Source organism: Leucopleurus acutus, assembly GCF_964270905.1.
Source record: "Leucopleurus acutus genome assembly, chromosome: 5".
Taxonomy (NCBI): domain Eukaryota; kingdom Metazoa; phylum Chordata; class Mammalia; order Artiodactyla; family Delphinidae; genus Leucopleurus; species Leucopleurus acutus.
This window is the reverse complement of record NC_139147.1, coordinates 57836141-58124498: the sequence shown is the minus strand read 5'-3', so window position 1 is coordinate 58124498 and position 288358 is coordinate 57836141. Positions and strand designations below refer to the sequence as shown.

At 38.4% G+C, this 288358-nt stretch overlaps 1 protein-coding gene across 2 annotated transcripts; it reads right to left on the bottom strand.

Moving 5' to 3' along the window:
- Positions 1-108579: 108579 nt before the first annotated feature.
- On the bottom strand, positions 108580-241672 carry NECTIN3 (nectin cell adhesion molecule 3). Of its 2 annotated transcripts, XM_082839843.1 has the most exons (9): positions 241267-241672; positions 201109-201450; positions 191785-192081; positions 188543-188660; positions 184330-184481; positions 165079-165217; positions 162837-162921; positions 114944-115006; positions 108580-114154 (listed from the first exon to the last, which is right to left on the bottom strand). In XM_082839843.1, the coding sequence occupies exons 1-9, from the start codon at positions 241424-241426 to the stop codon at positions 113975-113977; spliced, it is 1536 nt and encodes a 511-aa protein (XP_082695969.1). In that variant the 5' UTR covers positions 241427-241672; the 3' UTR covers positions 108580-113974. The 2 variants fall into 2 exon arrangements, with proteins under 2 accessions (XP_082695969.1, XP_082695968.1); XM_082839842.1 differs by lacking the exons at positions 108580-114154; positions 114944-115006; positions 162837-162921; positions 165079-165217 and adding an exon at positions 171431-177254.
- Positions 241673-288358: the final 46686 nt, after the last annotated feature.

The following is a 288358-nucleotide window of genomic DNA, read 5'->3' as shown; positions in this document are numbered from 1 at the left end:
AACTGCAAAGCTCTTTCTCTTTGGGTACACAGGCAGATGGTTAGATTTCTAGAACATTTCAGAAAGGACTCTTTTATCAGTAAGTATATCACCAATGCGGTCTTGAGCTGGCCATGATTTAAAATTGTTGCCATTCTTACTTTTAAATAAAAATCAGTTTATTTTCATCTTTTCCCATTTATTTTAATATTTGTTTATGTAACCTTGTATTAAGTTTTATAATTTTATTTAATCCCTTATGTAGTGCTTTTGACTTCTAGTTTTGGATGAGAATTTATACATGCACACATACACGTACTTATATATGTATATGTATACATGTGTAAAATGTGTATGTGTAATGTATCTACACTATGCATATTTATATATTCATACATACATATGTATACACACAGACACACCTGCAGAACATGCACACACAAACACACACAGATATGAAGTCTTTGCATTTAACCTTCCTCCAAATCTTCCTATGGCAGCAGGCTGTCATCATTAATTCCAATGTCAGCTCCTCAACTTTCTTCCCTGACCACCTTGGCTAGAGTAGCTTCTGACCAACCCCCAAGCCCTTGCCCTCCCATTTATTCACTGTTCTTTTTAGATCTTATTATTACCTGAAATTCTCTTATATAGGTGCCTATTTTGCTTTATTTTTATTGTTATTCTTACCACACTTATGACCAATCTCTCCCCACTAAAATGCACCATCTTAAGGACAGAGATTTTGTCTTTACTATGCTGACGACAAGCAAATATTGCCTGGGACAGAGTAAGCTGTAAAATAAATATTTTTTTCAGGTCAGTGAGTGAATGAATAAAACATTCTTCCTGGGATGGCTGGGTGGATTGTGCTATCACTCACTTGTAAAGAAAATGCAAAGGCAGAAGTAATTTCAGAGGAATGGTGAGTCTGTCTTTCAACATGTTGAGTCTGAGGTTCCTGTGTGATAGTCAGACGAAGATGTCAAACAGGGATTTGGTCACACAGGTCTGAAGCGCAGATCAGGGGATACAGATGTGGAGGTCATTTGCCTATAGGTGACAGCTGAAATCATGGGAATGGCTGAGATTCCTGAGCAGATGTAGTAGCACAGAACAGAAAAGGACAGACTTTAGCCTCTCAGATCTTCCCCTCTCTGCTGTCTGCTCCTCCCAACAGCCTTAATAGGCAGGAGTCCCAGAAACCTTCCACTATTGAGAGTGCAAATGACCTTGCCTCTTTAATCTCATTGGCCTTCCTATTAACAAAGACAGCTCGGGAGAACTGGCCCTGCATAGTCTATTTATCCCAGTCTGTTAGACTCATGTTCATCCCTGATGTTACAGATATAGGAGAATCAGTACACCCCATGGGGCCTTACAGAAGCAGACAGCAGACCCCACTTGCTTACCCAAACACTTGCTACCAGCCCTTCTGGCAAAATTCCCAGGAAGAAAAGACAGGGATGTGTGAAGAGTGTTTTATTGGTGATGCACAGCAGAAGCCAGCTGTCTCTCTAATGATTATTTGTATTCATACGGAGATCTGTTCAACAAAGGAATTCACGCTCAGAAGGAACTCCTCCTTGGTAATACACACCACAGTCCCTCAAAGTGTTTTCATAATTTACTATACCTCTGCCCTGGGGCTGTTCAAAGCACAACATGTAATTCAGAGCTTCTATGAATATATAAAAGTTGAATCCTCTTCTATAGTTAAGGACACTGGGTCATAGCAACCTGCCTGGTGACTCCTGAAGATCAATCTGGCACCATAAATCTCACTCCTGCTTCCTTATTTTCATTCCAGAACTCTGCCTATGTCTTAACAATAGTTTCCTAAAAAACTTAACCTACCTAAAGGTTTTATCAGCCTCAGCTCATGAACCAATATAACGCCACTCAAAGATTATCCAGGAAGCGGATAATCAGTGAAGGCTGATTTTGTCCAAAACTAGTCTCAGACTATGCTGTCTATAAGCTTCTCTGCAACTTTTATACCCAAGGTTAGATATTAGACGTCATCTACCCACATGTTGCTTAAATTCCCTTCTACAGTTTGTTCATGGAGTGTTCATGCATTTCGGCTTGGACACCCCAGGGATGCAAAAGTTGCCATCTCCCAGGCTAGTACTTTACTTTTTAGGTACATTGTTAGGCAATTCCATGTGTTGGGTTGAAATATTCCACACTCTATTATTTCCTTATAAGCTTTAGTCCTGTACTCTGGAGCCACCCAGAGTAAGTCTGAAAATGCTCTTCCACAGAAGAGTGAGGCAGGTTTGATGAGACAATTATCCACCCTCTAGCCTTCTCCTCATCCAACATAAATGCCCTTGGTTCCTTCAACCTGTCCATACACATTCCCAGTTTGCCAGCTTCTGCTGTTCATCTGGGACCCTAAACAGCCCTCCCTTCCTCAAGTGTGCTCTGCCCAGCACAGAGTAGATGCTCTCTGTTAGTGCTGTCCAGAACCTCGTTAGCCTTTTTGGCAGGTGTATCACAGTATCCATTCAGACTGAGCTTACAGCCAACTGTAACAGGATGTAAAAGTGTTTAACGTCCTGCTGTGAAACGATGCCTCCTTTATGCTGTTCTTACGCAGCTAATATCCTGATTCTAAGTGCTGGGCTTTGCATTTGCCTCTGCTGAATTTCATCTCAATGAATTCATATTTTTAGTTTGCCATTCAATGTTCTCACTCAAGTCATGAATAAAAATTACAAACAGGACAGAGTCAAGAATAAATCCCTGTGGCAAGGGGATAAGATCAACACTGACCCATTCATTAATCCTTTTGGTCTCATTCAACCAGTTACTAAGTCACCCCCCCACCCCCACCCCATACTCTTGCTGGCCCACAGCACTACTTCTTGCCCCACAGGTAACACAGGAGACCTTGTCGAACACCTGGCTAAAACCCAGACCCACCCCATTCACAGCCACCCTCCAACAGCTGGATGCGTAGCCTTATTGACTTGGCTTCTATTTAAGAGCTTAAAACCCACATCATAATCTTTAAATACCAAAATGACCCTCAATAACTTGGCCTTTTGGATGAGATCCAGGCAGCCTTTGAATATGGTCCCTGTTAGTAAACACGCACCTAGGTACCACCTCAGGTTTCTATCAGAACCCACTCTGTACCACTGTGCCTCTGGGTTCTGAGTGCATCTCATCTTCAAGTCAGCATCAGTAACCTGAGAGCTATTAGACATTTTCTTAGTTCTCTTTGAAACATTACTTCCTCCGTGGAAGAAAACGTAGCCTGCGGTTTTAACACTTTTCAAAGGATAGGAGGATGAATGATGAAATAGCTGTAGCTGCTATTCTGAGAGCAATCTTGCCACCTCACATCACAGGAATTGCCCTTGACTGCCTTCCCCAGGTCCCCTGGAACACTAGGAAAGAGGCACATTATTCCACATTGTTCCATCATCAAAATTCCCATTACCTCTGATGTAGATCGATTATTTACATACCTCTTGAATTTCACGGTTAAAAATGTGAAAACACTCATGCTTTTGCCTCCACAAAATGCCCAAGATGAGCCTGCAATTTTTTCTTCCAAACTGTCATCTTTAAATGTGCACTAAAATATCACTCAAGCAGTGATTCACAGGATAGTCCATTGTTCCAGATCCAATTAGGATTTCCTGGAGGCAGGGGAGGTTACCACCAGGCTTTACAACCATAGTAGAGTTGCAAGGGATCCTAGACATTCCAGATTCCTCCCTCTTCTTTTACAGATGAGAAAATTCCCAGAGACACCGGGTGAGTTGCCTGAGGTCACAAAGTTAGCTAAACACAGAATAAGATTCAGGTCTTTTGACTCAGAGTCCAGTGTCCTTACAACAAGGAGAGCTGGAACAAGAGAAAGGAAGAGGCAGTGGTGCCTTCTGACCACACAAGAAATTTCCCAAACCTTTGTTGCTTGTACATCATTTCCATGCCTGAGAAATGAAGGGCAGAAGTGCACCTGCCTCTGATGCTCACACGCTACAGGGTCAGAGATCAACCTCTTCCTCTCCTAGAACGGGAGGTGACGCCCATGTGCATCCCTGCTCTACCTTTCTTGGCTCACCGATGACTAAACATCAGTGTTTCATCAACTCAGGGTGTGCCCTCCTGTAGCACAGGATAAGAAAGGAGCAAGTTTCTGGCAAACAGCCACTTCCCTCTTTCTTGCCCAGTGTGTGCCACTAGCAAAATTCCCCAGGTTTGTAGCTTGTCTCCAGTGTGCTCGTTGCTTACACTTCTTAACTTTATCCTCTCACGTAAAGAAAAGAGAACCCGAAGCATCTGAAGTCTGTTTTGTTTTTTGAAAACAGGCCAGCACCACAAAGAGCCTTTTATTCTTTTTTAGAAATCTGGAAAGTTGCCTTTAATTATTTAGCTATCAGACAACTCACAGGCTTAGGTAACAGATAAGAAGAGAACAAGGAACCATTCAATGATTCAACCAAATGAAAGATGGGAGAGGGTCCTCCTGCCTGGCTCCAGGAAGAAACACCAGGTGCAAAACCCAGAGCTCCCATAGAGCGTGCATCCTCAAAGACTCATGTTACATAGTCAATCCAAAGATACTAACTTAAAATTTGGACAGACAAGAACAACAGTGTCTTCTCTGAACAGTGATCCCCAAACCACACCAAACATCAAGGTCATCCTGGGTGTTCTGTAATCAAGTTCAATCTCCAGAGGTAGATCTCGGCGTTTGTATTTTTAACAAAATATTGAAACATGACTTGATTCTTAGTGTAGTCAGCTTAACACCATCTCCTAGAGATGATTTTACTTTATTTAGACTCTTATATCTCTTGCTATGTAAGTAGCTATAATAACAAGGAGATAATAATGACTTCTATGTAAAACAGTCTGACATGGAGAAAACAGGGAGGGATTTGAACGTGCAGAAGGTATTTTTTAGAAGGAACAACTGTCGAAGAGGCAGTTCCCCTCTAGAAAGTCACACCAATCATATCTATTTCTGCAAAATAAGATTTAACAATTGTTGGATGCTGAAAATATGACATTATGCCTTATCTTCAGTGGCCCTCCAATATTCAAAGATTTCACTCAATATAAAGCCTAGGGAAAAAATTAATTTGTTATCTTAAGGGCACAATGACCTGTGTCCACCAAGAGGGGGCCCCCTCTGCCCCAGGCTATACTCACCTCCTGTGTTCTCAGATGCTACAGCTGAGAGCATCTCAGCACCTCAGGGCAGAGGCAGTGCAGTGGAGACAGATTAGTTCTTTGTCCAACTCATATCCACTTATCCCTGGCCACACAGCTAGACTACATTTTCCACCTTGCCTTGCAATCAGATGCGGCCTTTGAGGAGTTCTGGCCAGTAGAACACGGAGGATGTGAGTCCCTTCCAGGCAGGCTGAGACCTCGTATAGAAAATCCAGCAGCGGACTCGAGGCCTAGGAGATGACAAAGCCACAGAAGTGGGGGAGCCTGGGATCCTGAGTGCATGTGGAGACAGGAGTCCTCCAGTACCTGCTGCCAATTAGACCTGACATAAGGAAGAAATAAACTTCTAACGTGCTAGCCACTGATATTTTGGGGTTATTGGTTCTAGCAGTTAGCCTTCTCTGTCTTATACAGAAATCAAGACAGAAAAACTGGGATGCTGACTTAGTGAAAGCCTAAAATGTGAAGTACTGTTTTAGCAGTCAGATAGCAGACAATAAGGAAGTAAATATAGCAAGCTAGAGAGCTGTACAGCCTTGCTGATCTCTGGCCAAACATTTCATATAAGTATCATCTGTAATAACTTAAGGACTACATGCTTCTGAGCCTGAAGCTGTGAGGAAACTGGCTAGAAAGAGGCAGAGTGAAAAGCATGTTGATTACTCTTAAATGCCTTTAGTACAGGAGCTTAGGCAAGAAAGGAGAGCTTTTCATGCACAGATTGAAGGAAAAAAGTCCAAAGATCAAGAGTCTTACAAATTTAGAAGAGCCAATTACTGCTGAACTCCAAACAGTAGGAGACAGGACTGGAGAATGTCCTGAGTTACAAAGACCCGCTAAGACTTCTTGAGGACACACTGTGGCTTTGTAGCAAAGACCAGGATAAGGGGCATATCCTGGCATCCAAGCCTATTGTTTCAGTGAGCCTCAAGTTAGCTGCCAGGAACTTGAGAGAAGGATACATGGAAATGAAAGAGAAAAGAAAAAATATCAGACTTGAGAATTATGTCTAGGCACAGGGAACTTACTCAATATCCTGTGATAAACCATAATGGAAAAGATTGTGAAAAAGAATATATGTGTGTGTGTGTGTATATCTCAATCACTTTGTTGTACAGTAGAAATTAACACAACATTGTAAATCAACTATACTTCAGTAAAATACATTTTTTTAAAAAGGAAGTATATCTAGAAAGGAACTTGACTGTGGTTACTGATTAGAAGCAAATAGGTCAGAAGCCTCATGGGTCTTTGAGGAAATTACATTGCCAAACTAAGCACAAGCTTGCTCTAATTAGGCTTCTGATTGTTCAAGGCTTAAAACTATTCTTGAGCCCCTAAACTTGCATGAGCAGGAAGCAGGCTATTAAGCTCCCAGGGAAAACTTATTGCCCCATGCCCACTTCAGAGGTGACCCTGGAGGAAAACAGAGAACGAAGAAATCCCTAGTGGGCGGATTAAGTGTCATGGAGAATGAGGGACGGGGAGTTCCACCCAGAGCAGACTCTGGCTCTGGCCAAGTCACCTCCCCTGCTGCCAGGGAAGGGCCCTTCAGAATGTCTGGCCAAGAGAAAGTATGCTGGACCAGTGGCTGCTCTGTGTCTCTCATTCTGCCCTTTTACGTTGTTTTAAGTTGTACATTGCTTGACCATTATCTATTGAGGGGGAAAGGGTGGTGTGGAGGGGTGGAAAGTGGGAACTGATAAGTTATGTTTCCACTTCACAGGTCACCAGAGGCTCCACATCCAAGCCTGATGAGGACTCTGCATTGCCCAGAGATCCTGGACTCTGAGCTGGATGCAGGAACTGCCTGGGACTTAGCACTGTCTCCCCTGGGTAGGGGAACAGTGGGTTCTGTATATGGAAGAAAGAGTGAAATTAGTATTTGGTGACCAGAGAGTAGGCTGTGGCATAGGCTTTCTAGTCACAAGACCTATTTTCCTCCTGTGCTCTCAATCAAACTACTTTTCTGGCCTCTTTTGCATGTGGTCAAATTCTAGTGGTTAGGAACATGGGGCAAAAGTGCTGTGTCCACTTCCAGGTCTGACTCATAAGTAATCTAAATGTGCCAATCTCACCCTTCTCCCTCATTTGCTAGCTGCAGGCAAAGGATGCAACCGAGGACCCCAGGACTGGCAAGAAGGAAGGAATCTACATTCCTAAGTACAGAAGCTCCACCCCCTCCCCATTCATTAACAATGATTGGCCTTGATGTAAGAACAACAAACTTCTATGAAAAGCCACTGAAATCTATGGGTTGTTTCTTCCAGCAACAAGCCTTCCCTTACTAATACAGGTGGGCAGCGTGCCAACCACTCATACTTAGAGCATCTTTGAGGGAGAACCCTGACAGTTCATTAGCTCTCAGAGACATGGCCTTCTGAATACACATCTATTCTGCCCTTTTCTTTCTGTGTATCAAACACTGAGGCACAGGACAGGAAGTATCCTATTGTGAAATAAAGACCTGATTTTAAATCTAAGATCTGTCACAGATTAGCTACTTGTTCTTGGGTAAGCCATTTAATCACTCTGAACTAGTAACCTTACAGAGTTGTTATGAGGAGGAAATGAGGAAATGTGAAAGTTTTTAGCATAATTCCTGGAACGTGGTATGTATTCAGTAAGCATTAGTTTCTTTTCTTCTTTCTTATAATAATAAGCAATAGTTATTGAACTCTTTTACTATGTGGAAGGTATTCTAAGTAATATCTACCTATCTATAATCTCACAACAATTTTATGATGTTGGTACAACTCTTATCCAAATTATACTCACAATGCATGTAAGGCACAGGGAGATTAGGAATTGCCCAAAGGCACACCATCAGTAAACAGACTAAAATACAGGGGTCTGACTCCACAGCCCTCCTTCCCACGGCCTGTCCTACAATGCTGCTGCCTACAGACATTAGGCCTAGCAACATGGAGAGAGAGCATCCCTCCCACCTTCTGTGAACGCACAAAGGTCTCCCATCAGGGAGCCTAGTAACATGTCTCCTGCAGTGAATTCTCTGATCTGCTTAGGACTTGCCTTATTCTTTTTTCTATGCTCTCCCCTTAACACATCATGTACCCAGCTCCTCATTGCTGGAATGAAATAGAAAAAGCAAGTGTAGCCATTTGTCTGCTCTTACCTGATGAGTGCACTGAAGAGAAAGTCAAACAGAAGCAGGTCACTGAGGTCTCTGCTTTTTTCTCTATGACATTTGCTGAAATGGTCTCTCGGTCCCACTCAATGGACACATACTTGGGGACAGAGGGACAGTAATGGTTCCCATGCCTCCTTTTGGGTGACCTGGGAACAGTAGCTTCAGAGGAAAGCTTATGTGAATGTAACAGATCCAATTAAATTTCTTTTTTTTTAAATAAATTTATTTATTTTATTTTATTTATTTTTGGCTGCGTTGGGTCTTCGTTGCTGTGCACGGGCCTTCTCTAGTTGTGGCGAGCGGGGGCTACTCTTCATTGCGGTGCGTGGGCTTCTCGTTGCAGTGGCTTCTCGTGTTGCAAAGCACAGGCTCTAGGCGTGCAGGCTTCAGTAGTTGTGGCACTCGGGCTCAGTAATTGTGGCTCACGGGCTCTAGAATGCAGGCTCAGTAGCTGTGGAGCACAGGCTTAGTTGCTCCGTGGCATGTGGGATCTTCCTGGACCAGGGCTCGAACCCGTGTCCCCTGCATTGGCAGGAGGATTCTTAACCACTGCACCACCAGGGACGTCCCTAAATTGATATTTCAAACTTCAGGATATATTACGGAAAACTCCCCTCTACATACACATACACACACACACACACACACACACACACACACACACACCCTTCATGTTTTACATCTATCTTGTTCCCCAGAGTGATTTTAAATATATAATTCAAATTTTCAAATAATTTAAAGTGTTCCTCTGCCTTTGCCTTAAGAAAATTCTTTTTCAAGTTTCTCAAAAGCGATTGTAACAGATGGTGACTATTAGATTTGTTTGTGCATTTTGTAGATGAGCTCTTAATTTGCATTGTTCACCAGTGTTTCCTAGAAGTGAATCAAAGAGCAGTAGTCTGTTCTGTCAGCTCTTGGAGAGTTACAAGTTAGTATTCCGGAGGAAGTTTGTCCCTTGTTCTCTAAAGGAAGGCTGGAGAGACACCTTAACTGGGTAGAGGAGAAGTCACCTTTTTGTATATGGAATCAGCATCAGTGATACTCTAATCATTGTTAGCACAGAAAGAAAGTTTGTAAAATACTGGTGGCTTCTGGGAAAGTCACTCAAGACGTAGGCCATGGTTGATTTTTGCCCCGACAAAGATGACAATAAGGTATTAGAGTGGCAACCAGTGGGAAAGCTTTAAAAAGAAGCCCCTGATCTAAGAGTTAGCAACTTAGTTGATAAAGTTATAAAGTAGCTTTTTTTTCCAACTATCTCCTTAAAATGTTTTCATATATAAGGTGGGAGGGGGGATTCCCTGGTGGCACAGTGGTTGAGAGTCCGCCTGCCGATGCAGGGGACACGGGTTCGTGCCCTGGTCCGGGAAGATCCCACATGCTGCGGAGCGGCTGGGCCTGTGAGCCATGGCCACTGAGCCTGCGCGTCCGGAGCCTGTGCTCCGCAACGGGAGAGGCCACAGCAGTGAGAGGCCCGCGTACCGCAAAAAAAAAAAAAAAAAAAAAAAAAAAAGATGGGAGGATGCTCTTTTCCATGTCCATCGATGAAAACTCAAATAGTTCCATGATTTTTTCAGTCATTCTTAGGAAATAATTCTACATGCCCCCCAAATCTCCAAACCTAATCTTTTTTTTTCAAACCTAATCTTGATGTATTAAAAATGTCTCATCTCACAATATCAAAATTCCAAATGTGACTTAAAATTAAATCTTCTCCCCAGTTGCAAGCGGGAAGCTGGAGAAATGGAAGCATGGTTCTTCTTTTCCCTTTTCCTGTGCTATGGCGTTCATCCCTCCTCCTCCTCTTACTAGCTGTGGTTTCTGATCCCTCCAAGGTTGAATTCAAGGAAGGAAGGAGGGACACGAAGATGTTCCGTTTGGACTGGTACTGTTATAAGATGCTTTCATTATTTCTGAACCTGAATGGAGACACATTCTCTAACAGAAATTTTCTTGGCTTCTCCAGGGACCATCCATCACCAGTGTTGGGGATGTCTAACATGTAATTCCCATAAAGTGGGTGATTCATTATTCCTGATCACATTCTTTACTCCTCCTGCAATCCCTAGGAATCCAGAAATATGTTGAACTTCTATCTGTCCCTTCAGCCCTCTATTGAGCAGGGCCTCACGTAGCCCACGCTGGCTCTCTTTTGCATGTGGCCCACTGTGGACCACAGGAAATATTAGTAATTATTTGCTCTTTGTCCTTACGAGCTCTGGGAGTGTGGGCTGATCCTAAAGCAGCCCCCTTAACTTGAGCTCATCTGGCAAGATCTAGACTGTCCACCTCTCACTTTCAATTTTTCAGATGGGAGTCAGACTCGAGAACATCGTCCTTCAACTAGAGGAGACACACATCAAATTCTTCCAGTGGTCCTCTTGAAACCATTCTTGGCTAGAGAGGAAGGAGAAGCATGCTGCCCTCTCTCCTCCGTGGTGGGCACAGGACCCACGGCCCAAGCTCTTCAAAGGAGTCCCTCCAGAAACCCCACAACACTGCCTGCCAGCACCTGCACTTTATACCCTCGCTGTGCATGACGGTATTAGAAGTTGTAAAACTGTGCTTCTGAAATTACCTTGAAATTCTGCAACCTGGTCCAGAATCCCACTTTAGAATGTCATACCCATTATATCTTGGTGCTTCCTGGGAACTTCCCATTTAACATTTTACTACACATAGTGTTGAAAATTTGGAACCTACAGGATCACGTGATAAAGAAAACAAAATCATTGATAATGATTTCACTTCTCACACAAATATAATTACTGTCAGCATTTGGGGGAATATTTGTTCTGTCTCTGCCTAGAAACATGTTTAAAAATACATACTTGTAGAAGATGGGGTTATACTGTCCGTACTACTCGTAAACTGTTCTTTTTTACCCTAATATATTTTGAACAACTTTCCAAGTCAATAAATGTATTTCTACATATTTTTAGATGGCTGTTCTAGATAATCACCTTTGGACATACAGTGTTGATTCAACAAATCATTACTATTATAATGATTCCGTTATAGAAAACCCACTCTCATGAATATCTTTGTGGACAAATTTTTGTGTTCATAGTAAAATATAAAGTTAGAAATATAAATTATTAAAAGTTACAAGTAAAACATAAATCCTACCATTCAGGAGTAGTACTTCAAGCTGTCATCAGTAATCACTAGGTTCACATTAGTGTGAATTAAGGGTCTAGGAGAAGATTTTGATTGAATGTCTCACAGAGCTAGGCCAAAGCCCACAAAGTGCGTTCCAGAGGATTAGAAACAAATTTGACTCGAATCCACAATTTTCCTTCCTAAAACCAGCTCTTATTCTCACCATGTGCGTTAAAATGTCACTATTAATTCTACTTCAGAAATATTTCCTGGATGTGCAGCCCCTCTTCTCCGTCTCCACCCCCTTTACATGAATCCATGCCATCATCCTTTTTCACCTAAACGGCTATAATCACCGTCATGCCCCCCTCACCCTTCATCTACACTGACACCAGATTGGACTCCCTTAAAACATTTATATTGATATTACCTCCAGATTTAGGTTCTACGCAGCTTTCAGATGGCTAAAGGCTAAGTCTGAATGCACTGCACAGCAGTTCAAGGCATTCTCAATCCCACCCTTGTTTCCAGGCTTAGGCCTCACTCCTGTTGCCCCTGCCTTGCACTTCATGCTTTAGCCACACTCAGTTTCTCACTGGTCCCGAGATACACTGAGCATTTTCTAATGGTTCTTGTACATATGCTCCTTCCTTTGTCTGGAGAGTCCTAACCTTCCTCGATTCCTTTTTCAAACTATCAACAGATGCTACAATCTCCTATCTCTTTTCCTGAAACGTCTAGGTGTCCATTGCTCCCTCTTCTGGTAGTTCACGGTATGTACAGGGCTATCTGGTGCATGCTTGGCTTTATCACATGACATTGTATTGTTCTTTACCCCTTAGCCTGTCTCATCAAACTGAGCATCGCTGGAGGACAGGGACTTGGTCTCTCTCACACCTCACACCATTAGACATGGAGAATATGCTCAATAAATCAGAATGATCATTTAGAAATCTTTTTGATACTAATAAGATACTTAACTGTTCTGCAACATAATGTAGAAATGAGTATTCATTTTCCCCCATCTTTTATACCTAAAAAGGATAAAGCCAAGGGACGGAGGAGTCACCACCTCGAGGCGAAGCAAAGGAGTACCTGACTCAGGAAGCTGGGAATGTGATCCTGCCCTCCAGCTCATGAGAGGATAGGACAGCAGGTGAACCTTGGCTCAATGGGGTACATTACAGAAAACCCACAGATTTCCAGGTTAAAACTGAGGCCTAAAGATGTTAAAATATATTTCTCCTCTAACTGTGCTGATTGTGTACAATGATACCATACATAATATGTCTAAGATACAAGCCCACATAGGCATTTCTGGGCTGCATGGAATAAATACTCCAACTCCAGTAAACATCATTTTTAAAGCACATGCTCAATGATAGATTTAAATTAGAATAAAAAGACAGAGAACAGCATATGAAACACTTCATTAGCTTTTACATTTCTACGAAGCTTAGGGTAGAGGCAAGTATTAAAATAACAAGATTGAAAAGTGGCTGGTGGAAAGGTCTTTAGCGCTTCTCGTCTGACATTTTTAAACGGGCTTATTATTGCAAGAACCCTGAGGCTTCCATCCAGCACAAGCGGAAACTGAATCTCCGAGGCACAGACAGACAAGAGAGGACGTAGGCCCCATCCGAGATTTTCCACAGAAGAGGGTGAAAGGAGGCTGCTGCTTCTACTCCCTCAATGTCCCTTCATCCACCCCGTCCATCACCACTTTCCCCAAAGCCAAGCTCGAAAATGTGGTTTCCATCCTTATCCCAAATGCCAGCTTCACCAAATTCGACAGGCTGCGACGCCCCTGCCCGCCACATTACAGGCTGCTGGGCAGTGCTGTCCACCCCACTGCTAATGGAGTTATGCCTCGAAAGTCTAGCACTGCTCCAAGGGCTGAAATGGGCCATCAACCTGGCCCTCTGGTGTTTTGACTTTGTATGAGAAATCCCTGTACAGAAGCCAATCTGTTCTCCTTTTCAAAGCCAATAGAAGCCAAGAGTCTCTGCTACCTGAGAGAATTCTGTCCACTACTCAGAAGTAAGATGTGAGGGACTTCTTTGAAGCATTACTCCTGCTGACCCCATATTCTAGAATCTGGTGCCCTGTTTTATTATGCCCCATCTCAACACACTATAGCACCATGTAATATGGTCCCTACGGTGCACATTGCAAGCCACGTCTCATTCTGCTCCTCACATCCTTGCATCCTCAAACAACTGGGGATTGAACCAGAGTTGTCAAAATTCCTTCCCTTCTTGAAAAGTGCTTCTTAACTCTCCCTCCTTTTGTTTATTCTGGACAACTACTAAAACTTCCCTCTCATCCCAATCCATTCTAGCCTCACCCTCTCTGAGCATTTGATCCCCTCATCATGCTGGCAGGTAAGAGGCCCTGGACAATCCCCTCAAGAGATCACAAGCCCTTCTTACCACCTCCCACACCAACCCAGACTAAGCTTCCCCTCACTGAGCTGATGGAAAAAAGAGAACTAGGTACAGGTAATCTCTGCATTTCAAACTTTCTACTCATAGGGTAGAAGAACACTTCAAAGATAGTTAAAATTCCAGTTGATACTTCCAGGAGCCAGGTCAAGAGTATGACAATTCAGAAAAATAGTACATAGTATATAAATCTACATCCCAGGGGCCCCTGTAAAAGAATGATCAAAATAAGAAGAGGTCAGTTAAAGAATAATTCTTAAAGGGAAAAAATAAAAGAATATGACAATTCATTTGGAAGAGTTTTTATCCCCTTGATACTACACTGGTCCTCGTTTCTCTGCCTTTGAAAGCACTCCTGAGTCTTCGTACCTCGGTAAAACAAACATCACTATGGCTAAAATCATCCTGATCTCCCCTGACCTGTACTCCTGACCACATTTGCAGAGCTAAGGCGGCATAGAGCTTAATGGTAATCTAGAGATCATCTCCTAAGAAGTCCCCTACAGCCATTCCCACCATTTTACAAAAGGAGAAAATGAGGCAAAAAGAAAGAGATTTGTCTAAGTTAGAAGGGGAGATAAAATTTATTAGCATTTCAGGCCCCTGACTACTAAGCCACTGCTCTTTTCACCAATCCAAGCAAATGATATTCAAGCTACTAAAGACGGCCCCAGAGGGCTCTCTCATCAAGGCGGAATTTGATGCTCAGCACAGGACTTCATACTCAGCAGTCGTTAATAAAGGAGTGACACTCCAAACAGGACAAGTTTCCTGGATAAGAAAGGCCTGAGGCAGTGGTTTTTGTTTTTGTTTTTCTTTTCTTTTCTTTTCATGACTAAGAATGGATTCTCTTCTGCCTCAAGATCTTGGAGGTTTCTCTACTTCTAACATCAGAGCAGAAACATCTTTAGGAGTGGTGCTCTAACAACAGTGTCCAAATTTGGAACCTTGAAACTCAAGGGCACACCTGAGGGACAAAGCAGCTTGAGAGACTTTAAACTCCTAAGACTTCATCAACAATCAACTCTTGAGGGTCTTCAGAGATGACGTGATGACTGTAACATAAAATACCTGATTTTTAGCAAACATGGTGAAACTTGCTCAAGTGAATTAGTATTCTTTTTTTTTTTCACCTCAAGTAGTCACTCTGTAAGAGAGTATACTTTATCCTAACACATAGTCATTTCACAAAATATTTTCGAACTTCTCTTTGGAAATTGCCATGAAAGCCTATTCAGCTTTCTTTCGAGGGTCTTCAGTGTTAATAGATGCTTCTTCCTTAAGGCGGATTTGGATATTAGAAATAGCCAAAAGTCACACTCTTAGTTAATTAAAAGGAACAAGGCAGGTAAAATTATGTTTTTGTTTAAAAATTGTATATTGATAGACACCAATTTTCTGGGTTGTTCTGAAGGTGTTTCCAAAAATGTCATTTCAAAAATAATTTAAGGAATGTCGATATCATTGGAATAATCTTCCCAAGTGATTAAAGCAGAATCAACATTCATTCCTTCAAATAAGCTTTGGTATTGTGGTTCAGAGACCAGCCACAAGTATGACACAGTTCCCCAACGAAATACACACTGTTATTTAAATGGACATTTGAAAAGATGCTTAATAGCTTAGAAAATGCTTTTGTTATAACATTAAATGAAAAAAGCAGGGTATAAAATTATACATCACAGATATTACAACCACATAAAAATGCTCATAGATAAAGACTGGAGGAACAGACACCAAGAAGTTAAAAGTGATGGTCTTTGGGTGGTGGACCAGCAAGTGATTATATTTTTACTGTTCAGTGTTGTCTAAAATTTTTAATGAACAGGTATAACCTGCAGTGATGAGGAACACTTTCTTTTCTTTCTTAAAAAAACCTCAATTACATGTAAGCACTTTCTAATAAGCAATGAAAGAAGTCCTTCTATTAGCCTCAAATTATGATCACTTCCTTGCATGGTGCCTCATCTGTAACATGAAGTAGCTGGGTAGTTACCATCACTCTGAAGGCTTTTGAAAAGACCGAATGCAGCAACCATAGATGCTAAAATTAAACACCCAGAAAAGTCACAGATTAATAAAATAGTATGATTTCGTTCTATTAAAGAGATATTTCGTTTACTTGAACATCTTATACCATGATTAGACTAAATTCTGTAACTGCATATTCATTTTAGACCAAAGTTGACCATGTGTTAATTAAGAAGCTTAAACATAACCATACAGCAGCAGATCTAGACTTTACCTAAAGACATGGTAGTCTATTTTTTAGAAATTTTTATTGGAGTAGAGTTGACTTACAAAGACATGGTAGTCTTTAACTCAACTGGCATACTACTGTTGGCATACTACTAAATTCCTTCCTTCCATAGGCATTTATCAAGTGCCATAAGGCAGTACCCAAAGGCTCTATGAGCGATTGTATTTTGCATATCTATGGTACAATACTTTCCTTGTTCACAAAACATGATGACTTATGTTCCCTCTGATTTTTCACACAACTCTGTATTCACGATACAGCTATTGTTAGTGTTCATCACACGAAATTAGGAATAGTTTTAGGACGAATTGTTAACACCCTGAGGGCAGGAACCATGCCTGAATTGTCTTAATAGTCAATAAGTTTGCAAATTAAATTCCCATTGCGCAGATGAGGACATTGAGGCTTAAGGATGTTGCGTGATTTGTTCACAGTCATAAAGCCAAAAAGTGGTTTGGGACACCCAACTTATTTTCTATTTTACAACTTTCCTATAATAATACCAGCACTTTGATACCTACAGTATCTTTTAGATATGACTAACAAAAAATTTAATTCAACACTCAAGTATCTAAATTCCTAGAAGCAATAAAATTTATAACGAAGAGAGTGACTCTTTACTTTACAAAAATACCTGTAATAACCATATAAACAACTAAGGATGACTAAATACATTTACAACTAGGCAATTACAAAGAAAATGTGCTATAAAAATGTAAATAATGATGAACCAAGTAAGCTGAGTTTATCCTCACTGGAAAAGATAATACCTTGAGCTGTGATCTAATAGAGGTCCTCAAAATCCTAAAGGATATCAGTAGAGGCTGAGAGAGAAAAATCATTCATATGGGAGAAGTGCTAATAAAATTGTCTAGAGACCATCATCTGAGAATTAAAAATGAGGACACCGAGGATTTGGGACAGCATATTTTCTCACAAAGAGTAATAAACACAGGCTCCCTGGATTCAATCAGTTCAAATATTATATAATTCTCCCCTAATACACCTGAAAATGAAGCCCTCTACGCAGTGATGTACTAGTTACTGTTTACAATCAGATCGTGGGGGGGTGTGGGGGGCTGGGTTGGGGATGTATGCATGTATATACGTACATATGTTTATTATAAATTTTACTGATATAAAAGATGTATTTCCCACAATTTAGAAATAAAAATAACATGCATTATTTTTTATTGTAAATTCTACACAATCAGCTGATTCTCACAGAATGCATTTGCTGATTTTTGCTATACTTTTGTGGCCATAGCCAACGTATGGTTGCAATTTAATGAGTATAGTCCAGACTCATTGATGTCACTGAATGTCTAATTAGGAGGAGATGTACAGTAGTGCACCACTGTATAATATTTTCACCAAACATATAAAATAAATGTAAATAACCACCAGAGCATATATAACAGCAAAATCCAGTAAAATGAGAATGTGGTGAGTTTTGAATATGTATTACTCTTGTTTCTAATATGACTTATTTGATTTTTAAGGTGATATAATTTTTGTTAATAATGGCTCTGTTTGTGGCATGGGGGTGAGCGGGAATTCCCAAGATGGCAGAGTAGAAAGACCCTGAGTTCACCTCTTCTCGCAGGCACACCAAAATTACAACTATTTACAGAACAACTATCAATGAAAAAGACCAGAGCCTAACAGAAGATATCTTCCACATCTTTAGGTTTACATATAAAGAAGGAACCACAACAAGATGAGTAGGAGGGACGGAATTATGTTATAGTCAAGACTGATAACCCCAGGTAGGCAATCCACAAATGGAAAAATAATTATAATTGCAGAGGTTCTCCGCAAAGAGTAAGGGGTTTGAGCACCACATCAGGCTCCCCAACTCGGGGTCCTATGCCAGGAAGATCAGCCCCAGAACGCTTAGTTTTGAAGGTCAGCAGGGCTTATTTTGGGGAAACACAGAGGGCTGTGGGAAATAGAGACTTCACTCTTAAAGGTGAGGATTCACACAAAATCTCACACATTCCAGGACCCAGAGCAGAAACAATAATTTGAAAGGTGCCTGAATCAGACTTACGTGCTGATCTTAGAGAGTCTCCTGGAAAAGAGGCACGACGTGAAGCACACCCTGGGGACACAGACACTGGTGGTAGCCATTTTGGGGAGCTCATTCTACCATGTGGACACGGGTGCTGGCAATCAACATTTTGGAATCCTTCCTCCAGATTATTAGCCTCAGGACCCAGCCCTGCCTTGGCCTAACAGTCCGTAGACACCAGTTGTGGGATGCCTCAGGCCAAGCAACTGAATGGGTGGGGACACAGCCTACCAGCAGACAGGCTGCCTTAAGACCTCTTGAACCCACAGTAATCCCTGTACATGTCCCTGCCAACCAGAAGGCCCAGGAGCCAGCACACACACCAATAAGCAGGCAATAGACCTGGGACCCCAGGACCCAGCTCTGCCTACCAGTGGGCAGGCACCAGCTCCAGAATGCCCTGGGCCCCAGCCCCACCAGTGAGCCTGCTCTAGCCTTGGAACCAGCCTCATCCACCAGCAGGTGGACACCAGCCATAGCAAAACCACAGCCCCACATCCTGCCATGGCAGGACCCAACCCACCCATCAGCAGGCCAACACAAGCTTCAGGACACCCCACACACCACTGCCAGCTGTGTCAGGAACCGATCCCATCTACCTGTGGTCTGACACCAGCTCTGGGACCTGGGGCCTGGCAGCCAGATCCCAGGACCTGGTTCTGCCTTCCAGTGGGCTGGCACTAGCCCTGGGATCTCCTGGACCCTGACTCTACCCACCAGTAAGCCAATTCTAGCCCTGGGTCCTCCCTGGGATCCACAGTCAGCTTCCTCATGACCCAGCCCTGCCAACCAACACTGGCAGCCGCCACACAATGCAAGGCCTAGCAACAAACCAGACCAGGGGCCATCCATACCTACCACACCTCCCACAGTAGTCAACCCGCCACAACAAGAGGACCCACACAGCCCATATAGAGGCACCACTAGAGCATATAGCTCTGGTGACCAGAAAGAAGTGCACTGCTGGGACACATAGGACATCTTCTACAAAAGGCCACTTATCCAAGATCAAGAAACATAACCAACCTACTAGATACATAGAAATAAAAACAGCAAGTTAGGCAAAATGAAGCAATAGAGGAACATGTTCCAAATGAAGAAACAAGAAAAAAAAAAACCATAAGAAGAACTAAATGAAATGGAGATGCAATCTACCCAATAAAGAGTTCAAGGTAATGATCATAAAGATGTTCAAGACCTAGGGAGAAGAATGGACAAACACAGTGAAAAGCTGAACAAAGTGTTAGAAAACAGACCCATACAGAGCTGAAGAATTCAGTAATTGAAATAAAAAATACACTATAAGGAATCAACAGTAGATTAGATGATACAGAAGAACAGGAAACAAATGAAGATGAAAGGAACAAAAGAGGGACTACAAAAGCAACCCCAAAACAATGAAAAAATGTCAATAAGTACACACATATCGATAATTACTTTAACTGTATATCTAAATGTTCTAATCAAAAGACAGACTGGCTGAATAGATAGAAAATCAATACTTGTATATATGCTACCTACAAGAGACTCACTTCAGATCTAAAGAAACCAGTCTGAAAGTGAGGGGATGGAAAAAGATATTCTATGCAAATGGAAATCCAAAAAAGCCAGATAGGAATGTTTATATCAGACAAAATAGACTTTAAAACAAAGGCTGTTGCAAGAGACAAAGAAGGACATTACCTAATGATCAACGGATCAATCCAAGAAGAAGATATAACAGCTGTAAATATATATGCACTCAACATAGGACGAACTAAACACATAAAAGCAAATATTAACAAACATAAAGGGAGAAACTGACAGTAATACAATAACAGTAGGGAACTTTAAGACTCCACTTACAGCAATGGACAGATCGTCCAGACAGAAAATCAATAAGGAAACACTGATCTTACATGACATGTTACATCAGATGCACTCAATAGATACATACAGAACATTCCACCCAAAAGCAGCAAAATACATATTCTTTTCAAGTGCACATGGAAGATTCTCCAGGACAGATCATATGCTAGGTCATATTACAAGCCTCTGTAAATTTAAGAAAATTGAAATCACATGAAGGATCTTTTCTGACCACAAAACTGTGAGACTAGAAATCAACTACAAGAAAAAGTGCAAAACACACACATACATGGTGGCTAAACAACATGCAACTAAACAACCAATGGAGCACTGAATAAATCAAAGAAGAAATTTTAAAATACCTGGAGGGGAATTCCCTGGTGGTCCAGTGGTTAAGACTCAGTGCTTTCACTGCAGTGGCCCAGGTTCAATCCCTGGTCGGGGAAGTAAAATCCCACAAGCCACGCAGTGTGGCCAAAAAAAAAAAAAAACCTGGAGACAAATGAAAACAAAAACACAATGATTCAAAAATCTATGGGATACAGCAAAAGCAGTTCTAAGAGAGAAGCTTATAGTAACACAAGCTTGCTTCAGGAAACAAGAAAAATCTCAAATAAACAACCGAATCTTACATCCAAAGGAACTAGAAAAAGAAGAACAAACAAAACCCAAAGTTAGTAGAAGGAAAGAAACCATAAAGATCAAAACAGAAATAAATGAAATCGAGACAAAACAAAAATAGAAAAGATCAACGAAACTAAAAGGTGGTTCTTTGAAAAGAAAAACAAAATTGAAAAAACCTTTAGCCAGATGCATCAAGAGAAAAAGAGAGAGGACCCAAATCAATAAAAATCGAAATGAAAGAGGAGAACTTACCACAGACACTACAGAAATACAAAGGACCATAAAAGATTACTATGAAGAACTATATGTTAATAAAACGGACAATCTATATGAAATGGACAAATTCCTAGAAATGTAAAAATTCCCAAGACTAAACTGGGAAGAAATAGAAAATATGAACAGACCAGTTATCAGTAATGAAACTGAATCAGCAGTAAAAAACAAACAAAAAAACTTCCCAACAAACAAAAGTCCAGGACCAGATGGCTTCACAGGTGAATCCTACTGAACATTTAAAAGAGTTACCACCTAACCTTCTCAAACTATTCCAAAAAATTGCAGAGGAAGGAATGCTTCCAAACTCATTCTACAAGGGCAGCATCACCTTGATTCCAAATCTAGACAAAGATATCACAAAAAAAGAAAACTGCAGGCCAATATCACTGATGAGCATAGATACAAAAACCTTCAACAAAACCAAATTCAAAAATACGTTAAAAGGATCATACACTATGATCAAATGGGATTTTTACCAGGGATGCAAGGATGGTTCAATATTCACAAAACAATAAATGTGTTACATCACATTCAGCAAAGGAAATCACTGATAAAACAAAAAGACAACATACTGAAGGAATGGGAGAAAATATTTGTAAATGATAAGACTGCTAAGGGGCACAGGAACATGGATGGACCTAGAGATTATCATACTAAGCAAAGTAAATCAGAAAGAGAAAGACAAATATCATATGATACCGCTTATATGTGGAATCTAAGTACGACACAAATGGACATATCCACAAAACAGAAACAGACATAAAGAACAGACTTGTGGTTGCCAAGGGGGAGAGGGGATGGGAGAGGGAAGTATTGGGAGTTTGGGATAAGCAGATATAAACTATTACATAAAGAATATATAAACTACAAGGTCCTATTGTATAGCACAGGGAACTATATTTAATATCCTGTGATAAAACATAATGGAAGATAATATGAAAAAGAATGTATACATATATATATATATATATATATATATATATGTATGTATAACTGAATCACACTGCTGTACAGCAGAAATTAACACCAGAGTGTAAATCAACTATACTTCAATAAAATTTTTTAAAAAGACTGCTAAGGGGTTAATATCCAACATATATAAACAGCTCATACAACTCAACATCAAAAAACCAAACAACCCAATTAAAAAACTAGCAGAAGAACTGAACATTTTTTCAAAGAGGAAATACAGATGCCCAACAGGCAGGTGAAAAGATGCTCAACATCAGTAGTCACCAGAGAAATTCAAGTCAAAACCACAATGGCATATCACCTCACACTTGTCAAAATGGCTATCATCAAAAAGAACACAAATAACAAATGTTGGCAAGGATGTGGAGAAAAGAAAACCCTTGTACACTGTTGGTGGAAGTGTAAATCGGTGCATCTACTGTGGAAAACAGTATGGAGGTTCATCAAAAAATTAAAAACAGAGCTACCATATGACCCAGCAATTCCACTCCTGGGTAAATACCTGAAGAAAATGAAAACATGAATTCGAAAAGATACATGCATCACAATGTTCACAGCAGCATTATTTACAATTGCCAAGGTAAGGAAGCAACTTAAGTGTCCATCAACAGATAAACACAAAAAGAAGATATGGTATACACACACACACACACACACACACACACACACACACCCGAATACTACTGCGCCATAAAATGACTGAAATTTTGCCATTTGCAACAATATGGATGGACCTTGAGGATATTATGCTTAGTGAAATACGTCAGAGAAAGATAAATACTATATAATCACTTATATGTAGAATCTAAAAAATAAAACAAACTAGTGAATATAACAACAACAACAAAAACAGACTCAGATATAGAGAACACACTAGTGGTTTATACTACTATGTATAAAAAAAATAAGCTACAACGATATTTTGTACAACATGGGGAATATAGCCAATATTTTATAATAACTATAAGTGGAATATAATCCATAAAAATTTTGAATTACTATGTTGTACACCTGAAACTAATGTAATATTTAAATCAACCATACCTCAATAAAAAAGGAAAAAATTATAATGGCTCTGTTTTAACAGTGCCTTTCAAGATTCCTGTGAATTTAACAGTGGGTTCATATGAGCCAGCATGCGGCAGCTCCAGCATACCACCACCCCACTTCACCCCTATAACTCTGTTCTCTTACCCTGTTCCCTGCTTTATTTTTCTAAATGGCTTTCATCATCACCCACAGTTAGATATTTGTTTCTTGCTTATCTCTCCCACCAGAATATAAGTTCAATGAGGGAAGGAATTTTGTCTGTCTTGATCAGTACTGCCATGGTGTCTGGCACATGGCAGAGATGGGTGTGAGGAGCCCAGTCTGAGAGGCGTGGAGAGATGAGGTCAAGTAATTCATGCCATTGTCACTGTGTGCTCAGTAAGTAGACTCTGGTGTGGAGATTAGAGTGAAGGAGTTCTTTGGGAAGTGTTCTTATTAACAATACCTGTGGAGGAAGGGAAGCAAGAAGGGCTGGCAGAGGAAGAAGTCTAGCTATGATACAGTCCCAAACAAAGCTTCAGCTTATCCCACAGGACCTCTGGAGCTGAGATGGACCATCAGAGTTGCCCTGAGTGTGAGTCTTTATACCCTCACCTCTTTGATTATGTATGGGCTGCCCTCAAATGGGGGCATGGCCTTGGAGGTGATTCTCTTATTGATAGGTGGTTGATAGCTAAGGAGTGTCTGTCAATAGCAGTCCAGCAGCTGGGGAACATGTCCTGTGCTAGGTTAGATTCAGGACGAGGTGCCAGTGCCAGCAAGAAGCTGGAGTGCAATACGAAAATCGAGATGGAGCCAGTCACGGGAATCATAGGGAGGGAGCACAACTGGTGGGACTGAGAGAAAGCGTGCAGCTTGGAAAACATTCAAGTGCCCAGGGCTTGCTCCAGCGTCATTGTTTTTCTGGTGTTGGAGAGCAACAGGAGAACCAAAGTGGTAATACACTGCCTGCCTCTCTCATTTACCTGGTACATCTGTAACCCTCATAGAAGCCCTAGCCAGTCTGGCTGTTACCCAGGATTCTTACACAGCACATGTCTTCAAAAATATGTATTAAATAACCATTATGTGTCAGGCCCTGTGCTACATTCTACAAATGCAAGGGTGAATGAAATCAACATAGTCCCTGACCTAACGGAGCTTACAGCTAGCGTAGTGGTTCTTAATCACGACTGCAGATCATTATCATCTGCAGAGCTCCTTTAACTTGCCAGTGCCTGGGCCTCATGTCCAGAGATTCTGATACAATTGGCATCAAATGCAGCCCTAGCATCAGTATTTTCCAGTTGATGTTCATATATAGTCAGATTTTAGAACCATTACTTTAAGCCATTGAATGAAAAGAGTAAACACCCAGTACTCCCAAATTCAAACTGAAAAACATACACTCTGAACACAAAGAAACAAAACCAAAAAAAAAAAAAAAAAAAAAAATCTAAACAATGGCCTGATCCAAAAATACAATTTCACCTAGTCCTCTGTACCCCAGTCTGAATCATCACTCATGACTAGATTAAGTCATTGATATCACATCTCTAGAACAGATGGAGAATCCTTTTGCTGATTGGTTGGGATTACAAACTGTATGTATTCCCTGTGTCGCACTGATGGCACAACTAGAAGTGCCTTTCACGCGTCAATAGACATCAGGGCAACCCAGACAGGGTCTAGACTGCTCCTGCTAAAAACTGGCAGCACCTTGGGCTTTTGTCTCCTGATATTGTCAACAATAAGTCAGCCTTTCTCTCTGAATTCTTGACTCTAGTGCCCACAGTATTTAATTAGTGTTTCAATTACCCTTTAAATGTTTGCACATCAAGTTCAATAAAGATCAGGCAGATGAATTTTGGGACAGTGGTTGTATCATCAACCATTTCCACACAGATAGTTTACTTGAAGGTTAACAATTCGAACAGAGGGGTTTAAAAAGTTGTTAATTGGTGTAAATACTTTTTCAGCTGCAGGAATCAGCCCTGCGAACAAGAAGAGCTCCTTTAATCTTAATGAACTAAGATGGTTTTCATGCATCACAGCAGCTGGTTGGGTCCTACACTGCAGTTACAAGAGCTCAGAGGTCATCTCCTTCCAAAAAAATTTTCATATTGGTTAAACTGTAGTTAGCCTGTACACAATTAACCATAGGATTACCAGAATAACTTTATTGCCTGGAATGTTTTTTAAAAATCATGCAAATAATAAAATTTGAATGGAAATGATTTGGAGTGGAGAAGCCAGCTTTATATTATTATCAGAAGATGAAAGAGAAATGGAGGATACCTGTAATCAGATTGGCTGTTAATATTACCTTATCTATTTTTGTGGTTAAAGGGTAATAACCTTGCTTATAATGAAAAGAAATGTAGGGGAGACTGAGGGAAGGAAAGAGAAAGGAAACTTAAATGGCATACCTGTCCACAACACTTCATCAGGACTAAAATGACTTTCAACACTATGTAGATTAAGTGAGCACATGCTGAGGCCTCTGCCCATGTTTAAGGAGGTACAGCTGGATTTTCATTTAATTCTGAGTTTTCTTGCCTACAGGCCTTAACAGGTTTTTGGCTAGTTTTCAATTCAGGTTCAATAGGTTTAATAATGTTTAATAATCCACCCCTAAATGAGATAAATGGATTTCAGAAAGCAGAAGATCCCAGAGGAAGGCAGATTACCTGGGCATCCCTCAAAATGGAATCACTTTGTATTTTTGCATAGCTTCAGGCCCTGTCTTCTGAGTATCCAATTAAGGGGGAAAAAGAGACTACATAATATGTTTCAATCCCTTATGAGTCATTTCTCCAAAATTAGGATTCACCCTTCTGTTTCCAACACATATCCACTATTTTAGAAATCTTTCCAGGATTCTTCTAGGACTTCACTACTCAGTTTGTGGTGGTGGCTTTTTTTTCCCCAAAAGAATTTGCCTGGCCTCTCACTGGCTTTTCTCAAGGCCATGGAGCTCATATTTTTAATCTTTTATGTCATGTTACCTCTTCAATACTCTGTCCATCAGAAGACAGAGTTGGACAGGATCTTGAAACTGGAAGCAACCTCATGCGTCATCAAGCCCAATTTCCTTATTTTATAATACCGCCGATGCTCAAAGTGGTTGGCTGACTCTTCCAAGGCCCCGTACTCTTTGCAGAAGCAATGACGGAGAGCTCCAGCTCTAGAGTCCTACACACTCGTTTAGATTCCAGCACCAACATCTATTGGTTGTGGGACCTTGGGCAAGTTAGTTAACCTTCCTGAGTTTCAACTTTCACATCTGAAACAGAAATAGGAATAGTACTCCTGGAAATGTGAAAAGGATCAAATGAGATAATGAATGAAAAGCTCTTAGCCCAATGTCTGACACAGTGCCCACTTGATAAATGAAGATCATTACAACTATTGACAGAAGCCAGACTAGAATCAAAAATCCTGACTTCCAGTCCAAGGTTCATCCCTTTTTATCACATTGGACAACTTTTTCAGTTGTCAGAGCTCTACCATCAAAGTTCTAGGCCTTCTTGCTCTAGAAAGAAATGTATTTCCTTTCATCTGTATTGTATTTCCTTCAGTCCCATGAAGAAGTGAGTTAAGAAATGATTGTTCCTTCAAGGTGGCTCTTCCAAAATGTCTCAGCAGAAGCAAAATGAAGGGTGGGGTCATTGCCCCAGAGGAGAATAAAACCACTCGTGTTATTTCCAGCTGCACTTCAGTAATGCCACGTTGGTGTTACTTCCCCATCTAGCTTCTTGCCTATTTTCCTCCTAACCACACAGTTGGCCACAGTTTGTACCTCTGTCTCCAAGAGCATCTATCTCATAAATGAATTATGCTCTCTGAGAAGGCAATAGACACCTAGGGTGTAGAAAGCTGCCCCAGCAGGAAGTGGGAAGACCACTCTGCCCGCTTCCTAAAAATGACATCGCCATTCCAAAGGGTGATTCTCGGGATCATTCATTTAGAAACTGCACCAACATCTTCATGATAAAGAAGGCAAAACAAAACACTAAGCCCACCACTACCCTTCATTATGTTGTCAGAAAGAATAGCTTCTGAAGTGCGTCAAGCATGAAAAGCAGTTAAGGTGGAACATTTTCAATTTTCGACTCTGGTTCGTACAAAATGAGTTTTCCTCCTCTGATCTGCATCGCTGTGAGTAACTGCCGCCTCTGACTCACTGATCAGTGTGCTGGGGCAAGGCAGTGCACGGACCAGAAGTTGGCTCAGCTGCCACGGAGGCTTTCAGGGAAGCTCATCCACTGTGTCACTATGGAAAACACTGAGGGAGCTGGCTCATACCACTGTCAACGCTCAGATATAAAAATAAAAGTGATCTGAGAAAACCGTATTCCCAACTTGGTCAATTTGGAAGGAAAAACAATAACATGAAACTCAAACTGAACCTGTGAGACCCTTGTTTCTTGGAATCTACCTGATTCCCCAGGAATGAGCTTGAATGTTAAACTTTTGGAGGTTGATTCGAAACAAAGGGAACTTTAGAAGCCACATTGGAATCCACGCGCTCTCGCCCACTTTAGATTTCTCTCACATCTGCTCCCTTTTCTAGTTGGTCATTGCGTTCTGCTGCCCTTCTTCCACTTTTCTCAGATCTGTCTGTTCCTTTCACTTCCATCACAGGTAAAATTCTTCAACATTCACATCTCAAATATTTCAACAGTCTCTTTGTTGGCCCTCTTTGCAACCAATTTCTTTATGACCCAAACTAGCTTGTGTTGTGCTAGAGGATTAACCTTTCATAAGTCATAGTTTTCATCACATCTTACCCATTTGCAAACACACAATCGTTCTTATTTCACGCAGGTATTCATATCCCTCCACCTCTGAATACACACAGCTCCATTTCCACTGCACATTCATTTCACCGTGTCTTGAATTTGCCTCCTGCCTTCTTACCTCCAGGCTATTTGTTGCTCTGTTTTCTGATGCAATATTATCGTTCCTCTTCTTTAATCTGAATATTACACTTCACTTCTGGAGCCTCCTTCAGTGGGAAAGTAACTTCAGCCACTTCGATATTCACCACTTCGTCTTTACTTTCAGCTACTTTTCAGGAATGTTTTCTTCTCTGAAGGTTTTTTACAACTCCATCTCTTGGCGGCTCTACCTCTGCTTCCTCTCTAGAAGGCACATGTGCTGCAAAAGTTTCCTTTCTCCCATAGCTTTGTTCCTAACCACAACCAACCTTCTGGAGTAGCATGAAACATAAACCAGAGTGCAATCCTGGAAAAAACTACAAGAGAGAGATCCCAAAGACACTTGTGTTTTCAGCAATATTGTTAGGTACACAGAACACCTAAAATTTCTGGGCAATATGTAAAAGCCTTTTAAAAAAAAATAAATGCATGGCTAACCTGGCTGGAAAGTAAGAAATGCCCTTAGAGGTCAGAATAAAAACGAAGTTTCAAATCCAGACATGAACTATCAGAATTTGTCACCCAGAAATGAAACATTAGCCTGTGTCCTCTGCCAATCCTGATGGACTCTAACTTGGCTTTGGCAGACGATGGGGAGACCACTGAGGTACAGGCATCGTGGGAGTGCAGATCAGGGATGTTTGTATCAAACGAGGGCCACAGGAAGTTTCCGTGGGTCAACTAAGAAAAGAACTGCCTCACACTGAGAGCTGGTAGGATATTTATCTGTTTGGGCCTTGGCTCTGGGAAAAGGGGAGAAAAGAAAATGATTCCTCTGAAATCCTAACCACATCTCTGCCCTCACACAAATTTAGGGCTAAAATTCACATCGATTGTAAGACTCAAAAAAACCACATGCTAAAAATTTAGTTTAAATCAGGCATTGGTATGGTCCATGGCCAAATCCAGCCTGCCATCTGCTTTTGTACAGTCCACGAGCTAAAACAGTTTTTACAGGTTTATATGACTGAAAGAAAATCAAAATCAGAAAATACTATCATGACACAGGAATGTTACATGAAATTTGAATTTCAGTCTCCAACCAAGTTTCACTAGTGCACAGTCATGCTCATTTGTTTACACACTGTCTATAGGTCCTTTCACTCTACAATGGCAGAGTTGAGTCACTGTGACAAAGCCTGTATAGCCCAAAGCCTAAAATATTTACTCTCTGGCCCTTTACAGCAAAAGTTTGCCGACCGCTGGTTTAAAGTGATCTCAGGTTGGCAAGAGCAAACACTAATGCTCTCTGGTAAGCAAACTTTATACACAAACCTAAAGGAATTCCACAGATAATGTTCTAAGGAATAAAAGTTCACAATTTTTTTTAAAAAGGCAGTCACTAACATTCAAGGAATAAGATAGTGTGGGTGATAACAGAAATAACTAATTAGAGAATCTGACCTACCAAGAATGTAGATACCCAAATTATCAGACACAGAGTTTAAAATATGTTTTCATCACATTTGCCTAAGTCCATCTGGGAGTCTCTATCCAGTCATACTTCTGAACATTTTGTTTGTTCACTCATCTATTTTTTTACCTCCTGTCTTCTTTCTTCTTTCTTTACAGAAGGTGATTGGTGGTAGTTCCTTTTGTTTTTTTTCCTACATGCACTGTAAACGCCATCCCTTTTATAGGGCATGATATTTAGGGCTTAATTTTATACTTTGTTTAAAATAGATCCTGGAGGCAATTTAACACCAAGGTACAATCCCAACACTGGCATTTAACCTACTCAGAATTTAACTGCCTATAATAGAATTGGGAAATTCTAGTCTACTGGAGTACTTACCACTAAGAAGTATCAGGGTCAGCAGCAATTCCTAACCAGGACAGTTTCACAACTTGTGCTCAACAGGTAATCACTGAATTGGAAAATCTGCCATCCACGTGACCTTCAAATAGGTCAGCCACCTGAAGATGCTGAGTCATGCTAGCTGATGCTGTGGGTCATGCTCTTCGCTCAGATCACTAAGGATTTGCTCAACTCACCTTGTAAGAGAGGCCTTCCTGAGCACGCCTTTTGAAGATTCTTTCTTTGGATGTGGACCTTTTTTTTTTCAAAGTCTTTACTGAATTTGTTACAATACTGCTTCTGTTCCATGTCTTGGCCTTTTGGCCAGGAGGCATGTGGGATCCCAGCTCCCCAACCAGGGATAGAACCTGCACTCCCCACATTGGAAGGTGAAGCCCCAGTCACTGGACTTCCAGGGACGTCCCTGAGCACTCCTTTTAAATAACCCCTACGTACACACACGTTGTCTTTCACATTCCCCTATTTAATTGCCTTCAAAGTACTTCACATTACCCAAATAGTATTTATTCAGATAGTCACTGTCTCTCTCTCTTCCAGAATGTAGGTTACATAATAAAGGAATGTCTTTGTCACACATCCACATTACTCTTATATATGGGTACTTGTATCCTTAGGACCTAGAAGAGTACCTGGACCAGGGGTACTCTTCACATTTAGCGAATTAATGGTATCTTGCCTGAAAAGATGAATGAAGACAGGTCTATCCTTTGCTTGAGACAAGTTAGAAATTATAACTTTTTTTGGTCTCTCTGTAAAAGCCAGTGACCTCTGGCTTACTTTCATCTCTGCCTAAGAATTCAGGATGGTCATGTCACACCAGACTCCAGATTTCATTTATTTTCAGCACTGAAAACCCAGAGAGAAGAGTTTATAAGTTTTCGGGTTCAACTGCTCTTGAACTGTGAACTCTGTCCTTTCAATCTGTGCTCTCTCCAGCTGAGTGATCACAGCAACAACAATTATGTGGCCATTCCTAGGACCTCGAAACACCTCCAGCTAAATTTACAAATGACAATGAACAAACCACCCTGCCTCTCCCAGAGTCAGTGTGCTGGGCTCATTTTCTCAATGGGGTCAGCTTTCATCAGCGTGCACTACTGGAGATTCTATCCTTGTTGGAATTAAACTGGTCTGAATCTTGGCGGTTATTTCTTTGCCTTGTAGAATAAAGAGGCATATACATTTATTCCCCTATTACCACACAGGTGACTTTTTCCAGTTACTATTTATTGCTGTGTAACTATCCCAAAATGTATGGCTTCAAACCACAACCATTTTATGACATGCATGGATTAACAAGTACAGTGGCAGCCAGCACAGAAGGGGTGGCTTGTCTCTGCTCCATGGAGTCTGGCACCTTATCTGAGAAGACTTAAAGACCGGGGATGACTTGACGGCTGGGGCTGGAATCATCTGGAGGCTCCTTCACTCACATATCTGGTGCCTGGACTGTACTGACATGTGGTCTGTCCATGTGACTTGACTCCCTCAGAGCATGGTGGCCTCAGGGTAGTCAGACTCCTCAGTCGGTGGTCCAGGGCTCCAAAAGAGAGCGTTACAGTGAACACGCTTGTTACAGTGAACAAGGCAGAGCTGCCTCACCTCTTATGAGTCCAGCTCAGCAGTCACACAGCATCATCACCACTGCACTCAATAGTCAAAGCAGGCCGTCCACGCTCAGGGGACGCGACAGACCTCAGCTCTCGATGGGAGGAGTGTCAAAAAATTTGCAGCCAATTTTTTAAAACACTACACTGTCCTTTCCTCTTAAATATGCTCCTCTCTCCACGCAGCCTAGTGTATCTACCACTAATAAAGGCTAATAAAAATTTCTCTTACAAGCTCTGTAAGTTTTGGGTAATGTATCTTTTGTTAATTCATCTGCATAAAGCTTTGGTCACGCATCTTTTGTTACCTCAACGGCATACTAGAGGGGTTAGACTTGATGACCTTTAGTTTTCTCCCTTCCAGCTTTTACTTTACATGCTTCTACTATTGTAATGGGTTGAATTTCATAGTGTTATCCACAAATTCATATACACCTGGAACCTCAGTACGTGACCTTTTTGGGGCAACAGTGTCTTTGTAAATGTAGTTAGTTAAGAATCAAAACATTAAATCATCTTAGATTTAGGATGGGCCCTGAATACAATGACAGCTGTCCTTATAAGAAGAAAGGACACAGAGAAGAAGGCCATGTGAAGACAAAAGCAGAGATTAGAGTTAGGCTCCCACAAGCCAAGAAATCCCTGGAGACACCAGAAACTGAAAGAGGCAAGGCAGGTGTCCCCCTCAGAGCCTTCCGAAGAGGCTAGGCCCTGCGGACACCCCAATTTCAGACCGCTTGCCTCCAGAACTCTGAGAATCAATCTATGTTGTTTAAAGCCACCAAGCCTGGGTAATTTATTATAACAGCACTAGGAAATGAACACAACTGGCTTCTTCCATCTCTTCCTTTCCGAAATCAAACCTCAGTTATCACAGGTAAAGGCTCCTCCCTATTCCACACCCCAGACCTGCTCCCCAGTGACTCTATGCACACGGTAACAAGACATGAGTGGAAAGGACAGAGACACTGGGGGACATGCTCGTCATCTAAAGCCGTAGTGCACCCAGGTCACCTCCGGATTGCTCTGTCGTTGTTGTTGACCTCGGGCAGGGGCATAAAGTGAGGCTGAGGCTGAGGAGAAGTCCTAGTGGGTGGTAGACACACACGTGCTCTAACGCAGGCTCCAGGGAGCGAGGCAGGGAGGACAGGGAAACATGTAAGTCGTCTCCACGGTAGATGCTACTCCTTGAGAAGAGACACCCAGCACGGCACAACTGCAAGGCTGAAGCACAAGTATCTATGTTCTCGAGACATGGAATAAAGAAAGGGTGGACTAGGTAGAATGATGAAGCCACATCAATTCAGATGCTTAAAATTTTTTTTTTGTCTGAGAAGCTGGAAAAAACAAGAAATTTAAAAAAAAACAGTAATGTAACGGGGCATGAATAATCTACAAGAAAATGCTAAAACTGCAAATGATTCAACTGTTCACGTTTTGACTTCTGAAGACTCTGCAAGCTGCCAAAGGCTGTCCGCTCCTTCTTGCCTTGAGAGATGCTTTCATTCCTTCCTCCTCACTCTGATGCCGCTCTCTCCCCACCTGGAGACTGCTGAGTCCAGAGATGTGCTGCATTCTCACCAGAGAGCGCCCCTTCTCTCTCCCACATCTCATTTAAATTTCTAATTCCCCAAGGCCTAAAAACATGGATGCCTCAAGACAAGCTGAACTCAGAAAGTCAAAGTGAATAGGAAAAAGGGGTTCAACTACAGACCGTGCACTCCACTTATCTGGGTGACAAACACACTCAAGTAATTTGAGCTCCTGCCCTCATTTTACTTTGAAAGTGATTAGAAGGTCTTAATATATTTTGAAAGAAACTATCTCCCCCGCCCTTATATTCCTCACAGACCACATGCTAATAAGCTAGCCTGCAAGAAGAAATTTTATTTCAAAGAAAGATTAGAAAGTGCCTTGTCGAATGCTATCAAAGCTGATGCTGAGATGTGAAAGGTACAGCTAATCAGATATTTAGAATATAGAGCCTTGCATCATTAAGAGGGTATACTTTTCATTTGTGCAAATCATTTTTGAGTAGATGGTGAGGGAAAAGAACATAGGTAATAAGGACATTAATTTTTACTTTATAAGGCAGAAGCTCACAAGGGGAGCAGCAAATGAGCTGAGCTGTTTATCAAAGGGCTTCAATGGAAGAAGAGCACGGGCGGTTGCCCAGCACAGTAGGCAGGTCAGTGAACACAGAGGCACTGCTCACAGCCCTTCTGGAAGCTGCAGAAATTAAGCTTTTCTGTTCTTGTATTGTGGCCTGGTTGACTTTGCACCAGGTCGAAGCAATGATCTGTATAATTGCAAACCCTCCCCTATTACCAGAGCCTGTCACTTCAGAAAGTGATGTCTGGGCTCTGAGCCAGATTTTGGTTTCACCTTAGTTTTCAGGATACTCCATATTGATAAAAGGAAATATATGATGGTGCCTAAAGGGGGGAGAGAGGGAGCAGGCAGCAAAAGGGAGAGAGAGGAAGGAAGGAACAGAAAAGCACAGGGAAAGAAAGAGAATGAAAACTGGGAGAGGACGTTGGGCAAGAAGATGGTCTGTGAGCGGGTGAAGTTCTTTTAGAAACAGCATACCTGTATTTGTCTGTTTATGGAAAAGCAGTATGAGGACGTATAGTAGATTTCCTTCTAACCAAGCGGGAAAATGACATGAAAGAATATTGCTCTCTCGGTATGCTCCGCTGTGCCCTGTTCCTCTGGATAACTATTACCCTTATTCTTAAGATTTGCACTCAAAGAATAATTGTCCTCTTAAATCATGCATCATTCATTATTTAAGTTGAAAAGTAAGTGCACAGAAAACACTGCAGTGTGGGAAGGCACAATTCAAATTTAGTGGAGGCAGAGGACATGAAACAATGATGTGGTGGGATGTGATCACTGCTCCTCTGAGTCATTCTGTGGAACTCAGAATGAGAAGTATTTATAAACCATAAATGTCTCTAATAGAAAAAAATGGTCTATCACTCCTAGAAACTCAAATCTTCTCATAGGCTGCTGCCACGCTTTTCTTTTGAGAAACATTGATCCATCTTCCCCTTAATTTCTTTTTGTCCCAGGCTGTTAGTCGGTCCACAATGAATGGCAGGAATAATCAGGTGATCAATACTGGTTAGTCCATAGTAATACGGAATGTTTTCACACTCACAGGACTGGGGAAGAAGCAATAATACAATTGCCCTTCTCACTGGCAGGTGAGCAACTCAAGAAATGGTGCACCAAACCCCATTACACGCTGTCTCCTTCCTCAAGGGGAAGGCAACTCTGCATCCTCGCAGAACCTTGAGTGGACAAGCTCTCCCCTCCGTATCCTCTGTGGAATCTCCAAGGTGACCAGGTCATGCCTTGCACCCCTCAACAGCTACAATCTTCTCTGTAACAGCTCCTTTCGGTTTTCAAAGTACATTCACACATATTAGCTTACTTGGTCTTCTAACCATTCTGCTTTCTCTAGGTGAAGAAAGCCTCAGAGATAAGTGGTTTGCTCAAGACTGCATGCCTAGTAAGAAGGGATTCTGGGCCAGGTTTCTCACATGATAGAAGAACTAGACCCACCTAGCTGCTCTGAAAACACCATCTGGGGTTGGACAGTGGGCCTAAGTAAATAAATAAATGAATAAACAAATAAGTTTTAATTTACAAAAGTAGGAAATGTAGCTGAAGATAAATCTCCTGGCCTTAGGTAATAAGACAAAACAAGAATTGGGGGTTGGGAAATATTAGCAGCAGAATCTCTACTTATGCAAAAAAAAGTCTTGGTGTCCTTGTTTTTAAATTAATGGGATGAAAAAAGGAGTTATGACAGATCTCCTAGTCTCCCAAATGAAGTGAGTCAGTGCACGTTTTAGTGGCTGAAATTACCTTAAGGCTATGGACAATATATTAGCATTTTCTAAGTCATGCTCATCGTAATTAAAGATGATTGTGTGTTTATGCTTGATAAATGGGGAAGAAAGCAATTATAGCTTTTTATATCCCTATTCCTATGACCTATGAAAATCAGATAATTGATAGTTCTCTGCAAGAAAGAGCCTACCCCTAGTTAGCACTTCTTCCTACTCACCTAAGCAAACCCCCTCACCGTTACTTAGCTTTCTGCCCAGCCATCTGAAACCAGACTCATATTATTCTACTTCTGCTGTTGCAAACTGAAATATGCCTTTTCATCAGTACTTCAGTCAGCACACCTACTACAGTATTTATTGAGAATATACCATGTTAGGTACCAAGCGTACAAAAATGATCAAAGCATCAAAAGTAATCATTCCTACTGATTACACCTGTTTTTTTTAAACAGCAAAATGGCTGATTTAAATCTAACCATTTTATTTTGTATTGAAATATGGTTGACATATAACATTCTTCATTTCAGGTGTACCATTTAGTGATTCGATATTTGCATACATTATAAAATGATCACCACAGTAAATCTAGTAACCATCTGTCTCCATACAAAATTGTGTTATTGACCATATTCCTTATGTTGTATATTATTATATCCCTGTGGCTTAGTTATTTTATAACTGGAAGTTTATCCCTTTTAATCTCCTTCACCTATTTCACCCCTTCCTCCACCTCCCCTCTAGCAACCACCCTTTGTTCTCTGTATCTAGGAACCTGTTTTAATTTTGTTTCTTTTGTTTTTTAGGTTCCACATATAAGTAAGAGCATACAATATCTGTCTTTGTCTGACTTATTTCATTTAGCATGATACCCTCTGGATCCATCCATGTTGTCAAAAACGCAAGATTTCTTTCTCTTTACGGCTGAGTAATATTCTATTGTCTGAACATACCATATTACCTTTATCCATTCATCTGTCAATGGGCACTTGTAAATAATGTTACATTGAACATTGGTGTGCATATATCTGCATTTATCTTTTCAAATTAATGTTTTTATTTTCTTCATGTAAATATCCAGAACTGAAATTACTGAACCATGGCAGTTCAATTTTTAATTTTTTGAGGAACCTCCATACTGTTTGCCATAGTGGCTGCACCAATTTACATTCCCACCAACAGTGTATGAAGGTTCCCATTTCTCCACATCCTCACCAACGCTTGTTATTTGTTGTTTTTTGAAAATAGCCATTTTGACAAGTATGGGGTTGTATCTCATTGTGGTTTTAATTTGCCTTTCCCTGATAAGTAGCAATGTTGAGAATATTTTCATGAGTCTGTTGGCTATCTGTATGTCTTCCTTGGAAAATGTCCTTTGCCCATTTTTAACTGGGTTGTATGCTTTTTTGATATTGAGTTGTATGAATTCTTTGTATATTTTTTATATTAAATCCTTATCAAATATATCATTTGCAAATATCTTATCCCATTCAGTAGGCGGCCTTTTCGTTTAGTTGATAGTTTCCTTTGCAGTGCAAAGCTTTTTAGTTTGATGTAGTCTCATTTGTTTATTTTTGCTTTTGTTTCCCTTGCCTTAGGACATATATCCCCCAAAAATATTGCTAAGACCCATGTCAAAGAGTGTAATGCCTATGTTTTTCTTCTAGGAGTTTTATGGTTTCAGGTCTTACATTTAAGCCTTTAATACATTTTGAGTTTATTTTTGATGCGGTATGAGAAAGTAGTTCAGTTTGATTCATTTGCATGTAGCTGTCTAGTTCTCCCAACACCATTTATTAAAGAGGCTGTCTTTTCCCCACTGTATATTCTTGCCTCCTTTGTCTTAGATTAATTGACCATATAAGCTTGAGTTTACTTCTGAGCTCTCTACTCTGTTCCATTGATCTATATGTCTATTTTTATGCCAGTACTATATTATTTAATTACTGTAGCTTTGTAGTATAGTTTGAAATCAAGGCAGTGATACCTCCAGCTTTGTTCTACTTTCTCAAGATTGCTTTAGCTATTTGGGGTCTTCTGTAGTTTCATACAAATTTTAGAATTATTTGTTCTAGTTCTGTGAAATATGACACTGGAATTTGGTTAGGAATTACCCTGAATCTGTAGATTGCTCTGGGTAGTATGGACATTTTAACAATATTAATTCTTCCAATTCATGAGCATGGTATATTTTTCCATCTGTTTCTGTCATCTTCAATTTCTTTCATCAATATCCTACAGTTTTCAGAGTAAAAGTCTTTTTCCCCTTTGGTTAGATTTATACCTATATATTTTCTCACTGATGCAATTGTAAATGGGATATTTTTCTTACTGACAGCTCATTATTAGTTTATAGAAATGCAACAGATTTCCATATATTAATTTTCTACCCTGCAACTTTACTGAATTCATAATTTAGTTCTATAGGTTTCTGGTAGTGTCTCCTGGATTTTCTGTAGATAGTATCATGTCATCTGCAAACAATGACAGTTTTACCTCTTCCTTTCCAATTTATATTCCCTTTATTCTTTTTCTTGTTTGATTGCTGTAACTAGTACTTCTAATACTATATTAAATAAAAGTGGTGACACTGGGAATCCTTGTCTTATTCCTGATCTTAGAGAAAATGCTTTCAGCTTCTCACTGTTGAGTATGATGTTCACTGTGGTTTTGTCATACACAACCTTTATTACGTTGAGGTATGCTTCCTCTTTACCCACTTTATTGAGTTTTTATCATAAATGAATGTTGAATTTTATCAAAAGCTTTTTCTGCATCTATTGAGATGATCATATGATTTTCATTCTTCAGTTTGTTAATGTGGTGTATCACATTGATTGATTTGCAGATACTGGACCATACTTGCATCTTTGGAATAAATCCCACTTGATCATGTTGTGTGACTCTTAATGTATTGTTGAATTTGGCTTGCTAATATTTTGTTGAGGATTTTTGCATCTATGTTTATCAGTGATATTGGTCTGTAGTTTGTATGTGTGTGTGTGGGGGGGTGTCTTTGGTTTTGGTATCAAGGTGATACCTCAGAGAATGAATTTGGAAGCATTCCTTTCTCTTCAATTTTTTGGAATAGTTTGAGAAGAATAGGTGTTAACTCTTCTTTAAATGTTTTGTAGAATTCACCTGTGAATCTATCTGGCCCTGGACTTCCGTTTATTGGGAGTTTTTGAATTCCTGATTCAATTTCATTACTGATAATTGGTCTGTCCATATTTTCTATGTTTTCCTGGTTCAGTCTTGGGAAATTGTACATTTCTAGGAGTTTATCCATTTCTTCTAGGTTGTCCAGTTTACTGACATGTAATTGTTCATAGTATTCTCTTATGATCCTTTGTATTTCTGTGTTGCCAGTGGTAACTTCTCTTTCATTTCCAATTTTATTTGGTCCCACTGTCTTTTTTTCTTGATTAGTGTGACTAAAGGTTTATCAATTTTGTTTATCTTTTCAAACAATCAGTTCTTTCAAACAATCAGTTCTTGCTTTTATTGATCTTTTCTATTTTTTAATTCCCTATTTCATTTTTTTCACTTTCATCTTTATTATTTCTTTCCTTCTACTAACTTTGGGTTTTGTTTGACTTCTTTCTCTAGCTTTTTTTTTTTGGATGTAAGGTTAGACAGTTTATTTGAGAGTTTTCTTGTCTCCTAAGGTAGGCCTGTATTGCTATAAACTTTCCTCTCAGAACTTCTTTTGTTGTGTCCCATAGATTTTGGAATGCTGTGTTTACATTTTCATTTGTCTCCAGGTATTTTTAAATTTCCTCTTTGATTTCTTCAATGACCCATATTGTTAGGAACATACTGTTTAGATTCCACATGTTTATGTCTTTTTAGGGTTTTTTTTTATAGTTGATTTCTAGTCTCATACCGTTGTGGTTAGAAAAGATGCTGGATATGATTTCTATCTTCTTAAATTTACTGACATTTGTTTTGTGGCCCAGCATGTGATATCTATCTTGGAGAATGTTCCATGTGCACTTGAAAGGAATGTATGTTCTGCTGTTTGGGGATGGAACGTTCTACATATAGCTATTAAGTCCATCTGAAGTGTTGTTTAAGGCCAATGTTTCCTTACTGATTTTCTGTCTGGATGATCTGTCCATTGATATCAGTGGAGTGTTAACATTCCCTACTATTACCATGTTACTGTCAATATCTCCTTTTATGTCTGTTAATGTTTGCTTTATGTATTTAGGTGCTCCTTTGTTGGATGCATATATATTTACAATTGTTATATCTTCTTGGAATGATCCCTTTATCATTATGTAATACCCTTCTTTGTCTCCTGTTACAGTCTTTGTTTTAAAGCCTATTTTGTTGGATACAAATATTGCTACCCCAGCTTTCTTTTCATATCCATTTATATGGAATATCTTTTTCACTCCCCTCACTTTCAGTCTGTGTGTGTCTTTAGATATGAAGTGAGTTCTTCTAGGCAGCATATATATGGGTCTCATTTTTTTTATCCATTCAGCCACTCTATGTTCTTTGACTGGAGAATTAATCCATTTACATTTAAAGTAATTATAAATAGGTGTATATTTATTGCCAGTTTATTAATTGTTCTATGTTTTATAGTTCTCTACTCCTTTTTTATGCTCTTGATCTTCACTTGTTATTTTATGACTATCTTTAGTGTTATGTTTGGATTCCTTCCTCTTCTTTTTTTGTGTATCTATTATAGGTTTTTAGTTTGTGGTTATCATGAGGTTCACATATAAAAAATCTATATCTATTGGTATCTATTTTAAGTTAATCATCTCTTATGCTCAAACACATTCTAACAGCCTTATATTTTTATCTCCCCTGCCCTGTTTTAGATGTCATATTTTACATCTTTTATTTTGCATATCCTTTAATTACTTATTGTGGATATAGATGATTTTACTACTTTTGTTTAATAACCTTCCTACTAGTTTTATAAGTGACTGATCTACTACATTTACTATATGTTTGCCTTTACCAGTGAGATTATTCCTTTCATAATTTTAATATTTCTAGCTGTGGCCTTTTCTTTGCCACTCAGAAAAGTCCCTTTAACATTTCTTGTAATGCCAGTTTATTGGTGACGAACTCTCTTAGCTTTTGCTTGTCTATAACATTCTTTATCTCTCCTTCAATTCTGATTGATAACCTTTCTGGGTGGAGCATTGTTGGTTGTAGGTTTTTTTCCTTTCATTACTTTGAATGTATTTATTTGTGCCACTCCTTTCTGGCCTGCAAAGTTTCTGCTGAAAAGTCAGCTGATAGTCTTATGGGAGTGCCCTTGTATGTAACTAGTTGCTTTTCTCTTGCTGCTTTTAAGATTCTCTCTCTATCTTTAATTCTTGCCATTTTAATTATAATATGCCTTACTCTGGACTGTGCTTCCTGGACCTGGATGTTGGTTTCCTTTCCTAGGTTAGGAAAGTTTTCAGCTATTATTTTTTCATATATGTGACTGCTGCTTCCTCTCCCTCCTCTTCTTGGACCTTATAATGCAAATGTTAGTATGCTTAATGTTGTCCCAGAAGTCCCTTAAGCTATCCTCATTTTAAAAACTTTTTTTCCTTTTTCTGTTCAGCTTGGGTGATTTCTACTACTCTGTCTTCAGACTGCTGATCTGTTCTTCTGTATCAGCTAATCTACTGTGGATTCCTTCTAATGTATTTTTCATTCCAGGTATTGTATTCTTCAGTTCTGATATATATATATTTTATATTTTCTAAATTTTTGTTGAAGTTCTGTGTTCATCCATTCTTCTCCTGATATCAGTGAGCATCTTTATGATCATTACCTTGAACTCTTTATGGATAGATTGCTTATCTTCATTTTGTTTAGTTCTTTCTCTGAGGTTTTGTTTCATTCCTTCATTTGGAACATATTCCTCTGTCTCCTCATTTTGTCTAATTCCCTGTGTTTATTTCTATACATAAGGTAGGTTTGTTACATGTTCTAATCTTAGAGAGTAGACCTGTGGGGACCAGCAGCATACTCCCTCTGACCAACAGTACTAGATGCTCCAGGAGTGTCCCCTACATGGACTGCATGCTTTTTTTAGTGCTGCTAATTGTGGGTGAAGTGGTATGTGGGGCTGGCCCCTGGCCTGGCTGATTGTGAGGCTCTGCCTCATGTGGTTGCTGCAGACCCACTGGCGAGCAAGGATGGCTCCCCAGGCACCTGGCTGTGTAGCCTGGTGAAGCCCGACTGCTGCTGGCTCATTGGTGGATAGGACAGGCCCCTGGTGTTAACAGGCTAGAGGAAGGATTCCAAAGTGGCACTTGCCAGTGCAGGTGTCAGTGTGGTAGAACAAGATTTCAAAAATGACTGCTGCCAGTGTCTCCATACCCAGGGGGAGTCCAGTTGCCTCCTGTCTCTCTGAGAGGCTCTTCAAGATCAGGAAGTGGGTCTGACCCCAATGCCTTTCAAACTACTGTCTCTGTGCAGGGACTCAGAGAATTGAGATTTTGTGTGTGTTCTTTAAGAATGGATCTCTGTTTCCTATAGCCCTTCAGCTCTCTTGAACACAAGCTCCATTTGTTTTCAAAGCCCATCTTTCTGGGGGCTTATCTTCCTGGTGCAGGATCCCCAGGCTGGGAAGCCAGATGTGGAGCTGGGGAGGATCCACATAAGGGAGGATCTCTGTAGTTGCAATATCCCTCCCATTTGTCAGTCACCAACCCAAGTGTGTGGTTCTTGACTAGACTGTGTCTCTACTCCCCTACCTGTCTCATGTGGCTCCTTCTTTATATCTTCAGTTGTGGACAGTCTTTTCTGCTTGTCTTCAGGTTGTTATTATAGATAGCTGCTTTGTGAGTAGTTGTAATTTTGGTATGCCCTTAGAAGGAAGTGAGCTTGGAGTCTTCCTACTTCACCATGGTGATCGCCTCCCTCTCCCCACCCTTTTATAAAAATCCATCTGCAAATGGCTATGCTGCAGGGCAATAAAAGAATGGATATGGTGACTCTGTCCAAGGTGCCACTATAAACACTTCCCTGCCTTTCACCCCCCAAGAAGAGGAGTCAATGCTTAGATTAAAGTGCAAAATCTGGCACAATTAAACATACAGGAACCCTAATTATAAGTACATAAATAAGATATATGATGTGGAATAAAATCTTAGACTGTAATAAAGCAGGTATTTATATCTGTTGGCAGCTTCAGCCCTCCTGGCAGTGCACCACAGATTGTACTTTAAAGTTTTCATTTCTTCAATAGGAGATTGTTTTTTCTGAATGGTAAATAAATACATTGATCTGTTATCAGTAATAGCCCTATGGATTATTAGAACATTTTCTTCCAAGTTACAGTGCCTTTGAAGTTTATTGCTGGTAATTTATTGCAGCATATTTAGCAGAGCAAGGGAAGCTTGGATTAGGTCAGACTCACAAAGCACCCATATTTCAAACACCAGGGATTCTCTGGAATCTTATATTAACTGACTCAATAGCCTATGTGGTTCCATAGCTGTCTCCTTTATTCTCCCACTTTTACTCACTTAAATTTTATCTGCTTCTAAAAAGAATATCATATGATTTAAATACACATACTTAAAATGAAGGTTAAAGAACCAATTTAGGGGAGAAAGGATAATAATTTTATCCATACCTAAAATGAGATCACTACTGTAATTAAACACTTATTTTATCCACCAGCTTCTTAATAGTCAAGGCTAACATTAAATGTAATATTATATAGCTACATTAAAAGGAAGCCCATAATTTTACCTGGGGAGGCATTTTCATGGCACTAAATTCCTGGACAATGGTTTCCCATTCTCATCATATATGAAACAGTAAGCAATAGAGTAAGTACAATGAAAAATAATAATTTTGGAGGTGATACTGAAATAGTCTTCAACTAGTTCTTCCCTGTATCAAAATTTAATAAAAACCCAACAACACAGAGAAAAGTTTGACATGAATATAACTTTGTGGGAAGTTAAGATAGCAGTCCTGGTATATAACATCCTGATGATCTCATTTTTTACAAGGATAGAGTCTGAAGAACCTAGATAAGGTACTGCTCAGCCCGTCTCTTTTAACCACAATTTGTCAGTTGTACTTTGAGTGGATGTTTTATAGGGGCCACTTCAAGACTGAGATCTTTTAAAGGTGTCTAAACTGCTGATTTTTTTGTGCTGTTGACTGATAACAGTGCTGTGACCATGAGATGGATTTTTGCTAAGTAAAATATAGATGAGGTTCTCTAATGTTTATTATAAGATACTAACTTTGACACCCCCTGCTCCTCTGGTACCACAATCAGAATGAGCTATCCCTGTTCAAGAGAGTGATTTAGCTTACTGACTTCACTGAACACCACCAAGAAAAAAAAAATTTACAATTTTTGTCTTAACACAGTATGTATCAAGCATCCAGTCTTTGTCAATAATTCATTTGTTTCTTGAAAGACCAATTAGCTCAAAGTTACAGTCAGAGAATTGGAATCTTAAAATTGTAAGATACTCCTTCAACATTGGAATGTGAACACATCCAGTGACAAGTAACTCACCACTAAATGAGACAGCTCGTCTAGCTTTTAAAACACTCTAAATGTGAGAATGTACTTTTACATAATGCTCTTTTATAAAATTTACTTCTGCCTAACTTCTACCTTCAGTCTTTTCTTCTGCCCTCTGATGCATGCAGGATATGCATGATAAATAGAAAATATCCATTTCAAATCACTGCTATACATTTTGTGTGTGTGTGTGTTTTTATATCTTTATTGGAGTATAATTGGTTTACAATGGTGTGTTAGTTTCTGCTTTATAACAAAGTGAATCAGTTATACATATGTTCCCATATCTCTTCCCTCTTGCATCTCCCTCCCTCCCACCCTCCCTATCCCACCCCTCTAGGTGGACACAAAGCACCGAGCTGATCTCCCTGTGCTACGCGGCTGCTTCCCACTACCTATCCATTTTACGTTTGGTAGTGTATATATGTCCATGCCACTCTCTCACTTTGTCACAGCTTACCCTTCCCCCTCCCCATATCCTCAAGTCCATTCTCTAGTAGGTCTGTGTCTTTATTCCCATCTTATCCCTAGGTTCTTCATGACATTTTTTTTTCTTAGATTCCATATATATGTGTTAACATACGGTATTTGTCTTTCTCTTTCTGACTTACTTCACTCTGTATGACAGACTCTAGGTCCATCCACCTCACTACAAATAACTCAATTTTGTTTCTTTTTATGGCTGAGTAATATTCCACTGTATATATGTGCCACATCTTTTTTATCCATTCATCTGATGATGGACACTTAGGATGCTTCCATCTCCTGGCTATTGTAAATAGAGCTGCAATGAACATTTTGGTACATGACTCTTTTTGAATTATGGTTTTCTCAGGGTATATGCCCAGTAGTGGGATTGCTGGGTCATATGGTAGTTCTATTTTTAGTTTTTAAGGAACCTCCATACTGTTCTCCATAGTGGCTGTACCAATTCACATTCCCACCAGCAGTGCAAGAGTGTTCCCTTTTCTCCACACCCTCTCCAGCATTTATTGTTTCTAGATTTTTTGATGATGGCCATTCTGACCCGTGTGAGATGATATCTCATTGTAGTTTTGATTTGCATTTCTCTAATGATTAATGATGTTGAGCATTCTTTCACGTGTTTGTTGGCAATCTGTATATCTTCTTTGGAGAAATGTCTATTTAGGTCTTCTGCCTATTTTTGGATTGGGTTGTTTGTTTTTTTGTTATTGAGCTGCATGAGCTGCTTGTAAATTTTGGAGATTAATCCTTTGTCAGTTGCTTCATTTGCAAACACAAAAATAAGCTCAAAATGGATTAAAGACCTAAATGTAAGGCCAGAAACTATCAAACTGTTAGAGGAAAACATAGGCAGAACACTCTATGACATAAATCACAGCAAGATCCTTTTTGACCCACCTCCCAGAGAAATGGAAATAAAAACAAAAATATACATTTTAATTACGCCATGGGTCAAAAGTTCATCTTTGCCCATAGTGATGTGTAGTGCACCTATATCATTTCAACACAGAAAGCTCAGAGCACAGTTGCTTTTTGTGGTGTTAACAGCATATGTAATTCTTCTCTATTGACTTAACACTTCTCTTCGTCTCCCTGTGGTGAGAACTTAATCCAAATGTTTTGCGGGCCTGCCCTTCCTACAGTTCCATGGTATTCAATATGTGCTTCCACCCCAACCTAGACCATGACTGGCTGGAATACAGATAAATATCCCAACCAAAGGCCACCAATTCATGACCTGAGTGCTTTGTATTACTAAAAGGAAATGGTCTCATAAGATTCTCTCTCTCTGAAGACAGATGTTAACCTATTGTGGTAATCATTTCACAATATATGCTATATGCCTTAAACTTACAGTTATGTATATCAATTACCTCTTGATAAAACTAGAAAACATTAATTAATTCTTTAAAGATTCTCTCTTAAATACAAAATATGTTGTTAGTCAATGGTGAACGTTAGAGCAGTAAGATCATGAATATTGGAGGATATCTTACAATTTAAGCGGTCACAGAGAAGCTGATTAATAAGATAAGGTAAGTATTTAAAGAAAGGAGAATAGAGTGTATGTGCAGGGGAGGACTGCTGGTATTTTATCAGGGCCTGAGTAATAGAGAAGAAGTTTTGATACCTGGTGCCTTCTGTTTCCACAAGGCCTAGTTATAGTGGTTCCAATCTTCAGATCCCTATGTGAGCTCTGTATTCTTATAATGTCCTCCCACCTTTACTGGATCTGATCTGACTGGGTCTTTGTTCCTTAAAAATGAGATAGCCCTGACTGAAGAGGAAGAAATTCAGATATCCCAAGTGTACAGATGGAGGATCTAAGTTACAGAATGAGATTTGAGTTAAGAACATGGACAGCTATATGCAGCACTGACAACTGAAATCCTCCCATCTAAATTCCATTTTATATGGGCTAATTTCAATGACAGAGATTGTTTTATATGCTTTTATGCATAAAAAAGGCAGAAATCAGATTAAAACAGATTAACCATGACTCCAGTCAGCCTATGTGGCTCAGACTGCAAGTATCTGCATATAAAAAATTAAGTGTACTTTGCACCGTAGATCATCCCCAGGAACTTGGTCTGTTTCACAGTAAGATGCTGGTTCAGCATGCAACTTGTCCCAGTGCCATACTCCTGATAACAGGAGTTCAGACTGATGTTGGAAAGCCCCACTTCACATGAATAGAGCAGATCACGGAGCGTATGAAAACATACTTGGGGAATCCTCCTCGCACACCTCTCATCTGTGGATGTGCTGAAATTCCAGGAGGATAGATTGCATCTGATTGAGGGACAGTGGGTCAAATGAGGGACAGAACTAGTTATGACTGCTGGGAGGGGAAGATATAGATGACATTTGAGAACCACTGGTTTGGAACATGATTCATAGTATTTTCCAAAACGGGAGTTCATACCTCGTAGTGCACGATTTTACACCACGCAATATGTATTCATTTTCCCCTCCTTCTCCACTCTATTTCAGACTTTCAATGAGTCATTCTTGACACATGTTGTATTGTTCTGGACACCAGTTATTTTGAGAAACAGTACAGAATAAAATGCTCTCTCGTTACTTCATATCCCTAGGAGCTATTGATAATTTCATTTGGTTTGTAATACTTCTTTTTTTGGTTCATAAAATATACCATTCACTGAAGCCCCGAGGTAATCACACATGAAAATAAAAACATTCGAAAGCAAAAATCTACCTCACAAAATTCCCATTTTCTCTATGCCCAAGGGAAGTTTTCTCTTGGGAATTAGAGTGGGAAGCGAGAAGGGGGAGAGAAAAAGACAAAGACTTCACAGTTAAAGTGATTTCTAACAGGCACAGGGTATTTTTTTAAATGACAGAAGTTACATTCAGCAAAGCCAAAGCAAAAAGGCAGAGTGAAATGAATCACACAAATGTCTGCTCAGAATCTGAAAATTAAAATACTACTCTGAATAAAACAGATACGATTCCCAACTGAACAATGAGCTGAAATCCAGGAAGCTTTCAGAAATAAATAGAAGGTAATCACAGTGAAGAATAAAGATAAGTGTACCTTCTCAGTTACATGTGCGGACAGTAGTTCCACAGACATTTGCTTATTAAAATGGATGGCTACCCAGACTGCAAGGAGCAAAATGAAATGGATCATAAAGTTGCTCATTTTAATGCTACAATCTCTCAATGAAAATGTATTTTCAAATTAAGATATAATATGCAAGATGAAATCTCAACAACATCTGAGTGACCACAGAACCACTGAGAGGGATTTTGAATTAGCCAACAATCTACTGTTTGGGGCAAAGTGAGTTTTTGTCTAAGTGACGACCCATCATTATAATTCAAGGGCTTGTTAGGGTATCTCTGTATATCCTTCCCTCATAGACACTCGCTATTCTTACCTTTTCCAGGTAACTGTAGCTCTGCCTCGTTGCTGCAGAGTGCCTGGGTCAGCCATGAAGTTACTTATCTAGGTAACCAGGATATAAGCCCTACCTTCAATGAGTTTACATATCTGTCAATGAATTATTTATCACTATTTAACAAACTATTTCAAAATTTAAGGACTGAAAACAACTTACTGGCTTATGATTCTGCAATTTGGGCTGGGCTCAGCTGGGCAGTTCTTCTGCTCATCTTCCTGAGATTACTCATGGTGGCCTGATCAGGGGTGGATGATACAAAATGGCCTTGTTTATTAACTAGACCTGCGGTTCCTCAGTTCTCTTCCACATGACCTTTCCATGTTTCTTACATGGAGGCAGCAGCCTTCCAAAACAGCAACCCCAATACTCAAGTACATATTAAGACTCTGTCTGCATCATTTTTATTGATGTTCTGTTGGCCAAAATCACATGGCAAGTCACACAGCCAAATCCAGAACCACTGTGGGAGAGAAATCATACAAAACTGTGAAATTCCAGATGTCAATATTCACAGGGCTACTAATGTAACAGTACACTAAAACTCATATTTGAGGTTGAGCATAAACCTCAAGGTTTAAGAATAAAGTACAAACTACTTAGCCTGGTATTTCTACATATTCTTAACCCAAATCACCTTTTTGTTGTCCAACAGAAATGTTACAGTAGCAAAAACAGCCATGTGCTTCAACCTGAAGACAAATTTGCACGCCATATCCAGAACCTGTTTTGCTATTGCTGAAACACACTTTTAGGGTCTCCAGCTCCTTCCGTCTACTGAGAATCCTGGCCATCCTTCCACGTGCAGGTTATAGGTTGCCTCTTCTGTGAACCCTTCCACCATTGTCCCAACAAATGGGTATTTCTCCCTTCTCTAAACTCAGTATCAAGGTGGCACAGCGTAGTGGAAATGATTCAGGCTTTGGAATCAGACATATCTAGTTTCAAACCCCAGCTCTTTCAATTATTAGTTTGTGATTATGATCATATTACTTCAGGTTCCTGTTTTGCTTTTTATCCTCTTACTTTGAGAACATATCTTGTCAAAGAATGTGAATCTTTAAAGACACAAATAAGTATTAACACCATTTTACTGCCCAAGCCTACCTCTCTGTCACTCCAATATCTAGTGTTTATTCAATGTTAGCTGAAGGCAGAAAAAGAGGAAAGAAGGAAAAGTAGAGAGGGAAGGATGGTTGGTATTCACTTTATTTCTTAAAGCAAATGATGTCAGTTATAGTACCTCTCTTTGTGAAGGGGGAAGCTAATGATCACTGCCTGGTAATTACTGAAACTGCTAAGTGCTAAGCTGCTAAGACATACTAAGTGTCATTGTAGGAAAACATTTTTTTAACCGTAGTAAGTTTCTATCTGATAAGTAAAAGTATCATGGATTTATAGACCTAGAATAGATGCTAAGAAGTTGTTTAACCTAGCTTCTCCCTTCAAACAGAACTGCACCGAATTCATGAAGACAAAGGTGAGGCTTGCCTTAGCAGTGGAGGGAAGGACAGATTCTGCTGAGAGGAGGTGTGGCAGGCCCACCAACTGGACAGGCTCCCATTGCTGAGACATCTTCAGGAAGATGATGATGGTGGATATGTAATTTCTAGCAAGTTACTGTTAAACTACTTATTTTTCCCAAGCATAGGGATGTGTCTATCAGCCTGGTTTGGAGCAGTGCTAGAAAGTTATTGGGGAGATAAAAGGGAGACAATGAAGCTAACAGGCAGGGAAACTTAGGACAATGTGATCTGAGTTGAAGGGAGGAAGACTTGGGTAAATGATTTTAAAAGTTGCCATCAGAAGAAATTTGTCAAAATCAAATTTTCATTTCTATGTGGACTTCCAAATATCCTTATCTTGCACAGAACTATGTAGAATTTTCTAAGGATATCAATTGATGCAGAAAGACAACTACTACTTGGCATCACTTAGATGTGGAATCTTAAAAAAAAGTCTAACTCATAGAAACAGAGAGTAGAAAAGTGGTTTCCAGGGACTGGGGAGGGAGGGAAGTAGAGAGAGAGTGGTAAAAGGATACAAACGTTCAGTTATAGAATGAATAGTCTGAGGATCTAATGTATAACATGGTTAACTACAGTTGATAACACTATTAAACGTTCCCACCTAAAAAGAAAACAAAGGTAAATATGTGAGGTGATGGATATGTGAATTAAGTCAATGGTGGGAATCCCTTCACAGTATATATGTATGTCAAATAATTGTGTTGTACACTTTAAATATCTTATAATTTTATTTATCAATTATACCTCAATGAAGCTGAAAAAAAGGAAAACAAAAAATCAGTCTCTAAAACATTCCAATATTCCTATTACAAAGGTCCTCAAGATGAGATGAAGAAAATTAAGAAAGCCTCTTTAGGCATTAAAGCTCAAATAAGTGATTCAACCAGAACATTAGAACTAATAATTTTGTCAATTATACCTCAATAAAGCTAAAAAAAATTATTGTCAAAGCCAATGTCATGAAGCTTCCCTCTGTTTTGTCCTAGGTATTTCATAGCTTTAGGTCTTACATGTAGATCTTTAATTCATTTTGAGTTAATTTCCTTATGTAGCATAAAGTGTCCAATTTCCTTCTTTTTTCACATGGCTATCCAGTTTTTCCAGAACCATTTGTTCCTTTCCCCATTGTGCAGTCTAAGAACTGCTGTTGAAGACCATGCATGCGGTGGGGGGGCGGTTATTTCTGGGCTCTCTGTTCTGTTTCATTTGTCTATATGTATGTCTCTATGCCAGCACCATACTGTTTTGATTACTATAGCTTTGTAATATGTTTTAAAATCAGGATCTGTGAGACCTCCAACTTTGTTCTGTTTCAAGATTGTTTTGGCTATTTGGGGTCCCTTGAGATGCCATATGAATTTCTGCAAAAAATACCATTGAGATTTTGATAGGGATTGCATTGAATCTATAGACTGCTTTGGGTAGTACAGACTTTTTAACAATCTCATGTCTTCTAATCCATGAGCATGGGATGCCCTTCCATTTATTTGTGTCTTTAATTTCTTTCAACAATATGTTACACTTTTTAATGTACAAGTCTTTTACCTTAGTTAAATTTATTCATAAGCCTTTTTAAAATGTTATTGTAAATGTGACTGTTTTCTTAATTTCTTTTCTTTTGCTCATTGTTAGTATATAGAAATGCATCTGATTCTTGTATGTTGGTTTTGTATCCTGCAACTTTGCTGAATTTGTTTATTAACTCTAACAGTTTTTTGGTGGAATTTTTAGGGTTTTCTATGTACAAGAGTATGTCATCTGCAAACAGAGATAATTTAACTTCTTCCTTTCCAATTTGGATGCCTTTTATTTATTTTTCTAGTCTAATTGCTCTGGTTAGGACTGCCTGTACTATATTAAATAAAGTAGTGAGAGTGAGCATTCTTGCCTTGCTCCTCATCTTAGAGGAAAAGTTTTCAGTTTTTCCCCACTGGATATGATGTTAACTGTGGGATCATCATATATGGCCTTTATTATACTGAGGTAGTTTCCTTCTAGTCCTAGTTAAGTGTTTTTATCATGAAAGGGTATTGAATTTTGTCACATGCTTTTCCTGCATCCATTGAAACGATCATGTGGGTCTTATCCTTCATTTTGCTAATGTGGTATATCACACTGATAGATTTTTATATGTTGAAGCATTCTTGCATTCCAGGAATAAATCTCCCTTTTCAAGGTGTATAATCTTTTTTTTAAAATATTTATTTGGCTGCGCCACGTCTTAGTTGCAGCATGCAGGATCTTCATTGCTGCGTGTGGGATATTCATTGTGGCATGCGAGATCTTTAGTTGCACCATATGACTCTTAGTTGTGGCATGTGGGAATCTAGTTCCCTGACCAGGGCTCGAAGCCGGGCCCCCTGCATTGGGAGCATGGAGTCTTAGCCACTGGACAACCAGGGAAGTCCCATGGTGTATAAGCTTTTTAATGTGCTGTTGAATTTTGTTTGCTATTTGTTTGTTGAGGATTTTTGCATTAATATTCATCAAGGATATTGGTCTGTATCTTCATTTTCTTGTAGTATCTTTGTTTGGCTTTGGTATCAGGGTCAGGGTAATGCTGGCTTCGTAAAATGAGTTTGGAAGTGGTCCCTCTCTTCTAATTTTTTGAAGAATTTAAGGAGGATTCATATTAATTTTTCTTTAAACGTTTGGTAGAATTCTCCAGTGAAGCTATCTGATGCTGGGCTTTTCTTTGTTGGGAGGTTTTTGATTACTTAACTCATAATCCTTACTGGTTATAGTTCTGTTCATAATTTTTATTTTTTTGTGAATCATTCTGGAAGGTTATAAATTTCTGGGAATTTATCCATTTCTTCTAAGTTATCTACTTTATTGGCATATCATTGTTCTAGTTTCCCGCTATGACATCAATTATAATGTCTACTCTTTCATTTCTGATTTTAGTTATTCAGTCTTCTCTCTTTTTTACATACTCTAGCTATGAGTTTGTCAATTTTATTGATCTTTTCACAAAACCAACTTTTAGGTTTGTTAATTTTTTCTATTGTTTTTCTACTATTTGATTTATTTACACTCTAATCTTTATTATGTCCCTCCTTCTACTAACTTTAGGTTTAGCTCGTCTTCTAATTCCTTGAGGTATAAAATTAGGTTGTTTATTTGAGAAATTTCTTCTTTTTTAATGTATGTACTTTCCACTATCAACTGATCTCTTTTTACTGCTTTCACTTTATCCCATAAGCTTTGATGTGTGTTTTCATTTTCATTTGTCTCAAGGTATTTTCAAACTTCCCTTGTGATTTCTTCTTTGACCAATTGGTTGTTTAAGACTATGCTGTTTAATTCCCACAAAATTGTGAATTTTCCAGTTTTTCTTCTTCTATTGAATTCTAGTTTCATTCTACTGTGGTCAGAAAAAATACTTGGCATGACGTATTATGACTTTTAAAAGCCAGTCCCCAAAAGCTATATACTTCATGATTCTATTTATATAGCATTCTTGAAATGACAAAATTATACAAATGGAGAACAGATTAGTAGTTGCCAGGAGTGAGAGATGGGGGTGAGAAGGAAGTGAGTGTGCCTGTAAGAGGGTAACAGGAGGGATCCTTGTAATGGAACTGCTTTGTATCTTGATTGTATCAATATCAATATCCTGGTTATTGTACTGTACTATAGTTTGCAAGATGTCATTGGGGAAATTGAGGAAATGGCATACAGGATCTTCTCTGTTTTATGTCTTACAATTGCATGTGAATCTACCATTATTTCAAAATTAAAGGTTTAATTTAAAAAATCTCTAGAGAGGCAAGTATAGCATTTGAGTTGAGAGTCAATTATAGAATACAGAGTTTGTTGTCACACAGAACAAGTTTCCAGTCCCAATTCCATCATTAGTAGTTGTTTGATTTTGTCTTAACCTCCCTGAACCAGAAATCCCTTGTCTTTTGAATGGGTTAGTAATAGCACCTATCCCATAGGGATATGCAAGGATTCAATGAATTAAGGTATAGAAAGTCTTATCCCCAAGCCAGGCACATGGTAACTCCACAGATGCCGTTCCTAATTATTACTTCACATTTTCTCTCTCTCAATACAGTCCACAATTGGTGAGTATCATTTTAGGAACACAGGAGAAATAACAAGATATAAAAATAGGAAGACTTTTTTTTTTTCATTGAAGCTGAGCAAAGACTTAGTGTGAACATCTCAAATGCGTAAATTACAATGAGACACAAACACAGTTATAATTAAACTAAGCTATTTTATTAACTAGAAACAAAGTCACTGCCCAGGTTTATGCATCTCCTTTTTCTTTTTTTATGAAACAGAGAACCAATTAAACAGCCTGAGTAGAAGTTTGAATTAGCATTAAATAGAGGCACAAAAGTGATAAAGATAATTCCTTGCTAGTTCCCCAAATTGCTAACAATAATAACTAAAATTAATTAAAGTTTTCCTAAGATGAACTTTTCCTTGGAAAAAACTTTCTGTGATGTTCACACTTTTATGAATTCAATTGCCCAGGTTTTTGTGCTTTCGTCCTCTAAGGAGTATTCTTTTCAAAATCAGGAGAGGCTGTAAGAGCATGTGAACCCTCTCTTTTACAGAATAGTGGTGGATGGAGATAACAAAGGCAACTGAAGTCCCTTGAAAAAAATGTAAATTTGTCTTAGCAACTATTTTTATCTTCTTCCCTAACAAGCAGCTAACCATCAAACACATGGACTGAACAGCATTTGCATGTTTATTCTGACCTGATCACCAATTGCTAAAAAGAGAGGAAAAGAAACACTCTAGGTCAGGATAAAATTTAAACAGTCTTTAGAGTTGAGGATAGCATGCATCCTTTGCACTTTAAATCATCATAGATTCAAGACATCATAGGGACTTCCCTGGTGGCACAGTGGTTAAGAATCTGCCTGCCAATGCAGGGGACACGGGTTCAATCCCTGGTCCGGGAAGATCCCACATGCCACAGAGCAACTAAGCCTGTGCACCACAACTACTGAGCCTGCGTTCTAGAGCCTGCAAGCCACAACTACTGAAGCCCACATGCTCTAGGGCCCATGTGCCGCAACTACTGAGCCTACGTGCTGAAACTACTGAAGCCCGTGTGCCTAGAGCCCATGCTCTGCAACAGAAGAAGCCACTACAATGAGAAGCCTGTGCACTGCAACAAAGAGCAGCCCCACTCGCCACAACTAGAGAAAGCCCACAGGCAGGAATGAAGAAGACCCAATGCAGCCAAAAGTAAATAAATTAATAAATAATAAATAAAATTTATTTTAAAAAAAGACTTCACAGGAGACAAAAATTAAATTTTAAAACAGAGAACAAAAGAACCCAGCAGAACATGGAGAATATGATTTTCCTAATGAAGTTTTACTATTGGTGAGGATGACTCTATTACCCTGGTGAAATGAACAGAACACGCACATTGAAATCAGACAAACTTTAGTCAAAACCCAAGCTCTCGAATAGCCAAAGCAATCTTGAGAAAGAAAAATGGAGCTGGAGGAATCAGGCTCCCTGACTTCAGAATATACTACAAAGCTACAGTAATCAAGACAGTATGGTACTGGCACAAAAACAGAAATATAGCTCAATGGAACAGGATAGAAAGCCCAGAGATAAACCCATGCACATATGGTCGACTTACCTTTGATAAAGGAGGCAAGGATATGCAGTGGAGAAAAGACAGCCTCTTCAATAAGTGGTCCTGGGAAAACTAGACAGCTACATGTAAAAGAATGAAATTAGAACACTCCCTAACACCATACACAAAAATAAACTCAAAATGGATTAAAGACCTAAATGTAAGGCCAGACACTATCAAACTCTTAGAGGAAAACACAGGCAGAACACTCTATGACATAAATCACAGCAAGATCCTTTTTGACCCACCTCATAGAGAAATGGAAATAAAAACAAAAATAAACAAATGGGACCTGATGAAACGTAAAAGCTTTTGCACAGCAAAGGAAACCATAAACAAGATGAAAAGACAACCCTCAGAATGGGAGAAAATATTTGCAAATGAAGCAACTGACAAAGGATTAATTTCCAAAATTTACAAGCAGCTCATGAAGCTCAATATCAAAAAAGCAAACAACCCAATCCAAAAATGGGCGGAAGACCTAAATAGACATTTCTCCAAAGAAGATATACAGATTGCCAACAAACACATGAAAGAATGCTCAACATCATTCATCATTAGAGAAATGCAAATCAAAACTACAATGAGATATCATCTCACACCAGTCAGAATGGCCATCATCAAAAAATCTAGGAACAATAAATGCTGGAGAGGGTGTGGAGAAAAGGGAACCCTCCTGCACTGTTGGTGGGAATGTAAATTGATACAGCCACTATGGAGAACAGTACGGAGGTTCCTTAAAAACTAAAAATAGAACTACCATATGACCCAACAATCCCACTACTGGGCACATACCCTGAAAAAACCACAATTCAAAAAGAGTCATGTACCAAAATGTTCATTGCAGCTCTATTTACAATAGCCAGGGCATGGAAGCAACCTAAGTGTCCATCAACAGATGAATGGATAAAGAAGATGTGGCACATATATACAATGGAATATTACTCAGCCATAAAGAGGAACGAAATTGAGTTATTTGTAGTGAGGTGGATGGACCTAGAGTCTGTCATACAGAGTGAAGTAAGTCAGAAAGAGAAAAACAAATACCATATGCTAACACATATATATGGAACCTAAAAAAAAAAAAAATGGTCATGAAGAAACTAGGGGCAAGATGGGAATAAAGACACAGACCTACTAGAGAATGGACTTGAGGATATGGGGAGGGGGAAGGGTAAGCTGGGACAAAGTGAGAGAGTGGCATGGACATATATACACTACCAAACGTAAAATAGATAGGTAGTGGGAAGCAGCCGCATAGCACAGGGAGATCAGCTCGGTGCTTTGTGTCCACCTAGAGGGGTGGGATAGGGAAGGTGGGAGGGAGGGAGACACAAGAGGGAAGAAATATGGGGACATATGTATATGTATAACTGATTCACTTTGTTATAAAGCAGAAACTAACAAACCATTTCAAAGCAATTATACTCCAATAAAGACGTTTTAAAAAATAAAAATTAAAAAAAAACAAGCTCTACCAATTACTTGCTGTGTGACTTCAGACAAGTTATTGGGTTGGCCAAAAATTTCATTTGGTTTTTTCCATAAGATTTTACAGTAAAGATGAATGAACTTTTTGGCTAACCCAATACTAACCTCTCCAAGCTGCAGGTTTTTCATCTGTAGAACTGGGGTTAAAGTAGCTGTCTTGCTGGTGGCCCTGGAACCAAGTTAGAGCACGTGGATGACATGCCCACCTCAGTCCCTGGCTCACAACAGGAGCTGAGGATAGTGTTAGATCCCTTCTCTCTTTGCTCTTGTATCTTCTGTTTCTTTTGTTATTGTGGCTTATTGTTGGGTTCAAGTTACTCCCCACTGCTGATTATGAAACTATTCCTTAAGGACCAAACCCTGACTTTTCATGGCAACACTGAAGGAAAATGTGATGCCTGTCAAGTCTGGATATTCCATTTCCAGGTTATTACTGACAAGTAAATCCTTCTGAATCAATTGCAATCCACACATGCTAAATAAAGTTCACATAACATTCATTCTTTGGAATATTAAAAAGGAGAGAGAAATAGATAAAGGGAATGGGGGTTGGAGAAGAGCTCAACTCCACTGACAGGAGGCACTTTATAGATCCATGGGTTCATTTCCATAATCTTGCAAAGTGAGTGGTCTCTCCCATCACCTCAAGTGAAGGCCCCTGAACTCATGCAGAGGAGCCTGAAGGTCTGCCTCTAACCCAGTTTCAGTGACCAAAAATTCAGAAAATGGATAAAGTGGTTGTCTCCTTGAAAGAGCGAAGTTAGATGGGTCTCTCATGGGCCAAGAAGCAGGAATCTGGGTTTAAGCCAAGGTTGAAATCTCCTTTGATTACTTATCCATTATGCCTTCACTTCCTTATGCCTTAACTTTTTCCTAATTGAATAGAAGCAATGTACCATTGTAGGATGTATTCTGACATGAAAAAATGTTAATAATAATGTGCATGAATTAGTACACGGTCAGAAAACTCTGATCCTTTTGTATGTCTCTGGTTATCCATCTTGGCATGTATGATACGTTGTTACAATAATGGCCCTAATGAATGACGTTTTCCTGTGTCCACTTCTCTTTGCAGTGTGGCTTGCCACTCCTCCTCTCAAGTAGAATCTACGTCCCCATCATTTGAATGTTAGCTGGGCTTGTGACTTTTTTGGACCAATAGAATGTGGTAAAGTGAGTGTGTGGCTTCCAAGGCTAAGCCGGAAGATGCCTTGCAGCTTGTGGAGAGGCCCCGTCGAGAGCCAACACCAACCATCAGACAAGCAAATGAGGTCATCTAGGAATGGCCTGGCCCCAAGCTCATCAACCAACTCTCTGAGAACATGTGAATGAGTCCAGCCAATACTAGAGGAGCAAAAGCATTTCCCAGCTGAGTCTAGTCCTGTGACACTATGAGTTATAATAAGAAATTTGGTCTTGGCCTCATGTTTCTGGTAGAGCTCCTAAAACCCTTGGAATTTCCTAAGTGACGAGAGTAACAAAGGTGTCTTTTGTTATGTTAATGAAGTTACACTGGAACTGCACCTAAGGATGGAGGCTGGTTGTCAGGAGAACCAACCATGTTGGTTAGAGGATTAGGACTTTCAGTCCCAACCTCCTGACTTCCCAGGAGGGAAGAAGGGCTGGAGGTTGAATCAACTGCCAATGGCCAATGATTTAATCAAATCTGCTTGTGTAATGAAGCCTCCATAAAAAACCTAAAAGAATGGGGTTTAGAGAGCTTCCCGGTTGGTGAACGTGTGAAGATGTAGGGAGAATGGTCCACTGGAGAGAGCACGGAAGCTCCGTGCCCCTTCCCCATACCTTGCCCTGAGCATCTCTTCCAGCTGACTGTTCCTGAGCTATACCCTTTTATAGTAAACTGGTGATCTAGTAAATAAATGTTTCTCTGAAATCTGTGAACTGCTCTAGCAAATCAGTCAAACCCAAGGAAGGGGTCATTGGAATCTTCAACCTATAGCTGGCCCATCAGGAGCACAGGTGACAACCTGGATGTGTGATTGGCGTCTGAAGGGGGGCTGCAGCTTTATAGAACTCAGCCCTTACCATGCAGCATATGACCCTATCTCCAGGTAGACAGTGTCAGAATTGAGTTGGCATGTAGGACACCCAGCTGGTGTCAGAGAATTGCTTGGTGGTGTGGGGAAAAAACCCACACATTGCAAATGGGTGTGGAATCATAAGCCCTAATCGCCAATGCATGGAATTGTGATCACATACACAGTTATAGTTTTAAGCTACTAATTTCTGGCTTGCTTTTTACTCAGTAATAGATAACTGACACACTAGGGGAAAGGACCTAGTGTGGCAAACTTTTGATTCAGAATAAAAGTGAAGCACAGGAAACCAATCACCCCCACCTCCCATTTTTGTTACATCCAGTTACCTTTTTTTTCATTCTTTTTCTTTTTTCCCTTGGTAGTTCTGCAACTTTTTTTTTTTTTGCGGTACGCGGGCCTCTCACTGCTGCGGCCTCTCCCACTGCGGAGCACAGGCTCTGGACGCGCAGGCCCAGCGGCCATTGCCCATGGGCCCAGCCGCTCTGCGGCATGTGGGATGCTCCCAGACCGGGGCACGAACCCGTGTCCCCTGCATCGGCAGGCGCACTCTCAACCACTGCACCACCAGGGAAGCCCTCTGCACTTTTAAGATGACTAATCACCCTTATTTTGCGACGCCTCCTGGATTTTCTTCACTACTTTCCTCCCCCAACCCCTGACCTCACAGTCTCCTTCCCCACCACCTTTGCCAGCTTCTTTTCCTCTAGATTCTCAGCATCCCAGTTCTTGACTCTCTGCTTTTCTCTCCCCGTCTCACTCCTTTCTCAGCTATTCTCTCCCCGTCTCACTCCTTTGGTGAGCTCACTCACTCGTGTGGGTTTCCCCTGACAATTAACTCTATTCTGAAGTCAAACAAGTGTTTATCTATTGCCTGATCTCTGCACATCATTGATTTTCAATAAGCACCTGTCAGTTGCTTTTCATATGGACTCATATGGAAAATAAAATACACACACTGACTGTGGATCTCAGAATTATGTTGGACAAAACTGAAAACATCTGAAAGTCTCTTACGTGGTTCTGATTTCAAGAGATTTCCCACCTGACTGTGAAAGTCTGCATATTAAATTCCAGTCCAAGTATTTCCCATCCACAATGAGGAAGCCAAAAAAAAAAACACAACAACAAAAAAAAGCCAGTAGGAGTACAACTCTTATTGTCAACCCAAAAACACAAGATGAATGAACGACTCAAGTTAAATACTCACATGCACTGTGGCTGTAATACCTTTCTGCAATCTTCAGTTAAGCACTCAGAGACGCTTCTGCCAGTTCCAAACAGGAATGCACATGTAGCTCTGGGCTTCAAAGGCTGAAATAAAACAATAACTTCAATGTTACAAGTCCTCAGAGTGAAAACAACCGAGATGCAGCCTTTTCTGGCTGTTGTGTGTTTCAATCCCTGCAGGCCAATTAGGTTCTTTCAAAGCCTCAGCGAGGGCTTGAAGGTTAATTAAAATGTGTGATTTAGGAAAAAGGGGAAAAGCCAAACTGAGAATGGTATATAGGCACACACTCCACCAGCTGCCTTGGAAGGAACATTTAATTAACCAGCAGTGAGGCGCATCACCGGCTTCTCCCCATCTCTGCACAGATACCAAGGTCTCAGTAGGTGATGTTTGCAAAGACAGCAAATGGAATGTCTCTCCATCCCCCACGCTGTCCCCTCCTCTTAGACAGGGATCTTGCTTTTCAGTGTCTTTATTATCATACTGGGCTGACTTCCTCCCACAAATAGTACATCCTTCCCCATTGACCCTCCTCCAAAGCCCCACAGAGGGATTCTTCTCATCTCTCCTATTCCTTCCACACACAACTTGCCCATCTATTTTCTGCTTTTCAGAGTGGCAGCTATTTGGTTAATTAGTTAATGGCCTGTTACTATGTTAATCTCTGGAAACACCTACATTTAACTGAAGGGCCCATAGGGCTTGAAAGCCCATCGATAGAAAGGGGTGGCCAGCCCCGGAGAAAGCCCCAATGATGCCTGCCTCCTGGTATGCACACCTGTATGTAATCCCCTCCCACATTTTACCAGGGCTGGTCTGGGTGATCAATATCATATAACAGAAGTAATACTGTGTCACTTCCAAGAGCAGGTTATTTAAAAAAAACCCTTCAATCTTAGGTTTCCTCTCTCTTGTATTACCTTCCTATAGGGGAAACCACGGAGTAGGAGCCCTATGGAGAGGCCTTGGTAGGGAGGAAGTGAAGAGTCCGGTTAGTAAGCTTGGAAGTGGTTCCTTCAGCCCCACTGAAGCCTCAGAGGCTGCATATTTTATTGGTTGCTTGGCTGTGACTTCACGAGAGATACTGATCTAGAACCACACAGTTAAGTTGCTCCCAGATTCCTAACCTACAGAAACTGACATAAATATATTGTTGCTTTAAGCCACTACATTTTGGGGTAATTTGTTATGCAGCAGTAGAGAGCTGATACAGAAAGTCTGGATCTTTCCCAAACTTTTCCTACTGAGCAGCACACAGAGGTGACTTGCTGAAGTTGAGTGAGCTGAGCACCATTTTCCGGGTGTTTCTAGGAAGAAAAGAGGAGAGCAGACACTTCAAGGAAAGTGTCACATGGGGAGGGGAGGGTGGGATCGAGAGGAGAGTGTTGCTGGGCAGAGTCAGCAGGTGCTGGAGAAGGAAACAGGTGACTGCTCAGGAGTCCAGGTTTTCTCCCTTGTCAGGTTAGGCTTTGAAGCCTCCTCTGTCCCACCATTTCTCTCTTCCTCAGGCCTCAGCCACCATGAGGCTGGTGAAAAGCATGTCTCAGGACATGAACCAGGACCCTCTGAGGTTCATGGCAGATGAATGGGGCCAGAGCCAGGACCCAGGGAAGAGGTCTAGGACTGGAAGGGACATCAGTTACTTTGGATGCCAGACTGAGGGTTCCTTCAATACTGAGACTGAGGTCAAGGTAAGCACAAACCAGCTGTCCCTGAAGGGTACAGGCTCAGCTGCAGACTGGCTACATGCTGCTCTCCACCAGCCTGCCTGTCTCCCATGATCCCTGCCAAGGTGTGTATCTCCTTTCTTCAAGGTTTCCTTTGAGGTGATGATACACATCTTGTTCCTTTTGCATGAAATGAGCTTTTGTGTGATGATTGCCCAGTTGTTAGGAGAAAGGATCTGGCGCGTGTGAGAGAGGAAGGTGGCAGTCTTGTTCAGTGGACTAACTTGCAGAATCACATGGGCATTTACTAAAATGCAGATTGCTCAGTCCTATTCATGCATTCATTCATTTAATACATAGCTGTCAAAAGGTTTCAGGCATTGGTATAGGTGCAAGGATACAGAAGTAAATGAATCAGATATTCCTGTGCGAATGAAGCTTACATCAGAGATTTTGATTCAGGAGAACTGACTCTTCCTTCTGTGGCTCCAGGGTGCAGCCAGGTTGATCAACCACTGGCCTAGTCCAACCTTAGACCCAACAATGTGACTGTCTTTTTTTCAATACTCACTTTTTTATTATGCAATATTTGATACTTACTAAAGAATATAACATACATGTTGTAGAATATAATAAGAGAATGAATGCTTGTGAACCCACTACTGACTTACATACTAGAACATCATTCAAACTGTCCCATCCACCCTTGCTTTCACCTCTCTCCTCCTGCTTCCACCAGAGTCCTTCACCTCCTTGGTTAAGTTTATTCCTAAGTATTTTATTCTTTTTGATAATTGTAAATGGTATTATTTCCTTAATTTCCTTTTTGGAAATAATGAGCTCATTATTAGTGTATAGAAAGGCAACTGATCTTTTTACTGTTGATTTTGTAACCTGCAGGTTTACTGAATTTGTTGATTATTTCTAACAGTTTAGGACCATTCACTGTGACCAAATGCAATTTATCTCTAGGATGCAAGGACTGTTCAACATATACAAATTAATTAATGTGATACACCACATTAACAGAAAAAAGGATAAAAACCACATGATCATCTCGATAGATACAGAAAAATCATTTGACAAAATTCAACACCAGTTCATGATAAAACTCTCACAAACTAGGTATAGAAGGAACTTACCTCAACACAATAAAGGCCACATACAAAAAGCCCACAACTAACATCTTGCTGAAAACTGAAAGCTTTTCCATTAAGATCAGGAACAAGATAAGGATGCCCACTCTCACTACTTCTATTCAGCATAATACAGGAAGTCCTAGCCACAGCAATCAGTCAAGAAAAAGAAATAAAAAGGGTTCAAATTGGAAACGAAGTAAAGTTATCTCCATTTACAGATGACATGATCTTATATGTAGATAACTTTAGACTATACACACACACACAAATGTATTAGAAGTAATAAATGAATTTAGTAAGGTTTTAGGATACAAAATTAACATGCAAAAATCAGTTGCATTTCTATGACGTTCAAGTATGACAGATTAGTGGCAGTGGATTCCTCTGATTAGTGCAAGATGTCTTTGGACTGAATCTCAGATAAAGAAAAGTTGCCTCCTACCTGTGGTATTTTGTAATTGGTATTGGGTGCAGGTCTTATCTTTTGGGGAGAGGTGCACTGTACAGTAGAAAGAGCATGGACTTTGGAGTCAGACAGACCTGAGTTTAAGTTCTCTTCCCATCACTCCACAGTTTCTGACTTTGTGAAAGCTATTTTCTCTCGCCGAGCCTTTGTTTCTCGTCTGTAAAATGAGATTATTAATATTTACTTCACAGACTTATTGTCAGAATGAGATATATGATGTATATGAATATAGAATGCCTAAAATTTAGCAGAGTTTCATAAAATTTGGCTGTGAAAGGTGGCAATAGGAGAATAAGTATAAACAGTAAAAGCAAAAGTATTTATCAAGCACCCAAACCTTATGTAAGAATTCTTCCCTCTGAATGCCCAGACTTTTCAGTCACTCCTCCTTCCTCAAATTTCTCAGAAGCTCTAAACAGAGGAGAGAGTGTGAGCACATCAGTGTAGAAAGGGGAAAATATCTACTCCCCATGGTGTTCTTAAACTTGGCCAAACCCACAGTAGCTTCCATGTGTTTGTGACTGAGAAGCAATATAGTAGAGTTGGAAAAGCATGTTTTGCCACCAGATCCCTCTAGCTGCAGATGTATTCTCTGCAGCTTACTAGTGGTGTAAGGTGAGTAATTCCTATGAGCCTTGGTTTACTCATCTATAAAATGGGAATTATGTCCAGCTCGTTAGCTTATTTTAAGTAAGACAGTATACATAAATCTCCAAACACAGTTCCTGGAATCTAGAAAATGCTCACCAAATACTGATGTCCTCTCTTTCTGTTCTCCCATCTGAATCATTCAGAGAAACTCTAATAACTCCCAGAGATTTAGAAAGAACTCCAGGGTTTATTGCATGATTCAAGAAAAAGGTTATATTATAACCTTTTTGAATGTACAATCACTTCTCAAGAAAGAGGAAATCGGGCTTCCCTGGTGGCGCAGTGGTTGAGAGTCCGCCTGCTGATGCAGGGGACGCAGGTTCGTGCCCCGATCTGGGAAGATCCCACATGCCGCGGAGCGGCTGGGCCCGTGAGCCATGGCCACTGGGTCTGTGCGTCCGGAGCCTGTGCTCCACAACGGGAGAGGCCAGAGCGGTGAGAGGCCGGCCCGCATACCGCCAAAAAAAAAGAGGAAATCATTTGTATGCCCTAATTTTTATATTATTTTTGCTCCACTTCCAGATAATACTTAAAATACACAGGATTCAAATAAATTTATGAAATTATCCAAAGCACAGATGAAGCCTATATGAATGTTTAACTGTTACTTATAGACCAAGAACTAGCTCTATGGAAAAGATTTAGAGATGAAAGGGAACTTAGAGCACATGCAGGCTAAGTGCACACTCCATGTGGGAATCCCAACCAGACCACCTTTTAGAGACAGAACGGTACTGGAATACCTGGATTCAAATCCCAGCTCCGCCCCTAATTATCTGTGTGACCTTGGGCAACAAACTCTCTGAGCCTCATCTCCTCATCTCTAAAATGGGAATAATTATAGGACTTGACTTTTAGGGTTGTTGTGAGAATTAATATATCTGTATCTAGAGTGAAAAATGAAGTACAAAACAGTTTGTATAACCTGTTCACCGTAAAAAATGCAATTACTGTGTGCAGTCATATGTATGTACACGTAGAACATCTCTGGAAGATTCATTAGAAACTGGTATCATTGGTTCCTTCTGGGGAGAACAGCTTGGCATTAGGGATGGAAGGGACACATGCTTTTCATTATACCCTCTATCTTTTCAATTTTGTAAAGAAAGCTTGTATTATAATGTATATATATATAATATATGTATGTATCAACAGTGTCTATTTATACTAATGCCTGGTAATCAGTAAATGTAAGTGGTCACTGTCATTTTCAAGTGGCCATTGAGCTCTAGCTTGAAACTTCAGGAAACTCAGCCCCTTACAAGGCAGACCTTCCACTATTTGACAGCACTGGTTCTGTCTTCTGGGACTGAATAAAGCAAGGCTACTCTATCCAGAGAGGCAGACCTCCTGATACTCAGAGGCAGCTAGAGCCATGCTCTGCACTGTGCCTCCTGTCATGAAGGGTTTCCAGACCCTCCATTCCCTGGATGACCTCCTCTAACTACTCCCAGTTTGTCAGCGATCTTTCTGGAGTGTGTCATGCAGAATTAACTCAGTGCTCCAGATGTAGCTAGTGAAATGGGACTAAGATTTCCATTAACGAAGAGTAACTCTGTACCTTTACCAAGACAGAATCACATTGTGTTAGGGGTTTTTGTCTCTTCGTTTTTGTTTTGTTGTACTATTATAAGGCCAAGTTTATTCGGTACTAAATATAGGTCTTTGTCTCTTGGATTTTATCTTATGAGTAAGATGCCCGTGTTCTATCCTATTAATAACACTTTGAATTCTTTCTATTTTTCCCACTTTTGTGTCAGCTACAAAGCTACAAACCAACAAGAAGCTTTCATCCAAGTCATGTGGAAAAGGGCATTTTCTTAAATTGCTGCTAGTAAGTGAGTAGCACTACTCCATCTCAGTGCGTAAGAAAACAAGGGTAGTGGGCATCTTTTGGACATACTCGTGGATGGTGTGGCCCAGAGGGACGCAATCTCTGCAAGGAGACAAAAGCCGCTGATCACAGAAAAATCAATCAATCGATCATTAAGGAGAGGCCCAGAAGAAATACCCAGGCTAAAATTCACACTGAACAAGAAATGACCAATATTAGATACTCTCTGAGAAAATGGTTTTTTTTTTGGAGAAAAGTGACTGGATTCCTAAACAGGGTAGAAAAAAGTTATCCAAAAGAGGAAGCATTCAATGGAAACTTCAATTAATTCACAGTTCAGTGAGCTCTCCTAATAAAAGCAGACTCTCTTTCCTAGACACTTTGGAGGAAAAGGCTTTTTTATCTTGTAGATGAAGACTCTCAGACCACATGATTTACACCTTCCACAAATGCAAATAACTATTAGATACAAAGGACACAGATTTCTTAACTCGAGGAACCCGCTTTAGAATTAAGGAGAGTGAATGAAAACATGTAAAGAGAACACAGTAATATTAAACAGCAACAAGAAGCCATGGGAAAAAAATAAAAGGAAAGTGGGAAGGAAACCAAAACATTATTGAGAGCCTATTGTGTGCTAACTGCTTTCCATACGTGATCTCTTACATTCCTTCCCAAGATTCTTTAGTGTAAATAACCCATTTTTTGTAGATGAGAGAGGTAATTTTCTCAAGGCTTATAGGTAATAAGAAGCCAAATATGACTCGAACCAGGTTTGCCTGACTCTAAATCCTGTACTCCCTCAATGCAACACATTGCCTCCTTGGGTTGCAGTCTATTTGGAGAGAGTAGATATATACAAACTGAAGAAATCAAATTATGCCAGCTATCGCTGAACTGATAATTGACAAAGTTGATAACTTTTGTAGCACAGATTCGAAATTGTTTTGAAGTTCAAAAGCAAAGAAAACCAAAGAAATCTAGAGATGTCAGAGAAGGTGGCTTCACAGAAAGCTTGACCATGTGCTGACCCTTACAAGATGGGTATAGAACTTGACTTGTGGGGAGAGGGTAAGGAAAACAGAAGCCATCGTAGGAAGATAGGAGAACCATTTCTTAAGAAAATTTGTTAAGACCTAGTGTGGTGCATGATATGGAGTGTGAAGAATATAGAAGAAAAAATGACAACTCCAAAGTGTAATGGTGGTCCCACTGACAAGGGTCAAAAGAAAGTAAGGGGGAGACTTCCCTGGTGGTGCAGTGGTTAAGACCCCATGCTCCCAATACAGGGGGCCTGGGTTCGATCCCTGGTCAGGGAACTAGATCCCACATGCATGCCACAACTAAGAGTTGGCATGCCACAACAGAGGAGCCCGTGAGATGCAACTAAGGAATCCACAAGCTGCAACTAAGGAGCCCATGTGCCACAACTAAGACCTAGCACAAATAAATAAATAAATACTTGAAAAACAAGACAGTAACGGGAAAAGATGCTTTTAGGTGAAAGATGATAAATTCTTTTTAGAATTGTTGAACCTAAGATGACAGTGAATTACACAAACTAAAATCTCAGTAGAGGAAACAAACTAAAACTTGTGAGAAAATTGGGCTTGAAATACATATCTGAAGGGTACTTCACCATTGAGGTAATAATTGAATTTAAAGGTATTATTAATGAAGAGAAGAGCGTAGTACAAGAAACAAGAGTGCTGCTGAAAACCCATAGTTACGTAAGTAGAGGATCCAGTGAAAGGTCACTGGAAACATTGTAAGAGTCTCAGAAGAGTGTAGAGTCACAAAAGCCAGAGTAAGAGATGGTCTCAGGTGTGATACCCTGAATGGTTGGCTTCAATTCCCTGCATCCAACCTTTGCCACGGGCTCATCAGAGATGAATGTACCTTTCTGCCCCAGACTTTGAGTTTACCCATATGACCTGTTCTGACCAACAGTGTGTGGGAACATGTGACAAGGTGGCAGCTCCAAGCCTAGGCTCTAAGAAGTTTTCCATGTTTCCACTCAGCTTCTTGTGTCTCTGCCATTACCGTGAGAAGAACGTGCCCCAGCTTGCTCACTGATCATGGGAAGAGGATGGGAGAAATGTGGGGAAGAGCCTCCTTGGCTGACCATAGTGTACAGCAGAGCTACCCCAGCAGCCACAGCCTGAAGCAAGAGCCACCAGCCAAATCCATCCTCCATCAGCCAAATCCCTAACAGCCTGCAAAATGTGTGAGCAATAATGTCTGATGGTTGTTTTACATCGAGTTTGGGGCTGGTTTGTTACGCAGCTACAGCTAAGCATCAGGATAGCTGACTTGAGCAAATATGTCAGAGATGATATAGAGAAAAAGTACTGAGTTTGGAAACAGGGTAGCCCATAGAGATGTTTAAGAATAAATGCTGATGTAGTTTGTAGTATTTGTTTGACAATGAAACATAGTCCCATTAGACTGTAAGGAGAATACAGGCTGGCAGTGTATGAAGACTAGGCTTTTGAGAGGGGCAGGGAGTTGGAATTCAAACATACCATCGGGGTAGACTCTGAACATATTGCTAGCTGAACACATATAGTTGTTGCAGGCTGGATTACCTGACGATAGAGCCTTTTTCATCAGCTATCTTGAATAAAATGTGTCTGTGCTTCTGAATCAGTGCTGTCGGTACAGAATTCTTTAGAAATGCAGAATTATTATTTAAGAGCATATGGTCTGAAATGGCTCTAAAGGAATATCCTGTGATAGACAGTGAAAATGTGTGTCTCTCAAAAAATAAATAAATAAATAAATAAATGATGATGTTTTAGGCAAATTGCAAAGTACAAAAACTAGATTTCAAGGAATAAAGAACAGTGGGAAGAGTTAGGAAATGCACTCATAAGTAGAGATCACTTAGTCGAGAAGCCTTGAGGTTAAAATATAGAGGATAACTATTAGCAGGATATTCAAAGATCACATCCCAATCAAAGTGGCTTGTGCATTATTTGGAAGCACAGGGAAGGAGTCTGTGGGGTGCGGGTGGAGGAGATAGGGAGGCTGGTGTTTGTGGAGCAGGACAGCCTCGATGTGGAGGGAAGGGTCCCCAGACATCAAGAGAGGAACGGTGTACAGCACAGAGCATAAAATAAGTGATTCTGCAATCTCCAAGGGGACACAATAAAGGAACTGAAGTCAGTTCCTGAATCAACAGGCCACAGATGGAAGGAGCATTTTTTCGGTGAAGTCCTTAGATTGTGTTGCTAGCAATGATGGGGGTGTGAAAGAGTATTACATATTTGCCTGTGAAATTTCTGTTTTCCTTACAGTGAATAGTATTCTGAAGAGTCAAACATCTAACGAAGAGATGCATCCAAAGAGCTCTACAGTTTTTGTGGTGAGAGAAAGAATTTGACACCCTACATAAAATTCAAGACCATGGCTTTGGGTATCTTAGGGTACTTCTCAGTGACCAATCATGATGTCAAATGGGGAAGTGCAAGTTAATGGGGTCACTAGGAGAGAAGGGAAGCACGTTGTCTCTCGGAAGAGAAGTATGAGGCACTGATGCTCTGAGCTGTTACTGGACTACTCTAGGCTAACAAGAGTGCCACCATCTTCATGTTCCTGTGACCCAGGAGGACATGAGACTTCCTTTCACTGGCCTGCCTTCACAATCTCCAGCCAACTATATGACTGTATCTGTCTGAAGGCCTTTCAACATTACATAATATAATAGGACAATGAAACAGGCCTGAGAGCAATTCATAGATGATGCTGGTTCCGTTTTTGAACACTGGTTTGCAGGATGTGTCCCAAACTAGCTGAGACCAAAGTCTCCAAGCTGTCTGAGCAAAATGGAATAGGAGCCATTGTCCAAAGATCTATTCCTGGCAGGGCTGCGGCTGACTCACCAGGAGAGGTCACAAGCACCACAGCAACCATGCCATCACCGGCAAGCTGTTCTGCCTCATTTCTGCTCTAATGCAGAAGTCAAGACAATACTACTCTGCCTGCTCTGACCTCCGTGGAGTATTATCAAGGCTTCCCTCCGGCTCAGCACTCCTTGCTTCCCTCCCATCTCAGCCTGTCTGGATGGTCAGGGAAACACTGAGACCTGGATGCTTGGGGCCACTGGCCCATTGGCTGCAGGCACACCTGCAAGCAAGTGGAGCCAAGGTTATTCCCACGGCACCTGTCAGGTGTGTGTGTGTGGGGGCGGGTACATCTGAGAGAAAGGGATAGTGCAAGAGGTTGGAGGGAAGAGTTTCTTGGGTTTTCCAGTGAAGGAAAAACAAACGCACTGCACTCTGAGGAGAAGGGAATCCAGTGTCTGGCACGCTCCCAGACACTCATTCCAGAGGCACATTTGGAAATGCTACGTGGGACAAAGAAGCAGCCTGTAGGGTGGTTCTAGTGACATGAGCCAGGACACCCACTAGCTACCCTAGGTTCAGGTTTTAAAATTTGCTGTTGCCGTATGTCAGGCGGCTTATGATTGGCAGGAATTCCCTCATCAACGAATGCACAGTCCACACTGGATACTGCTGTTGAAAAGCACACCTTTCCAACCTTTCTAAGCTCTCCTCTGTACTGTGGGGATGAGAAGCTCAAGACCCACGGTTCCCAGGCTCCCTTGCCAGTAGACCCAGTTAGATTCAGCCAGTGAGAAGCATTTGCTTGAGACTTTGAGGCAGAAGAGAAGAAGAGCCAGTTATGCTCTAAGTGGCAGCTGCAGACCAGGACGTGGGTATGTATCAGCAGATGACAGACGTGGCAAGGATTTTACGTGAGGCTATCAGGCATCCTCCCGAGAGCCACCCACTTTTCCATGTGGAGGTCAGCTAAAGCCACAGTGATGGCTTCTTGTAAGCCTGTTCTTCCTGGTTTCTAGACAGAAATCTTGCTTCCCTTTACCCTCCCCCCACCCCCAGCCTTCCAACCTAAGGCCTTCCAATTATGCTGACTCCAGTACCATTTATTCAACCTTTTCCTCCTTCAGATACCTGGGGTAGCTTCTGTTTTACTGACCAAACCCTGACTGATACACAATCTATATGCTTCTGATTAAAGAATGTTCGCAAATATTGACATCTCTGGGTCCTTGACCCAGACTGAGCCCCGGCAAGCCACATCCTCATCTGAGTAATAAAAGCATAGAATGAGATGGGAAACTGCTGGATAGTTTCGAGCATGTATTGCTTTCATACTAAGGAGAAAACAAAGAAAACTTCACATCATATGCCATCAGGGAAATTCAAATTAAAACAGTAAGAAGATACTACTACACCTATTCGAATGGACGAAATCCAGAATCCTGACAATGACCAAATTCTGGCAAGAATGTGGAGCGACAGGAACTCTCCTTCACTGCTGATGGGAATGCAAAACGGTACAGCCACTTTGGAAGACAGTTTGGTCATTTCTTACAAAACCAAACATACACAATCCAGCGATCACACTCTTTAGTACTTACCCAAAGGAGTTGAAAACGTACGTCCACACCAAAATCTGCACATAGATGTTTATAGCAGCCTTATTCATAATTGCCAAAACTTGGAAACCACCAAGATGCTGTACAGTAGGTCAAAGGATAAACTATGACATATCCAGCCAATGAAATATTATTTGGCATTAAAAAGAAATGCCAATCAAGGCAGAAAAAGACACGAAGGAATCTTAAATGCCTATTACTAAGCGAAAGAAGCTAATATGAAAATAATAATCTGTATGATTCCAACTATATGAGATCTGGAAATAGCAAAACTACAGAGATGGTCAAAAGATCAATGGATTACCAGGGGTTGTGGGGAAGGAGGGGTGAATAGGCGGAGCAGAGAAGATTTTTAGGGCAGTGAAAATATTCTGTACGATACTATAATGGTGGATACACATCTGTGTATATTTTTTCAAACCCATAGAATACACAGCACCAAGAATGAAACCTAAGATAAATTCCAGACTTTGGATAGTAAAATATGTATCAATGTAGGTTCATCAATTGCAAAAACGTGCTACTGTGGTGGGGGATGTTGATGATGGGGAAGGCTCTGTATGTGTAAATACAGGGCGGTAAATGGAAATCTCAGAACCTTCTGTTCAGTATTGTTGTGGACCTAAAACTGCTCTAAAATATAAAGTATATTAAAACATAAAGCATGAGAAAACACAGGCACAGCATTCTATTCTCGAAAGCCACCTGCACTGTACTTCCCACTGGCCAACTACTCCTCAGATATAATCTACTGGCTTCTTGGCTTTGGTTTGCAAACACCAGTTTTTGCCATCCTAACAACCTGGGTTATAAAGTGATTATGAGCTGTACACCAAGCTCTTACCAGAATTTTCTGCAAATTGCAAAATAAAGGCTTAGTTCCCCAGATGGCTACACGATAATGTTGGATTTAAGGAGAGGCAAGAGGCTAAAAAATAACAATAACAATGCTAAGAGAGAAAGGTGTAGGTAATTTGGCTGAAATGGTTTCCCCGGAAAGAATGCCCACCTGATACTGGAGAATGTCTCATGGAGGGGCTCCAGCACAACGAGAACATGAGAGCTCCCGCAGCTGCACTCCAGACCCACCGCGCTGAGGAAGACATCAAGACAGAGGCATTCTGCTCCAAGGAGCGCACTTGAGGTCTTAAGGGCTGCACACGGATACTGCGCTAAGACAGCCTCGTCCAAGCCCAAGCCTCCAGCACAAAAACAAGCCCCTGAGACGAGCAGCTGAAAGCCAAAGGAGATGGCAAGGAAATGATAAGAAGGGGAAAGGAGGGGACGGGAGAGGAAAGGGGAAAAAAAAGGAAAGGGAAAGGAGAATTAGACTGTCTCAGGTAATACTCAAGGGCTGTGAGTAAGAAAAATTCCCAACAAAACACTGGGAAACAAAGGAGGGAAAATATCTGAGTTTCATTAACTGAACTTAACTAGGACTAACACAAGAGGAATTCCAGCCTGACTTTAGAAACATTTTTAACTAAAAGGATGAGAGAGGTTATTACAGCTTCTATTTGCCGTCTAGTTCAACCAAAACTTTTCCCCAATAAGCTTCTCACCTAAAGCCTCACTTAGGAAAATATCATATAGTCATTTAAAAAAAAAAAACAAACTTCTAGCTCTATGTAGACATGAAAGTTGTACAGCAGAATTCAAAGGGCTGTTAACACACAAACAACCCAAATTTTGAAAAGGCACTCCTGGCTCTAACAGCTCACCTGGTCAAGCTCCTCCTGTCCACCCCCCAACTACACACGCACACACAATGCACACCACACCCCTTTCACTCCTCCCGTGGCCCTGGGCATCACATATTTGAAATCCATACACAAGCTTGTTGCCCTCAGCTACTTCAGGGCCTGACACAGGTTGAATGGGTGTGTTCAGCACCAGGGTACTCTTGGCCTCAGGTATTGTGTTCATGGCATGACTTGAGAGGCAATGAAAGCCCCCTGTGCAGAAGTGTGGTTTCTGCTCATCTTCTAGAGGTTCTTGCTTTTCAAAGCAGGAGCATGGACCACAGCATCAGCATCACCTGCGAGCTCATTATGAATAAAGAACCTCAGGTCCCGCCCTCAGACCTACTGAACCAGGATGTGCATTTTAACAAGAACTGCGCGTGTTCTGTCTGCAAATGAAATTTGAGAGGCGCTGCTCCACAGGGTCCCACATTTTCAGCCGTGCAGAGTTAATCACTCACTAAAGGTACTGCTCTCTTAAGGGTTCAAACTGGAAAGAGGGCTGTGGGACTTCTTTTACTCTTCACTGTGATATCAACTTACTGTGGACTTTAGGCAAGTCCAAGAGATGTAAAGGCAAGCTGCATAGGTGATCGTACATTTTCTAGTAGCCACATTAAAAAGTAAAAAGAAACAGGTGGAAATAATTTTAACACTATATTTTATTTAACCCAACATAGACAAAATATAATTATGTCAACATGTAGTCAATATAACAACTTATCAAAGAGATGTTCTACATTTTCTTTCCTACTCTGTCCTTGAAACTCAGTGTGTATTTTACATTTACATCTCAATCTGGGCTGCCACATTTCAAGTGATTGATAGCCACCTGTGGTGAGTGGCTTCAGTGTTGCCCTATGTCCCTCACAAGATGGGTGCATATGACTAGATAATTTCTGTGCACACACCTTACAAGCTCTAAATGCTGTCATCCAGATAGAACTCATAGGTTCAAAGACCACTTGAGTCTGTCATGTATTATGCCAACTATCAAGGGTTCTATCGCCCAGTAGTACTTTCCTCCAAGACAGTGAGCTGTGATCAGGACACACTGCCAAGTGTAGTTGTATTTGTCACCACAGTTGTGGTCTCATGGAATGAGCACAGAACGCGGAGTCAGGACACACAGGGTTGAGTTTTTCACCCGTATCTTAGCTGTATGACTTCGGGCAAGTCCAGTTTCACTTTTCAGCCTGAGTTTCCTTAACAGTAGAAATAATATCTCTTCTATGTATACAACAGATAATTGCGAAGACAAATGAAGATGGTATGTGGGAGTAAACTATAACATATCATAAAATGCTGGATATTGTCGTTCTTGTATTTACCAAACGTAGCATGCCCGCACACAGCTGTGGACCGGGTACTAGGAACACAGATGGTTATAGATCTTTCCAATTTTGAAATAAATTTCCTATTCATTGCCTCCTCTAGGAGAGAGCAACTTTTAAGGTTTGGTGGGCTGGGCTGTGCTCTGATGCGATGCTTACAAATGCCCCTCTGCCGGAGCATGTGCCCCTGTGTGGGACTGTTTCTGCAGTGGGTAAAGGATCGCGAAGGCAAATTCAGATTAGAGCGATGTTAAGAACATGTACTGGGGGTCAGAAAGAGCCAGGTGAGAATGCTGGGCCTGCTACCTGCTCTCTGAGTTATTTTCCTTTTTGAACTCCGGTTTCCCCATCTGTGAAATAAACTATTGCCTAGAACTGTTGTGAGGCTTCCAAGGGAAGACACAGTCAAATACTCAGTACTGTAGTTGGCCCACAGTCTATCCCCATTAATCCACAACTGTTTCTGTCATTATCTCAGCATAGCAGACGCCTGACATGTCATCCTGGAAGAGGGAGGAGCTTCGGTGAAGTTCCAAAGTAGCCTGGCCATTCATCTTGTTTGAGGGGTTTTGAGTGGAGGCTGCTGGCAGGTTTGTTGAGCAGGGACAGGCCCTCAGCTGGCACTCAGCTTGATAACTTCAAGCCATTTAGTCACATTCCACCGGACAGACTCATTATTTCTAAAGAGCTAGAGAAGCAGCTCACAAGATTGATGGCTCCAGCCAGTCCAGTCGGCTCCCACGGGGCCACCCTCAGAGCGTTTGGCTTCCCAGGGAGAACCTTTCTGCTAGATCGACTTGGGCAGACTGAGTCCTGCCTCACGAGTTCTCATCCCCGACAGGCACTCAGTGAGTCTATGACAGCCATGGTCATTATTCTGGCTGGATATTTGTAAGAAGTTCTATCAGCCCAAAGGATCTCAAATTACTTTCTAGGAGTGACATAATCCCTGGGTGACAGCGGGAGGACCGGAGAGGGTGGCACAGGGCCAGAGCAGTGACATCTAGCAGGTGTTTATAGTTATAACTAACTGTGCCTTTGATGACAGAAGGCTGGAGGACCAACTGTCCTGGTTTATTGGAGACTCGGGGGTTGCCTTGGCTGCAGAACATTTGCCAGATTACTGAGAAGTCTAGACAAAAGGTCTCCTCCTCGGGCCAACAGGGTAGAGCAGCGCTTCTCAAAATTTAACGCACACGGAGTCGCCTGGGGATCTTGATAAAACGCAGATTCTGATTCAGAAAGTCTGAGGTGGGACCTAAGATTCTTCATGTCTAAGAAGCTCCCAGGTGATGCTGACATTGTCAATTCATGGACCACACTCTGACCAGCATTAGCAGACCTACAGGAGGCTTGGCCTGGCATCCTGGCCACACCTCTCCTCAAATGTTATTCTTTGAACTTCACTTTCCTCATATGCTCGAACCAGATAGCCCCTGCAGATAAAACTCACTGTCGAGGCTACTCATAATTCTGTGTTTCTGATCCCTAATCTTCAGTCTCCCTAGGCAGCCCCTACCCCTTACCGCCTCTTGCCCTTCCCTATTTATGCCAGTGTTCACACCCTCCAGCAGGGGGCACACAATCAAACTCAACAAATGCCAGCTTCCTGTCCCCACTCCTCACACCTTCAGCAGTGGTGATTCCAAGTCAGCACCTGTAAAATGCCCCTCCTCCTCAACCTCACCCACTTCACCCATTTCCAACATAAATGTGGATGACTTGGGTCTGAGTGTGCCTAAGGACATTTAGCCACAAACATTCCCCTCCTACATACAGTCTATTCTAGTTGTAGGTTTCCCCACTATGGTAGGCAGAAATCTAAGATGGTAGAAAGTATTCCTGCCCCTTGGTGTACGTACACCCCTACAACTTCTCCCAGTAATTCAATCAAATGCTAATCTAGGTGCTGCTATGAAAGGATTTTGCAGATGTAATTAATTCCCTAATCAGTTGACTCTAAGATAGGGAGATTACCCTTGACCGGCCTGATTTAATCAGATGAATCCTTAAAAGAGACTGGGCCCTTCTTGACGTGAGAGATTAGACCTATGAGAGGGATCTGATGTGAGGAAGATTCTCCATTGCTGGCTTTGAAGACAGAGGGTGCCGTGTGGCAGGGAACTGCAGCAGACTCTAGAAACTGAGACTGGGTGATAGTCAGCAAGGAAATAAAGACCTCAGTCCTCCAACTGCAAGGAACAAAATGTGGCCAGCCACCTGAATGAGCTCGTGATCGGATTCTTCTCCAGAGCCTGCAAATAAGAACCTAGACCAGTCAACACCTTGAATTTGGCTTGACCATGAGCAGAGGATCCAGTTAATCTATGCCTGGACTTGCGACCCACAGAAATTATAGGTGATAAATGGCATTGTTTTAAGCCACCAAATTTGTGGTCATTTGTTTTGCAGCAATGGAAACTGAATACACTAATACACCCTCTCAGATTACCAAAACAGGAGAGCAAACGACCACCAGTCCATTTGGCTGGACGCTACCTTGTATGATTTCCCCCAGGAATCAAAGCACACTCGGTCAAAGTATGAGTAAAATGATATGCAAACAGCATCTAAGAGAAATGCTTACTAAAGTTGAGAACCGTGATTCCTCTCTGATCTCACCTCTTACCATTATTTTCCTCACTTCCCCTATTCTAGCCATACAGGCCTCTTTGCTCTTCCTCAAATACGTCAAGCGTGTATCTGCCTCAGGACCTTTGCACATGATGATCCTTCTGCCTACATCACTCTCCTCCAGATGGCTGCATGACTCCCTTCCTCATGTGCTGCAGGTCTCCACTCACATGCCTCCTTATCACTCACATTTATGATCTGCATGATTCGTCCCATATATGGTCAGGCCTTCCCTGACACTACTTATTTTATTTATTTATTTTTGGCTGCGTTGGGTCTTCATTACTGCACGCAGGCTTTCTCTAGTTGTGGCGAGTGGGGGCTACTCTTCGCTGCGGTGTGTGGGCTTCTCATTGCAGTGGCTTCTCATTGTGGAGCACAGGCTCTAGGCGTGCGGGCTTCAGTAGTTGCGGCTAGTGGGCTCTAAAGAGCAGGCTCAGTACTTGTGGCACACCAGCTTAGTTACTCCGCTGCATGTAGGATCTTCCTGGACCAGGGCTCAAACCTTTGTCCCCTGCATTGCAGGTGGATTCTTAACCACTGCGCCACCAGGGAAGCCCCCTGACACTATTTAAAATAGCCACCCTCTAACCCTTCTGCACCAACACCCAGCAACATTCATATATACTCCCTATGCCCCTGCTTTATTGTCTCTCCTTGCTTTTTTGTCTCTTCCAAGCAGCTATTAACATCTATTTAATTTATTTGTTTGCTTTTTTCTTTGCCTCCATTCACTGGACCATAAATTCTGAGAGAGCAGAGAATTTGTCTATTTGTTCACTCCTACAGCTCCAATGCTTAGTAGATGCCTGACACATGGTAGGCCCTCAAAAAATAATAATAAATGGCTACTGTAAATTGTGTGACATATTAAAACCTTCCATATAAGAAAATAATCACAATTAGCCAGATTAATGCACATATAAGCTACCAAAAAAAAGCATTCTGACTTCAAATCCCTTTATAAATTCCTTCTATACGACTTATAACTTGTTTCTGCACCTAAAAATGCCTAGGTGTCTATGAACTGTCACCTGTGTTTGTGGGCACACATTCATACACAGATACATACACACATACACACACACAAAGCTTAATACAGAGTACAAATAATATGCACCATAAGTGTGTTTTTGCAGGGAGGGAGTGAATTCTCTGTGAACCCTGAACAGCACGGCACCCACCGCCTTAGTGCAAAGCAGAAGACACTTCTCCTGCAAGGAAAGGTGGTCCTAGTAACCACGTTTCTTCAAATATCCACCTGACCAACTCAGCTTAACTTGGATGAAATCACCAAATCTCTGTGTGCAGCAGAAAGAGAACAAAGCGTATCTGTATCTAAAAGATGTCTTGACTGTTTCACAATGGCCTTAATTTAGTGCTAATGGTTTAACTTCAGGTTGCATGTCCTCCCTCCTTAAATAGCACTTAGTGTAATTGACGCCAGGTTAATCACTGTGCCAGCCAAGGGAAGTGTCCACAGGGCAGGAATCACACACTGTTCTACCTGTGCTTAAAAAGAAACAATGCTGTCTGAGAATAGTACCGAGACTCAAATGAGATCTTTGAGAAAAATAAAGCATGAAGCAGAAAGTGAGAGAGACACAAAATCACCACTATCCAAGAATTCAGATGAAGTTTAAGGTGTTCATTTTTTCTTCCTTATATTATTAAGTAATTTAATAATTATTAAATAATAATTATTAAGTAATTTCCAAAATTATAACAATAGATGTATATTATTTTATAGCTATTGAAAATATAGTGTTATGTAAAAAAATAAGATGTATTACAGGGAACACATTCTTAATATTAATTGGGACTTGTCTTCGTCCAGTTGAGTCGCTGTAACAGATAATCATAGACTGGGTGGCTTAGAAACAACAGGAGTTTACTTCTCACAATTCTGGAGACTGGGAAGCTCAAGAGGAAGGCACTGGCAGACTTGGCGCTTAGTGAGCGCCAGCTTCCCAGCTCATAAATGGCTATCCTCTTACTGTGTCCTCACACAGTGGGTCGGGGAAGCTCTGTGGGTTTTCTTTTGTAAGGATACTAATCTCATTCATGAGAACTCTGCCCTCATGACCTAATCACCTCCCAAAGGCCTTACCTCCTAATACCATCACATTGGGGTTAGGCTTCAGCATATAATCTTGGGGGGACACAAACATCCAGTCTATGTCGGGACTACAAAGAACTGTAAGGCTCTAAGGAAGCACACTAAAACGCTAACAATGAATATCCCTGAACAGTGGGATTATTGCTAACTTTTATCCCTCCCCTCTGTGCTTTTTATTATTTCCTAAATTTTTTAGTATGGGCTACCTTTTTAATTTAAAAACAAGTTGGTTAATTCTCTAAAAATTGCTACCATCCTGTTTTTGCAATAACTAAGCATTTTATTTGTTTGTTTGCCTTGGGTTTACTTTAAACAGATTTTGTCTATGATTCCTGGCATTATATACACTAAGAGGGGGAAAGTTTTTGTCCTGGAATGGGAAAGGGAGTGTTCCCCTTAAAGTGTCATCTTTTGGAAGGAATCTTGCCATCCTGCCTTTCCCTAAGATTTCCCCTTCACTAGTGGAAACAGGGCAGGTAAGGAGAGCTGCACTCCTGGCCTTACACTCATCTGAACACACAGCTGCGCGGCCTTGGAGATCAACCGGCACCAACCCCTTTCACAGAGGAGGAGACAGAATTCCTAAGAGGAAAGGATTTACTCAAGGTCACAACGTGTTGGTGACATCATAACAAACCCAGGTCTAGAATCTCAGAGAGAACCTGTATTCTCTCCGTTCTCTGCTTATCCCTTTGGACTCAGATATAGAATCCTCATGAATTCTAAGCACAGTACTTTGTATGTAGTAGACCGTCAACAAATGAAGGTTGGAAGAGTAGAAGAATAAATTTTTAAAGTTTTGAACATTAATGATCAAGACTTTACATGGAGAAAAAGGAGGCTCTGAAAATAAACATCAATTCCTTTTCTTAACTTGACATGAGAAAAGAAAAAGCAGAGACAAAACTACCTTAAAAGTAGAACATCGACTCCTGTCTGCCCCCATGTTGGCATCAGGTATCTGAATCTGTCCCCAGAGAGAAAGTTAAGATGACTCTGGTGATGGCAACGCACAGGGAGGCCCGCACAGATCCGTCTTTGGGTTTAAGGTCCCAAGAAACTGGAAAGAAATGTAAAAATGTCTATCTTTTCCTGGTGGGTAAAGAGAAAACCTCATTCAGTGGCCACAGGGGCGCTCCAGTAAGCAAATGATTGAGGAGCCTCCAAAACCCAATAGAGTATTGCTCAGCTCAGCAAAAACCGAAGTGGCCAACACATGACAAACTTCAAGTACTAAAGGGACGTTTAAATGTAGCTGGAGGCAGTAAAAGGAACAGAAAGAACATTTAGTCCCAAAAGTGGGGACAGTTTTAGAAACAGCATGTTTTCAGGATTTAGTACAGCTTGCTAATAACGATGGAAAGGCTTCTCCAATGACAGGCTGCACATAAAATGCAGGGCTTGCATTTCTTCTGTCATTCTGTCATTCGAACCAGCTAGATTCTCCTCAGTAGCTCTGTTTACTCTGAGAGGCACAGTCATTTCACACAACTCGGTAAACCACAACATTCTCAGAACACAGCAGTTGCCAGAGTTGATGGAATTTTTCCATCATCCCCATTATGAGGGCTTCCAGTGCTAGTTTTCATATTTTCCCATCTAGAGATGCTTTATCTGAAGATCACCAAATTGTCTTTTTAACCTCAATCTTTGACGCAGGTGAACCGTAAACATGATAACCATGGTATACCAGATATCCTTTCAGGGAACATTTTCTCACCCAATTCTGAGATTATGGATTCAAATTTTCTTCATGGGATGAGAAAAAAAAGGTCACTGAAAACAAGGATGTGGTATCGCTGTCCTGTGTATCATGGGGTGGGGGCAATGGGCAACGATATGCATGTCGTTCTCATGGAGCTTCAATTTACTTAGATGCTCCCCTTATTGGAAGGTATGCCCCTCTTCTCAAGATAATCTCTACTTCTTTTCCTTTACTGAAACCATTAACTAGACTCATTTGGTAAAAAGATGGCTTTCCAGACAGTGTGGTCCAGGAACAACTATGGAAATCTATCATGGGCTCTCAGCTTTAGAAAAGGGGCTTACATACAGAAGTCCCTTAATATGCATTATTAGATTTAAATAATCTGTGGAAGGCAGAATAATGGCCTCTGTAAAGATGTCTATGTTCTAATCCCTGGGACTTGTGAAAATGTCTCCTTACATAGCAAAAAGGACTTTACAGATGTGATGAACTTAAGGACCTTGTGATGGGGAGATTATTCTGTGTTTTCTTGTGGGTTCAATGTGATCACAAGGCAGGAAGGTCAGAGTAAGAGAAAGTTTGAAGATGCTACACTGCTGGCTTTGAAGATGGAGAAAGGGCCACAAGCCAAGGAAGGCAAACAGCCTTTAGAAACCAGAAAAGGCAAGGAAACAAATTCTTCCCTAAAGCCTCCATAGGGAATGCAGCTCTACTGACACCTTACTTTTAGCCCAGTAAGACCCACTTCAGACTCTGACTTCCAGAACTGTAAGAAACTAAATTTTGTGTTGTTTTAAACCTCTTTGTTTATGGTAATTTGTTACAGCACTAACAGGAAGTTACTACATAACCCAATTGAAAAGGCACATTTGAGAATTACCCAAATTATCCCTCACCCGTTTCTATCAAGAGATGATTAACAGACAGGAAAGCAACTCCAGAGACTTCTGGTGTGGACTCTTCCACTAGCCTCTTGCAGCAAAACAGTGCCACAGTGACCTGCCAACATGAGCACATAAAGCTGTTATCACCCCCACTTTGGCTAATATGCATTTCACAAAGTCATCTGCAATCAGAACAATCAATTTTAAATTACAGAGCTCTTTGCTCTGTCAATCACCTCTCTGGCCTTCTTTCTTCTCCAGATTATAACAAATTCAAATACCTCAGTAGCACATGAACAAAGACACAAAGACATTGCCTAATGTGTAATTTGGGAGGGAATTTAATGATACATCTGTCTGTTTTGACAAAGCACAGTCTTGAAGTATCTACTTAAAATAAAATCAGCAGATTGGCAGCGATTAAAAATGAAAGGCTATAAAAAGTTTAGGGAAAAAAAACATTAAAGTCTAATAGCTTTTGGTTTATGTGCCAGAAGTATAGTAAATATATTTCCAGCACCAAATTTCTCTCCTGAAATCTCAGCATTAGCTACTACAAAAAATACCACCATTAAACACATGTCAAAAAAAAAATCCATCCTTTATAAAGATGAGGCAATGAGTCCACCTGGGATCCAGTAAGACTGGGTATGTATAATGTTTTAAGCAATTTACGGCACGTCGCTGAACTCTTTCAAACCAGTAAGGTAGGAAAGATATGCTATTACTTTGTATAAATATTGCCTTGAGATCTTTTTGATACTACACTAACGAAGAAATTTTTAAAGGAATTTTGGGAGTTTGTAAGTTTAGGATATTCTAAATGATCATTTGGAAATATAATAACCATATAATGTCTTGATATCTGTTCCCAAAAGCTTTAATATAGTTTACATCTTAAAACAATAATGTAATGACAACCAGAGACAGCTACTATCAAAATGTAGTTTTTAAGTAAAGTTAGTCATAAAATCACAGGAATTACCAGTGACTGAATGACACCTGTAAGAACTCTAAGGGTAAAAGCTACTGCATATACAATAGCCCAGGACACAGAAGCCCACCCTGAATCACACCCCAATGCAGACCTCAGTTCCCTCCAGAGATTAATCTTCCTTTACCTTCTGGCTCCAACTGTACTTAATGTCTCCTTAGGTCACCTGCATACTTTCCCCAACTTATCTTATTGAAACTGTTGGAGATTTGTGAGAGTCTAGTCCTAACCTTATAGATCTCTTAGCTGATATAAATTCTCTTGCACAAGCTCCTTATGTCATGGTAAAGCCTTATATGCAGTAACTCTCCCAAGAACTACAATGGGGACTTCAAAATAATTCTATAGCTTTAAAAAAAAACTAGTTAATTGTGTAAATGGCTAAAAATGATCTATGGCATGGCATAGGACTGTGCAAACGTGGACCTTTAATACCTCTAGTATTATAACTACTTCCTTAGAATATAGCTGGCCAAAGCTTCTCCAAGAAGAAAATAAAGGCAGGAAAGAATATAATCAAGGAAATTATGTTTATTCATTTATTTGGTAAATATTAAATTTTATAGCTACTATATGCTATGTCTTGTGCTAAGTGTTGAAAATACAACGGGGGGTAAGATGGACATGGTTGTGGCCTTTTCCCTCTTGGTCTAAAATGACTGAAAAAGCTCCAGCGATTACAAATGCATTTCAGGTATTTGGATGTAGGAAAGGATGAAGAAGAGCATGTCTTCTCCATTTAAGGGAGGAATTGTTCACAATGTCACTTAAATCTCATTGATAAAAACTTAGCCACATATTCACAGTGCGCTGTAAGGGAGCTGAGAAAAATAGATTCTTAGATGTCTGATCTGTGCCCTGTGTAAAAGTAGTGTTCTTATTTCTAAGGAAAGAGAAACAGATCTTCCAAGTTAACTAGCATATTCTGACATAGTATTTATTTCTTTTATATCCAACAGCATACAGTCTGACTTAAAAGCATGGGAAATTCTCCATTTAGTTTGAATAATAATCAAGTGTGACAATATAAGAAACAGCTTTGTAATCTCTAAAGTGCCACATACATGTAAAATATTATCTCTGAGACAAAAATCAACTAGCTGTTAATTCAGGAAATTGGTACTTTCAAAACCCAGAGCCTGAGAGGTGTTATAGGACAAGACAAAGATCAACCCATAATATACTGAATTTTTTTGTTAACTTTACAGTTATTTCATTTCAAGTATTTATTTAGTTGCTAAATTAATTATAACTAATAGTTATCTATTCACAGATTGGTTTACTTTTTAAAATATTTAAATATCATTCTTGTATAAAACATCTGTCCTCAGGCTTCTTTCTAGAATGAACTGCATACTCTCCTAATTTATCTAAATGATTCAGAAATAAATTCACTCATTCAACATATGTGTTCTGAATGCCTACTGTGTAGCAGGCACTGTTCTAGGTCCCAGATGACAGAATATACAATAAAAAACAAAAACATGCTTTCAGAGAGCTAGTGTGGGAACAGAGAAAACAGAGCAAAGAAAATCTTTCTAGCTTTGCAATTTCTGCAAGTGATACAAAAACGAAGAAAGAAACAGAACCATTTAATGCCCCTTTACCTCTATAATGATAAAACAATCATACATGATTGTTAATAAAGACGAGAGAGAGAGAGAGAGAGTGCAAGGGGGTAATGGGGTGGTGAGAACATTTGCACGGCCGAATGAACCAGTTGAAGAGCATGGCTACTGAGCCTGCGCGTCCGGAGCCTGTGCTCCGCAACGGGAGAGGCCACAACACTGAGAGGCCCGCGTACCGCAAAAAAAAAAAAAAAAAGAGGAAAAGAAAAAAGTTGGTAAATGTTGATGAAAGAAATAAATTCCCCCTACCTTGAGACGTGCCCCACAGGGTTAACAGAAACCGATGACTAACAGAATTTCTTGAGCTTGTCTTACACAACAGCAGATAAGGCAACAGCTTGTTAAAAACCTCTCCGGGGCTTCCCTGGTGGCGCAGTGGCTGAGAGTCCGTCCGCCTGCCGACGCAAGGAACACGGGTTTGTGCCCCGGTCCGGGAGGATCCCACATGCCGCGGAGCGGCTGGGCCCGTGAGCCATGGCCGCTGAGCCTGCGCACTCCGCAACGGGAGAGGCCACAACAGTGAGAGGCCCGCGTACCGCAAAAAAAAAAAACCTCTCCGCTTACAACGCAACAAAACTGGCTAAAACTGGATTGAACCTATGTGGCCGATCAGAGTCTGCTTAAAATAAGCTTGCTTGTCCAATGGGTAACCTTTTTGACAACACAATCCAAATTTTCCCCACCTGTTTCATACCCGCTCGCCTGAAACTCGCACACGCGACTCACGGAGACCTGAATCACAGGTCTCCTGTGATTGCGCCTGCGCGTTAAGGGAACCTGATTGCGCCTGCGCGTTAGGAGTTCAGCTAGTCAATAAACTGTGGAACCAGCCTCTCTCATCCTTTTTCTTCCTCGTCCCAGAACCCTGACTCTTAAATAGCCACATCACTCTGCCATGGGGAGACAGAGTTGAGCCTTGCCTCCTGTCTCCTTGCTTGACCGCCCTGAAATAAAGCTTTTTCTTTTCGCGGAAGGCCTCCACAGTATCTGGCCTCCATGTGGCTTTGGGCAAGGGGCGCTTTGCTCCGTAACAGCCTCTGCACCAACCAATGGTGATAGTGCACAGTGTTTTGCTGATGTGAGTACGACTTGGGATGATGATGATTAGGAACCTTGCAAGTCTCCCCCCGGGTGAAATCTGAAGCTGGCGCTCGTACACGGAGGAGATCTCTGCATCCCTGGCCAGACTCTTAAACGTTTACACAAAGGCCTTACCTGGGTTCAGTCACACCTACCATCCAGATGGCCTCAACGCCACCTTGCTCTCTCAAAGCTGCATCCTTGAAAACGGCTCCAGCTGTGGAAAAAGGTGGGCAGAATGTACATTCCAAGGACAGGGGCGGGGGTGAGCGGCCTCCGACTGCCCTGGTCCAGCTCGTGGATCAGCCGACAGTCACGTCCTCTCCGTGACCTCCTCTAACAGATGAGGATGGCTGGAAAGGCAATAGCTTCTTTTCCCCTGTGATATCTTAACAGACTGAAAAGCTCATGGGCCAAGTGAGAGAGGAAGGGCCACCCCAGTGCAGAAGGAGGTGAATTTATCCATTCATTCATCGGGCTGCTGGGACTAGAGGGGGCAAAATAGACCCAGTCCCTGCCTTCACATGGTGTCCAGTCTAGTACAGACAAAGAGGAACAAAAAGAAACGTATATTCATAAGTTGTATGTCGTACTCTGAAGGGAAAGTCAGGACTGTGGTGAGAAAATACAACATGTGGTCCTGTGATAAGTTGGGTGTGGCGGGATGGAGGCTGCTGGTCCATGGAAACTAAGAAAGAGGCATCTGAGCACGACAAAAAGGATGCATAGATGTTAGCTGGGGGAAGAGTAGGCTAAATCCAGGAAAGCATTAAACATTAGAGGTTACTGGTGAGAAAATAGGTTTTGGAGATTTAAGTCACCGAAAAACTCCCATGTGCAGATGACTCATTTGAATTTGATATATAGTAAAACATTTTCCGAATTAAATGTAATATATCTCTAGCACTTGTGTGCTGGAGCTAGCTCATACTGGCTCACTAGAGCCTATTGTAAGCATCTCTTCCTGAATCTGCACTTGGTGATGTCAAAATGGTAGCTTGAAATTGGCCGTGGTCAGAGTCTTTACATCATGGAAATTGTCAAAGGCTATATATCATGGCATTTTTTTTTCCTTCTAGACAGCTTGTTGTTAAACATTTACCAGCATATCATTGCTCTTATGTCAACTAATGCCAGGATGGCTAGGCAAGAAACACCCAGAGAGAGGCAATGAAAACCAGTACTTTAAGCCATTCTAATTAAAAATATGATACAATATTTTGATATTTCTCTAATGGTTTAACGTCTTCATAGAGAAAGTATCAAGGTTATTTTGGGAACAAGATAGAATAAGCACATATTTGCTGTATCTATAGTAAGTTGCTTAATAACAATGGTTCTAGAATTTACGTAAGTGTGATAACTTCACTTCTGAAAACAAAGTTGGTCATTTTTTGAAAACTACAACACATTTCATTGATTCATATTACTTTTTATCTATTCAACTTTAAAGATTTAAGGGCTTCCCTGGTGGCTCAGTGGTTAAGAATCCGCCAGCCAAGGCAGGAGACACAGGTTTGAGCCCTGGTCCGGGAAGATCCCACATGCCATGGAGCAACTAAGCCCGTGTGCCACAACTACTGAGCCCGCGTGCCACAGCTACTGAAGCCCGTACGCCTAGAGCCCGTACGCCTAAAGCCTGTGCTCCACAACAAGGGAAGCTACCACAATGAGAAGCCTGCGCACCGCAGCGAAGGGTAGCTCACTGCAACTAGAGAAAGCCCGCATGCAGCAACAAAGACCCAACACAGCCAAAAATTAATTAATTTAAAATAAAAGATTTTAAACATTCAGAAACCTATTTTCTGATTACTAATTATTGTACCAAGCTCAGCAAGGGAAATGCCAAAGGAAAACAGCAATCCTAGGACTCAGTTTTCAGTGTAGTTGGAAAGAGGAGGAATATTTAAAAATTGGAAGACTACAAATCTTAATGAGCAGTAAGATAGAGAGAGGTAAGCATAGATAAAAATGATGAGGGAGGGAAGATGTCACTGAGAACTTGATCTGGGCTATCAAAGATGTGTGGAATGTCATTTTATTATGATAAGAACAATCTAACATACTGCTGGTTGGAATGTAAAATGGTCTAGCCAATCTGGAAAGAGTATGGAGGTCTCTTACAAAACTAAGTATGTGCTTACCATAAAACCCAGCAATTGCACTCTTGGGCATTTATCCCAGAAAAATGAAAACTTATGTTCACCCAAAAGACTGTACATGTATGTTCATAGCAGCTTTATTCATAATAGCCCCAAACTGGAAGAAAACAAAAACAAAAACCCAGTTTGCCTAACCATTTTCCCTTCAATGGAATGAATGACTTAAAAAAGTGTAGTACATCTACACCATGAAATACAACTTGAAGAGATCTCAAGGGAATTATGCTGAGTTTAAAAGCCAATCTCAAAATGTTAGATACTATATGATTCAATTCCATTTATATAGCATTCTTGGAATGACAAAACTATAGAGATAGAGAATAGATCAGTGATTATGAGGGGTTAGTGAGTGGGAAAAGGGAGGGAGATGACTGTGGCTATAAAAGGATAGTAGAGAGATCCTTATGCCGGAATTGTTTTGTATCTTGACCATAGTGGTTGTCATATGAATCTATACATGCAATAAAATTATGTAGAGCTAAATACACACACAAATACACACACACACACGCACGCACAAAAATGAGTGCGTGTAAAAATGGTGAAATCTGAATACGGCTCATGAATTGTATCAATGTCAATTTCTTGTTTGTGACATTTTACTATAGTTTTTTCAAGATTTTATTATTAGGGGAAACTAGGTGAAAGATATACAAGGAACCCTCTGCATTGTTTCTTCTGACTACATGTGAAACTATAATTATCTCAAAATAAAATTTTATTTAAAAAGTATAACATAATCGTGAATAGAAATGAAAAAATAATCTCCATAATGTCATCACACCATTAAAACAATAATGGCCGTTTCTTGTATTCTCGTGGGTAGTAGTTGGATAAACACACAGAAAAGGATGGGGTTTATTAGAGTATCTCAACTAATAGTACATAACTCCAGTATGACAAAAATATCAGTCAGTTATTCTCTGTTAATATGAAATATGAGAAGAAAACAGTACAGAACTGCATTGCAGACTCAGTTTCCTCTCTTACGCATCCTATTCCACCTTTGATAAATATGTCATCCTGCCTACACCATCCTTGGCTCTTCTGAGAGGATGTTAAGAGTAACATCAGGGCTTCCCTGGTGGCGCAGTGGTTGAGAGTCTGCCTGCTGATGCAGGGGACACGGGTTTGTGCCCCGGTTTGGGAAGATCCTACATGCCGCGAAGCGGCTGGGCCCATGAGCCATGGCCACTGAGCCTGCGCGTCCAGAGCCTGTGCTCCGCAACGGGAGAGGCCACAACAGTGAGAGGCCCGCGTACAGCAAAAAAAAAAAAAAAAAAAAAAGAGTAACATCAGATTGTCATTTAGGGCAGAATTGCTGTACAAACTGAAGGTTTCTTTCTTTATCTTTCTCTTAATTTTTTATTATACAGAGACAATCAGTAATTTTACAGCAGAGTAAATCCCAGAGTCTTGGCCTGCTGTTACGTTGGAAAGTAAAACTTCAGGCTCAAGATGGCAGTGAAGTATATCTTTCATCTGATGAGGCACAAACCCATGCATGAATCTGTCTGTTTAGCTGTACGCAGAATCACAGAGTTTGAATCTTTATGTACAATACCCCCCACCACACACATGTACACAAAATGTACACATGTTGTAAGTTCTTCTTATAAATGACTATAAAAATTATTTAGAACTTACTGAAGAAACTAAACCATAAATTTGACATTTGAGTGCTCTCTCCTGAGTTACCCCAGGTAACATCCAAAAGCCACAATTTAATTTTAGACCCAGAGTGAAAGGTTTATGACCATGTTATTCAAACAAACACATGTTGCTGTGAAATGCCACTCTGGTCAGGCCATCTGTTTATCTGGGTGAATTCATTTAGTACACAGATCTGAAGGATAAATCAGCTGCTTTTTGGCATAAGAGGGGCCTTCAGAGAAGGCTAAAGTCTGTAATTCAGTTTCTGCTCCTCCCTGGTCAAGCAAGAAGCCTTAATCAGAGTAGAGTGGCAAAGGGCTGATTTGAAACAGCAGGCTCTGGGCTCTATTTTTAAAGTCTCTCTTCCTAGAAGGTCCTTCAGGTTAGGGTGGACAATTATATGTGTGTCTCTGGTGCTTGTATGATATGACCAGGTATTATCTTGGGAATGTGAATTGCACTGTTTATCCTTTCAGCTGTTTTTCATGCTATTGCTTTCAAAGCAGAGGTGCTTACGATCGTAGGTTGAAACAGAGTAGTTAGTGTTAACTGACTGTTATATTGTTCAATAAAAATTTCATCTGGTAAATTTATTTATTTATTTATTGGCTGCATTGGGTCTTCATTGCTGCGTGCGGACTTTAGTTGCAGCAAGCGGAGGCTACTCTTCTTTGCAGTGCACGGGCTTCTCATTGCAGTGGCTTCTCTTGTTGCAGAGCATGGGCTCTAGGCTCACAGGCTTCTGTAGTTATGGCACGCAGGCTCAGTAGTTGTGGCACATGGACTTAGTTGCTCCACGGCATGTGGGATCTTCCTGGACCAGGGCTCGAACCTGTGTCCCCTGAATTGGCAGGCAGATTCTATTTTTTTTTTTTTTTTTTTTTTTTTGCAGTACGCAGGCCTCTCACTGTTGTGGCCTCTCCCGTTGTAGAGCACAGGCTCCGGACGCGCAGGCTCAGCGGCCATGGCTCACAGGCCTACCCACTCCGCGGCATGTGGGATCTTCCCGGAGCAGGGCACAAACCAGCGTCCCCTGCATCGGCAGGCGGACTCTCAACCACTGCGCTACCAGGGAAGCCCAGATTTTTTTTTTTTTTTTAACATCTTTATTGGAGTATAATTGCTTTACACTGGTGTGTTAGTATCTGCTGTATAACAAAGTGAATCAGCTATACAGATACATACATCCCCATATCCCCTCCCTCTTGCGTCTCCCTCCCAATCTCCCTATCCCACCCCTCTAGGTGGTCACAAAGCACTGAGCTGATCTCCCTGTGCTTTGCGGCTGCTTCCCACTAGCTATCTATTTTACGTTTGCTAGTGTATATATGTCCATGCCACTCTCTCACTTCCTCCCAGCTTACCCTTCCCCCTCCCCATGTCCTCAAGTCCATTCTCTATGTCTGCGTCTTTATTCCTGTCCTGCCCCTAGGTTCTTCAGAACGGTTTTTTTTTTTTTTTTTAGATTCCATATATATGTGTTAGCATATGGTATTTGTTTTCCTCTTTCTGACTTACTTCACTCTGTGTGACAGACTCTAGGTCCATCCACCTCACTAAAAATAACTCAATTGCATTCCTTTTTATTGCTGAGTAATATTCCATTGTATATATGTGTCACATCTTCTTTATCCATTCATCTGTTGCTGGACACTTAGGTTGCTTCCATGTCCCGGCTCTTGTAAATAGAGCTGCAATGAACATTGTGGTACATGACTGTTTTTGAATTATGGTTTTCTCAGGGTATATGCCCAGTAGTGGAATTGCTGGGTCATATGGTAGTTCTACTTTTAGGTTTTTAAGGAACCTCCATACTGTTCTCCATAGTGACCGTATCAATTTACATTCCCACCACCAGGGGCAGGTGGATTCTTAACCACTGTACCACCAGGGCAGTCTGGTAAATTTAATAATTATGTATTTTTTTGTTTTCTTTTGTAAAGTTTGTCTTTTTTTATTGAAGTATAGTTAATTTACAATATTGTGTTAGTTTCAGGTGTACAGCAAAGTGATTCAGTTTTATGCTCTTTTTTAGATTCTTTTTCCATTATAGGTTATTACATGATATTGAGTAGAGTTCCCTATACAATACAGTAGGTCCTTGTTGGCTACCTATTTTATATATATAGTAATATGTATGTGTTAATTCCAAACTCCTAATTTAACCCTACCCCCCCTTTCCCCTTTGGTAACCATAAGTTTGTTTTCTTTGTCTGTGGGTCTGTTTCATTTTTGTACACAATTATGTATTTTTAAAACTAAAAATCTGAGAACAAAACAAATTTAGATATTGCCTGTACTTCTTAGTGGAAGGGACACAAATTTGAAATCAAACAGACACCTTTTCACATGTCCACTCTTTCTTGACCAGCTGTAACTTGGGCAAGTTATTTCACCTCTCTAAATCTGTTTCCTCATTTGTAAGACAGGAATAAGGAAAACTACCCCTCACATTTTATGAGAATTGACCCAATAACTGGCACACAATAGGTGTTGAATAAATTCTCACTGAAGTCTTTTATTGAGATTTTCTTGGGTAACAGATTGCCTTGAGTTGTGAGAATTGGCTCAATAATTGAGTAGGGCCTCAATAAATGCTTGTTCTAGTCCTTTACTGAGATTTTCTCCATAACAGAGTGCCCGTCAATTCAAGGCAGTGCGTGTAAGTGGTGAAGAGTACAGATGCTGAAGCCAGACTGCCAAGCTATGAGCACCAGCTGTAGCACTTTCTACTTAAAAAACCTTGGACAAGTTATTTCATCTCTCTATTCTGCAGTGTCCTCATCTGTAAAGTGTGGATAATAATAGAACACCTACGTCCTAAGGACTAAATGAGTTAACATAAAGCACGCAGCGCAATACCTGGCACCTGGCAAGGGCTAGATAAGGGTTAACTGTCGGTATTATTATTACCATGGGTTGCTTGAAAACATATTTCATGGCTTGCATTTATTACTTTCAAAGACCATTTTTTTCTCTTGGTTATTTAATAAAACTAATATTTTCCATTGTTTTATATTAAAAATACCTGGGTTGGGCTTCCCTGGTGGCGCATTGGTTGAGAGTCTGCCTGCCGATGCAGGGGACACGGGTTCGTGCCCCAGTCCGGGAGGATCCCACGTGCCGCGGAGCAGCTGGGCCCGTGAGCCATGGCCGCTGAGCCTGCGTGTCCGGAGCCTGTGCTCCGCAACGGGAGAGGCCACAACAGTGAGAGGCCACAACAGTGAGAGGCCCACGTACCGCAAAGGAAAAAGTAAAATAAAATAAAATAAAATAAAAATACCTGGGTAAGGGACTTCCCTGGTGGCGCACTGGTTAAGAATCTGCCTGCCAATTCAGGGGACACGGGTTCGAGCCCCGGTCCAGGAAGATCCCACATGCCGCGGAGCAACTAAGCCCGTGCTCCACAACAACTGAGACTGCGAGCCACAACAACTGAGCCCACGTGCCACAACTAATGAAGCCTGCATGCCTAGAGTCCGTGCTCCGCAACAAGGGAAGTCACCGCAATGAGAAGCCTGCACACCGCAACAAAGGGTAGCCCCTGCTCGCCTCAACTAGAGAAAGCTGGCGTGCAGCAGTGAAGACCCAGTGCAGCCAAAAATAAAATAAATACATAAATAAATAAATTTCTTAAAAAAAATACCTGGGTAAATCTGGCTCTCTTCCTTCCTGCCTCATCAAGTCTTCCTGGATAACATTAAACTTCAAATCTGGGATCAATGACCTTTATAAGTCTCTCCCAGGAGGGGAAGCCAGCTCGAAGTTTCTTTTGAATATCTGAATAAAAGTTTCTTGGTTTTTTTCTTCTGGTAAATCTACCCTCAGGCTTGACATTCTCTAGGGTTCCTTCCTGCATTAAAATTCTGTGAAGAAATCCTTTTCCACTCATGGAGATGATTAGGGAGAAAGAAACAAGTTTATCTAAACCTCTATAGGAAAGAACTGAATAATACAAATACGACTAAGACATCCTTACTCCCTCCTCTTCTTCAATGATGAGTCCATTAATATATTTCAAGGCAATTCTATCACAATAGCTTGAAAAAAAAAACTTCCTTTTTGCTTTCCATTTTTATAAAACAGCATATTTAATTATATTAAATAAAAACCTTAAACCAGAATAATAGCAATGGTCTCCTTTTCAGAGAGAAAGGTGCCACTGCTGTTCTCCAAGGGTAGGACAGATCTTTTGGGTGAATTGACATTGGGGTGACGGATTTGCACTCTTCCTGAATACTCTTACGCTCTGCTTCTCTTTGACCAGGGTAAGATGGCGCCCCAGGCTGGGAACACAGGTTTTCTCCACAGCCATGGCATGAAGGGCAGCTGCCAGGCTGCACCCTGAAGCCCTGAGTTGGTGGTGACAATTCTGTTCTTTACTGATCAGCCAAAGATTCAAAGTCAGCATTAGCCAGAGAGGGCAGAAGTGGTACTTCATCTCATTCAGTTTGGCTATCTTCTAAAATAAGGGGGCCAAGACAGGGGACTATCCTTAAAAGAACATCCTGAGATTTTTCTCTTTCTTCCCTAAGAAAAAAATCCTGCACTCTCATCCCAATTCAGATCCTGAGTCACATCACAAGATCCATGAGGCACTGGAAACCTCCCAGAACTTGTGAGAGATAGTTCCCACTTCAGTGAAAAAGAGCTATCTTGGCAGTATATCTGACCTTATACAGAAGGAGCGCTCACCCACCCAGTGTGGCTCTAGGGGCTGTGAAAAGCCCCCTGAAGTTCCTCCCTCCCTGGCTATGCTCCCATCAGAACTGATTATTCAGATTTGGGGCAAATAATTTGCAATTTGAGATAAATTGTTTGTCTCTCGTTGACCTTTGGAAAAATGAAACTATGCAAAATAAGAGAGGACAGATCTAATATTTTTATTGCTTATCAGATATAGAGACTGTTTTAAAAACTTAGCAGTGAAAACACTAAAGCTCCTTTAGAAATGTTTGGCGATGGCTGCAAACTGCTAGCCTCTTAGTTCATAGGCGGCCAAGTAATTGTGCACAAAATTCTCATGGGACAGGAGCGTCAGAAAGAAGAAAGTGCTGCTTCCCATTTAGGCTGGAGTAGACTGACCTGGGCTGGAAGGGAGGCTGAGGAAGACCCTGCTGCTTCTCCAGGGCGTCTTCAGAACGGTCAGCCAGAAGTACAGTGACCATAAGAACCAAATGTGCTGGGACAGCTCAATTTCATGCATTTTTTCCTCAAAAGAGGCATTTTGCTAACGATAACTAAATATGATCTAATTTTTATGTTGAAAAGACTTTTCCAAGACAAATCGGGGAAAAGTGTCCTTATCCTACATGTTCTGGTTTGAGGTTAGGAAAATATAGCCTTGATAGTAAGGAATGCATAAGCCAGAGCTGGGCGACTTGGTGACACGGTAAAAGGAGTACGGCTGAGCCCAAGCCAAGGCAGTGCAGGACGGCGGGGTCAGAGCCGTGCCCCGCCCACTGGAACCTGGGAAGGCAAGACAAGGAGTCACAAAGACCGCCTGCAAGGCCTGCCACCCAGATCAGGTCTGCTGGAACAGGGAGGAAGGTGGTGAAGCAGCCTTTCACACTACAGCTGCTCTGTGGGCTAAAAAGACACAGCCACATGTGGGACCAGCCCAGGCAGGCGGCTGAGGTTTGCGTCCCTCCTCACTGTGTGCCTGACTCCACCCGGCTATCCATCCTCTCCCTCCTCAAGCAAAAGACTTGGGGCAGTTTTTCCAGGAAGCTACTCAAAGTTTGTTTCAGGGAAAAAAGAAAAAAAAATTTTTTTTTTTTTTTTTTAAATAGAAGACACCCATTGTTCTAGGAGTTCAAAATTGCTTTCAATCTTCCTGTATATGTTCTGAGTTTATTGGCATTTCCTTTAGCGAACGTCTCCAGAGCGCGTGCCAGACATTTTGCACCTGGGGAGGGCCCAGCACGTAGGCCAAACCTGCACTCTCCTTTCTGTGACTCCGGCACGAATCACCAGGACACGACGGTAAGTTTAAGTTCCTGCATTTTTGCCGCATGGGGTTCATCTCAACAAACACAAATTTATACCATTATGATTGTCATGCTCCACCCCTTAATTGTTCCTCTTTTCTTTTTTTTTTTTTTTTTTCTTTTGCATTATGCGGGCCTCTCGCTGCTGTGGCCTCTCCCGCTGCGGAGCACAGGCTCCGGACGCGCAGGCCCAGCGGCCATGGCTCACGGGCCCAGCCGCTCCATGGCACGTGGGATCCCCCCAAACCGGGGCACGAACCCGCGTCCCCCGCATCGGCAGGCGGACCCTCAACCACTGCGCCACCAGGGAAGCCCAATTGTTCCTCTTGAACACGAGAAAATATGAATTCCACACGTCAGCTAAGAAGCTGAAAGGATGTAATTTCTCAAGCAACATGACAGGCAAACTCACTGACATGCACATCACTGTTCTGCTTGAATGACCCTCCTCTCGACGCGGAGGGTGATCCCGGCAGCCCCTCCAGTTGCTGGAAATGTTTACATTGAAATCAGCCCTAACTACCTGTTTTCAATGCTGTTTTTGAGACTATAAAACTAATACATATTTACTGAAATGTAGAATATCTGACAAAACACAAAAACAAATAGAAAAATCTATTTTAACCTCATAAAGGAGTGCTGTTAATGTTTTAATGTATTTATCCCAGCGTTATTTATACAATGTGCACCTACACAAACACATTTACACGCCTTACCACCTGTGACATAATTGAGATTACAGGATATAGTATTTTGAATCTTACTGTTTTCACCCAATAATATATCATTAATATTGTCCTACGTTGTAAAATATTCTTCGAAAACATTTCAATGGCAGCATAATGTTCCACAGAATAAATGTACCATTATATATTAACTTTATTAATGAGTTTTTGTATTTTTTCCAATTTGCTCTTTCAAATAGTAATTTAATAAACATCTTGATACAAGCATCTTTGTCTGATTGTTTTACTATAGCCATAGAGTAGATTGCAAAATGGGAAATGATTGAGTCAGAGAGTATGGGCTTTCTTTTTAGAAAAATGTATGTTTATTTTCCTAGAAGCAGTGTATGAGAGTATTATTTCATTATCCTGTTTCCAATACTGAATAGTATGATTTAAAAGTTCTTTATTGCTATAAGGAGTGAAAAATAGCCAAACCTCATAGTTTTTAAGAGGTTTTATTTTTCTAAGAAAAAAAGAAGCGTGATTTTGTGTATGGCATACTTTCTTCACAACATCTATAGCAGTTCTACCCATAGGGCCGTCCTTAACTCTCACAAATGGAACCATTTGGTGGTAACAGTGATATTCTCAATATAGAGTTAAACTCACCAGTCTCTGAGGCTGTGCCTTATGGAATCAACACATCAGAGCACTGGCCGCAGAAAGGAAAGGGAAAAGGGACAGGGCTGAGAAGGGGGCTGTTTTCAAGCTTGGCGCCGAGCAGGAAGGGCAGCCCTGTCAGAGCTGCTGTAGTAGGAGGACTTTGGACACTGGGAAAGGAGGTGCTGGATGATAGAAAAAAATCTTAGGATATGAAGGTATTGAGACAAACACTGTCTAATAACTTGTCTTGTAAGGATGTTCCTACTGAGAGGAAAGCCTTGAGAGAATGCTGGAATGGCAGAAGTCATTAAACACTCTTATAGCCATGGGTGTCAGATGCAGATGCTTGCTAGAAATGGAAGAGGTCAGACTTACCCATCTGGTGGGCAGCCTCCTGTCAAGCAGCACACAGTGGATGGACATCCAGCTAGGAAGGCAGAGCATGCCATCCCAAGTGGCAGCTCTTGCCCAAGCAGATGGCACTTGGCATTGGGAGTTCCTTGGGTGATCCCTGGTGGATGTCCCTGACCTTGACAGGGATGCAAAGCTGAATACACCGTCAGCTCAAACGTGAGGCTTAAGCAAGGCGTTGCAACAAGCAAAGACAGACCCCCAGCTCTTAACTGTGGTTCGGGGAAGGACCAGCAAAGGTAAGGGGGACCCTGGATGATTTGACAATCTGGACAAGTTAGGTCAGATCCTTGGGCCTAGACATCCAGACAAGAGGCCAGTTTCTAGAGCTCACGTGCAAGGTGCAAGCTGGGCAAAGAGATCTGCAAGAGCTGGGACTCCACGCATTCTTGTGGTGACGCCTGGGATTGAGCCCGGACTCTGCCTCCAGATGTGGTTGAGAGGTCTCAGCTACGGGGACTGGCAGGCGGAGGGGGCAAGGAGCCAGGGAATGGCAACAGAGAAAACAAGCAGAGAGCCCTTGAGAACTCCCCCAATGAAACTCAAAATATTGCATTTCGTTCTCACCATTCAAGTTCACGAACAACTGGATGCTTCAAATGATAAATTGCAAGAGATTCACGGGTGAGGGGAAAAAAAAAAGTACTTGAAGAGGCCCAGTGGGGAATTAACAAAACCCATAACTGTTAAAGTAGGCTAAAAGGAATGAAATGAGCAACCAAAATGAAGTGTATTGTGACACCAGCAAGCGGGGGGCGCTGAAAAGCGGGAGAAGGATTTGCAGGGAAGCATTTTTTTAAAAAGCCAGCCTATAAATCAAGAGCATGAGACTAACGATGACTTTAAAATGGCTAAGGTATTGAACTGATTTTCTTAATCTGTCTTTAATAAGAGAAATGGAACCAAGCCGCTGTTTCAATTAGGTGGTAATGTAGAGTTTGCAAAAATGTCCACAGCTGGTAAGAAAAACCTGGAGACTGTATAAAATATGCAGCTCAGCAGATCCTGATGAGATTCATCCTTGAAGTGATGCCTGCAAATAATCCACACAATGTGGGGAAAGGGTAGGCGAAGTGGGGAGGAGCCGGGAGACTGGAAAAAAGGAGGGAAGGCAGCTGGTTAGAAGAGTGCCCTGCAGCATGCTGGCGGAGATGGGTATCAGAGAAGAGGTCTGTGAGATGTCCTCAGTACAGTCCTGGGAAGCAGGCATTAAAGCGTGTCACCATGCCAGGAAATACTCCTTAGGGTAAATTGGTTAGGGACACGGGGAAGGAGTTGTACGTGGTGGTCAACATCACCATGTTTTCCTGCGTGTCTTTAACAAGTTCAAGACAGTTTGTCACGAAATGCAACGAAAGGCATTTTTTGGAAGAGCTACCCTAGTTTTGAAGTTCATGTGTTATATTTTGTTCAATCAGTAAAAATTTGCCAAATACATATTACAGGCCTCACCTGTGCTGGAGGGGATGAAGGCAGCAAAAATATATTATATCTACTCTTTGTTGTTTTTTTAAAATGTCTTTATTGGAGTATAATTGCTTTACAATGGTGTGTTACTTTCTGCTGTATAACAAAGTGAATCAGCTATACATATACATATATCCCCATATCTCTTCCCTCTTGTGTCTCCCTCCCACCCTCCATATCCCACCCCTCTAGGTGGTCACAAAGCACCAAGCTGATCTCCCTGTGCTATGCGGCTGCTTCCCACTAAGCTTATGAACTCATGGAAGCAACCAAACCAAATGAGAAAATAGTGCAAAATGGTGTCAGCTAAACTGTCAGCATGTGAGGTGCAGGACCTGAGGGCCAGGCCCAGGGACAGAGGTGCTCAAGTGGACTTCCCGAATGGGAAGACATGAAGAAGGGGGCACCTGAAATGGGCTTTAAGGAGGGGAGAGAAGGATCTAGGCAAAGAAGAGAGCGTGGGCTCCCCTTGCAGAAGTTAGAATAGCAGGTCCTGTGCGTTGGGGGAATAGTAAATAAGCTGATGGGAATAGAGAGCTCAGCTAGGAAGTAGGAGGGGCTCAAGTGCCATAGATAGGAAGAATGCCAACTTGCAAAGGGTTAGAGTCCTCGAAAAAAGAACAGAACATGATTTGCTCAGCAAGGAGTTATTTTGCTGTTTTTGAGTGAGAGAGTGACATGAGAAGAGTGAACTTACAGAAAGAGGTCCAGCCTTGGAGAATTCGGGGAGGATTAGAGCATGGACAGACGGTTAGGAGGGTGTGCCTTCACTATAAACATCACTTTTACTGCCCCCACCCTGATCTAAGCCACACAGCCTCTCAGCTAAATGTTTGAACTGTTCTCTGAACTGGACACCCTACTGGAGTCCTTTCCCTCTTTGGTCAGTCCCAACATGGCAGCCAGAGTGATCCTGTTAACATATAAGCAGAGTATATCACTCCTCTGTTGAGAATCCTCCAATGACTCCTAAACCACACAAGGAGAAGCCCAGTCCTCATAATACCCCACAAAGTATTACCTGATCCAGCGCCTACCTCCCATTCCTTCTCAGACCTCATCTTCTACTTTTTACTTACTCATTGCTATTCCTTAAACATGGTGGCCATACTCCTGCCACAGGGCCTTGGCACCTGCTGCTCCCTCCGCCTGGATAGTTCTTTCCCCAGATGCACATCCCTCCACCCCCTTCCCACCTTTACTTAAATATCACCTTCTCAGTGAGGCCTTCCCTGGCCACCTTATCTAAAGTTGTAAACCCTATGCCTCCAACATTTTCTTCCCTGCTTTGTTTTTCATTCATATGTATCACTTTCTAACATACAACTTTCTCAATTAAACTGTTTCCTGTCTCTCTTACCCTCTACACCCAAGAGGCAGAGTTTTTTGTTTGTTTTGTTCATTGCCATATTCTCAGCACCTGGAGCAGAACTCAGTAGGCACCCAATCACATATATCAAATAAAGGAATGGATGAATGCATAAATAAACATCACAGAAAGCTGAGAAGTGTTAAGGGTGTAAAGTGGATGGGAGCTCTGGAGAAATGGGGGATAACTATAGAGAGCTATACTGAAGGTGCCAGAGGAGGAAATAAGGAAATGCATGTCCTCTCCTCAGAAGCCCTGCTGTTACTCAGAGTGTCTGAACCATGGGCTGATAAGGCCCAGTTTCATAAAGGAGAATCATCTTCGAAGCACAGTGAACATCTGACTGAGACCCATTAAGTGACCTGCTACATGAAAAAATCTCAACCTTTTCTTTCCAGGATATTCCTAATGAGGTTTGGAAACATGTACTTTCCCCCCTCTATCTTTAATTCTGCTTGATATTACTGAAAAAAAAATCCACTTTAACACTGGTCAGAAATCAGTATTAGTATGTTTTATTCAAGAGCTTATTTTTAAAAGAGTATTTTGAGGTTTCTTATGACAAAGATTATAATCCATTGTTTTACAATTAGAAGCCTCAAAGAACCTCAGATATGTGGAAATTGAAAATAAGGAAGAAAAAAGATATGAGATGAGTGATATGAAGGAAAGGAGCATGAATGTGAGAGTGAAAAAAAAAGAGGATAAAAATAAGAAATGGGTGGAGTCAAGCTTTTTCTAAAGTGCCGCTATAAAGAAATACTGGTAGGACTAGAGTTGAGGTTAGATCAATGCGAGCACAAGCCAGTGGGTTTGGGGTTGGTGATGGGGGGTTAGCTTGCTCCCGCTCTGAGATGGACAAGAGAGGAGCTGGAGGGAGGCTTTGCACGAAGGGCCTCATATCCTCTCCACATCCATCTGGTAACATGTGGTCCAGATGGCTAAGGGCACAGAAAGCATGTGTGGAGGGACTGGGAGGCTTAAAGGACCTGAGCAATTAACAGGGTTTGGGGAGGGATGGGGAGACTGACGTGATGGCTTTTCACATGTGCGGAGCAGGGAAGCATCAGTCCCTGCACATAAGAGTACAATAAATATCACATCTCTTTCTTTTTCTCTAGTCAACTTTTTCTAAAACCCTGCTTCCATCCCAACAGGTGAGTTGGAAATTTGAAGTTATTCTTGCAACATTCTTCTCTTACCTTTTCTGTCTCAAGGTTATTTCAAAGTCCTGGGGTCTGACACAGTGGTGAGGTGCGGGTAGTGTCTCTTCAGGCTCAGCACTGTGTCCTTCTTTGCCAGGACTAGGACACAGAACAGTCTCGCCTCCCATGTTTCCTGGGGAACCATTTCCTCCGAGGCTCTGCTACATACACAGAAATACCAGAAACAACATGCACGTCTGTATCTCTTTTGAGACCGACCATCCTAGAGCATCTTTTTTTAGTTTGCGAGAAATTGCCTTTCTCTTCGAACTTTGTTCTCAGAACAATGGTTTTAGGCTTCTGGGGAAAAAACGGAAAAGAAAAAAACAAACCTGCCCTGAGATGAAGAAACTATCCCCTTGAATGGGGAAGGAGAAAGGGGCAGAATATAGAGAGAAAGCATAAAAACTTAAACATTACCTTTCCACTCACAGAGCCTCCTTAGTCCATAAATAAATGAATAGTAACCAAACTAATGAAAGTAATCAGCTTCCTCCAATTTCTCTCTTGGTGTGAGCAGTGGAAAAGCACTACCCACATCCCCTTTCAGGGAAGGACTTTTCACCCCAGCCCTTAGCTCCAGGGTTGACCTGCTGCAAAGGGCCTCCTGACCCAAGAACACGCCCTTTCCGGGCTGCCCACACCCACTGACTGAGGGAGGCTGAGCATGGACACGGGCTATTTCTGCTCAGCTCGGGACATGATGCTTCAGACCTCCCCGTGGGGTGGATCGATGTTTTGCAGAACTGCATCACAGTCCTAACGTTTCTCTGCCCAATTTTGCTTCAGCCCCTTCCCTTCCACAAGTGCTCATCTCTAAGAAAATACCCTGCACACCCAAATCCATCTCAGCATCTGCTTCCAGAGAACCCAACCTGCAACAGTGCATCCAGGAATGGTCTTAGAAAGTTTATCAATAATATGGGATTTGGGAGCCGAATCACTAGCCACCCGGCAGGTAATGAGGACCCAACTGATGACAGATGGAACACGGGCATCCTCTGGCCCAATGTGACAGTCCTAAGGGAGAAATAGTAACTGTAAGGACAGTGGGATTACATGAGTTTTGCTAAGAGCCACTGATACAAAAAAGATAATGGAAAACTGCAGGCAATTAATAGGCAATGGAAAGTCAGATATGGAAGTCAGAGGATCTCCCTGGTAGTTAACAGAGGCTCTCGTATCCTTCAGCTGAGGCCCAAGCTCAGGAGTAAATCTAGTGCTGATCTCCAGAGACGCTTAAATACCTAACCAAGCAGACCTGTTACTCACTGGGGGAAAGGAGGTCCTGACACTCGGGATGGGAATATCTAGGAAGATTCCCCTGAAAATTTTGAATCTCCAGAATCCTAGGGTGACCAACTATCCTGACTTCCAGTGACTGAGGGGTTTCCTGGGATGTGGGACTTTCTGTGATAAAAGTGTGACAGTCCTGGGCAAATCGGGGCTGTTGTTTGTTCTCTAATTCCTCTGAATTCTCTGAGCCTCTTAGCACTTCCCTCTTGCTTGGAATCAATACAGACACCACTGCCCCCCTTCAAGTGCCCTACTCAAGACCTACCCCTACCTCTCCTCCTGGCTATTAGGCCTCTAAGGAGGATTAAGTTCCAACATAATCACCCAGGGTCATGTTGGGCCTGTTACGGGAGAAAAGGGACTTGACTCCAAAGGAGCTGCAAGGCCTAGCCAACATCCACTGGCAGACGCAGGGCAGTACCAGTGGGACTGGATTCTGAGGCTGCTTCACTGAGAGGAGCTGGAATGTAAGGCTGGACGAGGGAGAGTTTATCGATTTGGGAACACACCCCAGAGATACAGGATTTACAGTTTGGTAAGAACCCCAGGACATGGTGTCTAGGATGGTACCTAGAAGCATGGAAAAAGCAATGGCCCATATACTAAGTGAAGTTGGAATGCCAGAATGTCTTGGCAGATTGAGGAGGAAAGAATTAAAGGGCTCAGGATGTGAACATACCACAGTAGATATATTATATATTATGTGAGGCCTGAAAACCAACGCAAGAAAGGCCTGGAGGACATACCATGTACCAAGGCCATCAGGAATATGCCAGCGAGGAACTTTGGCATCACCAAGGTGTCCAGCAATGAGGAAAGCACCACAAATGGGGGTAGGATAGTACTCCACGTGATAGAATCCCACATAATAAAGGGCAGGTGTGCAACTGCCTAGCCAGGCAGGTGGATGCAGTTATCCTAATAAGCAGCCAGGTGAGGTAACATAATGACCTCTTCTGCCTAGCAAAGCATCTTTTTGCTTTGCTTTGATTTGAGCTGACAAATACTGGTCAACAGCATCAATCCCACACTGTAACTTGGGGCTTTACCATCAGTAGGAAGGCAAGTGTTTAGAAGCAGAGAGGCAGGAGATTGTGGATAAGAAGGCTGGTTTGTTCTTAATCACAGTTCATGAACTAATGCCAATTTGGAAACATGTTAGACTAGAATTTCAAAGGGCTAAAAGTCTGAGATATGAACTACTTATTTTCTGGATGATTTGTCATCTAATTTCTCTAGAGCTTTCTTGCAGCAATTTCAGGTGTAGAAGGAATGTTTTCTTCCTTATGTGGTGCTTTTTGGTAAAAGCATAAATCTCAAGTTGAGGCTCTTCCCAGAACCTTTGGGGAGAAGAAATTCAGAGGCAAAATATCCGATTGCAAGAATTCACGATTCTGTATCTAAACGTGAAGACTCATCCGACTTTTTTTTGACTCCCACTTTTGAATTCTTGCCCCAACCATCTGTTTGTGTGGAATATGTCTGCTCTTTTGTTTACCAGCCATTTCCTATCCATTCAACACCCAACTAAAATATACTTTCCAGTAAGTTTTCTGGATGGATCGTAACATGTTCCTCTTTGTTGCTCTGACTTCATTCCAACACTTTTTTGACATTCTGGGGAGTGTGCATGTGTACGCAACTAGCGGTCTTGTGGAAATGTGGCCATGATTCCAGAGTAATGAAGGCTGAGAAAGAGTCAAAGGCTATTTGGGAGTCTAATAATATAACAGGAAGGGAGACAGTCTCCCTCCTAATGGTTGTAGGAGTGGAGGAGAAGACCGATGACAGCCAGGTAGATGGTAGGTCTAGTTCCTGATTACTTTATGTCATATGTGCAGTTAGAGACGGTTTACATCAGCAGTGTGCTACCGTCAGCTGGCACCAGCTTGCAGGTGCCAATTGTGTATGTCCCTTCCCAACTTCAAGTTCATTGGTATCATGTCGATAGCTTAACGCTGGCCATGGTCAGAGTATTTACACCATGGAAATCAACAAATGTTGCAAACCAAGTTTTTTTTTTTTTTTTAAATCCAGCAAGCCGATTTATCAGTGCCCTACCACATGTATTCTTTTTAATATCCCACATCTCCCTTTAAATGGCTCACACTTTCCTCTACATTCTTTTTTTTAAATAGGATTTACTCTTTTTTTCCTTAATTAATTTATTTATTTAGGGCTGTGTTGGGTCTTCATTTCTGTGCGAGGGCTTTCTCTAGTTGTGGCAAGCGGGGGCCACTCTTCATCGTGGTGCGTGGGCCTCTCACTATCGCGGGCTCTCTTGTTGCGGAGCACAGGCTCCAGATGCGCAGGCTCAGTAGTTGTGGCTCACGGGCCTAGTTGCTCCGCGGCATGTGGGATCTTCCCAGACCAGGGCTCGAACCCGTGTCCCCTGCATTAGCAGACTCTCAACCACTGCGCCACCAGGGAAGCCCCTCCTCTACATTCTTGAACATACAGAGGGTATTTATAATACTGCTTTAATGTATTTGTTTACTAATTCTACCCTCTAGGTCAGAGGTTGGCTACCTGTAGGTCAAATCCAGCCTTCAATATGACCCATGAGCTAAGAGTGGCTTCACATTTTTAATGGGTTGTAGAAAACAAACAAACATCATTGGCAGTCAGGGAAATTAAAATAAAAAACACAACGAGATAGCACTTCACACCTACTAGGATAGCTATAATCAAAAAGACCAGACAACAACAAGTGTTGGTGAGGATGTGGAGAAATTGGAACCCTAGAACCCTCATACACTGTTGGTGGGAATGTAAAATGGTGCAGCATCTTTGCCAAATAGTCTGGCAGTTCCTCAAAACGTTAAGCCAGAGTTTCCATATGATTTAGCAATTCCACTCCTAGGTATATATGGAAGAAAAATAAACACGTATGTTCACACAAAGACTTGTACATGAATGATTCATAATTATTTCCAAAAAGTGGAAACAACCCAAATGTCCCTCAACTGATGAATGGATAAAATGTGGCATATCTATAAGATAGAATATTATTCGGCAATAAAAAGAAATGAATGATAAATGCTACACCATGGTTGAACCTTGAAAACATTATGCTAAGTGAAAGAAGCCTACACATTACAGGATTCCATTTACATATAATGTCCAGAACAGGCAAATTCACAGAGACAGAAAGTAGACTGGTGTTGCCAGGGACTGGCAAGGGGATGGAGGAATGGAGGCAGGAGCAGCTGGGAGTGGGTTTCTTTCTGGGGTGATGAAAATATTCTAAAATTGACCTTGGTGATGATTACATAACTCTCTGAATAACTAAAAAGCACTGAGTTTTACAATTTAAGAGGATGAAAATTATGGTATCTCAATAAAATGTTTGTTTTAAAATGGTTCCTAGATTTTGAGATTTCACAGACCAATAAAGCACCCATCCCTAGAACAAAATACAGGGATCTATCAGAGATGACAACTCTTTTTTTAAAATAACAACATTTAAAAAGTTACCATCTAGCATCGATATCATTTCATAAAAGAAGGGATATTTTAACACCTAAGGACTAATCAGGAATGACGAACAATTCTTTAAGTGGAATAAATTTAGTTTCGTTAAAAAAGTATTAAGTTTTCCACAAGCAATTACAATAATATGTAACTTGTCACATGTTTTAAAAATATTTCTAATACTGTTTGAAGTATAAAAGTACTATTACTATTTTTAAAATCATTTTTTAAAAGGACTCCAGTATAGAAATCTACTATTTCTATAAAAGATGTTCTTTAAATCTTGAATTTTACAGTCATATAATTAGGCTATTAATTTTTAAATGTATTTTAATATTTGATTTATTGATAATGAAAAAGTTTAGTTGATAAAAGCTTTATTCAAAACATGTCAAGAACCACATAGTTCAAAACTTCAAAAATAAAAGACAATTTCTGGTAACTTAAAAATAAAGAGTACCTAAAAAAACAACCACATTAACATCTACTATTTATAATACAATCTCAAAGTCAAAGCTAATCTTAGAATTTCGATTTCTTGCCACATTTGAGCTAGAATCCTCCTCCTTATCCCACTACATTGTTATGAAACCCTTTCAGTTTTAACACTTAAAATACAATTTGGGTATTTTCTGTATACTATTGATCTCTTCCCATATGGAAAAATTAAAATAGTTCAAATGATTAGAAACTAATTTTCACTTTAAAAAGAAAAAGAACAGTTTAGTAAAACATTTCTTTTGAAAACAATGGGTGGATTAGTAATCTGAATTGAGCTACACAAGAACACATTTCTACCCGAGGATTCTCCAGATTATTCACTACGCATTTATATAGTACAGGACATTTGAAAAATACTTTTCATCATTTTTTTTCTTTTTTTTTGTCAAGACTCATAACACCCAGGTGCTGTGAAATAGCAGAATTAACCTTAGTTTATACAGGGAGAACCAAGGCACCATGGTGAGATCTTGCCAGTGCCAGAGTGAGACCTCATTTACCTTCTGACTTATGTCCAGAGCCAGATGCCTCTTTCTGGAGGACATTAATTTATTCAATCATGGAAGTAAGAGCATGTGGGATTTGTTGTGGGATAACTAGTTTTGGCTCTGTAAGTAAAAAGTTCAGAGGATGGACAAGGTAGAGAGGACAATTTCATTGTGAAGGGGGGTAATGGGAAGAAAGTTAAAACCAGGGTACAGACTCTATTCAGACAGAGATCACTTTTCAGAAATAAAAACAGCAAAACAAGGATAGGCAAAAATATTAGCTATAGAGTTTCTCATTTCTAAGCCAAGGGGCTTTTATTAAATCACTTTAAAAGTAGGAGCTCTCTTGAAGACAACCCTTAAAACATCTTATTTTTCCCCCTCCATAAAACCTCTGTGAGGTGGAGAGTACTAACTTACAGGGATGAAACTGAGAAGTAAGGGAGTTAAGAGGTTAAGACCACATGGAAAATGAATAGGCTGGAGCAGATGTTATGTCTTAAGCTTCGGCTTAGAAATAGAAACAGAAGGTAGAGGATAAACAGGAACTTTTCTGGATAGACAAGTGGAATAATCCAGGGATTCAGTAGCAACACCACCTACTTAACATTTTTTTACAAAGGAGGTGAAATTTCAAGTACACAGTGAAACCTAAGATGACAAATGCTCTTCTGGGTATTGAAATGCTCAGTTGAAGGGAATACAGCAATAAGTTCTCATGAAACCATGTGAAAAAAAGAGGCATTAATGAGCCACAGTGTGGGTAAGTGCAAACCAATGCATTTAGGACGAAATACTGCTGCCTGTAGTTAAAATATGACGGACATGGAGCCATCAACATGACTTATGAGAAGAAATTAACTTAGCCTGATCAATGTGTTAGGGTGGATTTAAAAAAAAAAAAGAAAAGCTGGTCATTATTGGCAAGAATAATGAAAACCAAAATAGTGGTGCCCATGCATTTGGGAATCAGTGGAACGCTGGGCTTTATAGACCCATTGTGAGTTATTAAGGCACATTACGAATGTTTGAAGTTCATTCCTAACCTCTGGAGGAGACACATAAAACATTTCTTCATGAGTGTCAGTCATATTTGTAGCAGGATAAGCCACAGTTCTAAGCCAGTGTAGCCAATCTGATGTTCTGGATTCCCAGGGGGGCTTTCCCTGGAGGCCTCCTCTAATCGACTTTACAGTTCAGTCCTGTGCCATGATAATAAATACAACCGGTCTAGGCCATGATACCAAGTGTCCTGCTGGGCTACAGGGAACCTGATCATAAAATCTTTAAATGGTAAGGCTGGGAAAAACCTCAAGAAGGGAACTGTTCCGTCTCCTGTCTCTAGATGGGGTAAAACACTGAAACATCTCAGGAAGCTGTTTTTTGTTTATTGAAGATTGTTTGGGATGGCAGTTGTAATCTAATAATAACTTCAAGTCCATTAGTCTATCTCCTTGGGTCCAAAGGACATGCCATGTCAATCATGTGCAAGTGGCAACTGTAAACAACACAGCTCTAGAATGGGAGCACTTAGAGGACATGGCCCTGCCAACCTTTAATTCACGGAGATGCTGCTTTTTTCCATAAATATTCACAACATCTCTTCCCCTCAAACTCAGGCATTTATCCCTATACCTCACAGCTAGAGGTACCAGATACTGCATATAACTAGAACTTTTTGGTGTAGGGAGGTATGTAGGTATGTAATTTGATATATATCATGGCTTTAGCCCCCAAACACTGACTATTCTGGGGAATGGACAAATGGAAGTGATTTATTCCCAACCAATGGAATGGAGAATCCTTTTATTTGTCAGTGGTGGTTTCCCTTCTCCCTGAGATATAGAAGGAACTTCCAAATCATGTTCTCAATTGATAATGTTTGATAAAAAGATGTTTAGTGTCATGTGAATTTTTGACATTCTCTTTCATTCTAGTCTACTCAGCTCCAAACTTCCACAGTCATACAAATGTGAGTAGAGAATAACTAACCTAATAAGTGGAAATACAGTAGAAATAAACCTAATATTTTATATATTTCCACTGTCAAGGTAAATATGGCCTCTGTTATATATTAGGTAAATATATAAAACCTAATATTTTATATATTTCCACTGTCAAGGTAAATATGGTAAATATGGCAAAGGTAATAAAATGGGCCTGAAATAGATGTTTGTAGATGTGAGGGTTCTGTTGTATGTGTGAACTCCAAAATTTTTTTCAACTGTGAATTTTAAGTCGGCTTCTCTCCCCTCTGCCTGTCTTTCTCTCTCTCTGATGCATACACACACACACACACACACACACACACACACACACAGATGTGCGTGCACACAAACACACACACACACCTCTAACAAGGTCACTACTAAGGAGAAATGCCAAGGCAGCAGGTGGTTGACATTAGAGCAGTGAATATACCTCACCCCAGTGTGAAGGTGTGATAACACAAGGAATCCTTAAGAAATTCTGTTATGTTGAATGTAATTTGAATTATTTTGGCACATGTTAATTGGTCTTAATATACACCCTAGGAGTGTTTAGTTAACATTTAAAGTTTCCTAGTTGGGAATACACCCTCCAAAAGTTGTTAGTTAGCACTTGAAAGAAGTCACTTCAGAGGCTACTACCATAAAAACTCAGCACCAGAGACTTTGTTAATAAGTGATTTTTTTCAGTGGTCAAGTTAGTGGTGTTAAATGTATGTGGATTAGCCCAAATACCATAGGGCACTCCATCCCTTTCACGAACAGGGCATAAAGTTCTAGCAAGCCCACTAGCCCTAAGATTCCTAGATTACTAACCTGTTCTATGTCTAGAAATTGAACAGAAATCAGGCTGCCTGACACCAAATCTGCTGTAATATTATTGGATTCATTTCTAATAACCCTTTTATATAAGATATCATTGGGTTCTCTAAAAGAATGGAGTGGGGACGTTTTCAAGCTTACATGACAGGTTGACTATTACAGGATGTCTGTTCTGGTGCCTGAGTGTTTATAAAGATGAATGATGCAGACACTGGCTTGAAATCTGATTTCAGTGTAATATACCACCTGGTAAGGTTAGCGGGGAGGAGACATATAGCCCTCACCCAACTCCTACCTACTGAAGGCCACTAAACCACCTAATAATTGCAAGTGACCAAATTGGCAAAGTCCAATTTACAACAATTTTCTTTAATGGAGGGAACACAAGTACCTTTCAGGGGCCATAAGATTCATCCAGGCATAGTCCACAGTTAAGTAGCCTTACAAAGAGCAGTTTCTAGTTTAACAGAAGAACCGGAAGCCCCTGGTCCTCCTAGGTAGTCTGTAAATGGCCCAAGGATGAAGGGTGTTGCCAGTTCAGCACAGGAACAAGAGAAGCATAGAGCTGAACCACAGACATTTCTACTTTCACACCCTTCCTCCTATTCTTCTGGCTTTCTACCAGAGCCAGCTCTCTTTCCAGATGTCCACTGTAACAGTGCCACCATCCCCTGGGAGTTCAATAAAGGTGAAACAAACTCAAAGGGGCAGTAAGTATATCAAATTACTAAGCTGAGGAAGAGATGTTAGAAGTCTGTGCCCTCTAAGACCGAACCAACTGGGATGGAGTGGCTTTAATTATTCGGTTGGTTACTTTTGCAGAGATGGTTAATCTAATGGGTATGAGACTCTTTACGAGCATTTTGAGAAGTTCGAAAAGTAAGTAAAAACGAGCACATGCAATTGCTTTCTTCTCAGTAAACATTTTTCTATGGTTTTCTTCCATGTACCCTCTTACACTGCTGTTTTCCAAAAAAATCAAGCAAGCCTCTTCCCTAACAGCACTCCCCAAATGCAGACTTAAAAGAAGTAACAGCTGACTGATGGTTAGTGTGGTCTGTGGGTGTGCAGCGTAGGAGTGGGAGCCCTTCTGTTCCCACAGGGTCTCCTGGAAGGGGACAAAACAGGAGTTTGGTTCTAGTCAGTGAGATGATTCTTGTAAGGTGCTTGTCCTGGAATCCAGTCCGTACTACACACTCAATAATGGTAGCTATTATTAGCAGTAATTTGTTAAACAAGAGCAACCACAGGTCAACAGAGCTTAAAAGGCTAAAATCCAGATATCAAGCTTTCCATATGACAAGTGCTTATTATAGAAAAGGGATGTCTTCCACTTGCACTTGGCTATACTCAAATTAGCTCGAAGTGACATTTTCATCTGCCACTTGGTTCTCCCTGGGGAGACGCTATGGTACTCAAAATGCTGGCAAGGGTGCTGGGAGTTCAGGTTCAATATGCAACAGTAATAGAGTCATGGGTATTTTCATTTGAAGAGAACTTACAATTTCCCAGCCATTATTATCTTCTTTAACTCTCCCCACATTTCTGAGAGGCTGACAGGGAAAGAATTACAATCTCTGCTTTACAGATAGGGGCAACTGATGTCCTAGACAGATTAAGTGGGAGTAGAACCTATTCTTCTGATTCTTGGTATAATGGTTTATCCTCTATGCCCCAGGGAAAAAGAGGCTTGAAGAAAGGCTCTATTGGATATAAAGAACAGCACTGAGAGACCAGCACACTGCAGGGGAAAATTGCACAATGAAAAACAAAATAGTAAATTTTATACTACTGTGAAAGAGGAATTAGGAAATCATTCTCAAAAGATGGATGAAAAAATATATTATCCCTATGAGTAAACAAGGCCATAAAAATTAATGAGGGGACCAGTTCATTTAGTTTACAGCACATTTCTTTAGTATCTACTAAGTGCATGTTACAGGGAGGCCTAGCACAGGTAAGAATTTTATATTACATGTCCTGAAGAGCATGGACTTCTTCAATTTTAGAACATATAAGGCGGCCAGGGATAGGGGAGTCCTCATAGAAAATAAATCACTGCCATTTAAGAATTAACCTAAATTCTTATCCCATTATGTCAGAGCAATCCTAACTGGTACAGATGTTTTATTTTAGTGCGGTGTGCAGAGAACCTGGTGATCTGCTACTGCAGCGATGATGCACGCTCCTGGAGCTTGGGCCGCCTACAAAATAGGCATTCAAGGCTGTGTGTTTAAGATGGAGCATGCACACTCCCCCTTGAAACGCAAAACTGCAACCGTAAGTGGAAACACACTCTGGGGATTTATTTCTGTTTCAGTGTGTTTTAATAAACCAGTTATGGGAAGAGTATCTAGTATCAGCTGTGGCTTATATCCTTAAGCCTCACTCACTGACCTTTAGGAGTCTAACTTCCAAATTTAAATGGCCATCGTCAAGTGGTCTAGCCTCCAAATTTAGAGATCAACAGGCTAATTTTGGATGGCATTTTTTCCTTGAGGGGGCTGGCTGATCAAACCCCTTTAAAGCTCCTTTAAAATACTGAGCTCTATTCCACTCAGTATTTAGAGAGAACAGATGGGAGGCACCAGGATAAGCAATTATATAGCCTCTGTGACCCACGTAAGGGAACAACAGCTATAAAATCTACCAGTCTCTTAAAGAAATATCATAGCTGACAGAGAGGCAAAGAGGGTATTGAACTAGCTGGCTGTTGAGAGAAGTGTCTACATCCTGAGATTTCTTTTCTATAACTACACTGAGAATGTTAAAAATTGCAATAGTGGCTTCTTGATGGTAGGGAGGGTAGAAGACAGGTCAAAGGGCTCTGAAACTCAGTGCTTCCAACTCTCTTTCCCTAGTGCAAATGAAGACATCTCAACTCCCCTCTAGGTCCAGGGTCTACTTTTGTGACACTAATTCAACAACCTGCTTCCCAGCAGCACCTAGAAACCATCCCCAATGTGTAAGACATTTTTAAAGCTCACTAAAGGAGGCAATGCACCACAGTATCCTCCTCTGTAACATCTAGTATGTGTAAAACACTTCCTTATCAAGGAGAGCTCTGACTAGAGTCATGTTTCTGTTGGAAAACAACTGCAAGGATCCCAACACGTTCAGTTACATTAACTCACTGATGGGATTCCAAGTAATAAAGTCAGATATCTTCTTTCTGTGTCAGCTTGCTAGCAAGGGCAGTACACTAACTCTGAGGTAACATAGTGAAACAGCAATGATGGTCCTTGGAATTTACCCTTTGATTCCACGTAACCATCATCTTTTACAGAATTGCTGGTCACCCAGGTAATGGAGGGGGGTGGTGTATTACTACTGTAGAACAACCTGGATAATTTGTCTGACAAAGCATGGCAACTGAGGAAAGGAAACAAACACACAAGCAAGAACTACAGCCAGCAAAACGTGAATCATAATGTATCTTTGGTATCCCATTAGAAATCTATGTTAATATTCTCCTATTCCCTTGAAGCTTAGGTTGGAAACGTGTACTATTTTATTTTAGTGCTTATGTCACTCTTTCCTACATGACAAGTCTGCAGTGTTTTTTATATCTGTGACAGACCCATAATCTTCCACAACACATAGTAAAGCAATGCTTTTCTTAAGATATGAGGGCAGATGATTGACACTTGCACATGTACCTGTGTTTCTTCCTCTGCTCACCCCACTATAATTGCTATCTTCAAGCTCATCGAGGAAAAGTTGGCAAAGGGAAGTGAGAAAACTCCAGACTGGTAAGTCAGTCACTGTACTATTTGCATTTTAGTATCTCTTTACTCTTATTATTGACCAGTTAAAGTAGGGGAAGAGGGAGCAAGGACCACATGTGGGTTTAGCACATATGCCATATTAAAGGCACTTTTTGTTTTTTTAGGTTTTCAAATTCTCTAGCTGGGTTTTAAGAGTAGGGGTTATTTCATGGTGATTTTCCAGCAGGCTTTTTTCTGAGGTAGATAAAACACAGACAATAAAAAGTCTGAAGAATGCAAAGGGTAGCCAAAGCCTGTGCGGACAGGATTAGCTTGAAAGAAATTTCAGTAGTGAAAGCTGAGTCTGTCATATACAATACCACAGAAAAGAGGGCTCAAAGCTCAAGGTTGTCCACCATTTAGACAGGGCTTCTAGAATTTAATAGGTGGGAAATAGGCTAATCTGGACTATAAAGAACAGGACTGTGGGAACAATGACCGAGTAAGAGAAGAACCTTGGTTAGCACACAGCTCATCAAGATTAGGCCCATAATAGCAAGAAATACGCATCCCTCAGGACCTTGGTGATCAGGAAGGAATGCATATTACAATATCACAAGAGTCTAAACGAAACCAACAGACTTGAAGGTCCGAACTGCCTTTTGTTATTGTTTCTGGGATAAACAACAAATTTTGCCTCTTTTCTCAGGCCTCCTGTTTGTAAGGAGGTATTGTAATTGTATTAAGCATGTCAGGAAAAGCCAAATCCCAACTAAATAATTAGTGAGATGGACTTTGAGCTTCTTTTCCTGCCCATTTGAGTTACAGATGAACAGGCTGGTCTGCCTGAGACCCAGTGAGGTTAATACTCCCAGCTGGGGCCTTTCGTTCTGGAGAATCACTGCTGTTATCCCAGGCAGATGCTTTACTTTTAAATGCACATGCCGTTGTAGGCCAAATGTTAGTAGTTAAACACCATCATCACAGAAACACACAAAGCTAGAGCCAAGTTCAAAAACACAGCTGGTGATTAAGAAACTCTTAATGAAAGGAAGAAATGTGCTATTGGCTCCAAGTCATTCATCACTACTTCTGATATACTTAGACTGGGATTGTTTTATATGAGACAGAATAAAAGCATACCTATTGGCCTCAGTTTCTCTCCCTCAATCTAAGAATAAACATTTGTTAGAACACCATTGGAGACAGAGGACAATCACACGTAATGCTCCCGTGGGTTGATGTAGACTCTCTCCAGGTCACGGCTTGGATGATATTTGCCAGGACTCCCGTCTTGGTAGCCCATCTGATTGTAGAGGGGGTACATCTGCTGAATCCCATCTTCCCCCACTGGATTCTCATCTTCGTAGTCAAATCTTCTGCTATTCAGTCCATTCTAAAAATTCAAACATTGCTTACATTATCAGAGCAGCTGTTTGTATTTTTTCTAGCTCTTGGGCAAAAACAGGCAAGAACAGAATTCATTACACACAAGCTATTGAATGGCAAGGTAAAGTTCAACAACTTATCATTTTCCAGTCACTTGTTGCTTACGATACCTGTACAAGAGTGGTGGCATCTCCTAAATAGAAAATTGTGACTAATGAGGACTGTGGTCAGTTTCAGGTTTCAAAATTTGGAACTGGTATCAATTAAGGTAAACTGGAGAAAAACAAGGTTGTGAACTGCAGGAGTCTCTCAGCAAGGCTCAAGCTTGGAATCCATGCATGAGATAATAAAGAGAACTAAAACAACCAAAACAAAACCAAAAGAAGCTTCAGGATTCAGCACTGGGGAATTAGGGAAGAGACACAGTGAAATGAACTGGTATTTGACTGTATGCCCAACGTGGCTGAGGATTAAGAAATGCTGTCAAAAAATAGCCTCTTGTCTTGACCTTTCTTCCTCGCTTGACTCTGGGTCACAGCTGACACCATAAAATGAACCTCCCTGATGCTCTATGGTGTGTCTGGTACTGAGCCTCTGTCAGGTTACTGGTTTCGTAAAACTTGATTACTTCTAAGAGGAATAAGCAAGCTCAAGGACTTTACAAAATCACACCACAGATGGTCAGATAGCAGAGGTGAATAAAACAAAATTTCATGGAAATAAAACAGTATTTTAATAAACATGGTGGTCCCTGGCTCCGCCTGGGCTGACCCTACTAGAGGACCATGTTACTTACAGAGTGCTGGAGACTGCCAGCCTCTCTTCCTTTGAACTGAGTCTGCAGAGGCAAGTGTTCAGTCTGGAGGGAGAAGACAGAAAAAGACATGCACTTTAAAGCACTAAGCACATGATAAGACATATCAACCAAGACCGCTAAGACTCCTGTTTTTAAAAGAGCCAATCATGTGTTGTTAAATGTCTGCCAACTAAGCAAAATGTTCCACATGAGGATGGGAAAAGCAACTACATTTCCTGAGAGTTGTCTCTCTCTCCTGGCTCCAAACTTCTTGTAGAAGGAAGAAAATACATAGAACATCTGCTACAGGAGCTCTCATGCAAACTTGTTTACATCTTACTTGAGGTAACATTCAGCACAGGTCTCTTGCCTTTTCTCAGTGGAAGAGTCTGATATTTTGAATTGACTAAAAAGGGTTTGGCGTGGCAATGAAAGGTTTTATAGACGTATACATGGTCTGCTTTTGTTTCCTGTTGCTACTCCCTGTCTTCCAACCCCATACAGATCATAAAGGGGTTCATCGTTTTCAAATCTCAGCCTAAGAGAATCTTTCTCGGCTTCCCTTTCGCTTATAAACACATACTTACCCTTCAGCCCCAAGTTCAAATATCATCCCTTTTTAGGAAGTGAGGCACAAAACCCTCAGACAGAGAGAGCCACTCTCCTTTCCGTGCTTTCACAGCATGTGTTATCACAATTATTTATTTGCTTTCTCCTTCACTGGATTGAGGGTGCTGGTTGGAGTATTTATAGACATTACCTCATTTAACTTTTATATTAATTCTGTAAAACCAATGTCTTTATTTTACAGATGACTAAAACTGGGGCTCAGAGTGGTTAAGTAAGGTGTCTCCAGTCACACAGCTGGTAAGTGGTAGCTGCTTTGTCTGATTCCTAAACCTATACTTTTATACCCATGCTTCTGGCTCAGTGCCTGGAAAACAGATGTTCAATAAATATAACAAAAGAATGCCTGAAAGTCCCAGCATGTAGGCATATCTATCAACATGCTCTTCATTTCACTGTCTTTGCTCATGCTGTCCTTTTTGTCTGGAAGGTCTGCCACTTAACCTCTGGCACTTGAAATACTACCCATCTTGGTCTGACTAAAGTCATTTTCTTTTTTTTCCTAAAAGGCTTTTCCACACTACCCACCAAAGTTTATTTACTCCTACTTTTCCTATTGTTCTTGTTTATACCTCCATTATAGGTATAAACAAGCAGACATCATGCTCTGTCAGTTTTATGGTTCCTAATGTCTGTATCTTTCAACCTAGTAAACAGTGAACCTCTTTTGGTCATCCTCCTCCATCCCCACACCCTAGCCTGTGGTTCTGCAACAGTAAGAATTCAACACTTAACCAATAACTTCACTGAAATATGAACTATCAACTCTTGATACTCTATATCATATGCCATGTTATCCAAGTTGTAAGTTATCTGTGACAAATTCATTCCCCCTGTCACATTCTGCATGATTCTAGGGTGCTTCCCACACGACTATTGATACTGACAGTACACACTGGTAAAAGTCCAAGGCAGGGCCTGCTTCATGGACCTTGTATCGCCATCTTGACATGCTTAATTTTTAAACAAGGGGCCCTGCATTTTTGCTTTGCACTGAGCCTCACAAATTACATACATGGTGCTGGTCCGAGGAAAACAGACTCAGAAAAAAAATAACCTAAAATTAAAATTAGCATTTTCTTTTGTTTCTTGGCTATTTTAGATGAGCCATGGCTTTACGAGCAATAACAGCATTGCTAACCTTTTCTCATGGCCTGAGATATAAAATCAGCCCGAAGCTGTATTTTCTTGAAAATACTGGACAAGAAAAGAGAATTCCTAGGACTGAGCAGAAAGAAATGGTGTCTGGACACCATGAACAGTCTTCACTCGCACTGAATGGACAATCAGCAAATGTTAAGTTCTTCTTCTCTACCCAATATTGTAACCCTTCATCAATAATCATTATACCTCACATGAGCCCATGAATTTTGTAGTACAATAGTTAATCAAATTCTTTATACAGACAGAAGCCCCACACATCCTAGGGATGGCCCTGCATTAGGGACCAGGGCTATGCAACAGCATGCTGTGCTTGCCTCTGCATTACGTGGCCATTTAGCTTCTGACAAGATACCTAAGGAACTAAATTCAATCTAAATTCCGGGTACCTGTGCTCTCTTTCCGCTAGTCCATAAACTACAGAATACTGCATATTCTGACTTTTTAATAAAGTTAATCACCACAGTATACAGAAAAGGGTCTTGCATGATACCTTTCATATGGTTGGTGCTTGGTATATATAAACTGAATTACCTATAATACTTTAACTGATGGATACATGATATATATTATTCTATTATTCTTGTGGTTTTTTCCCAGAAAGCCTTGGGATACTCTGAATCTCTAATACGTATTTTGATTTCCCTACTTACATGTACTGTAACAATTTCGATTGAGCTACAAACCCATATTCACTTTCCTGATTTACTAAAGTCACGTAGACTTTCATTCCTGTCTTCCAAGGTGCTAACGACACTAGTTTTTCAAGTTTTATTATATATTATCTTAATAAATATTTTTACTTTCTCTGACTCAACAAATAAACCAAAACCTCTACATTTTACTAGGTGTTATATTTTAATCTGTTTCCATGTAGATAATATTTTAAAACCCCATAAACAGAGCTTTTAGAGTTACTAAGGTTTATTTTCGGGGACGACAGAACCAAGATTTCAAGTTGCTTTTGTCAACAAGTCTACAATCACCCTGATACTCTGCTTGCTCTGGCAGTAGAAGAACTTCAAACTAGAGTTCCATTTGGAACCATTATCCCCACTACCAAGTTGGAGTCCTTTTGGTCTTCTCTCTTGTTTTATAATTTCACCCTCAAAATGCTCTGTACTTCCTTCCATGTCTCCCTTTTGCTCAGACTCTTTCATTGTGATCTGTAAACCGTAAACATTGTTCTTGTTAAACACATTCTCCTACCTTCCCAAACTTTTCTTTAAAATGTTCCCTCCAATTCCTAGCCCCAACTGACATCTGCCTCTTCAAGAATTTTCTTAAGCCTGGAGGAAACAGGATTTCTTCTAACTAGTGCAAATCACTCCCACATCTACAGGAACTTCCATATCATTCTCTTATTTTTCAACTCTTTTTTTTTTTTTTTTGCCATGGATTCCTACCTCCTGGCATGCAAACATATTCAAGAATCTGCCATCTTAAGAGATAAATGAAAATATCTATTAAAACTTTGTCTTAAATTCTAAAAGGTCATTATTAACTTACCTCTTAAAACCTCCACTTAACAAGATACCTAAAACTCATAACCTGCTGAAGGACCATCCATCTTCCCTCAGTTCCTAAGGCTGTAATAAGGGAAGGTAAACTAAGCACCCCACAACCTCATACCTAGTTTGTAATTGGTCTCTCCTCCATTGCTACCTTCCCAATTCAAGCATCCGCATCACATCCTTGGGTAACTTTACACTGCCACTTATAGCACACCAGACATAGCCAAATATTTTAATGTTCATTATTTTTATAAAACCAGAGAATCTCAGAGTAGAGATAATATGAAGAATGTATGAATAATGAATTTATTAGTAAACTACTAGGATTCTACCTGCAATGTCTTGAAAGACACAAAGTGCTTTCTACAGGGAAACTCCAGGCCCTGATGGAATCACTAGTAAATTCTACCAAACATTTAAAGGATTAATACTACTCTTAAATTCTTTCTGCAAATGGGAGAAAAGAGAACACTCTGTAACTACTTTTATGAGATTAGCATCACCCTGATACCAAAACCAGACAAAGATATTACAAAAAAAGAAAACTAAAGTTTTTATTCCTTGTATCCCAAAACCTTAAACCAAAACAGCCCTCAACAGTTGAATGTCTAAACAAATTATGGTGTATTCATAAAATGGAATACTACTCAGCAATGAAAGGAAATTAATTCAAGCAACAACATGGATCTCAAAAATATAAGGCTAAAGAAACTGGACACAAAAAAGCATGCTGTGATTCCCTCTATGTGAAATTCTTTTTAAAAAGCATAACTAGTATGTTGTGATAGAAGTCACATTAGTGGTTGCCTGAGGTGTCAAGGAGGGGTGGTCGTGGTAGAGGGTGTGTATGAGAAGTTTTTCAGGTGATAGAAATGTCCTTGATTGAGGTAGTGGTTGCATGAATGTATACAATTGTCAAAGCTTATCAAACTGTACACTTAAAATGGGTCATAGAGTTATGTCAATTATATCTCAATAAAGTTGAGGGTTTTTTTTTTAAAAAACTATACCTTTCCATTTTATCACAGTCATTCCGTTTTGGAGGAGCATGCACGTGGAGGTGAATTCAAATGGGAATTCACCAACATAGTCTGGAATCTGGCGTGATGCAAGGACACAGTAAATTGTCAATAAATACTTTATAACAGATTGTCCTTGATGCAGGAGTTTCTCGACTCCAATATTCAATTGCTTACTTGTGTTCTAATGACTGAGTTCCTAATCCATAGATATATGATTTCACCACACTAAAGGAATTAACACATGAATAAATGGTTATCATACATCATTCACTAAGTATGGATTCCTCAAGGCATAAAGGATATTACATTCCTATCCATTAAGTACCTCTCTAAGCCATGACTAAAACTGTGAACCAAAAGTCAATTTTCCCTTTCACTTTTATTAATAGTTGTGAGGGCAGCCAGCCATGTTGTATGAGCAACAACTATAGAGACTGTGTTCTAATCAAGCAAAATTTACAACAACATTAATTAGGCACTTGTTTAATGAGATATATAATTGTTACTGTTCTCCACGATAATTACCGAAGCTACTCGCATGAATGTCTCTTATTATTACAGTAGACCCTTGGCATTCACAGATTTAACATTGCTGGTTTTAACCATTCATGAGTGAATTTTACAAGGTTATGACAGGTTGTAATTTGTAACTTTGTTGAGACACAAATTTGAATGAAGACTGAGGAGATTTCTGACATGGAATAGTCATTTAGCTCGTTAATGAACATAGCAACTGTTAAGCTGTGTCTCTGTTATTCTCAACTCATATATGAATTCTATAAAAGATAGGGGTATTTAAGAATGTAGGGTTTCTCAAAAGCCTGTGAAGTTTCCTCTGTGAATGTCAAAGGGGTGCTGTTATTAATCAACCTTTTCCTTTCAAATTGAGAATTTTTTTTTTACTGATTTTTAGTCAATTCTTAGGTTTCTAATATCTAGAATCAATCATGATCAATGCAGATTGCCACTACACATTATACAGATTCGATGTATAAAGTGTACCTGGATGTTATTCCCCAAGACTTGAGATTTTATTTGCTTATAACTCCTCTTTCCCAATTTCTGAGAGAGTAAGGTTCATTTCTGTGTTCCGTCCATGCACTCCATCCTATAAATCCTTTCCTGTTAACACTCTAAGAAGGAGACTGGGAGGTTTCCCCCAAACCTCACATGGTGCTATCACAGAGTAGATGTTCAGTGACTCCCACTCTCAGTCAGCGGTCACCACAAAAGTCTTGGGTGCTAGAGTATGTTGTGAAAGCTGTGTCAGTTGGACTAGAAACCCTGGGGTCTAAATTCCTAACTGCAAAGAATAGGGCAGAGTTAGGTCTGAACATGTTCAAGAGAAGGGTGTGAACACCGTGAAAATAGGTTCTAGATCCTCAATACTCAGAAATCTTATAAAGACTGGAGGAGAGGATCTAAGGTTAAAGGAAGAGAAAAGGGGAACAAAGAAGTTGGCTCAATAACGTCAATCAACATGGTTAAAATAGACATCATTAGGCTCTGCGCAGACAAAAGAACAACTGTAACTTGTAAGGACTGACAAAAGATTCTTCCCCTACTCCTTGCCCCTTAAGGTAGGTGCTGTACAATATGCTTTAAATGTCCTCATATTCTTATATCACGTCCTAAAGGTAATTTTATTATTGTTCCTATAATAAAGACGAGGAAGCTGAGGCTCAAGAGAGTTGAAGCAATGTTCCCAGTTCATAGAGCTAAGATTCACATTTATATTTATGTAATTCCAAAGTCTGTGTCTTAAACCATCACACAAAGCTACCTATCTTCCTACCTTGAGTATATCCATTATCTTCCTAATTTGACTGCAGAAGGGGACTTAAAAGCAAGAACACAATGGGCACTTGAAAGGGGAGAGGGCATAAAACTGAGGGGAGAGACTGCGATGCTCAGTACTCGACAATTTTGCAAGCTGCTCCGAGTTTTCTTCATCTGAACTGGTCAAACAGAAGCTATGGCCTAAGTTACTTCCCCTCCTGCTTGGGCTCCCGCCTCAATGAAAGAAAAACAAAGGCAGGGCTTTTCCTGAGCAGTTTAGGACTCTCAGAGTTTTACCTCTGCCTCAGCCCAGGGCTGAACACATAATGGTCATTTGCTGTAGGATAATACTTTATAAAATTAATTTAGAGGGCATTTCCTCTCCTGTTTTATTGTTTGTCTATACCTTTCAGTGATATATTGATAGTTGGTACCTTGAGAGCAATGTCCAGTCCCCTAATTTATAATGTTAAAGATTGCAATGATGCAATTACAAGCAGAAATGACTACAGAATGTCCTCATGGCAAACTTTTCAAATGTATGCTTAATCATGAGGCTTATTATAAGACAGAAGAATATTGGATATCTTATCCTACAAGGCAGCATTGGGTTTTTCTTAAGTCACCACAGAATTATAACTGCCTAGTTGTTGTTGAAACCGTTTTCTTATCCAAAAGGAAGACAGTGTTCCTTCTTATCACTGGTAAATAAATTTCATTACTTCTACTGAGTATACATTCTAGATTTTAATTTTTCAATGTAAAATTTGGTATGACACATTTTAATGAAATTTCTTATCTTGGCTATGGTCTCACTAATGCTTACCTTAAAATACACAAGAAAATGATACTTCACCTAAATTGTAATATGTATGCAAAGCAAAGTACCTAATTAAGGCAGACAAATGATAAAGATGATGGAAAATTACCTGCAGGCGAATGAGACACCCACATACAATACTAAGATGTCCCTCCAATCATAAATCCTACCCATTTAAAGGACACAAATCAAATGATTATGCATTCATATGTGCTATTTTCCACAACTAATAAATACCTGCACATGTTAACATCAGAATGCTGTGCTGTCCTTGTCACAATGGGCATCTTTGCTCTTCAACCCCTTGCCTTAACACTGCACCAAATTACCCACGCATATCACTTTATCTCCAAATTTGCCCACAAGGTAAACCTTCAATCCAGAGCCGTTAATGTATTTTCATCCATGCACACAGATGCCCTCAAAGAAGGTGTTAATTACCTCTTCTATATCAGGCACAGTATTGTACTCCAAGCCACTATGTGCAGAAATACTATCTTCATAAACCAAATTCTAATTCCTCTCTAGAAACTATTAATATGAGCCTTCCCAAATCTCATATTTGATCCAACGTTCCTGAACTCATGGCACTGGGAAAAGATACTCTCATAAGAACTTCTTTGTGCTTAATAAGTTACGCTATTCTTAGCAAAAAGATAAAAAAGTAAAAAGAGCCTCCTAAAATCTTTAACACTAAACGTATTTTAGATTGTGAAACAAAATGCAGTATAATAAATGTAGAGCACCACTACTCTTATATTCCTTCCTACTGAAAGGTGAGATAATACAGGAATCATTTCCCTTACCAATAATCTACTGCTTCTATTGAGAGTGTAATTAAAAGGTAGAAAATAAAATATGAATAGGTCTTTATCTGTTTGCTTAATGATTACTAACCCATGAACAATCTAAAGGATCCTTGAATATATTTATTTAATAATTACATGTATTTTTTCCCTTGGGGTCTTACATTTAATTGAAAGGCATTTTTCATCGTTTTCCTGAAAAGAAAAAAGAAAATCTAGGTAACAAACACTATTTCCTCTTCTAAAGGAAGATAACCTAATAACAGTAAAGAAGGCGAGACAGAAGAGAAATCATCTGCTATGGAAAGCTAGTATTAACCTTCAGGGACAGCAATTTTGAAAATATAAAGCCCAAAGTAGGCAGTTCTGTTTGAAATAGAGAAGTAGCTGTAATCCCAGTTTGGCATTTCCCTGCCCACAGGCACTAACGTCTTGAGCAACCTGCACAAAGGCACCTTGGGGTGGAATCCAGCTCCTGGGTTAAGCATGACCAGAACATGTCAGTGACTGGAACAGAGTTCACAGCACCAGTGGTTTAAGGAGGAGGATGAAATCGATGACACAAAAGGAGGGGAATCCTTCCAGTGGAGATAAGAAAATGAGTCAAGGATCTTTTGTATGCCTTCAGTTTACTCAACAGAGTCAGAACTGAGTGTTCAGTATATGCTCTTATTAGATGCCACTCCTCTATCAGGCAAGAAACACTGCTTACTAAAGTAAATGACAGTTAACATAGCATTTTGTCTTCATGCCCACATAGTTTAAATGGCCAAACAAAGCCTGAGTATTTTCTATTAGCCCCTAGAACAGGCTAACAACTACAAATAACAGGTCATCCGCCAAGTCTGGGATCTGTACATACCACTTCAACTGACATTCCTTCACTGGATACTGAAAGGAGTCGGTCTGTTAGGACATGATCATTTCCATTATTTAAAACAAAGAACTAAATGTGAACTTCTGGGGGAAAAAGCAGAAGGAGTAAATCATATTTTTAAAATATCAACTTAAAAGATATTTAAATTAATTCCATATTAATGGCATTTAAGGTGACATAGTTACCTAGTCCCTGCCCAAGCTGGAATAGCCCTAGGCTGTGGGTGAGCCTGGCTGGAATGGATCTTACCTAGAGGGGCCTCCTTGGGGGCCACCAGCAGGTGCCACTGAAGCAGCAGCAGCTCCTTCCTTAGTCCTGCGTAGTTAGTTCAGACACAGTGTTCGTGAGAGGTGCCATCATGTTTGGGATGCCTGGTCTGAGAGCTGGTGGGGATTTTGGTGCTGCTGTTTATGAGAGCTGAGCTCCAGAGAGGTGAACTTCAGTCTTCTCTAAATGGGCTGGAAATCAATAGTCTGTCCTCTGAAATAACCTCATCATTAGTAATACTCTACCAACAGGAATGCCAAAGAACTTACCTGTTCCCCTGCCCTCCAGGAATTTACAACCTTGCTTCACGTGTCTTGTCTTCCAAACAGTTAAACAACAAAGCAACACAGTTTGAATGCAAACCACTCAAAAGCGGGAAACCTGTCTTACGCTTCTACTTTTTCTCTTCTACCACAGTACCTACCATGCCGTAGGTATATAAACACCTACTGATCTAATCTGATTATAACCTCAAAGCGCCACAGATCCACAATTTCTTATCTGAAAGTTTTAGGAACAGACGTACTTTGGAATTCAGAAATTTTTCAGATTTTTAGAAAGGTGATATGCACTTATTCCATATATTTATAAAACATCTCCAGACCCTTCTGGAGAAGGATCTGGAGATGTTTTATAAATATAAACCCCATACAGAACCCCATAATCAAGCATATAAATATTTCTGCAATGGAAATATGAGCATTCATATTAAGTAAAGAAAGTAATGACTATGTACAGCTTCATGAGAGTCAACAGTTCAGGTCAGATTTTGGTGCAAAATGAGTTTAAAAAAAAAACTTCAGGGGCTTCCCTGGTGGCACAGTGGTTAAGAATCTGCCTGCCAATGCAGGCAACACGGGTTAGATCCCTGGTCCAGGAAGATCCCACATGCCGCGGAGCAACTAAGCCCGTGCACCACAACTACTGAGCCTCCCGCTCTAGAGCCCGCAAGCCACAACTACTGAGCCCAAGCATTGCAACTACTGGAGCCTGCACGCCTAGAGCCCGTGCTCCGCAACAAGAGAAGCCACTGCAATGAGAAGCCTGCACACTGCAACGAAGAGTAGGCCCCGCTTGCCGCAACTAGAGAAAGCCTGTGCCCAGCAATAAAGACCCAATGCCACCAAAATAAATAAATAAATAAATAACTTAAAAAAAAAAAACTTCAGATGCCTAGAGATTTTTATAAATGTAGATAACAGATTGTGGACCTATAACACACATCATGAGAATGACGGCAATTCAGAGGCTAGAGCAATCAAGATAAGCTGTGGAGAGGTGAAGGTGGAACAGTATTAGTGAGAACCCAGACTCTACTGGTGGGGTGGGAGGACTCATCTGACCGCACTGAGGGTATGGGCGGGGGTATGACCACAGAGCACCAGGCTGAGAGTCCCAAGCCTCCAGAGCCACCCAGATTCTAGGCTATGCGAGCAACACAGTGAAAGCAGGGCCTGAGAAATATCCATCTAACCAGTGGTGATGATCACAATGATGGTGAGTGTGGCTTCTTAGAGAACAGGAAAATCCAGGATTTGACCACGAATAGCAGGGAGCAGAGAAGGGGAAGTGAGAGAAGGCAGAAAACACCAACAGACCTACAGCTATACACCAAGTCTGCAGATGCTATAAGCATGTACAAAAAGAGAAAATAAGAGGGAAAAAGAATAAACGTAGGCCATGTACTTCATTAAAGGTTTATGGGACAGAAGGTATATTTGTCCATGAAAAGAGAAACAGTGTAGATAATAGCAGAGATTATCACTACAGATTGAGTCGAATCATGAGAAAGATCACATTCTATCCAGGAAAACAGATCACAGATTTAAGAATGATAGTTCTTAAAGAGAGCACAAAGGCTGTAAAATCCCTGGGTGGGGAGTGAGCTGCTCATGTCACAGACATTGAAACAGTTGTGAGGTTGGGGAGGAGGAGTAGAAGGAAAAGGGCTGCTGTGCCCCCAGAAGATGGGTAACACTTTATGGGCCCCCATGGAAGATTAAGGCAAATCAGAGTTGAATCAAAGAATTCTGACCGAAAGCATCGTGTGTGATTACAGGTGAAAGATCCAGAAGAGGTGAAAGCCGCTGGCCTGACAATGACAAGATGCAACAAAATGGGAGGGGTTACACGTTATCACATGGAGGAAAACACTGCTGCTCGTGTGAAGATGAGCAGCAGCTGCAGGTTCAGAAATAGACCTTCCATGCTCACAGAGATGAAGCATGTTGTATTAAAGAAGAGTGGCATGCACTTGGAAGAGGAGTCGTGTTTTCCTAACAGACTCAGAATGGGTAACAGATCAAACAGAGTAAGCACCATCTGTGTATTCAAGGAAAGGGCATAATGTTTGCTTTTGATTGTAGCCTGTTGTTGTTGTGTTTTTTTTAATGTTGCATTTCTATGTAAGTTGCTTGGAAGAGAGGAGGAAAAGAATATACTCAATATAACTAGATTCAAAAGCTCCAAAAATCTTCTATCACTTTTCCCCCAAAGAAGCTCAGAGTGCTTTGCTAGAATCTCATTTTTACTTCCAAAAGGATTTGGGGAAACTCAGCAGTAAGGGTTAGAACAGACAAAGGTTCTCTGAGGGACTTATGCAGGGTTTCACAGTAAGTCTAGGTGCTTTATTGTGTTCATAGAACAAATGAGGCCTCCAACCAACATGCATGGTACCTGGCAGATCAAAGGAAAAGGCCGACAGGAAAAATGTCCTCCTGATAGCAATTTGTGGGTGGAGAATTTTCTAACAGATACCAGGGCACCATTAAGGGTGAAAGTTTTACTTCTTATGAACCTGAAGACCCACTTTAATTTTCTCCTTCTAAAATCAATTTTGAATACCATATCATCTTATTTTTAGTATGGTTTGGAGAAATATAAATTTTTTAAAAATAAATAAAGAAGCTAGGTAATCCAAGTTTCTTTTCTGAGAAATAAAATGCAGACTAACTTTAGACCCTTTAAATGTGCAGAAGTAGATGAAAAGGATCTAGTTTTTATATTCGTCCTTCCTCATCTAGATTTTGGCAAGTATCCAAAAGAAAAAGGAGCTGTAACAGTACAAAGTCCTCAACTTATTTATTTTAAAATATCAGTTTAGTTGAATGTGCATTCAGTTCAAAACAAGAAGAGATCACTCAGAATATTTAGATGATTAATGCCAGCAAATGCCTGAATGTTTCCCTATTTTGTGAAATGTTGAAAAAAAATCTACCTCAAGAACTTGGCTACTTGGTGCGAATGTAAATTGATACAGCCACTATGGAGAACAGTATGGAGGTTCCTTGAAAAACTAAAAATAGAATTACCATATGATCCAGCAATCCCACTACTGGGCATATACCCAGAGAAAACCATAATTCAAAAAGAGTCATGTACCACAATGTTAATTGCAGCACTATTTACAATAGCCAGGACATGGAAGCAACCTAAATGCCCGTCGACAGATGAATGGATAAAGAAGATGTGGTACATATATACAATGGAATATTACTCAGCCATAAAAAAGGAATGAAATTGGGTCATTTGTAGAGATGTGGATGGACCTAGAGACTGTCATACAGAGTGAAGTAAGTCAGAAAGAGAAAAACAAATATCGTATATTAACGCATGTATGTAGAACCTAGAAAAATGGTACAGATGAACCAGTTTGCAGGGCAGAAATTGAGACACAGATGTAGAGAACAAACATATGGACACCAAGGGGGGAAAGTGGGGTGTGTGTGTGTGTGTGTGTGTGTGTGTGATGAATTGGGCGATTGGGATTGACATATATACACTAATATGTATAAAATGGATAACTAATAAGAACCTGCTGTATAAAAAAATAAATAAAATAAAATTCAAAAATTCAAAAAAAAAAGAATTTAAGATTAAAAAAAAAGAACTTGGCTACAAATCTCTGCAACAGATCTTTAACAGGGCAAGCTGGATGACGAAGTGAGTTGTTCTGAGAAAATGCATGCACTTCAAATTATAGCTAAACTTTTTTCCTTAACTTAGCAGGAGATGAAATATATATATTTCAACTGTTTTTAATTTAAGAGTTTTTCTCCTTATGAGGTTCCACCCATATGTACAGTGGGGTAATGTGACACCTCCTTATAAATAGCTTTCAAATGGCAATATGCACTAGAGTACGGAGCTCTGTTCTGTACAGATGCAAAGGCACCTGATGTGCTGGGAAAGGACGATGTATTAAATTGCAGCAGCTGAGCATCTTCTAGGTACAGTCTCAGAGGCTGTGGGATAACATAGCTGCTAAAGTCTAAGATTGTCCTTAATAACTGATGAATCAGAAGCAGCAGACTGGCTTAGTCCCTTTTATCTGAGGAATTCTAAAATGTTAGTGCAAGAAGGGCCTCAGGAATTATCCAGGAACAAATGCCCTCCTTTCACATATGAGGGAACAGGGTTCCAGAGACGTAAAGGGATTTCCCCCCAGGTTCACTCATGACACAACTAGGACACAAATCCAGATCCATATTTCTTGACTCCCATGCCAGTGATTTTTCCAGTATTTGTGTGAACTCTCGAGCTAGACTGCCTGGGTTCTAATCTCAGCTCTCATAGCTGGGGACACTGTCAAAGTTATTTAACGCTCTGAGCTTCAGTTTGCTTACATGAAAGATGAGGATCACAGTAGCATGTGCCTCACAAGGTTGTTATTATAAGGGGTACATAAATTCATACAGATAAAGCAGTTCGGACAATGTCTTGCATTTAACAAGTGCTAACTAAATGTGAGCTCTAATTAGTTAGTGTTAACAGGTGTAATCTCAGCTGGTAGGCAGCAAGGAACAAAAGAGCCCAAACCTAAGCCCTTCACTAGAAATTACCTTGGGGAAATTAACCCCTCAAAGCCTTAGTTTCCTCATTTATAGAACGGGGAAAATAGTCATTCCTACCTGAGAAGGTGACTATAAGGATTAAATGAGACGGTTCATGTGAAATATTTACAACAGTGCCTGGCACATGAGTAGCACTCAACAAATAATAGATATTATTCACAAACAATAATTCAATGAAAACTTACAACTCTCTATCACCAACCTATTTCCTCCCTACTTAATACTGTCTCCTTCTACCTTTCAACTTTCTCCATCCCTATGCCCAACATAGAAGAAAAGAGTAGGGGATTTATTTTTCAACATTAAATAAGGGAAAGAAGGGAAAAAAAAAGTTTAAAAGGATGATTCATTTTATTGGGTTGGTCAAGAAGTTTGGGTTTTGAAAAACCCGAATGAACTTTTTGGCCAGCCCAATATAGAAACAGCCAAATTTTCCAATATATCAGTGCATGAGAGCTGACACTTTGGAGAAAGGAAAAGCTGTATGCATGAGAACATTTTCAACTCACCAGCATACCATTTAGGGCCTTAACGAAGTAGAGCAGTAATTTTGTTAAATACAGAACAAGCTAATAAATGAACTAAAAGATGTGTTTTCCTCTCATATACTATTGGTGGTAGTGTACCTTGGTATAAAGCATAAATCTGTGGCAATAACCATCAAAATAAAAATCCATATACCCATTAATTTCCATTTCTTAGGGATTCATCTAATAGATATGTTCTAGACGTATAAAAAATATATTTACAAGTTAATCACTGCAGCTGAATGTGAAACTATTTCCCTACTTCTTAGTTCAAGATTCTAGGTATCTCTCCAGTACCTAGTCATATGTACCTATACATTGAGGGTTTTAATGGAAAAGTAATACCTTCACATTAGACCTATAAGTTAAGTAAATGGAATAATCACAAACAACTTTAAAATATGCTCTGGTAACCATGCTTATAATCTATTAATTTTCTATGATAGTGTATTTTACTTACCCTTCAGCACAGTTTGCTAGGGGGGAAAATGCTCATTGATAATATCACAATATCATGCTGTATTTGCCAAATATTGATTTTAAAACATCAAACATTTTGGGGAGTGATATCACCAAGATGCTGGAGTAGGAGAACCCAGCCTCCAGCCCCCTACAAAAATCAACAATCAGACAGATAATCACAAACAAAAACAGTTCTGAGAGAGCTCAGGAGTCCACTTAAGCAGCTTTAGCAACACAGTGGAACAAAGAAACCTAAAAATAACTACAGGAAAAGGAAGGAAGAATAATGTCATTTTGCCTGCATCATCCCATCCCCCAGGCTGGCACTGCTCAGGGCCAAGAGCGCACTTCCAGCTAGGAAGAGTTCCACTGACTGGGAAAAACAGGGTGGGGTGAACAACCCGTCTTTCGGGGCACCACGTGAAGGATCCACCTCGGTTTCACCCCATCCAGAGACCAGCACAGCTGAGATGTATGGAGATGTCTAGGAACAAGGAAAAATAGCAGAGGCTGCCAAAAAGAGCCACACAGTGGGAGTAGCCACGGTTCCCTGTAAACCACTCTGCAGAGGAATCCAGCATCTTTTGTCGCTGATGAAACCAACTGTCAACATGGCTGCCATGAAATCCCTGCAGATTTTACCTTTTTCCACCTCAAGGTGTTTGCATTTGCAGACCACCAACTACCTGAGTTCTGCCCTATTCCCTCCCCTCCCTGCCCCGTCTGTAGCCCAGGATCCTCACTAGCAGTCAGTCCAGGCCTCTGTGGCTGCTTGGGTGCAAGACATCAGGCTAGACTCCCTTGGCTGATTCCCACCACATGCATATGCTTGGAACCAGCTGTTCTGGCTGTGCACTTGCACGCTGCTAGTCTATGCCCATCACTCGCCTCCACTGCCCTGGATGCACCTGTAGCAAGATCCTGCAGTCATAGAAGCCAAGGGCCCCACAGCTATTTGGGGGACCAGATTCAGCCTTCTCTAGTCACTGGCCTGTACCACTGGGCTCACTTGCAGCTAGCCCTCTAGTTGTGTACCTGCACACCTCCAGTACCTGCCTCCACTGACATGTGCCCATGGCAAGACCCAGTGGCCACAGTAGCACATGCTGACAGCCAAGGTATCCACAGCTGCCAGTGTGCCCACAGCTGGCCCCAATCCTTGCTGGCTGCCTTGGCCCCTGTCACTATATACGTGTCTGCAACCAGTGTCTGCTACACAGGTACCTGCAGCTGGCCCCCTGCAACCTAGTGTATGCACACTACTTTCTCTGGCCACCACTTCTGCCCTGGTCCCTAGCTGCTGGACCTAGACGTGTTGCTGAAGACCTCAACACTGCAGATCCCCCCACAGGGCTTGCCAAGGACCACACCGTTGTTGATGCTGTGACCCAAGCACTCTGAGCCAAAGAGACATCACGCCTGGCCTGTATCAGGGCCACAATATGCCCCCACACTTGACACCCTGAAATCAGTGAAACTGAAGGCAGAAATTATTCACTCAGAGGAGCTAAAAATAACGAACAGGAATTGAGAAAGCCTACTGGACTTGTGGAACACCATTAAGGGAAACAATCTGTGTACTACTGCAGTCCCAGAAGGAAAAGAGAAGGAAAAAGAGGCAGAAAACTTATTTAAAGAAATAATGGCTGAGAACTTCCCAAATCTGGGGAGAAATTTGGACATCCAGGTTCATGAAGGTAATAGTTCACCCCATAATTTCAATCTAAAACAACTTTCCCTGAGTCACATTATAATAAAACTACCTAAAATTGAAAAGAGAATTTTTTAAAAGCAGCAAGAGAGACAAATTTCTCTCATACAAGGGAACCCCTATAATGCTACAAGTGGATTTCTCAGAAGAAACTCTACAGGCCAGGAAAGAGTGGGATGATATATTCAAAGTGCTGAAAGAAAAAACAAAACAAAACAAAAAAACCTTACCAACCATGAATACTTTACCCAGCAAAGCTGTCCACCAGAAATGAAGGCAAGATACATGAATATATACATGTAACAGTAAGTATAAAGTCAGATTCAGAATACTGTACTACTGTAATGTGGTGTGTTAACACTTAACTCTAGTATAAAGGATAAGGACAAAAGTATTAAAAATAGTTACAATAATTTCTTAATGGATTCACAACAAAAAAGGAGTATATTTCAATTAAAATCATAAGATTTGGAACAAGACAAGGGTGCCCACTCTCACCACTCCTATATAACAGTGTACTGGAGGTCCTAGCCAGAGCAATGCCAGGAAAAAAAGAAAGGCATCCAAATTGGAAAGGAGAAGTAAAATTATCTCTGTTTGCTGATGACATGATCTTTTATATAGAAAATGCTAAAGATTCCACCAAAAATCTGTTATAACTAACAAATGAATTCAATCAAGTTTCAGGATACAAACCCAACATACAAAAATCAGTTGCATTTCTATACAATAACAAGAAACTATCTGAAAAAAGAAATACGGGAAATTCCATTTACAACAGCATCAAAAGAAAAAGAAAATACTGATACTTAGGAATAAACTTACCCAAGGAAATGAAAGATCTATACACTGAAAACTACAAGACACCGATGAAAGAAACTGAGGATGACTCATAAATGGAAAGTTATCCTATGTTCATGAGTCAGAATTAATATTAAAACATTCAAACTACCCAAAGTAACCTACAGAGTCAATGCAATCCCTGTAAAAATTCCAATGGCATTTTTCACAAAAATTTTTAAAAATTCTAAAATTTGTATGAAACTACAAAAGACCATGAATAACCAAAGAACAATAAAGCAAGAAGCATCACACTTTCTGATTTCAAACTATATAAAAAGGTATAGTAATCAAAACAGTATGGTAGGGCTTCCCTGGTGGCGCAGTGGTTGAGAGTCTACCTGCCGATGCAGGGGACATGGGTTTGTACCCTGGTCCGGGAAGATCCCACATGCCGTGGAGCGGCTAGGCCGGTGAGCCATGGCTGCTGACCCTGTGCGTCCGGAGCCTGTGCTCTGCAACGTGAGAAGCCACAACAGTGAGAGGCCCGTGGACCGCAAAAAAACAAAACAAACAAACAAACAAAAAACAGTATGGTACTGATATAAAAATAGACACATAGATCAATGGAATAGACTCGAAGTCCCAGAAATAAATTCATGAATGTATGGTCAATTAATTTTGACAGAGAAGCCAAAAATATACAATAGGGAAAGAATGGTGTTAGGAAAACTGGGCAGTCACGTGCAAAAGAATGAAACTGGACCACTATTTTACACCATACACAAAACTCAACTCAAAATGAATTAAGGACTTGAATAAAACTCCTAGAAGAAATCATTAGTCTTAACTGATTTTTTTAGATTTGACACCAAAAGCAAAGGACACAAAAACAAAAATGAATAAGTAGGACTACATCAAACTAAAAAGCTTCTGCACAGCAAAGAAAACTATCAACAAAATGAAAACGCAACCTATGGAATGAAAGAAAATATTGACAAACCCATATCCAGTAAGGGGTTAACATCTAAAATAGAAGAGGTTCTCATATAACTCAACAGCAAAAAACAAATATCACCTGTTAGGATGGCTATTATAAAAAAGACAAGAGATAACAAATACTGGCGAGGATGTAGAGAAAAGGGGACTCTTGTACACTGCTGATGGGAATGTAAACTGGTACAGGCACTATGGAAAACAGTATGGAAGTTCCTCAAAAAGTTAAAAGTAGAATTACCATACATATGATCCAGCAATCCCATTTCTGGGTATATATTCAAAGAAATTGAAATCTGATTCTCAGAGATATCTCCCTCATTCCAATGTTCACTGCAGCATTATTCACAATAGCCAAGATATGGAAATAATCTAAATGTCCACTGATGGATATATAGATAAAGAAAATACAATGGAATATTACTCAGCCTTTAAAAAGAAGGCAATCCTGACATTTGTGACAATATGACTGGACCTGGAAGACATTATGCTAAGTGAAATAAATCAAACACAGAAAGACAAATACTGCATTATCTCACTTATATGTTGAATCTAAAATAGTCAAATTCATAGAAGCAGAGAAAAGAATGATGGTGGTTGCCAGAGGCTGGGGAAAACAGTGAGTGGTTGGTAAAAGAGTACAAACTTTCACTTCAGGTCTGAGGATCTTATGTATAATATGGTGACTATAGTTGATAATACTGTTTGCACAACTGACATTTGCTAAGAGAACAGAACTTAAGTGTTCACACCAAGAAAAATAAAAAAGATAAAACGTGAGGTGATGAATGCATTAATTAACTCGATGGTGGAAATCCTTTTACAATTTATACGTATATCAAATTGTCTTGCTGTTTACTCTAAGTATTGGGTTGGCCAAAAAGTTCCTTCAGGTTTTTCCATAAGATGTTATGGAAAAACCAAAACGAACTTTTTGGGCAACCCAATATATTACAATTTTATTTGTCATCTATACCTCAATAAAGCTGAAAAAAATAAAGCTATGAAATTGGAAAAAAAAAAAAGACCACCCTAAAAAATCCTACCTGAAGATAAAAACAAATATATATTTTTATTGTATATTTATATATGATATGTATACTTACATATATAGATATAGATGTAATTTAAGTATCAGAAGAGCTTTTAAAATTACTTTATTCAACACCTTTGTCTATAACTCAGACCAGGCAATTTCCTAAATATTGTTCTTGAAATACAGAGTATATTAATCATTACAAATTCATTATTCCATAACTGTAATCTTCCATTGTACAGCTAACAAGCTTATGAGGTAGTGATGTCTATTCAAAGTAGCCAAGTTAATTATGAGGTAGTGATGTCTATTCAAAGTAGCCAAGTTAATTATTTGTTTATGTTATTTTTCATTTTACAAGCATGTGTGAAGCATCCAAATCAGCCTCTGGGAAAACCAGAATTTCAAAGGCTTCCTCTGCTTTGCCAATGGCTAGTCTGTCAATTCTACATAACAAACAGGCAATATGGGTCAGGTTCAAACATTTTTTCCATTGTATGTCATTCTGGTTCTTTTAGGAATACCATTTTGAAGAAATCCCTCTCATTCTCTAAGTAGTAAAGATCTAACCAGGAACTTCCCTGGTGGCGCAGTGGTTAAGACTCCGCACTCCCAGTGCAGGGGGCCCGGGTTCGATCCCTGGTCAGGGAACTAGATCCCGCATGCATGCCACAACTAAGAGTTCACATGCCACAACTAAGGAGCCAGCAAACTGCAACAAAGGAGCCCGTGAGCCGCAACTCAGGAGCACACCTGATGCAACTAAGACCCGGCACAACCAAATTAAAAAAAAAAGAAAGATCTAATGAATTATGTGAACAACTATTTTGCTTGAAAAACTTCATTGGCAAAGATACCAGGATATCCATACTCTGGTATCTTTGCCAATGAATAATTCTTTAAAAGAATTACCTGCTTCCTGATTAAAGTTAAACTAAGCTGTTTTAATAGTAAAAATTTTGATAATGAAAGATGAAACAAGCATGAAATGTCTTGTCATTTAAATATTCCTTTGTGTAAGTCCAGTGCTTGAGTTACATGGTGTTGTGGGTTGAATTGTCCCCCCAAAAGATATGGTCAAGTCCTAATCCTGGTACCTCTGAATGCGACCGTATTTAGAAATAGGGTCTTTGCTGATGTCATCAACTTAGAATGAGGTCATATGGGATTGTGGTGGGCCCTAATCCAATGACTGGTGTCCTTATAAGAGGGGAATCTGGACACAGAGAGGGAGAACGTCATGTGAAGAAAACTACAAGACAAGGAATGTCAAGAATTGCTGATAACCACAGAAGCTAGGAGTGAGTTGTGGAAAGAGGTGCTCCTTTATAGCCTTCAGGCACTTTGCACATACCTTGATTTGGGACTTGTGTGTCCAGAACTGTGAGAGAATAAATTTCCGTTGTTTAAAGACACTCAGTTTATGGTAATTTGTTAAGGCAGCCCTAGGAAACTAATATACATGGACACATACTTCAGTCATAGCTTTTGTTAGTGGTGGGAATATGGGGTAAGAAACCCCCCTTGGAGGCTAACTGCAAAACTCAGGGCAGTACCTGACAGTCTACAGCTCAGAGAAACAAAGCCAAAGGACTCCACATGGGAGACAGGTTTAAGACGTAGCATCTAAATGTTTAGTTAATATAATTTTATTTCATAAAATTAAATATTTAAACTTTTTTTTTTTTTTTTTGGTCACGCCACGTAGCTTGCAGTTTCTTAGTTCCCTGACCAGGGATCTAACCCCGGCCCTCAGCAGTGAAAGTGCAGAGTCCTAACAACTGGACTGCCAGGGAATTCCCTTAACTATTTAGTTTTATATAAATAAAATGTCATGGTAACCAGATGTTTTAAAATGACCAAAAAATGGATACAAGTTTAAGATTAAAAAAATAATAATAAATACAAGGAAAACTAGATTTCAGATGTCTTTCTGAAAACTATGGTATTTTGTTAATTGTCTAATATTCATTCTAGTTTTATTAATGTTTTGATGTCAAGCACAGTCACTTCTGAAATACAACTCCTTTCCCATTTTGTACTTTTGTACTTAAGTTTCTTTTCTGTTTCACAGATAGTAATTCTGTATTCTTATTGGACTTTTTCTCTTTAAAAAAAGATTTACTTCGATAGTATTCCTAGCTTTTATTCCTTCCATTGGGCAATCTTTTCCTGATTTTGAGTTATCCCACTTGTTTTACCCATATATGAAAAATAGGAAATACGCTTTCTCAAAATATTATTTATACAAGTAACTACAATCATGATATTGCAAAGGGAAGAAAAAGTCATTGTGACATGGAAATATGAGTTAATGAATTCCCACTCAAATATCTCTTCCTACTTAATTTCTTCTCATTAGCATTAAAATCTTTGCCTTCAGTCTCTCATTGGTCACGAAATGGTGTGACCTTCCAACAATGTATGGCAACTACAATGCAAATATAAGGTAAATAGATTGTAAAGTGACATTACAAGTCTTGCAAAGATTTACATTCCTATATTGCTATCTAACATTTAGTTTTATATTTACACCCTTCAACAGGCTCTGGATACAAGAGAACACAAAGAAGCAGCAAACTGTATTTTCCAAAAATTGCTGCAACGTTTATTCTGAGTCACACATGGTCTTACAGAATATAGTCCCCCAACAAGAAGTAGAGTCTGCATCACCACCTTGCCTTGCATCCTTGAATCTTGAGCTGCCATGTAGTAAGTCTCGGTGCCCAGAAGCTGCCAAGCTAGAGAGCATGCAGAGAGAATACAGAGGAAGAGAGACAGAGACAGACACAGACCTTCGGCGGGTGTGGGTGCGGGCAGGAGTATACATTGCTCGGGACCCTGGCTGTTTGAGCCTTCCCAGAGCAGGAACCGGAGCCTTCAAATGTCTCCATCTAAAATCAATGAGGCTTCAGGTGTCTATAGCCAGCCACCATATGCCCGAAACTTTGTGAGAAACCCTGAGCAATAACCACCTAGTGGCACCTAGTCAATCCCAGTAATTAAATGACTATTGTTTATATAAGCCATTAAATTTGGGTGGTTGGTTATGCAGCAACAGAAAACCAACAGACTTTGGTCCTTGAAAGTGGGGTGCTACTGTAACAAAATCTTCAACATGTGGCAGTGGCTTTGGGACAAAGCTACAGGAAACAGAAGGATACTGAAGAGAGAGCTAACGAAGCTTGATGGCTTTCAAGGACGCTTTTGCTGTGCACTAAAAGGAAGGTTAGGCAAATGCTATTGAAGCTGAAGGAAAGGGAACCCTACTATACAGTGGGATAAAGTTTAGAAGCACTGCTGCCTGTGATGATGTGGAGAAAAATTATATAATGAAACGGTAGATTTACTTTAGGAGATTTCTAGGCAACATGATGTAAGTGCCAACTATTTTCTTTTAGTTGTTTATAGTGGGTTTTTTTTTTTTAAGGAATTGTTTAATTTTCTACGTCAATATACCCTAGGGTAAACTACTAAGTGTGCCCCCGCACCCTGCAATTGCAAGATTTTGCCAGTTTATGGAGATAGAAACCTTTAGAACCTAGGTGGAAACAGATACTAAGGGTTTTGGATCAGCTAGAAGGAATGTAATGTTGAATCAAACAAAACATGTTTATAAAGATGTACTAAATCAAGATTCTTGATTCAATATATTGAGTAGCTGGTAGTAGCTCTAACAGTCAGGTTAGATGACTGAAATCCAGGCCCAAACGTGGACTACCCTAAATGAAGGTGAAATTCTAGCATTTCCTTGATATATTATAGTGGAAAGTATCCAAAGACTTCAGGAAACCAAATCTTAAGGGTGGGTTTATCATGTAAGACCTGTTTAGCCATCCCTTAACTGTGCACCTCCAGTAGAGTCCTGAGAACATTCTCTTGATCAATTCTGTATGAAATGCATTCAATAGGTAAGCTCTGGCATTACTGAAGAGCTCTGGGGTAGCGATTCTCTGTAAGCCAAGAATGAATGGGTAGTGCTGCCAACGAACTGGCTCTCTGCACTAAATGGAGAAAATGGCATCCTGGGATGGCAGAAGCCAAGTGGCAGCATTTAACCACCAGAAAATGGTGGGTGTAGTCCCAGACTAACAACCCTTGGGCACCAATTTTTGTTTGAAACTCTATTACCTCATAGGTATAACACATCCTATGCCACCAGATTGTATCTGGAAAGCTTTACAATCCATACATATTTTATTTTTTCCCCACTCCACTTTTACTCTACAACATCACAGTTTTTCTTACTTTCAAGATTACCAGAGATGCAAGTTCATTCTTTCTCTACTTCTGTTCTCAACATTGCTTCCTGCTATACCCAATTCTAATTTTTTTCTCCTAATAGTTCTAATTTCTTAATCAGAAAGTTTTTAAAATTAGAATATGTGCCCATCGTTTGAAAAATCTACACAGTGTAAAGCATATAAAGTAAAAACAAATGTGACACAAAAAGGCGTTGATGCGGAGTATGGGGAAAATAAGCAGGAGATTGTCTTCAAGTAAGGAGGCATGAATGTTACAATAATTGATTTTGATAATCCAACTAGGTCTTGACATCTCATTCACTCATTCTGAGTCATATCACTATGGCTACCTATTTTTTCTCACACCAGCTCAGGGCATTAAAAAAATTACAATTTCTTAATTTTTATTGTATTACTTAAAACATTTGCAATAGGTTGGAATTTTATCTAAAATAAAGGTTAAATGTAATGGAGAAAACCACAATTAGGTTAGAAAATCAATATAACTGAAAGGAAGACATTTGGATTGACAGGACTGGCCGTCAAACACACACACACACACACACACGAAAGCAGACCATTTTAATAGAAGTACAGATGTTAGAAAAGAGGAGGGTCAAGTTCATTTGGCACTTACCAATTCTGGACTATTGCAATTTGTTCCAGAAAACATATTTCATGAGAAATATTAAACTAGAATTTTCATAGAGGAGAGGGACCAGAGAGGGAAGATAAACTATATCATATAAGGAATGGTTAAAAACACTGTAAACACTCAAGTTGGTTTTTAAAAACAGTGAGAGCAAGTCAGAGAACTTTAAATATTGGAAAAAGCTATCAAACAATTCCTGAAGGGTTGTTGTAAGCATTTGAGGTATGTGTGAAAAGTATCTGGGGTAAAAGAAATCTGTTCTTAATAGCTGCAGCTTAAAATGCTTAAAAGAATTTTGAGAATTACAGAAGTCAGAATCGGGACTAATTAGGTTGAAAGGTGGCTAGAGATTTCTGATTTTCTAGCAAGGCTGGCCATCAAAAATAAAATACAATGCCTTGGGAGTTAGTAAAATTATTAATGCAAGTGTGGCAAGTTAGGTAACCCATAATATCACATTCCTCATTTTTAAAAATGAGGATCAGAGGCAATTAGTTCATTATGGGAACAAACTACCATCAAAAACAGGATTACTCAGTTGTAGAGAACTTTAAAATAAAAATATAAACTTGAGTCACTTCTTGCAGAACCACATTACCTATTCATTATAAATCCTTGTACATAAGAATCGTAATGAGGGTGAGGGAATACGCTCTGAAACAAGTTTGGTATTTGGACTTTTAATTACATACAGTACTTTGAGATATAAGGACAGAAAATAATAATGAAAATTAACCTAGTAGAGCAAAAATGGAAAATAAATTTAAGTATAAGTTGCTTTTATATAAACTAAACAAATACAAAAGTAGAATTATAAAATTTAAAGTTCCAATTGGCAATTAGCATATCTTCTTTGATGAAAAGTCTCTACAGTCAGCCCTTCATAACTGTGGGCTCCCCACATGAAGATTCAACCAACCAGAAATTGAAAAACAATTTGAAAACATTTTCCAGAAAGTTCCAAAATGAAAAATTTGAAATTCCCCACATAATGGTAACTATTTACATAGCACTACATTGTATTTACAAACATTTACAAAGCATTAACAGCTACTAGGTACAATGTAATTATAAGTAATTGAGAGATGATTTAAAGTATATGAAAGAATGTGGATAGGTTATATACAAATGCTGTCATCTTTTTTTTCCAAGATAAGCTTGTATTACTTTAATGAATTAATTTTTTAAATTGAAGTATAATTGATATATAACATTATATTAGTTTCAGGTTTACAACATAATTCAATATTTGTATGTATTTTATCTTTTTTTTCTAATTTTTTTTTTTTGTGGCATGGACATATATACACTACCAAACATAAAATAGATAGCTAGTGGGAAGCAGCCGCATAGCACAGGGAGATCAGCTCGCTGCTTTGTGACCACCTAGAGGGGTGGGGTTGGGAGGGCAGGAGGGAGGGAGACGCAAGAGGGAAGAGATATGGGGACAAATGTATATGTATAACTGATTCACTTTGTTATAAAGAAGAAACTAACACACCATTGTAAAGCAATTATACTCCAATAAAGTTGTTAGAAAAAAACCAAAAAAAACTACCATATGATTCAGCTATGCGATATTATATAAATGAATTGAGCATGTGCAGATTTTCGTGTTTGCAGGGTGTCCTCAAACCAATCCCCTCCACCCCCGACCCATAATGAGGGATGACTGCACACATCTTCTGTCCACTTTTTTAAAAATTGGGTTGTTCGTTGTTTTCCTGTTATTGAGTTGCAAGACTTCTTTATGTATTTTGGATATAATTCCTTTGTCCGATATATATGTTGCAAATATTTTCTTCCAATCTATGGTTTGCCTTTGTTTTCTTACTGGTGTCTTTCGAAGATCAAACATTTTTAACTTTAACAAAGTCTAACTTACCACTTTTTTCATTTTCTATTCTGTATTTTTGTGTTCTAGTACAATTAATTTGTTTTGAAAATTGCACGTACACACACGTATGGTTTTACAGTTTTACATGCAGTTCATATCGCAGCAAGAAGTAACCACAGCAAAATTTTTCAACTTTATAGCTATCTTTTCTTGAATATAGCCTGCAATTTCTCAGGTTCTAGTTAAGTAAAGCTACTCTTTTACATCATATTTCTAAAGGGATATTTGTGGTTTCCATGGGAACACATACATTAGTATTAAGGCATATAAAATGTTTCAAACAAATACATTTACATGGCCTTTCTTTTAATAAACAGGATTGATAGCCTAAATAATTAATGCCCACCAAACATTTGAAACTGAGATTATCTTTGTAAAGTGCCAATGAATTTAAAATAGGAATTATTATAAAGCTAAGTATTTCCTTTCAAAGACCTTCAATTCTCTTTCTTCCAAAGTTACTTATGTACATGAAATATTCTGCAGTTGGCAAGTTCTATATTTCATCTACTATTCATTGTAGTAAAACTACTGTAAAGATTTCATTCAAAGTGTATTTTAAGCTTTAGTATCTATGTGGGCAGTCAAACAGTCATAATTGTAAACCAACCATAAAACAAGGTATAATTTGCATTTAGAGAAGAAAATCTTTTTCTTCCTTAAAAAAAAGGTGAAAAAAATGTTAAGTAAGTTTTGCATATGTCAAATTGCTTTTTATGAAGACTCAATAATACTACATGGAAATAGGTCTTGAAATTACACTCAATGAAAACATGGATAGAATAGAGTCGGTTACCTCTAATGTGACCACTTTTAGTAACTCATTAACTAACTAATCAATTATATAGTTAAATATTACGCTCAGAATCACACTGAAATATTTATGCAGAACACTGGTCCCAAGTAACACCAATGTTATTTTTCAATCTACCACCAATATTATTTACTCAGGGAAAAAAAGAAAAAAAAAGAATCAAGAGATAGTGTTAGGGGAAACACTGACTGAAACCGCCCGCCCTGGCCAGGCAAAGACAGTAACAATCTGCGTGAGTTATTTTATGACAGGAGATGCTTGTAAGGAACATGGAACTAACAAGCCACCACCAACAAGAAGAATACTTGAAAGGTCAAAAGGAGAGAGAGGAGATGCCAGTCCACATGTCCTACCAATCTCCCAGAATCCTCCTTGCTGGAATCTAACTTGGCTGAGCAGTTGTGTGCGCCACCAGAAAGGACCCTGAGTCAGAATGATTGGACAGAGACTACCCAGAAACTAATCCCATCACAGTAAAAACCGAGACTGCAAGCCACATGGCAGAGCAGTCCTCCTGGGTTCCCTTACCCTCCTACACTCCACCCAGGTGCCCCTTCCCAATAAAGTCTCTTGCTTTGTCAGCACGGGTGTCTCCTCCGACAATTCATTTCAGAGTGTTAGACAAGAGCCCACTCTTGGGCCCTGGAAGGGGTATCCCTTCCTGCAACAACAGGACTAGAATGGGCCTTGAAATTCAATTTTACTTCCAATTCATTAATGCCTCCTATCACATACAACAAAAGACATCAGCTAAGTCCTTTAAACAAGGCAAGTTGGGAAATATGAACTATTAGTTCTTATATCACCCCATTATCAGACAGACCTAACTAATGGAAAGGTCTTCTTTACACTGACTATTCAAATCTATGTTTCTATGTCCTTCACCTTCTGGTCCTAGCTCTGTTTTCTAAAGCTACAAAGAAAAATTATACTCCCCAAATTAAAAGAACAATAGGAAATCATAAAGTTGTTCAGCTCTGTGGAAAAAACAGATAAGCAACTATGTAATCATAGAAATGCTAAATGAACTAAAGCTGGGTCTCATGAAAAACAAGAAATAGACAGAGTCCCTCCCATCAAGCCTCTTAGATAGCCTCATCCACCAGTGGGCAGAGAGCAGAAGCAAGAAGAACTACAATCCTACAGCCCGTGGAACAAAAACCACATTCACAGAAAGATAGACAACATGAAAAGGAAGAGGGCTATGTACCAGATGAAGGAACAAGATAAAACCCCAGAAAGACAACTAAATGAAGTGGAGATAGGCAACCTTCCAGAAGAAGAATTCAGAATAATGACAGTGAAGATGATCCAGGACCTTGGAAAAACAATGGAGGCAAACATCGAGAAGGTACAAGAAATGTTTAACAAAGACCTAAAAGAATTAAAGAACAAACAGAGATGAACAATACAATAACTGAAATGAAAACTACACTAGAAGAAATCAATAGCAGAATACCTGAGGCAGAAAACGGACAAGTGACCTGGAAGACAGAATGGTGCAATTCACTGCTACGGATCAGAATAAAGAAAAAAGAATGAAAAGTAATGAAGGCAGCCTAAGAGACCTCTGGGACAACATTAAATGCAACAACATTCGTATTATAGGGGTCCCAGAAGGAGAAGAGAGAGAGAAAGGACCAGAGAAAATATTTGAAGAGATTATAGTCAAAAACTTCCCTAACATGGGAAAGGAAATAGCCACCCAAGCCCAGGAAGCACAGAGAGTCCGATACAGGATAAACACAAGGAGAAACATGCCAAGACACATAGTAATCAAACTGGCAAAAAATAAAGACAAAGAAAAATTATTGAAAGCAGCAAGGGAAAAACTACAAATAACATGCAACGGAACTCCCATAAGGCTAACAGCTGATTTCTCAGCAGAAATGCTACAAGCCAGAAGGGAGTGGCATGATATACTTAAAGTGATGAAAGGGAAGAACCTAAAACCAAGATTACTCTACCGGGCAAGGATGTCATTCAGATTCGATGCAGAAATCAAAAGCTTTACAGACAAGCAAAAGCTAAGAGAATTCAGCACCACCAAACCAGCTCTACAACAAATGCTAAAGGAACTTCTCTAAGTAGGAAACACAAGAGAAGAAAAGGACCTACAAAAACAAACCCAAAACAATTAAGAAAATGGTCATAGGAACATGCATATTGATAATTACCTTAAACGGGAATGGATTAAATGCTCGAACGAAAAAGACACAGGCTCGCTGAATGGATACAAAAACAAGACCCATATATATGCTGTCTACAAGAGACCCACTTCAGACCTAGGGACACATACAGACTGAAAGTGAGGGGATGGAAAAAGATATTCCATGCAAATGTAAATCAAAAGAAAGCTGGAGTAGCAATAATCATATCAGATAAAATAGACTTTAAAATAAAGAATGTTACAAGAGACAAGGAAGGACACTATGTAATGATCAAGGGATCAATCCAAGAAGAAGATATAACAATTATAAATATATATGCACCCAACATAGGAGCACCTCAATACATAAGGCAACTGCTAATAGCTATAAAAGAGGAAATTGACAATAACACAATAATAGTGGGGGACTTCAACACCTCACTTACATCAATGGACAGATCATCCAAAATGAAAATAAATAAAGAAACGGAAGCTTTACATGACACAATAGACCAGATAGATTTAATTGATATTTATAGGACATTCCATCCAAAAACAGCAGATTACACTTTCTTCTCAAGTGCGCATGGAACATTCTCCAAGATAGATCACATCCTGGGCCACAAATCAAGCCTCAGTAAATTTAAGAAAATTGAAATCATATCAACCATCTTTTCTAACCAACGCTATGAGATTAGAAATGAATTACAGGGACAAAAACGTAAAAAACACAAACACATGGAGGCTAAACAATACGTTACTAAATAACCAAGAGATCACTAAAGAAATCAAAGAGGAAATCAAAAAATACCTAGAGACAAATGACAATGCAAACACAATGATCCAAAACCTATGAGATGCAGCAAAAGCAGTTCTAAGAGAGAAGTTTATAGCTATACAAGCCTACCTCAAGAAACAAGAAAAATCTCAAGTAAACAATCTAACCTTACACCTAAAGGAACTAGAGAAAGAAGAACAAACAAAACCCAAAGTTAGCAGAAGGAAAGAAATCATAAAGACCAGAGCAGAAATAAGTGAAATAGAAACAAAGAAAACAATAGCAAAGATCATGCCAATAAAATGGATAACCTGGAAGAAATGGACAAATTCTTACAAAGGTATAACCCTCCAAGACTGAACCAGGAAGAAACAGAAAATATGAACAGACCAGTCACAAGTAATGCAATTGAAACTGTGATTAAAAATCTTCCAACAAACAAAAGTCCAGGACCAGATGGCTTCACAGGTGAACTCTATCAAACATTTACAAAGGAGCTAACACCCAACCTTCTCAAACTCTTCCAAAAAATTGCAGAGGAAGGAACACTCCCAAACTCATTCTATGAGGCCACCATCACCCTGATACCAAAACCAGACAAAGATACTACAAAAAAAGAAAATTACAGACCAATATCACTGATGAATATAGATGCAAAAATCCTCAACAAAATACTAGCAAACAGAATCCAACAACAATATGGGGAGGGGGAAGGGTAAGCTGTGACAAAGTGAGAGAGTGGCATGGACATATATACACTACCAAACGTAAAATAGATAGCTAGTGGGAAGAAGCCGCATAGCACAGGGAGATCAGCTCGCTGCTTTGTGACCACCTAGAGTCGTGGGATAGGGACGGTTGGAGGGAGGGAGATGGAAGAGGGAAGAGATATGCGAACATATGTATATGTATAACTGATTCACTTTGTTATAAAGCAGAAACTAACACACCATTGTAAAGCAATTATACTCCAATAAAGATGTAAAAAAAAAAAAAGAATCCAACAACACATTAAAAGGATCATACACCATGATCAAGTGGGATTTATCCCAGGGATGCAAGGATTCTTCAATATATGCAAATCAATTAGTTTGATACACCATATTAACAAATTGAAGAATAAAAACCATATGATCACCTCAATAGATGCAGAAAAAGCTTTTGACAAAATTCAACAACGATTTATGATAAAAACTGCAGCAAGTGGGCATAGAGGGAAACTACCTCCACATAATAAAGGCCATATACGACAAAGCCACAGCAAACATTATTCTCAATGGTGAAAAACTGAAAGCATTTCCTCTAAGATATGGAACGAGATAAGCATGTCCACTCTCACCACTATTATTCAACATAGTTTTGGAAGTCCTAGCTGCGGCAATCAGTGAAGGAAAAGAAATAAAAGGAATACAAATTGGAAAAGAAGAAGTAAAACTGTCACTGCAGATGACATGATAGTATACATAGAGAATCCTAAAAATGCCACCAGAAAACTACTAATCAATGAATTTGGTAAAGTTGCAGGATACAAAATTAATGCACAGAAATCTCTTGCATCCCTATACACTAATGATGAAAAATTTGTAAAAGAAATTATGGAAACACTCCCATTTACCACTGCAACAAAAAGAATAAAATACCTAGGAATAAACCTACCTAGGGAGACAAAAGACCTCTATGCCGAAAACTGTAAGACACTGATGAAAGAAATTAAAGATGATACCAACAGATGGAGAGATATACCATGTTCTTGGATTGGAAGAATCAATATTGTGAAAATGACTATATTACCCAAAGCAATCTACAGATTCAATGCAATCCCTGCAGTATAAAAAAGCAAACGAACAAACAAAAAAACCAACTAATACTAATCTTTCTTTGGGTTATTTGTATGGAAATATGTTAATATAAATTTTCAGACAGTACATGAAATTTCTAAAAATCTTATATGTTCTGGTATAATAAGTCATAATTCTACGTATTACTATAAAATGTATATCTCAGAACTAACTAAATTTCCTTGTCAATTACATTACTATGAACTTTCATCAAATCTTTAACCGTGGTCATTTTTACGTCTTTTGTCATTTACAGACAGTTCTGGGTATACTCTGATGCTTTTGCAAAAATGTTCCTATAAAAGGGTTTCATCTTCAAAGAATTCATGGAAAAGGCTCTGACAAGTACAGGTTTCTGGTAACTGACTATACTGCTGAACTGAATGAATAAGCATTTTCAGAACTCTAATGGAAAACTGATGAATTCATAAAAGTGCTAACAAAAGATCAAGATAAAAAAAATTAATTACACGGGACTGAGTGAACTGATGAGGATGATTATAATTTTTGTGACTTTCTGTTTGAATTAAAAAAAAAAGTATCATACACCATGATCAAATGGGATTTATCCCAGGGATGCAAGGATTCTTCAATATATGCAAATCAATCAATGTGATACACCATATTAATAAATTGAAGAATAAAAAAAAATAGACATACAGGAGGTCATCATAAGAGGCGATCCTGAATATATTACATACATATTTGCTAGTAATCAGCACACAAAGGTAAAGAAAGTGAGTTGTGCATTTTTATAAATATGGGAATGATAACAAGCCTAATGATTTTTGAAAAATATTTGTAAGGCAGCACCAATGATTCAAACCAAAGTACCACTCTGGATAAGTCTTTTCCCCCAACAAGTCTTACTAATTCCTCAGTAATAAAATACTGTTTAGTCTGAATTATAAGATTAACTTCTTAATTTATATGCCCAAGGAAACACGTATATCACTTTGGGGCTTATATCTTTTCAGAGTCAGATTCCCAAATAGCAAGCAATACATTAAAAAACAATGAGTCAACAATAGGCTAATTGCTTGCCCTGCACATATTCCTAATTAAGCAAACATCAGTAAAGCAAACAGAGTACATAACATTGAGGGGACAAACATCTTGGTTTGACAACATGTGCCAAAGAATCAACAAAATAAATCTGGAATCATGCCACAACTAAACTTAACCAGTGGCGACAGCATGTCTCTGGGGAAAGAGAGTGCTAACTATGTCTACTATCATGCCCAGGAACAGGAAATTTATACTATGGTAGGTTGGTAACTATGGAAACTCATCTGACAAATTGCAAAGACAGACTGGGTGACAGAGTCCCATACTCATAAAAAAATGGAATAACTTAGTGGCTCTAGGTCAAATGACTAAGGTTAATTCACCCAAGGATAAACTGGGATCTTGACTACTTTATCCAAAACAAAGCCTTTTGAACGTTTTTCCATCTATTAGATTTTTTTAATTTTTCTTAATTTTTGACATTGTAAAGCTTTCTAAACCAAAAAGCATCTTGAATTTAATTTCCAAGTGTTAGACAAGTGTAATACATGAAGTGTAACACAATTTTATTTAGTATTTCTGATTTCTAACTTGTAGCATTAAAAAAATATATATGGCCTATGCTTTATCGTTGAGGTTTTTTTTAAAAGAAAAAAGCCAACGGACTATTTAGAAATGTTTAAATTGGCTCATTCAAACATGCTTTCTTCAAATTTAAGAGGTTTCAAACTTAAAATTTTACTTTAATGAAAATCTTGACTCTAATGCCATTTTATTTAAGAAATCTGAATCAACTAAATGAAAGGGTCAATTACCCCATTTTCTGGCTCTTCCTAAATGTATCTTATGTGTTTTCTAGTTACTCTATCATTTTATGAAATAGGGAATAAAAATGAAATATTAAATAAATGATATAATACGTAGCAGATCAGAAAATTAGAACCCAGCTTGCTCTCTACCTCTTGAAGTTCTGTAAGATTAGTGTCTCCTATTACTTTTGAAAGTGAATATCACTGTGACAAGTTCTTTTCCTATAGTTCACATTGCACATTTTATTCTAAATTAGATATTCTTCTAATTATCTTAGGAATATTTTTCAGATGTTAAGATATAGGAGTCATTTTAAATATAGGAAGAAAGTACTTTGAATTAGAATGATCAGAAATGGAGAAAGAAGCTATTAAGAAATTGGAGAAAAGGCTTGGGAAAGTGCAAGAAGTCTCAAAATTGGGATAGGTGCACTTAAATACATACTGACACTAAAGCACGAATATGTGAAATTAGGACAATCCTGGAAATTCTAGGATACAAGATTGCTGTCCCAATATGTTAGGAATGTTTTGATAACAGTCAATAGTCTGAGTTAGTCTTCCCATAGTGATTTCATGTTAACAGGTAGTAACAGATATCACTAAATTAATCTCTACTAATCTCTCTTATTAATCTCTGTTTATTTCTATTATTATTCTCTGATGGTAAGTCAGGCATTGTGGCAGGCATGGAGGCCGCACTAGCACTGCACACATCACGATATGACAGCTGCTGCCTGAAGGAACACTCCATTTAGGTCAGCTTAATTTAACCAAGGACTCCATAACTGAATCTGCTTAGGAAGAGTCTAAAAAAAAAAAAAAAAAATCACTCAGCATAGTTTACTGTAATTCACTGAATGAATGAATGAACATTATAAGTTTAGCCATATGGGTAACAATTATCTAAAATAATATATTATTTACATTATTCTCTCAAAAGTTCATGTGTGGCCTTTACTAATTTTTTATATTTAACACGTCAAAATAACTTCAAAACAACAATTTGCCAAGACGAAAATTACGACTAAGTATCCAAATTCAAAGTAAAGTTTGCTTGATAATGTCTATGTAAAATTTAATTCACATATAAGAAGTCTATTCTCTGAAAAAAATTTAGTTGCTCTGAACATTTAAAGTAACTCAGCTCTCTGTCTCTGTACTTAAAAAGGAATCTCTCCCAATAAAGGAAATCATGAGCGCTTTTAAATAAAGAATGCTATTAGGTCCCCTAAAATTTGGGAGGAAAGTTCATTGTACTTAGCTTACTGTACTTAACTTCAATAATTCTTTTACTTCTCATTACTCATGAGTCAATCAAAAGTCACCTCTAATTAAGAATTATAGTTCCCTGGTGGCAGTGTGAATTTAACACAGATCTCAAACCACTCGAAATTGAATATTCTGACTGCGTATCAGGTATGAATAGCCTAAATTTAATTCTTCAAAAATCAAGGCAAAAAACACAAGTTAAGTAAATTAATGGTTAGGATAATACTTTTTTGCAGGAGTTCCCAAGTAGCATTGAGCCATTAAAACAGTTTTATTCCCTAAAGTTTAGTATTAAATCTGAGTTAATATTTCAGACTTTAACATGGTTTATGAGGTGCTCTAAAAGTATTCTGGTGGTAATGTCAAAACGTTGAGGTTCATTTCCAGTTATTAGGAGTGTATGGTGATTAAATCTTTGGAAATGATAAGATATTATAGATTGGCACCTTGTTACACCATCTTACTCAAAATTAATGATGGACTGGCTATAAAATTTCCAAGTTGTTTAAAATAAACTTTCTAGGTATTACACAGGCAGAAGGATGAGGTGACACTATTATAGATTCTGCTGTCTTCTTTGTTCCCCCAAACTCATGGAATAACCCTCAGCTAGCTCGGGAAACTGACTTTGCAAACAATTTCACTATCACAGCAACTCAACAACAATTCCTGAGTAGCCTTTGTACAGAGCAGTTTATTAGACACCAAGAAAGGTTACAAAGGCAGTAGTAAGTGATGGTTTCTATTTATAGAAATTTATAATTAAGAAAACAGAAAAACAGGAAACTCAGAAATACACATCTATTAAGAATAGTGAGTATATAATTTTTATAATGAATCAGTTCTTATAACTCGTTTACGGATTTAAAAGGAAGAAAAACGATGAGATGTTTATAACATAGATAGGATTTGAAAGGAAGAAAGAAGGTGAGATGTTTGTAACATAGACAGAACCAAGTGGAATTTTACTATAAAAAGTCTTACGAAAAGGTGTGAATTAAATATTCTCTCTGGATTGCTCAGAACATCTTAAAAGGCCAACATGTAGTTCTTTTACTTTAATCATCTACTGCTTTTTTTTTGGTAATGACTATTGGTGACTAGGATGAAGCCACCAGCTCTTTTCTATCATTTAATCTACATAAAATAATTCAATCTGTATTAGAAATAGTTCTGAGGGAAATACTGCATTACTTAATTTTTTTTTCTTTCTTAAGATAGACCTAACTTTCCCACTTAGTTCAGCTACAAATCAGAAACAATCAGAATCGGGGTCAGAGGATTTCAACTCCTTTCTGAAAAATCACATAACAAATGCACTGATGCTGGCAAAACCATTTAAAAATACTAAAATGCAATTAAACTCAGAATCTTTATTGCCTAGAAATCATCTCTCCAGGTTCCCCAGATCTGTGCTGGTTTACATGTATACAGTAAATCTGAAATAAAGTTTCTTAAAGTATTTCTATAACTTACAGCAAGTCAAAATAAGTGAATCTGAATCTTCTTAATGATTATAACAAAACTGTTAGGTCCCATTTGATTCTACTGAAAACAAGAGTTATTCTCTGTGCCAACTAATGTTTTTGATATAGAGATGAACAGAACATATAAAGACATAATGGCTGCTTCAGTACCACGGGCCACAAAATACTATATACAGAGGCCAAATCTTCCTAATTTCTATATTTCTCAGGTGAGATTAGAATTACTTACACTATTTATGTCTCCTGAGGATACTAGATACTGAAGGAACACTAGTGACAAAGAAAATCTACTGTCTTTGAAATAATTCACTAAATTTCCTAATTGCTGATGCTTATACAGGAAAAATAAAAATGATATAGAAATATATTAACCAAATTAATAGAAACTAATAAAAATCGGTATTACCACAACACACCCACATTCCAGAAAGAAAGCATGGCATTATGTTGCCATCATATAGGTCAGACTTCCTCAGAATTAAGAACTGCTCTTCAAAAATTAGTTTAGAGAATGACGACCAAGAGAATGGGAGAAAATGTTTCCAAATCATATTATCTAACAAAGGACTTGTATCAAAATGTCTTATTCTGCTCAGGTTGCTATAACAAATTAACATGGATTAGGTGAAGCCATTCTTTTTTTTCATTTTTTGTGTTTTGTTTTTTTTTAATCTGTCTTAATTTCTTTTTCTTTTTTAAATTGGAGTATAATTGCTTTACAGTGTTGTGTTAGTTTCTGCTGTACAATGAAATGAATCAGCTATATGTGTACCTCTATGCCCTCCCTCTTGGACCTCCCTCCCAACCCCCCTCTCCTCCCACCCATTCTAGGTCATCACAGAGCACGGCGCTGAGCTTCCTACGCTTTATAGCATGTTCCCACTAGCTATCTAATTTATGCATGGTAGAATCTATTATACAAAGTGAAGTAAGCCAGAAGGAGAAAAACAAATATCGTATATTAACACATATAGATGAAGCCATTCTTTAAGCAAAGAATAAACACTTATTTCTCACAGTTCTATGGAAGTCCAAACCTCCTATGTGTCTAAGATTTCGGTTCTTGGTGAGGGCCCTCTTCCTAGCTTGCAGTCAGCTATCTTCTTGTTGTAATCTCACACGGCAGAGAAAAGAAAGAGAAATAAGCTCTCCCCTGTGTCTTTTTACTGAGGGCACTAATCCCATTATAAGAGCTCCAGCTTGGTGACCTAATCACTCCCAAAGGTCCCATTGTCAAATACTATCACATTGGTGATGAGGGTTTCAATGTATGAATGAGTGGGAGGGGCACAAACACGCATTCCATAACACAAAACATATAAAGCACTCTCAAAATCCAATAATTTTTAAAAATCCAATAAAAATGAGCAAATATTTGAACAGAGACTTCATTAAAGAAGACAAATCAGCAAATGAAAAAAAGTTACATGTATTAGTAATTAGGGAAAAAACTAAAATAATAATGAACTAACCACACACCTATTAGTACCTAAAATTTTTAAAGTCTGATAATAATAAATGGTAGCAAGGGTATGGAGCAACTCATACATTGCTGGTGGGAACATAAATGGTAAAACCACTTAGGATGACAGTTTGGCATTTTCTTAAAAAGTTACACTTTTTAAGTTACATTTACCATATGACCCAGTCATTCCACATGTACAGGTTTACCCAAGACAAATGAAAGCATATGTTCACACAAAGACATACATAAATGTTCATAGCAGCATTGCTTATAATAGCCCCAAACTGGAAATAATGCAAATATCCATCAATAGGTAAATGTATAAACAAAATGTAGTATCTCTACAAGGTACACCTATCTAAAAGGAATAAAGGAAAGACCAAAACAACATGAAGAAATCTCAAAATCATTATGTGGAGTAAAAGAAGCAAGACCAGAAAAGAGAATCTACTGTATGATTGTTACATAAAATTCAAGAACATTTAAACTAATGTATATAGATAGAAAGCAGATTAGTAGTTGGTTCCCTGGGATGTAGAAAGGGATCAGGGAAATGACAAGAGAGGAAGATTACAAAGGGGTACCTGGAAACTTTTGAAAATGATGAATATATACATTATCTTGATTGTGGTGGTGTTTCTAGGGTATCTATGTATGTATGTGTTTGTGTATCTGCTGTATGCCAATTATAATTCAATAAAATTCTTTCCAAAAAAAGGGGGAAAAACATCATAGGCATTTATCTATTTGTCACTAAAATGTAAGCTCCATAAAGAATTTTTTTTTAAATCTTTATTGGAGTATAATTGCTTTACAATGGTGTGTAAGTTTCTGCTTTATAACAAAGTGAATCAGTTATACATATACATATGTTCCCATATCTCTTCCCTCTTGCGTCTCCCTCCCTCCCACCCTCCATATCCCACCCCTCCAGGCGGTCACAAAGCACGGAGCTGATTTCCCTGCGCTATGCAGTTGCTTCCCACTAGCTATTTTACGTTTGGTAGTGTATATATGTCCATGCCACTCTCTCACTTTGTCACAGCTTACCCTTCCCCCTCCCCATATCCTCAAGTCCATTCTCCAGTAGGTATGTGTCTTTATTCCTGTCTTACCCCTAGGTTCTTCATGACATTTTTTTTTCTTAGATTCCATATATATGTGTTAGCATACGGTATTTGTCTTTCTCTTTCTGACTTATTTCACTCTGTATGACAGACTCTAGGTCCATCCACCTCATTACAAATAGCTCAATTTCGTTTCTTTGCATGGCTGAGTAATATTCCATTGTATATATGTGCCACATCTTCTTTATCCATTCATCCGATGATGGGCACTTAGGTTGTTTCCATCTCCGGGCTATTGTAAATAGAGCTGCAATGAACATTTTGGTACATGACTCTTTTTGAATTATGGTTTTCTAGGGTATATGCCCAGTAGTGGGATTGCTGGGTCATATGGTAGTTCTATTTGTAGTTTTTTGAGGAACCTCCATACTGTTCTCCATAGTGGCTGAACCAATTCACATTCCCACCAGCAGTGCAAGAGTGTTCCCTTTTCTCCACACCCTCTCCAGCATTTATTGTTTCTAGATTTTTTGATGGTGGCCATTCTGACTGGTGTGAGGTGATATTTCATTGTAGTTTTGATTTGCATTTCTCTAATGATTAATGATGTTGAGCATTCTTTCATGTGTTTGTTGGCAGTCTGTATATCTTCTTTGGAGAAATGTCTATTTAGGTCTTCTGCCCATTTTTGGATTGGGTTTGTTTTTTTGTTATTGAGCTGCATATAAATTTTGGAAATTAATCCTTTGTCAGTTGCTTCATTTGCAAATATTTTCTCCCATTCTGAGGGCTGTCTTTTGATCTTGTTTATGGTTTCCTTTGCTGTGCAAAAGCTTTGAAGTTTCATTAGGTCCCATTTGTTTATTTTTGTTTTTATTTCCATTGCTCTAGGAGGTGGGTCAAAAAGGATCTTGTTGTGATTTATGGCATAGAGTGTTCTGCCTATGTTTTCCTCTAAGAGTTTGATAGTTTCTGGCCTTACCTTTAGGTCTTTAATCCATTTTGAGCTTATTTTTGTGTATGGTGTTAGGGAGTGATCTCATACTATTACATGTACCTCTCCAGGTTTCTCAGCACCACTTACTGAAGAGGCTGTCCTTTCTCCACTGTACATTCCTGCCTCCTTTATCAAAGATAAGGTGACCATATGTGCGTGGGTTTATCTCTGGGCTTTCTATCCTGGTCCACTGATCTATCTTTCTGTTTTTGTGCCAGTACCATACTGTCTTGATTACTGTAGCTTTGTACTATAGTCTGAAGTCAGGGAGCCTGATTCCTCCAGCTCCGTTTTTCGTTCTCAAGATTGCTTTGGCTATTTGGGGTCTTTTGTGTTTCCATACAAATTGTGAAATCTTTTGTTCTAGTTCTGTGAAAAATGCCAGTGGTAGTTTGATAGGGATTGCATTGAATCTGTAGATTGCTTTGGGTAGTAGAGTCATTTTCACAATGTTGATTCTTCCAATTCAAGAACATGGTATATCTCTCCATCTATTTGTATCATCTTTAATTTCTTTCATCAGTGTCTCATAATTTTCTGCATACATGTCTTTTGTCTCCTTAGGTAGGTTTATTCCTAGATATTTTATTCTTTTTGTTGCAATGGTAAGTGGGAGTGTTTCCTTAATTTCTCTTTCAGATTTTTCATCATTAGTGTATAGGAATGCCAGAGATTACTGTGCATTAATTTTGTATCCTGCTACTTTACCAAATTCATTGATTAGCTCTAGTAGTTTTCTGGTAGCATCTTTAGGATTCTCTATGTATAGTATCATGTCATCTGCAAACAGTGACAGCTTTACTTCTTCTTTTCCGGTTTGGATTCCTTTTATTTCCTTTTCTTCTCTGATTCCTGTGGCTAAAACTTCCAAAACTATGTTGAATAAGAGTGGTGAGAGTGGGCAACCTTGTCTTGTTCCTGATCTTAGTGGAAATGCTTTCAGTTTTTCACCATTGAGGACGATGTTGGCTGTGGGTTTGTCATATATGGCCTTTATTATGTTGAGGAAAGTTCCCTCTATGCCTACCTTCTGCAGGGTTTTTATCATAAATGGGTGTTGAATTTTGTCAAAAGCTTTCTCTGCATCTATTGAGATGATCATATAGTTTTTCTCCTTCAATTTGTTAATATGGTGTATCACATTGATTGATTTGCATATATTGAAGAATCCTTGCATTCCTGGAATAAACCCCACTTGATCATGGTGTATGGTCCTTTTAATGTGCTGTTGGATTCTGTTTGCTAGTATTTTGTTGAGGATTTTTGCATCTATGTTCATCAGTGATATTGGCCTGTAGTTTTCTTTCTTTGTGACATCCTTGTCTGGTTTTGGTATCAAGGTGATGGTGGCCTCATAGAATGAGTTTGGGAGTGTTCCTCCCCCTGCTATATTTTGGAAGAGTTTGAGAAGGATAGGTCTTAGCTCTTCTCTAAAAGTTTGATAGAATTCGCCTGTGAAGCCATCTGGTCCTGGGCTTTTGTTAGTTGGAAGATTTTTAATCACAGTTTCAATTTCAGTGCTTGTGATTGGTCTGTTCATGTTTTCTATTTCTTCCTGATTCAGTCTTGGCAGGTTATGCATTTCTAAGAATTTGTCCATTTCTTCCAGGTTGTCCATTTTATTGGCATAGAGTAAGACAAGAATTTTTAACTCTGTTTTATTGACTATGTATTCCCAATATTGACATATTAGTACCTAAGAAATATGTTTGATAAATGCATGACAGAGAAAAAAACAAAACGGAACTATGAACGAAAAGATGCAAACTCCATTTTAATTTCATTTCAAGCACTACTAAGCTTATAATAAAAGTAGCAATAATTTCGAAAAGCAACATATGCCGAGTTTACATGAGCCAAAGTAGTAACAGTTTTATCCTACTATTGAAATAATTTCACTGCTTGGTCTCTTTAGTAACTTTCTAAGAATTACATAGCTTCTTTTTAACTAACAATAATGATAATAACAGCAAACACATAGTATTCACTATGTGCCAGGCAGTGTTCTAAGGATGTAGCATATGGTAATTTATTAATCTTTATGAAACCATATCAAGTAGGTTTATCTTTTCTCATTTATAAGATTGATTAGTAGAGCTCTGACTTAGTAAAAATACCAATCCTTTATACTTCAGAGGTTGCACTGATATTTTATTTGAATATATTATTTAGATATTATTTGTTTATAAATCAATATTTCATCCAAGCTTTGTTGTTCACAAAACTTTCTCCCTCCTCAGACCAGAACAAGGCCCTACAATTCTTTTACTACTTTTATCAATAATTACCACTACCTATTAACTGGAGGCAATGGGCAGATGAAAACTTTTTGCTACTCTAGGGCAAAACCATCCTAGAAATACTCAGGACTCATTTACTTAAATATTACACTCAGCCATTTAGTTTCCTTGAATTTGGAAGAAAAATGTTAATTCTTTTATCATCTTCCTCTCTCCCTTCTCCCTGACCCCAAAGACCATAACTACTGATATCTGGTATCTGGAAACACGTTAAAATATTCAGATCCAGGGAGAAAACCAGACCATTAATAATGAGCATAAACAGCTTATCTAAAAATACTATTGGAAACTGGCAGTGATATGTTGGAAAGATGAGTTTTGAGGAGAAATAATGAGAATCTATAAAACTATAAAGAGTAGTAGGGTGAATAGGTTCAAGAAAGCCATAAATGAAATATGGTATGATTAGTAACTGAAATTAAGATACCTGGAGGACATATCTCTAACTCCAGAACTTGATAACAAGTAGGACCACCATGTTTCTAAAGCCACACAATTTGATAACATTAGGGTTCTAGTCATAACATAGTTTCTTAATTTTTCAATCTTCTTATTTTATCACATAAATCTATAGGAATATGAGTCATCTTACTTAACACTGTATAGCACAAATTTAGATACCAATAAACAATGTACATATTATTCATGCTGGAATCAAAACAAAAAATTTTCGTATCTATTTATAAAATTTTTAAATAGCACACAAAAGAATGGCAGCTTGCAGGAAAAAAAATGATCGTTTAAAACTTGAAAAGATGCTGAAACTTGCTAATAATGAAATTGCAAAATTGCAATTATATATTTACTATTTTCCACCTATCAGATTACCAATAATCAAGTGGAATACATATACTGTTGGTGAGAATGTGGAGAAACAGGCACTTTCATACATTACTCACACGAGTAAAAAACAGTACAATATTTACAGAGGATAATTTGACAGTACTTATAAAAAATATAAACACATTTACTACTTGCTGTAGCAAGATCAAGTCTAAAAATGTAGCCTGCAGATTATACTTGCATAGATACAAAATAGCATATATACAAAGCTATTCACTGCAGCATTATCGGTTTATTAAAATATTTTGACATTGCAAACTATGTAATATACACACATTAGAATCTTAGTAGACATAAGAAAGAATGAGAATGATTTTCACCCCAAAAAGAAAGAGCTCCAGTATATCTTAAGAGGAAATGGCAGGATATGTAACAGTGTATATATGTTACCTTTTATCCGAGAAAAGATAAAATGTGTGTGTGTTTCCTTGTCTATGTTTTACATAAACCATATGAAGACAAACAAGAAATTGATAAAAATGGTTTTCTGTAGGAGGTGGTGGGGGTAGGGTAAGTAGGAATGGAAAATGGTACTAAGACTTTAGAAAATACCCTTTTATACTGTTTTGCATGTATTAGCCACTCAAAAAAAAATGTAGAAACACTATTCCTCCACAAGACTGCGATGAACATTTACAAAAATTTACTAAAGACTATGATATATGATAATGAATTACTGGGGAAAAAATCATAATTTTTTCAGATAGTAAATTCTGCTGAAATACTAGCGGATGCAAACTATTATATATAGAATAGATAAACAACAAAGTCCTACTGTATAGCGCAGGGAACTGTATTCAATATCCTGTAACAAACCATAATGGAAAAGAACATGGAAAAGTATTATATAGACACACACACACATATGTATGTGTATGTATGTATGTGTGTATATATATATACACACACATACGTATAACTGAGTCACTTTGCTGTACACCAGAAACTAACACAACACTGGGAATCAACTATACTTCAATAAAAGTAAATTAAAAAAAAACAGTGTTGTCTTGCTTTAAGAAGAGAAACACAGAACAACATAACAGAACTAAGAGTTCAGAAATATACCTAATATATATGGGAACTTATTTTAGGATAAGAGTGTCCTCAAACCATAGAAAAGGACAGCCAATTCAATAATTTTTGGACAATTGGTTATACCATTGGGGAAAAAACGTAGGTCACTACCTTATATAATAAGCAAACATAAGTTTTAAATTATTTAAAATAAAACATCCCATAAAACTGTGAAGAGTTTTGTATGATTTTTTAACATTTCAGATCAGGGAGAGAGGGGGAAATGGTCTTTTTAGATAATATGTAACTTCCAGAAACTATGAGGAAAAAGATAAAGAGATTTTAACTACATAAAAACGTAAACGTTCTGTATAAGACACTATAAAGTTAAAAAATAAGAGACGAATATAAGACAAAAGATTACTGTCCATATCAAAGAGCTGTTAAAAAATTAACAAGGAAAGTTCAAAAAGTAACTGAAAATTTGAAAAGAGATGCAAATAGGTGGTTTACAGAACTACAAATAGGCAATCAATTATGAAACTTCTTCCAGGAATCTATGAAGCTTTTAAATGAACTATTTTTCCAGTTTTATCAAACTGGCAACAACAACAACAGAAGTTCTACTAAACAGTATTAGAGAGGGAAATGGGTTTTAATATACTGTTTATGAGAATATAAATTAATACAGCTAGGCTGGCCAGCAATGTGACACCTATTTAAATGTAAAAAATATTCACAGTAATTCTATTTCTTTGCATATATTTTATAAATATATGTGTACAATAAAGTATATAAAAGTACACTCAATGCAGCAATTACTGTAATAGAAAAAAAAAGAAAAAACCTAGGAATATCATTAGGTAATTTGTGGTATATCAACACAATGGAATACTATTACAGCCATTAAGAATGAGACAGAGAAATAGCAATAGTTCTCAAACCTGAATGTGCATTAAAATTCACCTGGTGAGCTAGGTAAAATGCCCATTGTTTCCAACCCCTGGGATACTGATTCAGTGAAACTGAATGTGTGTTCAAGAATCTTCATTTTTAATAACCCAGAGGATTTTGCTAAAGGTGGCAACATTAGTCACTCTGAAAAACATTGGTAATAGAGTGGAAAAAGCAATTTCTATGACCACATTTATGTTTATAAAGAAACTACTTGTAGATGTAAATATGGATGATGTATACTTCAAAGTAAACTTGTGGAAAAAGTCTGGGAGGATATTTAAATTCCTAACAATGGTGACCTCTAGGGAAAGAAATAATATATTGGGGGATAGGGGGATGAAACAGAACTTTAACCGTTAACTCTAAATTTCTGTAGTATTTGGATTTTTTTGTACCAAAAATATACCTACTTATTACCTATAATGTTAAGAAAAAATGTCCTGAGTTAGTATTTGTTTCCTAAATGAAGACTCACTTTTCTAGGATTATCAACTAATAACATGACAAGCTGGTGGTATTAATTATTCTTTGCCTTCAGGGAAGATATTCTTCTTTTTATTTCCCTCATACTTATGTGTGCCTCCATGCATCTTCTCTGCAGTATGGTAATAGTTCCATTCCCACTCAAGGAAATCACCCCCTCACAATACCAGACCTCATCTTCCTAACATATTTAGAGGGAAAATTCTCAGGTATGAGTTTTGGCACTATTATCACAAAAGTAATGGTTAAGCAGGGGAAACAAAAGTTAAGTAGTAAGAACTCTTTCTTTCTGTGGTTTCCCGAGGGTAGAACACTGATGAGTAGAACAAGTGGGACTCTCTTCCTTAAAGCCATGGTAATATTTGGGAGCATGGCCTGGCTGTGAGGGCTAGGGACTAATGACTTCAATTAGGAATTACCTCATGAGTTTAAAGTTGACAAGTTATCTACTGAAGCGGAACATTATGAAGGCATTTACTATTACAGCAGGCTATCATTGCATGAAACTAATTAGATAGTAATTACACACTTACAGATTTCTTGGTAACCAGGAAACAGTTCTATGTATTTTGCATTTTGATATCACAACATTAATTAAAACGCAGACAGCCATATAATTAACATACGACATTATAACACATGAATCATAACAAATTATCTTACTGATGGATAATGATTTTAGCCTAAATTATTCCCAAAATCTTTATAGAATTAAGAATTATTTCATCTCCAACTCAAGTTTTGACTCTCCTAAGCAAAATGACAGCAACCAGCTGACCCTTAGCAATATTTTAGAGACTCAGTTTTATAGCTAGAAGAGGGAAACAATCATGTTTTTCACCTGCTGAATTTAACAGATGAGGAAAAAGTCACAATAGTACTAAATGTAAATGGTCTCTGACTCCCAAAGTCCAATGTTTGTTATCCACTGCAGATGCTGTCCCACCAATTTCCTTTCTAAAATTTCTATTACTCTTTCACATAACTGTTCATTTCCACCTAGATTTATGCTTGTGATTATGCAATTTACTCTAATCAACAACTGAGTAATTTTTCACATGTATCAAAATCCTACTTCCAAAATTGATCCATCCAGGAAGACTTCTCTGACTCCAAGGATAAAAACTGCAGTTTGTACCACTGTCAAGTCATCCAAGAAAAATCTTCCTTTTGTGTTTATTTAGCAGCACTTACATATATAGAAATTATATTTTCTTAACTAAAACCCAGGACACATGATCTGAGCCGAATAATTTTTTTTCAATTCATAAGCTTTTATAAATATTTAATTTGAAAATATTAAATAACAAGTAAATAAACTGATTTTAAGGACAAGAATAAAATTGTATGCAATTAGGGTTGTACTAAAAAATTACTAACAACATTCTTAAAAAATTCCCACACCTGAATCTAGAAATCCTCCAGTTAGTGACTAGCTTTGTGGAGGGAGAAAAACAGCTATCCATCTGCAGCAGTTAACACCTTTAGCTAACTATTTTGTTGACATTTCACACTACTTGTCAAGTTAATTTATTTGCCAAAAAAGATGTGAGGCTATATTCTTTATGTGAAAACAAGAGTTCTGTAAAGATGACGCATCTTCATCCCTAAGACACCAAACTTGTGCAAGATGACAAAGGTGATGCCCATTGTCAGTGAGTGCACATGCCACGGAATGCTCCTCCCTGCCCCATGCTCAGGCAGGAGACTGATTATATGGTCAACCTAGGAACAGAAGCTGAGAACATCTTAACAGAAATATTCCTTTGCCTTACTCAAGCTGAAGATACAGGACATAATTTAGGAGAAAAATATCATAGTGTCACAGGTAATAAAACCCCAATACAGGGTTAGAGCCCCAGGAGGCTGCATGGGTGATAGAGGAAAAAAGCAAAAACAAAACAATTAAAGTTAAGAATAAAAGCATTATGGCTTAAACCTTCCCAAGTAGAGCATATTAATCTAGATATAGAATCTAAGACAGAAGCACTGAATCAATACTTTCACACGAATTACTGTAAACTGATTCCAAAAGAAATTTTCAATTATCGTAAGTGTAAAATGGGGCCCAATATTCATGCCCAGAATTTTAAATTGGAATATAAACCTTTTGTTGCTAAATAAAGGAATGCTAAGACTTAGATGCATATACTGAAAATTTTGCATATACTGAAAAATAAACAAAAATAAAATACATATGCCAAGGAGAAAAACCTCTCCATCATAAATTAGACCCTACCATTCAATTTTTCTACCTTTTATTTTATATAAAAATGCATATTTTACAATGGATCATTACGTCAATAAAACTCTATTAACAATAAGTCTTCAGCCATAAGCTTTTGTAAAAATTTGTACTCCTAATACAGTGTTGATTTGTCTTACCTATACTGGCCATAACTTCTTTTCTTACCAATCTGTAGACTAAATTTGATCTCTTGAATGTTTCAGAGAAATGATTATATATTATTATGTAATATTTAATGTATAATGACTAGATAATATTTTGAAACAAATAATATACATTGCTTAATATTTTTTATTTCATTTTATTTTACGTGTACTCGGGAACACTTACCTGATATAGAAGGTCTTTCTGAGGCAAAGGGGGGGACTGTCCTTCATACATAGGAGGTGGTTTATGTGTGGGTGGAAGGTCGATCCTGCATTAAAAAGTTTAAAAAATGTGATTGCCACTTCTAGCAAAAAAACAAAAAAAAAGGGTGGGTGGGGGAAACATTCAAGATTCGCTTAAGTTTTGAGAATATTTTCCTCATACTAATATTTGTATTAGCATACATGTTTAATTCAGTTCTTACATTTCCATTAATCAATCATAATTGGAACAAAAAAGTGAACTGGTTTTAAAGGTTCTAATGTTTAGGACTAATCTGAAATAAAAAATTCTTTGAAAAATCTAAAAAAGAAGCAAATAGAAGTATTTTTTGAACATTATTATTAGGCAAGTAATCTAGTATATGACTAATTAAGTACTGCACATTTTTACATATGACTATGCCTACCAACATTTTAAATATAGTCAAACATGTGTAATGGAAAACACCTTCCTCCAAAGTGTCATAAAAGTGATTTAAAAGACTGTATCTTAAAATGATAATGAAAAAATATGCTTATACTATATTTTGGAAATACTTCCATAATTAGTTTTCAAAAGCCATGGTCATTCTTAGAATATTCATCATGTAAATTAAGATTTTCAATCTACAAACCATTATAAATCTTGGCACCTGAAATAAATGAAGAGACCATTACATCCTTGGGGAATGCATTTATCTTTGCCAAAATGATCTAATCTACTAAAAAAAAGTATTTTCATATATTTTTAAATTGTTGCACTACAACAAAAATAGAATTAAATATATCTTGTAGCTCTCTGCATTTTAGAAAATAATTTTTCATATATTCTCCTACTTTTGAAGATCACAGATAACTAATTTTCAGTAATTGAGATTAGTAAATCAAATAAAAATTTTACCTATATTAAAAGATAAAGAGGATGAAAGCTATAGAGGCCAAAGAAATTACAAATTCTCACTTCTCCATGTGGGCATGAAATAATATTTTAAATGAACAGAATTCAAATAATAAATAAAATGATTACATGGATGTAATTACTAGTCTACTAGTAAATTATCTTTTGGAAATTATAGAAAAGTTTGAGATAATCTGGCAACTAAGATGAAGTTAACCACAAGCTAGATACTCTTGAAATATTAGAGGAATCGGTCTTACAGGTATTAGACTGAAAGGGTATTTTATAGTCCTTTTATTTAAAGTAATTATTTCCTTTAATGTAACAAAAATCACGGCAAATGTATAGCTCCAAGATGCCGTAAGTTATTTAGGTGAGAAAACCAAGGTTCATGGAGGTGATGTGACTCGTTCATGATCATACCGCTAATTTGATCGTAATAGAGCTAACACCCAGGTGTCCTTAATCCAAAAAGATCAGTGCTCTAACTGTGCCAGATTAGAGAGGCAGAGACATACACAAAGCATTTATGAAGAGAGAAGAAACACATTCCTTCAGAGCCAGCCTCATGTCCTCATATAAAATCATTAATAACCACACAAGAAATAATGTCATTTGTATAGAACTTCACAGTTCACAAACATCATCTTATTCTACTCTTATCACAGCCATGTGAGGTAAGCAGGAAAAGTATTATTCACATTTCACAGATGAAGCAACAAAAGCTGCTGATGGAATTAAGGGAACTGGGACTTCGGTCTTTTGATTATACAACAGAGTGCAATTTCTGTTTTGTAATTCTGTCTCATGATTAGGTCCAAAACATTGCTTTCTCTTTAAATAAAAGCACATTTTGTAATTCACCAAAACCAAATTTCTTTAAGATAAAAGCTTTAAAACTCAATGTATTTAATAACTTCTGGCAGTTTAGAGTTAGTTATATCTATACATAAGACAGGCATAAGCAATTTAAAGAAGTAATTTAAACTTCTAAGATTTTTTATATCTGTCTTTCAACTACTTCATGGAAGACCTGCATTTTTATTCAGAAGGCAGGACAACGTAGAGTCATTATGTTACCATTTGGAAAGGTATGTAATATACTGTAGGTTAAAAAGGTGTCTAATATATTTGTCTCTAGCAGCCCCTTGCAACTGTTTATTTACCAAAATGTAGTCAGACTTCCTGACAAAACCAGTCATCTTACAAAGACCTAACAGTATCTTTACTTCCATCCCTCAGACAGTTTTCATATGAGTAGCTGTAAAGATAAAGACTGCCACATACTGAATATTCATAGTTGAACACAAGCAAAAAATTTACCTACACTTTGTCAAGGTAGGATGGTCTCTTTTTTCGAGGAGTCAACAGCACAGTCACAAAGATGGCAATGATGAAAAGGGCAAGGACAGCTCCAATTACAGCTCCAGCTACAGCTATAGAAGAGGTCTGCTTAAGTGGAACATCTGTAAAGTAATAAAAATTAGGTTTTTTAAACAATTTTAAGAGTTCTTGAGTTTGCGTCCTCTGATTTCTACAATGTGCAAGGACTGATTAAGTATGTTATCCAACCACAAGTTTAGAAGACCCCAAATTTGATTCGTTACTTTTTGGAGCATTATGCTAACACATTTATTCCTTGCAAGATGTCACCTTAGCACTCCAACTTTACTTTTTTAAAGTGATGAAAAGAATAGCCCCAGCCAGGTATCAATGAGTGAATCTACTGTCAACGGGCAAAGAATGTCTGAACGAGAAAAGAAGATAGAGAAAAGGATGAAAACTAAGTTCTTACTCTAAAAGGTGATAAAAAAAAAATTCAGTATTCTTTAATGGAGTTAGCCAACAATGTATTGAATAGATTTTTACCTTTCATTCCATTAAAAGAAATTCTAAGAAACCAAAAACCTTCAAGAAAGGGAAAACAACACTAAAAAACAGAAAATATCCCAGACGTAATAAATAGTCAAAAAGTGACATTGCAAAATCTAAGTTTTTAAAATAGAAGTATTATTAAAACAGTACTTGCTGCAGATAACTTCCTTTAGTTCACACACATTTAATACAAATTACACTTTAAGATAGTGTCTATACTACAAAATTATGTAAATTCTTCCCTGTCTCCTGGCTATAGACACACTCTATCATTTCTGAATACCAATTTCTCTTTTCCAGCCTGCACCACAAAATTTTGTAAGAAAGGATGTTAAAAACATACTTAGTAGTTAGCATTTCACACAATTCTAAAAAAAATGTCACCCTACTTTATGAACTCCCAATTAAAGGAATTTACTAAAGTTATTTTCAAATATAAGTATTATGGATATGACAAAACCATCAATCCTTATGGGTATTATTTTGACAATTACAGCCATATTAAACCCAATAACTGAATTTTGTGAAGCAACCCATCAGTTACAAAGAACCTTCAATATACATGATTTATCTTTCTAACCAGTAAGAAAGATATTTAAGGTAACATTCTATAAATGAAGATACTGCTATTCTAAAGTTAAATATTCTGCCCAAGGTCATTCAGTCAATGAATAGGAGAGGACACAGGGTGAAATAAAGCTAGGTTAGGGCAGGATAGAAACCTCCACCCATAAGCCCTTTTTGGGAAATGGTTTTTCGCAACATCTAACGTAGTCTCTCCTTTTGGGTCCCCTATTTGGAAACGCCGAGCTCTTAGTCTTCAATTAAATTGACGTTCATATACACCCTTAAATAATTACAATTACTGTTGGAATCCAGACATGGCAAATTTAAATAGAATTAAGCACTATCAGTTTTGATATATGTTTTACCTACTTACCATCACAGTATTTCCAAATACATACATAGTGTATTTAGAAGCATTTCCCAACTGTACATATTAAAATGTGATTCATGTGGTGTTTTAGATTGCTAAAAACAACATTTTAGGGCTTCCCTGGTGGAGCAGTGGTTGAGAGTCCACCTGCCGATGCAGGGGATGCGGGTTCGTGCCCCGGTCCGGGACGATCCCACATGCCGCGGAGCGGCTGGGCCCGTGAGCCATGGCCGCTGAGCCTGCGCGTCCGGAGCCTGTGCTCCGCAACGGGAGAGGCCTGCGTAATGCAAAACAAAAAAACAAAACAAAAAACCCCACAACGTTTTACTTTCTTGCCAATTATAAAAATCTCTTCAGCAAACTAATGATCTTGTGTTTATTAATGGTTCATTAGCCTCATTCTAGACTAAAAATCTTATACCAATGAGCGCCAAGGAACCCAATCTGATCTTTCAAATACTGAATAGAATCTAAAAATATACAATTATTTTAAACAATATAACCAGCTTCATTGTTCAGGATGTTACCCTCATCTGCTAATACATACCTGGTTTATCTTCCTGTTGTTGCTCATTTCTCTAATCACTACTAACTCCATTTGAATATGTGCTACACGAGAAAAAGATTTGAAAACCAAGCCAGTCAAGTATTACTCTGCTCTTATAAATGTAGAAAAAAGACTTGGGATGATTTAGGGCTAGTCTTATCTTCTACACTATCACTTTTCCCACCATGTAAGTTGTAGTTTTGTATTTGGTTGTTAACAATAGGCCAATTGAAACCTATTAAGATTACATGACCAAGGTTATTTGACAAAGGTCATACACCTTGTCAGTGGCAAAAATAAAAAATCCCAATGTGTCAAGTATGCTACCTATTCTACACTAGTCTAAAGATTTCCTTTTAATGGAATTTTTTCTTTTGCTAAGGAATAAAGTGGCCCTATCACTTTTGCCCAAGTGTGGAGAATTTAAATTTGGGTGTTCTTATTTTGATGATAATGACAAAGTTGATACCATATTTATGTAATACTTCTGAAATTATGTTTCAAAAACTCAGGTTACTCTTTGAATATAATTAGCCCAAATTAAGATTAACAATCTTAACACATCATATATATATATATATATATCACTCAATCCCAACATATCATTATAAATTCTTCATCAAACCTCACACCTCCTACAAGAAAGCCTTTCATTTAATCTTAGCAATAATATTTAATTTGGTAGTGTTTTGTAAGTAATAAATCAAAATCAGACTTTTAATATCCTAATGTAATTCCCAACTCTGAATATATACTATTTTTAATATCCTGAAGTAATTCTCAAGTCTATATAAATACTATTCTTTAAACATTTAAATTATGGTCTACTTATCCAATTCTGTCCCATTAGTCTTCTAATTTCTAGCTCTAGAATTCCATAACTGAGAGGTGACTGTATGTATACTGTAACCCTTCTATTTTAATTTGAGCATATTTATTTCACTTGGTTCCATTCATTCTTTATTCATCTCTAACATTTTTTGCACACCTCTTCTCAGTATTGGAACAGGCTAGTAAGTGCTGAAATGAGGAAGTGGAAGAAAAGTTAGGTAGAGTCCATTTACCAATTGGATATCCTGCTCTACATAGGTAAACTGATTAAGTACATATATGACATATATATATTTCCTTTTCTGATTCTTCAACTTACTGAGAAAAGAAGAAATAATATATTTAAGAGTATTAAGATTTTAAAAGTATTAATGGGTGATGAACACTAGTATGAAATGCAAAGGAAGAGCTCAAGTTTCTTGCATTCAAGTCAAAGAATTTTGACGAAAATTGAGAATTTAGCCCCAACAATGCCTCCCCACATCCCTGTCCTCATAATCTACATAGACCCTATATTCCAACAAAACCACTACAAGCAGAAAAAAAATTTAACTATGTATAAAAATTTGGCATTTTTCAACATTAAGCTAGTTTACTGAGTGACTGACATGAAGCAATATTACCTTACCATAACCTAAGGAGATGTTCTACTAAATCTAATTGTATGCTTACAAGCAGCAGAAAACAAAAAGACAAAAGCATTAAAATATTTAGTATTAAAGGATTGGTGCATGTCTCCCAGAAGAACATCTTTCTGTTATCACAGCTGCTTATTAACCCATATACATTGGAAACTCACCTCCAAAAACAGAAAAACAGCATTCCTCAATACAACCAAAGTACACTATCCATAATTAAAGACACCATGCATATATCTTATGGAGAAAGCTATTAAAAATCAGTTACAAATCATACAAAAAATTTAATACAGATAGGAGAAATAACTTTCATTACTTTTTGAAAAAATATAAATATTATAGATATTAAACTGAATTAAAGTTTGTCTTTGTTTTCACTCTGATACAAGTGAATAAAGCCTACGTAAAGGCTATTCAAACATGTGCTCACCTGATTCACACCTGAAACTGAGGCATTATAAAGTTTTTAAAAGTTAAATACTATTCTATACACTAAAATACGTGTTTCTGGCAATTTCCTAAAACCATTTAAAATGGGTGAGTACAGAAATCCATAGTCCCTTTTTACACTTACATTAAAACACCAAATCCCAACAATTGAGATGCTAAGTTTCATCCCTCTTTTTCTTCATTTCCTCCACCCAAACTTCTGTGATGCCATGGATTGATTCACAGCTTAATGTAAAACCCTACAAACTTATCTTCCCAACTTTCATTTGGGATTAAATTCATATATCCCCATAATACATGTTACTGTATTACCAAATTTTCCCCATATGCCCCACTGTTTTATTTTTCAATAGCCGTTTTAATGCTTATCTTTTCAATACAACATCTAAGCCTTTATATCCATCCAAATATTTATCTCACTATTTTTTAATAGAAGTCCTCTATTTGGGTCAGGACAGTCTCCTCAGCTTCTCATCCAACAAATTACCAATAGTAACCAAACATGTGCCAGGCCTTGTGCTAGGAATGCCAAGGATAAATTTTACACAGTTCCTGTCCTCACAATAGAGCAAAAGCCTCAAGGTAGGGTCAGAGAATCCATAAAAATATTTATTTTCCAATGAAGTATAGGAAGAAATCATCACTTTTCTAAAAAAAGAGAGGGAGAGGGCATTTAATTAAAATTACTATTGTACTAGTATGGATTGGCACTGCTAGCCCTAGTTGGTCCATGTGTCAGATGGCACCCTGCCACACAGGGCACCCAAAATTTCCTATAGGAAGTGTGGAGTGGGACAGTTCCAAAATGAAAGTAAGTAAACAGTTACATCTTTACTTGGTTGTCCCTCTCAACATAGCATCCTGCGACAGACATTATTGTGATGTATGGGAGCTCAGCTGAATGAACTAAAAACTTATCTAGAAGTCAAAAATGTAAAGGAGGCATGACATGCGTGCTCTGACAGGTGAACATCTGACTCATAAACCAAGTGAGGGTATCAGTGTTAATCCGTGTTATATACTAGTAGGCATTTAATCCAAGTAAATGTCATTCCTGCAAAGAACTGACAGAATGTAATATAACACCAATAATGTACGCACAAATAACAACAAAACCCCACAAAAATGGCAATGCAAATAACTTCTTCCTAATACATAAACTTTACCAGTTACATTATGAAATAAAACCATGGCAACGTAATCAGATGTGACAAATGAACCCCCCCCAATCAAATACATTTAGAAACCAAATAAAACAAATTTATATTCACTCTTATTAACAACAAACCTCACACTAAACCCATACTGTGCTGAAATAGCTAATGTGAGTGGTGATTAGCATGATACTGAAAAATCAAACACCTTGAACATGAAGACTAGCTCTAAAAACAGTAGCTGGGATGAAAACTGTTAAGGTTCCCAACAATGAACTTCTTTCATTTGAATCTACTTGTTTTTGAGAGGTGGCTTAGCTTTCATACCTAAAAACAAGCGTTAAAATATACTCAACAAGGACTTAAAACTTTGAAACACTGAATCAAAAAGTATAAAACCAAGATTAAAAAAAAATGAAGCACAATTATATGGTTTTCTCAAAAATGTTTTAGCAAGAAAAAAAGTTAACTTTTAAAATGAAGCACAATTATATTGTTTACCCAAATATTACTGTTTTAGTGAAAATAATTAGTATTTTAAAATGTTTTTTCAGCAGATTAAAAATTTGTTTTTTGTGAATATTTTAAAATGCATATAGCAAAATTCTATGGTAGCACATATATAATTTATAAACATACATATTAGGACTATGAGTACATACTAATCTTTAATTGATAGGCACAGTCAAGAGTATTGAAGAGCACTGATCTAAAGAAGATAGATAATAACTAGAATAAAATGTGAGGTTACAATAGAGGAGATATAAGTTGATAAAAAAGAATTATGAACAGCAAGTATTAATTCTAAAGGGAAAAGTTTCATAAAACTATAATTTGAGCTGGACCTTGAATATGGACTGGTTTCCCAATATGGCAAAGGGAGGAAAGGGTATTTCAGGTAAAGGGAGCAGCATGAACATAATTATTAAGACATTAAAGCACATGGTGCGGTAAAAAAAGAGTTAATAGATCTAGAAATTATGTAGGTTCCCTGTTAGTAGATCTAGGCTTTGAGCATCAAATGGCTGCTAATATTGAAAGAAAACGAGGTAAAGACTACGCGCCTTCTGATAGAGGAACATACCACCACTGAAGTAACCTTGCCCCCCAAATTAAACCTTAATCTTATCAAGGCTCTAGATCTGTCAACTTACAGAAAATACAGAGGTGCAACTGGCACAATCCAAACTGGAAAACTGCAGGACAGATGAAGCTGTTTCTTCACCAAAAAAACTGCATGGGAAAAGTGCGGGAGTGGGGAACAGCACACAGAGAACACACAGATTAAAAGACATCTCAACCAACCAATGTATGGATCACATTTGGTTACTAGCTAAAATTGCAAAAATATATGATTAGAAATTTGAACACTCACTGGATACTTGATATTAAGGAATTATTCATTTCTGGTGTAGTAATGAATCTGTGGTTACTTTCTCTAAATGTTCCTTAACTTTTAGAGCTACATACTGATATATTTACAGGTGAACTAATGGCAGGAGGGATTATATAGACAGAAATTTAAATAAAACAAGACTGACCATGAACTGACAATAACTGAAGCAGGTACATGAATATTCATTTCATTATTCTGTCTTACTATTGCATATTTTTTAATAATAATCTGTTTTTAAACAGGAAGGTCAAAGCCTCTAGGTCTTGTTTCCTCTAGCTTTTAGATCAAACTGTCCCTTCAAGACTTGGTTTTCCCTGAGATATTTCTCATAACTGAGACTGTGAAATCAGGTATCACATCTATGTAGAAGTATTATGCATGAAAGGAAATAAGCCCTTGAATTATTCTCAAGTTTTGAGATTTATACTTTAAAGTTATTCTGCTAAACTCACTTTCACTAGGCTTCATCCATAGTGCCCAGCCAGAACAAACAGCAGCTATTAACTAAAAGGCAAGTGAAATAAAACATCACAAAATTGAATCATATTTTACCCTTCAAAATTGAAATGAACATGATAAAATAACTATTATCAAGGCTCGAGAAAAGAAATGATCCCTAAGGGTAGGTATATATAGCAAAAGCTTTTGTAAGCAATGTTTGGTTTCAAGCTCTTGATGGAAACCTATCACTACTCATCTCAAAGTAGACATGTACTTTAAAAAAAAAGTGTAGCTTACTGGAATAGAAGAAAACAGAAACAATTTTTTAAAAAAACACCAAAAAGTTGGTATACTCTGTACACTATTCCAAAGATTCTTTCATGCATGAATTTTTATTGGTGTAACAAGAATGAAACCAAACTTAATCCAGTCAAATTGTATATTATTTGAAAAAAACTGCTTTCTCTAAAATAGTTTAAAGTTTAGGGGGAAAATGTATCAAATTTTAATTTATTTTATCTTAAAATATTTTAGGTTTTATAATACTGTTTATTTTATTTTTATTTTATTTTATTTTTTTGGCCGAGCCGCGCAGCGTGTGGGATCTTAGTTCCCCGATCAGGGGTGGAACCTGCACCCCCTGCAGTGGAAGCATGGAGACTTAACCAACAGACCACCAGGGAAGTCCCTGTATCATAATTTCAAATGTCAGAAATGAGGAACAGGGAGAAGGTAACTACAAACAATAAGAAACAATGTCATTCCCACTCAAAGCAGCTCACAAGCAACAAGTTAAAAACACTAAATGCCAACTTAAAAAATATTTTATGAAATGTGTTAATTCCAAACTGAAAGCTAATATATAAAAATTTGACTTACGTCAAAGTCACAGCAAACATTTAAAATTTATTTTAACTGCTAGGACTAGAGCTAGAAGATAATTCATGACTGTGGAGAATGTTACTGATGATATGTATATATGAGATAGGAATTATATGATTAATTAAAAGTAAATTTTATAATGGTTAACATGCCAACTTAGATGCTTCCTCAAACTTTATTTAACTGTATCCTTAACCTGATATAGTCTTGTTTGGAAAGAGAAATAAAATAGGTTTCTAATTCCACAAAACATCATTAATTAAAGGAAACTAGGTTACACACACACACTCTCTCTCTCTCTCCAGCAAAAATCAAAATGCGGACAAAGAAGGTAATCCAGAGCCATAGGCTTGTTACAGAAATATGCCTCTTAAGAATTTTTTTAAAAAACTTTTATTTAAAGATTTATTGAACGGCTATTGGGGCTACCACCTGATAAGTAACTTGGTTAAAAAAAAAATCCCTGGTACACATTAAAACTAAATATATCCCAATATAACAAAAATTTGAGAAAAGAGCTTTTTATGGATGATACATTAACAAGTAAATAGGAAAAACAATCCAATCTGTAAATCATTCCCCTGTTAGAATTAAAAAATCAATATGGGTACCATTTCTTCCTTTCTTACACTTTACATTGATTACTTCCACACATTAACAACTTCTTGTTCATACTTTGTTTCAGCAGTATTTACCAAAAGCAAAATCAAACTAAAATCAGATGTTTTTGCATCTAATATTGCTACATTTCTCTCAATTTTTGCACTTATACATTGTACTTCCTATAGCCCCTTATGCGAACATTCAGCCAGGCTTACCATTATAACTTTCCTATATATGGCTATCAGAAGCAATACCTACTACTGAAAAACCCTAATGGTTTCTTTAATGTTAGACTTATCAAACAGAAACCTTTCAGGCACATGGTAAAATACTATATCTTTCAACTATAAAGTACTTCTCAGATACCACTTTTAAAGTCAACCCCTAGCCTATTAAAGTTTCAACATATTTTAATAAAAATGCAAAAAAGGGAAAAACAAAGAGTTGAATTCATCTCCACTGTATCACTGAAGTACTTTAACTACTGTGAAAGAAAACTCTAAAGTGAACACAAAACTGAAAAACCAGTTCAAATATAAAGGCAATAAACACGGCCAAAATAAAGTAAAACTATTCTTCCACCTTTTCCAAGAAGAGAGTAGGAGTTCAATACATCAATTAGCTGTGCACATTACTGATACTCAAAAAGTAATTTAAAAAATTGTTTATTAATATGACTATGTTTACAAACAAGTCTCTATGTACAGTAAACATACATAAAGCTCTAATAAACAATAGTGCAATGCTTTAGAAAGTCTTAAGCACTAGTATCATATCATATTCTTAAAATTCTGAAGTCTTTTAGTAGCTTGCCAAATGATTTAGAAAGGATGCAGAATATATCAAATACTCACTTGCAGTGTTCCATGTCACTCCCTACTGCCAAAAAAAACCCCCAAAAAAACAAACCAACAAAAACTAAACAAAAAACCCTAACCACACAATGGCCACTATTTAAAAGAAAGTTCATGATCACTAAGTAGATATTTATATTTTAAAATACAGTTCTTGGAATACATTGCTAATTTCCTTCGGATTAGAGTCAAGGTGTGATTTGTACAATATTCTAAATGGGATTACTCTTCTCAGATTCATATGACACTTCAAACCACTAAAGAGGATGTTTTGCTCAAAAAAGCCACAAATTTACATCTTCCATGGAAAAAAGTTTTAGACTCATCTTTCTTATGGCCATATCATTGCTAACATTTAAATAAAAAAATAAGTCACTTTGATCATAAGGTATTATCAAGAAAGTTTTTCTTCCAATGATTGGGACCAAAGAGTCTTAATATTGGTCAGTGGTTAGCCATATTTAAACCAAATATTTTTAACAAGACATCAATGAACTTAACTGTATCCTTAACCAACACTTTACTGTTATACTAAGTGTTTGAGGGAGAGAAATAAAATAGATTTCAAACTTCCACAAAATACTGCTATGTTAAAATAAAGGAAACTAAGTTATAATCACTGAGAATAAAGCCTTCACTACTTGCAAAATTCTATGAACATGTTAGAACTTTGCCTTATAAAAACATTTTTTTAGATTTGATGAGGATTGGGAAGGGAGCAGTTGGGAAGGTGAAAAAAAAGTACCTACTTTGCCGTTTTATTAACAAAATAAGTTATTTAATTTATGATTCTCCTGCTAACTTCTATTTCAACTCCCTGGAAAAACTCCTAAGGCAATTCTACACAGTCCTTTTTTCAAATGAATCATCAACAGATAAAACATATTCTTTGGTCTTCAAAATAGTTGTCATCATTATAATTGTATAGGACTCCACTGTAGAAGCAATTTAATTACCTAACAAAGAAGATCCACATTTGAAGATTTAGGTAAGATTTCTTTTTCAAAAGATACATGATTTTGGAAAGGATATACTTAATTATGTAAAAAACAAAAAACAAAACAAAAAGACCCCATGATGTTTCCAGTTTTAATTGGAAAAACAAAAATCTTGAAACACATACATACATTTAAGAGGAAAAGGGGGATGGTTTGTCAATATCGATCAGCAAGTGCTAGTGATTGGTTCTATAATTCAGATTTTTTCTTGTTAAATCTCAAATTTCCAAGTTTATTCTATTTTTTTCCTATATATTTATCCATTTGAACAACATCAATAATAAATGACTAAAACAAGATGGTCTACAAAATTCTCTGCACAGATTCTTGGCTGAAATGTTTGTCTCATTTCTAAAAATGGTACTCCAATGCTTGTTTTACCCATGGTTTTCCATATACTGAAATGCTCTCTCTGTACTCTATTAAACTATGTACCATCTTTTCATTATTATTATTATATTTAGGACATAAATCATTAAAACAAAACTACCACTTCATGTACCAAAACCTATGTTCACATGACAATATAAGCACTGCCCTCCAGAGATGAAAAGATTGTAGTAATTATCATGTTTAAAAGGCATGTTTTTATTACTCTTGTATGTATTCTGGACAAAAATATTGATCAGCTAATTATGCTCTTCCACACATCATGTTCACTGAGTGTACTACCACAGTTTTTAGTGCAACAAAATACCTTTGAAAAGCCACTCTACAGTAATTATGGCAAGGCTCATTAAAATGCAGAGGTAAAGATTCCATTTGTATAGAAACATAGAAAATAATGTCTGAAAAGAAAAGGTGTTTCATCAGGCTGAATTTTTTTGTATACTAAAAATATATATAAACATTTCTTGAATTAGTTTTATAGTCAATTTTGATGCAGTATCATTTAGTGGTGATAAATTTTGAGAGGTATATGTTTAACAAACATTTTACTTGAGATAATAGTCTTAGGTAAACATTTAATACACAATGCCAAGGTAGTTTCCTTTTTTTTTTTTTAACTTTTGTACCAAAAAAGTCATTCATTTAATGTTGACATTTCTTCTTACCTGTGTGCCTCAGACCAGTAAAGTACTCTGCATTAAAATTTAAATCTTGAGACAGTAGTACAGCATTGAAAAAAAAACTGTAAAGCAGCTCAGATACACTGAACCCAGATTTTACATTTCTGTTTGTCAAATTAGAATATAAAAAGCTTGAAAATCAAGTTGAAAAGCTTATTATTCCTCGAGAAAAAGTATGAACAATCTGAAAATGATCAACTAGTATGAATGAAACATTGTACATAGTTAAGTCACATTTAGTGGCTGCTAAACATACCACTCCCTCCTGGAAATTACGGAACCATCTACATGTGAAACTAAGTCATCTTCATTTTCATCATACTGTTCATCGCTGACGAACTTCATTCCCATTTTTAGATCTTCATAATAATCCATTGGTCTTTCAAACCTACTGAGATTTTCTACATTGTTCCACTGCGTTTTTTCATGCTCTTCTAAATAGTCTTTCCGTATTAGATTGTTCACTGGATTTTTGTTTTCTTTTTTTACACTGTCTGGGTAAGAATCAAGCTCATCTTGTTGAAGAACATCTATCTGTGATTCTTTTTGCATATCTGATGGTGGAATGTAGTTCTTGGCAAAGTAGTCTCCACGAAACGTCCGTCTTCTCCTATAGCAGAATATTCCAGCCAAAACACTTACAAGTACTACGAAGAGAGCCCCACCCACTACACTAGCAATGATTGTGCCAATTGTGTCATCCTTAATTGTTGCCAAAGTTGACAATGGGAAGGGCAATTTTTTTGGTTCTGTTGCTAGATCCTCGAAGTCAGCAGTTGAGGGATGCCATTGAATGGTGGGCTGAAGGGTGGTAGTAGTAGGAGGATCTAATGGAAACGGTAAAGATAGACAAGACACAGAAAGGCAAAGAATGTCAATGCAGGCTGATTCAGCAGCAAGTTGAAAAGACAGCACAGTTAATGAAAATATATTCATAGTAACAATAGTTTTTCATTCTTAATTTAAGATTAGAAAGTAGTGATACTTCTACATGTAAAAAAAAATAAATCTGACACTTAGTCAGTTACCAATTATGTAAAGGGAATGAAAAATTATGTATGGCGTAAATCCTAAATTATTCTATTCCAAGTTTAAGTGTGACACTGTATTCTAAGAAATACTTTTTCTTTTAAATTAAGACTATTATTTAAGTGTCCTATATACAGCTGGCTTAAGAATTATCATTACTAAAAAATTAAATTGAATCATTCAAATGTACATTTTCTTAGCCAGTAGCACAAGGAAATAACAGAATAATAAAAGAATGAAAAAATTAAAATATGTTTTCTTGAAATCCATCTTTACCTAATATAGTTTATTTTTGTAAGAGCTGAACTTATCTTTAAAAGAATGAAAAACTATAGATTCTTGTTAAGTGGCCATAGTATAAGCTGTTGACTTAATAATTCTCTCAAAAATATTTTCCTTAAATAAAGAAAACTCTTTAATTTTTAGAAAGGACATATGTAGTATATACCATTATTTAGTGATTTAAAAAATAAAAAGCACATATTTATGTTAGCCAGATGGGCTATTAACAAATGAGACCAATAGACAAAGTAAAAACATGTTATAAACTATATAGTATTATAAAAATGTCATCATCATGTCTATACTCCATGGGTAAGATATGAACATTAAGGAAACTGAGAAATTTCAACCATGTCTGCAAAATTCAATGTCACATTGCTTTAGGATGGAGTCTCAGAAAGAGCAGCTAATATTTTAGAGAGAACATTCTAAGGATACTTAAATATTAGATGCAAATGATCCTGTGTATTGCCATTAGATTACAGAGTAAATAGCCATTAATATTAAAAAGCAGCTAAACATAAATAGTAAAAATTAAAGATTTGTTAATTATCAATTAAGTGGTATTTGTAGGTCATGTTACACAAAATTCTAGAGTTTGAAGAAAGGATGACTTCAAAAATCTTGAATTTCTTCATTGATAAAAAATAAATGACCCAAATGGTAATCTCTTATAATTAATTTTTAAATGAGTGGTACTGACAGAGCTTTTAAAAAGTGATTGTTAGAAAAATACTAAATCTACATGGGGTAAGTTATTCTAAAATTACAAGCTAAAGAAAAATACTTACTGAAACAGGTTTCATCACGGAATGCCATATGTATAGAATGTAGTAAAACTTTAGCAAGTACAGTGTAAAATGTAACAAGTACATTATAAGTAATTTCCTATGAGTTTAAACCAATATAACAGGCAATCCAGTCAAGTACCTTGAAGTGAATTAGTTATCATATTATATGTAAGTAAATGAATCAAAGAAGAGTTTTAATTTGTGAGAACAAATTCACTAGTTGTACAAATTCAATCTTAAAAAAAAATTGTGAAATTGCAGGATCATTTCTATTATAAAAGTAGTAAAGTCTCATATAATCCAACCTCACAGAACCAGGATATTAAAGAAACAGACTAAAAATTAATCATTTATAAGACAACTCATGTATTTTCTGAGGAGGAGGACTAATGGAAGTTTTACATATTAAATGTCATCTTCACAATGATTCCCAAAGGAAAAAGTATTATAATAAATGGGCATCAGCATGTTTAAACAAAAGCACAAATCACCTAATTAATGATTTAAAATTAACACATTTTTGTGCACATAAAATTTTTAAAGTTTTTGATAGCTCTTGATGAAATGGTATTTTTCTCAGAATAGTACATGTACATCAGCTCTCACCAAATATGATACATAACTGTACATTTTAACGAAGTATTCTTAAAAAGAAAAAATCACTGACATTTATTTCTACTTGTAACGTTCTTTATGTGAACACAAATGGACATCTACTGTGTATTTAACTGAGATTTAACAAAATACAACTTTCAGAAAATCTAACAACAAAAAAAGAGTAACCAAAAAAAACTATTTAAAAATCTTATTTTGTCAGCAGTTCTAGAAATTTTCAAACCTACCAGCCCCTCCTCAACTAGTGTAAAAAAAACAGCATAGGGCTTCCCTGGTGGCGCAGTGGTTAAGAATCCGCCTGCCAATGCAGGGGACACGGGTTTAAGCCCTGCTCCGGGAAGACCCCACATGCCGGGGAGCAACTAAGCCCGCGCGCCACAACTACAGAGCCTGCGCTTTAGAGCCCGCGAGCCACCACTACTGAGCCTGCATGCTGCAACTACTGAAGCCCACGCACCTAGAGCCCGTGCTCCGCAACAGGAGATGCCACTGCAGTGAGAATCCCGCGCACCGCAACGAAGAGTAGCCCCCACTCGCCACAACTAGAGAAAGCCCGAGCACAGCAATGAAGGCCCAACACAGCCAAAAATAAAATAAATTAATTAAAAAAAATAGCATAGCCTCACTATTAATAAGAGGGACTATTGCTAAACGTTATATTTTGTATCTTAAGCAATGGACATATCATGATTCACATGAGACATTTATTCATGCTTTCCAATTCTTGCTCTGCTCCAAGATAATTACAGTGAGAGTCATTCTTTGTGTAAGGAGGCAGGAGGACAATTTTGTAATCACTAACAGCTACTTATTTATCATGATTTACAAATCGTTCCCATAAATAAATAAGCATTCCTTATTTATTCAGTTGTTATTTTTTTATATTCTTTGCTAAATGTGATAAATAAATATATAACAAATGTAATAAACTAGTAGATTCTGAGTTCTCCACACACAACTTCTTAAGTTTCTTTTTCAAATTAACGAGTTCTGCCAAATAGAAAAACGAACAGTCCAGTAAAAACTCTGTAGCTATGAAGTATATTTTAGCCTAATAATTACTGTGTTAAAAATTGAATGAATTGGTTCCCTTTTCTTTTAGACTATATAAATTGTTTAAATAAACAAAATCTATAAATGTTAAAGTTTTTTTTTTTTTTTTTTTTTTCCGGTACACGGGCCTCTCACTGTTGTGGCCTCTCCCATTGCGGAGCACAGGCTCCGGACACACAGGCTCCGCAGCCATGGCTCACAGGCCCAGCCGCTCCGCGGCATGTGGGATCCTCCCGGACCGGGGCATGAACCCATATCCCCTGCATCGGCAGGCGGACTTTCAACCACTGCACCACCAGGGAAGCCCTATAAATGTTAAAGTTGAAGGATTGCTAAATTAAGTGCGTCTCATTATGTCCGGATTGAAATTCATTCAAATTATATGATTTGAAATTCAAGATTTGCATAGGAATATACTTTGATTTTTAGGCATGAGGAACTTAAGTGATATAAGAAAATTTGCTTCTCTAGTCTCAGAGATGTAAGAGGTATCAGGGAAAAAACACACACACCAAAAGCAACTAGAAAAACACAATTTCAAGCAGTCGGTTAGTCCTGGACAAAGAGCCACTGTACCACCATGAGTAATAACTGAAGTTGAATATTGCAATCTTGAATACTGTACCTCTTGCACAATAACTTATGCCAATGTGGGAAAACGTATAACAAAATTTCAAATAACTCAGAGTTGCTAATTCTATTCTGTTGTGGGTAGAACTTTTTAGCCTCCAGTCATAGCATACCTTCCTTTTACAAATATTTTAAAATATCATTTATGAAATTTTAAAATATAAATTTTATTATTGAGATTAAAATGTTTTCCTAGAGGAAAATGGGTACATATAACTCACAATGAAAAAGATTAACTTTCTGATCATTTACTGTATAAGTTATGGCCTGTTATTGTGATAAAAGCCTACTAGTAGGCTTTAATAGTCTGTTGGGGAAAGCAATTTATATCTAGGATACATTATATACACTAAGAAGCTCGTAGAGGACCTAACTAAACTCAGTACAGTATACTGTATTAAAGACTGGACAGAAAATTAAGTCTAATTCTTGATGATTACTTAAAGAAAACCATCTTATATAATGCTATCTTTTTCTGAAGTACTCAGTGGTAATTAACTGTGATTTTTCATATTTACTCAAAGTTTTGTTTCGACTCTTATAAGACTTAGTAGAGGTTGATTTTAAAATGTGTAAAGTTTATCATCAGCAGTATATTAGTACCTCTGTCAAAAAAAAATTTCACATAAATGCAGACTGAATTTTTTATTCTTTCCTGATTATTTTCTTCTCAAATGTATTCATGTATGCGACAAAAGTTTACTGAACACTTACTATGTGCTAAAGATTGCTGCAGAGGGTGAGAATACAGTATTGATTAAAGCACACAAAACTCCTGCCCTCTTAGGACATATGTTCTAGTGGGGGTAAAAACAGGCAAGCATACAAATAAAATATGTAGTATGTCACATGGTAATATGTACTGCAGAGAAAAAATAAGGCAGAGAAGAATGACAGACAGTAGTAAATGGGTGAGAAGAGAGAGGTTTCAATTTTTTTTTTTTTGCGGTACATGGGCCTCTCACTGCTGTGGCCTCTCCCGTTGCGGAGCACAGGCTCCGGACGCACAGGCTCAGCGGCCATGGCTCACGGGCCCAGCCGCTCCGCGGCATGTGGGATCTTCCCAGACCAGGGCATGAACCCGTGTCCCCTGCATCGGCAGGCGGACTCTCAACCACTGCGCCACCAGGGAAGCCTGAGGTTTCAATTTTAAATATGGCTGTGAAGGTGATATTTGAACAAATACCTCTTTCCTAGGAAAGAGGTATGAGGATATCTGAAGAACATTCTAGGCAGTGGAAACAGAAAGTGCAATGACTCTGAGGTAGGAATGTGCCTGTTCTGTTCAGAGAACAGCAAAGTGGCCAGGGTGGCTGAAGCCAGGTGTACAAGGTATATAATAAGAGGTGAGCTCAGGGAGATAATCTAGGGCCATAACGTGTACAGAGCTTATAAATCACTGTAAAGATTTGGTTTTCATTGTGGGCAAAATGGGAAGTCCATGGAAGGTTTGGAGGAGAGGACCGACATGATCCAACATGCCCTTTAAAAGGATTATTCTGCCTGCTCATTTGATGACAGATTGAAAAGTAGGAAAATTAAATGGCTGTTCTATAGTGAAGTAAGGGTTGCCTGATGGTTTGTGCCAGAATACTGGCAACAAAAGTGGAGAATTGGTAAGGTTCTGTATATAACATAATGAGAGAGCTCACATCAATTTGCTGATGGATGGGGTGGGGTATGAGGGGAAAATTAAAATCAGGAGTAAGAATCAAGGATTTCATGCCCTGAGCAAATGTAAGGATGGAGCTACCAATAACAGAAAAGGCAAACAAAGACTGCTGGAGAAAGAGATTCGGTGGCAAGAGGCAGAAGAAAGATGAGGAACTCAGTTCTGAATGCATATTATACTTCTACATAGGAGGTTAATGATCACTAAGACGCAGTGGGACGCACAAGTCACGAGTACTGGGAAATGGACCCAGAATACCAAAGATATAAATTTAACATATCACCAATAGATAAGACGCCAAAATTGAGGCTTGATATTTAAATGATTACATAATTAGAACACATTGAGCCTAGGATTTACAAGTAATATCCCACACCAAATTTTGTACAACAGAAATAAAAAGTAATCGGTCCTTAGGTAACCACATTTTAAATATGGATTTCCTGTGGCTTTAAGATTCCTATTCTTTTTTTTTAAATAAAAAAACGTCTAAGGGAAGAAAGAGAGACTAACATACTAATAGATTTACACCAAAGCACTGCTGTTGGCAGAAAGGACTAGCTAGAGATGTACAAAGCTCTAATCTTCTTGTGAGATACATGCCAAAAAAAATTGTGTAACATGTGCCAGGCACTAAGTGCTGAGTATACAGTAATTAAAAAAAAACAAACACACAAATTGTTTAAATATGAGGATAGATAATAGGTAAATAAATAATCATACAACTACAAACTGTGGTAAATATCATGAGAAAATAATATGGGAAACTGTTCTTAGATTAAGTGATCACAGAAGGACTAAGAATGTAACATTAATGCAAGCTTAAAATTTCTCTAAAATCATGGAAAAGAATCTGAAAAAGAATATATATCTATACATATATAAAACTGAATCACTTTGTTGTACACATGAAACATTATAAATCAACTACACTTCGATTTAAGAAAATTTAGTTTTAGACTGAACACAGAAAAAAATCTTAACTACCTATTATCTAATTACCATACAAACCTCCATTTCTCAAGATTCTCTTCCTTTTTCCTCTAACTTTCCATTTGTTAGACACAAAGATTGCTACATTCTTATAGTCAGGAGGGAGACGTTTAAAATATTTATATAATTTTTATAAATAAGCATTCCATTGATAATTTATTATTTATAGCTACACCCAGGAAAAATATATTTTTGGCTCCAACTATGTTTTGTAAATACCCAAATATATACTCAGTCAAATTGATAAAAACATTCACAGTGAAACAAATGGAATGCATAAATTCTAAGTTCTTAGTGGCTTATGGACTGACCATAAAGCACATCTTAAATTTTATTTCATTGGAACATTTTCAGTAGCGTTCCTACTTCACCTCTCAGTAACTCTATATGGTATAGCCTCATATTGAGTGACAATGATATTTAATAAGAGGTTCATCAAAATTGATATCCCATTTTATTTATTAGACACATGTGCAGAGTAGCTTACCAAAAACAAACAAAAAAATCCAACATTTATTCTTGGTGTAAATACGAAAGAACCTAGAAGGGTACACACTACCAATAAAAAGAATATCTAATACTATTTAACTGAAAAATTAGCTATATGCATAAGGTCTTAAAATGTATATGAACTTATTGCAGAGACGTTTTGACACTTTTTAAGTAATAGAATGCCACTTTACCTATGTATTTCAGGTAGATTATTTGGAAAACCTCACACTGAGGAATATGTATCTTCACAAGTATAAATTACTGCCTAGATCATAGCGTTATTGTTATGATTGTTGTTACAGAAATAATTTAAGTAACTCATTTTGTGAGTAAACAGTAACTTACCTGAAATATAGATGACCTTTTGATCACTTCTTTGACCAAGGGAATTGGTCACTTTACAGACATAAACACCAGAATAATTGAAAGTCAGTGGATGGACAAAATGAAGAGTATTGTCTGAAGCCAATAAACCATCAGGCCACTGTCCATCCAACCTATATTTTAAAAGGCACAAAATTACTTTAAATATCTTCAGATTCTATTCATTGACAGCTATTTAAATAAGATATTATACTTCCTAGTTGTCAGTGAAAGAATCAGTATCCTTTAGGTAAAAGTCACTATGAAATAAAAGCATATGTTATGAATTTTCATTTTAATAGAGATGAATTAATTGATAAAGTCCATTAAGAATACCCATTCTTTCAAAATATCAATTCATATCAATTAATATAAGTGAAGCTAGGCTAACATTAGAGGGAATAGGAGGGAAGGAGAGAAAAAAATATGTGATTTTTAAAGAATTACATTTGGAAAACTGGAAAATTAGAAATATACATTATTTGAAGACATACCCATAGGATCCAAAGAATTAAAATAATTCTCAGTGAATTATGAATCTATACATGATACATCTACAACTTGCTTAATGAAAAGTCATCATTTTAGTACATGATAATGTTTTAGCACCTTCTGTAACATATTTAAAGAGCAACATTTAATACGGAACAAATAAATCTATACTGTGCCCTATCCAAAGATGGTTAATTTCTAAAGCACCAACAAGGGTCTTCTTATACAATAATTTCACTCATAAGGTGAACAACAAAATCTGTGACAACAAAAACCAATGCACCTTTGGTATCAATAATAACTCTTTTTAAATGGTTTCTCTACTAATTGGGTTAAAAGGTCCTATCTGGTGTACACATTATTATAAACCATAATAGGAATAAAATCCCACTACAAGAACTCTAAAACCATTCATTGCAATGGAACTAAGTATACTGTTATACCTCATTTTTCCAACCTTAGGGTATACCCCATGGGGGGGAAAAAACCAATAGGTCTTTATTTTGAAAGTGTTTTTACAGCCCATAAATTATTTTTTAAGATAAGAGGATAAAAAGTGAAGTAAACCCAGGCACTCAACTACTACTACAGTTTCAGCTAAGCAGATTTTCAAAAAGTGCATTCACTCGTTCACTCAGCCATCCATTATTTAATTACTAAGAACTTACTATTTACCATACTCTGCTCTGCTGGTGTTGCTGAAATGCACAGGTAAATAAGATTAGGTCCTTGCTTTCAATGATCTAAGCACATTAGTAGGAGACCAACAACTAATTACAAAGGTAATAAGAACACAGAACAATGAAAAGGTAGAAAGAAGCAAATCAACACTGGAGAACAGATAGAAGGATTTTGGTCTGTGATCTCAAGTGCATAAAAGAACAATCAGTAAAATCTTTTACAGTTGCTATGACGTTAATTTGCATTGAAGGATAAAGGTAATATTCTTACATGGTTTAAAGAACAAAAACAAAAACCCCATATCTTCTTCTTAAGAGGACTTTGGAAAGAACATTTTTACAAGCATCAGCTTTCAAAAGGTAAACCCTTTTTCTAGGAGTATAAGAATGAATATGAAGTCTATGTATCTTATCAGTTAGCTCTGTACTTTGGGCCCAAAATTCTAACCCCTTTAATTCTGAGAAATGTAAAAATGGCTTATAATCCTTTAAAGTTGTTTATTCAAATAAGCTAGAAAAATCTAAATATCATATTAAACTCACAACAAATGACACGCTAAGCACCTTCCATGCTCCTGTACCTATGTTACATGATTTATATTCACTGTCTCTACCCTCACAAAAACTCTATGGGGTACCATTATCAATGAGGAAACAAAGGATTAGAAAGGTTAAATAACTTATTTAAAAAAGACATCTCCGGGCTTCCCTGATGGCGCAGTGGTTGAGAATCCGCCTGCTGATGCAGAGGATACAGGTTCGTGCCCCGGTCCGGGAAGATCCCACAGGCCGCGGAGCGGCTGGGCCCGTGAGCCATGGCCGCTGAGCCTGTGCGTCCGGAGCCTGTGCTCCGCAATGGGAGAGGCCACAACAGTGAGAGGCCCGCGTACCGCAAAAAAAAAAAAGACATCTCCCAGTACAGACACCAGGATAAGAACTCAGAATTGTATGACTTTTAGAAATACCCTATCACACATCTTAACCAATGCCTTCTTCCCACATTGAAGAAAATGTAAATGGAAGGCCTTCTCTACTTTTAAAACTTTATCTTTGCTAAAAGACAATAGATTGACCAAATATACTCTTTCCTTGCACCCACAAAATACCACCTAAAGTAAGATTAAAGGAATGAAAAAACTATTAAAAACCAACGCGGAGAAAGAGAACAGGAGGTAGAATTCATCAGATGTTTCAATAAACTTCTAGAAGACAGAAAACAGATGGGGAAAACAATATATGCTTTAGGCCAATGTTTCCCAATCAGGAGTAATTCTGTCTCCAGGGGACATACCTGGTATGTCTTGAGACAGTTTTGGTTGTCACAACTTGGGGTGGGGGGAGTATGTGCCGCTGGCTGTAGAGAATAGAGGCCAGGGATGCCACTAAATATCCCACAATTCACAAGACTGCCTCCAACAACAAAGATTTATCCAGCCCAAAATGTCAACAGTGCCAAGACTGAAAACCTCTGCTTTTAGCTGAAGAAGTGCTTGCAGGAGGCATATGAATGAGGAAGCAGCTAGTGTGGTCCACTGAACCCAAGATCTGGAGTTTGACTCACTACTGCAGAAGGCCAGAGTGAGGCAGAGGGCTAAAAATAAGATCAGTTGAAAGTTGAAAAAACAAAAAAACAGACTCCTCTCAACTCTGTACAGATACCAGGCATTTATGTTTTAGGCAAAATAATGAAGGTTAATTCAATAAATAAACTGAATGGCCATGAAAAAAAGAATTCTACTCTTCAGTAACTGATATCTGAAGCTCCCCCAGTGAAATAAACTCCTCTCTAGTTGATCACTCGAAGTGGAATCTACTCAGTAGGTACTCCCCATTTAAAATAAAATGCTGAAGAGTTTCCACTCAGCATTTTATTTTAATGCATCACTGTGAAATGACTGGACAACTGAGAAAATTAAGAAATATCTACAAAATGAAAGACCAAAAAAACAAAAAAAAGAACCTGGAGGAAAAAAGAAACAATATGTAAGAAGCAGAAAAAACTCTTCAGAGGAAATAATTCTAGTATCTCTAGGAAGAAACCAGAAGATACTACATCCATAAAATACGAAAAGGATGCTATGAAAATGAACAGAGAATAAGAAAACACTCTTAGAAACTGAAAATATGTCAAAAGAAAATTTTCAATCAGTGGAGCAGAGGGATCGAGGAAATCTTGGGAGAATAACAAAAACTGAAAACTAATAAGAAAGAATGCTTAGTATACAATAAATAGGAATTCCAGTACAAGCAAACAAAAAAAAAAAAAGCAGGGTTAATGACCAAGGGAAAAAAAAAAAGAAGAAAAGAAAAAGAAAGAAGAGAAGAGAAGAGAATCCACAGTTGACAGATACAATTCTCTAGACTGAGAAGGTGTGAGGCATGGGGGGAGGGGTGCAAACACTGAGAAATACGAAAGCAAACCTCAGTATAGCAGTTTGAAATTCCACAGATAAAGAGAATTAAGGATATTCAGATAGTAAACTACACAAGTAAAGAGAAGCAATTATTAGCCTCAGGAAAAACAAACAGCTTTAGAAACAAAAGAAAACAAAATTCCAGTATAGTACTTAACTCTCAGTAAATAAGATTTACCTGTCATAGGAAGGCAACGATTACACAGTTTATTTCAAAGTAGCTTAATTTCATTGGGACGATGAAGGTCAGGAATATGTATATGAGTATGTTTATGTGTGAAGGGGTAGATATAAAACTAAATTTTCATTTTCATAATAAGAAGTCAATAGACAGTGTTAAAGATTAGTAAATTAAGAAGCAGCAGTTTAAGACCAATGATGATAAACACTAGAAAGAATTGCTAACATCGCCAAAGTAGTCTACGAGGAACAGAATCGTGGGGGCTGGAAGGTGGGGAGAGGTGGGGCAGAAAAACACTTAGAAACCCTTAATTTAATTTCCAGCTCTTAGTGTAATCATATATTACACTGATAAAAACTTCCAATATGCATTTAAGAATACTTTTGACTTTTAAATAATTTCTCTTTAGAAGTATCTAACATTATTACCTGCTCCACACAGATTTGAAGGGTGGTGGATTTGCATCAGCATTACACTTGAGATTAACACCTTTTCTTCCTACAAACCAGTTTCCATCATAGCCTGTTACTGAAACCTCAGGAGCGTCTATAAAATAAATGCATTATACAACAGATTATCGTTTGTGAATGATAGATGCAATACACAACGATAAAGTATTAACATAATACACAACTTTAGAAGTGGTGTATTTTCCTTCTCTCATATACATAAGAAATAAGGAATACAGTACTCAGTAAATACTGGTTGACTAAAAGAATGATTGAATGAATGGACAATGAGCACCAAACACTAGGCAGCTATAAGCATGTACAATTCTAGTTATTATGGACACAGTGTAAGAATATTCACAAACCTATAATCACCAAAAGCAAAATGTAAGAGCCCTGTTATGAAATACGCAGAGGTATATGAACAAAGAAAATATAGTTGGTAATTTGATGAGACATGGCATTTAAGTACCAAGTCACTACATATAACTGTCTTTAAAGAAATGTTTAATTCAAAAGGAAATATCCCCTAAGAGATACCAATTACAAAAAATAAAATAAAATAAGATTCCTTATATTACAATTAATTAATATCCTTTGGGCATGTAAAGATGTGACAAACTTTCTAAGACTATAATCACAACTAAAGTAAATTATCTGAGGCCTCAACTGTTCTAAAACATTAAATTTTTATTCATGGCCTAAAAGTACACAAAGGTCTTTTAGCATATGTGCAATATAATTAGCTAAATGAGCAATTATCCACATCCACCATCAATATAAATTTATACCTTCAAACTGTAAAATCCAATACTAATCATTCATTCAACCACCATTGTTCAGCTCCTATTAAGTGACAGGCACTGTTTTAGATGTTTAGTATACATGTAGACTCTGTATTCACAAAATTTACATTCTAATGGTAACAGGAAAGATGACATTTTAAAAACTTTAACTAAAATCCGTTATGAGGGCCAAGAAGGAAAAGAATACGATACTAAGAGAAAAGATAAAGAAATGTTATTTATGTATGGTACAGGGACGTTCCACCCTTCTGTGAGCTATACAAGTAAACTAGATAAAGAGTACGTGGCCAGATGGGAAGTTAGAGAGAGACCAGGTCAGTCTTTAACTCTGCAGGGAAGCCTGAAGTCAATCAAGCAAGGTTTACAAAAAAAAGTAGTAAAAAAATTAAACTTTTTATACTAAGGTACAATTACCTTAATAATTTAAAAAAATGTCTGCCTCTTATAAATACAAAGAATTAACAAACATTTTTTCTAACTTAAAATTGGTAATAAAAAATGTTACTGAAAGAACAGTACAGATGTATGTGAGTTTAAGTTATTTTCAAAGGAGGAGAAAATAGGTAGTAAAGTATCCCCAAAGGATACCTCCAAATTTTGAGATATGAATTCTGGATATAAGATTTTATCTCCTTAAGCTTTGTTTACATGTTTCAGAGGGCTCAATTAACAGGAGAAAAGAATACTCTGAGAACATTTTAGGAGTAGGCCACTAAATCTAAACCATAATTATAAAGTTTTACATCAGGAGAAATATTTTTACACATTTAGAATTTCATTCAGGCAAACAAAAAAATAATAGTATAAATACTGAAGAAAATTTCAGTCATTATTAGACACAGAGAAGAAAAAAATATATATGAGAAAAATATTAATGGTACTTACAACCAGGAGGTAAATTTTAAAAGAAAAAGTTAAAAGTATGTAAAAGCAAGAAAGAAAAAGAAGAAAAATTTTATTTGGATTCTCCAAATAAGTGAGGCGAAAAGAAGGTACAGTCAGCCCTCTGTATCCATGAATTCAGCATCTGTGGATTCAACCAACTGTGGTTGAAAAATATTCAGGAAAAAAGAAATTCTACAAAGTTCAAAAAAGCAAAACTTGAATTTGCTGCACACCAGCAACTATTTCCATAGTATTTTCATTGAATTTATAGCTATTTACATAACATTTACATTGTATTAGGTATTATAAGTAATCTAGAGATTATTTAAAGTACATGGGAGGATGTGTGTAGATTACATACAAATATTGATACTATGCCATTTTCTATAAAGGATTTGAGCATCCTCGGATTTTGATAACTGAAGGAGTCCTGGAACCAATCCCTCACGGATACCGAGGTACTACTACTAGGACTGTATTTGCACTCAAGAATACAATGGTAATAACATCCATGTAACACAGCTTCTCAAGTTTAACCCTGTAAATGTTTAAAAAGATCCTTAGAATTAGTTTTAAAAACCATTAATTATACCAAGTGTAATGAATATGTGTAAAATTCCATGAATGTCATATAAAAAAACAAAACAATAACAACAAAAAACAGAACATTTCCTTCAAAAACCTACCTAGATTTATGATCTGTGCATGGATGGAAATGACCCCAGAACCTAAACACTTCTCCTAATTTTATCTTTAACCTACTTAATTTTCATTATCTTTGCTATATGCTATCTATACCATCACTTTTTCTCTTGCTCAAAATTTTAAAATGCTACACAAAGAATGTATCAAAAATGAGAAACTTTATAGAAGAGGGGAAAGTATATCCACACATGTACATATCCACACAAACATACACACAAGAGAGTATCCCTTAACCAAAAAAATAAAAGCACAAGGTGGGCCAGGTTTGAACCTTATCTAAGATTATTATTATCCCAGCGATGACTCTGTTTTACCTTTATGAGGATCTTACAACATGATCAATAAAATCAGACTAGAAATAATACTGAAAAAACACAAATTTTCAAACTAATTAAAATGCATCTAGGAAGTAAAAGATCCTTGCTGAAAACATCATGGGTAGAATCAATAAAAATGAGTAACAGTTAAATTAATTGGATTGGAGAAGGAGCTGTTTTTCGCCAAGTATTGCACATTCTGAGGTATAAATTTCCACAACTCACCCAATCTAGCTTATTTTTAAGGTCTAAAAAGGACAAGGCTAAATAATTTTAAGTTGGACAGCAACTTTAAAATCACTGTCTTTACAAACATAAATATGTTCTGGTTAAATGGAATTGCCATGAAAATATTCTTTTTTAATTAAGAAAAAATGTCAACAAGGAAAATCTATAACAATATCTGAATATTAAATATTCAAACTAAAGACAGCTTGATACAGAATTATGTTAAAGGGAGAAAATAAAATGCATGATGTTTAAAAGGTAAATGTTATTCTTTACTTACACTGTATGTCTAATATGAAAGAATATCGGATGTCCTTTTCCAAGGCTGGATGTTTTACAACACAAGTAATCCGCCTTCCTCTAGCAAATCTGGTAGGAAAAAGCTTGTATTGGCTGACAATTGTTGCTGTTTCATTTGGAAAAGAAGTCGTAGTGGATTCCATTTCACCAAGATCACCTTCCCAATCAATATGTGCAACTGGTTTTCCAGTGGCTGCGATACAAATGGCTGCTACTGTTTCATTTCCTCCATCAATTAAAGAATCTGGCCCTTTTATCAGGCTCACAGTGGGTTCAACTGTTTAAATTTAAAAAAATTAGTTACATTTCAATCAAAAGCGTATTTACTCCTTCCAAGGCACAACTAGCCATATTTCATAAACTTAGAGACAACTGCATATAAAATACACACACATTAAATGCCAACACCAGTTGGATTCTTGGAACGAGAAGATCATGAACCAGACCAAACAAAAAGCAAGACTTTACATAACCATCACAAAGATGGCTCTCCGTGGTAAAGATACACTTTTCTTTACAGGGACAAGTTTTTGAGTTTTCCCCAAAATTAGTATATAAAAAAAATTCCTGCAAATTTGATCATAATTTCCATTAGGAGCTTAAAGGTACTACTACTCTGAAAGGAGATTAAAGGTACTACTACTCTGAAAGGAGATTAAAGGTACTATTACTATTACACTACTAAGCCTGTGGCACATGGGCTTAGATGCTCTGTGGCACATGGTATCTTCCTGGACCAGGGTTCGAACCCGTGTCCCCCGAATTGGCAGGTGTATTCTTAACCACTATGCCACCAGGGAAAAGAAAAAGCAGTTTTAATGTATAATGCTTCAATTTGCAGCAAAAATGTTTACAACACATTTAATATAGGTACTGTTAAAATGTAATGTCACTAACAGTTTATTGTAGTGTACATGCTACCTACCTTTATCTGGTATAAGAAAGCTCCTCAGCAGAGGAAGTAACCTTAATGTTAGACCCCTTTAATCTACTCTCCATATGTATGCTAGCTACCTCTTCACATTTTCCAGCAAATTTTATATGCTCCTTTCTGTGTAAATTCCTGAGTACTCACCGTCATGAATTCTTTGGCTCAAGCCTATAGGTTACTGTGTGCATTAACTTTTTAATCTAAAAGACATTTTTTCATTTCCAAAATTTCTAATTGGTTCATTTTTTTTAATATTTTTTGTCTCAACTTTCTGCTCCTGAGATTTATTTATGTGGGATCATTTCGCCTTAGATTATTATTTTGCAATTCTTCTTTTTTTTAGTTTTTACTTTTAGATCATTTAGATTTGCATGCAATTGTATAAATTATTAGTTTTAACTACTGTATGGTTCATTTACTGTTGGACATTGGTGCTATTTCCTGTTTGGTACAAACAATTTTATAAGAAACATTTTCACTCATGTATCTTGGTATATTTGTATAAAAGTTCCTGTAGTTTATCCCTTGGTACTATGTTTATTTCCATTATTTACCAGATAATGCCAAAAAGCTTTCCAAAGTACCAATTTACTCCCAATCTTAGCACTCTGGTTGGTCCAACATACCCACTACAGTTGATAACCAGACTTCTCAATGTTTGCCAACCTCGTAAGTATGTAACAGCATATCATTGAAACTTTGTTTCTAATTTCTCAGATTATGAATGATGTTAAGGATCTTTTCTTGTTTATGAGCCATTTGGAATTTCTTCTTCTGCAAAATACCTATTAAAGCCAATTGTTTTTTTCTTACTGATTTGGGAGAGTCCTTTTCTGATTATATGTGAAAATATCTTCCACCAGTTTAGGGCTTGTCTCTTTACCCTATGGTGTGTTTTGATGAGCAGAAGTTTTTAATTCAAATGCATAAAATTTATCAGTTAACTGCTTTTATATACAGGCACACCTCATTTGATTGCACTTTGCTGTATTGTGCTTCATAAATATTGCATTGTTCACAAATAGGAAGTTTGGGGCAACCCTGCATTGATCAAGTTTATCAGCACCATTTTTCCAACAGCATTTGCTCACTTCCTGTCTCTGTCACATTTTGGTAATTCTCACAATATTTCAACCTTTTTCTTTATTATTATATGCGTTATGAGGATCTGTGATCTTCGATGTTACTACTGTAAAAAGATTACAACTGGATGAAGACTCAGATGATGGTTAGCACTTTTTAGCAACAAAATGTTTTTTAAATTAAGGTATGTACATTGCTTTTTAAGACATAATACTATTGTATCAAAACTACAATAAAGTATCACCTCACACCAGTCAGAATAGCCATCATTAAAATATCTACAAACAATAAATGCTGGAGAGGGTGTGGAGAAAAGGGAACCCTCTTGCACTGTTGGTGGGAATATAAATTGATACGCCACTACGGAGAACAGTAGGAGGTTCCTCAAAGAACTCAAACAGAACTACCATACGACCCAGCAATCCCACTACTGGGCGTATATCCTGAGAAAACCATAATTCAAAAAGAGTCTGTACCAGAATGTTCACTGCAGCACCATTTACAATAGCAAGGACATGGAAGCAACCTAAGTGTCCAGTGACAGATGAATGGATAAAGAAGATGTGGCACATATATACAATGGAATATTACTCAGCCATAAAAAGAAACAAAATTGAGCTATTTGTAGTGAGGTGAATGGACCTAGAGTCTGTCATACAGACTGAAATAACAGAAAGAGAAAAACAAATACTGTATGCTAACACATATATATGGAATCTAAAAAAAAAGTGGTTCTGAAGAACCTAGGGGCAAGACAGGAATAAAGATGCAGATGTAAAGAATGGACCTGAGGACATGGGGAGGGGGAAGGGTAAGCTGGGACGAAGTGAGAGAGTGGCATGGACATACACTACCAAATGTCAAATAGATAGCTAGTGGGAAGCAGCCGCATAGCACAGGGAAATCAGCTCTGTGCTTTGTGACCACCTAGAGGGGTGGGATAGGGAGGGTGGGAGGGAGACACAAGAGGGAGGGAATATGGGAATGTGTGTATACACATAGCTGATTCACTTTGTTATACAGCAGAAACACACCATTGTAAAGCAATTATACTCCAATAAAGATGTAAAAAAAAAAAGACATAATACTACTGCACACTTAACAGACTATAGTATAGTATAAACATAATTTTTTTTTTTTTTTTTTTTTTTTTTTGCAGTACGCGGGCCTCTCACTGCCGCAGCCTCTCCCACTGCGGAGCACAGGCTCCGGACGCGCAGGCTCAGCGGCCATGGCTCACGGGCCCAGCTGCTCCGCGGCACGTGGGATCCTCCCGGACCGGGGCACGAACCCGCGCCCCCTGCATCAGCAGGTGGACTCTCAACCACTGCGCCACCAGGGAAGCCCTAAACATAATTTTTATAACACTGGGAAACCAAAAATTCATGTGACTGGTTTACTGTGATATTCACTTTATTGCAATACTAGCTTTATTACAGTGGTCTAGAACTGAACCCACAATGTCTCCAAGGTATGTTTGTACTAAGAGTTACCTGTCTACTTCGAGGCCAAATTACTATATATATCACATAGTAATTTGGCCTTGAAGTAGACCAAATTTCTTGTTCTCTACAGAAATTTAAGAGATTGACTTATCCCTTCAAATGGTAAGCACTGTTGTTTAACAGTCTGTGTCCGATAATTCCAACATCTCATGCAGGTCTGTTTCTGTTGTCTTGTTTGCGCTGGCTGCTGCTTGTGGAGTCTTCTTTACTTGTATGCCTGGTTATTCAAGCAGATGAATCCTTGAGTTTGAATAATGAAGGTAGAAATAATCTGAGGCTTAGAATGCAGTACCTTTCTGTGTTTTCTTCTGCTAAGCTAGCTCCTGAGAACACTATCCAGTCCAGGATCTCCTTAATTTCAGACTACTCAAGTGATATAAACCAGGCCTAGAAGTCTATAAGAAGACTGGTTTACTACACGTGTACTATTATTCTGAAAACTGTTAAGCCTTTGGGTACCAGGAGAATATAAGAAAGGTTATTGGACATCCCATCTTGAGCAGACTTGCATTCAGATATTTGTCTCTCTCACTTCTCAAGGTTCTCGAAATCTTAGTTCATCATCTTAAGTGTCTCTTCTGAATTGTCTGATGTCCCCAAGGTTGAATACAGATTTCAGCTTTCGGTACTAGGTTTATTTCTCTGTTTCCACCTTCTCTTAGATTTGGTCTAGTTATATTCCACACTATGTTGTTATTTCTTTGAAGTTTTCAATGGTTTTTAACATTTCACTTGCCCATCCCCCACCATGGGAGAGTTAATGTGACTAACCTGTGCCATCAATAGAGGCTTTTATCTTCGAGGAACTTAAAAAATTACCTTAAAGTCAATTTTAAATTGTTATTTCTATTTCTTCTGAAGGGAATCAATCTCCTGGTTGTACACTTCAGTTGCTTTCTAAAGTTACTTTTCTCATATTCCCCAACATTTAAGTTAACTTCTCTGCACCCTTCCCTGTCTAGTGGTTTTGTTGTTGCTTCCTCTTAAGATGCTACCCAATGCCCTATATACTCTGATTTGGGGGAACATGAAGTTTTCCCGGCCCTGCATTAATGCCAGGATTGTTAAGCCTACTTCTTTCTGTTGGTTCTTTCATCCACCTCAAAAGTTTCCTCTCACATGCACATAGATCAGTACTAAGCCAAAGACTTCAGAGGGCCATTCTGTATGTCTCTAAAGCACACACATTCTCTCTTTCTCTCTCATGTTCCCTTCTTTCCAGTATTCTGTTCCACAAATTCTAATCACCTGTCCAATCTGTCTCTTAAACTCAGTGAGACTAGCATTCTCTACCTGAATTCCTTGTCACTGAGCTGTCACTGGAAACTGCCTAAGGAGGAGGCTGGAGCAATTGTAGAACTCATCTTGTTTATTTTCCTTCTTTCAGGGATCATAATCCTACCATGCCTATTAAGTTGCCTAGTTTTTTTGTTGCTAGAGAGAGAAAGGGTAAATCCAATCCCTGTTACTCCATCATGTGCAGCAGTGGAAATCTTTTTTTTTTTTAATTACAAAAGTAATATTACTAAAAATTGGAAAAACAAAGAAAACTTATCCACAACTGTAATATCTTAATACAGTCATTATCATATTCTTCCATTTCCTTCTCTTATTTGTTTCTAGTTTCTATATAGATGTAATCATGGCATACCTACAGTTTTGTGGCTCATTTTATTTTCAAGCAGCAATACTTCTCTTAACTATAATTTTAACAACTACATAATATCCCATATATCAAAAGGAAGTAACCAATTGTACAACTCTTCTGCTATGGGGCATCTGTTGTTTAGTGTTCCCAAAGCTTTTTGCTATATTACATTCCCTTAATTCACTTTCTATTACTACTACTCCTTTGAAACTCTAATGTCACTGCCTAATCTATACACTCAATACTTTTCTTTGCCTGTTCTCTTTGACTGATTTGGTAAAATTTGATACTTAGTGCAGTTCTTCCCAATCAGTTCCAAAAGAATTAAGTTCTAATGCCTTCAGGTATCTGCTGTAAGTAATGAATTAACTTCTGGGCTATGCATTTAGAATGATAGTAGCTATGTGCCAGCCTTCGGAGAACTGATAAAATGGTCACTGAAATCACTTTCTGTATGGCTTGATTCTCACTGTGGGAAAAAGCTGCTAGAGTAATCTTAAAAACTTTTTTCTTCTCTTGATATGAATAATATTACTTTGACAGTTTTTCTCAAAGCTATCTATTTGAACTCCTCATCTCTATTTCTTCCAATCTCTGCCCTAATAAATACTGAGTCTTAGGCCTTCAGTTACTTTTTATAAGTTTCTTAAAAACTTTTATCTGATAAACACTACTACCTGGATGATCCCTGATTTTATTTGCTTTTGATACAAAGCTTGACTCTATAGATTCTAACCACCTACCTGGAATTGTTTGCCTATGTATCCTCCAACTCAAGAAGCCAAATGTTGAGTTCATCGTCTCATCCTCCCAATCCCCAACATGTTTTTCATTCAGATATGCCCATTTAAATTAATGGTAACATAATTTACTCAATCACTAAGGTTCAAAACCTGTTACTGTTCAAACCTCCCTAGTTTATTATATATAGTCAGTTACAACATTCTCCTAATTTTTCCTTTGTAGTAGTTCCCTTCCTCACTCAAGTGAAAGAAATTAGAAAATTAACTTCAAGCTTTCATGGCCTCATGGCTGAGGCATTATGATTTCAGGACTCTTCATTTCAATTCATCAAAAACACCAGACTCATCATCTTAAATCACAACTTTCATCACATTACTTCTAAATCAGGTCTACGAGTTACGTATCCCTCTAAGCAAGGTGAGAAGATGGTCAAAGCAGTGTTTCTCAAACTCTACTGTGCATAAAAAGTACTTGCGGATCTTGCTAAAATGTAGATTTATCATTCAACAAGTCTGGGAGGGGTCTGTAATTCTGTATGTCTAACATGCTCCCAAGTGATGCCACTGCTGCTGGTTCATGAACTATGCTTTAAACAGCGAGAATCTGGGACTTCCCTGGTTGTGCAGTGGTTAGGGCTACATGCTTCCACTGCAGGGGGCACAGGTTTGATCCTTGCTCAGGGAACTAAGATCCTGTATGCCGTGCAGTGTGGCCAAAAATAAATAAATAAATAAATAATAAACAGTAAGAATCTGAGAATAAAAGAAGAGAGGTGAGAAGAAGTACAATGCTGTACACTAAGTTTGCATTTCCAGCAATATAAAGCTCAAATTCCCCATCTTAATATTTAGATTACTTTAAAGTGGTCCTGCTCTACCTTTCTAGCCTTTAATTCTTGTATTTTATATAAATCCTTTGAACAATCAACAAATTACTCAGTGGTCAAGCAGAGGACACTTGGCAATGTTGAGAGACATTCTAACTTGTTGAAACTTAAGGAACTGCTACTAGCATCTAGTGCGTAGAGGTCATGGATACTGCTGAACAGTCTACAATGCACAGGACAGCTCATCACAAGAATTCCAGCCCAAAAGTTCAACAATGCCAATTCTGAAGAAACTCTGCCCTAATATATGCTGTTTTCTGCCTCCCTGCGTTGGCTCATTCTCCTCCCTATACTTCTTTCCTTTTTGCCTACCTAAAACCTATCCACCATTCAAGGACTGGCTCAACTACTTTTCTACATAACATTTCTAAACTACAGAGTTTATTTATCCATTCCTATACCCTACTTAAATAACATTTAGTGTATTACTGCTACATACCAGAAACTTACAGGCTTTAGGGATATAAAGTTAAATTTTAAAGTGCACAGTTGCAGTCCACCATAAATTTACAGTGAAGAAGACATACAATAAGCATTATGTTAATTGCTACAACACAGATAAGCTCAAGATACAAAGGCAAAAGAGCAAAAAAACCCCATCAAATTGCAGAGGGGTAGATATTTCAAGAATGGCTTCCAAAAGGATGTGGTTTGGGGCTTCCCTGGTGGCACAGTGGTTAAGAATCCACCTGCCAATGCAGGGGACACAGGTTCAAGCTCTGGCCCAGGAAGATCCCACATGCTACTAAGCAACTAAGCCCGTGCGCCACAACTACTGAGCCTCCACTCTAGAGCCCGCGTGCCACAACTACTGAGCCTGCATGCCTAGAGCCCATGCTCCCCAACAAGAGAAGCCACCGCAATGAGAAGCCCGCGTACCACAACGAAGAGTAGCCCCCGCTCGCCACAACTAGAGAAAGCCCGGGTGCAGCAACGAAGACCCAAGGCAGCCAAAAATAAATAAAATAAATTTATTTTAAAAAAAAAAAGGACGTGGTTTGATGAGTAGTAGTTAAATAGAAGAATCTAGAAGAAAGAGACAGGAGGAAAAAGGTGGCAATCCAGGTATAAGAAAACTACACATGTAAAAATATAGGTGTTAATGAAGTGTAAATAGTTAATTATGATTATAAAATTTGGGTTGCTGGGAGAAGTAGAGCAAGGAGTGGAATAGATGAAGTTAGAGAAGAAGACCCAGCTAAAAGCGTGACTGGTCTTATACTACCAACAGTCGAGTTTTAAACCACTGAGTATTGTGTTAATTTAAGGGGAATTACTAAAATTTAAAGCAAAATGTCTTATTCACGAGTTCTCTCTTCTACACGCGAACTATTTATCTATTTTTTCTTGACACTGAATTTTTCTGTGACTTTTTTTACCCCAATGGCTTGCACTTGATTTTTCAGATATTTATGCCCTGCCTTCCAATCAAAACAGGTCTCAAAGGTATCAATTTTGTAAACATAAGTTATATTTTTCCCACAGCTCCTAGGGCAGGCTCTTAAACATTAAAGTCTTCAAATATTTAATGTTATTTCTATTTTTAAATAGTATTTCTCAACATGAAAAAATATATAACATATTTGGACAAAATTTCTTTCCTGCACATCAGTGACCCTGAAATCATGCCATTAAATATTAGAGGCTGTGTAGTTATTTGGTTCTCTGGAAGCAGACACTGAGATCAAATGAGGAGTACAAAAGGCTTATTAGGGAACAACATCTGGGAGAAAAATGAAGAAGGATTGAGTAGGGAAAGCTATCAGCAGACCTTACAAAGTCCCTGACAGGCAAACAGGCAGATTCATAGCAAAGACCATCCATTAAAGGAGTTCCACTCTGGGTGGAAATGGCTACAGTTGCTTTTACTCCTTAATCCTCCTTCTAGTATTATAAAAGTACTCACCAGCTATTCCAAATTGGTTTACCTTTCACTGCAGGTGACTATTTTAATGCTAATAAGCTCTTCCTAAATTCTGCTATAAACTTTAATAGTTTTCAGATAGGAAAAGGCAGAAGATCTTTCAATGCAAGCAACAGACCAAGATTCAAATAGCTATGCAAATCCGCAACAGCAGAAATAAAATCTGATTTGAAAAACAAACATGAGATGTCAATGGCTCTAAGACCACAGTCACTTAAAAAATGGAAAAGCTTATTTAAAGATGGTAATTTAAAGGTTGAAAATTTGAGGGGAAATAACGAAAATAAATGTCAAAGAATCTCAGCACTTAGTATTATAAATAAAAAACAATCTTTCATGAAGAAAGTAAAAGAGCTATAAATTACACAGCTTTATATAGATATACAGATAGATAGGGACAAGATTTAGTTTAAACTGAGAGTCTAGAATCATAGAATTTTATGACAGAACTTGAAAAAACATATCTGAATTATTTTATTTTAAAGCTACATTTATATATAATTTCAATTATTTTAAGTTCTTGAAAATACTTTTACAATAATCCTCACCACACCACCAAAATATGCAATTTAAGTACACCTACCTAATACAGTTACAGTTGTAGAGGACTGAGCATTTCCAAGTGGGAAGGTAACAGCTTTGCATATATATTGTCCAGAATCAGAGAATCCTATGTTATGTAGAGTAATTGTTGCATCATTAAGTGAATAGTTTTTAAACAAGACTCTTCCCTGATATTCTCCTTGAACAGAGAATCCATATTGAGGATGATGAACTGCAACAGTCTGTGCACTTTTGCCATGTATCTTCTCCCATAAAATTTGTGTTATAGTTTCATTTCCTTCAATTAAACACTTCAGTGAAACATTCTTTCCCCATACTGCTGTGACATGTGGCTCCACAATAACTGGTCCAGCTAAGGCACCTAAGGAAAAACAAAAAAGCGTAGTTCTTAAAAATGAAAAAAAGTTACATTAACATATTATCAAATTCCCTCCCTTCCTGTTTTCCTCTTCCTTCTTCTCCTTGTGTAAGTACACACACACACACACACACACACACACACACACACACACACACACACACAGACACTAATGACCGAGTAACAGGAAGGACTGAAAAGAGCTAGATATTCCCAGGGCTGGATTTAAGACCCAAAGAATGATTCTCAGGTGAATCAAATAATCACCAATATGTGTTCCAGTGGAAAAGCACTAGATTGGGCCAAGAGTAAGCTTAAGAGCAGTTCCTTCCCCAGTCAAGCCACCAGGTAAGGTCCCAGCCCTAGCTGACACCCTGACTGCAGCCTTGTGAGAGACTCTGAAACAAAGGACCCAGCTGATCTATGCCTAGATTCCTGACCCAAAGAAACTGAGAGGTGATAAATATATGCTGTTTTAATACTATTAAATTTTAGGGTATTTTGTTACTCAGCAACAGATAATTAACACATTTAGGATCTGTCAAACCAAATATAATACCAAAGTTTCTTCCTTTGGAGAGTTCCTCTACCAAAAATCTGTATAAAACACTTCATTAAAGATAGACCAATTGCCAGAAAACATGAATTCAAAAAACACATATAAATGTGAAATTAAGTTTTTCTATCTCACAGATGAAAAAAAACTATTCTACAAGCAAAAGTTAAAATAAAATGATACCAAACTTCACTTTTATAATAATGATTTCCTTCCTAAAAGCAATGGATGAAATATAAATCATTTTTAGGAACACAGGACTAATACTCATGAATACTAAACTCAAGCAAGATGATCTTCACTAACAGGTATATTAGAACATATATAACAAATCCTTGGAGAGTTTACAACTCACATACATGTCCTGGCAAAATAAATGCTCAAACTAAGAAGTAAACCAATATAAGCACTTGAATATAGAAACTGTATAAATACCTTTAAAATTTAGAGTTATGTCTAGTTAATATTTTTAAATAAATACAAAAATGCAGAAAAGTATCACTTAAAAAGATAACCAAGAAAAATGTGTTTAAACATATTCAACAGTTCTAAACAACAACAAAACCTTTACACAATATTATTTCCATGAATAATATTTTTTCCTTCTTGGGAAGAAATAAAAACCATAAATGAGTATATTAGATAGATACATACATGGATACATACATAGCTAGATAGCTAGATAAGAGGGCAAACTTTACCACCCAAGAGATGATTGAGGATATTACAAAAAAGGACTGACAATTCACACTGACCATACTTAACAGCTATGGCAGAAAAAGGCTTTCTTTTAGCCACTCCACCAAAAAAGTATCAAGTCCAAAAAATGTACCATCATTGCTCTTATGCTTTCAAGCATAATTACAAAGCTTTTAAAATTTAACCTAAAACATATAAAATATGAAAGTATTCTAATGCATTTTAACAAGCTATCATAAGCCTAGTACTATACCCAAAACTATGCAAATGAAAGGGCAATTTACAAATATTGAAAATTTCATATAATATTATGAAAGAACACACAGCTCTTTATTTAAAGAAAAAGACACAATGACCAAGTAGGATATGCAAGAATGTAAGGATATTTTTAGACTATTCATCACACTGAAAGGTCACGTAACTTTCTCATCTGATGCCAAAAAGACATTTAATAGAATTCAATATTCATTATCTAATTTTTTTAATTAATTAATTTAATTTAGACATTTAATAGAATTCAATATTCATTATCTAATTTTTTAATTAATTAATTTAATTTTTGGCTGTGTTGGATCTTTGTTGCTGCACGCAGGCTTTCTCTAGTTGCGGCAAGCAGGGGCTACGCTTTGTTGTGCTGCACAGGCTTCTCATTGTGGTGGCTTCTCTTGTTGTGGAGCACAGGCTCTAGGCACACGGGCTTCAGTAGTTGTGGCACACAGACTCAGTAGTTGTGGCTCACGGGCTCTAGAGTGCAGGCTCAGTAGTTGTGGCGCACGGGCTTAGTTGCTCCACAGCATGTGGGATCTTCCCAGACCAGGACTCGAACTTGTGTCCCCTGCATTGGCAGGTGGATTTTTAACCACCGTGCCACCAGGGAAGCCCTCATTATCTGATTTTTAAAAAATAACTAACAACTGAGAAAAGGAGTCTTAATAATAAAGTAGATTTTTCTCAAATCAATGGCCATCACAATGCTAAAATTTAAAAGGGGGCATGGTTATTAATGAAAGACCAAGACAAGATGGTGCACTGTCATTATCATCATTCAACTTAGACTAGAAATTCCCGTTCAATGAGACAAGAAAAGGAAAGAAGGAAGAATAAGAATAAGAAAGGAAAAGACAAAATTATTATTTGAAAAACCTATTACTAGAAAAACCTAAGAAGGCCAAGTAAAGTGCTATTAGGACAAATAATGTGGTTGCTTGCAAACCATGCAAACTGTATACAAAATGTATATTCATCATGCCATAACAAGTGATAACCTTTACAAACTTACTGTAGAAAAAGTCAATATTTGCAAAATATTAACATTTAAAACACCCATGAATAATGTTGTAAAAAATCTAGAAACCTGAGAAATTAACTTGAGTAAATGGAAGATATGTTCCTGAGAAGAAAGACGTAATACCTACTACTTAGACAGCAAATCTCTCCATGTTAGCACACAAATTCAATGCAACTTCAGTAAAAACCATGACAAAACTTATTGAAACTAGAATAGGGACACTATATTTAAAAAAAAAACCCACAATAGCACAGTAAAGGGGAGAAAGAATACTAAAGTAAAAATAATAAAAACCTTAATGTCTTAAAACAATTCAAAGTACACAAACAGATCAACATATAGAATGGCATACAATATGTAATATGTTGTACAAGTGGGGAAATAATGAATTAGTCAAGACATGATGAAAGGACAAGAGCTAATATTTGGAAATAGATCTACCCCTGCTTTACTAAACACACACACGCACACACACACACACAAATCCAGATGGACTGAAGATATAAATGTAAAAAAATGAGCCACATATTCCATATATACTGACAATAATTTTTTATATACTCTGGAAGATAAACATTAGTTACTCTAAGGAGGGACACTACTAAGGATTAAAGAAAGAACTTTTAGTTTTTACTTTGTGTTCTTCTTTGATGTCAGAATCACAGTAAATAATGTTCAAAATAAAAGCAAATAAAAAATACAGAATCATCTTCCTCAGGTGGAAGCAGAAAAAAGATAAAAGAAGTATTATGGACTGAATGTTTGTGTTCCTCCAAAATGTATATATTGAATACCTAACTGGTGGTGGGGTCTTTTTGTGGTAATTAGGTTATATGAGGGCAGGGCCCACAGGCTGGCATTAGTGTCCTCATAAGAAAAGGAAGAGAGAGTAAAGCTCTCTCTCCCTCTCTGTGAGGACAAAGCAAGAAGGTGGATGTCTACAAGTCAGGAAAGGGTCCTCAACACCCTCTGCTTGCACCTTGATCTTGGATTTCTCAAACTCACAGAACTATAAAAAATAAATGCCAGATGTTTAAGCCAACCAGTCTATAGTGTTTTGTTATAGCAATCCCACCTTACTAAGACATTAAGTATCAGAATTAACTTGAAGGGACAGTGCTAATGATATCTCCTTACAACCTTAAGAATAACAGCTTATGGGGTAGCAATACTTTTATCAGGCAGAACAGACTTTAAAACAAAATCCAGAGCAAAAGACAAAGGAGGACATCATATAATGATAAAGGGATCAATCCAAGAAGCAGAGGTAACATATGTAAACATATATGCACCTAATATAGGAGCACCTAATAGGAGCACCTAAATATATAAAGCAAATAATAATAGACACAAAGGAGAAAATTGACAAAATATGGTAACAGTATGGGATTATAATACCCTACTTACATCAATGAATAGATCATCCAGACAGAAAACCAATAAGGAAACAGTGGTCTTAAATGACATATTAGACCAGATGGACTTAACAGATATCTACAGAATACATATCTCATCCCAATACAGAATACACATTCTTTTCAAGTGCACATGGAACTTTCTCCAGGAAAGATCACATGCTAGGCCACAAAAAGGTCTCAGTAAATTTAACAGATTGAAATTATATCAAGCATCCTTTCTGACCACAATGGTATGAAACTAGAAATTAATTACAAAAAGAAAAATGGAAAAAATACAAACACGTGGAGACTGAACATGCTACCAGAAACAAATCACAAAAAAGAACACCACAATGCGTCCATGATCAAATCAAAGAGGAAATCAAAAAATATCTTGAGACAAGTGAAAACAGAAACAATACTTTCCAAAATCTATGGGACACAGTAAAAGCAGTTCCAAGAGAAGATACAAGCCAACCTCAAGAAACAAGAAAAATCTCAAACAACCTAACTTTCCATCTAACAGAATTAAAAAAGAAGACAAAGCTCAAAGGTAGCTAGTAGAAGGAGGAAAATAATAAAGATCAGAGCAGAAATAAATAAAATAGAGACCGAAAAAAAAAAAAAACCACGAACAGAAAAGACCAATGAAACCAAGAGCTGGGTTTTTGAACAGAGAAACAAAACTCATAAACCTTTAGTCACAATCTTCCAGAAAAAGAGAGCCCAAATAAAATTAGAAACGAAAGAAAAGTTACAGCCAACATCACAGAAGTACAACAAACAATCATAATACCACAGTTATACACCAACAAATTGAACAACCCCCCAAAAATGGATAAATTCCTAGACATTGCAATCTTCTAAGACCGAATCAGGAACAAATAAATAGAAAATATGGACAAACCAATTACGAGTAATGAAATTGAATGAGTAATCAAAAAACTCCAAAAAAACTAAAGCCCAGGACCAGACAGCTTCACAGGGCAATTCTACCAAACATTTAAAGAGTCAGTACCTATCCTTCTCAAACTATTCCAAAAAGCTAAATAGCAGAGAACACTCTGAAACTCATTCTGCAAGGCCAGCTTTACCCTCATACCAAAATCAGAAAAAGACACGACAAAAAAAGAAAACTGCAGACCAGTATCTCTGATGAACACAGATGCAAAAATCCTCAACAAAATATTAGCAAACAGAATTCAACAACACATAAAAAGGACCATACATCATGATCAAGCAGTATTTCAGGATGCAAGGATGGTCCAATATCTGCAAATCAATCAATGTGATACACCACATTAACAAAGTGAAGGGTAAAAAAAGCACATGATCATCTCAACAGATGCCAAAAAAAAAAAAAAAGCATTTAACATCTATTTACGATAAACTCTCAACAAATTTGGTAAAGAGGGAACATACCTAAACATAATAAAGGACATTTACGACAAACCCACAGCTAATATCATACTCAATGGTAAAAAGCTAAAAGCTTTTCCTTTAAGATCAGGGACAAAACAAGCATGCACACTCTTGCCACTTCTATTTAACATAATATTGAAAGTCCTAGCCACAGCAATCACACAAGAAGAAGAAATAAAGGCATTCCATTTGGAAAGGGATAAGGAAAACTGTCATTGCAGATGGCATGCTACTATATATAGAAAACACTGAAGTCTCCACCAAAAAAAATTAGAAATAATAGATTCAGTGAAGTTGCACGTTACATAATCAATATACAAAAACTGGCAGATTTCTATACACAATGATAAACTATCAGAAATAGAAATTAAGAAAACAATTCCATTTACAATTGCACCAAAAAGAATAAACACCAGCAGTGCAAGAGTGTTCCCTTTTCTCCACACCCTCTCCAGCATTTATTGTTTCTAGATTTTTTGATGATGGCCATTCTGACTGGTGTGATAATTGATACAGCCACTATGGAGAACAGTATGGAGGTTCCTTAAAAAACTACAAATAGGGGGCTTCCCTGGTGGCGCAGTGGTTGGGAGTCCGCCTGCCGGTGCAGGGGATGCGGGTTCGTGCCCCGGTCCAGGAGGATCCCACATGCCGCGGAGCGGCTGGGCCCGTGAGCCATGGCCGCTGAGCCTGCGCGTCCGGAGCCTGTGCTCCGCAACGGGAGAGGCCACAGCGGTGAGAGGCCCGCATACCGCAAAAAAAAAAAAAAAAAAAAACTACAAATAGAACTACCATACGACCCAGCAATCCCACTACTGGGCATATACCCTGAGAAAACCATAATTCAAAAAGAGTCATGTACCAAAATGTTCATTGCAGCTCTATTTACAATAGCCAGGAAATGGAAGCAACCTAAGTGTCCATCATCAGATGAATGGATAAAGAAGATGTGGCACATATATACAATGGAATATTACTCAGCCATAAAAAGAAATGAAATTGAGTTATGTGTAGTGAGGTGGATGGACCTAGAGTCTGTCATACAGAGTGAAGTAAATCAGAAAGAGAAAAACAAATACTGTATGCTAACACATATATATGGAATCTAAGAGAAAAAAAAAAAGTCATGAAGAACCTAGGGGTAAGACCAGAATGGAGATGCAGACCCACTAGAAAATAGACTTGAGGATGTGGGGAGGGGGAAGGGTAGGCTGTGACAAAGTGAGAGAGTGGCATGGACGTATATACACTACCAAACATAGAATAGATAGCTAGTGGGAAGCAGCCGCATAGCACAGGGAGATCACCTCGGTGCTTTGTGACCACCTACAGCGGTGGGATAGGGAGGGTGGGAGGGAGGGAGATGCAAGAGGGAAGAGATATGGGAACATGTGTATATGTATAACTGATTCACTTTGTTATAAAGCAGAAACTAACACACCATTGTAAAGCAATTATACTCCAATAAAGATGTTAAAAAAAAGAATATTGTATAGGTAGTTTTATATCTTTATCCAATAAAATGATTCAGAATTTTCAAAAACAAAAGAATAAAACACCTAGGAATAAATTTAACCAAGGACAGGAATTCCCTGGCAGTCCAGTGGTTAGAGCTACCAAGGGCCCGGATTCGATCCCTGGTCAGGGAACTAAGATCCCACAAGCTGCATGGTGTGGCCATAAAATTAAAAAAATAATTTAACCAAGAAGGTGAAGACCTGTACGTTGAAAGCTATAAGACACTGATAAAAGAAATTTTAAAAGACGCAAATAAATGGAAAGATATCCCATGTTCATGGATTGTTAAAATACCCATACTACCCAAAGCAATCTATAGGCTCAATACAATTTCTATCAAAATTCCAGTGGCATATTTCACAGAACTAGAATAAATAATCTTAAAATTCGTATGGAACCACAAAAGAACCCTAACAGCCTAAGCAATTAAAAAAAAAAAGCTGGAGGTATCACACTCCTTGACTTCCGACTATACTACAAAGCCACAATAATCAGAACACTATGGTATTGGTATAAAAACAGACACATGACCAATGGAACAGAATAGAGAGCCCAGAAACAAACCCACACACAAAAACTCAAAATGGATTAAAGACCCAAATGCAAGACCTGAAAACATAAAACTCCTATAAGAGAGCATAGGCAATACATTCTTTGAAATTAGTCTTAGCAATATTTTTTTGGATCTGTCTCCTCAGGCAAGGGAAACAAAAGCAAAAATAAACAAATGGGACCAAATCAAACTTAAACACTTTTTCACAGTGAAAGAAACTAACAAAACGAAAAGACAACCTACTGAATGGGGAAAGATATTTGAAAATGGTATGTCCAATAAGGGATTACTATCCAAACTAAACCAAGAACTCATACAACTCAATATCAAAAAACTAAACAACCCAATTAAAACATGGGCAGAGGACCTGGACAGGCATTTTTCCAAAGAAGAAACAGATGGCCAACAAGTACAAGAAAAGATGGTCAACATCACTATCATCAAATACAAATGCAAATCAAAACCACAATGAGATATTACCTCACAACTGAGAATGGCTATCATCCAAAAAAACAAAAAATAACAAGTATTGATGAGGATGTGGAGAAAAAGGAACCCTCATGCACAGCTGGTGGAAATGTAAATTGGTACCGCCACTATGAAAAGCAATATGAAGGTTCCTCAAAATATTAAAAATAGAACTACCATATGATCTAGCAATTCCACTCCTGGGTATTTACCTGAAAAAACAAGAGCACTAATTTGAAAAGATATATGCATGCCAATGTTCAACCAGTATTATTTACAACAGCCAAAACACAGAAATGACTTAAATATCCATAAAGAAGATGTAATACACACACACACACACACACACACACACACACAAAATGGACTATTAGTTATAAAAAAGAATAAAACTTTGTCATTTGCGACAAAATAGACCTGGAGGATATTTTGCTTAGTGAAATAAGACAGAGAGACAAATATTATACTGTATGTTTTCTCTTATATACAGAATCTCTTTATTTGTATCATCATATACAAATGCAAATCAAAACCACAATGAGATATCACATCACAGATAGAATAAACTAGTGGGAGAGAGGGGAGGGGAGAGAGTTATGAAGAGGGGAGAGAAGGGAAGAGAGATGTGAAGAGGGGCACAACAGGTGAAGGGGTTCAAGAGGTACAAACTACTAGGTACAAAATAAAAAGTTACAAGGATACAATGTGCAGCACAGGGAATATAATCAATATTGCATAATAACTTTGCGGCATATTCTATATCAAATTACTATGTTGTACACCTGAAACTAATATAATATTGTAAGTCAACTATACTTTAATTAAAGAAAAATTTTTGAAAAATAAAGAAAGAAGAACCATGGTTAATGGCCACCATTATTAAAGAGAATATTTGGAGATAGGAAAAAGAAAAAATGGATCCACTGAATCAAAAATGTATTTAAAATATTTTACAATACATAAACGGGGAAAACCACTCTCAGCATAACAACAAAGACAGAAAAACCACCAAGGAAAAAGTTGATAGATTTGACCAAAAAAACTAACCCTCTAATAATTGAAGAGCCTGAGCAGATATTTACCAAAAAACTATAAATGGCTTTTTTTAACGTGTTCAATTTTACTCATAAACAAATATTAATGTAACTATCAGGTTTTTCTTTTCGATTTTTTTCGTTCTAATTTCTAGGAGATTATGAGTGGTTTTTTACTTTCTAATTTTTCTACAGAAACATTGAGTAGTTTTTGCTTGTTGCAAAAGTCAATTCTGGTGTAAAACTTTTTTGTTTCAACCCTTACTCAAGGCTTTATACTACCCTTTAAGTACGGATAATTTGGCTCTCCCTTAGATTCCATGAGCTTCTAATGACCTATCTCCTTGTTTTTCAGTTAGCCACAGTTAGTTTCTGTTGCTTGCAAACAGAAGTGTCTATTACATTTCCAATCCTAGACTAAACCCAAAAGTTAAAAGCCACTTCTGAATAAGATTTTCCCCCATGGAATCTAAAAACTGTGGAGAGGGCTTCCCTGGTGGCGCAGTGGCTGGGAGTCCGCCTGCCAAGGCAGGGGACACAGGTTCATGCCCCGGTCCAGGATGATCCCGCATGCCGTGGAGCGGCTGGGCCCATGGGCCATGGCCGCTGGGCCTGTGCGTCCGGAGCCTGTGCTCCGCAGGGGGAGAGGCCACAACAGTGAGAGGCCCACGTACCGCAAAAAAAAAAAGTGGAGAAACAGATTTTCCTTTGTGGTTCTTAGACCAAGGTCAATATTAGAATGCCTCACTACTCAAGAGCTCCCAAACATTGAGCCTCTTCTTCCCCCCACTTTCCCATCTGAAGCTTCACTGGAGCATTTGACTGGAGAGCAAAAGTGTACTGGAGAAACAACTGTTTATTACTAAAGATCTAAGTTATTTGAAATATGTTCTTCATTAATGGTGATGTAAAGCCTACAAAATAAAGAGGCTAAGAACAGCAAAGAATCGAACCTATCATGTCTGGCAAGACTTTAACTTTGTAATATCCTGGCTACTGCACACTCTAGAAGCCAACGAAAAACATGATAAGATACGATGTCCTGTTTCTGCTCTGTGTGTCTATTTGATATAAATCAAATAAAAAGTTTTGTAGTTAATCAACTGAACTTACTATCCTTTCAAATAGAAAGAGAGAAAGGATTGCTTTTCCCCTACCTGTGGCTCCCATGAAAACACAAGAACCAAGAATAAACAACTGTTCAGAATTTTCATGTGTATTTGTAAAGTCATTCAGTGAGTATTTAGAGTACCCAGAGGATTCAAGTCATCAGGAAATATATATATATTGATCAAGAAGCTTCTAACAGAAAAAAAATGTATATAGGACTGATGTAACTTCTACGGATTTTTTCAAAACAAAAACAAACAGAAAGACTTGAGATTCATATTAGAGATCACATTAAAGAAAACTGATTGAAACGGAAGTATGAGTAAAGTGGCAATTGTCCAAGAAATGAGCCAAGAACTAAAAGAAGTCATCACAAATCTATCTCTAATACTATCCTTTTTGATATTTTAATATTATCATTTACTACATTTTACTTTTCAACCTACAAGAAATGACAGGCATCTTGGACATTTTAGGTCCCAGGATCTTCCAAGTGTTAGGATCTACAGAATAAGTATATGCAAATAGTATACAAATGAAACATTTATTGATTGTGCTGTGTCCAACTACAAACAACACTTCCAAACATCTCTAAAGTAGGGATCCTTTCAGACTCCTCAAAATTCAGAATAATTTTTTAAAGCAACGACTGAAATACGTATACATTTTCAAGAGACTAGTAAAATCTGAGAATCTAGGTATCCTCAACAATTTCAGCACACTGATTCAGTAATTAGTCTGAATTGTTTTAAACTGATAAATGTTTGCCACGTCAACTTCAAATATGTAACAAAAGTCTTTTCAACAATATCCCCAAACAACACTCAAAACAGAGATAAGTGCAGACAGAGTAGAGCCAAGTGACTAATAAAATGTGAAAACTATCAGCTGAAAACTCAAATACTATTAGAGTATGAAAGACTCTCTAACTCTGGGATCATAGGAGATCCTATACTCTAAGGAAAAGCTTGGATCACATATCAAAAATGGTTGAGAGAATCCAGGGCATTAATCTATCAGTATGTATTAAGTATGTATTTTGTTTCCAGACACTGTTCTAGGGGCTGGGAATAGTACTGAACAGAGAGATGTCCCTGTCCTTACAGGGTTTACATTCTAATTGGAAAGACAGAATTAACAAGAAAATAAAAAGATACCAGATAGTAAGAACTATGGAGGAAAATAAAGGAAGGTAAAAGGGACGGTTATTACTTTACGAGAGAACCGTAACTTTTTGATCAAAGAGTGATAAAAGAAGGCCTTTTTAAAATAACACTAGAGCAGAGATTTGAAAAAAGTGAAAAAGTGGGAAAAAAGAACCTTTCAGTGTCCCTATAGTGAAGTGAGAGGAAGAATGGCAGGAAATGAGGCCACAGTGGCAGCAGGGGACCAGACTATACATTTGTAGGACTTGGCTTTTATTAATCCTGATAAAATGAAAAACTAGACAGTTTTTAGCAGAAACATGACATATTCTAATTCACCTTTTAAAAGGACTAAACCAAGGATTCCAGTTAAGAATGTATTTTGTTAAAGGAGGAGAGAGAAGATGGGGTCTGGACCATACTAATCAAAGTGGCAGTGTTAAGTAGTGGTCAGATTCTGGATATACTGTATTTTGAAAGCACACCAAATAGGATTTTTGGTGATGGAACCAAATATTGGGTCAAAGATAAACAGAGAAGCCAAAATTACTCCAAAGTTATGGCCTGAATAAGTGGGATGGTGGAGTTGCCATTTACCAAAATGAGAATTAGCAAGTGGAGCATTTTTAAGGGGTAGAGTTCAGAAGTGCAGTTTTCAACTTGTTAAGTTTGTGATACCTATTTCACAACCAAATGGATATATTTATAAGCGGCTGAATACATAAAAGTATGCTGTTCTGGAGAGAGTGATGGACTGAGAATGTAAATTTAGAATAATCAACCTATAAAAAGGTATATAAAGTAATTAGGCTGAATGAAACCACTAAAGAGTATTAACAACACAAAGACTAAGAACCCATGGAGCATTCAAACATTTAAAGGTTTGGAAGTTAAAAGAATTCAAGAAAGACGGCAAAGGGTGGCCAGGGAAGAAAGAAGAGGACCAAGAAGTATCCTGCACAATAAGTTAGCAAGTACCTAGAAAGAGAGTGATCAATTACTCCAAATGCTGTATAGGCCAAAAAAGAGGACTGATAAGTAACTAATGAATTTGGCAACTGTCTTTAGTGAGTGGTGAGGATAAAAACTTGATTGGACTAGATGTGTGATAGTATGGACACTCTGATTCTAGCCAAGGAAGAGTAACAGGATATACCCACCTGCTTGAAACAACCATATCAAGACAATAAGCAGCAGGCAACAAAAGAGAATCATCCCCGAGAGACAGCAAACACACAGATGAGCCAGATTACTGGACTCAGCTTACCGCCCATAGTGAATTCCAGAGCCACAACTAGGGAGAGAGAACGTAAAGAACCAGGCAGTCTCCCTGAGTCCTATGCAACCTCATATTGAAGATTCTACCCAGTACAAGCAGCCAAGAAAGCAAAATAAAAGGCATCCAGATTAGGAAAGAATAAAACTGTCTTTACTTGCAGAAAATACAATCATCTGTGTAGACTATCAGACGGAATCTACAAAAAAGCTACTATATCAAGGGTGATTAGCAAGGATGGTAGTAGTCTTATGTAGGACCTAAGATCAATACACAAATATCAATTATATTTCTATGAATTAGCAATGAAAAATTGGGAAGAAATTTTCAACACTGTTGTTTAGCATTAAAAAAAAGGCTAAGGAGAGATCTGACAAAAGCTATGAAAAACTAGTATAGTTAAAAGCTGCAAAATTGGCTGAGAGAAGTTAAAGACCTAAATAAAATAAATGGAAAGGCATACTTGTTCATAGATTAGAAGATTCAATATTTTTTAATTTATTTTTTTATACAACAGGCTCTTATTAGTCATCCATTTCAAACATATTAGTGTATACATGACAATCCCAATCTTCCAATTCACCCCACCCCTCAATTTCCCCCCTTGGTGTCCATACATTTGTTCTCTACATCTGTTTCTCTATTTCTGCCCTGCAAACTGGTTCATCTGTACCATTTTTCCAGATTCCACATGTATGCGTTAATATATGATGTTTGTTTTTCTCTTTCGGACTTACTTTACTCTGTATAACAGTCTCTAGGTCCATCCACGTCTCTACAAATGACCCAATTTTGTTCCTTTTTATGGCTGAGTAATATTCCATGGTATATGTACCACATCTTCTTTATCCATTCATCTGTCGACGGGCATTTAGGTTGCCTCCACCTGGCTATTGTAAATAGTGCTGCAATGAACACTGGGGTGCATGTGTCTTTTTGAATTATGGTTTTCTCTGGGTATATGCCCAGTAGTGGGATTGCTGGATCATATGGTAATTCTATTTTTAGTTTTCTAAGGAACCTCCATACTGTTCTCCATAGTGGCTGTATCAATTTACATTCCCAACAACAGTGCAAGAGGGTTCCCTTTTCTCCACACCCTCTACAGCATTTGTTGTTTGTAGATTTTCTGATGATGCCCATTCTAACTGCTGTGGGGTGATACCTCATTGTAGTTTTGATTTGCATTTCTCTAATAATTAGTGATGTTGAGCAGCTTTTCATGTGCCTCTTGGCCATCTGTATGTCTTCTTTGGAGAGAGGTCTATTTTGGTCTTCTGCCCATTTCTTGACTGGGTTGTTTCCTTTAATATTGAGCTGCATGAGCTGTTTATATATTTTGGAGATTAATCCTTTGTCCGTTGATTCATTTCCAAATATTTTCTCCCATTCTGAGGGTTGGCTTTTTATTTTGTTTATAGTTTCCTTTGCTATGCAAAAGCTTTTAAGTTTCATTAGGTCCCATTTGTTTATTTTTGTTATTTCCATTACTCTAGGAGGTGGATCAAAAAAGATCTTGCTGTGATTTATGTCAAAGAGTGTTCTTCCTATGTTTTCCACTAAGAGCTCTATATTATCTGGCCTTACATTAAGGTTTTAATCCACTTTGAGTTTATTTTTGTGTATGGTGTTAGGGAGTATTCTAATTTCCTTCTTTTTCATGTAGCTGTCCAGTTTTCCCAGCACCACTTACTGAAGAGACTGTCTTTTCTCCATTGTATATCCTTGCCTCCTTTGTCATAGATTAGTTGACCACAGGTGTGCGGGTTTATCTCTGGGCTTTCAATTTTGTTCCATTGATCTGTATTTCAGTTTCTGTGCCAGTACCATATTGTCTTGATTACTGTAGCTTAGTAGTATAGTCTGAAGTCAGGGAGTCTGATTCCTCCAGCTCCGTTTTTTTCCCCACAAGATTGCTTTGGCTATTCGGGGTCTTCTGTGTCTCCATACAAATTTTAAGATTTTTTGTTCTATTTCTGTAAAAAAAGTCACTGATAATTTCATAGGGATTGCATTGAATCTGTAGATTGCTTTGGGTAGTATAGTCATTTTCACAATTTTAATTCTTCCAAGAACATGGTATATCTCTCCATCTGTTTGTGTCATCTTTCATTTCTTTCATCAGTGTCATAGTTTTCTGAGTACAGGTCTTTTACCTCCATTGGTAGGTTTATTCCTAGGTATTTTATTCTTTTAGTTGCAATGGTGAATGGGATTATTTCCTTAATTTCTCTTTCTGATCATTCGTTGTTAGTGTTTAGGAATGCAAGAGATTTCTGTGCATTAATTTTGTATCCTGCAACTTCATTCCAAATTCACTAATTAGCTCTAGTTGTTTTCTGGTGGCATCTTTAGGATTCTCTATGTATAGTATCATGTCATGTGCAAACAGTTGACAGTTTTACTTCTTTTCCTCTTTGTATTCCTTTTATTTCTTTTTCTTCTCTGATTGCTGTGGCTAGGACTTCCAAAACTATGTTGAATAATAGTGGCGAGAGTGGATATCCTTGTCTTGTTACTGATCTTAGAGGAAATGCTTTCAGTTTTTCACCATTGAGAATGATGTTTGCTGTGGGTATGTCACATGTCCTTTATTATCTTGACATAGGTTCCCTCTATGCCCAGTTTCTGGAGACTTTTTATCATAAATGGGTGTTGAATTTTGTCAAAAGCTTTTTCAGCATCTATTGAAATGATCATATGGTTTTTACTCTTCAATTTGTTATGTTAATATGGTGTATCACATTGATTGATTTGTGTATATTAAAGAATCCTTGCATCTCTGGGATAAATCCCACTTGATGATAGTGTATGATACTTTTAATGTGTTGTTGGATTCTGTTTGCTAGTATTTTGTTGAGGATTTTTGCATCTCTAGTCATCAGTGATACTGATATGTAATTTTCTTTATTGTAGTATCTTTGTCTGGTTTTGGTATCAGGGTGATAGTGGCCTCGTAGAATGAGTATGGGAGTGTTCCTTCCTGTACAATATTTTGGAAGAGTTTGAGAAGGATGGGTTTTAGCTCTTCTCAAATGTTTGATAGAATACACCTGTGAAGCCACCTGGTCCTGGACTTTTGTTTGTTGGAAGATTTTTAATCACAGTTTCAATTTCATTACTTGTGATTGGTCTGTTCATACTTTCTGTTTCTTCCTGGTTCAGTCTTGGAAGGTTATACCTTTCTAAGAATTTGTCTACTTCTTCCAGGTTGTCCATTTTATTGGCATAGAGTTGCTTGTAGTAGTCTCTTAGATTGCTTTGTATTTCTGCGGTATCTATAGTAACTTCTGCTTTTTCATTTCTAATTTTATTAATTTGAGTCCTCTCCCTCTTTTTCTTGATGAGTCTGGCTAATGGTTTATCAATTTTGTTCATCATCTCGAAGAACCAGCTTTTAGTTTTATTATCTTTGCTATTGTTTTCTTTGTTTCTATTTCATTTATTTCTGCTCTGATCGTTATGATTTCTTTCCTTCTGCCAACCTTGGGGTTTTTTCTTCTTTCTCTAGTTCCTTTAGGTGTAAGGCTAGATTGTTTATTTGAGATTTTTCTTAGTTTCTTGAGGTAGGCTTGTATAGCTATAAACTTCCCTCTTAGAACTGCTTCTGCTGCATCCCATAGGTCTTGGATCGTTGTGTTTTCATTGTCATTTGTCTCTAGGTATTTTTTGATTTCCTCTTTGATTTCTTCAGTGATCTCTTGGTTATTTAGTAAAGTATTGTTTAGCGTCCATGTGTTTGTTTTTTCCCTGTAATACATTTCTTTCTCTTTTTTTTTGCACCTCTTTTTTTTTTTTACATCTTTATTGGAGTATAATTGCTTTACAATGGTGTGTTAGTTTCTGCTTTATAGCAAAGTGAATCAATTATACATATACATATGTTCCCATATCTCTTCCCTCTTGTGTCTCCCTCCCACCCACCCTCCCTATTCCACCCCTCCAGGCGGTCGCAAAGCACATTTCTCATCTCATAGCATTGTGGTTAGAAAAGATGGTTGATATGATTTCAATTTTCTTAAATTTACTGAGGCTTGATTTGTGATTCAAGATGTGATCTATCCTGGAGAATGTTCCGTGCACACTTGAGAAGAACGCATAATATGCTGTTTTTGGATGGAATGTCCTATAAATATCAATTAAATCTATCTGTCCTATTGTGTCATTTAAAGCTTCTGTTTCTTTATTTAAATTTTGGATGATCTGTCTGTTGGTGTAAGTGAAGTGTTAAAGTCCCCCACTATTATTGTGTTACTGTCGATTTCCTCTTTTATAGCTGCTAGCAGTTGCCTTATGTATTGAGGTGCGCCTATGTTGGGTGCATATATATTTATAATTGTTACATCTTCTTCTTGGATTGATCCCTTGATCATTATGTAGTGTCCTTCCTTGTCTCTTGTAACATTAAAGTCTATTTCCAAATATTAGCTCTTGTCCTTTCATCATGTCTTGACTAATTCATTATTTCCCCACTTGTACAACATATTACATATTGTATGCCATTCTATATGTTGCTCTTGTAAGAGGGAGTGCTCAGTATTTTTAAAACATTAATTCTCTGTAAATTGATCTATAGATTCAACACAATCCCAATCAAACTCCAATCAACCTTTTTATAAAAACTGACAAGCTCCTGTAAAATTAATATGGAAATACAAATGTAAATTTTTGTGACCTTAGCTTGGCAAATATTTTCTATGTTATCAAAAGCACAATCAGTGGATTTCATAAAATTTACAATTTTCTGTTCTTCAAAAGACACTTCTTAAGACAAGCCACTTACTGCGAAAATGTCTTTTGCAAATCAAATCTAATAAAGGATTTATAGGTGATAAAGCACTTGAATTCAAAATACATAAAGAATTATCAAAACTCCATAAATACAAAGCAGGTCAATAAAAATGGGCAAAAGATTGTAACAGACACATCACTAAATAGCACGTGAAAAGATGTGCAACATCATCTGGGAAATGCAAATTAAAGCCACAATAAGACACCACTACATATCTATTAGAGTAGCTAAAATTTAAAAAGATTGACACCACCAAGTGTTGGAGAAAATGTGGAAAAATGAACTCTCCTACATTGCTGGTTGAACTGTAAAATGGTACCTCCTCACTGGAAGATAATTTGGCAGTTTCTTTAACATACAAGCACCATATCATCCACCAACTTCACTCCTTTATCTTTACTCAGTAGGGGGAAAAAAAGCATGTGCCTATACAAAGACTTGTACACAAATGTTCATAGCAGCTTCATTCTTAGCAGCCAGAAACTGGAACCAACCCAAATGTCCATCTACAGGTGAATGAATAAACAAATTGTGGTATACCTGTACAATGAAATACTACTCAGCAATAAAAAGGAATACTCAAGTAGGAAGGAATCTTCTTCAACTTGATAAAGAACATTTATTTAAAAAACCTACAGCTAACACCATACTTAATGGTGAGAAACTAGAAGCTTTCACCATAAGATCGGGAACAAGTCAAGGATGTTCCCACTGTTGTACCTTTTCAACATCATACTGGTGCAATAAGAATAGGAAATAAATAATATACTGATTAGAAAAGAAGAAATAAAACATTGTTCACAAATCACATGATCATCTATGTAGAAAATCAGAAAGAATCAACAAAATAACTCCTCAAACTAATAAGCAATTATAGCAAGCTTGTAGGATACAACTGCTTTCCTATAATATTAATGATAAACAAATAGAATTTGAAATTAAAAACACAGTATCATTTACATTAGCACCCAAAAAATAAAATATTTTGGTATAAATCTAACAAAATATGTACCAGATCTATATAAGGAAAACTAAAGAACTAAATAAATGTGGAATATTCCATGGAATATTCCATAAAATACTGAATCAATTTTGTCAAGATGTCAGTTCTTCCCATCTTGATCTATAGATTCAACATGATCCTTGCTCCCAACAAATTGCTTTGTGGATATTGACAAACTGATTCTAAACGTATACGGAAAAACAGAAGATACAGAATAGCCAACACAATACTGACAGAAAAGAACAAGGTCAGAACACATGCCATATGACTTCAAGACTGACTATAAAGATATAGTAATCAAGACAGTGACATATGACTTGAAGACTGACTATAAAGATATAGTAATCAAGACAGTGACACTGGTGAAAGAACAGATTAATAGAACAGAGACCCCAGAAATAGATTAAATTTATTATAGTCAATTGATCTCTAAAAGAAACAAAGGCAATGTAATGGAGCAAAGAGAGTCTTTTCAACAAGTAGTGCTGGAACAACTGGACATCCACATGCAAAAATATAAATCAAGACACAGAATTTACATCCTTCATAAAAATTAACTAAAAATGGATTGCAGACCTCAATGTAAAACACAAAACAGAAAACCCCTAGCCTATAACATATGAAAAAATCTAGATGACCTTGGGTATGGTGATGACATTTTAGATACAACATCAAAGACATGTTCCATAAATGAAATAACGATAAGCTGGCCATCATCAACATTGAAAACTTCTGCTCTGCAAAAGACATAATCAAGAAAATGAGAAGACAAGCCACAGACTAGGAGAAAATGTTTGCAAAATACATATGTAATAAAGGACTATTAACCAAAATACACAAAGAACTTTTAAAACTCAGCAAGAAAACAAACAACTCAATTCAAAAATGACCAAAGACCTTAACAAACACCTTACCAAGGAAGATATACAGATGGCAAATAAGTGTATGAAAAGATGCTTAACATCATATCATTAAGGAATTGCAAATTACAATAATGAGATATCATTACACACCTATGAGAATGGCCAAAATCCAAACACTGACAACAACAAATGCTAACAAAGTTGTGGAGCAACAGGAACTCCCATTCATTGCTGGTTGGAATGAAAAATGGTACAGCCACTTTGGAAGACAGTTTGGTGGTTTCTTACAAAATGAAATATACTCTTACCATGTAATCCAGAAACTGTGCTCCCTGGTATTTACCCAAATGAGTAGAAAACTTACGCTCACACAGAAACTTGCACATGGGTGTTTACAGAGCTTTATTCATAATTGCCAAAACACACAAGCAACCAAGTTGTCCTTTAGTAGGAGAATGGATAACTAAATTGTGGTACATCCAGACAATGAAGTATTATTCAGTGCTAAAATGAAATGAGCTACCAAGCCACAAAAAGACATGGAGACACCTTAAATGCATATTGTTAAATTTAAAAAGCCAATCTGCAAAGGATACATATTAAATGATTCCAACTGTATGATATTCTGGAAAAGGTAAAACTATGAAGACACTAAAAAGATCAGTGGTTGCCAGGGGTTAGAGGGGATAGAGAAATGAACAGGTGAAACACAGAATTTTTAGGGCAGTGAAACTATCCTGGCATACTATCATGGTAGATACATGTCATTATACACTTACCAAAACCCACAGAATGTATACTACTAAGCGTGAACCCTAATATAAACTACAGCCTTTGGGTTATGTCAGTGCAGGTTCATTGACTGTAACAAGTACACCACTCTGGTACGGGATGTTGCAGGGAGGAAGGGGAGACACACATGGACCAAGGGGGATACAGAAACTGTACATCCTATTCAATTTTGCTATTAAAAAATAAAGTCTTTTGAAAAATTTTAAAAGGAATACTCATACAACCAAATACTACTCAGCAATAAAAGGAAATAAATTGATATATGCAACAATCTGGATGAATTTCAAAATAATTATGTTGGAAGAAGACAGAAAAAGACATACATAGAGTATGTTTCAATTTATATAAAACTCTAGAAATTGCCAACTACTTTATAGTGACAGAAAGCAGATCCGTGCTTACTTGGGGGAAGAGGGTTAGGAAGGGATGAAATGGATGGTTTATAGGGGACACAAAGAAACTTTTGGGAGTGATGGATAACATTCACTATCTTCATTGCAGTGATGACTCAACAGTGTATATACCTTTGTTAAAACTTAACAAACTGTACACCTTAAATATGTGAAGCTTATTATATGCCACTTATGCCCAGTAAGGCTGTTTTTATAAAAAAGTGAGAATAGGAGAGGGACTGGAAAACATTTATTATACATGTAACTTTTGTGAGAATCTTTACCATAAGGGCAGAGAAAGAGATCAGACAGCAAGCAGCTCAAGAAAGATGATGGGTCAGGGAGAGTACTTTTTTAATGGGAGATGTTACAGCATATTTTTAAGCTGACTGAAATGACTGAAAAAATTTAAGAGACAAGAGAAGGGACAACTGTTGAGAAGAGGCAGTATGGGACAGGACTAGAAGAGATACTGTTGGCCCTTCATTGTGCATCAGCTATAGCAGGCAGAGACTACCAGTACAGACAGATAGGTTGGTAGATAGTGGTGGTGAAAGTTCTTTTCTGACTACTTCTCTTTTCTCTTTAAAACAGAAAGGATTTCATATGAGATAAGAGGAGGTCCTAGAAGCGTAAAAAGAAATAAGGTATAAAACAATTGTGGGGAAAGAGTAGATAGACTGAAGTAACAGTACCCAAAGTGAGACCCTTTAGATTACCTAAGACCTTTTCTGGTTGTTCATAAAGTCAAAACTATTTTCACAGTCATACTAAGATCTTATTTGTCTTTTTCATTCTCATTCTGTCATGAGTATATGGTAGATTTTCCAGAGGCTATAAAACATGATACTCAGCAGGCTGAATGCAGAAGCAGGTATGAAAATCCAGTTGTTGTCAATTAAGATAGACATTAAAGACATTCACAAAATAAGACACAATTCTACTCTTACCACTAAATTTTTTATAGGAAACACCTATTTTTCATAAAAATATGTAATAGGTTTATTATTTTTGAAGGAATTAAAGCATTTTTAAATTTCTCAGTTTTAATTTTTAACCAAATATATATTGACAGATAAAACCCACATTAAGAAAAGCTCACTGTAGTCCTCAATAATTAAAAAACAATCTTTTTTAATATTGATTTATTTTATTTTTTGGCTGCATCAGGTCTTAGTTGAGGCACGTGGGATTTTTCGTTGCAGCGCATGGGCTCTTCATTGTGGCACATGGGCTTCTCTCTAGTAGCGGCACACGGGCTCCAGACAGCGTGGGCTCTGTAGTTTCAGCGCGTGGGCTTAGTTGCCCCTGGCATGTGGGATCTTAGTTCCCCAACCAGGGATCGAACCAGCATCCCCTGCATTGCAAGATGGATTCTTAACCACTGGACCACCAGGGAAGTCCCCTCAATAATTTTGGCACATAATAATAAGGGCACAAAAACGTTCCAAGACCAAACAGTTTGAGAACCACTAACTAGGAAAATGTATGATTTCAGAGTAGTACCAAGAGCCACTTGTATTTACTAATCTTGAATTACAGTGACATCAATCAGCATTCAGCTGCCTGACTGGAGAAACTAACAAGGCAGAGAGTAAAGATTTCAGCTAGGTTGAGAGTTTCACCAGGCTAGCACAATTAGAAGAGAGATGAGCAAGCAGTTGATGTGCAGGCAAAGAAATGATTTCAGTGGTAGACTACAGACTTGAAACTAGTCAAGAAGGAAATTACGATTAGAGATTACAAAAACCAATGTAGCTAAATAATTACTGGGATTGAAGTATTAAGTAAAGTGAGGCAGAAAATGGGAGACGGTGGGAAAGTCAATCTTTCTGAGACTCAGTTTTCATACCACATCATCAGCTTACAGTTGTGTATTCTTGAAAATTATCAAAGCGCTTTTACATACACCATTTCATCTGACCCCCACACCTCATCACCCCTCCCACACACAAAAAAACCACACTGTGAGGTACATAGGTACCTCATATGACAGATTAAGAATCAAAAGGGTTAAAAGACTTACCACAGGTCATGTAAATAATAAGAGTGCCTTTGCTATAGTCCAGAGGATCAGGAAAAGTTTTGCAGGAGGTGGCATTTAAGCTGTGCCTTCGAGGCTAAGATTTTCATTGGCTAGGAAGACGATTCCAGGCTACGCAAAGATCCAGTATGAGGCCAAAATATAAATAAAATAAGACTGAAGGGAAGGCTAAGTCCAAAGTGGGTAAAGGGCAGTAATCAGAAATGACACAGTAGAGAACTAGAACTGAGGTCTTCTAATTATGCTATGGCACAGTGCTTAGCATTTCATAGAACAACTCTGTCCCAGCAGCTAGTCACATGTGGCTATTTAAATTAATTAAAATTAAATAAAATTTAAAATTTCGGTTACACTAGCCATATTTCAAGTGCTCAGCTGCCTCATGTGGCTAGTGACTGTAATACTGAAGACTACAGCTATACAACATTTGCTTCATTGCAGAAAGTTCTAGATGGCACAGTCAATAAAGGTTAACTTCTAACTACAGGTCTGAGTTTTCTACAAAGCTAAAAAAAATCAGCCTCAAAGAGTTAATTTTTTTAAGGTTTAGATTTCTATAAAAATGATTTATATGTAACCAACACAGGAAGTAACAGGTTCAAGAAACAGCAAACTTCTACTACAGTATTTCCTATACATTAACACTAAAGATAAATTTCATGCCACTGTACATCTTTGCCAGTCTTTAAGTAGCAATTTCAGCCTTTATAAAATGCTCTTTCTAAAATGCTGTTTCCATCATCTATTCTCAGTCACTACCTTTTAATTTCAAATAAGGAAAATACCTTGATTTAATCAACCCACATAAAGGTTCCCTTTAGTTGAATTCACCTTATGCTTTTAAGTACAGTTCCTTTATATTTTCAGAACAGAAGCACAAAATCTTAGATCAGGAAGAGAATTTACAGGACATCTGATCTAATCTCATTTTACAGAGACTGTGAAGTGATTTGCCCTTATCATATGGCTAGTGGCAAAACACAGACAAGAAGCCTCTTGGCTTTGAAAAGTAATCTTTCCAACTCCATCATGCTGGGCACATTATGAATAAATCCTAAACATTTCACAGAAAGAAAACCTAGAATGGCTATTAATGGAGACAATCAAAAGCTCAGTGACTTTCAAAATAAAAAGTAGAGGGGGGCTGTAGTTCTTAAGTAAGCACTACTTCCACTAGAGGTAAAATGCATGGGAGATGGGTTTTCATAACAATTACTAAGAATCTGCTCTTGCAATTCCCATTTCAAACTGAAATTTTAGCAATTTTTAAACACTAATGAAATTATGAGTTTCAATCACCATTATAAAATGTATTCCCCAAAACACTATAATAATTATATTATCTTAGGCCTTACTGTTATTACAGCAGTAAAAATTTATAATCAACAGTAAACAATTTTCAACCAAGGGAACTGTTTTTTAACCATACTGATGAATTTACTTCTGATCCTTAAATTTACTTTAACCTAATTATAAATGATACATAAAAAACAGAAGGCCTGTGAACATGTAAATATTCTCAGATAAAGCAGACATTGTAAAGAACTAGTGCTTTAAAGACACTGATGTATTATCAATCCTCATAAATGACAGCCTTCTACAATGATACACCTAAAAATTTATACACACATTTACACAACATAATCAAAAAATCTCAAACTTACCATTTTAAAAGAGGTACCTCTAAACAAGTACATGGAGCTTATGGCTAAGTAGTGTAATACTTTTCAGACCTAAGAATAAGAATTAAAATTGCAAATGGTGGAACAGGATGGAATAAAAAAGCAAGAACTTTGGAGCCAGACTAACCTAGATTTAAGAACACACAGACCTCTAAATTATTACCAGTGTGACCCTGGGTACTTGAGAGCCTGTTTTATCACCTATAAAATGGGACTATTATCACCTAATTAACAAGGTTTCAGTAAAATTTAAAAGAAAAAATTCAAACATGGGAGCATGCACTGACTAAACCAAAAAGAGGATTGCTAGAAAAACTGTTTGAGGTCCAGCTGAAGCTAAAGCCTGATTCTTTAGGGGCACGAATCTGCATGGTTATATGATTTTTTTTTTCTCCCCAAGTCCCACTAGTAGCTGAGAAGTAAGCATAAGAATTTGTACAGCTGAACTGATTTAGAGTGAAGATTTTGCAAGATGTTTCACTTTAAGTGAAAAACACTGGGGCAAGGAATTAGATATTACAAGTCTAGGTTGAAAAAATAAGTGAGCTAATATGGAAAAAATACAAGTATGTATGAAACACAGTAAGAGCTCAAATATTTACTGCATTTCATTCACTGAATATTAAGTACTACGTATTATAAGGTAGAAAACAGTATAGCCTGAGACTTCCAAGATGTGAGAATCTAGAAGAGAAAATAAGACATGCAAGGCAATGGATGTATGGTAGAGCAATCATATAATTTGTCATCTAAGCCAAAACATTTTTTAGAGTGAAAGGAAGTGGAGGAGTATTATTGATAATTATGCCAGAAAAACAGTTGTAAGCCTAGACTTTCCAAGGCAAACCGGGTTATATCACCTTTATGAAAGTCACCATAGTTAAGGGTGAAAACAGAAAATTGGGAGAACGAATGAGAGAAGCATGTAGGGTGAGAAAAGTTGCATCTAGAAAGTGAAATTTTCCTTCAGTTAAGCCCAAACTAGTGATTCCTAATTTTGTTTGGTAATCTGTGGAAAAATAGTGGAATTTAAGCCGGATCTTAGGCAAGGTGAGTTTTTCCAAGCAGAGAATGGGCACTATGGGAAGAAGTACAAAAGTAAACAGATTCACAGAAACAGAAAATGCAAGGGAAGTTTGGAGAAGAAAAATCTAAGTATTGGTAACAAATAACAGAGATGAAGTCAGAAAGGCAAATTCTTTTTTTTTTGCGGTACACGGGGCTCTCACCGCTGTGGCCTCTCCCGTTGCGCAGCACAGGCTCTGGATGCGCAGGCCCAGCGGCCATGGCTCACGGGCCCAGCCGCTCCGCAGCATGTGGGATCCTCGCGGACCGGGGCACGAACCCGTGTCCCCTGCATCAGCCAGCGGACTCTCAACAACTGCGCCACCAGGGAAGCCCGGCAAATTCTTAATTCAGTTTGTTTGCACATCCGTATTTCTTGCTAACACTTATTTAACACTTACCTGTGTTGACCAGGCTTTATGCTGAGAAAGGACGAAGAGGAGGCACATTCCTTGCCCTCCAGGAGCTTAAAGTCAAGTCAGGGAAAGTGTAAATAAGCAAGAGGGAAAAAATAGGTAATACTGAAGAGTGAAAATACAGGAAGCCAAAAACATTATCTAGAAAAATTAATGTAGCAGAATTTCACATATTACAGTGGAAAAAATAAAGATGCAGAAAGAGCAATTAGGAGGTGTTAACCTGTGAATATGACCTTAGTTGGAAAACTTATAGGCTCAAATGCATGTATAAGAAAAAGAGAAATGCTAAAAATCAATAATCTAACCATTCATTTCAAGAAATAGAAGAATAGGAAATAAACCCTCCAAAAACAGAAAATGTAGAACAGATAATAATGAAACAGAAAACAAACGTAAAGAGCATCAAGAACGAGTCATAGATGGGTTCTTTGAAAAGTCTAATAAAATTGATAAACACCTGGCAAGACTGATCCAGAAAACAAAAAAACAAAATACGAACATGAGGAATGAGAAAGGGGGGCATTACTACAGACCCTCCAGGCACTAAAAAGGTAGTAAGAGAACATTATGAACAACTTCATGTCAAAAGATTTGAAACCATGAAATTGACAAATTCCTACAAAAACTCAATGTGCCAGAACTGACACAAGAAGAATGAAAATCTAGACAGTACCATGATTATTTAATGAACTGTAACTAAAAATCCTTCCCATAAAAAAATTATTTCAGGCTAGGATGGCTTTACCAACTAATTCTACGAAAAAAAAAAAAAGTACCAATCTTAAACTCTTACACAGGATAGAAAAAGATGCAGCAATTCTCATATTTTTTAATGAGTCTAGCATGACTTTGATACAAAAACTTGGCAAAAGCATCATAAGGAAAGAAAATTACAGGCCAATTTAATTGATAAACATAGATGGTGAAGAAAAATTTTTTTAAAAAGTCAGTTGAATCCTATAATAAAGGATACATTCATCAAAACCAAACTGGTATTATTCCAGAAACACAAAGATGGCTTAACATTTTTTTAATGTAATTCACATTATTTAAAAAAGTATATGATCATCTCAAAATTAAGATAAAGCACTTAATAAAATTAAACTCCATGATAAAAATTCTTAAGCAAACTAGGAATAGAATTTTCCTAAACTGATAAAAAAAAGTTTTATTAAAAAAAAAACTACAGCAAACATCATACTTAATTTTGAAATGTTGAACACTTTTTTACCTCTGAGATAAGGAATGAGACAACAATGCCTGCGGTCACCACTTTAATTCAACATCAATAGTGGAGGTCCTAGCCAGTGCAATAAGCAACAGAAAAGGAAAAAAAAGTATAAGGATTGGAGAGAAATAAGGCTTTAATTATGCATAGATTGCATGACTGTATAGATGGAAAATCCAAAAGACTCAACAAAGTATATATACATACACACACAAACAGAAAAGTATAAATGGTAAGTATGTAGTTGTAAGAACTATTACAAAGTAAGCATATCCACAAAACCATCATCCTGGTCAAGAAATAAATCTTTACCAGCACTCCAGAAGCCCCTTTCCCATTACTTTCTAATCACAAATCCTTCTCTCTTCCTTAGTAATAACAACTGACTTCTAACTTCATTTTATTCATTCTTAATTGATGACTTATTCCATTTCTGCCCACAGGTTCTACTACTAAGTCCCAACATCACCCTGCACTCTCAAAGTTTATCACGTAAATCAATAAAGATGAAATCCTCTCCAGAACTTCCCTCTTATACCTGGAAATCTCTCTGTATTTTCACCTATCATTTTCTTTTTCTCTGCCTAGTAGAAAGAAGAGCCCCTCACCATTTCTAAGATTAGCCTCTCTCATCTGTGTTTTTAATGTTTCCACTTACTTTTTGTTCCTGGACCTTGCCATATCAATGTTCTTTTCCCATCCCCCTCCCAAAGACAGAGAAGTCTCATAATAAAAATTAAAAAGCTTTTCTTCAATTTTCTGTAGTGGACAGCCATGGAAAATATATACTCTTGGGCTATGGCAATAACTGTATCTAGTTTCTAAGAGCAGCAATGTCAGTATAATAGGCAAAGCTACACTGTCCAGTGTTTCAAGGGGCAGAAAGCAATGACCTTGACAGACTGCCCCTAGACATTATCTTGGCTATGGTTCTGGATATGTTTCTAGATGCCTAGCCTCCTTTGGTTCTTCATTTCCATACGTGAACCACTCAATATCCTTCAATAAATTTTATTTTAATCAAAGTTAAGTTTGAAGTGTTCGTAATTAAGAACCTTCACTGATGTCTTAGCTCAGGCTGCTATAACAAAATACCACAGACTGGGTGGTTTAAACAACACACATTTATTTCTCACAATTCTGGAGGATAGGAAATCCGAGATCAGCGTGTTAGCATGGTTTGGGTTCTGGTGAGAACTCTCTTCCTGGCTTGCAGATGGCTACCTTCTTGCTGTATCCTCAAAATGGTGGAAGAAGGAAGCTCTGGTGTCTTTCTCTTCTTATAAGGGCACCAATCCCATCATGGGGGCTCTAACCTCATGACCTCATCTAAACCTAATCACCTGCCAAAGAACCCTTTCTAACACCACCAGATTGGGAGTTAGGGCTCTAACATAGGAATATTGGAACAACACATTCAGCCCACAATAACTGATACATTATTCTTCCCCCTCAAATTATTTGCTCATGTTCCTCTTTCCCAAGAGCAGGCCCTACCCTACTACTTCTTCACTGTCCCCTCATTAGTTAATTTTTTGGAATTTGACCCTTTTCCTAACCACTTGTACTAAATTACTAAGTCATCAATGCACTTCTCTTAACTACTAAATGTATTGGTCTATTTATCAAGCAAGAATTTGTTCCCAGATTATTTCTCCCCTCCCTCCTTCCCTCTTATCTAATCAAAGTACCTCAACCTTTTTTTTGTTTGGCTGCGCCAGGTCTTAGCTGCAGCATGCAGGATCTTTTTTAGTTGCGGCACGCGGGCTCTTAGTTGTGGCATGTGGGATCTAGTTCCCTGACCAGGGATTGAACCCGGGCCCCCTGCATTGGGAGCACAGAGTCTCAACCACTGGACCACCAGGGAAATCCCCAAAGTACCTCAACATTTAAAATTTTTTCCAGTCCGCTCCCTACTTCCCCTTCCTTCCTTTCTCTCTTCTCTTCTCCCCCCCCCCCACCTCCTCTCTCCTTTAAACAGCTTATCTAATCCAAATACCTGGATCCTGATAATTCCCAATTCCACATCCTCCCCCACTACCCTCTCAGAACAAATTTCCAACTACAGCTCTAAAATATGCCCCAGAGGCACAATTAAAATGCCTCCAAAAAGTTACCAAATCGATTCATCAATCCTTCTACTATACTTTTCTAGTCATTCAAGAGAGAAACATAAGTTCATCTCCAACTCTTCTCTCCTCACCTATGATATCCAAACAACATGTTTGGATGGACAACACTATGGACATTATGGACAACAGCAATGGTTTTCCCTTTCACTTGTCTCTCATATCTCCCATGTATCTTTTACCTTGCTATCAGAGCTATAAAATATTCTCAAATCACTGACAGACAATAGTTACCTGCCTTCAAAAGCTCCTCACTGCCTCCCACATGAAGTCTAATCTCCTCAGTATCAGCAAAGTATTTAAAATCTATGACTTCCCTCCATAAAGCTCATACTTGAACCACATGGAAACATTAATTCCTTCCGCAGAGTCCTCAGTCTAGTGATCTTTTCAGCCTGGAATGCTCTCTTTTCCACTGACTTCCCTCAGAAATGGAAAACTCTTCCTTCAAGGTTCAGCTAGAAAATTAGGTCTTCTATTAAGTCTTCCTCCATTCCCAGTTAAACTGCTCCTTCTTCTGCAATCTCACAACACTTTATATTTCTAACATGAGACAATTCATTTTCCCTTGCGTTATGGATAGCTGTATTTGTAAAGCACTTTACTGCAGTTTAATAAGGATTTCATTTAATTTTCACAGCAACTCGATAAAGGAGCTATTATTTAGCTAAGTGTATAAGGACTGAAACAGGCAGAAAGCTTAAGTAACTGGGTATAAAACAGACACACACACACACACACACACACACACACACACACACACACCCCATTTTCTAATTCCAAATCTGCTAACAATTAAATGTTACATTTCTTAAGGGCAAAGACCCCAAGGGTCCTAGCATAGCCCTTTCTGTGTAACAGGTGCTTTATGTTTTAATAAATATTCTCTCCCCTGTTTGAAATAACCCTGTTTTACCTGTCTGAACTCGAATCATTCTTTAAGATATAGCTCAAAAGTTTCAATTCCTCTAATTAGCATTCCCTGACTCTTCCAAGCCTTACTGATCTTCTTAGGCTGTATCATACTACTTGGTATGTTATTACAGATATCTAACACGCAGTTAGTCTTACAAATGGATTTATAAGCTTGGGAGCAGCCATCACATCTTATTCCACTGTGATATCCTCTACACTACCTATCACTTGGTTGGTGCTCTATGTATCATCTGTTCCCTGATTGATGTGCAATAGTCCCCAATCCATCCCCTGCTTCAATCTGTAAACCTTTTATTTTTTGCATTACAGGTATAGATCAACTGTTGTGACTAATTAAAACGTTGTCATATTTTGACAGTAAATATTATTCAACCCACTCTTGAAATTTAAAGCACACAAGTCAAGGAAGTATTTTAATCATTTCATGGGAGAAAAGTCAAGAGTGACTATTTTAGATGACTGTAGAGGGCAGCAAAGCAACAGTAGTATCCTCAAAGAAAAATAATGTATTTTTCTTAGGGAACTTCAGATTTGTTTTTATATTTTAACAGATGCTGTTAGTGTTAAAGCTTTTACAAGAGACTTTTTAACATGTTGTATAAAAGTTTCACCAGCTACTTATATATTTAAACATTTTCACTATCAGTTATAAACATAACAAAAATATATGAAAGCCCAGATCCTTTTATACACATATGGAAAAAAAGTTTGATAAACAATGCATGGTTTCAAAATAGCCACCATAATTGCTACCTCTTTTAAAAATCTTTAAATAAAAGTCGACAACGTTTTTCACTGAAAAATGTAAAAATCTATCTTAAATACAGAAAAGAGTATCAACAATCTAAACAGTCTTATTTCTTGCTAGGAAAGATGTTTTCATTAGTATTACTAATTCTAGCCCTGATATACCTTCTTTTTGACATTCAACTGAAAAGACTATACCAGCTTTAAAAGAAAAATAACGAATCTTTGACACTGTACTAGTGTACAACAAACAGAAGGTAACAATTTAAGAAGAGTTTCTTACTGTTATTTCAAAGTTAAAATTCACTCTGGTTTTAATGTGGACTAGGCAAATGAAACTATGTCATCAAAATAATCATATATTCATAACCTCAGAATTGCTTATAGGAATAGGGAAGCTACTATAAAAGTTGATGTTCAATACATCTGCACTATTTGCATATGTTCCTCAAAGTTTTTGTTGGTGGTAATGTTTTACCTCCTTTAAGTTTAACAAGCAGAAATCAGAGATTTGGATTTACAGTAGCTGCTACAGCAATTAATATATGCAGACTCATGGTTTAGTGAAAAATGCTATAACGTTTTAGCCCTGCCCTCAATGAGAAGGATAGAACTGTTAGCTATGTACCTTCTCCCATCTGAATCTCTTCAGTAAAAAATAAATAAATAGAGAGCCTTTTTAAAAATTGTGCATTTAAAATAAAGGAACCAGGGTATCACTAAGCAGATTTAAATAAAAGATAGACTATTGTCTGACTTAGTTAACATTAAATTGAACTTATAACCATGAATGATTATCTCTAATCTAAATCAAATTAGAAGGGAGTTTGGAGTTCATAATGACAAGGACACTTGTGAAATGAAATCTTAATCTACCCCACAGTAGCTATGACTAAATTAGATATCATATTAATAAGTTTTGAAACCCATGGCCTCAGATATTTTAGTAATAACAATCATGTCTATCATGGATAACTCATAGAAAGAGTCACTATATGAAATTCATCTTACCACAGTTTCCCAGTACTAACATTTATTTCATTAATACTTTTGTATTTCCTCTGAAATGAAGCAATTAGAAGAGTCCAGCATGCTCTTAATTATATATAATGTTCTCAAACGCTAAGTTGGAGTCCTAGCTGTGTACACCTATTTTTATATCTGCCTCTTGATTTTTTCATGTCCTTCCCAATAACAGCACTGGTACACTTCCATTACAAAAGAGAATAGCTATCTTAAATAAACCCACTCTATTCCTAAAACTCAGACCCAGAGTGTGATGTGTTATACATAAAGTGAGGTATATCCCACAGAAGCTGCTTAAACTACATATATCCTGGGGTAAATAATACACCGCTAATTTTGCCATACCAAAGAGGAAGAATTGCATTCCTCCTAGGTCAATTTCGCAAATACCTCAGATTCAAAATGGGTAACACAACGGCGAGTAAAGAGACAGAGATAAAGAAAGCAAAAAGAATTTCTGGAAAAAAGAAAAGCCAACAAAGAATTTTCTCACCAAGTAACGTCTTTAAAGCCTATCAACCTTTTCTAGTTTATTAAATAAATGAGTTATATGTATATTATATATATATATATATATATATATATATATATATTCATTCCTCCCCTATCTTGGAAGGTACAGATAGAAACAACGTCAACATAATATCAAATATACAAAGCTCTCTAAGGATGTATTTCCTATAGCATGTCCTGTACAACAAAGCTTCTGCAGCATAACAGGTTGTTTAATTACACTGCAAAAGAGAATATTTTACTAAAGAATTTCTTAAACCATTAATAAACTAATGCACATAGTGACTTTCCATGATGGTTAGTTTTTCCCATTCCCAAGTGTATTCAACCACAGTTCTTTCTCCCAAAAACATATCTTCTGAGACTAGTGTTCTATTAAACACTTCGGCAAACATTGCTCTAAACTTAAAAGCATGAAAAAATGAACACAATTTGCTCGAGGGACTAAGGATTTGAAAGATAGCTAGCATCAGATAGGAAATGAAGTCAAATCCAGAAAAGTTTTTGTAGTTACTTATTACAGCTATTATTCTGCATTATTATTTTATTTCAACATGGAAGATGAAATCATAAACCGAGTAGTCTCTTGATACCATTTTGTTGTATAGCAAATTTGGTCAATTCCTTAAAGTTATTAACAGGGAAAAAAAGCAAATGTTTGGGAGCAAAACTTACCACCCCACAACGTCTCTTTGGCACACGATTATTTTGAGCTGAAAACAATCAAGGCCCAAAAGACTCAGGAAGAAACTTTGACCTTCCCCCTAACTGCTTAAAAAAAATTTAGATAGTGGGCCTATTCCTGGAATTGAGCTATCACCAGAGATATCTGCAAAAAGTACAGGCTAAGTGTGGTGGGGAAACTCAGCAGGGCCTAGAGATCAGAGTCCACTCTGTGTCCCATAGTCTCTGCAAGGCCCAGCAAAAATTTGTTTACCAAACATTTGCTTTTCCATCTTCATGTGAATTGCCTTTCTCCCCTTTGAAGTCCCAAATCGCCACCCCCAGTACCCTCTTTTGTCTTCAGCGGAAGTTGGTATTTAAGGTGAGGGTTTCTGGCAGTTTTCCTGGGTCTCTTCCATGTATACATGCCCTTAAACTTTTGTTTGATTTTCTCCTGTTAATCTGTCTCATGTCAATGTAACTCTCAGACCAGCCAGAAGAACCTAGAAGGGTAGAGAAAAATTTCTTCCTCCCTGACATGTTAAAACCTATATAGTTTACAAAAAAACTTGTGTTTATTCTGTGATGCATGCTGATGACATACAGTGAAGCCTGAGGCAAGGTTTTTACTGCAAAGAGCACACACCACAAAACAACTTACAATTAAATTACTAGATAATGAATAAAAAGAGTAACTACTTTATAAAGAAGAAAAGCTCACTGTATGAAAGAAGTGGTAAGGCAAGGCTTTACCGAGAAAATTAATTTTAAACTGGGCGCTTCAGAATTTGAGTAGGTAGGAAGAGTAATAACATTTTAGGCCTTATGAGTAAGAGCTAGAGAAGGGCATAACCTACTTTGGAGACCACAAATAGTTTAGACCTGCACTGTCCAATATGGTAGCCACCAGCCATACTTGACTACTGAGCACATGAAATATAGCTTATCCAAACAACAATCTGTAAGTGTAAAACACATCAGATTTCAAAGACTCCCTACAAAAATAAAAAGGTAAAATACCTCAATTCTTTAATATCAACTGCATGCTAAAATGATAACATTTTGGTTATACTGTGTTAAATAAAGTATATTAAGATTAGTTTCACCTGTTTCTTTTATCACTTTTTTAATGTGGCACCATAACTTAAAATTATGTATATAGTTCACATTACTTCTATTGGACAGTGCTGGTTTAGACTAAATTTTATTTTTCTATCAAGCACTTGAAATAAAGAAATTTGAGTGCCCACTACATGCCTAGCACATGAGGGTACAACAGTGAACAAAATAATGACCATATCTGGTCAAATCATATATAAAAATGCTGTAAAAATAGCACCCATCCAGGGAAGAAACAATCATCTGAAGATGTCACTCAAAATACAAATGCCCCAATCATCAGGCTCCACTCCCCACTCTCCACTTGCAAAAAATGTTGATCCAGTAAGTCCATAGCGGGGCCTGGAATGTTCTTTTGAAAAAGATTTCCTAGAAACTAGGATCTGAACCTATCCACGTACCCTACATTTGCTGACCTTGGCTAGCTGAGAATAGTGATTTATAGACAACCCTCTTTTAAAAATTTTACTTCTTCTGAAGAAACCTGAGAGCTTAAAGTAAAGAGCCTCTACTGGTACAATAGCCAACCTATCTAAAAGAGCAAGTTTGATTTTTTTTGTACTTTTTCTGGCAGCACCCTGTGGCACGCAGGATCTTAGCTCCCCCACCAGGGATTGCAACTATGCCCCTGGCACTGGGAGCTCAGAGTCTTAACCACCAGGGGACAGCCAGGGAAGTCCCTTTCTTTTTTTTTTTTAACTATTAAAGTTAAAAGAAAACAAGTAAAGTTAAAAAAAAAGAAGAAACTATTACAACCTCTCCTATCTATAGAGTCACATGTATAATTTACTATTTTACACCTACAAAATAATCGTCAGAAACGCTGAAAAGCATACTATCAACTCTTAGTCATTTAAACCAGTTATGAGCTGGTATGTTTTTACACATGCCTCAAATTCCAGTTTATGAATATCTACTCATAACGCTACAAGGTACTTCCTTCCTACTGATCTTAATTAGCAGAATGAATGTTGGGCAATTAATAGCGTTACATGAAAAATAACCTCCTTGGATGTTATATTAAAGAGAACATGTAAAAGTCATAATATAAGTATGCAATACAATATCCTTTCCAAAACAACTATAGTACCTGCAATATGGCTGTATCTAGACTTATAGGGGGCAGCCCTCACTAAAATTTTAAATTTTAAATACACAACTTTATTTATGTAAATAATTAAACTATGTCAGAGCCTTACAGAAAAATCATAAGTTTAGGAAAGCATATGGGTGCAAGACAATTTTAGATAAAAATATAAAAGGTAATCAAAAGTATGACATTAATGGTGCTTAGATTTTTAGATCTGAGTTCCTGGTACACAAAATAATTCCATTACTTACTTAAAGGTTATTTGATTTTATCCGACATTTACACAATAGCCATTATTAATCAAATGCCACATCTTTCACAAACCATACAGCCAGTACTGTCAATTTTATGAGGACTTTAATAGATTACAGAATATGCTATAGCAATATATTATTAACTCACTAATTTTTTAAGGGGTAAATTACAGAATGCCAAAATACTATTTTTTAACAAGGGTATCACAGCCAGCTTCTCTTCAACAATTTTCAAATAGGCAAGAAGCCGTAAGTTCTATTCCTTAACTATACAGATGCAAAATGTGCATCAGTTGCTGAAATCAGTAAATATATATATATATATATATATATATATATAAGCGTGACTAAACAAGGTAAAACGGTAAATACACACACACCCACAAATATGTAATTGCCCAGCTTTTTCCAATTCCTATTTCTGATTCTGTAGCTAAATGCAAAAAGGAAAATTTGGTCTTTTTTGCGTCCTTTTAAATTTGGTTCACTTTCCAATTATATCTGTTTTGAATGCAGAAAGATTCATATGGGCAATATGTATTACAGGCTCCAACCAGAAACTACCAGTAACTTCATAGGGTAGAAGTGAAATCATGACTCCCTCTTCAACTCCACATTTTTCAATATAACCACTAACATTCTGGGTGATCGTATAGAACTGCCCAGTCCTAAAATGCATTCTACATCATTAAGGGACGATTCAACTAGGTTCCATACAACTACACCATTGAATTAATTTCACTATATCCTAACATTCTGAAAGTTGGTCATCTGATTATTTACCCGAGGTAAATTTAACAAATATTTAAAAAGCACTGACTAGGCTATACACTGAAAGACATAAAGTACAAATACGGCAAGTCAATCAACTTGAAAACTCAATTATTCAAGTCATCAGCGTAGAATTTAAGAATGACAAATATTAGGTTGGTTGGTTTATAATGTGCAATAAAATAAATGCTAAAATTTGAATGTACATTCCATGCATTCTAAGTGTTTTATTTTATTCTTTCATTTAATCCTCTACAGGCAAGAGGACAAGAACTCTATAGGCAAACTGATATTAACCTTTTTTTGAAAAGACGAGAAACCTTAAGTTTACTGAGGTTAAATAACTTGCCAACAATTCACACAGCTAGTAAGTGGCAGTCATTTTTCAGAATAAAACTGTTTATTTAGCATCTAAATCATAAACTGCAGAGAGAGAGCAAACTTATTCCACCTACCACAATGTCTAATCTCAATAAGAAAATCTAACTCAACTGAATTTTTTTAAGCAATTTTTTTTCTCAGTTTACACTAACATCTCTACCTAATGGGTTAGGTATCCTTCTTCTGGGTAACCCACAGTACACCTCATGCAGATCTCTATCATAAATACTGAGCTGTCCTATCCATCTGTTTACGTTATGTCTATCATACTGCTGTAAGCTCCCTGAAGCCAGAACTCTGCCTCATTCATGTTTTATGTCCTCAAGTTCCTATCAAGCGCCATGAACATAGGGAGTTCTGAAAGTGCTGTTCAATCATCATATTAGATCTTTTTTCCATCACCTTCTAAATATCCATTTAAGATATAACCCTGTTGAAAATGGAAAAAGTTGGAACTTAGGTCAAATAGTCTACCTTCTCTTTCATCAATACCGTATCCTAATATTCTCTACTCCTCAAGAAAAAATGTTGGAAGGGAAAGTAAGATAAATCTGATCACCTATGAACTGATTATTGCCATTATAAAGAAATATGGACTTCCATAATTAAATAAATGAGGTTTATATCAAGTCAGATAGTGTTGAAAAATCTAGTTCTCTTGACCTTTACACCTAGGACTTTCTTAGGCTTTAAAAAAAAAAAACACAAAAAAAACCCAAAAATCCAACCAACCCTGACAGTTGGTTAACCTGTAAAATTCTCATTTTAAAATTTCAGTTCTTCAAATAAGACAGATAATGTACACCCTCAAAACAGCAAATCTGATTTTTTATAGCTTACAGAATATCATGTCTACCAGTTTGACTGCGAGGGTTTTTACAGCAGTAAAATTAACATGACATAAAAATTATCTTGTGCTAATAGATGATATTGCAGAAGTGTAGCATAGTTAAGGCCATGCTAAATGTAAGCATAATATCAAAAATATCAGCAGCAAAAAAATAATAATAATAAATCTGTATGTGGTAAAAAAAAAAAGTAAAGCATTCTGATTAACAAATCATATAGTCATCTCTTTAAAACCTAAAAATCTTCTCAACTCTAAGACTAACAACTCCCACAACATTGTAAATCAACTATACCTCAATAAAATTTTAATAAATAAATAAATAAACAACTCAAACATCAGTACGTGCCAAACCTTGTTAAGTAGTACTATGAATATCAGACCAACGAACAGGTTACAAGAAAATTCCGTTTCCATACTTACTAAGTATCCATAAATCAGGACAACTGTGCCATATTCAAAGACTGAATTCTAAAATACAGGTTGATATTAAAAACTTGTCATAAGGGTTCACAAATTAGGGTGTTATAACACTATAAGCCCAAAAAAAGGAAGCTCTTTAAATGAGCAGTGCACAGTGACACAAAACTAGTGTCTGTCTCTACAACTACAAGCTGAGTTGACTCTAAAAACTTTAATTTACACCTCTCTAAATCACAGTCCATTTGCCTATACTACTTGAATTTTTAGGACTCTAAAATATCAAATCCCTCCAACAGCATATTATTGAAGAGATTTTTTTTAAGTCTTTTCTTCTTCCATGTGAAAACCAATGTGTTCCTTCAAAAAGTAATCAACATTTCACTTGCACATTCACTATGAAATTATTACCCGGGTTCAATTTCCTTGTATTAACTGTACATATTACCTTGCTTCAGTCTTCTACGGGGCTTTGCCTAGCTAGATAAAACTTTACTGGAGATACAAATATTCTCTCAGTCCTTAACACAATCTAAGTCAGAACAGTAAACTGTTAACATCCACTCCCACCTTCCTCCCACCTAACTGTAATCCACAACCCTCCTGAATGGAAAAGAACGTACACAAATTCAATCTAGAATCTCGCATCAATCTAAAGCGGTAACAGCATTAAGACTTATGTAGTGGAACCAAACATCTGGGGAGAGGGACTACAGAAACAATGTAGATTAGCTAACATGCCATCTATCATGCTATACTCTGTAAATCAGAACGTGTCATTACAGTGCTTGAAACGTGACGGTGATTTGGTAGTGGAAATTCTCAGCCTATAAGAGGCACTCAATCTTTTGAAAATTTTGCCTCCCTCATAACCAGCTAGCCTGACACACCTACACGGTACAGGGGTACAGGATTCTCTTTCTTCTAAATCACACCATCCAATAAATCCGCACACATCTCTCCTTGTAGTAAATACTGGTAAAACTCCTGGTTTCATTTAAGATTTCATTAAACACTGATATCCAACGCAGACTTATGTACCAGTAAAAATGTCTCAGGTAAAACACGCTTTGAGCAAGCCTAAGTTTTCCTTCTGCACTTTGCTCACCAAGTAAGAGTCATCGAATGAATAACGTCCTGCAGTGTTCCGGTATTACCAAAAGACAGAGCCAGTCCCCAAAGACCGGTGGCCTTACTTTCCCACATCGCCGCCTTCCATTAAGGATCACTTAAGTCCACCTCTCTTGCATGAAACGGAGATCTTTCTTTTTCTGTTTTTTAAAGCTATTCTTAACAAGTAGGCTTCTAGTCTCTGATACCTAGGAAGTGAACTTACAAAGAGACTACCTCCCAAATATGACAAAACTATAAGACAACGTGGGAAGAAAGGGAAGAGGCGTGGGGCTTGTTTTGATCGGAACAGCTGGGGCACGGTCAAGGCAATCAGGTATTTTACACATACATCGAAGTCCTGAGGACAAATAGCGTTTGCTAAAATAAACACAGTGAGACAGACGTCCCACAAACTGGAAGGCAGCGACGGGCTCAATGCAAAGCGATCCAGAGGCTGCCAGGGCAGAAAGTGGCCGGAGGACCGAAGAAAACTGTAGGGGATGCTGCAGGGTGGGCTAACATGGTGCTTCTCCAGGGTGGAAGGCGATGAGGTGTGGGAACCCGAAGGTTTCATTCCGTCGAGCTCTGGTCCCTAAAGGTATCCTGGCTCACAGCTCAAGTTTCACCCGGGAAAAAAGGAGGCGGCAAACGTGCATCTCGTCACCTTAGCCCCAGCACATAAGTCCGCGCTCTCGGCTTCCTCCGCGAATAGGCGAGGAAGTAACGGTCCCCGAGCAAACACGGAGGAGCCACGCGCACGAAGCACTCGGCGTCCGGGCGGAAAGCGCTGTTGCCGAACCCCAGCCCGCAGCGTGGGGAGCGGCGCGGCCGCGAGCGAGGAGAGCGGGCGGCCGGCGCCGCAGTCGCCGGCCCCGGCCCTTCCCCAGCCTCGCCCCAGGCACGGCGAAAAGTTTCCAGCCAAAGTCCGCGGCACCCGCTCGCGCAGCCAACCGCCGAACACAACCGCTTCCCGCCGGGAGAGCGGCCCACGCTGGCCCGGCCGCGGCCCCGGGACCCTCGGTCGCGCCTCCCTCAGCCCGCACCGGCCGCCGAGGTTCACCTACCACAGAGCCGGGAGAAGAGCAGCAACGGGAAGAGCAGCAGCAGCAGCGGCGGTGGCGTCGGGGGCGGCAGCAGGAGCCCGGCCCCGGGGGGAGAAGCGGAGGAAAGTTGTGCTTTGCCGCCTCCGGGACACAGCGGAGCCGGCCCCAGGGTCCGCGCCATCCCCCACCCTCCCCCCGGCCAGCTCGCTCTCCGGCCCCCCGGCTCCCCGGGCCCCGGCGCCTCAGGCTGTGGGCGGCGGCGGCGGAAGGTCCGATGCGCGCGTCCCTAACTCCCAGTTCTTGAGCCGTCACCGCCGGCTGACACTCTGCCGAACACTCGCGGCTGCTTCAACTCCGCCGTCGCCGACGCCACTGCAGAGGCTGAGGCGGGAGCCGCCCGCCGCCGCCGCCGGCACCACCACCGCCACTCCCCTCCCCCCACCGGCACCCGCCCGCCTCGAACTCCTGGGAACTCGGAACGCACCACCCCGCCCGCACGGGAGGGGGAGAGGAAGCCGACCCTCAGAGCGCAGGGACTCGCCCGCGCAACTCGCGCTCACGTCTGATCCGGGAGTGAAAGCCCGACTCCTCCCACCCCGCCCTCCTACACACGCCCCTCCCCTTTCAAAAAAACCCAAAATCTCTTTTCTCCTCTTTGATAACGGGGTTTCTCCGAAAGCAGGGCTTTAAAGAGGACAGGAAAATCTGGAATAGGTTAGTAGGCCCCGCCCCTCGCGTTCCTGCTTCGTCCCCCTTCCCAGCGTTTCCAATGGTCTCGCCCACTCCGCCCCTTGCTGGTCCACAGCGGCCCCTGCTCAGACCGAGGCGGAGGGCGGTGGGACAGTCCAGCTCGCAGCTAGGCTGCCCCGAGCGGCGTTCTCCCTCTGGCGGGGACCGGACGAGAGGCGGGGGAGGGGAAGGCACGATGGGGCTGTCTTTCCGTTGCCCATGCGAAAGGTTCCTGTCTGGGAAGCTGGACATAGTGTGCCGGACTAGTCATCTCCCTCCTCGCCGAGGGCTGAAAGGAGAGACTTTCTCCTCCTTCCTGCTTCCCGGGACAGCTGAGCTCTCCGAATCCCTCCTTTCTTCCCAGCCCCACTTCCTCCCCAGTCTGCCGAGGCACGTTTGCACAGCCGTTTTTCTTGCCCTTTTCTCTGGGTGGGCAGTTTGGTGAAAGGGTCAACGGAGCCGGGAAAGGAGAGGGGCCCCAGAAGGTTTGCTTTTCTCTCTCTCGCTTCTTTGACCGCCAGGCTGTCCGCTATCCTCCCCCGGCGACTGGCAACAGGAGGCCTGGATTTCCCCGGTCGGAGTGCCTGTAGTGCCGTGGTGTTTTCCTTTGGTTTTGTTTCATTTGCATGTTCGCACGTGTAATTTTATTTTCACTGCCTGTTTTCCTATGAACTGATCGCGGGAAAGCGACCTCGGGAAGTGCTAAACACGTGCCCGTGAGAGGAGCGTCCGTGAACCACCACGACCCTCCTTCACCCCGGCAGCTGCTCGCCTTGACCTCTTTATTTGCCCGCCACGCACAGCCCTGGTGGCTTAACCACCAGAACAGCCATCGGCGGTTCTGCGGGGGTGGTGGACAGTTTCGACTGTCCTGAGGGGGGCTGGAGGCAGAGGACACAGGTTCTCAGTCCTGACACCATTAATTTTATGTTGGTCCTGCCGTCGCCTCCAGAGAGCCACAAATGTGCTCCAATAGGAAGAAAGTCAAACAAGGATTTAGCCGCCTGTCGCAGCTAAACTAATGCTTGTCTGCCGCCAAGATCACGCTGTCCTCCCCCTTCAGTCACTAGGGTCTCCCCGACCTCCATCCACTGACTTACAATGTTTTACTCATCTCCAAGGCTACACACAGTTCTACCCCCTACCCGCCGCTCTTTTTTCTTTCTTAATTTCCGCCTGCCAACCTCTCTTCCAGCGCTGGGTTAAAATACCTCTTTTCCTCCACCCCTTTTTTTTCTCTCTCGCAGTCTATGCCTGTTGCCTCTGTCGTCCCCTGTAAGCCTGTCTCCTGCAACCACTCCTTTCCATCACCTAGTTTCAGGATGCACTTAAGAAGAAACCTTGTCCTGCGTTGCTCCTAGAGATGCCCTGATGACGATCATAATTGACGAAATGTAGCTATTGTGACATTCCTCAGCTGTGCTGACACCACCGTTTCCCTTGAGAAAATTTCTTTTCCTATTTTCGCATTCCCTAAACCTAATTTCACAGTTAAATTTAGACAGAGCCCACTGCGCAGCGAGTAGCTAATTATCTGTTTAGATAGCACTTTAACACGTTGTTGATACTCAGTTAAATGTTAAACAACCAAAATTTTAATGTCCCTAGCAAATTTCATTACCGTAGCCTTTCCCTGATGGTTCTAGTCTCCAGGAAAAAAGTAATTTAGCCAACATTTGAAAAGGTGCCAAAGGCTTAATATGGGGGCCATAATGCAATTGCTACAGAGACCATGAGGGATTAGCAGGTTTAGTGCTTCTCAAAAGGATGATATGGAGCTTTAAAGAATATATTTCCTCCATATTTTGAGAATTGGATTAGTGGCATGCTATTCTCCTCTGACCTAAAGTGAAGAGTGCATGGAAGAGCAGTATTTATACATGTTATATGAGCATGAAAAGAACACCACACTGGTGTTTTACATGCATGCATGCATTATGTTTTAATAATAATAATTTGTGTTAATGTATCATCTTCAGCCAGAGAAGTCAAAGCAGGAAATTACTATTATCCCTACTTGACAGCCAGAGGAACCTAGGTACAGAAGTTAAGTGCAAACACTACAAGCCATGTGTGGTGGTCTCGCCGCCAGAACCAAGTTCTTGCCTTCCAGTAGACACCACTGACCTCTCAAGATTCCTTTTAAAAAGTTAAAAACAAGTTGACTGAGTTAACTCAAACTTCTACTTTCTAAGTGTCCAGTCTCAAATTACATTCTCCTCAAATGAAGACATACCCACTTCAAGCTTTCCTGTAGGAAATTATTACTAGCTACAGAAAAAGATTTTATATTATGTGGTACAACTCACTTTCTTCAAGGGCCAGAATTATTGTTGTTTTTTTAAAAGGCTTTAACATGAGAGTATAACTGGGTTATACCATTTTCAGGCATCTGACTTACAGATAAGTTCACCTTTATTGTTTGAGTGACAAATTGGTTGAAGGAAACTTAATCATAGCTAACATTAATATTTCTGGCACCATTGAACCCAAAGTATGCACGTATTTTCCAAGAAAAAAAAATTATCTGAACAAAAAGCAACATAATCCTAATGCCAACAGTGATTTCATTGTTTTGGGTTAAAAGTACTGATGGTGTCCGTCCCACTTTATGCCTTAAAGACTGTTGGCCAATTATTGAGTTTCATTAGCTCAACTAAAAAATGAAGGTCGACATCTCAAAAAAGACATAATTATGTACAGTTTTGGGCATTTTACATTTACTCAAATAATCCAAATTAAAGGTTTGAGGCTACTAGAATTTCATAGCTGACTCTAAAAGAAGTATTTTTTAGTAGAGGTGGACTATTATGTATGTACTTCAGCTAGTCCTTTTACCATCAGCAATTTTTTTTATAACCTGCTACGTGAAGAAGTATAGCTTTTCCCTCAGTGGAAGAGATGAGCAATGCTTTGTGGAATGTTTGAATTGGCACTATATTTGACAGTAAGTTGATGTTACCCAGCTAGAATCACAGTCTTTTATAGCAGAACTATGCAAATAGTTAAAAACAAACTGTAAACCCACAAAAAAGTCCACCCACTTTAATCAAATACAGCTATTTCCTACTGAAGAGATCTTCCCCCATATATTCATACTGCTTTCTCCGTCTTATTTCCTTTGGGTCTTTGCTCAAATTGCATTCTATCATTGAGATCATCTATGACTACCCCATATGAAAGAGCTGTCCCCATCTCCAATCCCTATTTCCCACACACACAACTTGCTTTATTATCTCCATTGCACTCACCATGTGACACATTATATCTTTATATATTGTCTGTTTTCCCTTCACTAGAAGGAAAGTTCCCCAAAGATGGGCAGGGACCTATTTACTTTTTCACTGTTGAAACCCAAACACCTAGAACCGTATCTGCCATATAGCTCCCAGATTGGATGATTAAATGATAACTGTAGTGACATAGCATACTCCAGTGCATATCTAATGGAAGACAGACTCAACAGAAGAATATTAATTTTTTAAGGTCTTGAGTATATGATCATGTTGAATTTTTCAAGCTGCGAGATGGTTACTCTAACTGACCATGGCTTAACACTCTTGATTTAATTGCTCTTAGTGCTACTTATTAAGCTATCATCTCTCCACTCCATATTCACTCTTATTACTGGGGCTGGGGCTGTGCAAACATATGTCTTCTTTGCCAGTTATTGATAGGTTCGATCAACAGAAGTCATTAGAGGGAGGGTGGTAGGTAGGGGTTGGGGAGAAGACATTTGTTCCATCCTGTTTGCTTCCTGCTATCAGCATCACCTCAGTAGCAATAGCCCTTCTTCCTGTCATCAGCAGTTGGCTCCAGCCTCCCGCTTTTACATTGTAAGAACCAGACTCATCACAACACATCAGAGTCACCAGCACCAGCTAGGCTATGCCTACTTCTCAAAGACCCATGCCCTAGCCAGCGAGATCTGTCCTCTGAGTTTCTTAGTTCTAATAACCAAAAATTTTCCCTTTGTTTCCCTAGCCTTAAGGTGGTAACGGCTTCCTACGTTACATATCTCTGAATCACCTCAGTGTTCCCCTTTTTGGCATGGAGCCTCCCCTTCATGCCCTGTGTAACAATGCCCTATTATTAAGTTCCCTAGGTGACATAATATAGTTTCTGTTTTCCTGATTGAACTTTGATTGATGCTGTATTTTTCGGTGACTATTTCCCAAAACTTTCCCTTATAACAGTTATTTTTCTGTAAGTCAAACTGTTTAAAATCACAGAGCCCACATCAGTCTGTCAATTAATAGAAATAAAAGCAATAAGGCAAATGAGCAAAATTTGTTCTATTTCATTGACAATAATCCAAGTTAAGCAGAGGCGGGTTTGAAAGAAGTAAATTTGGAGGTAATTAGGCTGGTGTGTTAGTCATATATGCGTATGATTTGGGTGTTTTTTGGTTGATGTTCCTGATCTAGATCATGGTAAAGGCAAATAGAAATTTGAAATATTAGGTTGTTTAGATTTATTTTACAGACCTTGATTGCCCTTGAGAATCATCATGAAACTAAAAGATAAGAGGATTACTTGGGGACTTCCCTGGTGGCGCAGTGGTTGAGAGTCCGCCTGCCGATGCAGGGGACACGGGTTCGTGCCCTGGTCCGGGAAGATCCCACATGCCACGGAGTGGCTGGGCCCGTGAGTCATGGCCGCTGAGCCTGCCCGTCCGGAGCCTGTGCTCCGCAATGGGAGAGGCCACAACAGTGAGAGGCCCGCGTACCGGAAAGAAAAAAAAAAAAAGAGGATTACTTGGGAAAAGAAGAATTGAACTTCTCTCTTAAACCTACAATGAAAACATACATCACATAGCTATCTAAAGGCTAACTCTATTTATAATATACAACTCTTTGTAGGGGCACTAGAGTTCCAAAGAATACAGTTTTAGGCACTGATATTCAGGTAGGTTAAATAAAAGGGTAGGGCAATCGAGCAAAGATGATTGAGCTCTTATGTGCTGAAGTTTACGTAAGGTGTTGGGAATGGAAAAACTCAAGTCCTGACCCCAAATACCAATAATAGTATTCTTGCAAACAGTGGAGGGATGTACAATATAGCAAAGAGCAGAAGATGAGTCTCAGGTCTGCCTAAAAGAGACTGAGAAACCCTAACAGCAAAGGTAACACTTGAACAGTCATTTATTTTTTTGTCTGTGTTGGGTCTTTGTTGCTGTGCGCAGGCTTCCTCTAGTTGTGGAGAGCGGGAGCTACTCTTCATTGTGGTGTGTGGGCTTCTCACTGTGGTGGCTTCTCTTGCTGCAGAGCACCAGCTCTAGGCACGCGGGCTTCAGTAGTTGTGGCTCGCAGGCTCTAGAGCTCAGGCTCAGTAGTTGTGGCGCATGGGCTTAGTTGTTCCGCGGCATGTGGGATTTTCCCGGACGAGGGCTTGAACCTGTGTCTCCTGCATTGGCAGGCAGATTCTTAACCACTGCGCCACCAGGGAAGCCCCCCCGCCTTGTTTTTGTTTTAATTGAGGTAAAATTGGTGTATAACATTATATAAGTTTCAGGTGTACCACATTATAATTTGACATCTGTATACACAATAAATTGATCACCACCAAAGATCTAATTACCATCCACCACCATGCATTTTTTTTTTAGATTCCATGTATGAGTGAAATCATTTGGTATTTGTCTTTCTCCATCTGATTTATTTCACATAATGTAATACCCTCAAGGTCCCTCCATTTTGTCACAAATGGCAAGATTTCATTCTTTCTAAATGGCTGAGTAGTATTTGAACAGTTTTAAAGAATAACTAGGAGTTTGCCATATGGATGGCATGAAAGCAGCTGAGGGGATATAAGAATGACAGATGGGGGCTTCCCTGGTGGCGCAGTGGTTGGGAGTCCGCCTGCCGATGCGGGGGACTCGGGTTCGTGCCCCGGTCTGGGAGGATCCCGCGTGCCGCGGAGCAGCTGGGCCCGTGAGCCGTGGCCGCTGAGCCTGCGCGTCCCGAGCCTGTGCTCCGCAAACGGGAGAGGCCACAACAGTGAGAGGCCCGTGTACCGCAAAAAAAAAAAAAAAAAGAGTGACAGATGGAAGGTTACAGAGGCATGACAGAGAATGATGAAACCACAAGTATTTCTGTGCTGCCAGAGGGTAACATGCAAAGGGAAGTTAGGGGAAAAGGTAAAAATGAAGTTAGGTAGGTAGGAAGGAATTTTTTTAAACCTTGTAAAGAAGTTTGGATTTTATCTGGTATGTCATGTGAACACTTGAAGAACTTCGAGTAGGGGAATGACAAGGTTAGGTTTGCTAGAAAAGTCATAGAACAGTGTAAAGGTGAGGATGGATGGGTTGTCAGGGGATTTAGGAGAGTTAGAAGCAGAAATTTAGTAAGGAAGTTGTAGGGAGAAGAGAGAATGAAAGTGTGAACTTGAGCAGTGATAAAGTGGATGGAAAGGAGACAATGAATTCAGGGGAATTTTAGTATTTTAGAACAAAATAGTTTCTTCCCCCAGTGGTGTGAATGTGTGCTAAAAGATAGTAACATAGGAAACCGAGGGAAACAGGAGGCAAAAGACACATGAGTAAGAGGATGAAAAGGGATGGAAAGAGAAACACTCAAAAAAAGTAATGAAAATATGGGTAGAAGCAGAGGGATATTAAAAGAAGACAGGAAATGGAGAAGAAAATGGGTGGGCGAAGATCAAATGGCAAAGGTTGACATAACATAACTGACTTTTTTTTAAATTATTGGGCAAATTTTATAATTTACTTCCACTTTATATTATTCCTTTGATTCTTATGGATGTGTCTCAGGTTGCTGAAACATCCAGTACCATTTCTTTTCTATTATCATTAATCAATAAATAATTATTGAATGGAAGGGAGGGAAAAGAGTTGAGTTGTATGAGTTGCCCATTCTTCTTACTTGGTGCCCTGCAGTAAAGCCTGTACTTTCCTTCACCACAACCTGGTGTTAGTAGATTGGCTTTGCTGCATAGTGGGCAAAAATGGTCAGAGAGATACAAAGTTACTGGCTTTATAGATAGAGGAAAGGGACAATAAGACAAGGCATTTGGCAGTGCTCGGAAGATGGAAAAGATAAAGACATGGATTCTCCCCTAGAGCCTCCAGAAAGGAATGCTCATGCCTTGATTTTAGCCAGACCTGTGCTCTACTCCTGATGTAGAGAACTGAAAGATAATGAATTTGTGTTGTTGTAAACCATTGAGTCTGTGGTAATTTGTTACAGCAATAGTAGAAAACTAATTGTGACATAATGAGAAATACACATTTGTTCTTCTTCTCTCCAGTTCCTGGCACAGAGGTCCTGTAATGCTTGGAATTTCCTGAATGACATGGGTGAGAGGAGTGCTTTTTTTTTTTTTTTAACACCTTTATTGGGGTATAATTGCTTTACAATGGTGTGTTAGTTTCTGCTTTATAACAAAGTGAATCAGTTATACATATACATATGTTCCCATATCTCTTCCCTCTTGAGGAGTGCTTTTTGTTATTTATAATAAGCCCCTTTCAACCATTAGTGTGCTTATGCTAATGAGGTGACTGGGGGATTTGGACTGGTTGCCAGAGAAACCAACCCAGTGATGAGAGGGTGGGAAGTTTCAGTCCCACCCCACTCCCAACCTCCAGGATGGGGAGAGAAGCTGGAGACTGACTTAGTCATCAATGACCAATGATTTAATCAATTATGTCAACTTGTAACAGGGAAGAACAAAATCTGACTCCATGTTGGATCTGTTTCTCTTACTTTAACCTTTGCTCTCCGTTGCTTTTTGTTACTATAATCACTAAAGGGGTGCTGTCTATAGCTATAAGCATACATAATGGCCTCCCTCGGGGAACACTGCCCCTGTGCCTAAATGTTAAACGAAAGTGCCCTTTTTAGCTCACAGGGAAACATTCTGACCCTGCCCACCTGTGAATGGCTGCAAGAAAGAAGAAATTAACACATCCCCTCCCTGAGGCTGGCCAAGCCAGGAGATGTTTTGTAAGACATATGGCCGTTTTACTTTACTTCCTCACCTCCTCCCCATCTCTATTCTGTAAAAGAAACTGGCATCCAGGCCCCGATAAGATGGTACTCAAGGACATTAGTCCTCTATCTTCTCAGACGACTACCTTTCTGAATAAAGTCGCTATTCCTTGCCTCAACACCTTATCTCCTGATTTATTGGCCTGTTGTGCGGCAAGCAGAGCGACCTTGGACTCTGTAACAAACTTAATGAAACTTCTATTAAAAACTCTAAACTCAGGCTTCCCTGGTGACGCAGTGGTTGAGAGTCTGCCTGCCGATGCAGGGGACACGGGTTTGTGCCCCGGTCCGGGAAGATCCCACATGCCGCGGAGCGGCTGGGCCTGTGAGCCGTGGCTGCTGAGCCTGCGCGTCCGGAGCCTGTGCTCCGCAATGGGAAAGACCACAACAGTGAGAGGCCCGCGTACCACAGAAAGAAAACAAAAACAAAAACAAAAACATAAACCCTCTAAACTCTGAGAGCTTCCATGTTGGTGACCATGTGAAGGTGCTGGGAGGGTAATGTACTCAGAGACAGCATGGAAGTTCTGTCCCCCTTCCCACAGATCTTGCCCTATGCAACTTTTCCATTTGGCTATTCCTGAGTTGTATCCTTAATAATAAAGTAGTAAATTCTATTAAGTGTTTCTTCTGAGTTCTGAGAGCCCTTCTAGCAAATTATTGAACCCCAGGAGAGGGTCATGGAAATGCTCAATTTATAGCTGATTGATTGGTCAGAAGTACAGTTGACAACCTGGAACTTGTGATGAGCATCTGAAATGGGGGCTGTCTTGTGGGGCTGGGTCCTTAATCTTTAGGACCTATGCTAACACCAGGTAGTTAGTGTCATAATTGAATTGTAGGAGTTACTCTGGAAGGTTGGAGAATTGTTTTGTCTGGGAACCCCCCCCTTCTCCACCACCACACTTGATGTCAGAAATTGGTTTGAGTAGAGCAGAGAGGAAAAAGAGTTTTCTTCTATTAATACAATTCCCCATCACCTTACCTTAATTCTTTTGACCAACATTCAGAGACCTTAACATAAAACTCAGCATTACTTCTAACCACCTTACCTAGTTTCCCTAACACCACCCTAGACTCACTCCATTCCTGACCAGTCTGTTCGTTTGCTTCATGAGACTCTTTAGGACCCCTGTTCCATCATGAACTAACATCCGCATATCCTTACTTTTAATACTTCTACCTTCTTGAACTAAATAAAACATAATTTTTTCTCCAAAGTTTAAGATTCTTTGCATCCTCTTCTATAGAAAGCTCTTTTTTTTTCTACTTCTTCAACCTGTGCTACCTGGAACAGGGCTGGGTGTATCTACTTCTAGATCATTGTGCTATAGACATCATTTAACAACCTGTCTTCTTTTGAATTTCTGTGTACACTTTTTCCATTCTACTACTTGAAGACCTTGACAACATCAATACTTTCCAACCTCCTGTGGACCTCTGGTCTCAGTGGGAATTTCTCACTGAAGAGCTTTTTCTAAACTAGCTTACTGTTTTCCTACCAGTTTACCATCATTATTGAATTGACTCTTCATCTTCCAAGTTTTGTTTTCTAACACTTATCTCCAAATCCATTACTCTCATTCTGGCTTTTCTGCCTTCCTATCCAGACTGGACTCCATGGTAAATTTCTCAATAATGCACTCACCAGCCTTTGTTTGCTTCGCTAGCCCTCACTAACAACACTCAGCATTCTTGCCATCCTGTTACCGAAGTACTGCTCACCACTCGAAAGCCAATACTCAAGAGACAAGTGTTGGTTGGAAAAGGAAAGATTGCTTTATTGAGGAGCCTAGCAACCTGGGGAGAAGGTGGACTTGTGTCCAAAAACCAACTCTGAAGATTCTGCTGGACCGTGAAAGTTTTTGAAGGGACAATCATTTGGGGAGGAGGTCACAGTCTTCATTATCTTCCACTGTGTGCAGACTTCCTTCTGATTGGGTGGTGGTGAGGTAACAGGGCGGTGTTCCAGGAATCTTGTGCTCAGGCTGAAGTTACCGTCCTCCACCTCGGTGGGGGCCTTAGTTCCTGCAGAACTCAAAGATAAATGTTATGTATATCCCTTGAGGAGGAACCAGGACCCTGTCCCATTCCTGCACTATTGTTTCTTGACTGCTCTTCCTTTCTTTATGCATTCCCTCCCTTCCCTGATAAGCAACTGTTTGAATCTGCTCTTTGGAGCTCAGGGAAGGTCAAGGAGGCTGAATGCAGCCTATTTCCTACAAACAAGAAATGGGGGAAAGGGAAAGGATTTGTAGTCAGGAGGGCCCCAGAGGGTCCTGCTCCATTTCAAGAGATCAGGAGTTGCTTGATAAAATCTCAACAGGGCACGAGATACAATTCCTGAAATTTCATGGTATCAAACTTCCCCTTGAGTTCTCAAAGCTGTTCAACAGTCTTATAATCATCCTTATTGAAACCTTTACAGTGATTGCTCCAATGTTTTTCCTTTATCCTCAGGCCTCCATCCCTTTCCTTAGCCTAGGCATTGTCATCGGATAACGTTGCTTATTTCCCTGAAAAAAAAACTGAAGCTCTCCTAGATGAATTGTATCAGTCACCTTCCAGTTTAACTTGTTTTGTGACCCTTTCCTCTCCACAGCAATAATTTAAAAGTTTGTTGACAGTAACCTCATCTCCTCCCGCCCCCACAAATGGAACCTATGGATTGTTATACTGTAAGCAGCTGAGGATGGAAGAGTGTAAATACGACTCATCTCTTAGAAAAAGATCAAACACTTTGAGTATTAGAATTCTTAAAATCCCGTTTCAGAAACAGGAATCCAGCTTTAAAGATAACAGACGGCTGATAACTCTGCTGCCCTTTTGTACCCTACAGTCTTTCTGTTATGGGAATAAAACGCCAAACAAAAGTGTTGACCTAATGAGTGGAACTAAATTAGAAAGCTACAAGCCAGTTTGTCAAGAAAAATCAGCTCTATCCCTTTCATGATCAAATACTTTAATTCTAAGCTGTTCCCATTCAGTGTTTGAAAATATTATTTTGGTATAAAATGTATGTGAATATTTGGGTAAATAAATGTTTTGATGTTGTTTTCATATGTGATTCTATAACTAGACGGCTAGAACCTCAAGATTGGAGGGGGAATCTTTATAATTTTCTTTTGTTTTTTCTTCCCTCCCTTCTTCTGCTTTATAATTTTCTTTGTTTATTTTTTACTCTGTCTTTTGTACATTTCATAGAAATTCCATCTATTTAATTCCTTAATTTGTCTTTTTTTAACCTAATTCCATAACTATCTCCATGGTACTTAAATTACTGTGAAATATACTACATTAAAAAGATACATATACTACATTATTGAAAAAGATCTAGGCATTCATACTTCTATTCAACTCACCTAGAGAAGCTAAAATGTCATGTCTGCCAAACTCTGTATGTATAACAACATGAGAGAAATCCCTGAGAAACTGACCCTTTGCCTAATGATAAAATAATCTTTCAGAACTATTAAATATTTTATCCTAGAGTGATTATTGACAATGAATGAAGGAACTACCCTTTCAAATGCTATGATAGAAGATATATTTCAGTTATTCAGTAAATATTTATTCAGATGATCTGTACTCCATGCAATGGAGAGGTATCAAAAAAGAAGACATAGAAGTCCTTTTTTTCCAAGGATTTTTTGGTTTAATAGGAGATTTTTTGGTTTGGTTTAATAGATATTAAATGAAAAATTATGCAATTTTTTGGTGACAATTTTCTTAATGTGAGGAAAAGTACAAGGTTCCTGAGAGTATATAATAGGGGACCCAAATCAACATGTGCCGTGAAAAAGAGCTTGATTGGTGAACTGTTATTTAAGCTGAGACCCAGAAAATAAATTGCTATTAACCTTATGAAAACCATATGAATGTGTATGTGTGTCTTGAAAGGGTTCGGTGTAAAGCCCACATGTGCCAATTATTTGTGTGTAGCTCTTGGCTCCATTCCTGACCTTCTGTGTTCTCTAAATCACAGGGGCTGGAAGCCAGAAAACTACATTTTGCAGACTCCTTTTTCAGCACATTTCCTGTTAATTTCTGATACCATGCAGCATTGGTAGGACAATTAGAGTAGCAGAAATGAAGAAGCCATTTTTTCTGCTTCTGGTGGAGCCTCTGGTAGCAGCAACAGAAGTGGTAGTAGGCTCTGGGCCCTAGTAGTCAGTAAAGGTTTTAGCAGCATCTACAGAAAGACAAGTGCCTGTTTAGTTCCAACCACAGTAGAAACAGGTTTAATATCTCCAGTGTATCAAAGAGAAGTGAAGACTGGTGGGCTCCAGACCAGGGAAGAGAGCAGCTTCCTGATTTTCAGGTAATATCTCACCACTATAATGATCCTTGGGTTTTGTTTTTCTGGCTATATACTGACTAATACAGAATAGGAGAATGGTATAAGGGGTTAGAGAGATAGAAAGGGCCCAGGTAAAAGAGATTCTTATAGAGACAGTTTTTATGGACTGGGTAATTTCAGAGGCTAAGGAGTGGGAGGATTATTCCAGCTATTTTGGGGAAGGGGCAGGGATTTCCAGGAATTGGACCACTGCCTACTTTTTGTCCTTTTATGGTCAGCCTCAGAACTGTCATGGCGCTGGTGGGTGTGTCATTTAGATGCTAATGTATTACACTGAGTATATAATGAGGCTCAAGGACTACTGGAAACTTCCGCCATCTTGGGCCTAGTCAATTCTAACCAGTTTATGTCTGATCCTCAAAGGCTATGTCATTCTTTTAAATGTTGTGCCCTGCCCCCTTCCCTCCTGTTTCAATAGGAAGAGATGATCTCTGTGAGTTGGAGGATACCCTAAGAATGGGTAATTAGGGGATTTCCCTGCTGATGCAGTGGATAAGACTCTGTGCTCCCAATGCAGGGGGCCTGGGTTCCATCCCTGGTCAGGGAACTAGATCCCACATGCATGCTGCAACTAAGGAGCCCACATGCTGCAACTAAGGAGCCTGCCTGCTGCAACTAAGACCCAGTGCAAATAAATAAATAAATAAATAAAATATTTTTAAAAAAAGAAAGAATGGGTAATTAAGCTGCCTGGAAATGCCACCCCAGTAGGGATAAGTACCATTTTACTATTTGCCATCATCTGTCAAACAGAGACAAGAACAAATTTACAAGGACTTGCTTACACAGAAGCTGCACACATTCTATTTGATTTTCTTCAGTTCTCAGAAATTTTGTGAGATTCTGACTGTTTTAAGCTCCAGCTATAAAAAACTCTAAACAAGTTGTCAGCTTAGTGTAAACTCTTTTTTACTTATTTATTACTCATGTTAAATCCAGTATAATATGCATCTGTTTTGAGAGATTTTTAAAAGGAACTTAAAAAGGAGTAGTATACTAAACCGAATCTTTATTCTACCACCATTTAAGCCAAAATTAGTAGTAGAACTATATCCTGAATCATGATGATTTGTAACTATTGAACTGTTAAGAGCAGAAAGACTGTGTGTATTAGCTATTTTTGACATATTAACCTGTTAAAAATTTGAGCCCACAAAAGTAATAACACATTAAGTTTTTCAGCCCAAATATTATACTCTGAAAAATTCTGCTCACTAGAATTGTTTTTTTAAAATCCAAATTTTTAAGATTGAAAATAAATGTAATTTCTCAGGAATTTAATCTTCAGATGGAGCTAAGACCCTTCTATCATTTAAAACTCTTTTTAAAAAATTAATTAATTAATATTTTGGCTGTGGTGGGTCCTTGTTGCTGTGCACAGGCTTTCTCTAGTTGTGGTGAGCGGGGGCTACTCTTCATTGCGGTGCACGGGCTTCTCACTGCGGTGGCTTCTCTTGTTGCAGAGCATGGGCTCTAGACACGCGGGCTTCAGTAGTTGTGGCGCACGGGCTTAGTTGCTCAGCGGCATGTGGGATCTTCCCGGACCAGGGCTCAAACCCATGTCCCCTGCATCGGCAGGCGGATTCTTAACCACTGAGCCACCAGGGAAGTCCCATATCATTTAAAACTCTTAAAATTATGTGTGAGAAGACAATAGTTTTTGTTATGATAATATAGTCTCCTATTGAAAATAAGGTAACATTCACTCCTTGCAAGTGTGTTGTTGCAAATCTACTTCAAAAGTGCTTTTAAAATCCCTTACTTTCACTCTTTTGCCTAGGGAGATTGTTCCTTTTCAAAGACCAAGTGTGACCTCCCAGTCATCTTTAAATAGCAACAATAGAAAGACTTCTTTGAAGTTGTCATTGGAAAAGGTATTTTCCTTGTGCTGGGCTCCGAGTAAGACCCTAATTGATAGGCCTTTTGTAATTAAGTCTTAGTCCTCTTAAAATAGATACTCTTCTGTGATAGGCCAATAGTTATGTGTCTGTATGGGAAAGTATAAATCATGCATTTTGGCCTTCCATATGAGTCCAATGGAATATTCCCATTGCATCAACTAGGACCCACACTTGTGAAGAATTATGAAAACATGAAACACTTTGCATTAAAATGATATAACCATTTAAACACTAAACAACAGCAAAATATGTTTAAAATATGTACAGTTTCATATCTCCATAGCACTACAAAGATAATGCTATTTATAAAATTGAAAACAAAGCGAGAAATGGGTACAGTATCTTTTTATAAAAATTTGTTTCTGAATACAATAGGGCCAATGAACTTTTTGAATCAGAGAATTCTTAGATCTAAAAGTGTTCAACCTTCTTATGTTTTATACACAAAGAAACTTAGGTTCAAACCCTTTAAGCAACTAGCTCAAAGCTACACAGTGTTATCAGTTGAATACTTTCAGCTGCACATTACAGATAATCTCAGGTACAGTAGCTCAAACAAAGAGGGATTTACTTTCTCATATAATGGAAAGGCTGAAGTAGCCAATTGCTGATGTTAGTTCAGCTAATTAACAACATCTAAGGCCTAGGTTCTTTCAGTCTTTCTTCCATGGTCTACATAGATTTCTGCCTTTTCATCCTCATAACCTCAATGCTTGTAGTCACAAAAAGGCTGCAACAGCTCCAGGCATTACAGCCAAATTAAAGGCAAGAAGAAGAGAGAATTGGAAGTGAACAACATCTCTTCAACAGTATACTGAAACTCCTCCCAAAACCCTTCCAAGAGACCTTCCTCATGTTTCTTTGGCTAGGACTGGGTCATGTATAATATCTACTCTTGGGATGGGCCTTTTAGCCTTCTGTAAGAATCATTTTTAGAAATGATTGTAGGGTTGGTCAACCAACAACGTCAGTCAAGCATAGCTATTGTGATTTTAGAAAATCATTTCTCGTAAAATTAGAAATTGGCTATATTCTACGTAAATACTCTGGGATGAAAAATAATTCAAGGATGCTTAAGTTGCCTAAAGTTGAATTGTTTCAGAGTGGAGATAAAATAAGTAAAAGTGTCCTATTTTCCACATCACTATTATTATATTACTCTTACTGTAATTATTATCATCTTGCTTGAAGGCAGGAACTTGGTTTTCTTTAAATATTGAAATTATTGGGACACACCTACCTCTTTTTAGGATTTTAGGTCTCTAAAGAGCAAATCAGGCTTGTGAAGAACACTTTCCACTAAATATTGTTCTGGGAGGAAAAGTTCTCAGCATGCTTGCAAGTCCTCACTCTGCTCAGAGACCTCTGTCCTCTTTCTTTTGCATCCTCCTTTCCAAAAGACACTCATGGCAGAAATGAATCTATGAGTCTCAGGTGTGGATCTCATTTGAGCCAAGTTTGCTTCTGCAGGCGCCAGTCACAAGTGCCTCAGAACCATGTTAACAGTGAAGATATATCTGTCCCTTTGCTTTTGAATGCGAGGTCCTTTAATGGGTCTCTGAAGAAAGCTAGGATGAGATGAGGTTGTGACACCTTGCTCTCCATGAAGTGACATGGCAGAAAGTATGATTGTCCAACTGCCATTTTACTGTATGAAATCTGTCTGTCACTCCTCTCGGGACAGAGTCAGAGACTCTCTGATTTACAATAAGGCTTAGCCGTGTGAGTCAGCACCAAGGCCACAGGCTTTGGTGTCAGAAAAATCAAGTTTTGAAGCTCATTTTCCCCACTCACTAATTCACTATATGCATATCACCTAACTTCTGTTGCTTCTTTAAAATGGGGATAATAATACTTTCTTCAAAGATCTGTTTTGAGAATCAGGTGGTATGTTAATTCACCATTTTATAAATGAGAAAGCAAGTTATAAATGCGTTATCTTGTTAATTCAGTAATTTCATTGAAGGTGGGTCCAATTGTGGGCCTACTTTGAGGCAGACTGTATTTCATGGATTTATAACAAAGTTCTAAAGTTTAACCAAGATAGTGTCTAGAAAAACTCCTCCTTCATGTTTGTATGTTCTTTCCATCGCAATTGCTTGCAAAGGTGTAATCAGAGAAGGGTTTAAGTCTGTTTATAGTATTAAGCAGATTCCCTCTCTCATTCATATTGAGATTTTAAATTCTTTCCTTACACATCTAAGTACATCTGGTTCACTGCTTTTACCTTTACTACTCTATTTAGTAAGCCCCACTGACATCAAATAAAGAACTATTTTTATCTGGGCTCTTCTCTCATAATACTAGAAAAATGCAAGTTTGCTGGATAAAACCGGTTTAAATTCTAGAAAAATGAATAGACCTCTACTTACAAATAAATATTCACAACTTTCCATGACATTTATTTCGCAAATATGTAGATATGCTCAGGGATATTTTTTAATATCATAAGAATTAGGAGAATACTTTGTCCAGAATATCTAGAATCATCAAATATTTTTCATGTTTCATATTATGTTACTGTTCATATGATGTTCATATGTGTTACTCCCTCAGAGAAGCCTTCTCTGACCCTCCATCCTAAATTAGTTACCCCTGGTTATTTCTTTACATAGCAAATATTTATCTGATTTAATGTTATAAGAGTATAAGCTTCATTATGACCTTGTCTATTTGGTTGACTACTACATACATACCCAGCACTTAGCTAATATATAGATGCATTCAAAGAATATTTGTTAAATGAACAAATGAATAAAAGCAAAGAACAGATAATGCTTTTAGTGAATATATTCCATATTTATTCACATATTTCCCTCTTCTATAAATTGGGAGGTAGAAAAATGGTAGAGAGAGAAGGGAAAAAGAGAAGAGGAAAAGAGCAATTTAAAAAGCGAAGTTTCAGGGACTTCCCTGGTGGTCCAGTGGTTAAGCCTCTGTGCTTCCAATGTCAATATCTGGTGGGGGAACTAAGATCCCACATGCCACGCTGTATGGCCAAAAGATTAGGAAAAAAAAAAAAATTAAAAAGAGAAGTTTCAGATCCCAAACCTAAAAATCTGGTCCAGAGAAAGTGGTGTCAAGGAGTTCTTGAAAATCCAACTTAATTATCCAGTGTTTGTGGCAAGGTTAGAGATATCTTTTTGCTGATCTATGCAAACAGTCCAAGTTTAGAAGGAAAAGACACATAATGCAAAAACAGTCTTAAGAGGCATCTGGGAAGCAGGTGGAAGAGTGAGTGCTGACTAATTCTCCGCTCCCTGCTCTTCCATGGAGAACATGCTGGCTCGCTCTCATCCTCTCTATTCAGCTCCCTTTGTCTGCCCTGGTGAGAACAGGGGCACATTCTACCTCATACAAAGTGGTCCCCAGAGAAAGGTGGTGATGCTAACTATGAAACTGATTGATGCTTCTGAGGTTCCCAAGTAGCCTGTCCTGATAGCTGTGGTTATTACCTTGAAATATAAAAAAAATAAGTGTATTTGAAGGAGTAGTGTTTTGATTTTTTTTCTCTTAGAGTGCATGCATGTGTGCACATGTATATTGAACATGTGGAGGAAGTAGAATTAGTAATATTTTTGCAAATGTGATTTCTAATTGTATAAACCATACTCTGAGTTACTCTCCTAGGTTTAAAATAAACTACCTCAGATACGTTAACCATTATTGGGATCCTGTTTAACAAATGAGTTCTAGATATTCGAGGACTGTACCTCCCATTTTATTTTGTCCCTAGGATACTGGATTTCCTGTTACACTCTACAAAGATTATAATACTTGATGTTTGAGGCATGTCTTTGATCTTAAAAATTCCTGCTCTATGTAGTCATTGGCTCAGGGAATAAAGAGGAAAGTACAGGTACCCAAAGGTCTTCTCATAAGGCAGGAGAGCCCACAGTGATCCACTATGTCACTAATCTTCCCAATTCAAAGAGGTACACAGAGAAGTTAGAGCCAGAGGTTAGAAGCCAGGAATTGCCTGTTGGCCACAGGACAGCAGTTCAGCTCCTGGCAGTTTGTCTTTCTCAAAATTGGAGAATATATTGAAAAGGAGTCTTCCTTATATGAGGGGGAATATAAGCCATGGAGTTGAGGAAATACGAAAGAAAGAGTGACTTACCAATTTTTCTAAAGCTTCTCCAGGATCTTTCTCCCAGGCTGAAAGGAAAATGTGATCTAATTATCCCCATTGAGAGAAGTAAGACACCCATAAAGAAGCTATTTAATTTGTACAAAGGGAGTTATCTAAAACTATACTCACATGAAGTAGGAATTATGGCTCCAACAGCTACTAACAGCTTGAATGCTCTGGAAACAAGCAGAGCTTCAAGATTGGGTATTTATGCCAGTGTATGTATTTTGTTAACTAAAAACCCTTCTCCTAAGGAAGTAGTTGGGTGTAAGGTGAAAGGTGGTAGGCTAGTCTACTCGCAAAATATGAGACATCGTGAGAGCCTTCCAGTGTCTGCCGTGACATACAAGGTGACCCTAGAAGTCATTTTTGGGACCAGCTACAGTCTAATTTCTATAGGCATGCCAGATCAAATGTATTCTACTTCCTTGTTTGCTTTACAGTTAAAGGAAAGGGGTGTGGGGAGAATTGGAACCAAATACTACTACCTCTTCCCCAGACCCACTCCCACACATGGAAGCACAGTTCCCTGGCTGATAGAATCTTAGATCTGGAAGGGACTACAGAAATCATCCCATTTTAACATATTTGCTTTTTTGTTGACACAGGCCAAGGATGCACAGAACTGAATCAATTGACCTAAGTTAACGTGCTGTGAGAGGAAGGATGCTGTACAGGATAGGAGAAATGGATTCAAGTCCAGGACCTATACCTAGAGAGCTTGGGCAATTTTTTTTTTTTTTTTTTAAGCAAAGCTGGTTTTTATCTCACCTTAGTGTTGCTCTCGCGCCACCTGCTAGAGACACACCACTGGTCTTTTCATTAAAATAAAATTCCATCCACACCCCGTGGCCTGAGTTCAAGATCTGACCCCGAGCCTGGCAGAGGAGCTGTGGGCGGCCATCAGGCTTGAAGCACCTTGTGGAGGTTTTCTGAGGCTGCTCCCTGCACAGTGACGGTTTTCTGGCTCTGAGGAGGGACGCCCGACTCCCAGGCACCTCCAGTGTTAGAGCTGTGGTTTCGGCGCAGTGGGCGTGGCCTCAGAAGGCAAGGGTGCCGCGATGCCCTGGCAACTTCACAGCCACAGGCTCAGTCCCCCACCCCGAGCCTGCCTCCCACCCCAGCTCTCATCTCCGCAAAGCACTGGGTGCAGGATGGGGAAAGGTGAGGAATGGGTGAGGGCCCCCTCCTGACCACCTGGGCGCCTGAGGGTGGTCACTCCAATGCTCCAACTTGGCCACAGCGCATTGCCTGGCCTGGAGCCACGTGGCCACCCACAAGTCCTAACAAGCATGGCCTGGATGGCGGGCACACCGGCTCCCCGGTCCCATCAGAGTGGCCCCCTCCCAAGCTCGCCCGGGGCTCCTGCAGAGGAGGTGGTCAAGCGGCTGGCTTCAGCAGGCCCTCGGGGTCCGGGATTTGAGGCCGAGCTTCACCTGAATGGTAGCGACGTATCTGACGCCGCAGGCCCGTGAGATCCATGCCCAGGGCAGCGTTAAGTACGTCTGAGAGTGGGGCAGGCCTCGTGGACAGTCCCTTCAGAAACTTGTCTTTGTCGCCTGGAATGAGGCTCTTCCCCACTCCTAATCATTACACATGACACCGACAGGTTAATCTCCCTGAAATACTACTTCTATCATTTCATGCTTGTGCTCAAAATAGTGAATGGTTTTCTATTAGCACCATACTAAGCATCAAGTATTAATTCATTTGCTCCTCCTGGGGCAGAAGTTGCAAACTTAAATACCTACACAGAATATATGTCTTACTGAAAAGGAAGTTGCTAAAACGTGGCTTCCTCTGGAGGGCTGCCATGTGGGAAGGCTGACTCAGTGATGCCAGACAAATCTTTCAATATTTCAAGAGAAAGGAAATGTAGATTCTTTGTAAAATATCTCCATTTAAAAATGTGGATAACTAAATCAATTTTTTCTTTGTGACTTCATTTTGTTTGTCAATTATGTCGAAACTATATTTCAAAGTCGAAACAATATAAGTTATATTCACAGGAGTCTTGCTCCCATTTCTGTTCACATCACCCTGTTCGGTCCCTCCCCTTGTAACTGCTTAGTGTTTGGTTTATCCTTCCATCATTTCTTTTTGAAAACATAAACATTATACATATGTACTCATATTTCTTTCAGTTTCTTACATAAACAATAGCATACTATAAACACTGGTCTGCCCCTTGTTTTTTTCACTTAACACAGTTTGGATCCATATCAGTATATAGATATCTTCCTCATTTCTTTATCTAACTATATTAGATAACATTGTTATATACTATAGTTTTTCCAGGTATTGACAAACTACAGTCTGAGGGCCAAATCTAGCCTGTCATCTGTTATTTTTCTCCGATTTTTTTGGCTGCATTGGGTCTTTGTTGCTGTGCGCGGGCTTTCTCTAGTTGTGGCGAGCAGGGGCTACTCTTCATTGCAGTTTGGGGGCTTCTCATTGCAGTGGCTTCTCTTGTTGCCGAGAGCATGGGCTCTAGGTGCACGGGCTTCAGTAGTTGTAGCACACGGGCTCAGTAGCTGTGGCTCGCAGGCTCTAGAGCGCATGCTCAGTAGTTGTGGCGCACGGGCTTAGTTGCTCTGCGGCATGTGGGATCTTCCCGGACCAGGGATGGAACCCCTGTCCCCTGCATTGGCACACAGATTCTTAACCACTGTGCCACCAGTGAAGTCCCTGCCATCTGTTTTCGTATGGACTTCAAGCCTAGAATGAGTTTCATGTTTTTAAGTGGCTGAAAACAAAATCAAAAGAAGAATAATATTTTGTGGCACAAAAGTTATACAAAAGTCAAATTTCAGTGTCCACAAATAAAGTTTTATTGAAACATAGACACACTCATTCGTTTATCTTCTGTAGCTGCTTTTGTACTGTGACGGCAGAGTTGAGTATTGCAATAGAGACCATATGCCCACAAAGCTAAACTATTTACTATTTGGCCTTTTATAGAAAATGTTTGCCAACCCTTGTTTATTCAGCCACTCTACTATTAATAGAAGTTTTGTTTTTTCCAGTTTACTGCTATTCTAAAGTATATTCTTAAAGTATAGCCTTAGACACAAGTCATTTTGTATTTTTGCCAGTATATCTTTACAACAGATGCCTAGAATTGGAATTGCTGTGTCAGGGTAAATGCATAAGTAACTGCACTAGAATTAGTCAAATTCCTCTCTGTGGGGATTGTGTGATTTTTGCTGTCTCACCAGCAATGTATGAGAATAACTGTTTAGCCATGGTCTCACAAACAGAGTATATTGTCAGATATTAATTTAAGTCGTTTTAACACACTGGAAGATTCCAACAAAGTATGTCTAAACAAAAGATGCAGCTAGGGATCCACCCTTTTCTGGTCTGCAATGTATTATTGGTCAAGTAGTACTGTGTGCGTGATAGTGTCTGGTCCTGAGGGTGCAAATGGAGACAAAGTCATCCCTGTCTGCCCAAGTTTGTGCCCTTCAGGCCTGCCTGCCTCGCTGGAGGAGAGTGCCTAATTGGTTCAGCCTGAGAGTCACCATTTTCTAGTTTACTCATTAGAAGTACCTTTTTGCAGTTTATTGCTACAGGGACTGGGTCAGTGGTGATAGAGGGTGGGAGAGGGGAAGGGAGTCAGCTCCACAATTTGTGACCCCTGGTGGCGGGTGTTCAGACACAGAACTCATTTCACCTACCTATTTATTTTTTCTACTCTCTCCTTATATGCACTCTCCAAATCCACACCATCCTTTAAGGCCTAGCTAGCTCAGATCCTATCTTCTCAGCAAAGTCTTTTGCAATCACTCTCGTTAATCCCCCATTTATTTATCTATTAATATATTTAGTCAGTCAGTCAATCACCCTGTGTCTTACAGTCTATCACTAAACTGGATCATTTTCTTGATTGTTTTCTCTCATCCACCCTCCTTTGTCCCTTCCCTCTTCCCTAAATCAGCTTTCTCTCCATCTTCTAGCCCTTTCTCTCTTAGACAGCAGAGTGCTAGGTATAAAGTTGATGTTTAATATCCAGAGTGGATAGGAGTAAAAAATATACACTGTGAAGAAATGCACCAAATTTTCCAAAATTGATCCAGAGAACACTTGAAAATTCTTACTAGATTAGCTGCTGAGGTGGGGTGTTGCACCTGAATGGGATTTGCAGGTCTCTTCTTTCTGATTGTCAGGAGCAGATGTTATGTCAGAGGTTAAGTGTCAGTTGTGGTTTAACAAGAAGCTGAGGTCAGAGCCACCAGAGAGGCAGCAGGTATCAGGAGATGGGGGAGGGATTAGGAGCTGGGGAGACAGGATAGTTTGACTAGTGGAGTGCTCAGTACTGCAGGGTGATCTGATTCCAGATAGAGGGGCAACAATGTGAGGGTGCTAGGACGGTTTCACTGGGTTGTGGTGATGCATTGAGAAGTCAGGACCGATGGTCTAAGGGGGGTCAACAGACTTTTCAGATCTATATAATAAATATTTTAGGCTTTGCAGGCCATAGGGTCTCTGTTGCAACTACTCAATGGCTGTTGGAGTGTAAAGGCAGCCCCAGACAATATGTAAATGAATGGATGTGGCTGGGTTATGATAAAACCGTGGATGCTGATTAGTAACTAATCTAGGATTCAAACACCCAAACAAGCATCTGTGCGCACTTACCAATGAATATAGCTTGAAATTGGGTAAAGGCCCATAGTTTTAATAGGGACACCAGGTAAATCACAGGGCAGAATAATAATCACACTCTCAGTTACCACCCATGTGTCACAACTTAAGACAGATTTAAGTGCTGACTCTAAAGTGCTATCTGTAAGGTGAAATTAGTAGAAAGTTTCAACTAAAAGTCCATTATTTTAGAGTTTCAGATAATGATGTGATAATCAACAATGAGTTGTAGCTTCTCTGGTACAAAACTCTAGTGTTGGGTTGGCTCTAAAATATATATTTGAAGCTGCGAATTTCTGCACATCAGTTATCCATGCATAAATGAGGACACAGTGAAGCACACACCAACCTAACACTTTTTATCAATGATACAAGAAAATATTCCACATATACCTACTCTTCTTTACACTGCTGTGATTTACATAGTACTTACACACACATTGTTTTTACCATGTTATGCATAACTTCCCCACAACCCTGGATGGTTGGAAGGACAGATATTATTATTCCTGTTTTATAAATGGCACTACAAGGCTCCATGAAGTTAACTGAGGGATTGGAGATTAAGAAAATGATCTATAAAGCCAGATCTTAAACTGGGGCCAGGTTCACAGGTGTGCTACCTATGCAACTGTACAGGACTCTGCATTTAGAAGGCCCTCATGCTTGGTTTAATGCTCTACTTTTGTTGCTTTGAAATTTTTAATTTATTAACAAAGGGCCTCACAATTTCATTTTGCACTAGGCTCCTCAAATTATGTAACCAGTCCTGCCTTAAACCCAAATGCTGTTACCATGTAATCTATATTTTTCTTTTGTTCATATATATATATGTGCGTGTGTGTGTATATATATATATGTGTGTGTGTGTGTATATATATGTGTGTGTGTGTGTGTATATATATGTGTGTGTGTGTGTGTGTGTATATATAAATATAAAATATGCTTATATATATACCAACCTAGACCTTGGTATATTTAATCGATTACCTTTGCATTTACTCATAGCAAGTCATTTATTTTCTTTATAAGACAACAAATAAATCCCTTCAAAATTCTGATGGAAAATGATTTTCTACCTAGAATTCTATACCTAGATAAAGAATCTATCAAGTGTGGGGTAGAAAGTAGCAGAAAAATATTTTCAGTCAGCAAAGACTCAGAAAATTTGCCTCCAGCAATATAGGGAATAAACTAGGAAATAGAAAGGTATGAAATCCGGGGGCTGCAACCCAGGAGAGTAGTCAAGGATCATCCCAGGATAGCGATGCAGCAGGTTTAGAGAGCAGCAGCCCCAAAGGAAGCAGAGAGTTGAGATGGAAACTTGCTGTGGTCAAGATGGGAGAGAGAGGGGAAACTCATTTGATAAACACCTGATATGATGGGACATCAGAAAAAAAAAATAGAATGGTTATAGGAACCTGCAAGAACAAAGTAAAATAATAGGAATTCCCGGAACAAAACTTAAAAGGTGAGTAAGACAGAAAATGTAACTATAGTGCAACTGTTTGATTGATAGTACAATTAATTGACTCTGCAGTGAACATTTATATATACTCAAAATACTCTCAACACGGTTAGGTTATTTAATTAAAAGTGACATAACTAGTGGGAGGAATGGAGGAGGGGTGGTGGTGGTTGTGCTGTGATAGGTAAATCCTCATCTATCACAGAAGGGCATAAATAGTATCTAACATTGGTAAATCAAGAATAGCAATATAAACATACTATTTATAAATACAAAAACTAGTAGTTAAAGAGAGGTTGCCTCTAGGGAATAGGGTTGGGGAGATAACGGAGAAAGAAATTGTTGATATTCCTTATAACCCTTTCAATCCTACTTGATTTTTGTAAGCATATGCATGCATTACTTTTATGGAAATAGGATTTTAAAAACCATTTTAAAGTTGGAGTTCCACATCAGTCATTAAAATGATGGAAGTGAACAGACTGTGCTGTAATCTTTGCAGTTTACTAATAGATCTAGTATGAGCCCCTATTTCTTAACTAGCCTATGTGGTTCTAGTCCATGTGTTCTAATTCTTACTCTCCTGATGGAGGCGTTTTAAAGCTTAATTAGCTAATGCCTATAAAGGGATTTCAGGTGCTTGGATGAAAGACTTCATCAATGTTGAAGCTATTTTTTTCTAATGAGAAATTTTAGGGTACATTTAGCTATGACTTTTATCTGACATCAAATGATAAGGAAATATAGGAAACTGAACATTAGAACTACCACATTCTATTATACACATAACATTCTATTATAGTCTGCTTTACTTTTAAAACTCTAGGTAATTTTAAAAATCAAAGGAAAATCAGCATTTTTACACATCCTAGAGGTCACCAGGAATAAAATACAGACAATAAAGTTGAATCAATTTTTAAGTGAAACTAAATGCACTCTGAAGACATAAATAAGATTGAAAAGTTGAATGATTTTTAACATATCTCATGTCATTACCTGGTGTTAGAGAAGAGTACTGTGATATAAAAATTTAAATAACATTTATTGAGCACCTAGTATATACCAGACCTTTTGCTAGCTTCTTTCAATTACATAATCTCTTCCAATCCATTTCATCTCCATTGTGCAGATAAAGAAATAGGTTCCAGAAATTGTAAGTCACCGTTCAAAATTAGACAGGTAATATGGTAAATCTATAGTTTAAACTCAGAGAATCTAATTTTAAGTTTGTGCCTAGTTGAACATACCATGAGATTTTCAGATAAAGCAAGTGAAACAAAAATAATGAGAGTAATAATATTAACAGGGTACAGGGGCAGCTGTCTCAAATTGCTACCAAATTTAAAAAGCTATGAGTTGGCAAGCTGGGACTGAAACATTCACAGTAAAATTGGATTTAGTTTGGACAAAGCAGAGGTTAAAGCTCTATAATTTGAGGAAATTTAGACTCAGGCTTTCGTTAGGTAGCAGGAATAATAACTTGAACTTCTAGATCAGTGCTCCTGAAAATGTGGTCCCTGGACTAGCGGTAGCAATGTCACCTGAAAACTTATTAGAACTGTAATTATTGGGTCCCAATCCAGAAAAAGACCAATACTTCTCAAACTGTGGGTGCATAGGAATCACCTGGACAGGTAGTTACGGCATGGATCCTGGTTGCAGGAATTCTGACTCAATTGGTCTATGGTAGGGACGAGGAATTTGCATTTCTAACAAACTCGTAGGTGATAGTGATGCTGGCATTCCGCAGACCACAGCTGTACTTGAGTTACAGATCATTGAATCTCACTGTATGTTACCAATTAATTTTTGTTAAAAGAATGAACACTTGAATGAATGAATGAACTTTTCACCAGGACAAGGAATTGGGAAAAGGAAGTGGTTAGGTATAGAGGATAGTTAGAACTGAAGAATCACTGGAGACAGGTGGAGTAGATAGCTCAAAGTCAAGGGGTTTGTTAGTCAGTGTTATTCCTAGAGAGGATGAGGTATGCATAAGGTACTTATGTTGGGAGATGATCTGGAATTTCCTTCAGCAGCCCTAGTTTGGTTTTATCCATTCTGCATCCGTTAGGTCCCAGACATGGCAAGAGGGGAACTTTTTAAAAAATCAATGACTGCAGCTAGTTTTAGCCAAGAATCCATGAGTCATTGGAGGGAAGAGGGTGCAGGTGGAAATTAACTACTAAGTTTCAGTGTCATATTTTTTTCTCTAAGGCATTCCCAAAATGTGAAGTTTGACAAATATGCTGATAGCACCTTCTCTAAACTCTCTTGCTTTCGTGTCAGCAGAAAGCAGCAGTGCCTGAAGATGCAGAATAATAATAATAACCAAGTTTCATGGTATGAAAATAAAAATTTAAAGGAAAGACTTAAAACAGAAATAAGTTAAATATAAAATATATTTTGGTCTTAAAAAAAATTCCATACCTACTACACCTTTCCACCATTTCCAATTTCTCCCCCAAATCTGGAAAGTAATGTTGAAATTACATTTTCAGATTCAGTTGAATATATTTGTTTTCTAGAACAAATGATCAGAAATATATTGTGTAATTTTTGTCATATGAGGGTCATATTTAACAAAATCAAACACCACCATAACAGAATTCAGAAATCCACAGAAAATTATTGTCTCTTGTGGTAATAAGTGTAGAACAACTTTTCTTTTTCTTTCAGAAAGAAGACAGGAGATTTATAGAATTATAGAATGTGGAGGAACGCTTAGGAAACTTGAACCCTTTGCATTCCAACCAGAGAAGGAGAAAGTAAACAAAGGAGAAATGATTAAGTTTGGTTATGCATCCTGAGTAGTAAAAGGTATATAAAAATACAAACCCCAAAGCCTCTGAATTACAGAGAAATCTGTGGGAGAAAGGACCCCACTCTTTTGGAGATATTTATTTTTCAATTAGTCAAGGATATTAGAAACGTCTCAAATATTGGCTTGGGAATCTCTTATTTTGGGTTTCTCCAGAAACATGTTCAAGGATTTAAATCCAAGTGGTATATTTGGAAGATGATCTTAGGAAGCACCAGTGAGGAAGTGAGGAAGGACAATACAGAAGGGAAGGTGGCCAATAACAGCACTTTATTAAGCAAGTTACCATATAATAAAGGAGGTGAATCCTGCTGGAGACCTCTGGAGCCACTGTAGAACACATAATTCTCCCACCAATTCCAGCAGTCAGCCATTAGTTAAGGCTGGTGTGAAAAGAGTGGGATAGAAATTCATTCTCTGGCATTGCTGGTCTGCCATGTCTGTGGGCAGAGAGAGCTCCACTGAATCAACAGTTGGACTCGCGTGGTCCAGAGCAAAATGAGAATGTGGAGCTGCTTGCTCAAAAAGCCAAGAAAAGGCCCCCTACCCCCACATGGTACCTGTGTGCATGCATAGGTGTGTATACGAGTGAGTTTGTGTGTGTGCTTGCTAGTTATTTAATATATCGCTCTGGCACAGGGCTACTCACAGGGCAAATGCAGAGGCTCACAGTTGCCTGGTCCCTCCCCCAATCCATCCTACAACTGGGCACGTGGAATGTGCTGTATGCACGTGCCTGACCCTGACTTTCACCCAACTTGTGTCCAGACCCTCGGCCAAAGGCAGAAGGTGGCAGAAGTCACTGAGTCAGGGTAGGGGAGAGGCAGGAAGCAACAAGAAGAGGGAGTGCATATGAGTGGAGCCTCCAAACCCCTGTACATGTTCTACTGCCCCATTGGACTTCACTTAGAGAACACAGTTAAACTTACTAAGAATTTCAATATAGCAACAGCAGAGAATTAAACCCCAAGCATGAGGCCCCCTTCTGAGTACAGGAACCTGTAAGGATGCATTGGTCATACCCCCAAGAAGCTAGCCCTGATATGGTCAGCCAGATGAGCCCTCTGGCAAAGAGATAAAGATGCTGGTAGCTGGAGAGTAGAGGGGACTATACTGGTGAAAGCTCAAGGGGATATGGGTGGGACACCAACAGGGCATGGTACAGGCTCAAAGATTTAACCTGTAGATAGCTTTTCCTGTAATTAATTTAACCTTTCAAATGAGATCATAGGAAGGTTTTTTTTTTTTAATAACTTCATTTATTTATTTTTGGCTGCACTGGGTCTTTGTTGCTGTGCACAGGCTTTCTCTAGTTGTGGCGAGTGGGGGCTACTCTTCGTTGCGGTGCACAGGCTTCTCATTGCGGTGGCTTCTCTTGTTGTGGAGCACGGGCTCTAGGTGCGTGGGCTTCAGTAGTTGTGGCTCACAGGCTCTAGAGCACCGGCTCAGTAGTTGTGGCTCATGGGCTTAGTTGCTCTGGCATGTGGGATCTTCCCGGACCAGGGCTCAAACCTGTGTCCTCTGCATGGGCAGGCGGATTCTTAACCACTGCATCACCAGGGAAGCCCATAGGAAGTTCTTTAATTGGCCCTGAAGAGAGTTACTCCAACACTTGCAGATAATCTTTTCTTTTGGCTCACTCCCATGCGTCAGGGAATACATACATCATAGCAACTCATAGTTATCATACATCTAATATATATGGTTTCCTGAACAGGCTCAATCATGTATTGAATATATTCATTGAGCTCCTATTATAGACCAGACACTGTGGCAGCTGCTAAAGATATAGTGATGAACAAGACCAATAGACTCCCTACTATAATGGAGCTTATGTTCCAAGTTGCACTCAAGGAATCTTCTTGTATCCCACTGAAATTCTCCCCACATCTTGGAAGTGGTGCTGATATTTAGAAAGGAGAAGTGATATCCTTATTTCATGTCAATTGTATCCCTTGAGAGTTATTTATGAAAATGCAACAGCTATATTTGCCTATGTCTTAAATCCATTTAGAATCCTTGTTAGGCTATAAATTCTGTGGAAAGTCCCCTGGGTTAATTAGAGATTTTGTAGAAAGAGTTCCTTATATTTCTTTTCACAATGACAAGATCACCAGCCCATGACCCAGGATAAACACATAAGCAGTGGTTTTTAATATACTTTGGTTCCTAATTGTTCTTAATTATCATAAGGTTGCTCTAAAAAGCAAAGCTTTGTAATAGATCTGTACTCCCCACCTACCTCATAGGGTTCACTTTTTCCATCATAGTGAATTAAGCCAGAAACTCAGTCTTCTATCTGGTACTCCATCAATTATGATCTTAAAACTGTTCCTAAACATTTTGATCTTAACTTCTCTTCAGTGCCCCACTAAAATATGAAAATAGCACTATATTGATGGTTTCTCTCTCTTTTTTACTCTGTCTTTGGTGTGAAGAAGATTTTAAGAAATAACTCCTCAACACCAGCAAGGCTTTCAGAACTGTGAAAGAAAAATCGCATCATGAAACAAAATAATTCTCACTTTGTTCCTGGAAGAAAATGGCCATTGTTTCTTATCTCTGAGGTAGTTCTTGGTATGGTGAGTGAAATGGCAAGAATAATTGAGAAAAATAGCTGTGTGTATCACAAAAGCCAAATGCATCTTTTCTATTACATAAATAATGATCAGCTCTTACTGACAGTTGTTATTGTATATTTAGAAAAGAGGTGTTTATATTCCTAGATAGGATATGAAAAGCTTCATATCTCTTTCACTATATTTGTAGTGATTTAAAATATCAGTTGCAGCATGCACCGTGTATCCCATCCACATAAAGATGTAATGCATCTTAGAACATACCTATCTCAAATGAAGCTGTTGGTAAACTATCTTTATACATCTGATTCTAGAAGAGCACAAATAGCGTACATAAGAAATATCAAAATAAGTAACATCACATATAAATCCGATTTGTTTCTTTTAGTGTTGAAAATTGTATTGATAGTTGTGTACATCTTTTATTGATAAAATCATATGGAAAGAAAGGTTTTAGGTATTTTAAATGACATTTCATGCCACTTTAGAATTTTTGTTTTCTATATAATATAGAAAAATAATTGCAAAACATTCCACTAGCGAAAAATGGCAGCATGAAAACAATTTCTCATTTCTTACTTATAAAAATCTCTAAAACCAAAGAAACACATAAGAAATCCTAGATTAGCCATACTCTATTCAAATGAAATAAATGTTAAACTAAATTTAACCTTTGTTTGATGGCTCTTCTTCACATCTGCTATTGCAGAACCTCCAGCCTCCTGCAAAATTTCCTACAGTTATTTCTGAAGGATCCCTGGTGATGTTTTATCATAATTCCTAAGTTCCATTGCATATTATTATATGGTGTCATCCATTTTCCTTATCTCCAACTCTGACCTGAATCTGAGGATGCTCAATGCTGAGGGGTCTGTTGTCTATAGGCCACGTGAGGATGGCCCACAAGTGTCTCTGTCTCCCACAAATGTCCTGCTCATCTCTCGCAGGCTGCTCTGCTGGGAATGGCCCTCATTTTTTCTGGACATTGCTCTCTCTTGTCAGATTATTTCCTTTTCCTACTAGGTTCTCCTTCAATTGATGTGATAAGTCTTCTAAGAAGTCAAAATTTCCACTAATAGTAAAGAAACTTCTCTTGCTCCAGCCATACATATATTTTCTGCTGAGCTTCTCAAATCTCAAACCCTGAATCATCCTTGATTCTTCTCTTTCTTTTTTCCATATCCCACACCAGTTCATAAGTAAACCCTCTTGGCTCTACCTTTAAATATAGCCAGAATATGACCAGTTTTCACTCCATCTACCTCTACCATCTTACTCCAAGTCTCTATCATCTCTTGCCTGGGCTATTATAATAGTTTCCAATGTATGGCCTTGCTTTCAGCTTTGCCACTCATACAGCAGCGAGAGTGATTATTAAAAAACCCATGTCACACTTCTTCTCTAAACACTTCAATGTTTTCTCTCTGTCTCAGAATGAAACCCAACGGATGTACCTTATTTTACACAGTCCTTAGTGATATTGGGCTTGCTACCTAATACTTCATCATCTTCAACTCCCCCTCACTAACTCATCACTCACTCTTAACTCATATGTTCATAAAGCTTCTTCCCTTCCTTAATTTTCTGCTCTCTGCAACTGTCACCTTCTTAGAGAAGACTTTCCTAATATGACTCCCTTATTAAAAAAAGAATAGCTTTCCCTGTCCACTTATATCCCACCTACTTTCTTGTCCCTTAACTGACTTTTTCATCTCAGCACTTTTTGACATCTGATACATTAAATATTTATTCAATATATTTGTTTATGGTCTGTCACTCCACATAGAACAACAATTCCATGAAAGTAGCAATGTGCTGTGTTTTGTTCATAACTATATCCCTAGAACCTGGCAAGTAGTAGGAGCTCAATAAATATGTATCGACTAAATAAGTGGATATGCTACTGGGACAAAATTCTGGTATTCCTGGATCTTTGACTAAATATTATAGTACTAACATTATATCCTGCTATAACTCCAAGCTATTATATCCAATAATACTACTACCACCAGTGATTAAGAAATGTATATTGGGTACTGAATGAGTGGCCTTAAATGTTTGGCTACCTTTTAGGGAAAGTTTGGCTGCAAGTCTGGGTAGCTTAAGAATATCTTAAGATGTGTTTATAACTAAATTATATTCATCATAAAACTTATATAAAGGATAATTTTTAGTTATCAACTTTTTTTGACGTGCAGGCTCAGCGGCCATGGCTCACGGGCCCAGCCGCTCCGCGGCACGTGGGATCCTCCCGGACAGGGGCACGAACCCGTGTGCCCTGCATTGGCAGGCAGACTCTCAACCACTGCACCACCAGGGAAGACCAATTTTTAGTTATCAACTTTTAATTCAATAATATCTAAGGTTTTTCTCAGGTTATACTTTATATATATTTTCTTTCAAAGTTAAATAACTGATAATATATACTCAAGAGAAACAGAGATCTAAAAAAAGAAAATTTCTTATTCTATTTGTAAACCCAAAAGGGAAAAAAATTTGTGAATGAGCAGGACTAATTTTTTTTTTACATAACTTACATAGTTTTTTTAAAAAAATGTAAGTGTGGATTTGTTTTCCTGCTTTTGTCTACAATGTCTTTCTCCTTTCTAATCAAAGTAATAATTTATTTTCTGTATAAATGACAGTGAATTTAAAACCTTCCTTTAGAATAATGTAATTTAAATGAGGCTATTTTAAAATGGGCCATTTGTCTACAGGAAAGCTTGATTAGACCTAAAAATCTATCCAAAGAGATTTTTTTGAAAGTCTTGTAAAATTTTTGTTAATATCTTCAGTAACTCACATTAGCTTCCCAACCTATAATTAGCTTCATTAATCTCTGGACAATATTTCTAGCCTCTAAGGGCTCTTGTAGACCAACAAGGGTGATCTGCAAAGCATGGAGAGAGATGCAGGAAAAAGAAACACAGTAATTAGGCCATAAAATAGATAGTAATCACTTTCCTATGTTAACTAGCATTTACAACATCCTTTGAAGTACTTAGAAGTTTCATGCCTGGGAAAAATATGAAGGTGAGAAAAATGAGATATGAATAAAGAATGATCTTTTGGAACATGAAATACCAGTATAAAAATCTTCAGGCCAGGGGAAAACTTACTCCAAAAATTTCAATTTAAGTTCTGAATTAGACAACCTCATTAAACAAACATTCTCAGTCCTTACCAGATTATTTCTGCAGTGCTATGATTACAGAGAATGCCATAATTAGAAGCTTCAATAGCAAAAGAAAAATTATTTAATACTATTGTAATACTTTTTACCTGAAAAATGGAAACTTGCCTTCTTTTATCTAAAATAATGTAATGCTTAAAGGCTGCTGAATTGTAATTATTTTGGTTAATCTTTATGTCCCAGGCTGAATGATGACTCCATCAAGGCTTAAAAATACATTTGCAGGCATTTTGATGGGGAATTCATTTCTATAAATGGCCTAGATTTTTTCTCCTTTTTTCAGTAAAGGCCATCAGAGTAGAATGGTAATAAAAAGCCATGATTCTCAAACTTTAGTGTGCATGTGAGTCATCTGGAAGGCTTTTTAAAATTGCTGGGCCCTACCTCCAGAGTTTCTGAGTCAGTAGGTCTGGGTGGGGCTCAACATTTTGTATTTCCAAGAAGTTTCTAGGTGGAGCTTATGCTGACGGTCTGGGAATTATACTCTGAGAACAGTGAACTGCTAGTTTAAATTAAGGGAAGCGGTTACCCAACAAATCATTTTCTTTGAATTTATGTCTATTTTTTAACTGGAAAGATGTTTTTATCATGCAAGGAAAAATGTTTAAAATAGATTGTTCAGATATGATTTTTAAAATGCACTGAGCTCTCTACTGTGTCTTAATGAATCTTATTTGGAGCTTACCAATAGCACACATCCTCAAGATTGCATACCTAAGCTACGTTTAAAGTTCTAGCTGTAGCGAAGAATCTATACATTTAGAAAACTATTGGCACATTACTTCCATCTCCTAATACCAATCAAATGAATTGACTTAAGAATAGATAATATTAAATAAAAATCTTCTAGTTTAGATTATATTCATTCATTATCTAATACTTTATTTACACTGAACCAATTTCTGGAACTCTTTATGAATACATTGAAGCTAGCTTACTTTGAAAGAGTCCTTGATCTAGGCTGTACTTTTTATCTTTCTTGCCTGAAAAAAAATTTGCATGATCAAATGTACAATGCCAAGCTATTAAGATATGATTCTCAATGGATATATTCTCATTGTAAATAAATTCCTCACAATCTCAACTATCTTTTGTTCAGTTACATGTCCAGTTTGAAGGAAGATACTATTGAAATAAAGATGAGAAACAAAGGAGTAGAAAATTCACTTCCAGGGCCACAGCAGTAAAAATTATCCCCTCAAAAAGTTTTTTCCTTAATTTGACCTGATTGCCGTTGTCTGTCTATACCTAATATAGGAACTTTTCAATTTTATGTTCTTTTGCTCATTTTGCACACATTATCTTCACCAATATAACTGATGTTATGACTTCTATTTTCAGCCTGTCCCTCCACCTCAGACATTCACCAAAACACCAGAGATGGTCTGTCTTGTCTAGAGGAGACTGACATCATTTCCATGGACCTACCACCATTAAAGTTATTTGGAATTGATGACCTGCCGTCTTCCTCTATCGTCCCAAGGTGACTTTTGTTATTTGCACCTTTCCTGTTGGAACGGTATTTTATGTTTACTAGGCTTCTCCCAGGCTTTGGAATTTGCAGAGATGCTTCTGATTTATAAAGCAGCCCATATCCTTTTAAGTATATCTTTTCTGAATAATTTTGATATAAAGTTTCATGGATAAAGTAGTCTGATGAAAATTCAAAGATAATATTACTAAAAAAATCACATATAAGTATGATATAAATATATATAGTATTAAACCTTGGACTATATGGCGTAGATAGCATATTCCCAAAAGTTAAACCTTAGCAGGCCATTACAATGATTTAGGACCCTTTAGAAAAGATGCTATTCTTCCCTTCCTGTCCCACATTCAATCTCAGAAAACCTGCCCATTTCTCATTCTCAGAGCTCACACTCCACCCCTGTGAACTGGCAAAATGGACATGTAAATCTAACACTCTGGTACAGATGATTGACTTTTAGGAGACAATCTGGGACTTGAAAACATGATTTAGAATTTTTAGGTAGTTGGTTGTAGAAGCTAGTCTTGGAAAATAATGTAGATTCAGAGATGGAGGACACCATTTCTATACATGTAGAAAAAGAGAAGAGTAAAGCAAACAAGCACAGAGGAGTAGGGAAAAGATAACATTTGAGCTGGAGAGTTCCTGTCAGCTTTCCATTTCCTGACCATCCCAGATATACTCCTGTCCTCTGGAATCATTTTACTTAAGTGTGCTCAAGTGAATTTCTATTTCCTACAACTAAATTATGCTTGACTAAGACAATGCTTATGGTTAAGAGTCCTTTATTTCCAGTTAGAGGGATAATAGGGTAACAAGGATAACAGACTCAATATCAGAGCTACCATGCTGTCCAACCCAATCCCAACTTTTTCTTTATTAACAACTTAAATTAGAAAAGTAAAAAGTAATATTTTGTTAATTTAAAAAAATCATATAATACAGAAGTATAGAAAGTTAAAGATTCATATCCCAAGTCTGACTCTCTCCTGATGCTATTCCTCAGAAGTAAATTCCGGTTAACCATTGTTACATATCCTTCCAGATTTATGTATTTACAAACAACAAACATACATTAACGGACATGTATATATGTCTGTGTATGTATGTATGTATGTATGTATCTATCTATCTATCTACTCCTGTTCAACTTAAATACAATGTCTCTTGTTTATTCTTCTCCAGACACAGGAAACATCTGCTCAGGGTTCTCCTGTATAAACCCTTCATGGGTCTGAGGCCAGCCATCAATTGATTTTTAGGTTTTTTTTCTCCAGGTAAAACAATTCCAATTCCATTACCTTTGCTTTGGTAAATATATTTAAAAATTTTTTTTTCTTTTTCTCACTACAAAAGAAAACCTGGTCTCTGAATTAAGTGCTCTAATAAAAATTTTTAAAAAACACAAATATTATATTTTTAATACTGGCTAGCTTTGTATCAAAGTCTCACCATCTGTATAATAGGATCGTTGACTCATCCAGTTGGTTTTGAGGCTTAATTTTGTTTGGCATTCAATTGATTACTCTCAGCTAATAGATATCATAGTCATGTATAGTATGATGTCATCTCAGTTAATTCATTGTCTCTATTTAAATTTATCCTAAACATAAGTACGGTTTCTTATTTAACAAGATTTGACTATCTTAAAGCCAAAGATGGAGAACATATATTCTTAGAGATATTCTTCATTGCTCCACATCCCTTCCATAATAGTGATCATCTAAATTGCCCATTGTACATCAATATCTGAACACTTATAAAAACCTAGAGAAAGCTCTTTTTTTAATTAAAAAAATTTTTTATTGGAGTATAATTGCTTTAACAATGTTGTGTTAGTTTCTGCTATACAGTGATGTGAATTAGCTATATGTATACATATATCCCCTCCCTCTTTGATCTCCCTCCCCCCCACCATCCCACCCATCTAGGTCATCACAGAGCACAGACCTGAGCTCCCTGCGCTATACAGCATGTGCCCACTAGCTATCTATATTACATATAGTAGCTAATTAAAATATGTTTTATAGACTTGGTATTTCTGAGATATCCAAATAGAAAAATATATGCCTTAGGGGCTTCCCCTTCAATTATTTTTTAAACCTCTGTTTTAAAAATAATCTTTGAAATATATCATACATACAAAGAAGTGTATAAAACCTATATATAATGTTTAAATAATAGTAAAATAAATATCTCTGTACCCACCACCCAGCCTTAGGAAATAGGACAGTATCAGCCCTTCAGAGACACCTTGCCAAATGTATCTCTTTTACCTCTGAAACAGAAGTAGCCTCTATCCTAAATTTTTATTCCCCTTGATTTTCTTTATAATTTTGCCACCTAGATATCTATCCTTTGACATTATTATATTGTTTAGTTTCCCCAAATCTTAAACTTTATACTAATTGAGTCATACTGCATGAATTTGTCCATGATTTCAGCCAAATGATTATCAGATTCACTCATGTTGGTGAGAACAGGTTGCATTTATTCATTTCATTGATGAATAATATTTTATTGTATGAATATTCTACAATTTATTTATCAATTTTACTATTGATGAAGTTTTGGGTTGCTTCCATTTTTTGACACTTTTGACAATGTTCATGAACTTCTTAATTATTTGCCTAGAAGATGGACTGCTTGGTTCCACCAAAAAATATTTTTTTAACACAAAGCAAAGGTCCTTGTACATAGTAGGACCTGAGAAATGCTTAAGCGAATTAATTTCTATAATTTAACAGTTGATTTAAAGTCTTTTAATATTTCCTAGCAAATAACGTACTGAGGAACAAATATGAACAACATATTTATAGATGGAATGTAACGTGGAGACTTAGTAATTGTTTAATTGGATTTACCCATCCCATAAGGAACTGCACCCTTGCTGAAGAAAACGCAGCATAACTAGAAAGGGATAACTCATTCCCATCATGTGTGTCCTTTGCTAGGCTACCAAGCAAGAACACATTTGCCCAGCTAAGCCCTCTTAAAACTTTTTGGGACAAAGACAGATAGAAACAAGTACAGTAAGTCAAATATTTGCCCAGCTGACTTTTTCTGTCAAGTTGGTCTCTGTATGGGTGGCAGTTAATTTTCCCTTCAAGTCTCCTTCTGGCCCTTCTGTTACCATTCAAAACATTCTCATTCCCATCAAAAAGCATTTATTAAGCACTTAGTTACTCACTGTATTGCAAATAGAATCATGGTTGCAAGGAGGATTAGTGCAAAAGGGCTGTATCCTTTGTTACTGAAGAAAGCTTAATAACTTTGTTTAACCTATATCTTATGTTAGGACTCTAGTTGTAATATCAGTTCTTTCCAAACAGTTTGAATGATTTATATGTCAAGAAAGGCCTAGACGGTAGGAACACAAGGGTAACTATTCTAATGTCCCTGCAGTCCCCTGCAGCCCCAGGGAGTCCTGAGTTTGCCCACCATCTTCCGCCTTTGGCAGGAAATATTAAGAGCTCAAATACTTCCGGCCTTGCAATTAGGCTCTTCTTCCATGTCCTTATGGCAGGGGTGTTGATCATAACAGTTTTGTAGATTCCAGTTTGCTTGCCTTGATTGACATCAGTAACCTATCTGATTTCTGTCACTTTTCTTGCCTGAGTTCCTGACTTCAAAAGCTTGGCTTATTTCTTTTGTTTCTTAATAATTATTATTCTTTACTGCCGAAGTGACAAATGATTCTTGCAGATGCAGTTCCAGGTGTCCCAAATTACAGTTGAGGTGTGAATAACTTCTCCCAGTAGTGAACCACGTTTCCAAGTGTTATATTTGACTTTACCTACTTAGATAGCAGGTTAGCAAGAAATCCAGTTTCTCTCCTTGACACTCATCTCCCTCCCAAACTCCTTTTCATATTCCAAGGACCAGTCCTGCTTGTTCCTGTCTTCTTGCCAGCTTTATTGCTTTTATATTTCTTGCAAACAATGCCTAACATAATTCCTATGGCTAGAGGCTTCCCTGGTGGTGCAGTGGTTAAGAATCTGCCTGCCAATGCAGGGGACACGGGTTCAAGCCTGGTCGGGGAAGATCCCACATGTCATGGAGAAACGAAGCCTGCACAACTACTGAAGCCCACATGCCACAACTACTGAAGTCCATGGGCCTAGAGCCCATGCTCCGCAACAAGAGAAACCACTGCAATGAGAAGCTCGTGCACCGCAACAAAGAGTAGCCCCCGCTCACTGCAACTAGAGAAAGCCCACGCGTGGGTAGCAATGAAGACCCAACACAGCCAAAAATAAATAATTCCTGTGGCTGAAAATTCTTCCTTCAGTCCAATCTGTAGAGACTTCTAGCTCAAGGGTAATAAGATGCCTTAATAGAAGAGTGCCTGAGGTCAGCTGCCTCCTCCCTTGTTTTCTCTTCTTTATAATATCAGCCTGCTAAGGCATTAGAGCTACTACAAACAAAATCTAACAGAAATGTTTCCCATTATATTATTTTATTTAGTAACATTTTAAGTTAGAAAAATGAGAAGTAATATATGCTTACCTTGTTACAGTGGGGATTTGGACTCATCGTTTTGGTGGGCTTGTCAGATAAAATACAGGATTTCCAATTAAATGAAGTTTCAGATAAACAATTATATATATATATATATATATATATATATATATGTATGTATATCTTTTTATTATAAGTAGGTCCCAAGCAACATTTGGGAAACCTTGTACTAAAATACTATTTATTGTTTCTCTGAAATTCACATTTAACTGGGAGTCCCATATTTTAGTTTGCTAAATCTGGCAATGCCACCCCTTGAGCTGGCAGACTTCAAAACTGCCAACAGATGTTGGTTGCTTGTTAAAAAGCCACTACCTGCTCCAGCGCTGTGCTGCTGCCTTGTAATGTTGCAGCTGAAGCTGGCGACAACCAGAAGTCCGGTAATCATTTAGAACGGCTGGTGTCTGCGAAGATGACGTTTAGGATGAACTTTATGCTCCAGCAGCTTCTGCATCAGTCAGTGCAGATTATTTATTGTCCACTGATTGTTTAAGATTTCAAAGAAGGATCGTCTTACTCCCCAACACCTTCCTCAGTGCTGCACTAGGACAAAGGTGTTTCATGGTAAAATTACCCTGGGGCCCTTATATTCTAGCGTTTTAGATTCATTCACATAATTACTTCAGGAAGACACAGCCTGCCTGTGGCAAGACTGATTTGGGATAGGTTCCTCTATGTAGAACCTATCTTCTGTCAGAGATGTCATCTGGTACCATCTTTTCCTGCCTCTGTGGTGACTTTATTTCCATGGCTTTTTTTTTTTTTTTTTTTTTTTTTTGCCTTTCCTTGTCACTGGGCTTCTGTTGGGGTTATCCTAATCTATTCTAACAAATTTCAGTAATCTTGAATCTTGGGGCAAAGTGGTTTGAGCTCCTGTACTCTTGTATCCCAGGAAGCCACTAATCTTATGCAAATGTGGTTCCCTCAGGCAGTTTCAAAGATATTGATAATATCAGTAGTTTACCTTAAGAAAGAAGGAGGGGAGAAAGGAAGGAAGGGTAAGAGAGGGGGAGAAGGAGGGAAGGAGAGAGAGAGAAAGGGAAGAAGAAGAGAAAGAAAAAAATAGAAAGTTCTACCTCTGCATTGGGCATTTAAAAAAAGGAAGAAAGAAAAAAAATTGAAGTTCATTGGACATAGTTAAATCATAAAATGCAATACATTTTTAAATTTGGGGAAAATAAAGCAACATTGATCTCAAAATCTAGCAATAACCCTTATTAAAATATTTGGCCCTCCAAAGATTTTTTCTGTGTGTGCTTGTGTGTGTGTGTGTATGTGTGTGTGTTTGTGCATTCTGTGGGAGTGTATATATAATCACACATACAAATGAGTTCGTACTCTACAGCCTAGTTTCAAATCTCCTTTGTTTTCACTTAATATTATATAATAAATATTTTTTCCATATAATTAAAAATACTTCTAAAATAGTATTTTAATAGCTAGGAAATATGCTATTGATTGTAATACATAATTATATTTAATCAATCACCTATTTTGTACATTTAAGTTATTTTCAATTAACAGCTTATGGCTAAACCTTTGCATACATCTTAAATTATTTCCTTAGAGTAAGCCATCAGCAGTAGAATTTCTGGAACTGGGTAAAGTGGATTTTTCCCATACAGTTAAAAAATTTTTATTTTGAATAATTTTAGATTTACACAGGAGTTGCAAAGATAGTACAGAAAATTCCTATATACTGTTCAGCCAGCTTCCCCTAATGTACATCTTACATAACCATGGCACATTTACCAATACTAAGCAATTAACACTGGTAAATATTAAACTGAGCTTCAGCATTAACATCTTTCTTTTTCTGTTCCAGATTCCAATCCATATAACTATGTTGCATTTAGTTACTATGTCTCATCTTTTTCAAATTGTTTTCCATGACCTTGACACTTTTGAACTGTACAAGTTAGTTATTTTTTAGAATGTCCCTCAGTTTGTATTTGTCTGATGTTTTCTCATTATTAGACTGCTAATGTGACCATATGATTTTAAGGTTTTGACCTATACATTTGAAGCCCTGTTGCCTGTGAGTGACAGGCTAGCTGAAAGAAGTTGTTGAAGGCAGGAAATCTATTAAAATGATACATACATACCTTATTTATTTTATTTGCTTTATGTACTTCCATGTGCCAGCATTTTAATTTTGGGCCAAAGTTTTGTCTGTTTGTTCTGTTTTCTGTTTACAGTACATTTTATTGATTGGAACTCTGAACCACCTTTTTTCCATAAATCACAACTATAATTAATAAATCATTTATGATTCTAGTTTCACTTTGCTTAAAATGGAGAGTGAACTTAAAACACTTGAAAAGCAGCTTTTCAAAATTTTTACAATTTCTTTTGCATTTGATTCACCCACATCTGATTTGACAGCAATTTTTTTTCTTTAAAAAATGTATATTCATTGAGTCATTTCAAAGCACATGTTTCCCACTGAAAAAACAATCATTTTCATTTCATCAGATTATATAATATTTAATAAATAACAATTATGATAATGACTAGAACTGAAATGATAAGTTTAGAGAAAACATAATCCCCTTGATAAACCCCTTTGGTTACTAAACATTGAGAAAGCAGCAGTACTTAGGTAGTTTTGAGAGAAGCCCCTTAGCTTCAAGCATTCAGTGTGCAGATGGTATTAGACAGTGTGCTTTGTAGAGAGAACAGTGGGTTCTGGTTAACTCAGAAAACTGGTTGAAAAGAGGCCAGGGCTTCCCTGGTGGTGCAGTGGTTGAGAGTCCGCCTGCCGATGCAAGGGACACGGGTTCGTGCCCCGGTCCGGGAAGATCCCACATGCCGCGGAGCAGCTAGGTCTGTGAGCCATGGCCACTGAGCCTGCGCGTCCGGAGCCTGTGCTCCGCAACGGGAGAGGCCACAGCGGTGAGAAGCCCGCGAACAGCAAAAAAAAAAAAAAAAGAGGCCAGTAAAGGGAGCTGCTAATGTATTGCCAAATTGCCATTCAGTAAAGTTGTAACCTATTTATGCTTCCAATTACCTGATTGGAGAGTTTCTATTTCCCCATCTTTGATAATACTAAATAACAGTATGTCCAACTAGATTTTATAGAAATAATCTATATTAATAGTAGGAAATTATATCTTGGTGATTACTAATGATACTGAATTTTTAAAATCATTTTACTTATTGATCATCTAGACTGGGACCTGTTTCAATGATCTGGTAACAACTGTTCTATTAACTGCTGTATTATTAATCTGGGACTGAACTATTGCCTCCCTCCGATCAACCCCTGTCTGGTGACTCCCAGCATGAACATTAGAAGAGTCTTCTTTATTTAAGAAGCCAGATACAAAAGGAGAGGGATCATTCAGCAATAGGAGGGGCATTCAGCATGGAGCTTAGAAACAATATGTACAGATAAGCCCTGCTACTTGTAATTTTATAACTTGCCAACTTGTCCCTTGCCTCTCTAACATTCACTCTCACCGCTCTCCTCTTTGCTGGTCTTTGTACTGTTCTTGGAACACACTGAGCACGTTCTCACCCAGGGCTGTTCTGTGGGCTGCTCCCTCTGCTGGGAACATTCTTTCCCCAGTTATCTGCCTGGCTAGCTCCCTTACCTCAGTGAATTATTTGCTCTTATGCCACCTTTGCACTGGAGTCTGTACTGATTACCCTACTTAAAAATGTAACTTATCACCCACACCACTTCTGACTCCCTTTACTTTTTCTTCTTTTTCTGTAACACCTATAAATGTCCTTATTTTATATCATCTACTTATGTATCTCATATATTGTTTAATTCTGTCTCCCATTGCTAGAATGAAAACTGCATACTAGATGTAGGGCTCTTTGTTCTGTGTTCTGATATATTCCAACCTTCCAGGGCAGTGCCTGGCACACGGTAAACACTAATATTTGTTAGATGAATAAGTTAAATTAAAAAGAAGACCTTCGGGTATGCAAAGGAAAGATACAGAAAAGGGAAGTCCCTACTAGGGTACTCTATCTGGAAAAACGTGTGTTTTATTCAGAGCCTTTGGAAGATGTTGCTGCCCTCTTTCTTGTTCATCCTATAGGAGTGACTTCAGATCTTCAGATCACACAGGTCCATCCTTTGTAACTCTTCACATGGCTTGGTTCACCCACACAAGCCCATGCTGGGGCTATAAGAAAAGCCACTCCATAACTAAAACCTCTCTGGATTAGAGATCGCCACACTCCAGTGACAAACCATAACAGTTTTCACTGGTCTAAGAAATATCTCTCGGATAATTCTAGACTGTTCAATACTAGGTGTCTGTGCTCAGGCTGCTATAATAAAGTACTGTAGACTATGTGGCTTTGATACAGACATGTATTTTTCACAGTTCTGGATGTTGTGAAGTCCAAGGTCAAGGTGCTGGCAAGGTAGGCTTCATTCTGAAGTCTCTTCTCTCGGCTTGTAGGTGGTTGCCATCTTGCTGTGTGCTCACATTACCTCTTCTCTGTGTGCTTGAAATGGGGGAGCAAGCTTCTCTGGTGTCTCTTCCTGTAAGGGCACTAATTCCATCATGAAGGCCTTACCCTCATGACCTCATCTAACCCTAATTACCAACCTAAAACCCCCATCTTCAAAAATTTTAGGGCAACATCAACATTCAGTCCGTAACACTGAGTGATCAGGACCCTGAGTTCTGTAGCCCTATGTGTGAGAAGCTTTAGGGAACACATCCCGTACCATTCTTTCAGAGCTCACCAGGCAGATATTGGGCCTAAGGCAATCTGTTTTCCCAACCCTTGGTGGAGAAAGCCAGAGAAATTGCTGTACGCAAAAGCACTGTTGGTTCTCATTTTCTTTCATTTCACTGAGATTATTGAGTTTTTAAAAGTTTAAGGAATTTTAAAGGATGTTTTTTGGACACTAATGAGAGACTACAGTTTCTACTTTTGTTTAGGACAGGGAAAGCCACACACAAAAAAATGTTGCCTTGGGCTTCCCTGGTGGCGCAGTGGTTGAGAATCTGCCTGCCGATGCAGGGGACACGGGTTCGTGCCCTGGTCCGGGAAGATCCCACATGCTGTGGAGTGGCTGGGCCCGTGAGCCATGGCTGCTGAGCCTGCGCGTCTGGAGCCTGTGCTCCGCAAAGGGAGAGGCCACAGCAGTGAGAGGTCCGCGTACCACAAAAAAAAAAAAAAAAAAAAAAAAAAATGTTGTCTCTATACTAACAGGAATAATCCAGATAGTCTAAAAGAACCTATCTTTTCTTAAACCTATCAGAGAACCAAGTTGCAAGGCAGCTAAGGCAACTGAATCTCAAAGAGTGATAAACCCCTTTGAGGAGGGATGGGATATACAAGCTCTTTTACTTTTAGCAGAGCAAAGGAGGAAGAGGTGGCCTTCAGGGAAGCAGCTAAGAAGAAATCAGCTAAAACACCAGTAAATTCCTATAGGCCATGTGTGGGCTAGCATATCAGTTTAGGATAACTGGAAGCCCGGCTCATGAGGGGAATTCACAGTCTTTTCCAAACTCTTCTCCATAGGCTTACCCTGGATGCGCACAAGAAAGATTAGGGTAGGGCAGGAGACCAGAGAGAGCTGTTCTTGGAGCCTCAGAAACAAGGGAAGGTCTGGTTGCCATGGGGAGAGAAGCAGGAGCGCTGAAAAGGCCCCATCCCCAAGGCCCAGGTGCACAGACTGCCTAATTTGGGGGCTAGACTAGAAGAATCAAAACCACCCCCAGTAAGCAACAGCAATCTCCTGCTGAGGCAGGGGGCCAGTGTTTGGAGAGAAATGCCCTCTGAGGTGCAGGTGTGCAGGGACTGATGAAATCTGAGGGTGGAACGGGAACACTGAGAGAAGCCCTCCAGCACCCCAGACCTCACGCTCAGCACAAACCACCACTGGGGGGATATGAAGACTGTGGTACACTGAGATAACGATAGCAACAATAAAGGTCAAACAGGCCTTTTAGATGGGCTGCAGAAGGGTGGAGAAAGCACATATCTTATGATACACCTTTTCGGTCTTTCCTGCCTTACTCTTGGCTCAAGGCTTTTGATCTTAACAAAATGAGTGTTTGAGAGTTTCGGTTACTCCACTGTTGGAAATCAAAAAGCAGTGAGGGCTCTTCCATAGAGTGGCCCAAGTGGCGAGATGGTGAGTAGGAAAACAGAGAGTGTGGGAGGAGCAATTAATAAGTAATCGCTGCACTCATCTGTTTGGTCCTCAGATTTACCATAAGCTGTAACATTCCATGATTCTAAGTCAGACTTTGTGAGCAGTTATTTGTTCTGCCCATGTGAAAGAAAGAATCTAAGTTTAGGATTCCAATTTTCCCATGCCTGCTCCTGCCTGTTGCTGTAGTTATTGAGGTTTGATTTTGTACCGACCTCCTGGGCCTTGCACCAACATTCATGCTAGTGCAGCTAGACTAAGTGGTTGTGGCCAGGGTAATTATAGGAAAATTCATTTATTATTGTTTCCAGTGGGATAATTTTTTTCAAATACTACATGCTGGAAAACATGGACAGGCAATTTGGCTTTATGAAACTTCCACTAAGAAGATCAATATAACATAGGCAATGTTAAATGTTAAGCTTATTTTTTTATTTTATTTTATATTTTTTAAGCTTATTTTTTTAAACATTTCCCTAGATTCTCCAGCACATTCTCTAGCAATTCTTCTATGAATACTGTAAACATTAACGAGAGGATATAGCATAGTTGAAGAGACAATTCATTTTTCAAGGTTAAATTTACTTATAACGCCTTCTTAGAAGGCCCTCTACTTTATATTCTGCATGTAAACATAACTGCACACAGTTAGGAAATACAAACTTAAATATGTTGATTAGCATATAATCTCTATAACTTCATGTATGAAGTGCCCAAGATTTCAAATTCAAATTTAAATATGACACATATTCAAAAGAGAAAAGAAACAGTAACATTTATTCATACAGTTCTTTAGAATTTCAACTGAAAATTCATTCAGCTGATTACTGAATCAAACCTGGAATTCAAAATTACCTTGAACTTGTTACAGATGTGATTTAAAAAAATTAAAAGCAGCAACCACCTCAAACAACTGTTTTCTACCTAAATAATGAGTTAAAAGCAACTGACAGTTTGGTTTGTTTATAAATTATATAGGCTTGTTCTATGAAATGTAGGGAAAAAAATGCCTGTCTTAACTCAATTTCCTTCATATTCTTGAGGAGCTGGAAAAAAGACAACATAAGCAAGTTAACAGTTCTTTCATTTGTAGGTGATGATGGTCTTAAAAATAAAGGCAAATGC

Bases quoted from the DNA above. Each gene is read 5' to 3' on its own strand.
- NECTIN3 (XM_082839842.1), bottom strand. From the start codon at position 241,426: ATGGCGCGGACCCTGGGGCCGGCTCCGCTGTGTCCCGGAGGCGGCAAA. The intron at 188,661-191,784 runs GTAAGTAAAGAA...TTTATTTTATAG, and splicing joins TTTCATATTAGACATACAGT to ACGCTCCTGAGGTTTCAGTA. The intron at 184,482-188,542 runs GTAATAATGTTA...TTTAAAATATAG, and splicing joins TTCAAATCTGTGTGGAGCAG to GTTGGATGGACAGTGGCCTG.